This window comes from Corvus cornix, chromosome 5, assembly GCF_000738735.6.
Source record: "Corvus cornix cornix isolate S_Up_H32 chromosome 5, ASM73873v5, whole genome shotgun sequence".
NCBI classification, from domain to species: Eukaryota; Metazoa; Chordata; class Aves; order Passeriformes; family Corvidae; genus Corvus; species Corvus cornix.
The window spans coordinates 2966929-3240245 of record NC_046335.1 but is presented as its reverse complement, the minus strand read 5'-3'; the positions used below and the strand labels follow the sequence as shown (position 1 = coordinate 3240245).

The following is a 273317-nucleotide window of genomic DNA, read 5'->3' as shown; positions in this document are numbered from 1 at the left end:
GTAACAGGGAAAACGCAGCAGCAGGAGCAGGAGCCGGGCGCTGGCAGCCCAGAAACTGCCGGTGTCCTGGGCTGCATTCCCAGGAGTGTGAGCAGCAGTGAGAGGGGGGAAATCTGCCCCTCTGCTCCACTTCCCTGAGACCCTGCTGGAGTGTTGTGTCCAGCTCTGCGGACCCCAAAATCAGAAGGAGGTGGAGCTACTGGAGCAAGTCCAGAGGAAATCATGGAGATGCTCCAAGGGCTGGAGCCAGGCTGGGAGAGCTGGGGGTGTTCGCCTGGAGAAGAAAAGGCTCCAGGGAGAGCTCAGAGCCCCTTCCAGGGCCTAAAGGGGCTCCAGGAGAGCTGGAGAGGGACTGGGGACAGGGGCCTGGAGTGACAGGACAAGGGGGAATGGCTTCCCAGTGCCAGAGGGCAGGGTTAGATGGGATATTGGGAAGAATTTTGAGGGTGGTGATGCCCTAGCACAGGTTTCCCAGAGAAGTGTCTGGGAAGTGTCGAAGGCCAGGTTGGATGGGGCTTGGAGCAACCTGGGCTAGGGGCAGGTGTCCCTGCCCATGGCAGAGGTTTGGAACTGGGTGGTCTTTAAGGTCCCTTCCAACCCAAACCATTCTGGAATTCTATGGTAGCTGTAACAGGCATGAAACTGCAATATTTGTACTGACTGATTTTCATAAATAATTATTACCAAAACTAAATGGGCATTTTCTATAGACCCCACCCTATAAGGACATGACAACCTGCCCTCTGAATTTAAATAAAAGCCATGGAAAATTTAGGCTGACTTCACAGCTCTTTCACAATTGCCTTTCTGAGTCCAGCGATCACTGGGAGTTCCTGTAGGAACAGCCCTTTCGGCGTGCCTCATTGGGAGAAATGAGCAAATAAGAATGAAATCAATTCTCCTCCCAGCTGTGTTCAGGGCACCTTTGCTTTTCCACGCTTGAAAGGGCAGTGTTGTGAGCGGCTGCTGCTGTGTCCTGGGCTGCCAGTGGTGACAGCAGGAGTCCCCAGAGCTTGATGCTTCTTCCTGAACAATCTGGTAGTTAGAAACCTTAATTAATGAGCAAAACATGCAGCCGACAGCAGTGGTGATGTCTCACTCTAAATATCAGACTGGGACTGCAATAGCACCTTTTAATCAATAATCTCACCAGCCAACCTCACCAGGCTTCACGTTAGGATCACACAGTATGTAGAAGCAGAAAAGGAAGATGCATTTTTGATTTTTTTCCCCTCCTTTGGGCAAATGCAGCTCTTCAGCTGTGTATGTGTATATGCTGAAGGCTGCAAAACGAATCTCAGAATGGTTTGGATTGGAAGAGACCTTAAAGACCATCTTGTTCCAACCCCATGCCATGGGCAGGGAGACCTTCCACTAGACGAGGTTGTTCCAAGCCACATCCAACCTGGCCTGGAACACTTCCAGGAATGAGGCAGCCACAGCTACTTTGGGCACCCTGTGCCATCATGGAATTTACATTCAATTGATTCATCTTAGTGCCAGAAATAGGTCTTGGGAGGGGCTACCACCGAGCCCTGGCCCCATCCTATTGGAAGATGTTACTTTGCACACTAAATTATGTAATGAAAGAAACATTGGGATGAAATTGTGAATTTAAATTATTCAGAAGGGCTGTTTGGTGTAATAATGTGAGGGCAGTTCTTTATTACAGGCCTGCATTGCAGAGCCTGTGCTGCTGCCTGTGTGCTACAAGTATTGGCCACTCTGTTTTTAGCTCAGCTTCATGTAAATATTTGGATTGGAAGGAAGCTCTGGTCTAACTTCTGTCTCAAAACAGGGATAGCTGTGAACCTTGTCTGCGTGAGTTCTGAGTGTCTCCAAAGTCGGAGATTGCTCAACCTCTCTGGATGTTCCATCCCTAAATACAGCCCCTGTGAGTGCTGCCATTATTCCCTGCACCCTGTCAGACTTTCCCTTGCTTTACTTGTGGCTTGTCCTCCTGCCACGTACCTCTGCCCACTCAGTACCACCCGCCTGGATGGCTGGAGGCTACTCTGAGGTCCTTCCTACCCTCTCTCCCAGCTCAAAAATACAATTTCCACAGCCTTTCTTCATGCTCTGGCCCCCAGCTGTGCCAGTGGCCCCTGCTGAACTCCCTCCGGTTTCAGCATCTCTCTTGTCTTTCAGTGACAAAATTGGGCATAATTGCCTGCCTCAGCCTTTGTTTTGGGGTAAAAGACCAACAGACAATACTTAAATTGTCCAGTTCAGTACTTTTCAGGGACAATAACACATCTCGAGTTGTGACAGGCATCAGAGGCAGGGAACTTTATCACACCCGGAGGGCTGTTCATGCTGTGAACAGTAAATTCAAAGGAACAATAACAATATCTTTGTTGTACCTCCCTTTTACATCAGCCAGTCAGGAGGAACAACACACAGTGGAGGCATCACTTTGCTATCCAACCCGAAAATAAAAGGTTTTTTTTAACAAGTTTAAAATTCTGGACTGTAACGTCAGCTTTCATTAAGGAAATGCCAGTCTCTTGCTGATGGGCTGGAACAGTGAGATATAAGATATTAATCTTCAGTTCCCGTGCTGATTCTTACAGGGCGATGTCACTCGCTTTTCTATTCATGCCTCAGTGTGCTCTGTGAACATCAAGTGCTCTGAAGAATTAGCTGAGCCACCCTGAAGCTAGATTTTAAAGGATACCAGATGGTATGTTCAGTGCATGTGGTAAGCTTTTATATGCTTTTCCCCTATGGCCAATCACTGACTGATCATTTATTTCAAAACTCTCATAAAATAAATCACTTTGAAAATGACGCTGTCTCTAGTTAATAAGTGCTCTTCCTCAAAGCAGAGGCTTGTTGCCATGAAGATAAAATCATAAAACTGGTTCAAAGTGCATCGGGATGGCAAATTCACCCTATTGAGGAAAGGAGATATAAACTGGATTGAACTGGAAAGGAAGCATAGCTGTCTGTTTGTTGTGAAATTATGAGCAGGTGAACTGTCACTAAAGACACTTCGACAGTCACTTTGGTACTAACACATGAGCTTTCTGTGACAAGGAGTGAATTTTTTTGGGTACATTTTCTTCCCACAGTGGTGGATATGTAAAGCCTTGATCATGTGTCAAGTTACTGTGTGAGTTTGTTTTCAGGTTTTGGAGTTAGTGATTATGTCTGGCAGCAGAAAACAGAGCTCTCTTCACTTTTTTTTTCTTCTTTTGTGAATAAGAAGTAGGAAATTCCTCTGTGGGTGACAGCAATGGAATCCACTTCATCATCTGTCCTCTCAGAGAGGTGCTCACCTTCTCCTCACCCCCAAATTGAGAACCACAGTTTCCTGGAGCCATCCAAACCTTTGTCACTACTCTCTGTCACGGAATCACAAAATCATTTAAGTTGGAAAAGACCTCCAGGATCATTGAACCTGTGACTGTCACCACCTTGTCAACCAGACCAGAGCACTGAGTGCCACATCCAGTCATTCTCTGAACATGTCGAGGGACGATGACTCCACCACTTCCCTGGACAGCCCTTTCCAGTGTTTAACCACCCTTTCTATGAAGAAATTCCTTCTGATGTCCAAAATTCCTTCTTATTCCTCCTTCTGATCCCCTCCTGCCCTTCCCCTTTGCTCCACATGCCCAATCCCAGAGCGTGGCTCCCAGCATGGTGTTGCAATCCTCAGAGCCTCTCAATGAGTTGTGTGACATTTGCTGTCTGGCTGACAGCCATGGCTCCAGCCGGCAGATGATAATATAGAATTATGGCCCTTCGTTCTCTGAAGGATCATGTTTTCAAGTGCTCAGTGCTGTGGAGAAAAAGCTGGAAAAATTCTTCATCCAAAAGCTTGAAAAGCAGATAAAAGGATCCCTTATTTTATATCACTCTGATGTTGCAATTGTAAACGAAGCTCTTTTTTTTTTGGAGAGGGAGGAGCAGGAGGTGAGGAGTAGCTGGCTGTGGAGGCTTTGCCCTGGCAGTGAGGGCAGGGTTGATTTTCCTCGTGGCCCAGATGCTCTGACAGATATAAACACACAGGCACATTCACACATCCCTGGGGAAGTGATTTTAGAATAGTCACAGTGGGACAGCCCAAAGGTCCAGCTGGCATCATGACTGTGGGCAGCACCAGGTCCTCAGGAAAAGGAGAAAGACAAGGAATGTGGAATGATCCTCCCCTTGCCAAGCCTCCAGGCCCCTGGCAGTTGGCACTCTGGGGTTACATCTGCAGCAGCAGCCGTGGGAGACCCACCCAAGGCAAGGCTGTGTGACAGTGCCATTTGTACCATGGGATGCCTGCTGGTGATCTCTGCTATCCTGGGAGCAGCTCCCAGCAGGAAGGATGTGCCTGGATTGCTAAAATCTCAATCACTCCATTTTTCATCACTTCCCCGTGACACCATTTGTGGCTGTATCTTCGTGCCTCATTTTTATCTTTCTGTGTTGGGATCCATTTGCTCACTGGGAGACACTTCCGTGCTCGGGCACTTTTCTCTCCAAACCTCTGAGGGCCTTTGAGGTCTGGTTTTGCCCAGCCACTGACATGAGCCTTGGGGACACGGGTTAGTGGTGAATATGGCAGTGCTGGGATAACAGTTGGACTCAGTGATCTTAGAGCTTTTTTCCAACCTAAATGATTCTAGGATTTTATACATGAAATTAAATGCTCGGTACTGAGTTGGTCGTGTCTCTAGTTCAGATGTGTATTGATGGTGTGGCCATACTGGCAAGGTCGATGTTCCACTGATGGGTGCCAAAGAACACATTTACAGGCAAATGGCTTGTAGTAATGCAGGGAATGAGGCACGGAAGGATCGGAAGGATCGTTTGAGCTCGTGAAAGATCTCTAAGTCATTGATGTGACAAAGGTGCTACTGAAGGGCATGTGATGAATTATCGACAAGAGTATCGAGTGAAAAACACTGTGCAAAGTGCTACATCCAGAGCTGATCCAGGGGGGTGTGGCAGCATGGGCTGAGCTGCATTCTCTGCTTTCCTGATGTTCCTCTGTTAATTTCAGTTGTTTTCGGAATCTCTCGGGGTGGGAGAATTTTCCCACAACACTTCTTCACTGAACTGGGGTGGGCATTTACCAAGTGCCTGATGCAGCTAAGGGAGTTTATTCTATTCCAGGGCTGAGTTTTGTATCTTACCTCTACCCTCCCTGCGCCGGGCCAGGATTTGATGGCTGCAATTCCCTTGTCAGTTTTCGGCTACCCCATCAAAAAACCCCGAATTTCACCCACTGCAACTTCAAACAGTTAAACCTTGTCCCATCAGCTAATAGCCATTTAATGCTCCAAGAAATTCTGTGGGAATAACACCCATGCTATTCCTCCTCCTTCTCCTCAGCTTTCAGGCCCTGATTAAGCAAATAGCTTAAGTGCCGGGCTGAAGTGATGCCTTTTAGTTGCTAATGCCATGCAAAAATGCCCTGAGAATAAAGCAGTTTTCATGATCACTGTTAAGAATCCGCTTCCTTCTTTGGGTCTTATTTTTCCATCAGCCTGCTGGAAGAGTACAGCCAGAAAACAGATTAGCCCGGGAAGGACTTCTCAACTAATAAACAAACCGCAAATACACTTCTTAGTCATATTTTAGGTCAAATGGATTTGTCAAGTAAATAGTCACCCAACTATGAAGGAGTCCTATAAATAAATGAGACTTACATATTTTTAATATCTGCCTGACAGAGATCCTTTAAAGTGCAAATAGAGCTGGAATTAACTGAAGTCAAGATCGTTTCCAGAGTCATTAAAAAAAAAAAAAAAAGAAAGAAAAGAAAACAATAATTTGAACTTTTTAACCTTGGGGTTGTTTCCAGCCACATCTCTCACGATGATAATAAATTCAGAAAATTCCATGAAAATCTCTATTCTTTGGATTCTTGAGGCATTTAGCATAATGTTCTCAGTTCCTCTTTCTCATATGAAAACAGGAAGAAATTATGCAGGATAGTAGCTGTTTAAATACTAGAAATTCCCCCTGGGGAGAATTACAGCCATTTCAGTGATAAATTGCAAGTGAGATAACGGAAGGTTTGGAATGAGCCTGATCCAAACTTCATTTCCAAGCCTCCTCGCTGATTTCAGGGCTTTTTGGATGAGGTTTGAGATGAGAAAGTCTCAACCCTGCTGAGTTTGAGTGGCAGGTTTGTCTTTGTGCTGGTTTACCCTGGGGAGTTCTTGTTGAAGCAGAGCAAAATAATGTCAACCCAGCACTGGATTTTTTTGCATGGAAATCCTACATCTAGAATTCATCCCGAGTCCTCCCAGCAGCCAGGCTGCTCTTCCCCCACCTGAGCAGAGCCTTACAGCTCCAGGCTGTGAGTGAGCATCATTCCTTACCTCAGCTCTCCCTGCCTGGGGGCCAGCACTCCTCGGGTGAATGTTTGCAATATTGTCTGAAGAAAGAGATTCCAAATCCCCACCGTAAGATCTTTGCCCACCCTCAGGGGCGAAGGCATCCTAATTAATTAGCAGGAATACTCCTCTCTCAGCCGTTTAGAAAGCAAAGGGGCTGACTGTTGTGATAAAGTGCACGGCAAAACATCCCGGGCTCAGCTCTAACAGCATCGCAGGGATCTCAGGACATAATTGCCTTGTTATTTTCGTGCTCCCCAGGGCTCTGCTGGAGGCAGTTTAGCAGAACGGGCACTTAAAAAGTGCCTCCAGCAAACTCCGCTCCCCGCTGCCTGCTTTCCCAGATCCCTCGTTGCCTTTGCTCCGCTTGGCAGAAGCTCGTTTTCCTCCTCCTCCTCCTCCTCTGGGAAATTCCCGTCCTTTGATTCCCCATCCCATGACTGCAGCCCCGGCCTTGGTTACTGCGCTGCTGCAGAGCCCGCCCGCTTCCACCACCGCTCCTGGAGCCATCTATTGTTTCCCAGTCTGAATTTCTTCGGGACGTGGAGCATCTCCTTGGTTTGGTTTCAGGGTTGGCAGCACCGAACGCCTATTGCAACACAAATAACATGAATAACACCTCTCGGTGATATTCCAGCCCGGTGTCACAGCGCCCAGGCCGGCTGGTGACCTGAGAAAACCAGTCTTGTTTGGGACCGTGTCACACTCCTTCCCTCGGCGCTACTTTAGCTAAACACATTCTGGGAAAACCACAAGTTATGCTGCCAAAATAGCAGAGAGGACCAACTCCCCAAACAGGAGGCCTTCTCCAGCTTGAACTGCGGGTTTAATGGAGTAACAGGAGGTAAAAACAACCAGTGCAGTGCTCTTTAAACTTCTGAATATCACCTAATCACACACATTGGTTCTGAGGAACACATAGGTAGGAGCAAGGATTGAAGGATCAGACTCCAGCAAAACCATTAGGCTGAAGTGCAGTAAAAAATGAGAGGACTCTTTCCCTCAGCAAAGAATTCACTGAGGCTAGGTCTGCTAGTGCTAGAAATTACTTTTCTTTTATGCAATGTATGTATTACATGCATGCTGAAAAGTATTTTCATAATTGAAAACGAGTTGTAATTAGCAAATGAATTAAGTGCACTTTTGTGGAGATCCACTCTCATTCAATCACTGATTTGCAGTCAGTTGTTTGCAATGACTCTCCCTACTGACAGAAATTCAGACACATTATAACATTTAGCCCATAAATCCAGAATCACAGAATCACAGAATATCCTGAGCTGGAAGGGACACACAAGGATCATCGAGTCCATCTCCTGGCCCTGCACAGGATAGCCCCAAGAATCCCACCACGTGCCTGAGAGTGCTGTCCAGTGCAAGAATTCAGTGTTTCATTCAAAAAAACTTCAAACAATAATGCTTATTTTTATTTTGAGATGAGTAAAGCAAGCATCGATAAATTGGGCTGGCCACTGCCTGAGCTCCTCTTCCTTGAGCCTTCATTTGTGGCCACTGTGGGATACAGAGGACTCGTCCATATGGAATTTTGGCCCAGCCTGGCGTGGCCATGCACGTGTTCTGCTTTTAGAGAAAACCAAGTAAGTTTTGTATTAGAGTACAAGAAGGAATTTTGGATGCTCGTGACAGTGCTCCGGCCGGTGGGGGATGGAGGGAAGTGTACCTAGGTTTTTTTGCTTTACTCCCTCCCACTGAGCATTTCAGGTTAAGGTGGATGAGCCCCACTTGTGATTTCAGCTGTTACAGTATTAAATTTCATTTGCTAATGCCATATGTTATTTCTGTGCTAACAAATGTGCCATTTTTAGCTCATAAAGTGCTGAATGAATTTATCTGGAATAATTTCCACCCTAACATGGCCAAACATTTGGCAAACAAAGTTCCAAAGTGTGCTTTTGGGAGTTGTATTTGATGACAGTGCGTGGGTATCAAAATAATTAGGACTACAGGCCAGGGGAAGGAAGACAGAAGATTACAGAGCAGGGACACAACTCATAGCTTGGGAAGCCCTTGGAAAGAGGTGACTCCAGTTCCTCAATTTCCCTGCCTCCTCCTTCCATCTTCTCCTTCCTCCCCTTCCTTTCCCCCTCAATAACCCTGCCGGTCTGGAACCAATAAAAGGAGCACATCAGATAAGGCAAGGGATTATTTCCTTATGCCTGTGCTATTGTACGAAGCACAATATCAAGGTATTCCATGCATCCTCCCAGCTCCTTGTGAAAGAAAGGATCCTTTTATTCCTTGGCTGGCCTTTTGTGTAGCCAAGAATCTGCCGCCCACTCAGGTAATTTGTACCAACAGATCATACCTGTGGTAGCAGAAGATCCTGTCAGGAGGGAATATCCAGCAGAAACCAGGCATTGCTCATGTGTGAGGAAGGCTGGCTGGGAAGGGGAGGAGAGCTGAATTTTTTTTTAACTCCTTTGGAGGGGGGGAAAACTTGGGAAGAGGGTTTTGCTCAAACAGGGAACTTTTATAAATCTTACCTTAATAAATGTGTGTATTCTTATTGAGACAACAAAGTGCCTCATCTGGCTGAGTGCTCCAGCTCACACCCACCCACTCAGTGTCCACCTCAGCTATATCTTCCCCAATAAAATATTCTCCTATTTCCCCTTTACGTGTGCCCTCTCCTTGGGCACAGGACCAAGATTCCTGGTCTACAAGGATACCAGAGCCAGCAGCATCACACTGGGATATAATTTGTCTCGGAGAGTATAAAAATGACAGGAGTGTAAAAATGACAGGATGTCCCCGTGGCCAACCCTGTGGTACCTTGGCGGCGGCGACATCTCAGGCAGCTCCCAGTCTGATGTCAGAGGTTCTGCTGTAAAGAGAGGGACAAGAACAGCCTTCAGCTTGCCCTCAGCTTCCAGCTTGCCAGGTCAAAGATGTCCTGAGGAATGAGGAATTTCGGGGGAGGTTGAAGACCACACAGAGACATGCCTTGCCAAAAGCACCAGGGTGGAGATTCCCTTTCCCACTGCTGCAAGGTCATAGCCAGCCCCACAGAGAACAGGCTCTCTTGCACCCCAGCACTTTTTTCCTTGCTTCAGCTGTTACCCCAGTTCCCCTCTCTTGCTCCTCTTTGTCCCAGTCTGGTTATCCTTCCTGCTCCTGCAGACACCCTTCCCTCAGGCTGACAGCACCCTTTGTATGTTTGTTGCATGAGAAGCTTCTGGAATAATACTACAATGCTGATAAAGAAATTAAGTTTGGGGGTGTGGGGGTGTTAATTTCTAATATGCTAAAACCATCCAAAAAATATCCACAAACTAGAAATTACCTAATTTTGCAGCTATGCAAATGTCGTATTTGATAGAGCTATTCCATTTTCACTGTCCCGGTGTTCCTCCTTCCCATGAGTCAGAGGATGAGAAGTTTTGGATGGTTCCAAACAACACAGCCAGTGCTCAGATTGATTATTCTTGACTAAATTTGCTTAATTTTTTTTCTTTTCCAGGCTTTGAATATCAATTAAAAGAACACAACTCTTTTGTCTTGTGTGTTGCTCCCCTCAAAATAATGAACTGTTTAATACACCAGAGGCAATTTCAAATTATCTAGTTTAATGAGGAAGGTTGTGACAGAAGATTTATTACCCTTTCTGATCTGCTAATGTATTTTCTCAACCATCCCAGCAGAACCAATCACCATATTTTCATTATACCCTCTATTTTCAGGGGTTCATTAGTTGTAGACTAAAAATAACAGCGAAGGTCTCAGTCTGAAAGCTAATCCAATTTTTTTTTAATTGGAAACAAAATTTGATCAGACAACTTTCTAATCATAACAGCATCAAGCATCAAGACCCTTACTAGGTGTTTTGTCCAATTTGAAACTTCATTTGGCTACGCATAAAGACCTGACCTAGAAATACAATCATGTAACTGCTAGGAAGGACAAACCCAGCCTTTTCCTGAACAAAAAAATCCCATGTTAGCACAAACCATGGACTGTGGTCTAGTCCAATTGACACACATTAAAAATAAAAGGTCTGGCAATGAACCTGTTCAGCTGAGACGAACTCTAGAGATGCTCTGAGCTAGTGGCTCAACATCAGACTTAAGAGATAACTAAGACTTTTTTCCCCCAAAGAATTAAAAATAAAAATAAGGAAAATAAGATGGAAGAGCTCCTAGATAGCCAAAGGGTCTCCTACCTTGAATCTGGATTCAGTTCTTTAAGTTGGCACTTCCCAGCAATGTTGGATTATAGGACATTACATGGGCCCAGTGTTTTTTCTGCTGCATCATTTTGATATGCAAAATCACAGGAATAACAAGAGGACAGGGAAGAGGGATCCGTATTCCCAAGGCCCAGCTTTAGCAGAGGGACTCTGGCTTTGGCCTTCTACACAGGCCAGACATCCTTCCTGGGAAATGATAGTAATTATGTTGTGGGAATGTTCCTCACAGAATCATGGAATGGTTGAGGCTGGAAGGGACCTTAAAGACCATAACATTCCACCCCCTGCCATGGGCAGGGACACCTTCCACTATCCCAGGTTGCTCCAAGCCCCATCCAACGCGGCCTGGAACTCTTCCAGGGATGGGGCAGCCACAGCTTCTCTGGGCAACTTGTGCCAGGGCCTCCCCACCCTCACAGGGAAGAGTTTTATTCTAATACCTCATCTAAACCTACTCTCTGTCAGTTTGAATCCACTCCCCCTTGTCCTGTCAGTGCATGCTCCTGTAAAAAGGCCCTCTCCATGTTTCTCGTAGGCTCCCTCCAGGTACTGGAAGGCCACAATTAGGTCACCCTGAAGCCTTCTCTTTTCCAAGCTGAACAATTCAATTTCTCTCAGCCTTTCCTCATAGGAGAGCTGCTCCAGCCCTCTGATCTTGTTGTGGCAACCACAGGAGCTGTGCTTGATGCAGGCATCCCTCAGACTGGTCCCAAACCCACACTGTTCAAGGGATTCTCCCCAGCAATAAAATATCTGGAATACCCACACAAGTCCATCCATGGGGCACTTGACAGTCATTCCTACAGGATTCCCACAGGAAGATGTTTGCAATGACCTGCCTGTGGGGAGGCTGGGCTGGGCATATGTTTTGTCCAGATAACGCATCACCCAGACACCCAGGGGATTTTTAAAAGGGATATAGGGAAGTTATTGCACCTCCCGTCAGCCCCACGCTATAGATTTTACATGCATCAATTATATATTTACGTTCAAAACTCTATTATTCATAGAGTTGAGTAAACAAGTATTGATTTTTACATTGTAGCATGGATGAGTATTTCTAGTGATGCAGAGGCTCCTCTTCCACCCTCGGTACCTCTGACCTCATCGGTGCTTCCTGAGCAAGGAATATCCTTTAACAAGGAGGATCAAGTTTAAAACCAGCTGGCTGCCGCTGTTGGGGATGGAAATCAATGTGCATTTCCTTCTGAATGGACACTTCTCTGCCCACACCGCGTCATGTGCGGCTCGCGGAGATGCCGGGCCAGACAGACGCAGGCGGAAGGCGAGCGAAGAGAGGATGTGTGAAACCATCTCAGCTCACACACACAGCAGCCTCAGCTCTCCCACCTCATGGGCAGAGGCGAAGACGTGCTGCCTGTATGAATAGAGCAGAAAAAAGCAGCTTAGATGCCTTTTAAAAGTGATACTACTGCAGAGATCACATTAAACCCCTTGTGAAGGGTCTGACTCTCAGTAGGTGAGCTTGTGTCAAGATTTCTCTCTATTAAATGTTTCTCTCTATTAAATATATGATGCCACCGTGCACATTTAAGGGTGGCAGAAAAAAGTCCTCTTAACTGCATTTTCCAGTGCTCTGTTGTTTCAGAGGTTAACCAAAATCACTTACTTCATAGCTAACTTTGCTATATTGAATCAATGAACAAGTTTCTTATTGGATTTTTATTGCAGATAAAATTGACAGGGAAAATCACTAGGATATACTTAAAAATGGGAAGGAAATGTACGTTTACAATAAAAAGGTCTCTGAAGGTCTCTTGTTTCATAGGAAGGAAGCTGTCTTTATACTGCATGAACTATAAAAAATGATTAAAACTGAAGAGAGACAGGAAGCTGATAATTTGATTTATCATCTTAATGGCTATGATTCATGAATAAATAATATAATGGTTTATGTCTCTCTTGTAAAAGAAGTAGAGAAGAGCAATTTGTCTAATAAATGACTTCAAAAATTACAGCTGAGTCTTGTTTGCCACATTTGTTCTATTTAAAAAGAATGAGTGTGTATCTTATTTCTTATTACTTACTAGGACATTTGTTGTATTATTTATAAGAGTCAAAAACCTTAACTAAAAGCCACTCATCTCTGACCACAGTCTCCCATTAGCTTTAAATTCAGGAAAGAGAAAGGGATTGATCACTAGATCAATAAATCTAACCTTGGATCTGACTAAAAGCTTCCTTTAACCTCCTTCCTCCAGCATCCTTTTTCAAAATTAAAGTATCCCCGTTTTTAATTATTTAAGAGCACGTCTATTTTATAGTAAGGCCCTGTATGACTGCATCATACAAGGATTTCTTCTTTATATTGGAAGCCCACCAGCATCTTTAAAAGGAAAGCATTTAAATCATGATAATTTGTTGGTTTGTTGGGTTTTTTTTTTAAGTTGGATGTGCTGCTATAGATACACATATCCAATACACCCTGGATTTCATTGAGACAAATGCTGAGAACAGGAAAATCGAGAAGAAATGTGTATTCCCAATTATCAGACACACAAACTACCCCAAGCCCATCAATGATTCTGCTGGAGCTGAAGTCGCTCCGTATCGACGGCCCCGGGCCAATGAGTGACATTGTTATAGAGCTGCAAAAAGTCATTCCAGGCAAAAGCAAACAGCAGAGGACACAATTAATGGAAAGAGTGTTTAATTTTTTTCTAAACCATCCTGTAAAAATAACATGTATATGTAGTTTGCCCAGTGTGCATCAAGAGCCTGACCATTTTTTCCGCCCTTATATCAAAATAATTTATGAAAATCAGATCTTTTTTGTACCAGAAGCTGTTCACACCAATTCAATACACTCTGTTTCCACTGTCCTGCTATGGGACAACCTTCAAAACAATTCAAAGCACATCTTGCAGACACAACTCCTGATGCAAAGCTGGTTGGGTGCCCCAAAACAGGGGAGCTGTGGCCAGGGTCATCTCTGGGTTATGACCTTGCTCAACCACTGGCCTGCTGCATAGTCTTGAACACATGGGTTTTGGCACATCTCTGCACCTTTCCTTGTTCCACTTTAAAGCTTCATCCTGAAGAATGTGGGATTTCTGTCTTGGCAGAATTTGGGCTGAGAAGAGAGGCGTGGACTCCCCATCCTGGGAAGCGTTCAAGGCCAGGTTGGATGGGACTTGGAGCAACCTGGTCTAGTGGAAGGTGTCCCTGTCCATGGCAGGGGGTGGAACTGGATCAGCTTTAAGGTCTCTTCCAATCCAAACCATTCTGGGATTCTAGAAAATAGAAGCTCTTACCCTGTTTTTGAGGCTAATTTTTAAGAGGGTTTCAAAACTGAATTCAAGGCTAAGTTACGCTCGGGTCAAGGTGTTCTAAAGTGGTGTTGGAATGAGCAGCACTGGTAGGACTGCTAATGACAGCAGTGAGAGGAAAACTTTAGGATGACAGTTCTTGGCATATCGTAAAACCAGTTCCACCAGTTTTATTTAAAATAGAGAGGGAAAGAAGAGAAAAAAAAAAGGTAAATGGATTTAAACAAAATAGACCTTCTGAGTTCTTCCGTTTCATAAAACATGTACAGCTCATGCCATGGATCTTCCACAGACTGCACGTATAACACAACTCAGTGTAGTTAGGGACAAATGTCACACAGGCGGACAAACAAATCAGGAAAAAATAGCAGGAACTCTCACAAATCCCATTTATCAATACTTTCCACATATGATTTCTCTAAACTAATGCAATTAACTGCCCCACAGTCCAAAGGCACTATTTTTACGTGCCACACCTTCTTCCCCCAGCTGCCCTATTATATAGGTCTCCTAAATTTGGAGTGCTCAAGATGTTTTTGGGGTAAGTGATGCATCAGCTCATGTCAAAACAATGTAGGCTGCATCCAGAATGACACTGAAACCCAGTGTTTTGGGGAATGACACCCCAAAAAATGTTCTCTCCTGGCCTTTCATTTTGAAGGGACAAAATCTTTGCTGGTTTTGAAAATTACAGTGGCCTTCACTAACTTCTGAAGTACAACCTTTGGTCAAACTCTAATTTTTATGGTCCTGCCATAAAAATAATGCTAATCCCTATCTAAAATGATGAGCTTTTTGCCCTAATTAGGAGTTTCTGAAAGAGAATTTTAATCAAGCAGATTGCAAGTATCTCTGACGTCACTCCAGATCTTGAAGCAGATGCTATTCCTTCATACTGCAGCCACTCAAATCCCACCATCCCACCGTGATGGGCACAGTGGACAAGAGCAGAGAAATGATGATCCCTGTTGCATCTGGAAAATGGCAGTGATGGGGTGAAAAATAGACTTAGCAATACAAAGCTGTCCTTGATAAAATACAGTTTATGCAAAAGGCAATGAATGGAAGCAGCACAAGATAAAAATTACAGAAAAAACCAGGGTCACTTTTCTGACATCAGTCCCACAATTCCATTTGGATATGGAGGAGGGAGGATCTCAGCTGGGATAAGCCACTCTAAGTGTATCAATAAAGCCACGCTGATTTATAGCAGCTGAGAATTCGTCCCGGAGCGCATTCATCCATGTGCGATGCCATGGATTGATGTGTTAGCATTTTCTCCCTGGAGACTTTGGTTCCAAACCTATTTAAAACCCAGTGAAAACAAATGGGCTGGTCTCTAGGCAGATGTCCCTGGAAATCTGTTTACATCATCACAGTGGCAGGAGCTCAGTGGAAAGGGTTTTATCTGCTCAGGTTGGGGGTAAGGGCAGGGTGGCAGGTCCTTGGTGGAGCTGCATGGCAAAACTTCCTTGGTAACTCCTGAGCAGCCACCTTGCAGGATGGATTTGATGTCCACAAATCCATAGGATTGTGTACGAGGTAAAATTAAAAGATTCAAACAGGAGTATTGCTTAGTCTTAGTCTACAATCCTGGAGCAAGACTCCACAGCACTGTGCTCTACTACCCCTTGCCTGCACACAGATTCCCAAGGGATCAGTGATGGGTCCAGTCTTGTTCAGCTTATCCACCACGCTGGATGAAGGGACAGAGTGTACCCTCAGCAGGTTTGCTGGTGATACAAAACTGGGAGGAGTGGCTGACACACCAACAGGCTGTGCTGACACTCAGCCAGGCCCAGACAGGCTGGAGAGATGGGCAGGGAGGAACCTAAGGAAGTTCAAGCAGGGCCCCCCTATCCTGGAGAATAACCCCATGCAGCAGTCCAGGCTGGGACTGACCTACTGGAAAGCAGCGCTGCTGAGAAGGAGCTGGGGTGAGCCAGCACTGTGTCCTTGAGGCCAAGAAGGCCGATGGTTTCCTTGGCTGCATGAGGGAAAGTGTGGCCAGCAGGTCGAGGGAGGTGATCCTGCTCCTCTCCTCAGCCTTGCTGAGGGCTCAGTTGGGACTGCTGTGTCCAGTTCTGGGCTGCTTAGTACGAGAAATACAAGGAATTATTGGAGTGGATGCAGTGGAGAGGCTGCAAAGGTGGTGAGGGGACTGAAGCATCTCTCCTATGAGGAAAGGCTGAGAGAGCTGGGCCTCAGCTCTGGAGAAAAGACAGCTGAGAGGGGAACCAATCAATCCATATAAATACCTTAAGGGCAGGTGTCAGGGGATGGGAACAGACTCTTTCTAGCGGTGCCCTGAGACAGGACAAGGAGCAACAGGCACAAACTGAAACACGGGAAGTTCCACCTGAACATGAGGAAAAACCTCTTTACTGTGTGGGCGATGGAGGCCTAGAACAGACTGCCCAGACAGGTTGTGGAATAATCTCCTTCTCTGGAGATGTTCAAAACCCACCTGGATGTGATCCTATGCTTGAGCAGGGGAGTTGGACTAGATTATCTCCAGAGCTCCCTTCCAACCCCAACCATGCTGTGATAACCTCACCCACAGGTCATTGCTGATTTTTTGATAGGATCCTTCACATGCATGAAATTAAACACATTTGTAATTCGGCGGGCTTGGGGCTCAGTTTCAAAAGCATTTTGAGAAGACACAAAGGCTCCCTGTGATCAAAGGAGAGGAAACAATGTGGTTGTTGGAGTTACAATTACACCATCTCACATTCTTTTGGCAGAGGAGTTCCTGGCCCAGTTTGGGAGAGGAGATAAAGCACACACAGGGAACTGAACTGCAGGTCACTGCTGCACCTCCCGGATCTGCACCCCAAGGCCAGCCTGGAGTTTCCTGCCTGAACCCACATCCACTGAGTCTCAGTGGGATTCCACCAACAACTCAGCAGCAGATCTGCCTGTCCATGTAATGTAAGTAATGCTTTTAGGAGCATTATCCATGCATGGTTTTCCCGTACATGGAATTTGGCAGGAAGCCATTCGAGCGAATGCTTCACATTGCAAGAAAAATCAGCAGACTTTTTTTCTTCTTTAACTATACTTATTAAAAAAAACAACCCCCCTACTAACAAAGTAGGAAAGTTATCCACCATCACCTCAGGCTCAACCATGCAGAATCAGATAGTTAAATACACAGATTTTTAAGGAAATATCTTCCTTCCCACCCTCCCACCCTGTGCTTTATCATTTAAGCAGTGGCAGCTCCTGCAGTCCAAAACTGGGTATTTCATATAACGCAACAGTAACACAGAAACAGAGTTCCCAAGTCCAAGCCCCATCTATCATAAGTAACTACATGATTATCTCTTCCAGAGACTGATCAAATCCCAGTTTATGAGCAGTTTGCTTTTTACTGCTGTTATACAAAATGAAAAGCTCTTCCAGAGCCCCGCTGCTCTGACGACAACGAAGTCTTCTTCCTCTCCAACCAAAATCTTTTCAGGACCAGTTTATACATGTTTGTTCCTGCACTGAGTGTTGTCCTTAACTTGAATTGTTTTTCCTCTCCCTGGTATTTAGTCCCCTGATGTATTTATAGAAAGATCATATCCTCTTTCAAACTTCATTTTGCTTGGAATAGTAATGTTAGAAATAGACTGACAAATTTACTGCAGTGGATGGGGACGGACAGACACACACACACAGAGGCTAGAGCACTCATTTTTAAAGAAATGCAGAAAATACAGATGAGTTAATCTTTAGTTAACAGTGCATTATTTCAATCATATCAGCAACACGTCAACTACAGTAGAAAAGACAGATCAAGTTCAAAACTGATTTTCAGGGGGTTTTAGATCTAATGACTATCCATCTATTGAAATACCAGAAAGCCTACCTGGAATTCCATAAAACTCTAGCCTGAGGACAGTACCAAAAGCCCACAATGAATATCATCTCTAAAAAAGAGAGCTGTGAAGACTCAAAAGTACATTTAAACAGAGACTAGTTTGGGTGGTAAATAATATGCAGAAAAAGAAAAAAGAATCAAGTCGCTATTAAAAAAAAAAAACCTAGAAGGAAAAGAGATTGAACATACTATTGTCTGTTTGGAGACAATTCCTTTCACAAAAATATTTTCTAGTTTTGCTGCTCTGGTACATCAATCCTGAGCACTCTAACTTTTGACTTATAATGATATTCCTTCAGATACAGCTTCACCGAGGGAGGAATGGGAAGTGCATCGATACCATCGTAAGTTGTACAGTTGCAAATAACCGTTCTACATATATGCTGGAGAGAGAAGGGAAAGGTCCTGTTCAGGGGAGTGGATAAAAGTGGTTCAAAGAACATACAGGAACTTGGATCTTTGTAGTGTTCTAGGAGTCCCGTGATGTCAGGAGAATGGAAGACACAGGGATCATGGGCATCAAAGCTGAAGTTGTGATTCCACTGCTCTATCCGGGCGTGGAGGGAGCGACTGTAGCGCCTGAAGCTCACGGAAAACAAATAGTCTTCCTGGGCAGAGTCTCTCAACAGAAACGTTCCCTCTGGCTTTCCTTCCAGCAGCGCCTCAGCTGCGTATTTATCCATGACGCCCCAGTAGCAGGGATTGTTATTGATCTGGAGGAGGTCTGGCACTAGGCAGTGGACATAATCAATCTGGGTATGGTATTTCGGAGGCGTTTCCATCCGTAGCAGCTCGTCGTCCGTTTCCCACTTGGGCTTGTTTCGTTTTCGAGAACTTGTGCACAGAGTTATGACTTCATCATCGGAGTCCATGTCGCTCTCATCTCTACTGCTCCTCGCCACCTTACCTGTCACCAGCTCAGGCCTCGGGTCACCCCGAGAGGAACTGCTGTCAGTGAAGTCACAGGACTGGGAGGAAGAGTCCGTTGCCCCACTGGCAATCTCCTCGTCTCGCAGCTGATCCTCCCTTTCCTCGTGCTGGGATAAATCAGCAATTATCCATTCTTCTGCCTTTGGACTTATAGGGGCCGTGTGCCTTTTGATCAAGTGCCACCGAAAAGCCAGCTCTGAGCGCGGAGGGAAAGGACACTTATCCAGCATCAGCTCACTGATATGGATTTTCCTTTTGGATGGAAGTCCTGAGGCATGCCGGCTGCTGCAGTTCTTAATGGGAAAGCACTGACCCACAGCATCCTGCAGCTTCTGTTTGAGAGACCGGCCTAAAAACCTGTGGCCACAGGACCGGTCTAGATCCAGCTCGATGGACGAGCAGCTGTATTTCCTCTCTTGGCTCCTTAAATTAGTCGCCGACCTCCCTGCAGCACTTGCTGTTTCGGCATCAGGACAATGCTCACTTTTCTTGGACCAGGAGAGCTTCTTTCCACTCCAGACATACCCATCCTTTCTGTCTGCGCTTCTGCTCCGGCTGCTTTTGGGCCTCACATCTGCGTTTTTCGCGCTGCTGTCCTTGTTTTCTGCCATTGTGACAGCTTTGCTTCACAAGTTGCCAGGAAGCGCACACTGTGTTTCTTGTGGGGTTTTTCTACATAAGGAAGCTTCCTCGAGGCACTTTCTGGAAATATCTAAGGAAAAAGAGAACACAGCTCAGTTAACGACTATGCACACGCACAATGCAACATCAGTGCTGGTGGATACAGGACAACAGTGACAATTAATTGCTGACCATGTAAAAATCACATGATTGAGGTGAATTCAGTAGCACACCCCACAAATACCAGCTTGATCCCAGACAAAGCCCACTTAACCCTTCCTTGGGAAAAGCATCCTGCAAAAAAAACTATCTTAATGTATTTGTTGAGTTTCCATTCTGACTACGCAGCAGAGCAGAATGTTCTAGGTGTTGGCAACCCCATTGTGCCAGGGCCCATTTCAAAAGGAAACCCTTCCTGGGGCAGGTGATACTGCTTTAGCTGTTTATGGAGCAAATTCTGCATCTCTTCCAAATAACCTTTCAAGAAGGAACAAACCAGAACAGAAACAAGTAGGTCAGAGTACAAAGAGCTACTGTACCTAGATGATATGCCTGTTTGCTACTAATCCACAGGGTGGGATGCCAGAGATCTTTTTCTTAACTGACACTTTTGGGTCACTTTCGGGATAAAAAAAAAAAACCAAACCTAAATTTTATCAGTCACAGATTCCGTCAGTTTCTGAAAGCTGTTTTCCTCTGCCTTTTCAAAGGAAGGGAGCTAGGAAATACTGAAGCCCTAAGGGATTGAAATATCTGGGGCTTTACATACTGAAAAGGATTAAAACAATCCAGTCCCTTACTAAAAGCAATTTTAAAAGGCCATGAAAGATGAAACTGCTTATTGCTCATTAGAGAAGGAAGTTTACATTATTAAAATCAGTGTTGCTTTGAGACCTACAGTTGCTGATTTCATTTTCTTTTGTTTCCAAAGGTATATTGAATTCTCAAATAGATAAGAGGTTTCCTTTTGACTGCTGCACTTTGAAAAAAAGATGAAAAAAATCTTCTTTTGATTACTCATTTGAAAGTGGAGCAAGATTTTTTCAAGATACATAGATGGCAGTATGGTATGGATGCTATACCCCCCCCCGAGGCATGGCAGGATGTAGAAATATTTCCCATCACTTATCATGATCAGGATATTCTATGGTTCTGTGATGCTTCTGCTCCAAAACCGTGCACAGCTTCTCTGTTGCACTGGGGTTTTTTTGGCTGTGGGTTTTTCTGTTGTGTTGTTTTGGGGGTTTGGATTTTTTTTACAACTAATTGACATGGCAAATACTAAGCAGGAAAAGAAAAGGGCATCCACTTCCTCTCTCCATTCAATCCATTCTCATCATCAGGATTAGCCAGCATGACACAACCTCTCTGCAGTCCCCCGGGGCTGCGCAGGCTGAGTTCAAGCCTCTGCTTTCAGTAAAAGAACAAGACAGCCTTGCCAAAAGGCTCACATGCAATCTGTGGGCCAAATGCATCCCAGATGGAACTTTCACCCAGGAATTTTTCACATTGCATTCCTTATTTAAAACCCACAGACCTGAGAGCTGTGGGGGAAAGGAAAAGGCAGGGGAAGGGAGGAGATGCAGAAATGCAGAATGAAGGTAAGATTGGTTCAATATTGGAAATATGTTGGGAAAAAAAATGGCATTAGAGCAATGGAGACGAATATCACCTCACTGATACCGAGAGGAATCACAGGAAGGGTTCATATTCCAGCAGTTACAAATCAAAGATTAAACTAAAGTTTTATTTTTCTTCTCTCAGGGTTTTGCAAATTGCTTTTCAGTGAAAGCATGGCAAGACACAATGAAGACAGGAAAAAGGCAACATTTGTATATGAGACTCAAAATATCTTTATTTAGACCAGGATTCATTGATTGTTTTTGGAACGTTGGTATTTTTCATCCAGAAATACCTACAGTGGAGCACTGAATTTTCTCCACAATTAAAAAAAAAAGAGGGAAAAAAGCAATCTCATTTACTCTAGTGATAATCTGAAGTTACTGAAGACAAAAAGTTTTTAGATGCATCCTATAGTAAAAGACATTAACTGTCTATATATGGGATTTTTAATTGGACAGAGAGATATCACTGAGGTTGCAAAGTCAAGTACTTAAAAATTAGGATACGACAGTTTGTAATTGCTTTTGAAACCTTCAATTATCTCATTCTGCTCATCCAGCCCATATAAGGAATAAGAACATGCAGAATATGGGCTTTTAATTAAAAACTGCAAAACATACAAAACCCAGAAGTGCCTGTTATCTCCTAACTTCAGCCTTGCAACTGAAAGAAGCTTGGGGTTTTATGGAATTTCTGGGTTGCTGTTGTATTGAACTGTAAAGCCACCTTCTCCTTTGTACCTTTCTCCTGTTGTGAATCATTAGCGGTACCTGAACCCTGAAACAGAAGCTGGGGAAGCAGCACGTGATGCTGCAAAGCCACGCACCATTAGCCAGAGCTGCTTCCCTGGGGTTTGAAGGGCTGCTGGAACCCAGGCGCCAGTTCTGCCACATCAGAGCAGGAATTGCTAATCAGACAGAACAGTAGAGCTGTGAAAAGAGCAGGGAATAAATGAAGAAAAAAAGGGATGTCATCCTACTAAAGCCAGGTTTGAACTTGACCGTGTGTTACAAATGTGTGCTGCGGGAGAGCTGCCTCCCGAATCCCACTGCTCGGCATTACAGCAAGGGATCACACTTTCATTCCCTTCTGGATCAGTGATTCACAGCCCCACCAATAAAATGGGGACCAAAAATAATTAGAGTGTCAGAAAGAAAAAGGCATAAAGGGCAGGGGAGGCATTCAGTGCTCTATTACCACTTCAGGCCATCCATCTAAACCAGCTCTTCCTTTCACTCCAGCGTCCAAGGGAAATGCCACGTACATCCATTAACGGCTGGAGCGCTGCTGGAAGAGCAGGACAGGAGGGCAAGGATAAAAGAGAGGGAACACAGAGTGTACTTTTCCCTAGAGGGGAAGGTTAAATGGAGGAGTCCAGCGCTTTGCAGCTCACACACATCAGTTCTGAGCTCCTTTTGGGAGAAATAACGAGTGTCCTGCCTGCAAAAGCCTTGTCCTGCATGGGGACACCCCAGGCATCTCCGATGATGGCAGGTTTGACAAAACCCTTATGCTGGAAACCCTTTCCCCATAGGAAACAGCAAAGATAAAGACACATGCGGGGATGAGCAGAGTTCACTTCGGGCCACGGGACCCAGCTGGTAGTCCAAGGTTACCCAACACTGTCACAGCTACAGTCCCTGAGGACAGGCAGGGAGCTGGGTGGCTTTTGCTGTCGGTTTCGTGCTGTGCCCAGCTCCCTCCTTCAGAGGTTCCTCTCTCTTGTCTGCAGACAAGGTGCTTTTTCTTTCACGAGCTGATGCCCCAATCCTGAGACTTCAAGCCCAGCCTAAAAGCAATATCCAGTCACTGTTTGGAGGGATAACAATATTCCCTCCTAGCCAGGGGTAGGCTGCAACCCACAGCTGTGATAAGACAGTGACAGCCTCACCATATGTCTAATCAGTAACACCAACAGGAGAATCAAAACCATAAACGTAGATAGCCCTTTTTTTAAAATTTATTCAATAAATACTTGATTACTGAACTGCTTTAACCAGATACTTATGTCCTGAGCTGCTGGATTCTTGCCTCTAGCCCAACAGTCCTCTTCATCAAGCTGCTTCCCTTTCTGTATAAAGAAGGAGCAGATGGTGGGGGGTCTCCAGCCCAACCTCCCACTTGGAGTGGGATTGCTGCCAGCGTGGGCTCAGGGGAGCCATGGCACGGCCTGGCCATGTCCTGAAAACCTCCCAGGATGAAGGTCCCACCACCTCTCTGGTGCTCCCACGCTGCACAACCCTTCTAGGGCAGGAAGTACTTGGAAAGTTTTCTGTCCAACCACACAAAGCATTGCTGTATTGTGTCTCTAATTAAACAACAAAAGAAGGCTCACAAAGAACAATGAATGAATCAATTTTGGAATTGTTATGGAAGTTGATTTTGTAGAGCTGATAAAATCCTGAGAGAGAAGAGCAAGCTGCAATAAACTGGAGTACTTTTGCTTTCATAACTTACATAAAAGTTATTTTAAAACAAAATCTCACTGGTCACAAGCTGCTGTCATTAATTTCACCCGATGAGATTTTGGCCACAAGACCACATTTTAAAACCTGACCTTCCCAACCTATTAAGGGTAACAATAAATCTCAGTTCCTCTGTCTTAAATTATTTTTCTTCAGTTTTGGCTTTACTCTGATTTATGATACCATCCAAAAATACCTAAGCTTGACTCCAGAGGCCTTTCCAACAAATGAAAGCAATTATCACACATACGCACAAAACAAAAAGACTTTCTAAAGGTACCACTGGCAACCTAAATATTTCTTCCTTGGAAATACCCTTGATTTATCCCCAGAACTGTAGGAGGAGGGGGGCCATGCCCAGCTAACCCCAACACGGGGGATATTTTATTCACTCCCAGGAGGTGGAACTGAGCAGGCAGCAGGTGCCAAAGGTGAGGGCTGCTCGTATCTCCTGCCTTAATGAAGCTCTGCTCGTGTGTGGAAGGAAAGATGCAGGCAGCGCTCGGCAAACCGCAGCAGCCTCTCCAGCACTAAATCAGTGAAAGCTTTATGGTCCATGACCAACACTCCGTGCTCCACCCAGAAACCGAGCAGGAGAACAGCGATTCCCAGCTCCCGCCCTGCTCGCAGCCACTCACACCTATTAATCAGGCCAGCAGCAGGCTGAGTTCCCAACCGGATTTAAAGTATAACTTTGCATTTGGTGCCGTGTCACTTTGGACGTGACAAAGCCACAGGGCCTGCAGTCCCTTGGACAAGTGACCACGGGATCCTGACACCCCCCTGGAAACCCTCCCCCCAGTTTTCCTATGCTGTTCAAAGAGTTATCCCAGCACGCAGCACCTCCAGACAAGGAAATTAGTTGTTAACATGGAAACGAATGTAAAATGGCTTTTATACTGCAAAATACTTTAGGTGCAGTTTGTATCAGAGCCTCCGAAAATTAAAGTGATTAAGAAAAATAAACACATTTGACAAGCATTTGTCTCCATCCCAGGCAGCGGCTTGCAGCAGGAATAGCTTGGTCTTCCCACTCATCTGATAAGCAGTCCAGCTCCAAATCATTTCTCTAGAACACATTATCCTTGCCAGAAATCATGATTTACTGAAATATGTAGGATACACCCATGGAAAACATGTCTCTACACAGCTTCCACGAGGTTTAATAACGAAATCTGGCCATATTTCTATTTTTTTTTTAAAGAAGTGTGCCTGCTTTGTAATTCTGTCACTTATTCATTCATGAAACTACCAGCAATGTGAGTGTTAGAGAGAACCACATTTCCAATATAAATAAATCACTCTGCTCACCCCAACCACCAATAACCCCACTGCAGAGCAAAACTGAAGATAAAAGGGTTTTGCCTGGAAGCAATTTTTTCTTAGAAGCAGGAATAAACTGGGCCAGATCATTAAGGCGACATAAAGGGAAAACAGATAATTCTGGTTTTTAACTCCTTATTTCAGATATGTTCAATTCCAGGATTTTTTTAAATCCTTCAAGAAATCGGCCACAATGCTTTCTTCCTATTATTCAGCCAAAAAAAAAAAAAAAAGCTTAGTGATTTTTGCAGTGCAATCGCTACCTGCCTGACTACAACTGCTGTCAACTCCACCTCGCACACGCATCAGGACGGCTGGAATTCCAGAGTAATTCCATAATGACCATAACGATCTCCAAAGGGGTTTGATCCTGCGGCTGGGTGAGCGCAGCCCCGCGCTGTTACAGGGGTGCTGCCCAAGGGGGGTGAAGGACACAGCCCCTCATTTAGGCTTTCCCTGCCGTCCCTGTGCCTCCTGAGGAGCTGCCATTAAATCCATATACAGAAGGATAAACAGGGAATATATGTGCCCTATATGTGTTAGGGTAGATGCATCGGGCACGGGGTTTTTCAGAGGAGAAGCAAACGGAGCGAACCCCCCGGTGACACAGCAAAGACCCTGGACCGAAGTGACAGGAGAGCACGGACTGAAAGCCCTCATTGACCAGGGACCCTGAGACCCCCGGTCACCGACAGCGGCTCAGACCGCGGGCCGAGCCCCCCCGTGACAGCAGACCCTGGACCGAGTCTCCCCCGGTGACAAGGCTCAGAGCCCGGGTCGAGTTCCCCCAGTGACAGGAGATCCTGGACCGAGTCCCCGCGGAGGACAGAGCGCTGACCCCGGTCGGAGCACCGCGGTGACAGAGGGCTGACCCCAGGCCAACCCCCCCGGTGACAGGAGAGCCCGGCCCGAGCCCCCCGGTGACTGACAGAGGCGCAGACCCCGAGCCCCCCCGGTGACAGAAGACCCCGATTTCCCCGGTACCGGTGCTCACCCCCGCCTGCCGCCCCTCAGCCCTTCGTCCCCCGACCCAAACTCACGATGGTGCGGCGGGCGCTGCCGCCGGCGCTGCCCGCGGGACCGGCGCTCTCCGCCGGCTCTGTCCGCAGCCGGGTGCCGGCGGTGCCGGCGGCTCAGCGGGCTCGGCGCTGGCAGCCGCGGCCCCTCACCCGGCCGCCGCCGCCGCCATCCCCGCTGCCGGGGCCGCCCCTCGCCCGCCCCGGCCCCGCCCCGGCGCTGACGGCTCGGGCCCGGCCCCGCCGAGGGCGGAGCGGCGGCGGCGGGCGCGGGAAGGCTCGAACGGGTGGCGGGGCCGGCGGTGAGCGGCGGGAGGCAGGGAGAGGGAGGGACGGTGGCTACGGCCCCAGCGAGACCCCGCGGGCGGTGCGGGACCTTCCCGGAGCGGGGGCAGCCGGGGGGAATGGGGGTCCCTGCCGGGGTGCGGCGGGCGGCTCGTGTGGCCTGCCCTGGGATGGCCGAGGGACAGGCCCTGGCACGCCAGGCCCCTCCGGGCCTCGGTAACCCGGGCCCTCATCCCTGCGGTGTTCCCATCCCTATGCCCCCTATCCCCGTGTCCCCATCGCCACGGTGTCCCCATCTCCCATCCCCACGATATCCCCATCCGGAAATGTCACCATCCCTACAATGTCCCCATCTCCTATCCCCGTGACCTCATCACTGTGTCCCCATCTCCTGTCCCCGTGCCCCCATCCCCGCGATATCCCCGTCCCGCAACATCACCGTCCCTACAATGTTCCCGTTTCCTTTCCCCGTGACTTCATCGCCATGTCCCTCATCCCTACCATATCCAGTGTCCCCGACCCCGTGATTTCCCCATCTTCTATCCCCGTGTCTTTTTCCCGGTGTCCCCATCCCCGTGTCCCCCCCAGTCCCCATGTCCCCATCCCCGCAATGTCACCATCCCTACAGTGTCCCCATCTCCTGTCCCCGTGACCTCATCACTGTGTCCCCATCCCCACAGTGTCCCCCTCTCCCATCTCCGTGCTCCCCTCCCAGCAATGTCCCCGTTCCCATGTCCTCATCCCCACAGTGTCCCTATCTCCCATCCCATGTCCCCATGCCCACGGTGTCCCCATCCCCGTGCTCCCATCCCCATGTCCCCATCCCTGCAGGTGGTTGAACAGGTGAATGTCCCAGCAGCTCTCAACTTATACCCCCATCTGATGTTCTTCCTGAAGTGTTTCCTTTTAATCAATGTTATTTCTCCTCTTTTTCCCCTCCATAAACAGACAGGTGGGAGTGAAGATGCCATCAACGCAGAAGCCAATGCGGTATGGCCACACCGAGGGACACACCGATGTCTGCTTTGATGACACCGGCAGGTAACAGCCCCATTCCTAGAGACCGAGAGAGGGATGGGCTTGTTCCTGTCTGATGCCCTCCCAGGAGTTTGGTATTAGGAAAAATTTCGTCACTGAAAGAGTGGTCAGTCACTGGCACAGGCTACCCAGGGCAGTGGTGGAGTCCCCATCCCTGGAGGGATTTCAAAGCTGTGTGGATGTGGCACTTGGGGACATGGGTCGGTGGTGATCTTGGCGGTGCTGGGGGAATGGGTGGACTCGATGATCTTAGAGGGCTTTTCCAATCTTAATGATTCTCTAAGTTTCTATATCAGCCATTGCTATGTGGGATACTGGGATGGATTTATGGCCTGGCATGGCCCAATAAATCCTTTGGGTTTTGCTTGTGCTGAGAACTGGCTGTGTGACATATTTAGGTGCTCTGCATTTAGAAGTGATTGATTTATAACTTAAATGTAAGCATATATATATCCCCATGTATATATATAGTAAGTTTTATATATATAAAAACTCTATATGCACATTTTATGAGAGTGACTTCATAGATTTTAGCAGAAATCAGTGTAGTGTGGGAGTAAATATGTTTATGTATGCACTAAGAAATTAAAAATATAGTTAAAGGAATGCAGTATTGGGCTTGCTATCTTTTCATCTTTTCCTTGTGCTAGTTCTTGAATGTTGAAATATAAATGATATATTTAGTATTACCTTTTTATAGATTAAAAGGTAAACAAAAAAAACCCCAAGCCCTTTCAAAATAAACTCAAAGGATACACCTTATATACTGGGTATGGTTAAAGTCCGTATTATTTTATTCCTTTCTTTAGTTCATTATCATTGCAAAGACTGTTCATAAGAGATGGTCTGGTAACAATCCCTTGAAAGCACAAAAAGCCTTGTTTGGCATTACAACCAAATGTTTAAAAAAGGATGCAGATTCCTGGATGTTAAGAAATCCTGTGTCTTTCCACAGCTGCATTGTAACTTGTGGCAGTGATGGCGATGTTAGGATTTGGGAAAACTTGGATGACGATGATCCAAAATCCATTAATGTGGGAGAAAAGGCCTACTCGTGTGCTCTGAAGGTATGGTTGTTAACACAGCTCCTCTCAGCTGTGGATTTTCCTACAGATTGTGGATTTGCCAGCTCAGGGATGCTGGTTCTGTGGGTAACATTAAACAAGAATTACCTCTGACAATTCATTGTACCCCATACACAATTGTAGAGGAATTACTCTGTATACTAAACTTTTGTAATGTTTTTTTCCCTCCTCCTCCTTCACGTTCAGTTGTATTAATTTCTGACTTTGATCTCCTTTCTGAGAAACAAACCCAGCAGATTAAGCTAATTATGCAGTGAACTTTTTTGGTTGTTCCAGTGTTTTCTCACCATGTGAGTTGCAAGAAGTTTCCCAGTATAGGATGTGATCATCAAGTATTAGGAAGAAAGCCAGGAGGTTCTTTTATGTGGGCCTGTGTTAAGGTCCAAGGAATTATAATCTGTATTAATCAAAACTTGTTTTCACAAAGTGAGTAATAGATTGGTAACACTTTTTTTTTTTAACTGGTTGATGTTTCACTCTCAGAATCGTTACTTGGCCTAAAAGATGCCTCTGACCCAGTGTCCCCAAAGTGAGAAGAGGATTTATGTAATAGAAAATAATTATTTTTACTATGCATGTTCATGTATTTAGCTTGAGAATTGTCACATTATTTCCTTCATGTCCAGTTTTTGTTATATTGCATTAATAATAGTGGGCCTAAAATATTGTCTTTGTGGCATTTTTAGAAGAGAAGACTTCCAGAAGCCTACATCCATTCTACAAATGTTGTGTATTTAACCTGGCAGTGATAAAGGGAGATTTTTAAGTTGTTTTTCAACTACTTGTGGTTTTGGAGAGGAGTCTGAAGGAGGAAATTAATGAGTATTAACATATTTGTATTGCATTATAAGAATTATCATTTGAAATCCTATTCAGAGCTACTGCCTTAAGTGAATCCTCTTTCTTATGTCCCTTTTAACATACCTCATGTATCTATTCCTCAATACCTGTATAATCTATTTTCATCATTGATTTTTAGAGTATTTTGCTGTTGATTTTCATCACATTACTTATCCTTTTGCAAACTGAGTGAGGTGACTTGAATGGGTTCTCTTAGCAAATCCGTGGCAGAGGCAGAAATTGCGAAAACTATTAAAGAATAGATGAGGAAAAATCCTGGGAAAAGTTGAAAAAGGTGCTTCTAGTTTTGAGGGATTTTTTAAATTTTTAAACAGTGGGAGACTTAAATGTCAGGAAATCATTTTTCAAAAATTACTCTTCATTAATGAAATGTCATGAGGGACTGTTCTGAGATGTTGATGTAATCTGAGTAATAAATCTGATCTTTTTTTTTTTTTTTTATGTTGTTCACTACTGACTGCTGCTTTCTTTACCTTCAGGATTTTTACTATAATTTTAGACACCTTAACAAAAAACCCCAGCCACAATACTACCTTCCCCCCCCAAAATACACACAATAAAAACCAAAATAAGGCATTTCTTTATATTTATTTTAAAGTTTTACTGCTGTGTACAACTGAGAAGTACCATAGTCACTCCAAGAGGTATTATTTTCCAAGCATGTGATAATTATTTCTTTTGTTTTGCACTTTTAAAAATCTGGATTAATTTTTAGTAAACTTCTGCTTTCTGTTTTCTGCAAAGAACTGAGCTATAGCTCATGAACTTCTCATCTTTCCCTGGTGGCATTTAACTGAGAATTCCAGTCCAAGGGTGCCCTCTCCTGATGCTGCAGCAGACGAATCTAAATAGCATGCAAGTTAGTTTGGTTAAAGTGATAGATTATAAAAGTTACTATTCTTGTCTGTATTTTTTGTGGGAAAAATATAAGTGAAAGAGTATTTCCCTTACTACTCTTATTGTCAGACCTTTATGGAATGAATAAAGTTGATCTGCCCAAATATTTGGGACATCAGAGCAGTATTTTTGTCCCTATGGCATAAATGGGTTTTAACTAACAGATTTTATGACTGATTTTGTTGTCAGAATGGAAGACTGATCACAGCAGTCTCCAACAACACTGTCCAGATCCACACATTTCCTGAGGGAGCTCCAGATGGGATCCTCACTCGTTTCACCATGCACGCGAACCACGTCACCTTTAGTCGTGATGGCACCAAAGTTGCTGCTGGATCCAGGTAATGTGGGCACCACGAGGAAAGGCACTGCTGCCCTTCAGAATCTGGAAACTTCCTCACAGGCTGGTTGTTACCAATGAGATCATGAGCCCACAAACCTCTGAGGGCTTTTTAAAGGATTGGAAAATGCCTTCGAGGGGGTGGAGGGGAAGAAAGGAATGAAAAGGAGTTTGGGAAACAATGCTCTGGGAGATACTTGATCCACCAAGTAGTTTTATATAGAAGTCTGGTGTTGCGAAATAATTTCTTTTCTTTGGGAGACTTGAGTGTTTTCAGCTCTCAGTCTGATGCACAAGTGTTCACCCTTCTGGATGTCTCCTCTCATTGAGGGTTTTGTCACTGGGAGCTGGGGATGATGTCCTGACTGCTCAGGATCATGGAGCTGCAGATGAATGTGCACATCTAAAAGTTAGATTGGTTCTGATTTGTGTGAGAGCTTTGAGTCATTCTCTGGCATGAGCATCACCGATCTGCCAAACGATGACAGATGACACTTTCAAGACTTGCCTGAGGGGAATTTAATACGTAGTTTAGTTCTTTTCTTAGGGCAGCACGTGTGCTTTTACAGAATATACTCTAGTCCTTTAACAGAGAAGGTAAAAGAGCCAGCAGGCAATGGGTTTTTTGTGGGTTTTTTTCATGTATTTAAGGCTCAGGTGATTCTTAATTGGATCTGGTGAACTCTTTGGACAGCCATAGCTAATTCACGCTGTCTGCTTGCCTCTCTTCTGGAATTTTGCTCCACAGGGGAGATGGCAGAGATCTGCTTCCTGACTCCTCTCAGTGTGAATTGAACCAGAAAAGCATTTTGGATGAACATGCTGGACTGTGAACTCTGGCAGCAGCTCCACCAAAACTGGGAGGCTGGGCAGTAACCACTGTAATCACCAAATCTGACAGGGATCATGGCTTTGGGCCCTCTGCCAGTGCTTGTTTCTGAGGGAACAGCTCTGCCCCAGGATCTGACTTTGATTAGAGAGATTAGGCAGACAACAAACTCTTTGCTGTTTCTAAAACTTTTATAACCCCCCAGTACTCCTGCAGCCTGGCTGGGGCTCCCACGTTTTTAGGAAAAAGAGCTCACAAGACTGTCAAGCCACCCCTCAGTGAGGTCTTGTGTGTCATACTGAAGGAGAATGGTGAAAGCCATGAAGTGAAGGAGTGCACCTGAGAAAAACTGCTTTTACTTGTCCCAGATTTCTCTGTTTTTACATGGAGTCTGCAAACTTCAGTTGTATATAAATTTAACATCCAACTGGCTGCCAAATTTCACATGAACTATATGAAAAGAATTAAAAATAATGGTTAACTCTATAGAATTAGATCATAAAATGAAATTTCTCTCTGGGGGTGTTGCATTGAGGTTTGAGAGGGAGTGGTACTGGAAGTTTGTCACAGGAGTTCTGTGTCTTAGGAATTACGATTGATATTTTGAGTTAAACTGCAGCGATGGCTGCAATTTTGGAAGGAGGAATAAAGTTGCAAAAATTCTCTTGTTGTATCTGATACACTAAATGGTCTTCAAAATCCAGTTAAAAAGTCACAAAATAAACTACTTGCACCATCTTTTTTTTAAAAGCCACATGACCAAATAATTATAGTAATGAATATTGGTCCCACTCAGCAGATAGTTCCTGTTAAGTCATCAGCTCTCTGGTATCTGAGCAGAGATTTTTATTAGATCATGTAGAATATTGTGTTAAATGGGTATGTGGTCTGTGTGTGCATAGTATCTTCTTCAAAAAACAACCATATTTTATTAATTTTGACATGAACAAAAGTAATTTTCTGATAAAAATAGTCTGGCCTTACTTCTATTGTAACAAGCCTCAAGATTCTCATCTTTCATTACATCATATAGTGTTGAGAGCTGTAACTTTCCCAAAAGATATTTAATGCCCAATTCTTATTGCCATAAAAACACAGTTTGTCATTGTTACTAGCAATGTCAATAATTTTATGCCATTGTGATCTGCAGTGACTTTATGATCAAAGTTGTGGAGGTGACTGATAGCAGCAAGCAGAAAACATTCCGAGGACACGATGCTCCTGTTTTAAGCCTGTCTTTTGACCCCAAGGATGTTTACCTGGTAAAAAAACCCCTTTCTTGTTTACTTTCTGCTTTGAATCTCATTTTCCCTGGGGGAAAAAAATTAAAAATGTAGTTTTTTACCAAAAAAACCAACCAGTGACTGGGCAGATGAGAAGACTTCATTTCAGCTGACCTTGCTGATGATGGAGTGTGTCACAAGTTGTTTCCTCCCAGGAGGATTCAGTCTTTGCTTTACTACTCAGTTACTGTCTGTGTTCTTCTGGAATGTAATTTAGAGGAGAAAAGGTGCCTCACTAAAGAAATTTAATATTAATTTTGAGCCTCTTTGGCAAATAAATAGCTCACTTGAAGTATGAGTGTTTGTAATTACAGCAGCTGGAGCTGAGGACCATTATCAAGATGACAGTATTGGAGAGTTTTAAGTCTTAAAGTGATTTAAACAGGGAGGCTTTCCTTTTAAAGCTGCCTATGTATCACATGTCTGTAGCATTGGTTATAGGGATTTTTTCCATTTTGTGGCATTAATTTCTCTATGTCTTTAATTATTAATTTGTTTACTCCATTCTCTTACCGAGGCCTCAGCAAGCTGTGACGGTTCCGTCAGAGTCTGGAACATTGCAGATCAGGTAAAGGCTGCCCTTTCCATGTGAAATCTTTCCTGAGAAATCCAGGATTTCACAGAGAAGGCTGGACTGAAATAACCCTCCTGGAGAAGGATTTTCCTTTTGGGAATGAAATCTAGCTACACTTCACAGAATACTTCTATCTGCTTCTGGGAGAAATTCCAAAACCTTATTATGAAATGTTGCCTGGGTAGCTGTGTTTTGTTCTTCCTGTCTGTGAAATCCCTGATTCCTTCCGTTCATCTTTCCTAATTGGCCAACACTGTAAGTGCCAAGGACAAAATAAGGATAGCAACTGACATCAGATTCCTCATTTCAGAATTTCAGCTCATTGCTTTCAGGACTGAGGAATTTTGATTATAAGAAACAATTTATTAACGGTAGTAAACACATTTAGCTTCTGCTCTTAGAACTGTAAAGAACTTGAGATTTTCAGGTGAAGGCTTTAATAAGGCAGTTCTGCATATGGATATGGCATTAGTTTTGCTAAATGCCATTGACTGAAATAAGAATCCCTGTGGAATTATTCCTGTAAGTACAGTTGAAAATACACCCTCCACACTTGTGGATTGCTACTTTTTCAAGACACAAGCCTAGTTGTGTGAAATCTCATGTTCCAGACTGACGGTGGGTGCCTTCTGGGGAAATTATACTGAGAATGTTCCAGGACTGGGGCAGTTTGATGCATGAATCTGTGCTGTGGTTTGAGATTACAGCCATTCATTCTTTATACTGCTGGGACCATATTCAGGCTTCTGTGTGTCACCTTGGTGCAGTTGATCTGGGTTTGACAAATGCTTTTTGGCCGCATTTCTCTATAACCTAAAAATAGATGAGCTCATTTGTTCTGTACTTGATTAAAAATACATGTTCTGTGATCTTATTTCTGTTACAAGTACTTTTATTGTCATTAAAATAGTTTCAGGGCTACATTGACAAAGTATTTTTAAGGCAGTATGTACTACTGTATTTTGATGAAAGAGATTATTTCAGTTCAGATATATTTCTTCCTTTTGGTTTTTTTTTCCCCACCCTTTTCCTGTAAGAATTTGTACTAAACAGCAGATTTTTGCTGAGCTAGAAAGCTTATTTTTTAAAATTTGTTTTCAGACATGCACGACAAGCTGGCTACTGCTGCAGAAATGTAATGATGTGATAAATGCTAAATCAATCTGCAGGCTTGCCTGGCAACCTGGCACTGGGAAGGTAAATGACTGTGTTTTATCACATCTTAATCCTTTTGCCTCTGAGTCCAACAGTAGAATTCAATCTGGGCAAGCCCAAATTGCACCTCCTAGGAGTAAGGAAAATATTTGGGGTGAAGTTCCCTTTTAGGAAACATAAAAAGCTGGAAATGGTTCCTTGTTTAAACTCCAGACTGTGTTTGGCAGGAGTCCAGCTGTCAGCCCAAACCAGCATTAAACAGTCTTGGTGTGCTGAATAGGAAGGAACATTGTACACGAGGGAAGTAATCAAATTGCTCACAACAGAGCATCAAAGGAGTCCTGTCCTTCTCTGCTTTAAGTAAATATTGCCCTACTTGGTAAATATTTCCTCAGTAAGTTGCTGCCTTTCTTTTCACCTGAAGATCAAAGTTGCAGGAGGGTGTAGCCAGGTGGGGGTCGGTGTCTTCTCCCAGGTCACAAACGTCAGGACAAGAGGAAATGGCCTCAAGTTGCATCAGAGGAGGTTTAGATTGGATATTAGGAAAAATTTCTTCAGCAAAAGGGTTGTCAGACCTGGCACAGCTGCCCAGGGCAGTGGAGGAGTCCCCATCCCTGGAGGGATTTAAAAGCCGTGTGGATGTGGCACTTGGGGACATGGGGCAGTGGTGAAGATGACACTGTCAGGTTAATGGTTGGTCTTGATGCCCTTAGAGGTCTTTTCCAACCTAAGTGGTTCCATGATTCTCCAAAATCCCTGGCTGCTATGACAGTGTTATGTATCAATTTTCCATGGAACAGTGAATGTCACCCTCAGTACAAATTGTTTCAATATCCATATTGCATAAAAACAAATACTTCCCATTTTTAGGCTAATTCTTCACACACACATGCATTTGAAGTGTGAGCAGTTGTCTTGCTTCTCTTACAAAGCAAATTGTTAGACTCCTAAAAAAAAAAAATCCTAAAGAAATAAACAGCCAGTAACATTTCTGTAGTTTTATGAAGATAAAATGAGCTGGTTTAGGAATCAGTTTTTCAAATCAGATTTATTGAGAAATTGTAGCCTGATCAAAAGGAGTTTGGGGAGGGAGGGTAAAGAATCACCTAAGCCTTGTGCTCAGAGCATTGAAAACTATATGTGTGTGTGTGTGTCAGATGTTTGATAACTAAGAACTTCTAACCTTAGGGTGCAGTTTTCTGCCAGAAGGAAATGAAGATTACAGTAAAAACAGGCATGTTTTGCTCTGTTGCATGTGGGAAGCATTAAAGAACCTTGTAATTTAAATTACTTCAGCTTCCTCTCTCAGTTGGCATGGCTGGGATGTTAGAGAGCTGTTAAGTACTGAGGCAGTAACATCTGTGAGGCTTCTGAATGAAGGAGCTGTGCTGTTTGAATGTTGTTTGACAGGTAACTTGCTCTAAATTGTGTAATATTTTTCCTTTGAGCAGCTGCTGGCAGTTCCTGTAGATAAAGTTGTAGAACTGTTCAGAAGAGAAACCTGGGATAGTCAATTCGATCTGTCTGATGCCTCCATCACACAGGTAGGGGCAGGAGCGAGTGGCTTGTTAAATACTCTGTAATTTAAATGTTATTCTGCTAGAAATTGTCTTCTGCACAGTACCTCTCCCTTCCCTGACCCTCTTCTCTTGGTAATGATTGTTCACATTTTCTGTTTAATTTCTGATCCTGTTACTTTCTGTTGGAAAACAGGGCAGAGATGCTGAGTGATGTCAAACACCTTCATGTGGCTCTGATTCCCCTCTTTAATTTATAGTAACCCACCAGGTCTCTAAAGTCTCCTGGTGACTCACCCACTGCAGCTGAAGAACATCTGTTTTCACAAATTGCTCTAAATACAGAGCTTTTTAGAGAAAATGTCAGGAGTATTATTTCTGTACGGAGCAGAGATGTCAGTTGTTCACTTTATATTTTATTGAGCTGAAATTTAGTAGACATGACTGTGCCACCTTCTTTCTTTTGGCCTCACTATGTGCTTGCAAATCTTTGGGTTGAAGAGAACCACCTTCTAGTGTTATTAAGATGCAGAACACACAGCCTTGGATTTTAATTTATGGGACTGTATTAAGTTCAAAATAAATAAATCTACGTTTAGTGCTGAGTTTGCAAAATACACTCTGCTTCTTTTTGCATCTCTAGAATTGGGTTTTGTTTGGCCTCATGGCAGTGTTTAATGACAGAAGATGGATATTCTGAAACAAAAATAGGCGTGCTATCTTTAAAGAGTGTTTTTTTAAAGCAACCATTTTTGTAATAGTTTTTAAAGAAAAGGAGCTACCTATCCCCAGCCCATATACAGGAAGCTGGATATGGTTTGTTAAAGATGATGATTATTAATTTTTTTATTCCAGAATATCAGTCTGTTTTAAAATCCAGAACAGGAGTGCTGTGCATGCATTGGTCACTTTTTATTATTATTTGTTTTATTTTTTTTCCTAAGCCCTTGAATGTTGTGGTCTGGTCTCCTTGTGGGCAGTTCCTGGCAGCTGGAAGTGTGGATGGGAATATAGTGGTGTGGAATGTGGAAACCCAGCAGTGCATAGAGAGGTATTCAGTGTTGTTCCATAAATCCCCAAGTTCATCTCTTTTACTTGAAATAGAATTTGATGTTCTTTCCTGTAAAACTTTTTTGTGCAAATGTAGAACTCTGCCTCCTGAAAAACCCTAATAAGATTTACAGGGTTTTGTGGTTTAACCTGTCAGGTAGCTTAGGGAAGGGACTTGAATGTGGATTTTGTTCAAATCCCAGAATCTGTCTTTCTGTGTATATCTGTTATTACTTTTGAATCTGATCATTGATTAAAGGATAGCTTTGATGGCAACAAATTTTCCTCACATCCCAGACCCCAAGATCATTGGCAGTAACATGTTTTCTAGAGGGAGAAGAAATACAGGTCAGTCAGTCAGCCATCCATCCTCAGCTGTAAGCCAAAAAGGACAGACTGGCAAATTGCACTTTGGTTAATTAAAGCTCTTAAAAGACCCTAAATATCCCCCCAGTTAAAATCAAAGATGTTATTAAGTGAGGTAGAGAAGAAGAGAATTATCTAAATATTTTGGGTAAGAAACTTGATTGTAACTGTACTGTCTATGTTAAGAATTATGGACAGATTATGTAAATAATTAATGGGATGATTTTTTTGTGAGGATAAAGGGTGGAAAAGATAGAGGATTAATTTATCAGTTTAGTACAAGAGAAACAAATAACTTTCTTTCTGTAACTGGATGGTTCTGGAATAAATGAGCGCTGAAGAATTCCTGTCTTTTCTACGTGTATCAGGATGCTGTTTTAAGAATATGATTCTGATTGATTTTTAAACCTTAAATGGTTTTCTTCATAGAAAAGGAAGACTTGCTCTATTTTTTGTAGCACTGTTTACTCTGAAGGTGACCTATTAATTGTCTTATTATGTGTAATTTCACTTTCTTACACTAGTGGATATGCCCACTTTTTGCAATAACTCTGGAGGGGAGGGTTCTGACTGGCTTACTAAAAATCCATTATTTTCATATTCATTTTAGGATGAAGCATGAGAAAAAATACTCAATTTGTGGACTGGCATGGCACCCTAAATATAAGCAAATTGCTTACACAGACACTGAAGGAAACCTGGGGCTGTTGGAAAATATCGGTGATGTAGAGAAGCCAAATGACAAGGTGCTCAGTACCAGTGATTTCCTGAATTAATAACATTCTTTAGGTTATAAGTTATATGGAACATTCTGTTTCGTGCTTTGCAGGTTCCCTCTTGTGTGTTAATTTATTTCTTGAATTCCATGTCCAAAAGAAGTTTTGTGCTGATGGCTAATCTGTTTTTAGGCTGCCAGTGCAGAGGCCAAAGACTACAACGATCTGTTTGATGGAGATGATGATGATTTAAATGGGGATATGATTGAACCACCTTCTTCCCCAAAAACTGGAGATAATGAGGATGATGCTGATGACCTTATGCAACCCCCAGGCCATATAAGGCGGGCACTAATTGATGATGATGATGATAACTCACTAGGTACACTATGAACTTATTTTCCAGAGCTCTTTTACTGGGATGATCTTTTAGCGCCCTCTACTCAGATATATTTTGCTTTGTTTTTCCAGAGAAATCTTGACTGTTTTAAATGTTTTTTAACCTATATTCTGTCATAATACTGCGTGTAAGATGTAAATTTTTTTTTCACTTCTAGATATTGGGTTGATAAAAGCTAGTTCTGGTCTTCTTGAAAAGGAGGATGATGGTGATGATCAGACTGGGGGCTTTTCAGCTTTGCCACCGTCATCTACACAACAGCCTTTCTATGATGGGCCAATGCCAACCCCCAGGCAAAAGCCCTTCCAGTCTGGCTCCACTCCTGTGCATCTCATGCATCGATTCATGGTAAATCTGTGTGGTTATTTAGATTTAGATGCTTCTTTTATATTTAGTATTGTCCAGTTTGTGTTATGTTTTAATCTCATCCAATACTTTTTTTTTTTTAGTATGTTACAGCTAAATAATGGAAAGTAGCTTTGTTTTCATGCAAGGATTCCATAATGTTTTGGTTTACATTTCAGTTGCTGTAGAAATAAATACTTGCCTTTAAGACAAAATCAAGCTATGCAGTTTGTACCTGTGCTACTGAATTCTTGCAAATTCATTTAAAAATTCTTTTTTAGTCAGAACTGTGGGTATTTTTGTGCTGTTAAGGCTTATATGTTAATAATTCACTATTTCTTTCTGTCTGCAAGTTCTCACATTTGATTTGGTAAGGAGAAAGATGGGTGAGCAATGAGGGTGAAACTTTCTGTTTTAGGAAATCACTGTTTTAGGAATCACGAGTCCTGATTACACAGGTCTTCAGTCTTCCTGCAGCCTCCCACCCAGTCTTGTTTCAGATAAAATAATTACAGCAGGCTGCTTTAGGGCAGTATATCTGATGAATTTAGGGCATTTGATTTGATGGTTTTTTTGGGTGTGTGTGGTTCCTTTTGCCAGGTGTGGAATTCAGTTGGAATCATTCGCTGCTACAACGATGAGCAGGACAATGCCATAGACATTGAATTCCATGACACCTCTGTGCATCACGCCACACACCTCCCCAACTCCCTGGGCCACACCATGGCTGACCTCTCCACTGAAGCCATTTTGCTGGCCTGTGAGAGTACAGAGGAACTTGCAAGGTAAGTCATGGCCTTGCTCTGCAAAACCCATAATAGGGAGCTGCTTTTAACTTGTTTCAAATATTTCGACTTTTATTTTCAGCTTCTATCAATTTTGAGCTTTGTGGGTTTTGATCATGCTTTTTATTTATGGGACCACTTTCGAGGAGGATTTTAGCTTCCACCTACTTGAAGACTTCAGGAGTATTAAAAAAATGTAATTTGTTTCCTGAGAATTTCTTTTAAATTCCTTTTTCAAATGTATATATAATGGAAACTTCACACATTGCAGGCTCAAAGGGAATTGTAAACATGAAAAATAGTTTTTCAGTCTGCTCAGATCAAAGATCAATCATAAGGGGTCAGCTATTTCTTTTCACACTGTTGCTAAGGAGACATTTGGAGATACCCATAAGAATTTCAAGTGTGAAGAACACAAGTTTATGAAAACCACAGAAAGATTTAAGCAGCTGGGCCAGCTAAACTCTGTTCTTGCATTTAAGAACAATTTCAACAATATTTTATTGTTGGTTTCTGTGGAAATATCTTGAAGAAAGCTTTCTTCTTATTTTCACACATACAGCCTTGTGGTAAGTTGAAAAGCACCCTTTAAAAGTATTATTTGTTATATATTGGTTGTCTGACTTTGGAAGTGTCAATGTTTTTCTCAATGGAAATTGATAATCTGTCAAAAGGCATGATGTCTGTGGACTGGTTATAGGCGGTTTTCAATTATTAAGAACTGAAGCTTTTAATATTTTTTCCCTTTGAAAGATAGCATAATATGGCAGACTTCTAATGAGGACTGATATTCAGGGTGCCAAGAAGGACATTTACCTGCTTCCATCTAAAAAATCAGACCTACAGTTGTGTCTGCTTCAGGCTTTAGTCTTTAAATATGCAGTGCTGGAGGTCAAGCTGGCTCTTCAGTTCCTGAGTAATAAGAGCAACACCTTTGCAAATGACTGCTTGAAATTTGTAGTCCCATCTGTAGTTCCGTCAGAGATGTCTGATAAAAATGTAATATACCAGTGTATTTTCAGGTATTGTATTTACTTCATGTTGAGACGTCTGATGGCTCTTTGTCTCTGCCTTAGCAAGCTCCACTGCATCCATTTTGGCTCCTGGGATGCCAACAAGGAGTGGACTGTGGATATGCCAAAGGATGAAGAGATTGAAGCCATCTGTCTAGGTCAGGGCTGGGCTGCCTGTGCTACCACTGCCCTGCTGGTCCGTGTGTTCACAGTTGGAGGAGTTCAGAAAGAGATCTTCAGTCTCCCAGGCCCAGTGGTGTCCATGGCAGGACACGGAGAGCAGCTGATGATTGTTTATCACAGAGGTAGTTTTCTCCCTTTTGTCTTTTTGTGAACTGAGGTTGTTTTCAATCCTCATCTCTCACTGGCTTTGCACACTGGTTAATTTGTTTGTAATCACCAGAGTGTGTTTTCTTCTTCTTTTCTTCGTGGTGTTTTTCTCCTTTTTCTTTTCTGGGTGATGCCTTTACAAGCACATCCATCATGATCCACGGACCTGTGACTTCTGACAGCAGAGCCTATGTTTGATATTGGGATGCTGAGATTAAACTGTGGGGAAGGGAAGGATTTTGCAACAGTGAAATTAATAGATTAAACTTGTGTTTCACATGGGCCAGAAGGAATTACTACAGAAAATTAAGGAAGCTCTCATTATGCATACCTTGTGTGTCCAAAATATCAAATAGTTGTGTGTCTGACAGTGGTATCCATGGATAATGCTGCATTAGAATTAATTTTTGATTCAAAACTAATTTAGCCAAGAGCCAAGGCAATTCTGTTTTCTAATGAAGTCATTGAACAACTTTTTTCTAGGTACTGGGTTTGATGGGGACCAGTGCCTCGGGGTCCAGCTGATGGAACTAGGAACGAAGAAAAAACAAATTTTGCATGGAGACCCTCTTTCTCTTACAAGGAAATCCTATTTGGTGTGGGTTGGATTCTCTGCAGAAGGTATGAAATACCTGCATGAGAGGTTGAGAAGTACTGACACTGTTGGGAGGATTACAGGAAAGCTGGAGAGGGACTTTGGACAAGGCAAGGGGGAATGGCTTCACACTGCCAGAAGTCAGGGTTAGATGGGATGTTGGGAAGAAATTCTTGCCTGTGAGGGTGGGGAGGCCCTGGCACAGGGTGCCCAGAGAAGCTGGGGCTGCCCCTGGATCCCTGGAAGGTTGGATGGGGCTTGGAGCAGCCTGGGATAGTGGAAGGTGTCCCTGCCCATGGCAGGGGTTGGAATGAGATGATCTTTAAGGTCCTTCCAACCCAAACCATCCTGTTATTCTGTGGAGGAGTTTGGGTAATTTAATGCCCTTTGAATAATGTTGATCTTGGGACTTTCACTTTTTCTTCCAATCTCCTCTACATTAAAAAAAATTCTATTTTTCTATTCTTTCAATGTATTTGTCAGAAATCTTTAATATTTTCTCACTCAAATGTTATCAGAACTTGTTCTCCTGATTGGTTTTCCTGCTCAGCCAAAAAAAATAAACTGTTAGTACACCATAAGAGCTCCCTGACCCCCAGAGTTGGTACCTTGGGAGGACCTTTTATCATAAACATAAAAAGTAATTGTATAATAGCTGATTTCCTTTGGGAATCTGCCCAAGCAGTATAAATTCGATTTCTCCATAAAACGCTTTAACTTTGAACTTGTCAGTTAACCACCAGTGGTGTTGGCTGACAGAAGGTGGCGCATCTTTCCAAGGAAACTGCCTTTTCCCACCTAATTTGTGCAGTGTTTGGGAGAGAGGATGTTGTATCTGAAATATGTAAACCATCGTTTCCCAGCTGTATCCAGTACTTCCATCTTGCTGGGTTGTAATTTGCTGCCTGTCAGAGGAAATGTTCTCATTTATAACAAACAGGTACCCCTTGTTACGTGGATTCCGAGGGAATCGTGCGAATGCTGAACCGAGGACTTGGGAACACTTGGATCCCGGTGTGCAACACCAGAGAGCATTGCAAAGGGAAATATGACCATTATTGGGTCGTTGGCATCCATGAAAACCCCCAGCAGCTCAGGTCAGATAATTCTCAAGGAAATGCTTTGTTTGTCTTCGTTTCCAATCCCAGAAAATCCCTTTCCAATCCATTTTTTACAGTGAGAAACTGAAAACTTCAGTTTGTGCTGAAACAGGTGGCTGGTAAATATGCACAGCAAATGGTAACTCCCCAAATATAATTCTGCATGGAGGATTCATTACTGAACTGGTTTTGAGTGACTCATTAGAGTTTTATAATTTGTAGCTGATTAATTGTGGCTCTTTGCCTTGTCTCGGGGGTGTGTGCTCTTTATTGACACATTCATAAAACTGTATTTTACTAGAGAAACTTCCTAAAGTTATGGTGGCTGTTAGAAATCTGCTTCTGCTTTTGATGATTTGGGGTTCTTTTCATTTTTTTTTTTTTCCAAGTTTTTGCAGTTCTTGGTAGATTCTTCCCCCACTCTGTTTTCCCCTTTTGTGTCTCTGAAAAGAATCAAATCCTATAACTAATCTGCATCATTAGATAAATCAGAGCTGTCTGTTATTATATTAATATTTAAACTGTGGTCTTGAAGAACCATTTTGGATGTAAAATTGCTCAAATATGTAGCTGAAAGTTAACAATTTCTTTATAAAAAGTGGTATTAGTGTGTCTAAATAACTGTTTCTCTTTAGTGTGACATGCATGCTGGACATTTTGTTGCTAAGCTTTATTTGTAGCCCTTTTTGTTCAGTGGTCATTTTCCTACCAGGGCAGAATTCATCAGCTCACATATTTTACTGAAATTTAGACTCTCTTACTTTACTAATCATGGACAATTGTAGAGTTTGGTGGGAGACTGCATTTTATTTAAACTTATGTGACATTCTTCATAATTCTCTGCTTGTTTGGAATAAGGGAAATAATTCGATGTCTCTCTTAAATGTCGCTTCCCTGCCTTGTTTCTTCCTCCAAATCATTATGTTGGCCTCCAGAAAATTCACCAAAAATGTGCAGGACACATCACATTGATAAGCTGGTCAACTGTGGGTCTCTCATCCTGAGTTTTTCTTCTACTTTGAGAAAGACAGTGCTGCTCTCTGAATTGCAAAGAACATTTTCCTCAAACCAGCAGTAGAATGAAGATAAGGAGGGGGGAGGGTTGTTGTAGAAACACCACATGCCTTAATTAAGAGATAGCCAGAACACTAATGCTTCCTGTTCTTTTTTTCCCAAGTCTCTGAAACAGCAGCTTAGAAACCCAGATGTTTTTGTCAGTGCTGCATTGGTGCTGCAGGAAATACAGCTCTTCCCCAGTCAATGGTTTGCTTAAGTGATTGTTACCAGAAACTACTCCTTTAAATATAATGAAACAATAAGTGTGCTCCTTCTGTTGCTCAGTGGTTTCTGATTTTAACATACTGCATTTACATTTTGTAACAGCTCTTAAATCAAACATTATGTGAGATCGAGATCAGAGTGTGTTACGTGCTGCATTTGGAGTTTAAAGTGTGAACAAGAGCAGCGTGTGCCTTGCTGGTTTTGAAATCTTTTCTTGCTTGCCATGTACAGATAACCCTTTGTCATGCAATCTTACACATTGCTGTATTTAAGCCAGTCATTTAATTACTGCTTTCCAAAGGACAAATCCTCTTAAAGTATCTTGCTGCTTAGGACACGTGGTTTAGATGGGGAACATCTGGTGACTGGAGGTGTGTTTTGTTTCCTGTGCACAGGTGTATTCCTTGTAAAGGAGCCCGGTTCCCTCCCACCCTGCCACGACCTGCTGTAGCCATTCTGTCTTTTAAACTTCCTTATTGTCAAGTTGCAACAGAGAAGGGACAGATGGAGGTATGGAATGGTGTGGAGTCCACAGCTGAGAGTCTTAGGTGTCCCTGTAGTGGGGATTATACAAGACTCCTATTAATCACCTCTGCTGTGAAAGAGGATAGTGCAAACCCTGAGTAAAACAGGTGGCCAAGGGGGTTGTTCGGGTTCAGTGTTTTGTGTAGCTTTTCTGGTTTGGTTCACAACTGTTTCTAGAAGAACACAAAATAAAACTGGCAGAGCTGAGGCAAAGTTGTATTTACACATGATCCGTTTCTGACCAGTGAAGTCTTTCTCACTCTCATTTTTTTAGTGGGTTGTGATACCAGATTTTGGGATCCCAGTCAAGCCGCCCTTGAAAATGTCTGGTTTTTACTATTTTAGGCATAACAAAATTTTTGGAAGATATACTAAGTATTCAAATTCATAATCACTGAAAACACAGGTCTTCTGGCTTGGCTTATTTAGAGGCTGGTTGAAGCAAGATGTGCCTGTGGAAAACTTCTAGAAAAATAACTGTATTTATTCTTCAGTTTTTATTGGTTTAAGTATTTCAAACTTGTGCTCCTCAGCTGTAATACACAAAAGAGAAATGAACATAAAATTCTAACCTCAGCCTTTGAACAGTTTAGTGCTATTTGAAATTTATTCTCTTTGATAGAAGTATAGATTAAAATTTTCAATAGTAAACACACTGTCGTTTTTAATGAATTCTCCTTCATTTGTTGAAGTCTTTTGTTCTTTATCTGATAGAGTATGTTTTCCATTCCTCCCTCCACCCAAAATAATGGGATGAGAATGCCAGGAACTGTTAATTTGCCTTGAGGGAATATGTGTAGGTAAAGAAAAGTTATTCTAATGCATCTGATGAAAACATACTGGCTCTAAATAAGTTTATAATTATTTTGAACAAGGCTAGCCTGGTCTAATAGCCATACTTGCATTATATTTTCTGTTTATGTGTCTCACAGGTAAACTCCTAAGTTTACTGAATTATTCTGGAATACCTCCAGTTTGCTGTGGGACAGCAGATAAAATAATCAACTTGTTCTACAATTCTCTGTCCTGATAGTATAATGGTGAACATGTAGGTCTCATCCTGCTGCAAGCCTGTAATATAAATGGAATTCAACATTTGTGGCAGCTGTTTGGATCAGTTTGTATAAGTGTGGTTGTTATCCATCTTTCCCTTGGTAGGCATTGACTTTAGGAAGAATTGTCTACCCCTCACCCTCTTTATCAGAGGAAAGGAACATTTAAGAATAAGTTGATAAAATACACTGTAAATTGTTAGGCATTGTGTTATGCACTGGTTTTTCCCCTCTGAATTCCTGCATGCATCCTTCTCCCTTTTTTTCAGGAACAGTACTGGCGTTCTGTTGTATTTCACAACCACATGGATTACTTGTCAAAAAATGGCTATGAATTTGATGAAAATGCTAAAAATCAGGCAGTAAAAGAACAGCAGGAACTTCTAATGAAGCTGTTTGCTGTAAGTACAAACACATAATAGAAAGAATCCCTGAGACTTTATCCCTGAGACTGGAGTTGCTAAAGGCTGGATTGGACGGGGCTTGGAGCAACCTGGGATAGTGGAAGGTGTCCCTGCCCATGGCAGGGGGCTGGAATGAGGTGAACTTTAAGGTCCCTTTCTACCCAAACCATCCTGTGATTCTCTAATTTATTTGTAGATGTCATCTGATGTAAATGCTGATGTGATTCCTCTTATTAGGAGTCTGGCTAGTGATTGGCAACCCAGCCAGTTCAGACTCTGATAAAAAGTGGGCTGCAGTTAATCTTGTTTATCAGTGTGAAGGGTGGGGGGAAGAAGGAAACAAAAAAGCTTTTCCTTTGCTCTGTAGCTCATGACTTTTGGTGGCTTGTCTTTATTCATTCACTCCACCAAGACCTTGATATTCTACTCCTGGAGTCTTGAGGGAGCTGTGGAATTGAGGTGTGTGACTCCCCAGGCTTCTTCTCTTGCAGCTTTCCTGTAAGCTGGAGCGTGAGTTCCGCTGTGTGGAGCTGGCTGACCTCATGACCCACAACGTGGTGAATTTGGCCATCAAATACGCCTCCCGCTCCCGCAGGCTGAACTTAGCCCAGCGCCTCAGCGAGATGGCTGTGGAAAAAGCCTCTGAGCTGGCAGCAGCACAGGAAGATGAGGAGGAGGAGGAGGAGGAAGAAGAGGATTTCCGAAAACACTCGAACGCTGGGTAACGCAAATTTCTGTGGCTAAAAAACTGGGATGGTTTTTACTGCTCTGTTAACGTTTGATGCACTTCTCTGGCCCACAGTTTGCAGGGTATTTGTGGTGAAGTGATGGTTTGTGCTGCTCTGCTTGTAAATGGTACTTGTAAAATGGTACATCCTTGTTGGTGTTTTGTGAGGACTCATTAGTCCCAGAATACCAACACAGAGGGAAATATCTCCGCTTTCTGTGTGCCTGTGTCCAACAGCCTCAGAGCCAAAGCAGGCTCAATACCAAGTTGCTGTGACTGGAATTTTTTCTTCCCACCTTTCCCTGCCTTTGGTTCCTTCCCACCTGTTTTTTTTTTCCCTCTTTGTCTCAGTCTCTCAATCTTGATTCATTCCACCTGTCTTAAAATTCTATTTTTCTTCACCCATCCCTTTTCTTCAATATCCCATCTCAGTCTATTTTACTTAGTCTTATTCCTTCCTCACTAATCCCAGCTCTTCAAAGCTATGGAACATTCTACAGGCTGGCTCTGCATTCTTTTTCTCTCTGTATCTGTGCTATCAACCTTTCCTCTCCTACCTGCATCTGGTTTGTAGAACATGATGAGGCAAAAGGTGTGTGTGTGTGTTTTGGTGATTTTTTTTAAAATTGTCATGGGGTTCTTAACATATTTAAATTTATAATAATAATATATATTTATATTCATTTATGTCATATTGTTGGAAGCAATGTCTTCCTATAGAAATTTCATGTATGAAGTTTGGGACTTATTTAAGCAAGAGGAAGTGATAAGTCCCTGAACTTTTCTGTAGTCTTTTCCCTTGTTCTTCTGTGTGAAATTGCGCAGTCAAAACTCATTTCTAAATGCTCTGGCTTGTTCTTCTGGCTCGGGTGTGGAAGCTGTAATCCCATGCCTGCAACTTCAACCACTCTGGGGGTTAAAATCCATCACAAACACTATGTTGTTCTTAGTGCCAGAGTAATCTAATACTGACTGTTTTGCTTGAAAGAAATGAGCCTTTTGTTTATGTATATTATACAGATTTTGGTAACTGATAAATTTTAGGAGAAAAGTGCAAGAATTGTACATCCTACTATACTGGGAATTTAGAGAATAATCAGATTAAATGTTAAAACTTGATACCTTCAGTATGAAATTATATATCCGTGTTACCACCTGTGTGTATATTCATGGATGCAGAAAATTAATCTGATGATACTGGAGGTATATGTGTTTACATGGAGATTACAGAAGATCTTTAATATTTGCATTTGTATTTGTTGCAAAGTGTTCTGGTAATAAAGTTACGGAGTGGTTAATGAATCTTTAATCATCACAGTTTAATCAACGTATAATGCACATAAATGCCAGTGTTACTGCTCTTATTGCCTAAATTAGGTAAGTAAGCTTGCTCTCTGTTGTTTCAGTTTTCTTTCTGAACTTGGTGACCACTTCCTTTCTGCTGAATTCCTTCCTTTTAGCTACAGCAGCTCTGCCATGGAGCGGAGTCGGCTGCCAGGCAGGAATGTTCAGCAGGACCAAGACGTGGAAGATGCTGAAGAAACTGATGCCTATGAGGAAGCAGAAGAAACCCCAGAAGTGCATCAAGAGAGTAAGAAAAATATATTCTGTGAATAGACTGGAAGTTATCCAGATAACTTTTGCAGACTTAATAAGGAATTAAGTGGCTCCATATTCCAGCCTGTGCCTGCAGTTGCTGCAGAGAAACAAGTTTGCTGTGTGTCATCTGCTGTGTCTCAGCTGTGTGTGCATTGTACTCAGTAGCCATTAGAGGGGCCCTGGGGGACTTTTTCCTGTTGCCTGATTATATTCTTAAAGGACTGGCTCACCTTCTAATCAGTTACTTTGGTTTCAGCTCCAGTCTTGCAGGAGTTGGATTGACAGATGTGTAGTTTGCTGGGCACACTTTAAGAAATAAACTTAAGGTTTAAGGAATAAATTTGCAACTCTAAATCTAGGTAGAGGTGACAGTTTTGGAGAAGTGTTTGTACTGTCTGAAAATGAAAAGTCATGCTTTAAAATAGAGATAATTTTACTGTAATTGTGGAATCACAGAATGATTTGGGTTGGAAGGGACCTTAAAGATCATCCAGTTGCAGCCCTGCTGCCAAGGGCACAGACACCTTCTACTAGACCAGGTTGCTCCAAGCCCCATCCTTCCTTACTCCTCTGTTTGGTTTGTGTTTTTTTAAAAGAAATTATGCTTCAATATTTTATTGCACTTAAATATGTACTCCTTTTTTCAGAAGAGCCAAATCCTTCCTCCAAAGGTGTCATTTCACCAGAGGTGACTGCTCCAAAGTCTGGTGAGTAAATTGTTTATTCCAGGATAAAAGGATGACACCTTTGTCATTCTTCACAATATCTGCTCCTGGTTTTTATCCTCTGTCCTCCCATTACTTCTTAAATTTAGTGCATAACAGTGTTGTCAAATGGTAAATTCACAGATTCATGGGATGGCTTGGATTGGAAGAGACCTTAAAGCTCATCTCATTCCAACCCCCTGCCATGGGCAGGGACACCTTCCACTAGCCCAGGTTGCTCCAAGCCCTGTCCAGCCTGGCCTGGTCACACTGATTGTTGTTCTCACATTTTCAAGAGGTTCCCTATTCCTGTCTTCATTACCCAATGATATTCCATAACACTGCTCTGATTGCCTTAGCTGTGCCAAATGCTGAATCAGTGCCTGCCTGGCTATGCCATGAAGACATTCTTTGGGACAAGGGAAAAATGAGAACAGTGATCAGTGGATTTTGTTTCACTAATCACAGGCACGTTTATTACTTGCATGGCAGAGTGAGTAATCCTGATGTAGAACTGTGAGTGTGGACAGGCAGGGGCAGAATGTGACCTCCAGCAACCTGGCAACCCTTGAGCAAGAATAATAGGAGTGGAAACGGATTTGGGAGTGGAGGAAGTACTGGGTCTTCCTCTGGATTTGTATTTTAAACTGTTGGTCCTGTGTGGCATTTCTGATAACTAAGAATAGCTGAGCACATACAACATAACCTTCATGGGGTTATTAAAGTGTCTTTCTACTCATCTAAAATGTGCACATTGCTTCAAAGATTTAAATATATGTGAGAGCACACATTTTTACCTTCTTTTTTCTCTCCTCTGAAATAGCTCTGGTTGCATCCAGCAGCCGAGGACGAGTGAATCCATTTAAGGTAAGAATTTTGCAGCTGGGTCGATTGTGATGCTCTGAAAATCACAACAGATTCTGTCTGAAGTTTCCAATATAACAGCTACCTTGGAGGAGAACATGACAGAAAATAAATAAAACACCTATTTATTTGTTTTGCTAGGTGACATCAAGCAAAAAGGACCCAGTGGTCCCCTCAGGAAATGTTTTAGACAATATGACCAAATACTCAAAGAAAACATCTTTGTCTGGCAGCAGAGCTGGAAACAAGCAGAACCCTCCAGTTATAAAGCCTCTGACACCCAAACCCAAGACCAAGCAGGTAATGTTTGTAGTCTTTCTTGCATCATTTCAGTGAGGAAAGAACAAAAAACTGAATTTTACCAGATTTTATCAAGTATGAGTAAAGCAGCTTAGACGGCAGAATTCATTTAAGCACAGTGCAAAACCTATGAGAGCACATGAAACAGCAGAAAAAAAAATCAATTGTAGAAATTACTTTCTGTACTGAGCCTTGTGCTTTTATTTTAAATAGTGTAAACACTGCTGTGCTGAAATTGGCTGGATTAGATGCTCTATTAATGCAAGTGATTATTATGTCTTTAGGAAAGGCTTGGGGTTTGTTAGTCTACGTGGTACATATTGTCTGAGAGTGAGGTGTTTCTACCTTTTTCTTTCTTCTTCTCCATTTCTGTAGGCTTTAGCAGCCTCCTTCTTCCAGCCTCGCACACCTATAACTAATCCTGCTGAAAAAACAGTGGAAGAAAGAGAAGAAAAAGCAGAAAACGAGTCCCAAGAAGCCAAAGTCACTGCACAGGAAAACACTGAAAACAGAAGGTGAGAGACACTTGCATCTCAATGCCATATTCCAATTTTGATAGACATGCAAGTCCAGAACTTATTTTATTTCTGAAGATGTTGGACTGGCCAAAGAAATACAACATGAAGATTGAGGTTTAGCTCACAAGTTGTCATATTTGTGAACCCACTTCAGAAATGTGGGAGTGAGTACTAAATGAGCAATTCAAAATATAATTTTGGGGCTCTAAGCAATGGTTTTTGCCTTGATACTACTTGTAATGACCTTTGATAAATGAAACCGTGCTGCTGTGTCAGTTCCAAGTACAGGAAATACTGAAAGTTTAAACATCTCTAGAAAATCTCAGAGTCTCAAAACTAAGGGTCTTATGTGAAAGAGTAAAAGCTTTATTTTGGTGGGCTTTTTAAAAGAGAAGGTCAACAAAAACTTGAATCACCTGAGGAGCTCATCTCTTCCTAGCTAAGGGTCTAATCTGTCTTGTTCCTGGGAAGCAGATGTATTTCCCAACAATCCCAATCCTCATGAAACCTGCATTATTACAATCATGTTTCATTTAGGCTTCATTTACCCTGAGGAAGATGAAGGTAATTATTGCTCATTTGGACTGGCATTCTTTTCATTAACCTTTACAGATAATATTCTACAACAAGTGGCAAAGAGAGCTGTGAGAAGAATGAGCTGAGATGTGCTAATGAATGTGCTCTATTTTTAGGTTGAAGGGACCCTGTCAGAAAGGAAGAGAACCATTATGCTTTGTCATTCTAAAACTGGAATGTTCATCTCCATATATGTATCTCACAGTTTTAATAAAAATGCTTGACTTAGCCTGGCCTTGTCAGCATGTTCCCTGAGCATCCTGCAGTGGGAGAGAGGAGGCTGCTGACTTGAGAGGTCTTGTCTTCTGAGAACAAAAAAGCCCAGTTAGGTGCTGTTCAGAAATGTTGCTTTGGGAGGATATGGTTTTCCTATAATCTTCTTAACCAGACAATTTTTGTGTGTTTGCTTTAGACCAAAGACAGGTTTCCAGATGTGGCTAGAAGAGAACAGAGCAAACATTTTGACAGATAATCCTGATCTGAACGAAGCAGAAGTAATAAAAGAAGGCATGAGTCGATTTAGAATGCTGACATCAGAGGAAAGGATGGTAAAAAAAGATTCTCTAATTGTGGGGGTTTGATAATTCTTTCCCTCCAGTGAATCCCTGGGTTATTTTCAGTTAGGAATTTTTTCTTTAAATTCCACTCTTGTCCATCTTCATGGATTTCAGTTTAGAATTGTGCTTTGATCTATGACATATAATTTATTAAAATATAAACTGAATTATAAGCAATATCAGAAAGCAGCTTTTCCGAAGTGAGGCTTTTGAGAGGAATCAATGAACAAATAACAAAAGAGAAAGGAACGAGTTTAAGGTCACATAGCCAGGCTTAATTCACTGGGGCTTAAATTTGTTCTAATTTAACTTGTTGGGCCTTTTGGGGTTTCTCTTTTCTCCAGAAAGACAATTAAGATCTTCAATTTCATATACAGTTTCAAAAGAAGGACAATGTTGTTAGAAGACAAGAAAGTGAGGAAATAGTTCCTTACTTAATCCTTATTAGTTCTTCACAGGAATTATTTCAGTACCTTAAAATCAGAGTAATAGGGTGTATAAAACAAAGTGGTGAGTTTTGTGGCCTAATTTGTAGTTTTCTGTTCTCCTTCAAAGGTGTGGACTGAGAAAGCAAGAGGAGGAAGAGTCAATGACTCAACAGAAGACAAAAAGCGAAAGCGTCCTGCAGCTGAGGAAGATGAAGTGAAAAAGAGCCAGGAGCAGAAATCCGAGGACACAAACGTATCCAAAAAATCCAAGCCTTTAGATCAATCCACAAACAACAGATTGTCAGCTTTTGCCTTCAAGCAGAGCTGAATGAAGTGGTGCCTTCTCAGTGTCTGTGTTCTGAGAGCATTCATGGAAGGAATTCCTCTGTGTTGAGGAATTGGCTGCCATGCTCGAAGAGCACTGGCAAAAAGAGTGCCTGGCTCCAAACAGTCTGTTAGAAAGTGTTTTCTTAGCAAGTTTTGAGAGAAATGTTGAATCCCCTCTCACAGTCTTTTACAAGTTACTGCTCATGGGCCTGTTCCCTGGCAGCACAGTCCTGAGCAGTGCTGTGTAGCTGTGGTACACGCTGTGTGCCTTGGTACTGGTGATACTGAGTGCTAAATGCACATTAATCCTTCTGGGGAGGGTGAACTACGTTCAAAATCTGCCCTGTGATTTGAGAGAGGCAAAATAATGGCTTCACTACCATTCCTACTGCCTGTGAGAGTAGGACACTCAAGGAAATGGGTGAGAGGGGGAGAAAGGTGAACACCAGCAACATGTGAAGCTGCATTTTCAACATCTGTGGCAGTGATGTGGGCAGGGATAGAAAACCAGAGCAGAGGCTGAGTTAGGAAGGTCAGGTGTGCAAAGCCAAGCCACTCCAGACTGTGCAAAGGTGCTTTCCCAATCCGTGTCTCAGCAGGGTCCAGAAAGTGCTCAGAACTTGTAACGTTTCTAATGTTTGTTTCTGTAATGTTTGTTTCTTTAAATAAAATGTGGCTGTTTCTTTGTTTAAGGTGCTGGAGTCCCCTTTGCAGTTGTAATTAAGGGAAACAGATTTCTACCTACCAGCCCTAAGGCAGTCAGTTGTTTTTACCCTGCTCTGGAGACAGGGCATCATGTCTAATAAATGTATTTGAAGCAAACTCAAATTTTGAAAGGTTTTCTAAGATCAGTTAAAATAATGTAACATTTTAGCATGACAGCTGAGACTGAAGAGTTCTCAAATTATTTTTTTTCCTGTGTTTGCACATCCTTTCATTGCTTTCTTTTTTCATTCCTCTTCATACTGGCACAGAGAAGCTGTGGCTGTCCCAGCCCTGAAAGGCCAGGTTGGACAGGGCTTGGAGCAACCTGGGCTAGTGGAAGGTGTCCCTGCCCGTGGCAACTGGATGGGCTTTAAGGTCCCTTCCCACCCAAACCACTGTGATTATTACTGAAAATACATCATTGGACTCGATGATCTTAAAGATCTTTTACGACTTCAACAATTCTTTGGTTCTATAAAAGGCAAATGACTTTCCATTAAAAATACACTTTAAACATTGAAATCTGTAGACTGAAGATTGAGTGAGATTTCAGTAAAAGCCATTACATTTTAGCATAAGAATAGTTTTATTAGACTATTTTAGCAATGGCTGTAGGTCATTTTGGAGGAAACAAAGAGGGTCGTGATGTCAACCAGGGATGGGAAATACAAACAGAGAAAGTCCTGAAGGCCTGACAATTTCAATACTTCTGTCATCCACAGTTCTTATCTGTTACTTTCATTTGTTTGAGCTGATGGTGGACAACAAGTAATATTTAACATAAATGATTTTTTGCACTGACATAATGCAGGAAGCTCAGGAGAGAAGCAGCACATTATAGTGATTTTTCTGCATTCTTTGGGAAGAAATTATTGTATCAGAGACTGGGATTTATTTTTAGGCAGTAAAGCCTATTTGGCTTTTCCCTATTTGGGAAAAATGGGATTGCAGTGATAGGGAAAACATCCTGGTGAAAAATTACTGGGCTTGGTGAATGGAAATGTTTTCTTTCTCCCAGACTAGGTTGTTCTGAGGGTGACTTGAGCATCTCACGTGTGGTGCTGGGAGATGTTCCAGGTAATTCTTGTAATCCACATCCAAAATCCATGTTGGAGCTGCCTGTCCAGAGCCCTTTCTACAGGCCTGATGTTGGAAGTGGGAAGGGAAACCTTCCACTGGAGCTGGGGAGGCATCCACTGCTGCAAGCAACTGGTCCTACAGAGCATCCAAAGTCCCTTTGGCTCCCAGTGGAGGGAGGAAACAGCCAAAGTAAATTTCCAGGGGAGTTTTCTGCGAGCTGGATGTTTGCAATCGTGTAGCTCTTGTGAACAAACACGCCAAAGGTTGGTTTAAAAGGAGGCTCCTGGAATGAGGGGGTGGTTTCATGGATATCACTGCGGATATTGGGCACCATCCTGCAAGTCCCTGATTTCCATCTGGTTTTTCTGCCATCATAGCAGTTTTTGCAGTGTAACATTTGTGGGTTTCATCAGACCTGATGTCCACAGCCTTGGGCTCACAGTCTGGATCTCACAGCAGGTTAGAGCTGGCAAAGCTCTCTCCAACACCAGATTTGAAAATTTGCATCAGAACTGCGTGACTGTGGGTAGAATCATGGAGTTTTTAAGGTTGGAAAAGACCTCCAAGGCCATGGAGTCCAACCATTCCCCAGCACTGCCAAGGCCACCACTGACCTGTGTCCCCAGGGTCCCCAAGTCCACACGGTTTTAAAATCCCTCCAGGGATGGGAACTCTACCACTGCCCTAGGCAGCTGTTCCAGTGCCTGAAAACCCTTCCCATGAATAATTTTTTCCTAATATCCAATCTAAACCTCCCATGGTACAACTTAAGGCTGTTCCTCTCATCCTGTCCCTTGTCCCCTGGGAGCAGAGCCAGACATGCCCCCCTCCCCCCTGGCTGCCCCCTCCTGTCAGGGACTTGTGCAGAGCCACAAGGTTCCCCCTGAGCCTCCTTTTCTCCAGGATGAGCCCCCTCAGCTCCCTCAGCCATTCCTCCCAGGACTTGTTCCCTGGTGATTGCTGTCCACGGCCATAAAATAAACAGCAAATGGGCTCTTGAGACCACGGCAGTGAATATTCCAGCTGCTTTAGTGCTGGGAGGATCATCTCCCACGAGGCTGCTGTTACATTTCTATCATCAAAGATGGGTTTTGCTCTATTACACAGCTCCAGGCAGAGCTACAAATACATCCTCCATCACCTGGAGCCTTCCAGGGAGCTGTGCTGAGACAGTCAGGAACGGGCGCACTCATCCAGCAACAGCACTGGCAGGACAGGGGTAAGTATAAATCCTAATTCAAGTGGAAATGAAATGCCAGACCAAGAAACAGAAAATGTGAAATGGATCTTCAAGTGAAAACAGTTAAATCTCTACTATCTGGTTTTGATTTTCTTTTGTTTGTTTGTTTTCAGTCTCTTTTTTTAAAAGAATGTTGCTGAATAACTCAATAGAATTTCACTGAAGTCTTCAGAAACGCTTGTTTGTCCTGAATTTGCCACCTTTCTGCTGGAAAACCAGGAACTTGGAAACTGTGCCAAGGAACCTGCGTGATTTTTTTTTCTTTGGCTGTGCTACAAATCCCAGCGGTTTGGTTTGATGTTTGGACTTGGTGATCTTGGAGGTCTTTTCCAGGCCAAATGATTCTGTGGAATGGGAGAGTCAGGATGGATCCATCACTCTTGGATTCTCAGGGCAAGGGAGAACCTGTATTTGGACAAGATTTCCCCTCTTAAAGGTCTTCTGGCTGGGAGATGCACCTCAGCTTCCTTCCAGAGAACATAACTCTGGTGGTCCTGGCTGGATAATCCAGGGAGAAGATGAGTTGTGAGAGCTGCCTGTGAGGCAGCCAGGTGTCTCATGGAGTTCTTTAACAGAGAACAGCAGATCTGGCTTCTCCCTCTGCCTGGCTGATGCACTGAACGTGCTCAGCTGAATGCTGCTGAACAAATTTGATAGTAAATAATTTACTTAAAGGCAGGCAAAACACAAATACCGATCCAGGCTGTGAAAAGAGCCACTTGATCCTGACACAATTGGACACGAATGGCAGGGAAAATTTGCAGGAATAGTTTCAAGCCATGTGTTGCCAGGGAACAGTCTGGTCTCCAAATCACATTATCGATATCCGGGGTAATAACAGTGAGGAGCAATTGAGGGCAGCGATGCAGGGACACGGCTGCTGTTCCCATCTACCTGGGGTGTGAGTCCAAGGCCACCCTTGGTTATGGAATGGGATGGAATGGAATGGAATGGAATGGAATGGCATGGCATGGCATGGCATGGCATGGCATGGCATGGAGGGACCTAAAGATCGTCCTGGCTGAAGTCAGGTAGCTTCTGTTGGGAACAGGTCCATGTGAGCCTGGAGACTTGTGTTATATGTCTGGTTTCACATTCATAAATATGAATTCACCTGCTACTGCCTACCTGGGCTAGTCCCTCTGAAGTTTTCCAAATTTTCGGGGGGAAAGGCCCATTGGCATGAGATCCTGTGTACTTGCTCTGCAAAGGCAGGAAAGGAAAGCTGGGGCAGGGCAAAACTGCTGCCCCCACCTCCAGTCTCATCCCTAAAATGTGAGACCCCACCGAGGAAGTTAAAGTGCAGATCCCATCTTCAGAAAACCCCTCAGACCCTGGGGATCCTCTGTCCTCACGGAGCAACAAATCCTCCTGTAAGAGATTAGTATTTTAGGAGCCTGTAATCAATTTTGCTCGTTAGTCTGGGTAATAGAATTAAACTGCTCGTGATTCACTCTTTCAACTGACACACTGTGATTCCAGGGGCTGATAAATCTCAGGCTGTGTTTCCAGAGCATAGGAAGGATGTCTGTAGGCTGGGATGTTGCCATCCATTGCCTCTGTGGGCTCAGCTATTACTCCAGGAGCACGTTGGGTCCACGTCCTGGCTTGCTGTGAACAGCAGGATTGATCTGCTTTGCTCTTTTGCTGCTTGAGCTGTTAATGATGCGCTGGGTCGGCGCAGCTGGTTTGAGAACGTGGAATTCATCATGACTTAACTTTAAGCTCTGAGCCCAGCCCTAAATGATCCCATTTTGTAGCCAATAGAGGAAAAACAGGTGTCTCCTGTGCATGGTTTTGATTTATGTTGACAGCTTTTCAGCAGCTGTTGGTGCAGAAATTCCCTCTGAAACACCTTTTAAATGGCTTCATCTGCCCCAGTAAAGACTGCCCAGGGTATTTCACCCTTAGCTTTGGCATGGAGAAGTTTCTTCCAACCCTGAGAAGCACCTTTGGCACACAGGGAGTGATGCTCCAGCCCTTCCCAGCTGGGTCCCACTCGATGCCACCCAAGCCATGAGGAAGCTCAACAGACTGAAGCAGGTCAGGGAGCTGGAGCCTGAACACAGACCTGCTCCATCCTGTCCCTGTTTGATATTTTCCCCACTTTCAAAGTCAAGAGAGGCCTATGAAGGGCTTTCCCATGGACATTGGCCCTCAGCAGCCACCCAGGCTCTCTCAGGGGCTCCCAGTACCCTTCAGTGGGTGCACAGGGCTTTCATTCCTCTAGACCTTATTCTACATTTCAAAGTAATTCAAGTTACAGTCTCAGGACTTTTTGCACTCCCTGTTTTGTTGCTCTTCAAGAACTTCTTCTCTTTAAACAGTGAAAATAACCTCGAAGCTCTGAGCAAGCTGAGAGGAGAAAGACAGGGCACATTACGTCCAGGGAAGGGTCTGGAGGACAAGTCTGATGAGGAGCAGCTGAGGGAGCTGGGAAAGGGGCTCAGCCTGGAGCAAAGGAGGCTCAGGGGGGACCTTGTGGCTCTGCACAACTCCCTGACAGGAGGCGGCAGCCAGGTGGGGGTTTGGGCTCTGCTCCCAGGGAACAGGGACAGGACAAGGGGAAATGGCCTCAAGTTGCACCATGGAAGGTTTAAATCAGGTATTAGGGAAAATTTCTTCACTGAAAGGGTGGTCAGGCGTTGGAACAGGCTGCCCATGGAAGTGGTGGGATCACCACTCTTGGAAGTGTTAAAAAGTCCTGTGGATGTGGCATCTGAGTTAGTGGTGGCCTTGCCAGTGCTGAGTTAATGGCTGGACTTGGTGGTCTTAGAGGTAATTTCCAACCCTAAATATTCATTAATTCTTCTGGTTTATAGCTGCATTTCACTCTTTTTTTGGTATATATTCAGAAATAGCAAAGAAAAATTTATTTGAGAAGGCTTAATGAGAACATGAGGCGTAAATAACAGGGAACTATCAATAAAATCTCATCGTAAGATACTCCAAAAACCCAAAAGGCCAAGTCTTAGTGCTTCTTCTTAGCCAGCTTATGTAGGGTTGTGTTTCAGAGGGAGAGGACACCACTGTGGCTGGAAATTGGACTGTGTCCTTCTAGATCCTGGCACAAATCCCAGTTACCTGAACCTACTAATTCCATGTTGGCAACAGAACTGTTGGCATCAGCTCCTGTGTGTGCAATCTCTGCTCAAACATCCCCGGAAAAAGTGGTTTTCTGCACAGCCAGGCAGTGATCACACTGGCAAATAAGCTGGAAACTGCCCTTCTCACCCCATAAATAGGAGAAAAACTACAACCAGCTCCCACAGCAGCTGAGCTCAGGCTGTTACAAAGCCGGGGTTGACTCCGAAGGGAGCTTATCTTCTTTTCCAAGAAAACAAAGAAAGCAAAGACTTGGGAGTGCCAAGATGCTTAGATGCCCTTTGCTAACCCCTCTTCTGTATGGATGATTAGGTCTCAGTGGTTTGAAGCTCCTCAGGAACGTTTCCCAGCCCTCTGAACCATGTCTGCTCTGCCGGGATCCAAAGGGAAGCGCAATCCTTCTGCCGAGGCCCACGGATGTTTTTAGTGAGGGAACTTGTCTGGTTCAAACAGAGGATTTGGACATCCTCAGAGGATTGGGAAATGAGCTGGGTGTCTGGGGAGCAGCAGGGATGCAGTTCAGAGCTCCAAATCCTCTGGTACAGCAGTTCCTGTTTCCAATTGGAGCCCGGGGCAATGAGACGGAGTAAAGCCTGGCCGGCTGCTGGATTTCACCTGAGTCATCCTGACTCTTCTGGTAAAACCTGTGATCAGAAACCAAATTATAAATGTGGAAATGTGGAGTGTGTTACAGCTGCTGGGGTATTTTTTTCTTTTCTTTTTTTCCCCCTCCTGCTTGTCTTAGCTCAATGCAGCTCTTGTGTCAGGAGGAGATGGAGGAAAGCCAGTGAATCACACTCCACACCCCACCCTCTGACAGGTCCTTCCCCTCCTTATCTCTCCAGCAATTTACCATTTCCTAGGCACAAGAGGGGAACAATTTGTCCCTGCTGCCTTAAGGGCCGATGGTGTGAAAAGAAGGGTTTGTGGCTCCTTTAGATTTTGGCCATTTATTTGATGGCAATCCAGAAAATATGAGTCCCCCTGCTCGTGCTTGGGTGATGGAGCATTCACCCTATGCTCAGCTGAGCCTTTAGACTCAGTTTCCAGCTCATAAAATCCCAGAATAACTCCAGCTGGAGGGGACCTGTGTTCCAAAATCTGCCCCAGCATTTATTTGTTCCCCAACACTTGAGCCCACACTGTGCTCTGTCTGCTGCGTTTGCCACTTTTTGGGGTGGCATGTCAACAAGATCCCCACAGATTCCCAAAATATTTGTCTTGGTCATCAGAGTTAGCACATTTCCAGAATCATGGGTGGGAATATGAAAGCATTGGGACACATCAGCCCTGCAGCAGGAAGGTGTCTGCAGAGACCAGGGGTCTGAGGGAATAGAAGCCCAGCTGGGATGAGGTGGTGGGAATGGTCACCAAGGACGGTCAGTCCACTGCTGGGATCATTCTGGTGACTGCATCCCAAGCCCAGTGGCCTACAGCACCTCAGAATGGTGATGGTGGCATTCCAGCAGTGCCAGGGAGCAACAGGGTGGGGGTGTGCCAACATCACCCTGGTGGGAAAGGGACCAGCTCTAGGAGTTTGAGGGGATGGGGAGAAAATGGAGAATGATGCTGGGAGCTGCTGTGCAGGGCATGAACCTGCATCCCAGCAGGACCTGGCCCATCCATCCCCATCCCCCTGCCGCTCACTCTGGGCTCCCCACAGCCCTCCCCCACTCTGGGGTGATGGAAGGGGGCACCCTACAGCAGCGTGGGGCTGAATCCCCAGCTGGTGCCTCAGCCCAGGGAATCCCCTCCCATAACCCCAGCCCACACCTCAGCCCAGAGAACCCCAATAACCCCAGCTGGAGGGACCTCCCTGTACCCTCCTCCCATGCCTCAGCCCAGGGATTCCCACTGCACCCCCAGCCTGGGGGGTCCCCCCGTACCTCCTTCACACATCTCAGCCCAGGGATCCCCCCCACACTCTCAGCCCAGGGGGTGCCCCATGTCCTCAGCCCCAGTGATCCCTCCATACCCCCAGCACCCCTCAGTCTGTGGGATTTCCTCCTGGACCCTCCAGACCCCCAGTCCGGGTCTCAGCCAGGGGATCACTCTGGATCCTCCCATAGCCCCAGCCTGGGGCATCCCCCCAGGCTCGCACACCTCATCCTAGAGGATCCCGTATCCTCAGAGTTGGAGATCTCTTGGGATACTCCCATAAACCCTGCCCATGCCTCAGCCCAGAGATCCCTCTGGACCCGGGGACCCGAGCATCCCCCCGTCTGAGTCTCAGCCGAGGGACCCCCCTGCACCTCCAGCCCCGATCTCAGCTCGGGGGATCCCCTCTGATCCTCCCGTACCCCCATGATGGTAGGATGGCCCTACCTCCAGCACGCACCTCAGCCCAGGGATCCGCCCCGTACCCTCAATCCAGGGACCCCCTCGGATCCCCCTGTACCCCCAGCCCTGATCTCAGCCCGGGGGATCCCTTCGGATCCCTCAGTACCCCGAGCATCCCCCTGTATTCCCAGACCGGGAATACCCTGTATCCTCAGCCCCGGGGATCCCCTCGGGTACCCCGTACCTCTGGCCCACGCCTCAGCCCAGGGACCCCCCCTGTACCCCCAGCCAGGGTCTCAACCCGGGGGATCTCAACCCTTGCATCCCCCCGTGCCCCGAGCCCGGGGTACCCCCTCTACCCCCTCAGCCCCTCGGATCACCCGCTATCCCCATCCCGGGTGTCAGCCCGAGGGATCCCCCCGCACCCCCATCCCGGGCTGCCCCGGTCCCCCTCCCGCTGAGCGGCTCAGGCAGCGGCGGTGACACCGCGGCCGCGGCCAATGGGGCGGCGCGGGCGGGATAAAAGCGGCGGCGGCGGCGGCGGCGGCCGGGAGCGCTCGGGCCGGGCGGGGACGGCCCGGGGGCTGCGGCGGCTCGGGCACAGCGCTGCCCATGGAGGCGGCGCGGGGCTGGAACGGGTACGCCAGGCAGGAGCGGCCGCCGCCCTCCCCGGCCGCGGAGAAGCCGCGCGTTCCCCCGGGCACCGGCGGGGACGGGTGGCGGGGAGAGCGGCCCCGCAGCGAGGAGGACAACGATCTGAACCTGCCCAGCCTGGCCGCCGCCTACACCTCCATCCTGCGGCGCTGGGCGAGGACCCGCAGCGGCAGGGGCTGCTCAAGACGCCCTGGAGGGCGGCCACTGCCATGCAGTTCTTCACCAAGGGCTACCAGGAGACCATCGCGGGTAGGGAGCGCTCCCGGGGCGGCGCGGCGGGAGGGCTGCGGGGATGGAGCGTCCTGCTCGGGTACCAGCGGAGGGTTGCTTTATTCCTTAAATGAATCTCTTAAAACATCGTTGCCCTGTCACCGCGTCACCCATCTGGTGCTCCCTTGTCATCACTTGTGCGTCTCGCTGCCCCCTTCCCTCCCCAAATATCTCGGGGGTTTTTATTAAGCTCTGTGCAGGTAAAGTTTTCATTCCATCGTAAACCTCTCGTTTGGGTGAGCAGAGCAAGTGCTTTTGCTTTCTCTCTTCTGATGGAAACTTTCCAAGCCCTGGCATAGGAACTTGTGGGTTCCCTCCTTCCTTCCTCCCTCCCCGGCCGAGCGAGGCTGTGTTCAGACAGGGCGGGAATATTTGTTTCGATTAGCAGACAGAAGGGGTTTGAATTTTCTCAGGAAAACTCCTGTTCTGCTGCTGCTTTAATCAAGTGAGGTTTTTCAAAGGTGGGAAGGAAACTTAAGGAAAAGAGGTAAGGAGGAAGGAGAGGACAGGGAGATCCCTTCCCCACCTCAGGGTCCCAGCAGCAAATGCAGGTGTGGAGAGGAACCCCAGGTTCACATCCCTGCCCCAGCTGAGTGTCTCTGCTTGCTGGATGAGGGTGTGAGGAGAGGAATGGGGTGGGATATGTTCTCACCAGCAACTCGTGGCTCCAATGCAGGGTAAATACTGCTTGAAAATTTATTTTTTACGTCACTTTTCCTCTTCTCAGCTTCTTGACTAAGGACTGTACCCAGAACAAACAGTAAAAAAAGAACCTGGAGAGCTTGGGATTTCCCCTTTCTACGCCTTCTTACAGTAAACGGCAAGTTCCTGTTAGTAAGGGATGCAAATAGTGTCAGCAAGGATCTCTGAATGTGGCTGAGGAAGGAGCTGCTCCTGCTCTGCTCTCTGGAACACAGCACTGGTGTGTTGAGCCTGCCCCAGAGCTGCATCAGGGTGTTGCAGATGAATGCAAAGGCTGAACTGTGCTGATTGATGGCATCAGGGAGCTCCTGCTGGCACATCAGAGTCCTTTTCTAAGTGCACTGTGCTTCAGCTTGAAGGCTGGCTTTTGTGTATAGTTTCTTTTTTATTTCTTGACTGTTGGCTCTTTTGAAATCAGATTACTACAACTTCCAGCATCAACTTACTCATGGCCAGCTCTAACTCTTGTGCCAATATTGTGTCCCATCTTCCCCCAGGAACAGTATTTCTGCCTTGGAAGTTGTTTTGCCTCTCAGATCAACCCAGGTTTTCGGGTTCACATCTGGAGACAGGCTCTGGGCTGCAGTGGCCATCCTTGTTCCTCTCTTAGTCCTGCTGCACGGTGTGTTTGAGGTGAGGTTTCATCAGGGTTTCACAGTATCGTCCTTTGTTTACTGGGATTAACTTTCCTCATTTTACTGCTGTGAAACACAGGAGGTCTCTCAGTCATCTTGTCAGGCTGTAGTAGAAGGAATTTTTTTAGTGATAGCTTGAGCATGAATTTCTGTGCTGAACCTGGATAAAATTACTGCCCTTCTGTGCCTCTCTTATCTTGCTGCCAGTTTTGTGTGCACGTTACCTGAAGTAATTTTAAAAACTTTTTTCTGCTCCAAGGTGTGTTCTCTGAGATCTCGATGGTCTTCTAATCCCTCACATTCATTTAATTAAGCAGAGTAGTTCTGGATACTCCCCTTCTCTGATTATCCATACCTGGGAGAGAGCTGTATTATGTCCAAGGGTAGAAAATCTCACTGCTGGGTGCTCTACTCCTGGACTGCTTTTTTCTTTTTAGGAAGTCATGTGAAGCTGTGATATTAACATTCCTTCCTGTGTCAGGTGGGGAATCCTTTTACTATCCAGCTACTCACCTCTTCTTGCAGGATGCTCAGCTTCCACTTTTCTTATTCTTCCCAGCCAAACAGAAGGAAGAGCTGTAGCCAAAGGACAAGCCCAGAGCAGACAGCAGAATGAGTAGGGGATGAGGAGTTTGTTCGGAGAGTCAATATGAATAAATTCTTCTTGGAGAGTTTTAAATACCTCATGAACCCAAGAGCCAACAACTACAGGATATTTGGGCGCAAGAGTAGCTTTGGGACTGCTGCTGTCTCTGCTGTGGCATCCTGGTGTGCTGTTCCCTTGGTTATACTAATCCAGCTCTCTGCCTGGCCAGGCTGTGAACTGGACCAGCAGATGGCTTGTGAAAGAGAAAACGAACCAAAACAACCCCAAACCCTCCCCAAAAAGCCAACAGAAAACAGCCCTGACCTCTTGTTTTCTAAGGCTTTTTTTTTTTTTTTTGCAGCTTATTCAGCTCCTCATGTGGAGCTGCCTGGGTAGGCAGAGGTTAAAGCAGTGATTTGCAGGGTGTGTTTTGAGGAGTGTTTCCATTTTATCTCTGCATCAGGCAGAAGATAAGATGCTGTTACAGTAGCTGCAAGTTCCATCTTTCCAGGAGAGGTTTCTCAGGTGAAAGCTCGGTGGTGGGCATGGTGTACAACCACATGGCCAGAGGCAAAGTGTGTTGCAACGGGTCCCTGCTGAGCTCACAGACCCTGCCAGGGTGTGGAGCTGCTGCCAGAGGGTACAGCCAGGAAGGAGTGACACAAGTGAACCGGGGTAGTGAATGTCAGAACAGGGGCAGCCTTTAAAATCAGCCCTGTGACCTTGTTTGCTGCAGGTCTGCCCTGGGGAGGCAGGAAAAAATTAATTTCTGATAGAGATTTCATTTTCCATAAAAGAACACAAAGAAAGATGTGATAGATATACAGCCAAATTATTGAATCTTTTAGGTTGGAGAAGGCCTCTAAGATCGAGTCCACCCGTTCCCTCAGCACTGCCAAAGTCACCACTGACCCATGTCCCCAAGTGTCACACCCACATGGCTTTGAAATCCCTCCAGGGATGGGGACTCCACCACTGCCCTGGGCAGCCTGTGCCAGTGACTGACCACCCTTTCAGAGAAGAAACTTTCCCTGATATCCAAACTAAACCTCCCATGGCACAACTTGAGGCCATTTCCTCTTGTCCTGTCCCTTGTTCCCTGGGAGCAGAGCCTGACCCCCCTCTCCCCCCCCAGCTGCCCCCTCCTGTCAGGGACTTGTGGAGAGCCAGAAGGTTCCCCCTGAGCCTCCTTTTCTCCAGGCTGAGCCCCTCGAACTCCCTCAGTTTCTCCCGGGGCTCCAGACCCTTCCCCAGCTCTGTTCTCTTCTGGAGAGTGTAAAGCTGCCAGTGCACTGCCAGAGGTCTGTGTTTGGTGTGCTTGACTTAAGCCTGCCTTGCTGTGTTATTGCAAGGGATTGGACTACATGGCCTTTAAGGATCCCTTCCAGCCCAAACCATTCCATGATCTTGTGTCAGAGAACAGAATACACCTGGAGCATGGTTGAATGTGCTGGTCATTTGATCTCCTGTCCTGGGTGTTGTCACTTTGCTGCCATGACACCTGATTGTATGTTTATACTTCCCATAGCAAAACTTTGTAGTATTGTAGGGAAGATAACACCTAAATTCTTTGTCTCCATTCAGATTTGTGAGTAGCAGAGAAGCTGATTCTGCTTTCCAGCTTCCCCTGTGTGTGTATTTCCTCGCTTGCTCTCAGCAGTGCAGAGTGACAGTGTTCCTGCCTTACCCCCTATTCATCTCTGCTATCTCTGTTCTGCAGCTGCTCAGTGTTGTGTGTCAGAGCCATTAGTAGAGTTTACTGGTTAAATATCTGTATCTGGCTCTTTCTGTTAATTCCAGATTGTAATTTATTAATCCTGGCTTTACTAAAGGCCTCAACCTCTTTCATTGACAGGGTGTATTCAAACTGCTGTTCTCACTTCTGTAGTACCAGTCATCACACTTGGATTGGAGTAGCAAGAATGCCTCTAGTGATTTCAAATAAAATCCACCTGGGGACCACATTAAAAATCCTGACAGCTCAATGCAGACACTTGAGCACTGGTGTAGACTCACAGCTGTTGCAACAGAAACCTCTCAATATGTTGGTGAGGATGGCAGAGCAGAAAAAGTCACCAAAAACCAACTTCCAATTTTGTGCAGTGCTTCTGTGCCAGCATCCAAGAACACATTCTCTTTCCCAGGGTCAGACCTATCAGCTTCTTACTTCTGGGTGTAAATTATATTTCGGAATAGCCCCCTTGCTGGTGAGGGTTAACAGCAGGGCTGTGAGAGACAGGTGGCTTTAGCTTCTTGATAGCTGGTTCAGGCAACTACCTGCCACACCAAGGTTAAACCTTGTCCCTCCTTCTACTAAAAGCTTCTTGTCATGCTCAGAGGTGCTGTCTGAGGATCTAATAATAAATATCATAAAGCACAAGTGGGTGCAAAGGCAGTAAATGAGTGAATAAATGGAAGTACAAGGTGCAGACAGCACTAACTTGTAACTGAAGCTGAAGGTATCAGACCCAAGCAACTGGTAAATTACAGAAACGATGTCAATGATTCTGCCTTCGAAAGGTGAATCATAAATGAGTCAGTTTGGGTTGTGTAATCCTGCAGGAAACATTAGGCACAGGGTTGGACGAGCTTCTGCAGGGGGAAGTGAAGTTGTTCTCGTCAGCCACGAATGCTCGAAGCAAAACCACAGGTTCACCAAACTGGCCTTACTGGTGGTGGTGGGAGCTGCTACCAGGGAAGTCTCCCAACCTTTATTCACATAAGCATGGCAGCTCTCAGGCATGTTGGCAGCTTCAGCTGTCCTTTCAGCGTGTTTAACAGGGAAATGAAAATCAGAAGTACAGGGAGGGATAACTTTGCTTCCCAAACCTCTGTGGTTTGAAAGGCTGCATGTTATTTGCCTGGAAGCCAAGCGACTCTGCTGGGCAGCTTTTATTTCAAAGCAAGTAACTACTTAGGTCACTTCCTCACTCATTAGTTCATATGCTTTTCCTACACTGAAGGGTAAAAAAAAAATAAACTTTAATATTCTTTTCTTCTAGTCCATGTGGATTTGGTATTTTTATAGAGGACAACAATGGTGTAAGCTCATACATTTTTCCAGCCTGCTCAGTTTGCTGTGCTGAGGTGCTAAGCATTGCTGTGTCAAAGCACACAGTGCCTTAAGCAAACAAGGCTGTTTGATCAGCAGCACTGCCCTTTGCTAGGAGCTGGGGAGGTGCTGTACTTTCTTGGAATCGAGGTACTGCTGGCTCATCCGTGAGGACATGGATGCAGGACCGTAATCTATTAACAGCTGAAACCTATTTCTAGCTGAAACCTCAGCATTGTTGTGCTCCAGCCATGGCTTGTTTCTTGTAAACCAGAGGGTGGGAGATACAGACTTGTTCAGAGTGAGGGTTTTTGGGGTTTCTTCAACCTCTGCCCCCATGTAAGGGAAACCTACCATGCTGGAACACACCCTAAATGCAGTGAAACTTCTGGGAACTGGGGCTTTCCTGGATCATCTCTCCTGCCTGTTAATGCTCAAGGAACACTAAGCTTGGCTGGGGTTTTGTCAGGAATTTGTTAAATGTTGTAACCTCTCAGATCTGAACTGTTCTGATCCTTCATGTTGCTCTTCCAAAGTGTTTTGTCTTTGATTTTTCCTTTGTTTCAGTTTCAGAAAGAAGGTGGATGAGCACCTTCTGTGACATGGGACATTGAAATGTTTATTGAAATCCTGATACATTTTAATGAGCATCTCCATAATGCTGCTTTCCCTCATATTAATAAACCTCCTGGCAGAGGACAACTTCTAGAACCTAATCTTGGCTTCATCTGTCTGCAGTAGCTGATCTGTTATGAACAGATTCCAGTCTCACTGCAACATGGAGGGTGTCTTACAGGGAAATAAACAAACCTGTGCAAATCACGGCCAGAATTAGTTGAACAGTAATAATGCTTTTCCTTTATCTTTGCTTCTATGAAATGCCCCTTAAATCAAATCACATGTCTGGTTCACCTCCCTTCTGGTAACTGAGGGATTAAACTTTGCTTCTGAAGCAAATGTCCCTGTGTGAAGCTGAGTGTCTGTTTCTAGTCTTTTGGTGATGAAATCTGAAATAATAACCAGAAACTTGTAAATTATTTTGTGTCTAAGGTTTCTCCTGGTTCCTGCTAGGAAGGTGTGTTATGAGAAGTGCTCATTTATTGGCAACATTTGAACTCTCTTGCCTATTTAAATAGTCATGTGGCATCTCAGGCTGTGCCTCTTTCTAGTGCTCTTCAAGACTTCTTGAAGCAAATGACATACCCAGAGCCTTCCCTTTCTTAGCAACCTGAAGTCATTAATTTTCTGCAGCAGTACAAGCCCTTCACATTAATGTTTTTATAGCCTGGTTCTCTGTATGTGTAATCAATTCCTGGTGCCTTTTTAATACTCAAAGGCTGCAGTCATTTTCTTGTTGCTTGTCTGGAATATTTTTCCTAACCTGTAGTGTCATCACATGAATAAATAAAAAACAAAGTCAGGTTTGACTCTATGTTTTGCTGCTTACCTAGCAGCAGCTGAGAGGTTTTTACAGCACTTTCCTTCCGGATTCCATCCTGACCCTGCAGTCTGCTGCTTTCCTTGTCACACATTCAGCTGTTAACTCGTGTCTCCTGCTCCCAGTTACATCTGTCCTCAGCAGGGGAGGACACCTTGAGAAAGGTGGTCAGAAGTATCTGCCAGCATTCCCCAGGTGGTTTTGCCTTAAAGACCAGTCAGCCTTTGGTCCCTGGGTCATGGCCCTGCTCTTCTGGAGCATCCTCCAAACCATGACCTGGTTTATGTGAGGTCCCTGCCATTGCTTTGGGTGTAACTCTGTGTTCCTGGAGGTACCTGAGCTCAGCCAGTGCTCAACCAGCTGGTGGCTGTTGGTGTGGTGGGACTCGTCCCACAGGATGTCATCCTGCCTTGGCCTGAGCCCATTCCTGCCTGTGGCAACTTGTGGCACGTGAGGGTCACTGTGGAGAGCAGAGGACAGTGGGGACAGCCCGGACCTGTGAAATGGGTGTCCAGCAGAACCTTGTGCCTTTTGTCTCTGCCAGGATGGATGAGCTCAAGCAGCAGTGTCAGAGAGTTCCTGAAGCTGCCTTGATCCTGCTGGCACTGAGCAACCTGCACTTAAACTGCAGCTGTGAGGCAACTTAATACCACAGGGAAGTGCTTTAACTCCTGGTGAGAACAACCTGCATCGCTTCACTCCCAGGCAGAGTAAAAAGGGCCACTCTGAAGTGCTGTGAAGCTGCTGCAGTGCTGCCATCCTCTATCCCCTTCACCTCCTGAGCCCATTCTGGGTGGGCTCTGCCTTCTCTGGTTGCCAGAGGTGCTTTTGCTTTCCTGTGTCACATTAAAGCCATGCAAATAGTTTCTATAGCAACAGGTATCTTTGCTTAGCTCTGACGCAAAATCCTGAAAGGTCTTTCTCATTCTGTCTTCATCCAGTTCTGATTTTTCATTTTATCAACTCTTTTTGAAGATAAAGGGCAAATTAATTCTGCTCTGTTTCAGGAGTTAACTTGCAGCACAGGTGACTGTTCAGTTTCAAGAGCCCACTGAAGTTTTTACACCAGGAACTGAACTTTGAGCTGAAGGAGAAATCAGCTGCAATAATCTAGAGAGCACCCTGACTGTACAAAACATGAAATCAAACTGGTGAAGAAGGCAGTGTGGCCTAGTAGGAAGAGTGAAAGAATGGGAAAAGGGGCAAAAATTTGTCCCCAGCTTTGCTTCTGGCCTGGTTAGTCTGAGGCTGTTTCCCCTTCTATCCTTTCAGCTCTGTTAAATTCTCCATAACACATGCTGCAGGATACAGGGTGAGCTTGTCAGCTGTTGCTGCTATTGCAAGTGGAAAAACTGGGGAAAAAAATGTCAAAAACCCACCCCTGACAAGTTTAGATAAAATGGTGTTGCCCCCCTGCACAAGGTGTTTGAGCCTCTGCCAGAGAAGAGTCTCCTGTGTAATTACTGCAAACAACTGCTGCAGTGGGACACAGGCAGGAGCAGCTGTGCAAAGATGCTCTGCTCACTCTGCTTTTGTCAGCACGGGGCTGGGGTTCCAAAGGGGGAGGAATAGGGATGGGCAGGCTTCAAGCTATGCTGATTCTAAGGGAGAGAGGCTTGTGAAGTGTGAGCAGGAGGGACTGGAGCAGAGTAGGAGTGAATGGCCACTCAGCTCCATGGCCATTTACTGAGGTGGTGGCCTCCAGCCTCACACTTTTTCCCTGTGTGTCCTTGCATGACCTGGCACTTCTGGGGGAATTTTTGGAGGGGCCTAACACTGAGCTGGTTTCTTCCTTTGTGGACCTTTCTTCTCAAGGAGTGACTGGTGCTGACAAAACCAGCACATCTTGCTGCAGGCACAACTGCAGGTGTTGTCTGTGACCCAGCTGCAACTTGCTGCTAATATTAAATAAATGCAAGGTGCGAAAATGGCAAGACCACTATAAATAAGAAGTGTGAAGCACCCCACAGCTCTGTGGCTGCATTCTTTATGTGCAGATCTGTTTTCTTCCCTCTAAAACTCCTTTGGCCGTGAGGTGGCATTGCCCACACTGCTGAGACTGGGCTGTGGCGTAAGAGGGGATGTGCAAGAAGGGTGGGTGACCTTTGTGTTCCTGTTTGACTGCTTTGGCCAAGAGAAGGATGCAGGATGCCTTTTGCTCCTGGAGTTGCCTGTGTGGTACTGCTGAGGTCACTTAAACTTCTCTTTGGCTGAGCTGTCTCCATGATACAACAGAGCTGCGAGAGAAAGTTTGTAAGGATCTACTAATATATATTTTATAGGTTAATTAGTGTGTGTATGCATCTATATGCACATGGATATGAGGCTTCATGAGTGAAGTACCTTCTGCTGTAGCTCTGGCCCTGCTCTGTGTCACACATTGCCACAACTCTTAATGAGAATTTGGCCATTTCTGGCTGTTCTGAACAATCTGCTTTACAAGTGCACTGACGTAAATCCATATCTGACATCGGGCTCTGATATGCTCCTGGCAAGGCTGGTGTGAGCTGAGCTGGGGGTCTAATAGCAGCAGCAGTCATTCTGGAGATGCTTTGTGGATCTGTTTGGCTTTTGTTTTAATAACTCTGGCCACAGCAGCAGGTTTTGTGCAACCACCATTTGCCTTTCTGCTGTGGACATGGCCCGGCTGCAGAGTGCTGCAGGAGGGAGCTCAGAACCCAGACAGCTGCTCTGCCTCCCCTTCCCTCTCCTGTGATCCTGGTCAGATCCTCTGTTTCGGATTCTCCCTTTTCCTGGCTGAATTCATAATTACACAACTGCATGATGCTGCCCATGTAACCAAAACCCTCTCCAGCAGTGCTTGGTGTAAACCAGACCCTGAAATTTGAAGAACACAATCTTGTGCCTTTACAGAGTTGTTCCCTGGCCTTTTTCATGCCCCCTACTCCTGCTCTCTGACCCAATCCAAAGCCTTCTGGGATTCATCCTGGCTGCCTTGCAGGTTGCCAGCCCTTCTCAGGAGAGAACGCACGTCGCAGGCAGAACGTCTTGTGCACAGTTTCCAGGGTTACCTGTGTAGTGCTGATAGCAAGCAGGAAATTAAAATGCTCTGTGATGATGATCCCTTATCGACAGCAGATGGTGGCCATTAGCTGGACGTACGTGTCAGGGGAAGGCACCAAGGCAAGCAGAGCAGACACAGCTGTTGGACTTGTGTCACCACCCCTGCAGGTGCCCCGTGGCGCATGGAGGGCAGTTCCTGAGTGCCCTGGTCTGGCTGTGGTGTGTGGGGCTCTGCTTTCCTGGAAGTTACTCCAAGGAGTCAGCGTGGCTTCCAGCAGAACTTGTTTGCAGAGCTCCTTGTCCTCGTTATCAGCCCATCTGTACAGCTGGTTCTCTCCTGCAAGTTTCTCCCTCATATACAACTTTCTCTCTTGTTCTGTAAAAGACCTGGTTTCTCAGCTTGGGACCATTCTACTTTTAAGCTCTTTCAGCATGGTCCTGGTGCCTGCAACCTTTGTGGAGACTGATGGGCTGTAACCTGTGCCAGGATTGTCTGGGAACTTGTCAAGGGACTGCTAAAAGTGGAAAATCAACTGAGGATCCGTTCTGCTGAGCTCTGAGATTACCCAAGTGTCATATTGTATGTTCCTTTTCTTACTGAGCTGCTTCTTCTCTGTTCTGTCTCTGTGGGGTTTCTCTACCTCAATTTTCTGCTAACTCTGAGGTGCAGAATTAGGCTGGAGTGTGGATATGCCTGCCTGTTTCAGATCAGGACAGCAAATCTCTCCCCAGATGTGTCTCTGACTTCTGTGTGTACCTGAACAGCTGCTGCCTGGCATGCTACAGGGTGAAATAAGAATATTTTATTTGCATGCAAAGCCTTCTTGGAGATAGTGATGCTGGTGTTGAAGTTTTGGAGGACCCACTGTGATGGCTTAGCTTTGCTCTGACCTTGGGCTCGGCTTTGCTTGTGGAAGCACCAGTGGAAGCCCACTTTTGAGACGTGCTCTCTCTGTCAGCTGTAGGCTTAATTGCTCTTAAGATGTCAGTAATTCTGCAAAGACCAGACCTGTTCTAACCTGTGCTCAAGCTATTAATTAAATAAAACACTCCAGGCTGACTTCTGGCGCAGCACGTAGGGAGTCTGACACTGTGGCAAATCGTATGCAAACCAAAACGTGCTTGTGATGTTACTCCTTACTTCCCTCCCAGACCTTAACCCTAAAATCCGTAGCCCTGAGAGAGATGTGCCCTTGCTACAAGCTTTCTCAGGCTGTGAGAGCCTGCCGTGCTTTTTGTGTTCATTTTCACTGCAATTGTTTAATTTCAGATGTCCTGAACGACGCCATCTTTGATGAAGACCATGATGAGATGGTAATTGTGAAGGACATAGACATGTTCTCATTGTGTGAGCATCACCTCGTTCCATTTGTTGGAAAGGTAACTCTCCCTCACAGAACAAATGCGGGAATGCACAATAAAAGACCTTAAGTACATGTAGAAGACTTTGTAGCTGTAGCTATAAAGCTTTTAAGGCTGTAAGTACTTGCTGCTTACAGCTATGGTTCTCGAAGTTTAATCTTCAGAGTACAAATAAGGAAGGCCTCCTTAATGTGAGGTTTTATTTGAATTTGAGCTCCTGAAATATAATGCTCAACCTTTCCTAGTCTAAGCAATCTAATGGTTTCTGACATTTCATATCAAAGCTCTTCTTCACGAAGCAGCAGTGAGCCTTGAGGGCAGACATCTCGATATTAAACCAGCTCACTTTGCACACTGGCTCTGTCATGGATTTAACTCCTGGCTCAGAGCTATCCAGTGCACGTTCATCTCTGAAACCCCCTGTGAGTGGAACAAACTCATTAGCAGCCCTGCCTTAATTATCCCTGCCGAGTCGAGGAGAGAGTGGCCAAAACTGGCTATGCTTAATAGGGGAGTCCTGTGAAAAGGGCTGGTGTTCCAGAGAGTGTTGGAATTGTAATGCCAACAACTTTAAGAAAATAAAATTCTCCAGTTAACCACTGTAGAGGTGATGAAGAGTTCTGGGTGGGAGCTGCACGTTTCAGCCTCTTCACTCCCTTATCAGCACAGAAGGATGGAGCTTAGCCTGATCCATCTGTTACCACAGAGTGTTCACAGGTCCAAGAGCAGCACGTGTTTCTGTTGTCTACAAAATCCAGTCAGTGCCACATATGTTCCAAGCAAATTGTCTCCCAAAAATAAAACACACGAACAGAAACCAGCTGTTTATTTAGTTGAATCAGTTCAGTTTTGTCAGTTTTCTTTTCTTGCTGTTAGTGTTTTATACTGGAAAACAGGATAACCTCGTTTTCTGTGCAAACTTTCTGTTGTGCCTGTTATTCTTGGTTGTGTGCACTGTGTTTATTCTCCCCGTTACTCCTGTGGCAATGCGTGCATTTTTTTCTACATCCAGCTCTTTTTGTGTGGTATGGAGAAATCTCCTCACAAACACTGACTCAGTCCTGCTAAATGAGTTGGTATGTCTCTAAATATTCAGAGTAACCATTGCCCTGCTGGGTGCACCAAACAGGCTGTAAACACTGACCTGTAGGTCTTGCATTTACAGTTCTATCTTAAAGGAAATCAAGAAATCTGAAAAAAAATATGGGGAACAGGATTCAAAGCTTATTTCTAAGTCGTGTCTCTCCCTTTGTCTGAAATGTTTCATGTCTTTTCAGGTGTCAGTGGGTTGATTACCCGACAGAAGGGGTAGGAATGAGCAAGTTAGCCAGGTAATCAGGTGCACTGCGGTACCTCTACTGCAGGTAGAGCAGCACAGGATTCTGAGATGGGGCCTCCAGGCAAAGCCAGAATCCCCCACTGACACTCCCCTGCTGTATCTTGGCTAATTTTTCAAGTCTCTGGTACAGTGGCACAAGTACTGGTTTATAATCTGTTATAAATGTAAACCCACTGGAATTCAGTAGCCTGCATGGCTTTCTAAAAACAAGGAGCTAAATGTCCTTCCCTTCATATCTGAGCACTTCTCTGCTAAACTTCTTCCAATTTAGTTCAAGTACATGTTCAGCAAGTCCATATTTGAGCAGGATGGAAGCTGAGTTAATCATCAGTGATCTATGGTACTAGAACAAGAAAAAAAATCAAATCAGGAAGTGCAGCCTGATTTTTGGTGGCAAAGTACTTCCTGCCATCAGAACTTTCACTAGAAGTAAAGCACAGTCCCTTTTCCTTCTGCTCCCTAAATCCATTTGAGGTCTTGAGAGAAAAGCATGTTTATTTAGACAAATAGTGCTGTGCTGAGTAATAGACTGCCTTTGTACCCAAATGCAGCAGTGTTCTGTAGCATTCCTGAGACTTGGAACATAAGCCTTGACTCCTGAAGAGCTGTGACTTTTCTCCCCCTCAGAAATACTCACCTACTCTTCACCAGGACCTCATGAGGCATTCACAGTCTCAGCTCCACAATTCCCCAGGCTTGCATGGTGCCATGTTCCTCCCATGTGCTGAGACTTCTGGGCTGTCCCAGAGTCGGTTCTGGGGCAAATGTACATCTCATTGTTGGTGCATGAGTTTCATACACCCTTGGAAATGTGGTTTTGCTGCTGCTAATGGTTGTTTTCCCCTGTCTAGGTACACATTGGTTATCTCCCCAACAAACAAGTGCTTGGCCTCAGCAAGCTTGCTAGGTAAGTGTTCTAATGAAAGTGATGCTAATTTGTAGAAAGGATTCCAGGCTGTGCTAACTGTGCTAATCTTTTTAAGCTCCTCTCCCTCTAAAGCTCAGCCCACTTTGTGTCCTGGATTTGGATTTAGACCAAACCTCAGCATTGGTTTTTTTTGTGGAGAGGACAGATAAGTCTTGGAGCTATTTATTAATTCACACCAGTGGCTGCAGTAGAGCCCTAAGGGTTTTGTAGGTTCATGTTCTAAGGCAGGCCACAGAAACCAGTGAGAATTTCCAGCTGTTTACTACTTGGGTCTAGACTGACTCATAAGAACAAAAATCTGAAACTTCCAAACAGTAAATGAACACAATTTATGGATATAAATTGAATCTAAAGCTTTCATATCTTAGCTGACTCTTCAGATAAATTTGGCATTTCTTTCTTTCACTGAAGACATGCTGAGAATGCTGTAGGGTAGATTTTATAGATAAAGTTCAGCCTAAGAAATAAAGTAATTGTGAAACACTTGAGAAATCCATTTGTTATGTAAAATAGCTTTTTTCCTCAGCAAGTGCCCTTGGGTCAGTTGCTGCACTGACTCCTTAGTAAGTGACACTTTCTAGTGCTGGTGAGGAAGAGGATGGTAGATCCCGTCAATAAGCAGATTATTTGGGATCAGAGTGGAAGGGTTCCTTTTTGAGAAACAAATCTAAAGATTTGGCTGCAGTTTAGAAAGACCCACATAGGTTTTGCTTATGCTTTCCCTGAAAGGTCTGTTAATCCTGCTGCAGTTCCACTAACACTAAAGAGAATTAGCCCTGCAAATCTGCCTGCCTGCTGGGTTTCCTTAGCAGGTAAGAAACGTGTAGGATATGACAGCAAAATGTTCCAAAGGGAGCCAGATCTGTTCTGTGCTCTGCTTGCACAACAGGGAGTTGGGTTTGGAAGTGGAAGGATACTTGGAGGTTGGATCTTTGCTGTGTGACCTCGTACTGCAGGGAGGCATCTCCCTGTCCCCAGCAGGGCTCATAGGAGTGGACTTTGCTCTGATTAAAAGGCTGAAAGAGGCTGTTCAACGTGTAAAATTTTTTCTGCGTGTTTTTTTGCGGCTGTACAGAGCTGCTGGAATTGTAGGCTGGGGTTCTGAGCTGTCAGAACTGCAGTTACTGAGCAAGAGGCTTCGCCTTCGGTAGTTGCTCATGCTTGGGGATGTGTGTTGGCATCCCATGGCTTGTGTTGAGTGTTGGGTGGGTCTTTAAGTGGTGCAGGGCTGGGGGTGTTGTTTTGTTGTTGTTTGTTGGAGTTGTGAAGAGGATCCATCCTTCCTGAAGAGACTGTCCTTAGCAGCACGTGGTTTCATTTCTGCAGGGCTCCCATGCAGGACTAAGGATCCCATCTGAAATATGCGTCCACTGGCTTGTGCTTGCTCTGGTCTCTATTTATCTCTTGACTGCAGTTGTAAAAAGGAGCTCAAAATGGTTTTCAGTGATATATGTTTTTTTTTTTTATGCAAGTAGCAACGTGGTGCCGGAAATGTACAATTTTCCTGCTATTTATCCTCAGTATGGAAACCTGCATCAGTATGTGCAAGGCTTCCTGCACTGTGCTCAAAGGTTAAATCTTGCCTCTCTTTAAAGTGAGGCTAAAACTCCCGTATACTGCAATAATGAAAAGATTAGATTCTTGTATAACAAAATGTTCTCACTTTTGAGTGCTTGCCATGAAGAGGCTGGTGCAGCCAGTGTTCCAGCAAAGGTTTGTGAGGCTGTTGGTGCTCTAGGCCTAATCCTTCATAATAGGATTAGTCCAATGTGGTGAGTTTCTGTAGTTGTGGATGACCTGCATTCAGTAAACAAACATCTTTCTCTGGATTTTAAGCTCAGGCTTGAAAATGCTCTTTCAAATAACTGTTTTTACATAAACACCTTGTTAGGACTTCTTCTATGCAGTATCTGAGCATCAGCATGTTTCCTATCCATACAGTTAATCTAAATATTGGGCTGCTTTGTTTTATGCTATAACACAACCATTTCATTGCTGGAGGGGAGTTTGTGCATTTAATTCTCTCTCCAAAACAGCAGGAGAGTCTCATTGTCAGGGATGATTCTTGTAAGTGATGCCTCAGGCTGCCAGCCAGTGTCTGGCTTTTGTCTGATGTCACCAGACAGGTATCAAAGCTTGCAATAGCAGCTCCTTTTTGTGGCCACTTGAAGTGTAATTAAGCATTTGAGGTCAGCATGAACAACCCCTGGAGTTACAGAGCAGTTATATGGATTTTCTTAAATGTGTGGATTCTAGAACTGTCAGTAAGTGTCACTTGCACTGCCCACCAATGGCTTAAATTTGAAGTCGTGTTGGAGGGGACCATTAAGGTGATCCCTGCACTGAAGTGTGAAGGATGGGGTGAGATATTGTGCCAGTTTGGCCAAATTCAGAAATACATCCTCTGAGAGAAGGCAGGTTACAAACCACTGTTCCCCCACCAGCCTCAGGAAAAATTAAATTTTCCTTGAAGGAAAGTGAAAGAGATAAAAACTATTTATCTAACAAGCACATGGGAAAAGGACAATAATGCTAAATAATAAAATCTCTCACTGTGGAGGAAAAACCTGGGAAAGTGTCAGAGTCCTCCCTTTGGTCTCCTCAGAGCTGGGGCTTGGGCCAGGGCCAGGCCCTCTGTGCCTGGTGCAAAGTCCTCCCAATGTGCTCTGATATTGAAGCAGTCCAGTAGAAAAGGGAGAAAATCCGAAATTCCAGGGAAGGAAAAAAGTTCGACTCTCAGTCTCTGGAGAAGAAGAAGCTGAACAACTGGCCAAAAGCTGACTGGAAAGCAGCAAGCCGGGTGCCTCCTCCCTCCCCTGCTGCAGCTGGAAAAAAGTCTCTATCTCTGTGTGACCTTGAACAAGCTGCAAACTGCTTTGAAAAAGTTTTGCTCAGTTCTTCCTTCCCCCTCTCAGGCTCAGTTTAAAGGCATAAAAAGGCACAAAAAAAAATTTCTGGGCATAGGGCAGTGATATGGGATACACATCATAAAGCAACCCCAAGACAGATATGGGTGGAGAGATTCTGTTTTAAATAAAACCAATCCTGTCTCATTGTTCTTAGCTAAATTTGTGGCTAAATGCAAGAATCCAAAACATTTCTTGCTCAATTTCAGCAGCCTCCTGGGAATCCATTATCTGAATTGTCATTAAGGCAACATTTGGTCTAGTCTGAAGCACAGGGAGATGTTCAGGAATTAGGGTTCAGGGACGTGAATTCTCCCAAAACTGTGTGATGCAGGTGGGTGGGCACACAAGGAATTCCAAACCCCAGAGGAGAAGTGATTGGTTTGCCCTAAAATAGTCCTTGGGGCTACAGGTGGGGGGAACCTGTCACTCAACACAGTGATGTTCCGAGGGAGGAATGCCAGCCTGGGGCGTGGCCATGGATTTCCAGGAAGGACATGGGGCAAAACAGTGGGTTCTTCTGGTAGCATCAAATTAATTGTGAAGATCAGTCAGTGGCCAGCTGGAAATAACTCTAATATTGTCTTTTTCCTTTCTCCTTTAGGATTGTGGAAATATACAGTAGAAGATTACAAGGTAAACATGAAATTTTGGGGTTTGTTTTGTGCACTCCTCTCCTGGTCAGTGCAGGGGGCTGGAAATTGGGGGTGGACTAGAGATGTGGAGTTTGAGTTGAGAAAAACAGGTGAGAAAAACACTTTTTGAAGAGGTCTATTTCACTTGGCCCTTGCATTCCCAGTGAAGGGTGACATCTACCTAGGAATGTAGATGGAGGCTGGAACTGATTCTGAGGATAAATGTGCTACCAGGTAGAGCTGCCAGGAATAACTAAACTAATTGGATGCTGCTGGGGATGAACTCTCCTACAGAGATTCAGAGAGATGCCTTCAGGAATTCTTGTCTGAGGCAATGAAGCAACAGCTGCCTCCTTTCCCTGAGAAGGGGAGGAAGCTGCAGGGTCCAAAGCCTTGGGTTGGGCTGAGCCTGCTGCCTTTGTCCTGTGGTTAAATTTGGCCTGTTCTTGGCAAGAGAAGTCTCAGTGACCACCAGGCTGGTGAATAGAGGGTGCTAGAGCAGGAAGTAAAGCTTTGCAGGACAAAGCTCACTTTTTATCTCTATTTCCTTTCCTTAAGAAGAGAAATTGGGCGTGTGGAATAAATGGTGCAGCAGTAATGCTGGGAACAAACACATTAAAAACTGAAACAGGACAGAGAGGCAAGAAAATCTAACTGCAAAATAGGAAATGGAGGAGCTGCTAGAACAAACTGTGTTTGGAGAGATGGAATGCAAAATGGCTGCAAATATAAACAGGAAAGTAAAAGGTCTGTTCCGGGATACAAATGGAAGATAGGATGGAGGGGGCTGGGCACAACCTGGTCTAGTGGAAGGTGTCCCTGCCCACGGTGGGGGGGTCGGAACAAGATGAGCTTTAATGTCCCTTCCAACTCAAATCATTCTGGGATTCTGGGAGTCTGAATTCCCTGTTGTTCCCTCAGTCCAGGAACGCCTTACCAAACAAATTGCAGTCGCCATCACAGAAGCCTTACAGCCCGCCGGGGTTGGCGTCGTCGTGGAAGCGACGTAAGTGATCCCAGGTGTTCCATGGGTGGGATCCCAACTCTGTGTGATCCCAGGTGTTCCATGGGTGGGATCCCAACTCTGTGTGATCCCAGGTGTTCCATGAGTGGGATCCCGGCTCTGTGTGATCCCAGGTGTTCCATGGGTGGGATCCTGGCTCTGTGTGATCCCAGGTGTTCCATGAGTGGGAGCCCAACTCTGTGTGATCCCAGGTGTTCCATGAGTGGGATCCCAGGTGTTCCATGGGTGGGATCCCGGCTCTGTGTGATCCCAGGTGTTCCATGGGTGGGATCCTGGCTCTGTGTGATCCCAGGTGTTCCATGAGTGGGATCCTGGCTCTGTGTGATCCCAGGTGTTCCATGAGTGGGAACCCAACTCTGTGTGATCCCAGGTGTTCCATGAGTGGGATCCCGGCTCTGTGTGATCCCAGGTGTTCCATGAGTGGGAGCCCAACTCTGTGTGATCCCAGGTGTTCCATGAGTGGGATCCCAACTCTGTGTGATCCCAGGTGTTCCATGGGTGGGATCCCGGCTCTGTGTGATCCCAGGTGTTCCATGAGTGGGAGCCCAGCTCTGTGTGATCCCAGGTGTTCCATGAGTGGGATCCCGGCTCTGTGTGATCCCAGGTGTTCCATGAGTGGGATCCCAACTCTGTGTGATCCCAGGTGTTCCATGGGTGGGATCCCGGCTCTGTGTGATCCCAGGTGTTCCATGAGTGGGAGCCCAACTCTGTGTGATCCCAGGTGTTCCATGGGTGGGATCCTGGCTCTGTGTGATCCCAGGTGTTCCATGAGTGGGATCCCAGCTCTGTGTGATCCCAGGTGTTCCATGAGTGGGATCCTGGCTCCGTGGGATCCCAGGTGTTCCATGAGTGGGATCCTGGCTCCGTGGGATCCCGGCTCTGTGCTGCAGAGCTGGTGCATGTTGCCCCTTTGGCTGTGGTAGCTGTGTGCTGTGCTTGGTTATCAGGCAGAGAGAGTAGTAATAGCAACAATAATAATAATAACAACAACAAACCTATTAATAAAAATATTTCTAGTAGTAATAAAAAATTAATAATCCTGATGTGCTGAAGAGATTTAAAATGGTGCTGCCTGATCCTCTGTGGAGAAGTGGCAGTGAGGAGCTGTCCCAGCTGCACTGGATCCATGCCCTCCCCCTGTGCTCCTTCTGCCTCCTTGAGAAGTGCAGAGCTTGGGACTAGCAACAGGCATGTCTCTGTGATCAGGATGCACCTTGGGAAGGTGGGATTTTCCTGGGATCAGAGCAGAGAAGGCAGCACTCAATGGCTGAGAATGTGACTCTCTTCCACAGCTGAGGTGCTGCAGATGCCCTTTCTGGATGTGGAGGTTTTGTTACCCTCCCAGAATTGAATGTGACCGTGCGAGAAACATCTCTCCCCAAGGGATTGCTCCTTTCTCAGGAGTGTTCCTGATGCACTGACTCCCCTCTCGTTTCTCCTAGGCATATGTGTATGGTAATGCGTGGGGTACAGAAAATGAACAGTAAAACAGTAACCAGCACAATGTTGGGGGTATTCCGGGAAGATCCAAAGACCCGTGAAGAATTCCTGACGCTCATCAGGAGCTGAAAGTGTGTTACCCTCTGGATGCACTCTGGATTGTTCTGTCCCGTGTCACTGTCTGTCCTTGTTCCCACATCCCAATTCTGAACTAAATCGTTGTGAAGTGTTGTCATAGTCTGTGTGCAGTGAAAGGCTTCTGGTGGCAAATGGAAAAGGTAGGGATGAGGGAGGCTCCTCCTGGATTTCCACTGATGCTGATGTCATGGAGTTCCAAGCTAAAAATAGGGGTTTGGAAATGCTTTTCCATCCATAGTGCAGAATATCCAATTGTCAGGAGAGAAGAGGGGCTTGGGAGCGAAATGGATATTTATGAAATAGTTGTGTTTATTAGAATAAATGTGGAGCAGCACAGGAAACACCTGAAAGGATGTGGATCTTTGTAGGACTGGGATTGTCCCGAATTATTTGACTATGTTTTATTGCAAGTCCTGCAGTGGCTATTTCAGTACCTGGATATGTGTGTTATACCTCTGAGTTGTTACCTCTGGTGTGTTTCATATTCTTGCTAGCATTAACTTCCTTTTTTGTGTATTTTTTTGTTTGAGAAATGTGTAAACTCCATTTTTCCTATCCTCTTAACAGGCAGGGAATTAACTTCTGAATTATTTGGGGCACAGCCCTGTCTCAGTACAAAGGGGTTTATGCCCCTTTTTCTCTGTGCCTCAGAATGTCTGACCACTTGAACTATCAGTTTCTTACTGTTTTTAAGGAAACTTTAACAGAGGAGAGGAAAAAACCCTGCAGAGTCTGCAGAGTACTGAGGTATCCAAAGAGGTTTTGAATGATACTTATATCTTGAGCTTTCCTTCTTGGATTTCCGTGGGTTAGACTGAAAAGCTGAAATTAGTCTGATAATGTGAAAGTGAAGCCTTCCAAGCATTCTAAGGTTTCCATTTCCAATGTTGGACCAAAGGTGAGCATGAAATGCTGAGCACAGCACATGGTACCTCCCCTCCCTGCTGACAGGTTGGGTCATTTCAGGGCAGAGTAACCTGGAATGACAACAGCTCGTTTCGTAAGAGCAGCTGACAAAAGCATTTCCAGGGCCACCAGAATGAATCAAACCACATTTTTCTCTGCGTATGTGGCAACCTCTGTAAGTGGCAGAATTGGTACAAGAAGTTTCAGTCCAGCTGGACTTGGCTGAACTTCTGCTTTGTTACCATTTTAATGGGTGTTTTGTAACTCTTAATTGGGAAAAGATGAGGCACAAATGAAAACCACCCTCCTCACACCGAGCTTGCAAAACAAATGTCAACCAGGGGGTTGGATGCCCACAGGTTCCCAGGGCTCTCTCTGCTTTGCTGGATATCAATCCAAGATGTCCTGTACACGAATCTCAAGGGCAGTTCCTGGTCTGGCCAGCTCCATCTCACCAACATTCCTCCCTCTTGCTCCAGCCCATGTTGGAAACAAAATGAAAATCATGTCTGTTCAGATTGGGCCTAAGGAACTTTTTCAAGGAGAACAAGCTCATGGGTTTAATTACACTAATTTTACTTTGATGACCTTCACAGCATTATTGGAAAAATCTTTTATACCATCCTCTGTCCTGGATTCTGTAGGGTTAGGTGCTGTAACAGTGCTTGTCACTGGTGTAAACAAGCTGTGCTGCACATTGCTAAACCAGACCTACTCCATGGCATTTGTTTTCCTGAAATCGCCACTTTTCACTTCAGTGTGTTACAAATGCCCAGCTGAAAAGCCTTAAACCTTTCTTGCCTGAAATTGGCAGTAAACCTCTCTTTTTAGCTCAACTGGAAGGAGATTTTGAGGACCAAAGGGGCTCATGCCAGTACACTTATTTCTCTTTCCTTGCTTTAGTTTGGAAATTAAGTCTCTGTAAAATGCTCTCTTGCTCCTGAGGTACCAAAAAAGTTGTGTTTTAACCACTTATCTATTCAGGATAAAGTTCACCTTGCATCACCACTGTTTTTTATTTCCCTGTGACCTGTAGTCCTTAAAACATACCTCTCTCTACTTGTGGCCTTGGATTTTGTTCCCATTTTTGTTGTTGTAAGTCTCGGCGTGTTTTTTGGAACGTCAGTCTTGTTCAAATACACGAGCTTTAACTACACCCCGTGTGTAAATATGTATAGGATGTACAGCCCCTGTTGTATTGCACACCAGTCCATTGTCTCTGAAACATTAAAGCACAGTGTTATCCTTGGGAGTGGGAGCATCCTTGGGGCACTCCCAGGTGATGGCACTGCACAAGGAGAGGGCACGAGCTCCCTCTCCTCAGGTGGAGATGGTTTCTGTCCTTGTGGATGAGGGGTTGGGTTGCTCCTCTGGGCTGGGTGTTGCTGTTATCCACGGGGGAGTCCCCAGATGGTGACTGGGAAGGAAAAAACCTCCAGGATTTCGTGTCACCTTCTTCTTGCTGCTCCTTGGAGCCAGAGGCATTAAGAGCAAACACATTGGAGCCGGTATGGTGGGTGGCAGTGGCTTCTCCTGGCATTGAGCTTGGAGGGTTCCACAGTCCTCTTGTGCCCTTCTTGAGCTGTCCTGGAGACCTTGAATTGGCCTGAGGGGACACCTGGTTCCTGGCCAGATGCTCCAATTAACTTGAACAAATAAATCCCAGGAGCAGCTGTGACAAGAGACTTCGAAGGTGAAGAAGTCAGGGTTGGGTCACCCCTTTGGGTGCAGGGTGGGCAGGCTGGCTTAAAGACATTCCTGCTGTCCTCCAGCCTCTCAGGAAGCAGATATTGCTGAGATTCAGGGGGGAAAAAATATAAAATGCATGGATCTCAGTCTCCTGAGGAGCAGCACAGCCCAAGTCAGAGGGCAGGGGGACTGCAGGGGCTGCCTGTGGCTGTGTCAGGAAGGGAGAAGGGATGATGAATGAAGGCCCCTCCAGCCCTTGGTGTCTTTTTTATCCAAATGGTCCAAACTATTTGGAAATAACCCTCCTGGGAAGCCCCAGGAGCATTGGCAAGACCTGTCCTTGTGCTGAGGCTGAGTTCTGTCTTTCTCACAGCTGTGTATTCAAGCTGGTGCTTGTGGTGGGAAATGGTCTGTTTGGGAAAACAGGCACTTCTGCAAGAAATTATCTATTCCCTGCCTTTTTTTTTTTAGGTGTGGGATTTGGAAGGAGCCTCACTGGTTTTGTGATCATGGGAAAATCTGTTTTCATTGGGGTGAAAAAATATTCCGCTTCAAAGTGTTTATAGCTTAAAAAAAAACCCCAAAAACCTGAAACAAAAAACTAAAACAGAAGGACCAATCCCTGTTCAGTAAGGGGACATCCTCCCACCCCTGACCTGCCCCATTTCCCAGGATTCCACCTGATTTATCATGTGCTCCATTCCTTTCCTGGTGCTCTCCAGTGGTATGTGTTGCTTATCAATTTTATTTTCTCAAGGGTCCCCCATATGAGCAGCTTCTTTGAGGCTTTTTCTATCCCTGTGGTTACTTTGGGTGTCTCCCATCACCTCCTGCCCCTTTGCTGTGGAGTGACCAGTCCATAAACCCCTGTGCCATATCCAGCCGGGTCCTGGGCTCTTTGGTCCTCCCTCCCTGTGTTCAGGTTTATCATGGAATCATTAAGGTTGGAAAAGCCCTCCCTGACCACTGAGTCCAACAGTTATCCCAGCACTGCCAAGCCCACCAGGATGCTTTGGTTCAGGCAACTTCCTCTAGCTGTGGACCCCAAATTAGGCTCTTTCTAGACAATAATCTGCCTTCTGACTGAGTGGCTGCGTGCAAGGGCTGGGATCATCTCAGAGGTTTCCTGCAGCCTTCACAACCTTTCACACCTTGGAGAGTTGCTTAATGAGCTCTAACAGCTCCTCACCTGCCCCTGGTTCCTGCACTGTTGGAGTTGGGAAAGAGCCTTAATCAGCTGTGCTCTTTGAGCCTTGGCCAAGCCCTTATGTGCAGCTCCTGGAAACAACTTCTAGGAAAAGCTTTGCCTTCCAGTTGTTTTTAAAGTTACACTCATGATTTAGGAGTTGAGGGGACATAAAACATTAAAGCTGTTGTTAGTAAGTCTTGGCCTGGGAGGGACAGAAAATAAATCACAGAAGAAAAGAAATTTTGCTAAAATACACAAATAATAGAATCACAAGGAATTTATTTGTAGTTTTTAACAACTTTATGTTGTGTTTTTGGTGTCGGGGCACTGCAGGGCTGGTTTTGGCAGGTGAACTGTACCATGTTCCCTCTGTTTGCTCTGCTTCTCCACACCAGGATTGCAACAGCGAAGCAAAGGTGACAAACCTGCTGTAAGAGGGATCAACCCCACTGCACAGGCCTGAAAATGATTTTAAAAGTGCCAAGGCAAAACACAGTGGTGCTGCTTTGGCCTGGCGTGTGTGGATGCCACGGAGGGAGTCATTCCTGGACCCCCTGACCAGGGGCTGTGGGAAGGTGTCCGTGCTTCTGCTCCCTCCTGCCCCAGCTGTGGCTGCCTTCCACCAGGGAAGCCATAGCTCATCCTGCAGCTGGCATTTCTTTCTCTCCCTTGTCCTGGAACAAGGCATGGACCTGCTGGAGAGCTGCGGGAATGTCTGGAGAAGGTGACAGTCACTGCTCCAGCCAGGACATGCTGCAGTGCTTCAGTGTGCAGGAAAAAGGCAAAATTTCAGGATGCAGTCACTGGAACAGGCTCCCCAAGGAAGTGGTCACAGCACCAGTCCTGCCAGGGCTGAAGAAGCATTTGGACAAGGCTCTCAGGGACGCACAGGGTGGGGTTGTTGGGGTGTCTGTGCAGGGCCAGGAGTGGGACTCAGTGATCCTTGTGGGTCCCTTGCAGCTCAGGACATTCTGTGATCTGTGTAGGGTGCCAGCCCTTGGCTATGGGGAGCCGAACTGGCACAGCCCCGGGTGCCAGCCCTGGGCTCCAGGGGGCTGCACCCCAGGTTTGTGCTCACCTTCTCCAGCCTCTTTTCCATTGCTCTTCACCGGGGGAGAGCAACTGGGAGGGAAATGGGTCTTGGTGCTGGAGGAGAGAAAGAGAGGGACGGAAAAGGTTTTGTAGGGAAGCAGCAGTGGGAGGGAGGGAGGGAGGGAGGGAGGGAGGAAGAGCTGGCAGGAGGTTTGCAAAGGCTCTGCTCCAGCTGGGGATGCCCAGAGGGGCCGGAGGCTCGGCTGGTCCCGGCTCCGCAGCGCCGGCCCGGGGACGCGCAGTCTGTGGCTCCCTCTGCTGAGCCCGGCCCCGAGCTCTGCTCGCCGCAGGAGGAGCGGGGGCTGGAAAATGCTTTCTCGGGAGGCCCAGGGATCACCCCGATGCCAGGCGGGGGGCGTGGGGGTGGGAGAGGGGCACCCAGACCTTCCACTGCATCCCACTGCCGGGTGATGCTGCAAGCACCCACCTGTACTGCTTCTTCACAGGGATGGGGATGGAGCTGGTTTGTCCAAAAGCAGAGACTACCTGCCAGGATGAGGTATTTAAAAATTATTATTTTTTAAATTTGCTACTTTTCTTTAGGAAAGTGGGGATTTTAGCTGAGCTGGACCACATCTCCTCTGACCAGGTTGTTAGGGGGGTATTTTCATAGAGAAAAGAGGGAAAATCATAGAAACACAGAATGGTTTTGGTTGCAAGGGACCTTAAAGATCTTGTTCCAACCCCCTCCACTAGACCAGGTTGCCCCAAGCCCCATCCAACCTGGCCTTGGACACTTCCAGAGATGGGGCAGCCACAGCTTCTCTGGGCAACCTGTGCCAGGGCCTCACCACCTTCTGAGTAAAGAATTTCTTCCTTCCACTTAAATCTCTCCTCTTTCAGTTTGAAACGGTTCCCTTGCTGTTCTGCTCCTGCAGGCACCAGCTCTGCCTGTGCTGGGCTTTGGATGAAGCCATGGGGAGCTCCAGGGATGTCAGGTACACAGGCTGATCCCATGCCAGAACCCTTTGTCCAGAAGGACCACCCAGCCCTGCCACTTCCAGCGCCCCACACAAGCGATGCTGCGGCCCCAAGGTGCCCATTCCAGGTGCACATTCCCGAGCCCTTTGCTGATCCCAGCTAAAAGCAGCTCCCTGGTGGTGACAGTGGCCACGCTGAGTGAAGTGGTCACGCTGCTGGCCTGGGCTGCCAGTGCAGGGCTGCCAGGAGCAGCTGGTTGGTTGTACATCCTGGGAGCGTGTTCCTGGCTGGCAGCCAGGCCAGCGGCATCACCCGGCCTCTCCCGCGCAGCCGCAGCCAGCAGACGTGGGGAATTAATTATTCCTTGATCCCGAGGAGCTCTGCTGGAAAATCCCTCTCCATCTTGCATAAAGACTTCCCCGCAGTGGGAAATCCCTGCCTGCTGCTGCTGATAGGTTTTTCCCTGGGACATTCCCCTCGCTGTTAAATACGAGGAATTTGTACCCACACCGGGAGCCAGGGTCAGGTAGAAGGGACTGGATCATCCCCTTGGAGGGGGCACTTGCCTGGCTCCAGGGCTGGGGCTGCTTTTCCATCACCTTTTGGAATAGGTAGACAAGGAAAAGATCATGTTAACAAATCTAGGGTTATCCAGCTCCTGCTGGGATCACGACAGCCCAGCAGCTGCTGAAACAGTGGCCACCAGCTCCTGGCTTTGCTCCTGGCTGGACATGGGCTGCAGCCTCTGCTGGGCAGGAGAAGGGGACCTGATTTCCCTGGGCTGGACAGGGCTCAGGCGTGGTGTAACCCGGGTGCACTGCTTGGTAAAGCCTTTAGTGTCCGGAATGGATTCATCCAATGGCTCCCAGCAGCATGGAAATTATTTCTTTTCCTCCTGCTTTTCCTTTTTAAAGCCTCTTTCCTTTTGCCAGCCAGTAGGACCCACAGACTCTCCCTAACACGTGGCTGCCACGGACTTTCCTTGGAGCCTTTTCAGCCCCTCCTCCAGTTTTCCATCCCAGTTTTTTTTGCCTTTTTCTTTCCACTCTCTGTTAGTGCAACAACCCCGCGCTGTGAGACCCAGACAGCAGCACAGGGACCTGGAAAGGCAAACTGTTTATGGAAGGAAATGGGTTTTTTTGGGATTCAGGTTTGTCTGAGCTGTGCCAGGAGGCCAACTCCTGATGAGTGCAGGGAGCCGTGGCCAGTGAGCCATGGATGTGGACGCTCTCATGGACAGGGAAATTCAGGTGGGACTGAACATCATGGCAAGTATTTCCCTCCTGAGGTAGCCCTGCCCGGGATACTCAGGAGCATCCTAAATAGAGCTTGAGGACACTATTTTGGGGTCTTGGCCCTATGGGCATTTGGGGAGCTCACCAGGAACCTCATCCCAGGAGAAGCAGTAGATGGTGTTCAAACAACCTGAAGAACCCCGTGTTTGCAAGTTCTGCTCCTCATGGGGGACCTGAGCCACCCCAATGCCTGTGGAGGGACAGAGAGCAGGGTCCAGGACACGCAGGTCTCTGGAGAGCATCCCTGGACCTGAATGCAGGATGAGGCAGAGCTTGGACTGGCTGAGAAGAGCCTGCAGAGCTGGGCTTGATCAGCCTGGAGATGTGGAGGCTCAGTCTGAGAAAATATGGAAAAACCAGGGGCAGAAGGTGCTGCCCTTGGCACTTCCTGCAGCAGAGTATCCACGGGAAGTGGCAATGCCAACTCTTGAGTATCCTTCCCTGCTTCCTCCAACCCGAGGAGGGTCTCAAATGTGCAGGTTTTAAGCCCAGAAAGAACCCAACCTTAAAATTCCACCCCAAAAGTCTCCACACACACGCTGAGGCTCTGTGCCAAGCCAGCTCCTCCGTTTGCCTCCGCAGCCTCCGAGCTGCTCCAGCCACAATTCCTGCCGATTTCCAAGGAATATCCTGTATCTAAACAGCTCCTGGGGCGTGGGCATCCCAAAGGGACAGTGAAGCAGCTGTGTGGGGAATGCCAGGGATTTTGGAAGCTCTGCCACGGTCTTTAAATAAAGATCCCCAACCCCCTGTGGAACTGTGCTGCTCCTCCCCTCTCACCCACGGGATGAACATCTATTGAATTCCAATTTTTTTTTTGCGTTAAGGAGTCCGAAGCCGCCTGCCAAAAAGGGGATAAATAAGGAGGCGCCACACCCCAGTGTTACAAAACCTTGTATTAATCATCTCCCTTCACTTTCAATATAGCGCGGATATGAAATATAGCCATGGTTCCTAGTTACACGGGAGGAAATGAGTAATAAATACATCGGAGCAAGTGGAAATCACGAGGGTGTTTCACTGGGAACAACATTGGAAAACTGTACACTTGCAAAGACCGGCATCTCCAAACATTAGTATTTCTTTATATCGGGAAGCTTTTACATGTAACAAACATGCTATTGCCATATATGACCAAAAAAAGAAATTAAAATTTAAAAAATAGGCATTGCTCGGCAACATTAACTAGGCAAAAATAGTTCTTTTGTGCACTAACTTTGTACAGAAAAAACCAGGACAAAAGGCATGCATGGACAAGGAGAGGCTGCCCGGGAACGGCATGCAACAGAAGAGAGGTCAAAGCTCTTTAAAGTCAGCTTACAATAGGCATAAATACATCAGGGTTATATATATTAATAAGGGAGGAAGTATTCTGTTTAACATTATTAACATTCCTGTTTTTTTATGTATCTTTTTTTTTTTCTTCCTATTCCTCCCAGAGGAATACACATTCACCTTTAAGTAAAGATAAAGGAATACAAAAAATAAAACTCACTTTGCAAACTCTGATGACTCGTATAAAATCAACTTTAGTGTTATCGTCGCTGTGTGCAAATTATAGACGTCTGCGGGACCCACTTTCCATCAGGCACATTCCGAAAGCCAAACCTGGGGCACGGCCGCGCCCCCGACATGGAGAAAGGTGACAACAGAAATCGCTTCCCTAAGTGCTGACCCAACTCGGCACCGCTCGATCACAGTTTGGGATTCTCCTGCTGGACGCTGCCCGGGCTCGACCCCCCGAACCCCTCCGAGGGTTTTGCGGAGCTGAGCAGAGGCAGAGCCCAGCTCCAGCCCAGCCGAGCTCGGGGCTCGTCCCTGGGGATGGGGACCACACTGAAGGGACAGGGGCTGTGTCCCCGAGGGTGTCGCGGCCGCGGGAGCATCCGCCGGGCCCAAGGCCACTTGGGTGCTGGGCTGGCCGGGCTCCCGGCGGCCGGGGACGGCTCAGGGGAACAGCACCAGGAAAAGGTCCCCGGCGGCGCTGGGGGGGCCCGGGGCTGGAGCTGGGCGAGCAGCGGGAGGGGGGGACTTGCCCGCCCCACGCCCAGGACCCCGCGGCGGCGACATCTCCGAGAGGACAGGGAGGGGACAGTTGCAGTGGGGCGAGCGGGGATACAAAAAGAAAGGCACTGCCGCTTTATTACTGAATATTTGACTTCACAGCCTCACTCATGCAACTGTTGGGTTTGGTTTTTTTGTTGTTGGTTTTTTTTTTTTCTTTCTATAAATAACTTTTATTTCTTTTAGGATTCAAGCTTTGTTTTTTGTTTTTTTGTTTTTTTTCCCTTTTAAGCTTCTTTCCCTGGAGCTCTGCTGCCCGCACTCAGCACCGGCAGCCAGAGCCAGGCAGCACTTCCCGAACGCAACTGAAGCCACTTTTTTGTTGTTTTTACTCAAGAAACAAAACAAGAAACAGCAAACACAACTAAGTCGTTATTAACCTCTACACTGTCAATGGAAAATAAGCTTTTTTTTTTTTTTAAACAACAAAAGGAAAAAACAATTGAATTATTTGGTGGTTGTTAATAACAGACATTATCATGGTTCCCAGCCATAGCAAGTTAATAGGTAAAATATCCAAAATAATCTCTCTGAACAATCAGAAAACCTCTGTGTCCATAGTCAGCAAAGGAATAAATAGAATTTCAGCTCTGTAAATACACTGGAGTCTCCCTGAGGGAGGCTCCTGCTACGGCGGTTCCGCTCACACCTCACAAGCTGGGGGTGCTCGGGCCTGACCCAGGTCCCCAGAGTCAACCCCGCTTCGCCTTCACCTCCTCACACCTCTTCCCAACCTCCCTGGCCTTCAGGTTTTCCCTTCTCCACCCTCCCCATCACCCCCCCCAACCTCCTGTCTGCCGGGAAGCAGGACACCAAGGAACAGCAAACATTGAACGTTGCATTTGGCACTTGGGTTTTTGTATATATATATGTATTTTTTTTTTTTTTTAAAAAAACAACTTAAAAACGCTGCATGACAAAAGGATTCACACATCTCCCAGCCCTGCCCATGATCCAGCTCCCCCTCAGCCCCCAGCCCTGCTCCCTCCAACCCTGGCAGACATTGCTGCCCATGTCCTCACAGCCCATTTTGGGAATACTGCTGCAACCCATCACCTCAATTAATTGATCTTACATTTGTTATTATTCCATCAGAGGACTTGGAGCAGCACTCGGGGACCGGTGGGAGCATCGCTGCAGCTCTGAGCACTGCCAGGTCAGAGTCACCAATTTAACACCAAATTCAGCTCTCGTTATAAAAAGCAGCAGTGGGTGAGGGGCAGCCCAGCCACTGCCATCCCCATCTCCTGCCTGGCACACGGTTAATCAAAGAAAACAGGGCTGTGCAGCTGCATTTTGGTGCCCTATGTTGCTTGGGGTTTTTTTGGGGGCTCCTTCATCCCTCGTTGGCCACGCTGGAAAAGCCCCTTATGGGTGGATTTGGGCAGGCTGGGCCAGATGTGTGGAGCCAGGATGCAGCAGCTTCCCGGTACCTGCACAGGCAAGGCAAGAGACACGGAACCTCTCCCAGCGTCCCCCAATTCCCAGACTCCCCCCAGGACCCTCCTCTGGGCGAGATGCCCCCAACTCCATCCCACAGCCCGATCCAACCGGGGCGCAGGAATGGGCACCCGCTGACCCTCCGCTGCCCTGAGCACAACGCTGCCTCCACACTGCGGCTCTCTTGGCTAAACTGAAAGGAAATTTTGGGGTTATTTTATTATTTCTATTTCAATCTGGGCTCGCCGGGTCAGTCCATGCCCAAACGCGGTGAAACTCGAGAGACCCCGAGGCCCCGGGCAGGGCAGGCAAATCCTCCCCAAAGGGTTTTTGGTCACACAGCCCCGTGTGCTGTTCCGTGCTCCTTGGTATCCTCCTCCAGGAACAGGGTTTGCCCACGGTGCTCCAGTGAACCCTCTGTTGTCAGCACTCTCCTCCTCCTCCGCGTCCCCCCCAACCTCCCCATGCTGCTTCATCATCGTCGCTGAGATTTTTTTGCCGTCTTTTTCCCCCCCTAGCATGGATGTAATAAATGACAACACAAATCCAAGTCTAATGGTATGTTCACAAGGACAATCTACACATTCACAAAATTAAAACAGGAGAGAGAGAGAGAGAGAGAGAGAGGAGAGGAGAGAGGAGAAAGGATGCAAGCTATCGCTGAGGCTCCCTCAAGCCCCGACCTCGCCGCTGGACCCGCAGCAGTTGTTGTCCCGGCCAGCGTCCCCGTGGCGACGCCTTCTAGATCGTGGAGGTTCTGTCGACACCATCTGCAAGCGGGAAGGGAGAATTAGGAGCAGCTGCAGTGAGCACTGGTACCCCCCAAGCTGGGGATTTGGGGGATGGACCCCCCAGAGCACCCCCAACCCACAGCCCCCACGGCGAGGTGGTGTTGGGGCCACCCCCACGGCCTCCCATCTCCCCAAGGGGTGCAGAAGGTTTTGGGGTGTCAGTGCTCTGCTGGTCCCTCTGTGCCCCCGACTGTCCCCACCCCACAGCAGCTCCCGAGTCACTGTCCCAACACCAGTCCAGGCCCTCTGCCACAACCCCACAACTGCTTTTCCAGGAGCAGTGTGGGGTTCTGGGCAGCCTGGACTTGTCACAAGGTAGATGACAATCTGGGACTCCCCTACAGCGGGACAAGTTCACGTACCCCTGACCAGGACTCAGGGGACAGGGACAGAGCTGGTCCCAGGGGCTGCCTTGCCCACAGTTCACCCAGCCCTGCAACACCTGCACCGCAGAGGATGCAAAATTTTCCTCCATCTGAGGATCATGGAAAGAGAAAAAGCCCCAGGAGTCCTTTCTGTCTCCCCAGAGCCCGTTCCCAGCATCCCATGACAGCAGGGATGTATCCAGCCACAGCCCAATCCCAGGAGTGAGGGGTCCATGACTCACCCCAAAACCTCACAACTGACCCTGGTACCAGCAGCCCCCTGTCCCCACCCCCCAGGGGCAGCACTTCCAACCCTCCAGCCCTGATCCCACCCCCCATTCCCCATCCCAAACCCCATCCCCGGGATGGAGAGTGGTGGGAGGCAGCTCCCAGAGTGGCTCTGGAACAGAGAATTCCCTGTTACCACCTGGGGCACCACAGCCACCTCCCTCCTCGACACTAAAAACAAACAGGTTTGTTACGCCTTTTTTTTTTTTTCTCCCCCGAAAGGTTTATTTTTTTAAGAGCTATTTATAGCACGACCGGTTTGGAGAGGCTCGGGGAATGCGACCTGGAAAAAATAACTTGGAGGAACAGTACCCTGCAGAGGAACAAGACAGCTAAGCCTCGGCTGGGCACACGCTGGAGAAACGCTTCGGGTGACAGAAGTGTCCTTGTTTTCCCAGCCAGGGATGCTGCCAGGGCCCTGCTGCTTCCCACAGTCCTTGTTCTTGTGTTCCTCTCCCCGGGAAGGGCTCTTGCATCCGCAGGAAGCCTGGTGGCACTTGTCCTCCCTGAGGGCTCCTGGTGGCACTCGTCCTCTCCGAGGGCTCCTGTCCTCAACCATCCGTCACAGTCCAGGATTTCCGCAGCGAGACCCGAGCTGGTCATTCGGGAATCCGGGCGATGCCGGCGGCCGTGCTCATCCCATTGCTGGGGGTCATCCCTTGTGCTTGGGGGTCCAGTGCGTCGGCAATGGACACCGGGAGCTTCTGGTGCCGGTGCTTTGTGCTGCACCAGGCTCTCCATCGTGCTGCTGCTGCTGCCTTTTCCATCTTCCCCACTTGTTTTTGCCCCGGTTCTCCTCCCTCCCCGTGCCCGTTATCCGCTGGCACCCCCGGCTGTGGGGACTGCCGGCCCCAGGGCACAGCGCCCGGCACAGCCCCTGGCACAGCGTCTGGCAGGGATTTAGCCCCCAGCTGTGGGGCACCCCCGGCCAAACGAGGGATCCGGTGGCGGAAGGGTACAACACTCCAAAGCCTGTGACCCATCCGAGCGTGCCGGCGGCAGGGGCTTTATCAAGAGCTAATGAGAGTAGCGAGCTAACACTAATTATCATTAGCAAGCTGACGAGTGGCTAATTAGCACAGACTCCACTAGTGCTGGCGCGATCCCTGCGTTCGGCTTTACCCCCTGCCCCGGCCACCTCACCGAGAGAAGCCAATATTCCCATCCGAACACTCCCGGGAGCAGCCCTGGGAGCATCCCTGCATCCAGCCCCGCCGCCGTCCCGCTCTCACAGCCACAGCCTGTCCCAGCTTTTGGGGGGCGCAGGGCAGGGGCAGGTGCTGGGGGGCTCAGCAGAGGCGGTGTGGACGTGCTGGAAGAGCCCCAGGAGGAGGGAATGCTCACCGCTGAGTGCGTGCTCCGTCATGCTCAGGCACAGGGACTCCAGCCTGTTGTTGATGTCAGGTTCAGTCACCGGCACCTGGAACTCTGCAGGGAGAAAGGGAATAGGAGACCCCGGTCAGGGACCTGGCAGAGACCCTGCCTCTCTGGTCTGTGTGGGGAAAACATCTGAAAAATGCCCCAGGAGGGTCAGACAGGACTCCAAGTAAAATCAGCTTCACTCACAAAAGCAGCCATCACCCCCCTGTTATCCATAAGGGATGAATCTGAGGGGGTTCAGGTGCTGGTAAGAGATGTGAGGGGCAGCTGGAGTGAGAGTAGAAACCCCACCCAGGGAGAGGGCAGCCCTGGTCATCTCCTGGGGATGGGTGCTGTCCGTGCAGGCAGGGTTAATGCTCAGACATGGGATGGCAGCACAGACTAGCAGAGACACTGTCTGGCTTCTCTGGCACCAGCTTGGCTCCCACTCAGTCATCCACGTCATGGCTGCCACATCCCTGGGGGTTGAGCACAAAAAAGGGGACACACACATGAATTTTATGGGGTTCCAACACCCCTGTCCTAATCTAAACAGCAGGAAACTTTCCCCAGCCCGCAGCAAAACCTGCAAATACAGCTTGTGCTACTGTGCTGGACGGCATCTCCTGCTTTCCAGTGGCTCACAGGAACATGGGATGAGATCCAGGCGGGTTGAGGTCCCCCCACAGCCTGGCAAACAGTGGTTTGTGAGCCCAACATCACATTATTGCTTATTTTCCTTGCGACTTAATCCCCGTCTTTGGCTCCCCAATCCTCCTACGTCCTCATCCACCGCAGGCTGACGTGCGAAGAGAAACTCATTTATTCTCCTCCAACGCCTGAGAAATGTGCCCTTGTCCCGGTGTTTAATCAATACCCAGGAACAGCTGCTGCTCCTGCTGTACGGAACATTTGCTGCCCAAACGCTGCAGTTAAACACCGCCGGCGTGTAAGGCCAGGGAGCTGCCAGCCCAAACCAGCAGGAGTGCAGGGATGAGGCTGAGTTTACTGGGGGATGGATTCCCTGTCCCGAGGTGTAAATTGTTACGTGTGCTGGTAGGAAAAGGCACGCTCAAAGGCTAAGGAAGGGATACACAAACAGGCTTCCTCAGGGCCAGGATGCTCCAGGTCCAGGGTCCAAGGTCAGCGGGATCCTCCCTGAATCAGAGGATGCTCCTATATACAGGAGCACTTTGGCAGTGTTTGGGAAGGAAGCACTGACACAGCACCATTTCCCTTCACACGCACTGTGGAAAGAATTTCCCTTGAGTGCATGAAGGCAGTCCTTCCGCACCAGGGCTCCGTGTCCATCCATGAGGAAAAAGTGATGGATGAGCTAGCACCTTCCTGCCTGACATGAGCCCCTCAGAAGCAAGCTAGGTAAGGCACTGGCACCGTGATACATAGGGTCAAGATGGCATATATAGGGTCAGAAATCCCTCCAGCCATGTCTCTGGTTAACCCAGGAATGCAGAGATACCCTGGTGGCAGCACACTGTGCCAGCATGGGCCGTGTGCCCGTGGGGAGGCTCACCAGCACAGCTCTTCTCACCTCCCCTTGTCTCACCGAGCTGTAAGGTCAGTGGAAAAGCACCTCTGCTGCTTACCTGGCTGCTGGAACATCAGCATGGTCTGCGGGGACGTGTGGACCGGCAGCGAGCGTGTCCTCTGCACCGAGCTGTGGCTCCGGCTGGGCATGCTGTTACTGCCCCCGGGGTTGGCAAACCACAGGTTCTGTGGGGAACAAACACAAAAGTGTGGGATACAGAGCAAAGCCCTCTGTGCCATGGGTTTACAACCACTTTGGGCTTGTAGAATCACAGGACGGTTTGGGTTGGAAGGGACCTTACAGATTATCTAGTTACAACTCTCTGCCATGGGCAGGGACACCTTTCACTGGACCAAGTTGCTCCAAGCCCCATCCAGCCTGGCCTTGGACACTTCCAGGGATCCAGGGGGAACCACAGCTTCTCTGGGCAACCTGTGCCAGGGCCTTGGCCCCCTTGCAGAGTCTTCCCAGTATCTCATCTAAATCTCCCCTCTGTCAATTTAAAACCCTTCTGCCCTCTCCGACCACTATCTGCTCTTGTCAAAATCCCCTCTCCCTATTTTATAAGCCACTTTAAGGACTCAGCTTTTCCCCCTCTGCCGCTTGGTTTGTCCCCCTCCCACTGGTCCCACTTCCACTATCCTACTGCACAGAGGGGAGTATAACCCAAAGCCTGCAAACTGCTTGAAGAGTGGGGAAAAAAGTGGGGATCTGGACAAGGTAGAGAAAGAAAAGCAAAGGAAGTGTGTGGGAAAGGAATGGAAGAGCTGGAGAATGCCACGAACGCCAACCAACCTGTCTGCCTTGCTTGAGGATGGCAGGGCTGGCAGCAGGGCTGCGCTGGGGGGTGCCCAGCAGCCCAGTGGGGCCCAGCAGCCCCAGCCGGGCCGTGGGGAGGTTGCGGGAGGGGATCTGGAACTGGCGGGGGTTCCTCCGGCCCAGTCCTGCCCCTGCAGATCCGGCTGTCGGGAGGGAGTTCGACTGGCCAAAGCCTCGGCTGCGGAGAGAGCGAGCGCCCAGGGTGAGACACTGACCCCTGCGAGGGGGTCCTGACCCTCCCATCCCACCGAGGGTGCTCCCTCCATCCTGCACAGACAGCAGGAAGGAGGTCGTCTGGATGTGCAGCATCCTGTCTTCCTCCCATCTGCCAGTCACCCTCCCGCACTTCTGCAGTTCTCAGATCCACATTTGTTTTCTTTAAAGTTTATCTTACTCCTGCAAAATGGGCTTGTTGTTAAATACAATTTAAAGCAACTCAGGTAATGCCCTGGGAACCTGACTTCTTTGAGATCTCTCATGAGTGGGGTTCTCCAGTGTCTCATTAAAGTTCAGCTTATGCTGTTGGGTTTTCTTTCTCCCCTTCCAGGAGGTTCATTTTCACAAATATAGTCCCCCCCCCTGCTCTGAGACTTCTCAAGTTCTGTAAAATTTGGTTAGAACGACCTAATGAATCCAAGTTTTATTAGGGAGGGCTGAGCTAAAGCTGCTTTCCTGAAATCTCATCCTGGAAGTTCCTATATGCCCAGTTATCTCCAAAACACTTTCTTTTCGGGGAATAAAGAACTTGAAACAAACCAGGCTTTGCAGAGTGAAACAAAGGGCTGATGTTGTTGTTAAAAGTGATTTAAAAATATCTCTTCTTGGCACAACCTCTATTCTTTCTAGGATCACCCAAAATCCAGCATCACCTTGGAAGTGAGCAAACACAGTGTTCCCAACACAGCCCTGCCTGGCTCTCTACCGCACCTCCGGCTCTGCACCCTCTGAAAGCTTCCAGCCTTTTTTTCTGCCACTTGACAGCTTTCTGAGGAAACTCCAGTGCTGATGCCATCATCAAAGGGGAGCAGGGAAAGAGCCCAGTGCTGGGGACACGCTGCACAGCTGGGAAGTGCTGGGTTTGGAGCCACAGAGACAGGGTGGGATTGGAAGGGAAGGCAGTGACCACATGCACAAGGACACTGACTGCTGTGTTCCCTTCCCAGCCAGCACCTGGGATTTCACTGCTGAAGCTTTTCCAACCCTCCTCCCTCCCTAAACTTGGCTCTGAACTCAGCAGAACCCACCCCTCCCTCTGGGAGACATTGCTCCCACTTGGGAGTGCTCTTGCTCTGGCCACTGCATCCATCCCTCCCCTCCCAAAATCTCGCCTACCTCCTCTGCTGCCGATAGCCTGACAGCTCCAGGAGGGATTTCCGAGGGAAAGACCGAAAGAGTTTCTGCACCTGCTGTTTCCATGACAGCAGCCGCTTCTTCTGGATCTCTGTAAACGCCTGTTCAAAAAAAAAACAGAGAGGGAAATAGGAAATGTGTGAATATTCTTATGGACAAAGTCAGCAGGGATGTGCATGTGGGTGTGCAGGTAAAGAAAAGCAGCTGGAGCAGGTGATGGGGTGAGTTGAGCCCCATCAGCATGTCCAGGGGGAAACACTGGTCTTTCTTCAGGATTTACTCATGTCAGGTGGAGAAAATGCTCCGGCAGCATTCCCTGTGTCCCAGCCTGACAGCCCAGCTCTGCCTCAAGGCTGCCAACTCCTTTTGGCAGAGCAGGGGTTTGACGGTGGGTCCCGACGGGTGGTGACACTTGTCACCTGCATGTAGCTCCAGAAATGCTGCCAGGGCGGACAAAGCTGGGATTTGGAAAGCTGAGCTGCCCCGTGGCATCCTGCATCCTATCCTCCTTTTCGGGTCTGGGCAGAGCTTGGCAGTGATCCTGGCACTGACTGGCTCTGAGGGAGGTCACCCAGGGTGAGCCTGTCACCCACCCAGGCTCCCTGCAAAGGTCACCCTGGCAGAGACAAACCTGCTCCCAGAGCTCCAGCCAGGAGGTGTGGGTGACAGGGACACCCACGTGCCACCACTGCTAACTTTAGACTCCCAAGGTCTCTGTTGGAGAGGAGCACAAGTCTCCAGAGGACAATCTGGAGGCTAATTAGTGCCTGACTTGATTGCTCCGAACCACTCTGGAGGAGATGCTCTCTCCTGACGCTGATTATGCCGGAGCCAACGCAGAGGGTGGTCCTGGGACATGGGCTGGCTCTGGTGGGAAAAGTGCAGGCACTTTGGGAAAAGTTCCATGTCCTCCTGGCTTTGCCCTCTGGCCCCAGGCCTCAGCTTCCACCGCTTCTGCTCCCTGCTCCCTGCTGTATGGACAAGTGATGGAAGCAGCTTGTTCTTCCAGGTACAGCCAGCGTGGGTAGGAGACACTGCAGGACACCAGGGACACTGGCCATCCCTCCCTGCCACTAGGCAGGAGCGTGCCAGAGCCCTGTGGCACAGTCTGGGCCATCCCAAGCCATCACCCAGCCAAGGCAGATCCGCTGGGAGCAGAAACAGATGTAAAATCCCTGTTGCAAAATCCCAAGACCACGTGCTGCGAAACGGGAGGAGGCAACGCCAAGGGATCGCCGGCTCTGTCTGATGGAAACCGCCTGCACGTTCATCCTGAGATTCTTCCTTTCATCCAGCTGCTGAAGGGACTGTCACGAGCCAGATGAATTTCCCAGCTCCAGGCCTTGGCAATTAAACCAGCATGGGGGAAGCAACATTTCCGTGCACCACGTTGGAGCTACCGCCCGCTCCAAGCCTGCTCTGTCAGAATTACTATTAATACCCCCCCAAAATATTTGTGTTAGAAACCGAAAGGTTTACATAAACAGACACTTTGGAAACAGTTTCCAAGTGATGGGAACAACAGTTTTAGATGATCCAACACGACTCACCTCGTGGATTAGACATTTGTCTATGAGCTGTAAATAGGAACTTATATTCTCTTCATCGGGTCGGGAAACTAAAAGCTGTGTGCAGACTGGAAAAAAAAAAAAAGAAGAGAAGGGAAATGGGGATGGGGACACCAAGATGGGGCCCAGGAGGGGTCCCACAAACACCTTGGACATCCTGTTTCCCTTGTAACCATGAGCAGTTTTTCATCAGTGAGAAAAAATGCCCTTCCCTGATTCCTGCCGTACCTTCCTATATTTAGGGCCAGATTTTGTTCCCTGTTATGATGGTGTAAATCCAGACTAACACCGCTGGAGTCCCCAAAATTAGACCTAAGCAACTCAGGGGCACAGGATTAATCCCTATTCATAGGCAAGAGAACTCCTGCTCCCGTGGCCAAAATCTGCCACCACTGCAGAGTGGTAGATTCCCACCTTTCCTGATGAATTTTAACCTCTTTTGGAATGAATGTCATTGAAGGAAGTGGGAATGAGCTCACAGAGGAGTGAGTTTCTCCTGTTGTAAACCCCCGGGTAGGGATGCCTTGAGGTCCAGGAGGACACCACATGTTGGCAGGGCTTTGGCTATGCTTTGGCACTTGTCACAGGAATAAAATGGGGCCAGAGGCCCACATGTGGCTGTTTTTGCAGGCAACCAGCTGGGGACAAACTCTGCACCAGGTTTCTGTATAGAAAACATCTCAGCTTCTTTTTTTGCAAAAAAGGCTGGAAATGAGGACAAGGCTGATATTTTTTTGTAGCATCCCAGTGAGGCTCTTTCTGTTCCCAGTCTCCTGTGGATAAGACTCCCCTTCCTCTTCCCCAGGGAGATCTCCCTCCACACAGCCAGCACTGACACCTCAGGTGACACCAGCAAGGGTCAGGGCACATCCAAGCTCACACAGATTTGCTCCAAGAGCCCTGAATATGGCACAGGAGGTCGATCCCCACCTCAGATTGCTCCTGTCACCTCCCAGTGTGTCATCCCTGACGCAAAGCCGTGCACCCTGCACACTAGACGTGGAATGGCACGGGAATATTCTAGATGTCCTGCATCCAAACTGGGCCATAAAAAGGGGTTGGACCCACTGATTTGCAGTCAAGATGGCTCAAGTCCAGCCCATGCACCACTGCTGCCCTGCTCCAAGCAGAGTAAGTCCAAGAGATGCTGCTGAAAACTCTTCTGGATCAGTGGGATGACCCCACGGCTCTGGATGGGAAGAGAGAAGATGCCCACCACTCCTGACCTCAGGAAAAGTTGCTATTTCTGCCTCTGACCTGGGGCAGGGAGAGAACGCTATCCACCTTGGACCTGGGGCTCAGAATGCATGCTACCCACCTTGGACCTCGGGCAGGCAGCTTGGGCCACTGCTGCCCCTCCCCAAAAGCACAACCCACCTGCCCTCCCTTCTTACCTCTAACCCCAGCATGACAGGACCTCAAAAAACCATCACCCCTCAGACTGGGACCCGCAGGAGCTCGAGGAAAAGCAGCTGCCAGTGCTGCCACCGCACACCCCCTGCCCCAAAGCAGCCCTCCCTAGTGACAAGTCCCAATGTCCCCGAGGACAAGTGACAGCCGCTCACCTTTCCCCATCACTCGGGTGAACTGGCCGGGCAGGTCACCCTCGGGCAGAGGGGCCCCCCCGACTCGCCCTCGCATCCCGGCAGATGGTGCTGCTGCATCCCGGCCGCCGCGGAGTCCTTGCAGTCGGAGCCTTGGCTGTCCGAGCCCATCAGGGAGGAGGGGTGGTGTGAGTCCACGTCCCGGCTGTGGTCCTCCGTGCTTGAGTTTTGGGAAGAGTAGGCTTTGATGGGGGTGAGGATCATTTGGTGTAGTTCCTGCAGCGGCACACGCAAGTTGCCACCTTCCAGGATGTCCTGCGGATTGGAGAGAAGAGGGTTTGTCTTTGCAGGGACAATGGGACATCAGCTGTAAACCAGACCCCTCCTGTGACCCCCTGAGAATTCCCAGCAAAGCCAATGGCTTTGCTCCTGCTTCAGGATCCTGCTGCATTCCACAGTCAACAGGAACGTTTCATTCACCAAGTGTTTTCCTTGTATCAGGGGAGTGCTGCAGAGACTGTGGCTGATTATCCATGGATGTGTTCAGACCTGAGTCCCCAGAGATAAATGTGCCCCGTCAACCACTGGGACCCAAGCCCAACAACAATCCAGCTTCAGTGTTTCCAGATTTCCTCCAGGAAGATGGCAACTCCATGAGAGGGACTGAGCCTGAGAGATTTCAATGCCCAGAGCAGCGAATATCTTGTTCATTCCCCACCAATCCTACAATCACAACATTTCAGCTGTGTTTCATTGGAATTACACTAATGTGGGCTTGTTTCCCATTTCCAGCACCACCTTCAAGCCTGGCTCCCCATTAACTGCTCTGCCCCAAAACTGCTTGCCATGGCATCCTCATGCTCTGAGATCACCTCAGAGCCCAGGACCATGCTGGGATGCAGAAGCCTGTACTGTGGCAGCAGCCCATCCCTGTCCACTCTGGGATGGGCTGGGGGAGTGGATGCAGAGGGGACTGGGAGGGTTTCAAGGGGAGCAGGTGGTTTTTGGTCAGACACAGAAGGGGACACTACGAGGTGAACTGATACTCCCACAGCAAAACCATTCAGCTTGGAGATCCTGGGACAGATCCACCCAGGAGGGAGAGAATTTAGGTGCACTCCAGCCTTGCTCCTGGTGTGGATCAAGAACTCCATTTCTATAGTCAGTTCCTTGTCCCACTGATGGGAAATAACTGCATTTTATTTTTAATGTAGCCTGGACCAGAACAGCTCACTGCAGGCTCCTGCACGGTCTGGCTCACGGGTCACTGCTTGGAAAGAGGCAGCTTTTGGAGCGAATCCTGATGCACTGAAGGAAGGGACACTACGTGGGCACATGGGATGTGTGCAAGTCCTGAAACGGTTGTTGATTCTAATTCCTGCTGCACTCCCTGCTCACTCTTGGACGTCTCAACTCCACTTATCTCAAAGATCTGGTGTCAGTCTGCTGGGCACTATGTTTCTGGGAAAAAATCCTGCCCTGCTAACTAACAGAGAGGGATGGAACAGCTCTTTCCAAGAAAGCAGCAATCTTTAGCAGTGAGACACTGCCCAAAAACATCAAGTCCCACACATGCTCTTGTTTAGCAAAAATTGGATGGGAAGCCTGGAAAACCAGAGACATCTCCTCCCAGGGCAAGCAGCTCACAGGCAGCTCTGAGCCCCAGCAAGGCAGGACAGGGTCACAGTGCCACAGCCCAAACCCAACCCGGGAGGGCTCCAAACCAGTCCCTGCCACTTTTCTCCTGTATTTTACAGTGTGCGTGGCTGGCTGTGCCAGCTGAGCTGGGCTCCAGCTCCCGCACAGCGCCACTCAATCAATACCAGATTTCCAAATCTTGGCGCAGAAGCGGGGGAAGAGGCTGTGCAATCGCCTGGAAAACACAGAGCTGCAGCCAGCTCCATCCAGCTCTTGGATTTAATAGTTATTATTAATAACAGAGGTAAATATGGCTTTAGTAGCTCCTGCCATACTCTGAGCACAAGCCTGTATTATAAATAAATAGTGAAGCAGTGAGTTAAGGAAAACACCAATAAATAGCAACACACCACAGAAGTATTTAAAAGCCCCTAGTGGGAGGCTCTGCAAGTTGCTGTCTGAAGATGGTGCAATTAAATATAATATAATACAGTGATAATAAATAGGGAGAGGTTGGGTGAGCTGCTCCCAGCAAGGCTGTGGTGCTGCTGCTTCCCCAACAGCCCTTTCTGCAGGATCTAAGCTTTTGTTGAAGTGATAAAGAAGCTTTTATTTATTCTCCTTGGAAATTCAAGATGTTATTCAGGCACTGATGCGGGTGTGTGGTGTTTTATCAGGGGACAGGGTGCCCATATGTTGTTCCAGGAAAGCTCAAGTCTTTCTGAGCACCCTGGAGCTGGCCAGGGCTACAGGGTACATCCATCCCTGCTGTGTGAAGTGTGGGAGATGCATTAGGACCCGCTCTGCAAAACACAGCTTTGAGCAATCTGGTCTAGTGGAAGGTGTCCCCTGCCATGGCAGAGGGTTGGAACTGGATGGTCTTTAAGGTCCCTGCCAGCCCAAACCATTTTGGAATTCTGTGAAATAAAACCAGCATCTGGTAAAGGGCATCGTTCACATGCAGCTAAGCCAGTAACAGCTTTCCCTGCAGAAGATCCCCACAACATGTGTAAGCGAAGAGTGCTTCACCCCAGAATTAACTCCTGGCTTCTAAAAAACACAAGAAATACAAAAATGGCTGTGATTACTTACCCCTTCTAGAGATTTGAGCAGGTTTTGTCTTTCTTTTAGCTTTTGGATACTGATGACTATTTTGTGTCTTGCGCCTTTGGTAACGTTCTGCAAAAACAGCACAAAACTTGGCATTAACACTTCCACGGGGCAGCTGGGTCAACCCAAACCCTTCCCCTCCTAAACAAAAAAGGGCTGCTAGAAATTAATGAAATTTCTGAGTGCAGGGATTCCTGGGGGACATAGAAAATCACTCAGAGACTTGCTGAAGACAGAGATTTCCAGCTAGTCTGTCCCTCCCTGTTGCACCTCACACGGAAAGCAAAGGTGTTGCCCATTCCTCTTCATCCCAAGGATAATCCAGAAGTGAACCTGAAAGCAGCGGGGGTTGGAACCTTAAAGATTAAAGATAATCTGTAAGGTCACTTCCAACCCAAACCAACAATATTCTATGATTCTACAACATTTTCAAAGGCAATCAGCCATCAAAAGCCCCACTGACTTTAAAGGAATTGGCTACTGCAGGTTGTACCCCTGAAACTCCTGAACTTAATCCCAACTGGAAAAAAAACCCCAAGTGCAGCTCCCAGTGATGGGACTTCCATGCTGGGACTCCAACAAGAACATGGGGACAAGGCTTTTTTCGGGTACAGTGTGGGATTTTTTCGCTCCCCAAGACCCAGTTTCCCTTTCTCTGCTTCCCAACCACGGCAAGACACACAAAGGGGCGTTGGAGGTGTGTCACCCCCCAGGTGACATGGGCCATACTTGTGCCTCGAGCTGGCATTCGGTGAGGGCCATCATCTCCTCGTACGTCATCTGGGAGAAGAGGGCGGCATACTTGTGCAGCCGGAGGCTCTTCAGCCAGGCTGGGACATCTGGAACACAAAGGAAGGAGAGGAGAGCTCTGTTGAATTCATGGAACAGCACAACCATGAGCAACAGCATCAACACCAACACGAGGGGCATCCCACCGGACACCTCACTGAACTTCACAGACCTTTGGGAGGACACAGTGCTGTGGATGTGGATGGGACAAGGAACCAGCCCCTGGATGAGGACACAGTGCTGTGCATGTGGATGGGACAAGGAACCAGCCCCTGGATGAGGACACAGTGCTGTGCATGTGGATGGGACAAGGAACCAGCCCCTGGATGAGAACACAGTGCTGTGGATGTGGATGGGACAAGGAACCAGCCCCTGGATGAGGACACAGTGCTGTGGATGTGGATGGGACAAGGAACCAGCCCCTGGATGAGGACACAGTGCTGTGCATGTGGATGGGACAAGGAACCAGCCCCTGGATGAGGACACATCCTCAGAAGTTGGGTTTCTCTGGAAAAGCCACTGGGCATTAACCCACAGGGAGCTGGAATTTTGCCACTGCACACCAAGCTCCTCACTGCTGTTTTCCCAGGAACATGGGAACTGCTGAAGCTCATGCAGTGGTTGAGCTTGGGATGAGCAAGGGCTGTTTTGTAGATGGCAGACACTGATTTATGGTATGAGGGATGGTGGCATGTGCTGAAAATGGAACTGGCTGCTTAAACAGAAATAAAGATATGGGTTTGGGATGGAAAAATGGTGTGCCATCAAAGATGGCCACACAACCTGCTTGGGACCTAAAAATGCACCGACTGAAATGACTTCTTCCTTCCCAGTCATTACCTGTAGTGTAGCACCTCTGTGTCTGGCTGGATGGATACCCCAAAATAAATTTATCCTCCTAACATCAAGGTGGTTTCACAGTAAGGAACCTGGGAGGGGAATCCTTCCTCTGTGACATTCAAAACCCCACCAGGCTCCATGATGGCGTGCCCTCCACAGAGAAGGCAATGCGACATCAAGCAGCTACTCAGGGTTTTGCAGGTTTGGGGTCTGTGGTGATACCCCACAAGGGAGGGGGGCCCTGCAGGTGTCTGTGCTGCAGCACAGCACTGGGCCTGTGGCGATGCTTTTCCTTTGTAAAGGCTTCAAATGCTTTGCCAAATCGAGACCTGCTTTATTTAGCACCTACAACCTGACAGCAGCTCTGCCACAGCGTACCCAGCTGACGTGCTCCCCTCCCAGCAACACCTTGTTCATAATCCTTGTCCCCTTCCCCACCAGTGAGACACCCAGGAGCTCACTCCCACTGCTGGGACATCCATCCCATGGTGTGAGTCCAGAAAGTCCCACACTGTTGAGTACCAGATGCAAGTCAAGGACTGGCCATGACCTCTTCCTGAACCAAGGCCTCGTCACTGGAAGGGACAGGGCAGGAGGGACCATTGGTTTGGTTCCCTAAGGCAATCCACACATCTGCCAGAAGTCTCCTGCTGGCTGATCCCAAACCCACCTTGCATCCAAGCAGAGGATGCAAACAATCCCAACATGCTGTGTTTTGCTCACACTCTCCAAAACCCCAGACACACATTGGGATTCACGTGTCAATGAAATTCCTCAAGTGCTGCACAGGAGATAACCCCACACCAAGCACAGGGAAAAGCAATTAGTGAGCACAAATGGGCTGAAATTCATCGTTTTCCAAAAGTTCCAACATGCAACAGCCCCAAAGTCTGCTACCAGCACCCTCATAAACTATTTCTGTTTAAAATAAATAAAAACCACTTAGCAAAAAGCCCCATTTCCAGCACAGGCTCCAATCTCAACATCATTTTAACACAAAACCACACCAATTCTAGTGACAGCACCATTCTAGTGACAGTCCCCTGGGGACACCTGCCTTTGGCATATGTCCCTGCCGATGGCAAAGCCCACAGGGATACTTCCAGAAGAGAGATGCAACTTCATGTAGACATTGAACCCTGCAGGAAACCCGTCTCCAACCTCTGCAGGGGTTTGGGGCGCAGCAGCTCTTCACCTTTGCATCAGCCTGTCTGGATCATGCCCTAATTTGGGCTGAGTGATGGTCCCAGAGCCCCCTGCCAGCAGACATGGCAATCCTGGAAGCAGGCTGGGGAGAAGGAGCCACCCTGGCATACAGAGGGTGTGTTGTGTGTGGTGGGGCCTTCCCACAAGGAAGAGGCAACCAGGAGGTGCAAGGACATCCAAGGTGATTTCATGGTCCTTGGAAAGTCAAACTTCCCAATGCTCTCCATGGATGGGTGAACCACCTGCCTGCAGAGCTACTCTTTAATCAGCAATTACCAGGAGCTAATTGCAAAGTCATGGCACTGCTGTCAGGAAATTTAGAAGGAAAACAGCTCACCCTGCAATATTTACACACAGGACACCTTGGATATACTCCCAGCAGAACCCCCCGGCTCTATCCAGACCCTCCCCCCGGTGCTCCCCAAGCTGTGCCCCAGGAATCACAGAATCCTGAAATCATTTGGGTTGGAAGGGACCTTAAAGATCACCTAATTCCAACCCCCTGCCATGGCAGGAACACGGGAAGGGACAGACAGACACACAGATGGGCTCCACGGGGAACCAAGTGTCCATATCTTCCCCTGGAGAAACCAGGAGCTAGGAAAAAGCCAAAGGGGATTTTCCCTTCAGCATGAAGATAGATGGAAAAAAAAGAAATGGGTGACAGGAAAGCATAAAGATAAACAGAAAGGAAAGAAATAGCTGACACTGGGGGGGGATCAACTGCTAAACCAGATGGGGATCTGTCCTGGGCTCAGCACATTCCAGATCCCGTGGGTCTGGATCCTCCCGGATGCCCCGGAGGGTGTTAAAGAAGGAACCAGCTGACCAGAAGCAGGGGTGACTCCCAGCCACAGGAGCCTGCAGGCGCTCGGGGGAGACGTGGCTGCAATTCAGAGAAGGGACTTGGCAGCTGGAGCAGCCGGTCTGGATGGAATACGAGGCAACCCAGTAAAAATGCACCGAGCTGTGCGCTTCTGTAGGAACAAGAAACGGCACGATCCGAGGGCAGGGAACGGGCAGTCCTTTTTTTTCCTCAGGAAAGCTGTGGGGATACAATGGGTCATATGCAGCCCACGGTGCTTTGTTATTTGAGGACGATGAGCTACACAGCCACAGGAATGCTGTCTGGAGGCAAGCAAGCCTCTGCTCTGCTTCCAAGTCCAGTTTTGGGCAACGCACCTTCAATAAAACGCGGACTTTTTGGAAAAAAACCTGGCGGAGAGAAGCAGGAACAACCCCAAGTTTAGAAAACATCATCTGGGAAGGCACTGGAATGGTTCAGCCTGAAGAAAACCCAGCAGAGGGGGTAGGACATGGCAGGCATAGACACCAGAGGTTGCGAACATCAGTTCTGCACGTCCCTGGACAGGGGGACAAAAGCCATTTGGCTGAGTCAGCAATGAGGGAATCATGTTTGGAAGTCTGGGAAGGGATGGCCCGAGGAAGGGTGCCCATATCCCAGCTGCACACAGCAGCAAGGGGATGTGTTAATATGTGGGGGTTATTTAATGGATTATTGCTTGTGGACAGCCTCTGGGTTTTGTGGATTTGGCCACACAGGTTGATTGCACAGCACTGGGAAGTGTCTATCCACGCAGATCTCGGAGCTGCAGCTGTGGATCACAGGGAGCCAAGCTCCCCATGGTCTTCCTCCCCAGGTCCTTCTGCAGAAACCTGGAGAAATGTAGTGTTAAACAGCCCCCCCGAAACACTTGCTCCCAAAAAGTTCTCCCTGGCCAGACAGACTGCAGGACCCGACCTGCCTCTGGTTACATTCCTTGGAACCACGAGGGGTTTTTCATGCATTTATTTCATGCACATCAAAGCCATCTAGAGCCAAGCCAAATGCAGTCCCACATCACATAGATTTATCCATATCTCAATTTGTCTGTAATTAGACTAAAATCAGACCTTGTGACTGTTAAAAAATACAATTATTTCCCTATTCTGATACACCACTGGTCTGTACACAATCAAGCAGCTTTGCATTAATGCAAATTGGAGTTGTTTAAATCAGTCTGAGAGCTGCAGGGTCATTTTCAGTCGGTTCCAGGAACACACAGTCAGTGTTTGCCCAGTTTTTATCTATTTATTCCTCCTCAGCCTGAATTTTGCTCTCCATCTTTGACTGCAGCAAGTGGGATTCATTTCTGCCTTGTTTACCACCAGAACCACATATATTTATTGCCAAAATCTCTGTGAAATGCAGGTATAACAGGAAAACCAACCAAAACACACAGGTTAAATTCACTGCAAACAAGTATTCCAAGCCAAAGCTTCCCCAAATACTTGGTGGGTACCAAACACTGCAATGGTAAATCACACATGGCTTGCTAAGCTTGCTCTAAGCTATTTTTCACCGTCATAAAAAAAGAAAGAGAAAAAAGAGCACCACTCGCAGCCAAAAGCCACAGGCTATGGAAAATATCCAGCTTTTTGGAAAGCTGGCAGCTCACAGGATTTTGGGGCAAAACCAGCCCACTGGCACCCAAGCGTAAGACGTCAGATCAGGACCAGCTGCTACTTAAAAGAAAACCCAACGCATTCCCCTAAACCTAAATTCCTAAGCCGGGAAGAAACGCTGGGAGGCCCCGTTTGCTTACGAGGATCCTCGCCCAAAACCGCCAACCGAGAGCCCCGCGCTGCCGGGAAAACGGCTCTGCCCCTCCTGCCTCTGGGTGCTGGGGGGTCGGGGTCTGGTTTGTCACTCACCTTTCATCCCACTCCCTTCCTCCTGGAATGTGTTACGAGCGGAAGGCTGATCTTCTAAATGTTCACTCCCACCACTTCCCGAAGAGGCTACACTGCTTTGTGGAGACAGGGGGGCATGATCGGAAGGGATGCACTGGGGTCCTCTAGCTCGTAAGTCCTCATGAGACATCCATCCATGTCCTAGAGGTTGGTTTGGCACATTCATGGGTGGGGTAAGGGACACAGAGCGTTTCAAAGGGCTGTGGTGTGTCTGGCCTGAGAGAACTGAAAAAAAAATAAAATCAAAGAGGTTATTCCCCCCTCGCGGCCCGGGATGCAGCAGAGTCCCCCGAAAAAAAAAAATCAAATGAAATTACAAAATGTGTGGTGGTGGTTGGCCATGGTGCCTCGCTGATGGCTTTGCAGGGCCCCTGAGCCCTACCCTGAGCTCTCTGCTTTGCCTCCTGTGAAGCAAAAAGGACGGGAGTACCTGCAAGGAGATGGGGTCACATGAGCTGTGCTGGGCTGCTCAAGGGAAGGCGTTGCATGGATTCCATCTCTAGGGAAAAAACATCAATCGAGCAGTTCCAGAGCGTAAAAATCCCCAGGATGGGGATGTCCTCACAGAGATCCAAGGGAAGCATCTCTGTCTCTCCCTTTGGGGTAGGACCTGGCTTGTGCCCCGAAGCAGGAGCACTTACACATCTGCCAAAGCCATTGCAAGGGTACTTCTCATCCATAGGAACGTCTCAGCCTTGCTGAGTCCTACTAAAATCACAGGATCATGGGATAGTTTGTGTTGGAAGGGACCTTACAGATCTCATTCCAATCCCCTGCCATGGGCAGGGATACCTTCCACTAGACCAGGTTGCTCCAAGCCCTGTCCAACCTGGCCTTAAACACTTCCAAGGACTCTCTCTGTGTCAAGTACTGAAAAAAATATTTAAAGATTCTTCTGTTTGCTTAACAAAATTCAAATTCCATCAATCACAGTCACTAAACTACTGGTTTAACCATAAACACAGTGTATGTCATTTAGTGTACAGATTTAGGATACAAACCAGGGAAAATTTCCCTATTGCAGGAAAATCTGAGGGCAGAGGGGTTAGAATGACCTTTCAGCCTATAAGAAACAGAAGCAGAAACTTTTCAATTTTTCTTTCCAAAACCAATTTTTAAACTGTACAAAACCTGGGGGAAATTCATTGTTCTCATGGCTTTTCCACCTAAAGCACCAAAGCCCTAAAGCTCCTTAATCCCCTTTTTTGCATTTACAGCAGTTCACCAAAACCACTCAGACTCCTCTACGTGTTATTATTTAATATAAAATGAGTCTTGGTGGAAAACCCCCAGCCAGGTGCACTGTGCTGCAAAAGTCACACCAGGCTTAACTCCCGGCTCAAGCCTGGGGGAAAACCCACCATCAAAGCCATCTCTGCTGACCAGGAGCGGGATGAAAATGAGGTAATAGCAGGGTTGTAAAAGGAGGGGAGAGAGAAACACCAGAGCACATTTGCATTTATTAACCACCTGCAAAAAGCAGCTGGTACCACAGGCAGCTGATGGATGAAGCCAAAAACCTGTGGATTTCTGTAATGCTTAAATAATTCCTATTTCTGAAAGGGTTTTCTTGTGCCAACATGTAACACTGACACCACGCTCTTCAGGGAAGCACCGGGGTTGGCTTATGGGGAAGAAACTGTTCCCTTCCCATTTAAAAACTATACAAACATCTTCCAGAAGTCTCTTGGCAGAAAAGGATGTCAATGAGATCCTGAGATTGCTTCCAGAGCAGTGTTATGCCTCCTAAAGTTGCGATATGATGCATCCGGATGGGGAAATAGATGGATTTCAGAAGGTCTTGGCCAAGATTTTCAGCTCTTGGCTTTACAATTGTACCCCAAAACCAGCACTGTAACAGGGCTCTGTAGATGCCACATTACCCTCCCAGGAGAAAAATATATTTAGGATTTAAAACCCCCAAAATATAGGGGGAATTATAGCGAAAAAAAATGGATAAATTGGTTTAAATGCATCATCAGAGCTGGGCACCACCCAGAGCCCTTCTGCAGCTGCTGCCTCCAGCCACAGTCACACCACCACAGGGAGAGAATCCACCCGGAATTTGTTGTAGGAAAAACTCTGGTTTAGGAAATATTTGTCTCCCTTAGATGAAGGAGAGATGCAGGAGAAGGGGCAAGGAGGACTGGAGCTAATTGTCCCCTTTCAGGAGGCGAAGAGCTGCTCTGCTAATCCAGCTCTTACAGGGTGTGTGCAGACACTGGTACCCAGCAGCGCTTACACCACCCTCTCCCCACCAAAATCCTGCACACAAGAGGGTATTTTTGGCATAAATCCAGCCCAGATTCCTTCACGAGCAGCAATACCCTTGCAAACTGCTGCTCTTCCATCTTAATTTTATGTCCCCTAATTAGAAGCCGGTGTCGGCTGAAGGAGAAATAATGAACTCCAAAGGATGGCCAGGGACAATTAGAAACCATCCAGTGCAACAGATAAAAATCAGTTCCACTTCTTTCCCCGAGATAACGCAACGCTGGATCCAAGAGAACATGTTTTACTAAGCCAAATTTTTACTGAACTGTGACTCAGTTCACACAACCCCCCAAGATGCAGCAGGGACAATCCCTCTGCAAAGGGTGCTGCAAGTCACCAGCTCTTTGAAACCACCCCAGCTACTCTGGGGATCAGACTGAGATGATTTAAGGGCTCTCAGCACTGGCCTAACTTTAGGGTCTGCTTTCTGGCTGTAACAGACACTGATGATAATGTGGTTTCTTGCAAGCCCTTTTACCTGTTTCCATCAGCCCTAAAACCAGTGTGAGTCCTGGGATGGCACCTGACAGGTGTGCACACCCCTCTCCCTCTTTCACTCTGTAATCCCCCAGGGGATTAATAAATGTCCATATTTATTATATGTATTAATAATATTTATTAATGCTGCTGCTTGTGATCACACCCTCAGTTTCTTGAAATAAGAGGATGTAGCTAATTATTTCCAAAGCATCAGTTTATTGTAGGTCCTGACCTGAATTTGACCATCCTGTGTGCTTTTTGGATGGTCCAAAGTGAACCCAGGGCCGCTCCTGCTAAAAGAAATGGTCCACGTGGGCTTTAACTTCAGCAGAAGAAAACCAAGTGTGAGCTTATCACCTTACACTCAAGCCTCCTTTTCTTTTACTACAAAAATATTAAGCTTTAATTTAAAAAGGAAATCTAAAATGTTATTCTGGGGCAAGATAAGCTCCCAGGAGGTGGGTGGGCACGGCTGCCTTTCTGAGCGCTGCGAGCTGGGCAAACAAAGAGGGGAAACCACCACTCCAAAAGGCATCCCACGCTGGCACACGGATTCCCTATGGCTTGTAAGCGTGCCCCACTTCTGCTTTAGAAGTGTTTTCCTGCCCTTTAGGCACTGCAAGACTCTACACAGGCACTGCCTGGTCCAGCTCCTTCCAAACATGTGTCAGGCAGGACAGGGGTTGGAGCAGATCACGGTTGTCCCCGGGATAAGCAGGTTGGTGTTGCCTCTTTGCTCGGCCACCACGGCTCTGCGCAGCCAGGGTTGTGCTCAACCCACACCAGGTTTCCTTGTAAGAAACCTCTCCATGACCTCCAGACTGGGACCAAGCTCAGGATAATATTCCCAGGTAAAAAAAATGTAGAGGATGGAGAAAGAGTGATGGCAACAATGCAGCACAAAGTTCCCCATCACAGGAGGCGGCTGTTGACCACGCTAGGAGCATCCCTGTGGGACCACCCCCTCCCCAGGCAAATCCAGCTTCATCCCAGACCAAACCCTGGCTGGGCTGGCAGGCACGACAACACACTTATAGAAACTCTGAGGCTGCAAGTGCTCTCACCCCGTGAAGCCTTGGGTTTGGGATTTTTTTTCCCCCCTCCTCTTCCCTTTTGAAGTGGTGCTGCCTATTTTGGGAGGCAAGGGCTGATTTCAAGAGGGTTTTTGTTCGCTGAGGACCATGTGGAACAGCGTCAGACATTTGTGTTGTGGTTTCTCAGGGTTTTGGGCCAATTTTTTTCAGCCTGAGAAGGGAAAAGCCACCCATTCCTGTAATTAGAGCTGAGGAATTGGGCTTTGCAGGCAGACTTTCCTCCACACAGCGTGGGACAGCTGTCGAGGCGCTCGTTCTCCCTCTGCCCTTCATGAAATCTGGCCTAAAGTGTTGCAATAGTCCATGACAGGACATAAATGTGACAGCTTCCAGCAAGAGTCACACCCACCACCGAGAGTGTTCAGAATGTCTCCAGTCCCCACCAGGTCCCTGACACCCAAAGGACCAGCACAGGGTCCATACATCAGGTGACAGTTCCAAATAACATCTTCCCCATGCCTGGAGAAAGGAAAAAGCACTGCAAGGTGCCTACTGAACTCTTTTTTTTTGTTGTTTTAGTCCAAAAATGGCACTTCTTGGCTGCAAAGCTGTTTATGGTGTATCCTCAGGCAGCATCTGATCACATACAGCTCCTTTCCTGGTCTTTTGGTACCAGGAACAGCAGCCTGACCCCAAAATGCAGGGATGTTTTGAATCCACACAATGTTTTGTGCAGCCTGGAAGCTCCCCCACGGAGAGGGAACACTGAGCAATCCCCTCACAAAGCAAACCCCAAGTTCAACTCAGTCCTCCCCTCTGCCTCCTCCTTGCTATCCCAGTCACGACACATCCTCTCCTCCAGGAAGGCTTCCCCATGCTGGCAGACCAATGCCCAGGGCTTTTCCAGCGCTTCTTTGCCGAGAACCCTTGGAAAGAGCTGCCAGTGGGTCACACTGCCCAGCTGGCACCCAGCCTCCTTCCTGGGCACCTCATTCACCCGCTCCCCACGTGCCCCAGGCAGCTCCAGCATGGCCAGAGCAGAACCTGATGGAACATTTTTCAGCTCAACATCCCCTAACCCTTGGAGCCTTTTCTTTGTGCCTTTTTTTCTTTAATCTCCCTGTGTTCTGTGGCTGTGACTTTAACTGCGTTTGCAGGAGCTGGATAATCCATGTCCTGGCCTCTGAACCACGGGCTGATATAACCCAAGAAGGGGTGAAAATGAGGGTCCTAAATGCAAGAAGCCACTGGGTTTTATGGAAAATAGTGGTATTAGGAAATTAGTGGTATTAACTCCTGCATTAGAGAAAAAACCCCCTACAAGCAGAGAGCTGCCCTGAGCAGAGAAATAGGAAGAAGCACAGACTGCCAAAAAGACTGTCAAGCAAACTTTTTTAAAGAAATGACGTTTCTAAACACAGTTTCCTGCTCAAGAAACTGGACAGAGAAACAATAACCTGTTTGTTGCTGCTCTCTCTGAGCAGCTCATGCGAGACCCCATCCAGGCTCAGCGGGGAAGGAACCCTCGCAGGGGGTTTTGAAATTCCCTGCATGGCACAAACACACGTGGACCCACTGTGTGGCTCCAGCAGGAATTGCTGTGACTGTTATTTACTCATTTGTGTGGCAGCAGGAGTGGGGCTGCATCTAAAGATGTGTAAATTCAGACCTTGGTGGTTCCAGCAATCCGACGGGATGCGTTTCTGGAAGGAAGCCCAGCTTGTCTCACCAAGCAGTAGGAGCTCAGGAGCTGCTTTCAAGCTCCTTCATAGAATCCTGGGATGGTTTGGGTTGGGAGGGACCTTAAAGAACATCCAGTTCCAGCCCCTGCCGTGGGCAGGGACACCTTCTACTAGCCCAGGTTGCTCCAAGCCCTGTCCAGCCTGGCCTTGGACACTGCCAGGGATGGGGCAGCCACAGCTTCTCTGGGCAACCTGTGCCAGGGTCTCACCACCCTCACAGGCAAGAATCTGTTGTTAAAATTAATCTGAATCTCCCCTCTTTTAATTTAAAACCTTTCCCTCAGCCCATGTAAAAAGTCCCTTTCCCTCTTCTTTATGAGCCCCTTCTAAGTACTGAAATGTCCTTGCTTCCCACTAGAGCATCCAGCAAGCTGGGAGCAAGACAGATGTGAATCCAACCAGGATTTAACTCACAGACAAAAGGATGCATGGAATGATGGCTCAGGGAGGTGGGAATGGGTGGGGATGGAGGATTAGGGGTATGTTGCAAGGAAGTGCTGCCCTAAACCACGAGTCTCTTGGGGTAAACACAATGCCCCAATGTCCAGGCCAATAAATGCATTTTTTCTCCTAAATCTATACACAAAGCACAGAAAATCAGTGTTTGTCCCTGGGGAATCCCGGTCCATTAATATCAAATGCTGCTGTGCTGAACCGAGCCTCCCTAATTATCCCAGAAAATAGCTTTTGCTATGGGCTCCTGGGAGAAATTCCTCCCCTGCTCACGAATGAAGCCAGATAAACAGCATTGGGATGCAGAAACTCTCCTTCCCAAAGTCCTTTTCCACCCAAAAGGGATGTCCCAGAACATTTTCCTTGCTCCAGCAGCAGCCAGGGCTCCTCACTGCCTCAATCCCTGGTCTGAGGAGCATCTCCCTGCTGAGACTTCCAACAGCATCAGCTTCCACCACACGTTACACTCCAGATGGAGAAACCCCTCCACCACTTGCAACCATTTCAGGAGGCCAACCTGGAAGATGCGCATCCTTTATACAGCAATATGCAACCTGTGGGAAACTGGGAGTGAGAAACAAAGGGCCTTAAACCAGTCAAGTGGAAGAGGTGAATGTGAAACCTCTGGAATTGACACAATATACTGGGATCCAATAATCCCTAGAGTCATTAACAACCTGTGGAGTGAGAGCAGGGAGGCAGTGTGTCTTTAGCAGTGACAAAACACCTGAGGACAACGAGTGTCTTACGTGATGTACGTCCCAAAGTCATCACCCAGACTGAAACAGCCTGTAGCCTTTTCCATCCTGGCTGACTTAGTTTGGATTTTCTCCTCCCTTGTCTCTTTTTAGCCACTTTCACTCATTCGAAAAAGCCACCATGGCACAGATCTTGCAAGACAAATTCCTCAGTGTTTCAGCCTTCCTCTGGCCTCCGCCTCTTGGGAACTCACACACCCCCATCCTGAGCAGCTTCCCTTTCCATCTGGGCTGGCCATGTCTTATTCCTTCTCCTCCTTATCTTTCAAAAGCATAAAATTTTACCAGCTCCAGGAGAAAAGAGAAGCCTGCTGGGTCCCCAAGGCCATCAAGGGGCAAATGCAGTATCCAGTTTCCCACACGGGAAGATGCAAAAGATGGTGCCCATCAGGGACACCCTATGGGACACCCCAGGACAAGAGGGAATGGCTTCTCACTGACAGAGGGCAGGGTCAAATTGGATATTGGGAAGAAATTCTTCCCTGTGAGGGTGGAGGGGCCCTGGCACAGGGTGCCCAGAGAAGCTGTGGCTGCCCCATCCCTAGAAGTGTTCCAGGCCAGGGTGGAGAGGGCATGGAGCAACCTGGGATAGTGGAAGGTGGCCCTGCCCATGGCAGGGGGTGGAACTGGATGTTCTTTAAGGCCCCTTCCAACACAAATCAGTCTGGAATTCTAAAATTCTATGACTCCCAAACCCTGAGCCCTGAAATGCTCCCCAACAATCCCCAGCAGCAACAGGACAGCCACGGCTGCTATCATAAACCAAGTATTAATTCTTTCCCATTACTGCTCCAAATTAACTCAGCTCAGCTTTCCACCTCCTCTACATACCGACAGCAGATGCATCCTAAAAATCTGCCTTCATCATCCTCCAAAACATTCCTGATTGCTCAGATATTGCCTCGCATTCAAGTTATGACACAGATCCCTGCGCCAGCTAACACGAGACCGCATTGCTCAGCAAACAGGGGGACTATGGTTACAAGAAAACATCAAATGCAGAACAACCAGCCTCAAATAAAATTGCATAACGGATGGGAATAGCAAAACTTGAGGGGAAAATAAAACAAAATTAAAAAAAAACAGCTTCAAGGCTGCCAAAACGGAGCCATTGATTACAGCACATTTGATCCATTTGCATGCAGAGAGCTTTGCTTTGGAGCCGAGATGGAAACAGTCTTAATATAGCTGGAGAGAAAATATCCTCCTTGCACTCTCCTAACTGCACTTTGATAGGAAGCAGCCACAGAGCAGATGGTGCCTATATATAATCACCAGACCTATTATCCCAGCCTCTTTTAGTAATTTGAAGGATGTGATAACCACAAGGAGAGCAGCAAATATTCCCCCTCCCTCCCTCCCTTCCCTTGCTAATTAAAATATAAAAAAAAAAAAGAGTAAAAAAAAAAAAGAAAAAAAAGGGGGAGGAAGCTATAATTATGGTAACGAATAAAAGAATTTCCAAATGAAGTAAATAACTATTTTGTGCACTGCTCCTTTAAACCAGAAGTCAAAAGTTAATTAAATAGCAGTGTGTTACTGAGTCAGGAGAACACAGCAAGTCCCAGTGCAGTGGGGAAAGAGACTGGAATCACTCCGGATGAATCCAAACCACAGCATTCCCACCCCTCCTCTGTGCCCTCCTGCCATTTCACTGCAGATGCTGTGTGACGGTGGGGGGAAGGAGAGCTCATCTCTTTCCATTCCTTTACTTGCCAAAGGCCAGAGTTGCATGGATTCTAAGGATGAGCAACAGGAAGGGGATTCTCTCCAAGCGTTTCTTGCCCCATGAAGATGCTCAGGAAAACATCACAAATGTGATTCTAGCGATGCTTTGAGGGAAGGCTGTGGAATGGTGGTGTTGGGACGAGGTCATGGAGAAACAAGAAAGGTTCAAGGAGGGAATTACTCATAAGGCCCTTAACAGACGTAAGTTAATAGTGGAGGTGCTGAGGAACAGCCCTGGCTCCCAGACGGAGCCCTTGGTCCCCTGCTGATGGCTCCAAGGGTGATGCAAAGTGCAGACAGGAACCCACAGGTGCTCATGGGGTGATGGGAAAAGCAAAGCTTCCTTTGGGAGAGCACCAAGCTCCCATGCACTGAGTAACCACGGCTTGCTGTGGTCTGTGCCTGTGTCCGACAGCTGGAAAAATACACCTGGGTCTAGGAGGGTACATCCATCAACAAAACCTCCCAGAGAGAGGAGACTTCTCAGGGGTCTGAGAGAATTACTGGGGCTGCCTGACTTTGCTCCACAACCCGGAGAGCATCAGTCAGCTGCCCTGGCAGCTTCTGCGCCGCTTCTGGGCACACATTCATTGGCGACAGGAATCCCAAAGACTAAAGCATTGCTGCTGCTTCCTGACATCCACCCCTGAGACACCCAGACTGCTCTAAGGGAAGTGGAGGTGGCATCAGAGCCACAAGCTTCAATCTCCCTCCATTCCAACCTGCACATCAAGGATAGTGTCCTATCCTCCCATCAAGGGACAAGCAACCCATCAACAGCAAAACCAGGGCAGGCATTCCCTGCCCTGAGCACCTACAGTCGGTGACTGCACTGGGATTTCACAAGCTGAGAGGGTGGGAACATTCCCAGGTGCTGCTGGAATAGAGATTCCCACATTAGGTGGCCTCATTCCAGCCAGGAAGCTGCAGAGCCATCGCTTTGTGAGTAGGGTATGTAAGCTTGGGAGCAGTGCTCCATAAGAGTACAGATTCACAGAAGATGCAGAGTTGGAAGGCATCCATCAGGTTCATCAAGTCCAACTCCTGGCCCTGCACAGGACACTCCAAGAATCCCATCCTGTGCCTGAGACTGTTGTTCAAACACTCCTTGACCTCTGTCAGGCTTGGGGCCGTGACCATTCCCTGGGAAGCCTGCTCACCAGCCACCCTCTGGGGGAACAACCTGATATCCAACCTAAACCTTCCCTGACTCAGCTTCATGCTGTTTCCACGTGTGGGTACAGACCAAACCTTGCATAAAGAAGGTCTGGAAGAAGGAACGGTGTGATCCCAGAGGACACATGTGTGACATGCCCACTTTGGGGACAGCCACATGTCTCTGGCTGGCACCCAGTGCTCCCTCTCCTCCTCCCCATCCATGCAGACCAACCACCACCTGCTCCATGGCTTACCCAACACAGGGCTGTTTGCAAGGCTAAGGCAGCCCAGAGCACAGGGAATATTTAAGTGCCTGGAGCCATCATTTGGTGTCACGAGGGCTGGATTAGGAGCACTCACATGCATCTGTACTGACCAGTGCCATCCATCCATGGTTATGAGCCACCCATGGTATCACCTGGTGCAAGTCACTGCTGAGCCCAGCCTCGAGGTCTGCTCTCCTCTTTCCTTTTGGAGACTCTTCTGCCCTTTGGTGACATCTCTGCCTCCAAGCATCATGGCTGATGAGGGGTCAAGCAGAGGTACAACCACAAGATCCATGCCACTGCTGGGAAAATCCACTTGCCAGAGCACACCCATGGCAAACACATTCCCTTTGCTGCCTACTCACTCTGCTTGGCAAGCAGGGATCCCTCACTCACTCCACACCCTGCTAGAGCAGGATCAGCACATCCCAAAAGCTGTAGGCTGCACATATGCCCCGTGTTGTCACTCATTCCCACGTGAGAGCAGAGCAGGCATGGCAGGGAGGACCCTGCTCTGTCTCTATGCTGTCTGATGCCTCAGGTAACATCTGCTCTGCCTTGCTAACCTCCTCCCCACAGAGCTATCCACATCCCCCTAGAGCTATCCACATGCTCCCCGAGCCACCCTTATCCTCCCAGAACCATCCACAACCTGCCAGAGGCATTGGAATCCCCCCTGAGCCATCCATATCTCCCAGAGCCATCTGCATGCCCAGAGAGCCAACAGCTGCTGGTAAGAAACTTCTGCCCCATGGCTGCACTGATGGGCATCCCTACGAGCAAAGCTACCTGTGGTCTGCAAGTCTTGAACGAACAAAACAGGAGAGTGACCCTCCCACATGTCCTGAGCTGAGTGTTCTTCAATGGTTGATGGGTTACTCTAAGTCACCCTGTGAATCTGTCTTTTCTTCCCTTCCAGTGCAGGTTATGATGTTTGGAAGATGAAAGGTAGGCTGAAGAGCTTGGGTGTCAGTCTAGAAAGCCTGTGGAGATGACTGAAGGTGGGACCTCAGCATCACGTTGACCTTTGTCAGTCAACCAAAGACAGAGAGTAGAGACCCTTTAGGAGCAAAGAAGCGAAGGGAATGTGCCAGAACAGGCTCAAAGGAGGATCCAAACGGGCTGGGGCAGCTAAACTGAAGTTGCAGGGTTAGAAAAGGAAGGGATGCTGGCTATAAAACACACTCAAGCAGCAGCAGATCTTCCCCAGCATTGCTGACACCCCAAAAGGACATCACTCTTGTTCTCCACCACCTCTTCCATCTCCAATGCTTGATGGCCTCCAGGCTGAGGGTGGGTGACCATTCATCTCACTGGCTGAGCAATGGTCCCCAGGCCCTGGACTGTGTCTCCCAAGAGCAAAGTGCTTTGAATTTACAGAGGGGACAGAAAATCTGTATCTGCTGTTCAGTGCTGCAGTAGAAGATTACAGATGGACTTGATGATTTTAAAAGTCTTTCCCAGCCTAAGTGATCCCATGATTCTGTGTTGTTCTCACTCACAGTCCTGTTTGCTGCTGTATTTATGTACATGGATTTCAGAAAATAACTCTGCTCACCCCTGATTTTCTTGTACAACAATTCTGATTTCAAGCTACAGGATTAGCAAGATTTTGTAGCACTGGGAACCCGACAAAGCGGGAGACTTCTGAAAGTCTTCTCTGCCCATTGTGTGTGACACTAGAGGGCATGAGCAAGACAACAAATGCCCTTGTCTGCCACCACTGAGAAGCTCAAATGTAATAAAGGTCAACGAGCTTTTCTCAGTCTATCAGTAAAAGAGAAGAAAAGCAGACGTGAGAGGTGTCCCCGGCTGGCAGGACGAGTGCCAGAGTGCCAAGTCTCAGCAAGGCCAACTGAGAAACAATTTTCTGAAGGCAATTCCCGAAGCTAATCCCCCTGCAGCAAGAACAGGACATTTGTTTGCTTCACTGCTGTAACCTCATTAAGACTTTTTCATTTTCTCATGGCATGTTTTGCTAAGTTTGCATGGGAGGAAATGTGTCGCCTTGTGTAAGGCAAACAGAGGCTGAGGACACACAGTGTGCTCCCTTCAGGTGTTGTTGAAATCTACACAGAGGACAACAACTTGCAAGCTGCCCATCAACCCAACACAGAACAGGGTGGTCCTGTGGGCTGCCCATCAACCCAACACAGAACAGGGTGGTCCTGTGAGTTAAAACATGCAGTTCTCCCATCACCCAGCTCAGTCTGGCTACCAGGTATGGTGACAGGGTTGTCTCCAGTGCTAAGCTGTGAGCTGTTGCACAGCAGTGTAAGGGAGGAAGAGTCAGGAAACCCACACTCCGTTCATGGCAAGTGTTGTTTGTTCCACCTCAATTCCCTGATGACTCGGGGAGAGCTCCAGCATGTTCATCTGCCCTCTCACTGGGGATTCCATCAATAGAGCAAATGCTGGCAAAATCCTGCAAGCCATGTCACACACACACGTTCTGACACACAGTCCAGCAGCTGCAGATCTGCCTGTAGGGCAGGATCACAGAAACACAGAATTGTTTGGGTTGGAAGAGACCTTAGAGATCATCTAGTCCAACCCCCTGCCACGGGCAGGGACACCCTCCACTATCCCAGGTTGCTCCAAGCCCCATCCAACTTGGTGTTGGACACTTCCAGGGATGGAGCAGTCACAGGTTCTCTGGGCAATCTCTGCCTCACCACCCTCACAGGGAAGAATTTCTTCCCAATATCCAATTCAACCCTGCCTTCTGTCAGTTTGAACCTGGGCTGGGGTGCATGGAAGGAAGAACCTTGATTTACTTCAGCTCTAGGACAACCTGGAGATTTTTCTTTTTCAGGACAAAAAGTTTGTACAGGTGAGTATTTCTTCTCCCTTGCTCTGCTTGCTCTCCTTCTCCTTGCAGACAAACACCACCAGTTTTCTGGCAGAGATTCCCATGGGAAGGGTGTAGCAGGCCTGAGCACCTGGCATCTTTCCCATTTGTGCAGGAGCACAAGGGTGGCTCCAGAATGGCAAAAGCTTTGCTGGTCCAAGGACCTCTGTTCCCTCACAGAGGGAACCCAGGCAGTGCAGTGACACTGAAACACCAGAGTGCAACATCCCCCCAGTATGAACACAGTGCCAGATTCCTGCTCTGCAGGATATTCCCTAGCAAGGTCTCTGTATCTATCCATCACTGACCTGTGACTCTATGGTCCAAATGAGACCAATGTACCTGCATTCCTCCTCCTCCTCAGCACATCTTACAGGAGACCCTCCTTTGCCTCCACACAGATTCCCTTCCAAGAGGGTGGCAAACACAGGGCTAAGCTGTGCTTCTTCCATTTGACAACAAATCCTGTCATGCCATCAGACTGTACTCAGGTGGAGCTGGTTACAGGGGTAGGGAAGGAGCTGGAGCCCCCATGCAAGAAGCTGTGGGCAGCTTTGAAAACAAGCTGCTTTCCTCTGTCCTTTCACAGTTCCCAGGCCGTGTCTCTGTCACAAAGGCATTGTGTAACCCCAACATTTTGCAACTGCTGCCTGACCCAGCCACAGAGCCAGGACTCCGGGCTTCACCCCGTCCCCCACGCCGGAGCAGCTCCAGCCTACTCCCTGCCTGTGCTCCTCAGCCCATGCCAAGGCTGCCTGTACCCCCAGCACACTAAAGCTTGGTTTAAAGTTGCATCTCAAGCTTTGCAGGAATGGCTGAGAAAGCAGTGATGCAGTGGATGGGAAGAAGCACATGAACGCCACAGAATCCCAGAATGGTTTGGGTTGGAAGGGACCTTCAAGACCATCTGGTTCCACTCCCCTGCCATGGGCAGGGACACCTTCCATTAGACCAGGCTGAAGACCCATCCAGCCTGGCCTTGAACACTTGCAAGGATGAGACAGCCACAGCTTCTCTGGGCAGACTTCCATTGTTTGGGGTGAGTCCATATCCTCTGATCACTCCAGATCCAAATTCATCACTTAGGACACTGGTCCCACTCCTGGAGTACCATTACTGTGGTAAATCAGAGTGATTCTCCTTCAGAGCACCCCAGACTTGCTTCCCACAACATCTCCTCAAGTCTTGGCTAACCTTGGCTAACCCCTATCAGTGCTGTTATGGGAGAGCTGGAGATGAACCAATCCTGAACCAAATCTCAGAGCCGAGGTCTAGGTTGAGTCAAAGTCAAGGACAGCGCAAAGCAAAACATCACATGAGCTTCAGCCACCCATATTTAAGCCCTGTGCCATGATGGCATTAAACCTAATTGTGCCACAGCACCAGAAGAACGTAGCTCAGGCAAGATCACCACATCACTGCTCTGGGAAAGACTCTGCCCCATTCCAGTGTCAGCAACAGGCAGTGCCTTTGCAGGGATGGGTCAGGGAAGGCTGTGCCCTGCAGGGTGTTGCTGGATTAAAGCCTCTGCACAGACAAACACTTCTGAGTAAGAGGGATAACTTAAAACTAATAACAACACTAAAACCTAAACAAACACTACGGGGTTGAAGGCTTTGCTTTGGAATAAAAGATTAATAAATGTATCGATTGAGTCAAGGGGCTGGGACAAAGGCTGACAGCCGTGTTTATTTTTTAGCATCTATCTGTGGACTTACCAGGCTTGTGCCCAAGCCAAATATTGTGTTAAGGAAGTTTATGGACTAACACATGAAGTGTGCTTGGGTCACCTCCAGCTCAGCTCACGGTTGTCTGAGCATGGTGCCACCAAAATATGTCTGCAGGAGTTACAACAGCTTAACATGTGGGACTAAACTATCACTAGCAGGGCATGATGCAGCCAAGCAAGTGGCAGAGACCGAGGAGGGATTCAAGCAAAAGACTGGGTAAAGAGTAGGGCTGTTGGCAGAGCCACAGGTGTTCCTGTCCCAGTGCTGCTGCACACACCTAATTCTGGGAGAATTTAGGAAAAACCACAGCAGTGCAGCAGCTCAGGCACTGCTGAATAGTTTGGCTGTTTGCTCAGTTTTGGGATCTTGTGCCAATACTTGGGGACCATGATGGGCAAGGGGTGGGTCAAAGCTTCTTCTGAGAGCTAAGTCTGAGCACAGAAAGGCTCAAAGAAACACTGTGGGGTTTGTGGAAAGAGTCCTTCAAGACCTAACACATCTTGCAGAGCTTCAGCCACCGTCAGTGATTAAACCTGCTGCACCCACCACACCTCCCTGCTTCCAGATCCTGACATGAGGCACCAGACCCCTTCTGAAGCCTCTCTTCCCACTGCCTCCCTGATGTGCAAAGCCTCTGAACCACCAGGCCTGCAAAAACCACATGGAAAATCCCCCCCAAATAATCCTTGAAGAGGTTTAACAGACCGACTGCAAGTAAATTCACGGGGTTTTTCTCACCCTGCCTCCTTGTTAAACCTTTCCCATGTAGCTTGGTCACCCAGGAACAGCTCCACAGGACAGGGACTGGCTCTCAGAGAAGCTGAACATCACACAATCCCACAGCAACATGAGCTGGGGGCTTCACAGGCAGGGGATGGGATGGGCACAATGGTTGAGAGTGGAGAAGCTGAGACCCTTCTGCTAAATCCCCACGTGCCTGCAAGGATGAACATGGGAGAGGCAGGGACCAGGGTGCTACAGCAATAAACCCAGAGCTGTGTTTTGTATTGCTGCTGATTTGAAACACCACTTTAAAAAAATGCAATTCTTACAGGAGAGGGAAAAGCCCAGAAGCCTTAAGTGACCATTTTAAAGCTCTTAGCTATTTAATTGTGGCTTTCCACACACTGATAGAGAAACCAGGGCTGCTACCACAAGAAGCCTCTCCTCCCCAAAGTGCTCTCTGCATCCCTGGTTTCTAGAAGATGCTGAAAAAGCACCTTGGAGAGAGCCTTTCTGAATATCCCAAAGTGAAGGAGGACGTGCAGCCCCGCAGGTGACATGGTGGCAGTCACCCAAAGGCGTGACAGCCCTCCACAGAGCAAGAGGGTGGGCAGGGGAGCTTCTGAATCCTACTGAGAAGATGCCTTGTTCCTGCTCTCCCAAGGAAGGCTCACAGGCATCAATGGCTGCTTTAAACACCAGTTATAGCTGCACTACAGCGTCACACAAAACCCGTGATAAAGCTCCAGTCACAGTGCTCTGCAGCATCTCTGCGTGTCCAAGCCTTGGGCTGGGCTCTGCACCATCCATCAAAGCCTGGCAATGTCTCCATGGGGAAAGAACCACCCAACTCTCCTGGGAAACACTGAGGACTGTCCATCTAAACTTGTCAATCACCGCCAGCTTCACACCTCTGCACTGCAAATACAAGGGGATGTTTTCAGATACCCTGAAGCTGGTGGATTCCAGTCCTGCTTCCAAAACTTATGCCTGCACTTGGGGTCCCAATCCCATTTCCTCCCAGTAAGTCCTCAGCACACTTTTGGACTTGACTCAAGTCCTCCAGCTCACTTTTGGGCATGAATCATCAGCTTTCCACTTGCTTTAGGCATTCTTGAAACATGCTGTAAATCTACACAGAGCTACATGAAATACAAGGGGTTCCTTTTGATAACGCGTATTTTTTGCTCTACCTTTTTCTTATGCTTTGCTGGTTTTCCCTCCTCCTCTCCAAGTCCCAGGTCTTTAAAACCCCACAGGACTAGAGGAAAAAAAACCCAACAAGGCAAGCAGGAAATAAAAAAAGCAGGTGAGGAAAGGAAGAAGGAAAAAAAAAAAAAGGAGTTTTCTATGGCCCAGATGAATTTAGCCCCTCTGCTAACCACGGCAAAGCAGTAATTCCTAGTGGGATGAGGGGCCTGTCCCCAGAGCCTCCCGTGGGTACTTACTGGTGCTTGTGCTAGTGCCGATGGTGTTGATGGTGGTGGGGACGGAGGAGGAGGAGTAGAGGGGCAGGTGGCCGTTCTCGCAGGCCAGGTTTTTGTCCTGCCAGCTGGAGGCGCTGACGCTGATGCCGGAGTCCCGAGAGTTCTGCCACCCGTTGAGTTTGTCGTCGGAGTTCTGTCTTTGGTGATAGTAGTGCGCCTGCCCGTAGTCCACCGAGTCCGAGCGGCCCCGGCCCTGCCCGCCGAAGCCCCCCGACGTGCGGTCCTCCAGGTGGTTGAGCCACATGGCCAGGGCGCTCCGGTCCTCCAGGGAGGTGGCAGGGTGTATCAAGGCGTAGGACAGCAGCTGCCTGCTCTCCTCGATGTGCTGGTTGTGCTCGATCGAGTGCGCCAGGATTTTGGGCAAGAGTTTCATGTACTCGACTTTCGCCTCGATGTTGCCGGGCTTCAGTAAAGGCAGGTGGGTTAACAAGAGGGAGATCACTTTATCCTTGGATTCCTGTTGCCACTGGTTAATGATTCCTGTTGAAGGAATATGGGGGGGGGGGGGGAAAGAAGATAATTGAGAAATTGAAAAACAGAGTTAATAAAGAAATAACCAGCCCCTGGCAGGGTAAATACAACACGCCAAAAAGATTTCCACATGCGTGCTGCCACAGCGTGAGCACCTCCCTGGCAAGGGGGTCAACACCCTCCAAAAACCATGGTCACGGCAAACTGGATGCCAGAAATTACCAGATGCTCCTGAAAATCACCGAAAAAGCCAAACTACACCCAAATGTACCCCACTGCTGTTGTTCCTAACCCTAACCTGAAGCCTACCCTAACCCCTAACCCGAACCCTAACCCCAACCCCCATTAACCCAGCCTAACCCTAACCCCTAACCCTAACCCCAACCCCCACTAACCCCCACTAACCCTAACCCTCGACACATAGTGCAAACTGGATAACAGGAATGGTAGTCTTAATCACAGGACCCATGTTCAGGTAAGTAGCTACAACAGGGAAGAATATAGCCATGACCACCTGCCACCCAAATCAGGGGAAACTAGACCACATCGTGCTGCCTAACAAACTTCCTATATCCAGCACACAAAATTAAGTTACCCAGGAACTGTTATTCCTTTTTCACTCCTTTCTCTTGATGCCCTCAGGCCCCACATTGGGTGCCAAGATCTGTCTTGGTTTGATCACGATTTGGCCCAAATTTTCCATATTGTTGCAGATTACAGAAAACACTACACAAAAGCACTCAGTGGATAAAGCTAACCTTTCAAGAGAACTTGGTTGGAAAATCGAAAAGGTCAAGATTCAAAGGAGGTAACACAGGTGAGAGCCACAGAGGGAAGAAGCTTTCCAGCAGGAACACAATCATCCAACCAGAGTGTTGGTGCATCCACCAGCCCCAAAGATAAGGAGGGAAGGGCTCAGCTGAAGCAGCCCCAGAGCTCCTATTCCTCTGTCAGATCACAGCAAATAGGAGAGTTTTTAGAAGACATGGGGGAAAAAAAGCAAACCTAGGGGTTAGATTTAAATATGCAGAAGGAAAAGTCAGGGAATTACGAACTGGTCACTTAACTCGAACTCCTGGAAAACTGATGGAACAAATAATGAAACAACCTATTTGTAAGCACTTAGAAGATAACAAGATGATAAGTGACTGCCGACACCCATTTGTCAAGAGCAATTTAATTTCCTTCTGTGACAGAGCAACTGGCCTCTGAATAGCTGGAAGAACAGGCAGTGCTGTATATCTTGATACTCATTAGGTGCTGCTGCACATGGCTCCCTCAGCAGCACAGCAGAGAGAAACTGCTCTAATGTGGGCACACAACTCATCCGAAAACCATATGGAGGCAGCTGGTGGTGCTGATTCACCGTCAGACTGGGAGGATGTACTGGGCAAGGAGACCTGTCCTGGCCCTGACACCACCCAGCACGTCACTGGTGATAAGGGTGATGTGATCAATGTGATCAGTGTGCAGGTATCACGCTAAGAGAAAGGAAAACACTCCAGGAAACTGGATTAGAAGTCAATGTTGAGGACTTGAAAGGATGGCATGAAGCTGTGTCAGAGAGTTAACTCCAGGGAGTTAGGCTGGAGATCAGGAAAAGGTTCTTCCCCCAGAGGGTGCTGGGCACTGAACAGGCTCCCAGGGAATGGTCACAGCACCAGCTTGCCAGAGCTCCAGGAGCGTTTGGGCGATGCTCTCAGGCACACGGTGGGATTGTTGGGATGTCTTGTGCAAGGCCAGGAGTTGGACTCAATGATCCCGATGGATCCTTCCCAAATCAGGATATTCTATGCTTCTATGAGATGTGGAGAGAAGATATGAAAGAACATCTGCATGAATAGGAGCAAACATTAAATAGGTGCATGCAGGTGAGAACAAACGGCTGTGCAGCACGAGGCGGGCAAGAGCCTGGCTTGGGAAGCACCACATCAGTCAGATACCATGCTGCACACAAAAGCTGCACCAGCCAGCCTCACACCCTGCTGAGAGGTGAACACTGGCATGGACAAGCTCCTCTCCACATCTGCTGGTGCCCAGGGAAATGGTGGAGTCACCATCCCTGGAGGGATTTAAAAGCTGTGTGGATGTGGCACTTGGGGACATGGGTCAGTGGTGGCCTTGGCAGTGGTGGGGGAATGGTTGAACTCGATCTTGGAGGGCTTTTCCAACCTAAACAATTCTATGATTCTGTGGCTGGAACTGCAGCAAAGATGAACGAAGCTGGACATGACGAAACTGTCCCAGGATGGCCTAGGACATGGTGAGATCTCCACCACCAGATGTTTTTCTGAAGAGCTTATACAAACTCCAAACAAGGACAGCTCAGGATCTACCCTGACCAGCCAACTGACACTTCCCAGCTCCACGGCAATCTCTCCTCCAGGGCTGACCAAACCCCTCTGTAAAGCCTTCAACCTTTCAGCCCCTGTCTTAGGCTGTGCTACAGGAGCCACGACTGAGCCACGTGGTGGAGAAGCACTTCCTCCTGCCTGCTTTAAACACACTCCCCAAAACTTCATCAATTAAAATGCTGAAAAAAAAACCCCAAAGCTTCAGGTTCTTCCTCCCTATCTGTGGTCTCCAATCTGTTCTGTACAGGGAGCTCCTCTAAATCATTGATTATCCCTCTATCCTCCACGTGTTTTTGAGCTAGGGTAGCTGAACCCACATCACTGAAATGCAGATCCAGATCTCCATCTGCAGGATCATTCATCAGGTTTGCTCTTGGGAAGGCGTAAGAACAAATCAATATCCAACTAAGGATATTCTGTAACCCAGGAACTGGACTCTACGATCCTTGAGGGTCCCCTCAACCTCAGGATATTCCATGATTCCATGATTCTCTAAGACCCATACTGCCAGCCAGCAGCTAACCCAACCCTCCCACCACCCCTGACCCAGAAGAGGGCTGTTAAAGCAGCACCTTTACCCAATTAAGACCAAACCCTGGACATCAGTTTCCCGACACAACTGCAGTGGTGAGCAGCACTCACCCCTCCCGCTTCACCTTCCCAGTTCCAAGGCATGCAACTGTTTTAATAGGAAGCCGCTAGATGGCTTGCTGGAAATGCTGGCAACTCTCCCTGGAACTTTCTGCACTGGTATTTACTTCTCCACAGACCTCCCCCTCCTCCAGAGACACTTCCTGAGCCAGCCGACGGCGTGCCCGAGCCATCCTGTGCCGACAGGAGCAAGGGACACGACGTGGCACAGCTTTGGTGGAGAAGGAGCTGCTGTACTGCAGCAGAGGTGACTTTTGGTACTCTGGGTGTACTCCCGTGCCCAGGGGAATGCTGAGGGGTTGTTTTGGTGCTAAAAAATGGGATTTGGGAAAGCAACACTCAGCCTAAGTGATGTTGTAAAGGACACATGAGTGTAGCAGGACTCAAGGCCCACCAGAGCATATCCATATTTTCCATATGCAGATGTCCCTGCTCCAGGCAAGGCTTCCTGTTGGGATGAATCTGATTTATCTGTCCCCTCTCTCTCTTAGTCAGCTGCCTGGTGAGTGGAAAACACGTCTTATTTTCTCCCATCCTCCTGCAGAGAGGGATATCACACCCCGATATCTCGTCATCGCTCTCGTGGTGGTTCAGCAGCACTTTCAGGCTGGCACAGCCAAACCCCAGCCTGGCACCAGCTGGGATTCTGTAGCAGCTCAGATAAACTGAGAAATCAAAGATCATTAAAAAAAGGCCTGCAATGCACTGCTCAAAGAAGTTGGTGCCACTTAAACATAGGAGCAAAATACACACAGAGAAAGCAGAGCCTGGTGTAAACTGGGTGCAGGAGAGGATAATGATGAGGGAGGCAGTGGCCGGGGCTGGACTCTTCCTCCTCACATGGGGGAGAACTGAGCATGAAGGACCCCACTGGAGAAACACAGGATGGTGCCAGAGCTGCTTCTTGGGAACTTTGCCTTGGACCTCCAAAAGATTTGGGGGTTTAAACCACAACCCTGAAAGATGGAGCACTGCCCCAAAAGCCTGTGGCTGATGAAGGGCTGGGTGCCCTTCCCTGCCCCAGTCTAGGCAGGAGCTGCTCTCCTTCTCAGCCAGCAGCAGGATGTGCACAATTAAACAAAAATGGAAAATAATTAGATCCGAAAGAGGTTTGGCTCTCTCTGAGATGGGGCAGAAGGTCAGGCTTAATCCTATCTGCCAGAAAATAGAAGGATCTGGAGAGGGCAGCGCAGGAGAGGGAAAGCTGGAGCTGCCTGTGGGCAGGGGAGAGGGGCTGGCAACACCCCAAAGCCCCTCTCCACCCTCTCCCTGAACGCAGGAGCCCCCACTTCAGCCCCCCACCTGCTTCCACGTGCTCCTGGACGTCTGGGATATCTCATCCTTGATTGCCAGAAAAAGCACTCCGGGTCAGCTGAGATGAGGATGTGTTTTGGGATACCACATCCCAGGGTCCTGACACAATACCTGGGGTGGGCTGCAGGCACTAATCACATGACCCCCTCATTAGTTCCCCTGGATGCTGCTTCAGGGATGCTTGGTGCTTCCCATTCACTGCTTTGTGGAATGTCACAAATATCAGCAAATCTGAGCATAGAAAGAGCCCCAAAGTTAAATCCCACCCCCCTTGCTGCCTTGAAACTCCCCAAAAATCCCTTTTCTGCCCTCTGCTGCCATTGCACTGCTATCTCCTTTTGGAGATGAGCTAAGAAAACAACTGACCAGCCCTGTACTGGGAAGGGATGGGAGCTGCTGGTACCCCCAAAGCAGAAAATCCCAATTTTTGTTATGGGCCATTTTCTTGGATGAGAAGCTGAATGAAGGTGGGATGTGAAACTACCTTCTACTGTAGGATTACTTAACTGACAGGATTTTGCTGCTAGACAGCCCAGCTGATGCATGTGCAGCATGCCTGTGGATAAATCCAGCTCCAAATATAGCTGGATCCTGCTTCCAAGGCTGAAACCTGTGCTTGTGCTATGAATAGGACCAACACCATCCCCAAAACCAGGGCTTTCTGGCTGGAAAAAGAGGTGAAGTTTGTCAATTATATTAAGCTGTTAAGGGATTTCTCTGTCACAAATCTGCTTAATCACTGCTGGATCCCTGCAAACTGTTAATTGCCTCCATGTCCAGTGGTGGTGGATCCACCTCTAACGCTGCACTGCACGAGGGACCTTGCTGCCTTTTCTCTGAACCTGCCTCCTTGAGTGATGATGGGGTTATTTCAGCCACCAGCGAGGCACATAGTTATGATGTCCTGCAAACAGTCACAGTTTTTCAAACACAGAGCCAGGCCAGATGGACAAAGGCAGGGATAGACAAAGTCCCTGCAAAAAACAACATGAGTAGCACACTGGTGCCTGCATTCACAAACCCTGAAGGACCAAACTGCAGGGGTTTTAATTCTAGTTTTGATTTCTGCAAACAGACTTCTGGACCAGAGAATTCCAGTTTAGAAGCACCACCCCTGCTGAGAGGGATGGCCAAGAACAGCTGTCAGCACAGGAAAAGAACGTGTGGGCTCACCAGGTGACACGTCTTCAAGGAACACCGGTAACACCAAGTACTCTCAAGCCCTTGAAAGAACCCAAAAAACAACCAACACCCAAGGTAAAGCATTTCATTTTGAAAGCAGAAACTGGGTTCTCCTCATCTCTCTCTCCTGTTGTCATATATACAACTTAACACATTTCACAGTGAAGCAGAACACAAGTGAAGTGTTCTGCAGGCCAAAGAGATGCTCCGAGGGCTGGAGCCCTTCTGCTCTGGAGCCAGGCTGGGAGAGCTGGGGGTGCTCATCTGGAGAGGAGAAGGCTCCAGGGAGATTTCAGAGCCCCTTGCAGGGCCTAAAGGGGCTCCAGGAGAGCTGGAGAGGGACTGGGGACAAGGGATGGAGGGACAGGACACAGGGAATGGCTTCCCACTGCCAGAGGGCAGGGATGGATGGGATATTGGGAAGGAAGTCTTCCCTTTGAGGATGGTGAGGCCCTGGCACAGGTTTTCCCAGAGCAGCTGTAGCTGCCCCTGGATCCCTGGAAGTGTCCAAGGCCAGGTTGGAGGGACTTGGAACAATGTGGGATAGTGGAAGGTGTCCCTGCCTGAGGCAGGGGGTTGGAACAAGGTGGTCTTCAAGGTCCCTTCCAATCCAAACTATTCCAGGATTCCATGTATTTGCTGATTGTGATTTTGATGAAGCGAGTGAGTTGAGTGACGTGTAACTTATGAAATAGACAACAGCTTATCCTGAGCAACAAGGACAACAATTTAAAGACTAGAAGTGTTTGTAAAACTGCACACTGACAAAGAGGACATTCACACAGGAGGCTTGGTATCATTGCCCCTCAATGCCAAGTCAGTGCACTTAAGGGCTCCAGTTGTCAGCAAATTGCTCTTAAATTACAGTTTTATTGTGCCCTGTTTTCTGTTTTCCATAAAAAGTTCTCAAAAGCCCATTCAGATAAGTTGCCCAAGCAAGAAATGACTAAGAGAGGGAATCATCGGATCATTAAGGTTGGAAAAGACCTCTAAGATCATTGAATCCAACCATCAACCAGATGCTCAAATCTTAAGGGCACCCTCTAAGCACCTTCCCAGCAGGGCTGAAATGAACTGCACTCTCAGATGTATTTGGGGAGAAAAAACAGGAATTTGTACTAAAAGTTTAGGCTGGGATCCTTGATCTTGTAAAGTGACATACTGCAGCATTAGGGATTGGAAGGAGGAACTGGGTGCCCCTGGATGGCAATCAAGCGTTTCTAGGGATGGACAACACTGAGGTTTTCATGTCTTGGATGGCCAACAGCAAAAGAGAAATCCAATCCATGCTTAGGCAGCTGGCAACTGCTTCCAGTGAGCCTGGAATCAGTGGCCACAGAGCAAGAGATGGCTATTTCTGGGTTTGCAGGAAGGTTTTTCAAGAGGCTTCCTCAGCAGCTCCCAGAAGAGGTTCCCATTGTTTGCCGTTTCCTGGATTATGAATGCAACACTGAATCTGGGTGATGGGCAGAGCTATGTGGAGGGCACCCACTTTTTTTTTGCCAAAGGCAGAAAAATCAGCACCTGGACTCCTCCTGCTGTGCAAAGACCCAGCAGCACATCACTACCCACCAGCTTCTCCACACATCCACAGGAGGTGCTGCACTTCCATCTAAATCCCCCAAACCTGCGGTAACCACGGTCATCTCCAGTCAGCCCCGGGATCTCAGACCTATTCCAGATGCCTGGATGCCTTCACCAGGGCAAAAGGGGTCAAGAACCCTGACCCTGCACATGAACACAGCCCAACAACCTCTGCATGGCCACAGCATCATCTCCCAGTGAGTGACCATCATCAGACAAACCTGAATTCTACATCTACTTGTTCCAGTTTCTCCCGAGCACTTCAGTTTGCCTTCAATTCCAGTTGAATTTATCTGGTTTTATGCTTGAATTCATCTGACTGCAGATTCCGAACTAGATGACCTTTAAGGTTCCTCCCAACCCAAATCATTCAGTGATTCTATGAGCAGGGTGGAGAAACCACACCCCACCTCACACAGGACAGTGCTGCAAAGATACGACAGAAGAGCAAAAAAATCAAGAGATTTCACCCACGAGTCTGAATTTGTACCGAGTGTATCGACCAAGGGCAGGTTGCTGCCAGCCCCAGCCTTCCCACAACTGCATTTACTGGTCTGCGAGATGGGCCAGCTCCCCACCACCTATCACAAAAATCCACTCTCCAACAGTACTGCAGATACAAACCTCTGCCCTGGCTCCTGCTGCAGCAGCTTGATTGAGGGTGAAGCACAAAGTGTTTCCAGCTGAAGGGATTTAAATTATTACTTGCAGTAATTAGCACCTGCAGGTCGGCCCAGTCACAATACGTTGTTTGGGCGAATTGACATCATTCCCTTCGTAAATCAGCCTCATTCAAAAGCCCAACATTAAGGAAAACAAAGTGAGAACCCCGTTGGAAGCACTCTGTACCCCATCCAGAGCACACCAATACCCTTGCTGTTAAACCTGGCAGCCTTCTCCCTCCACCAGAGGCCAAATAATCAGAATTTCAGCATGTGCCTCCTCGTTATTGCAACCAACTCTAATTAAAAGGAAAAACATCTCGACGATAAAGGTTCTTGCAGACCTGCCAGCTGCACCAGGCAGAGAGGCAGGCTGACATTGAAACGCCGCTGAACCTGAATCCTGCTCCCAGACCGATGCAAAATCACAGCCAACACAGGGGAGAAGACACCGGTGGTGTTTCCAAGCACCTCCACGCCTGTGAGGCTGTGGCGTGGAGTATCAATCCCACCAACCTCCCCCTGCTACAGGCCCGAATTTGTGCCTGCGCTGGCGCTGACCTCAGCGGGGTGAGAGGCCCTAATCCCACACGTCTGAAGGCAGCGGGAGCCGTGCCAGGCAGCACCGTGCCGGCTGGATCCACGGCTGGCTGGCACCTCCTGTGGCTCTCGGCGCTGCAGCGGCTGGGGGAGGCCACTCTGCATCCTGGGAACAGCTTCCTCACAGGTCACCAAAACCGCTCACCCCAGCGGATAATGCGGGATTTGACAGAGGAAAAGCCAATAAACCCTCGTGGCTGGCTTTTTGCTGTCACTCCCTCCCATTCAGGTCTAACAGGCCAACTTGGGGAGGAATTGGGAAGCAGTGGTGAAGCTCTTGCCCTGGAACAAGCCTCTGCTAGGAGCTGGGAACAGCCAGCAAACAACTGGGCACCAGGAGGGCTTGGGGACTGCTTTGTGTGGCATTAAGAGCTCTGCACTTCCCCTCCTGGAGCACCCAACCCCACAGCTTTGAACCTCCAGGTCCAACACGCTCAGCAGTGCTACCCCAGCATCTTTGGTGTATAACGAGATATAAAAAGGCAACCACAGAATTCCCCTTTCCCTGACTGGTCACTTTCATGCACAGATTCAAGGGTGGACAACCTCTCTGAAGCACAGATGGACCTTTTGTCCACCAGCACCCACGAGGAGAGGACAGACAGACATCACACCAGGCACATGCACCATCTCCCTTCTCCAGCACCCACATCCCACCTCACGCCTTGGCTCCCTCACGGTGCCAGGGAGCACCGTGCTCGATGGAAAATCTGCCAGTGATGCGCAGCAGCCTCTGGTTCACGTGGTGCTGGCTCCCCTCCGTGTTTCCAGCAGCTACGTCACACTCTAAGAGGCTAAAAATACATTAGGAAAGTACTTAGTGTTTCTTTTCCACCGGAGTGGCTGCTGCAGAGAAGCTCCAAGTGGGAGGGGAGGTGAACAGACCAGAGTGGATGCAGGGAAGAGAGGCAAAAAAAAAGGAGCAATAAGCACAGCACGTCCCACAAAAGGTGGTGGCTGGGGAAATCCCCCCTGCAGGAAACACTGGATCCTTGGAGAAACAAAGGCAAGAGCCATGTAATGATGAAAAGCAAAGCGTTTCTGACTACACAGCAGGATTTAAGGCCAGGCTGGATAGGACTTGGAGCAACCTGGTCTAGTGGAAGGTGTTCCTGTCCACACCAAGGGGTTAGAATGTGCTGATCATTAAGGTGCCCTCCAACCCAAACCAATCTGTGATTCTGTGGTTCAGCACTGACAAGAGCACAGAAGAATTCAGGAAGGAGCATCTCCTCCATTCCTAATTACCGAGATTAAGAAGCTCCATGTAAATTAACGGCACAATATTCCTTGTTAAATGCAGCAGTGAATATTTAACCACCAAAACCAATTCTGTCCCAAAGATACAACCTTCCTGCAACAGCTCCCAGCATTCCCCTGTGTGCAACAGGAGAGTCCTTCACCACCCAGGGCTGAGGCAGGAGGGATGGGTTTGTCAGCACCTCTGGGTGGCAAGAGGCTGCTGCACTTCACTTTGGAAGAACAGCCAGTTTCATAGAATTTTGGAATGGTTTGGGTTGGAAGGGACCTTCAAGACCAGCCAGTTCCAACCCCCCTGCCATAGGCAGGGACACCTTCCATGAGACCAGATTGCTCCAAGACTCATCCAACCTGGCCTTGGACACTTCAGGGATGAGGCAGCCACAGCTTCTCTGGGCGACTCTTTCAACAATTTATTGCTATTCTTCTTGGGATGCCAGGCAAGGAGCAGGTGACTGTATGACATGTAAGTTCTGGGGAAATAAAAAGCAAACGATCCCCTGCTCCCCTCTCCAAAACCCCAGTGTGAGATAAGACACGAGCCCTACTCGACCTGTTGCCCTTTTAAAGGCAGCTCTCCTTGGGCAGCGAGTTCAGCTGTTTATCACTGGCAGCTCCCCTCTCCATTACGCTCTCCAAAGCAGCAGCAGCCTCATCAAGCGTTAGCAGGAGGTGGGAATTTCGGCACTGAAGCTAGGCTCAAGGACAACCCTTGATCAGATCTTCCCATCCTGTCACCCCAAACAGGCTGATGAAACCCCACCAGCAGACAGAGCAGCAGGGCAGGGAGCTCAGCACCCTCCACCTAACTTGTAAACTCAAACTGGGAGCAGAATGCCCATTATTTGGGTCAGATGCAGAACAAACTGGAATCTCTCTCACCAAAACATCCCTTAACTCCCACTGAGATCCACAAGGACAGAAGAGCCCAGCTCCACTGTGAGTAGAAATGAGTAAGATTTTCATATTTTTGCCACTATTTTCCCCCTCTACCTCCTGAGCTTGCCAGAGCTCCAGTCATTAGGAGGCTGTTTGTACAAACCCAGAAGTGATGTATTTTTAGCACTGGAGAATTGCATGGCATGATCATTAAGGAGCTTCTGCAGACAGCAACAAGAGCAGGGATTTTTCCTTCTCTAAATTGGCTCCAGCCACTACAGTTTTCAGCCCAAAGCAGACTTTCAGGAAATTCAGGAGGAGCAGGAGCCTTTTTCCATGACATATTTAATGCTGAGCTGAAGTACACTAGATTTTCACACTGTGCATCCGACAGGAGGTTTTATGGATTTGTTTTCTAGGCTGCACCGTTGCACACTTTTGCTATGGAGCATAATACCCTGTATTATCACAACACTCCCTAGCAACAGGACTTTAATTTAGTGCAGAGATTTCCAATGCTGAGAGCATTTCACTGACTCAGAGCAAAGATGACACGCTGGGAAGCCTTATCAAAAGCCCCACGGGTGCCAAGGGAATCTACACCACATGAATGATGGTATCCAAGCTTCTCAACGCAACGTGGCCAGCACTGGCACAGAGAACACCTTGGGAAAGAGGAGTTGGCTTCACTGATTTCACAAGCCACAGTCCAGCCAGCATGGAGTGATGTCTACATTGATGATAGCAGTCCCAACGGGTGGGAAACAAGAGTGAAAATTCAACAAGTGCCCAGCGCTTGGACAGAGGAATGTGGGAAATGGTTCAGTGTCAGAAATGAGAGCTCAGAGCCGGCAGGACATCAACAAGGATGAGGTGCCACCTCCTGCTTCTCACCCCAAGGTCAGGATGAAGACAGATGCTTGGCAGACAAAACAACCAACCTCCTGTGAGAGTTGTCCTGAAGAGTGAAGCCAACCTGACACTGGACAAGGACGCTCAGTGCCAGTTTCCCTTTACTCACTGGAGCACCCAAGCTCCTGGGCATCACGGGCATCCTGCTCCCAAACCTCAGATGGGGAGGATGGACTTTGGGAAGTGCAGGGAAATAGTGCCAGGGTCCCTCCCACCTGAGCACAGAGAGCGTGCAAAGGTGCAAAAGCCCCATCAACGCTGTGGACACTGTCAAGTGGGGTGTTGCTCCACCTCCGCCCACCGGGGCAGGACAGCAGGAGAAAGCAGGAGCACTATCCACAGGTGGGTGGAGAAGGCTCTCATGGCAGAAATGACACCAAAATGACATCCCTCGTGGACAGCAGAGGGGAATCCATCAGCCCTTGTGCATGCAACGAGGAGACAGGAATATGAGAGCAGCTGTGCCAGGTCTGCTGGACAAGAGACATCCTGATGAGATCCTGGGTCAAGTGGCTTTTGTTGGTTGCTGTGCAAAGCCAGCTGAGCTCAGCCCGCAGAGCCTGGCCCACGGCAACAGGATGGGTCAGCAAGGATTAAAAGCATAATTAAACAGGGGCTGCAGATTGCTTCCAGAAGTCCCATCACCCCCTGGAGCCCATGAGCTCAGCTGCTGGGAAAACGCTGCTGGTTTTGCTGCTTCTGGGACCTGGGGTACAGGTGGGAAATGAGTTCACTGCCTGCTTTCACTTACACCAGGGTTATATTGCTCACATGCCTCAACACGCCCTCAAATCCAGATTTTCAGTGGAATTTCCTAGGATGTAGGAAGCCAAAGAAATAAAACATGCAATTTTTTGTATCTCTTTGAGCCTAATCCATAAAAATGCCCGAATCTTCCTGACTTTCAGTGAGGAGACTACAGGCACAACCACAGGCACGGAGGAAATACTCCTCTGACTTCTTAATTTCAATTGCAAAAAGCCTTTTACCAAAAGCTTAATTGAAATGCAGATAAGTTCCTTCAAAGGCTAAAATAAATACATAAAAAATTATCTGAATGTCATAATGGTGCTGCCTAAAATGGATAAAGGATGAGAAGGGGGAAAAATAATACTAAAAATAAGTTATGAAGGGTATGCAAGGTATTGATATACAGCACATGGTTTAAACTGTTAATCATTGAACAGATTCCAGTATAAAAATAAAGAGACTGAAGCTGCACATAATGGAGGAGTTGCTCTATTTATAAACTTCTCTGTGCAAAGGGCAGCAAGGGCCGGGATGAGGCGGCAGTGGAGGCAGAGGGACGCTGCTACAGAGCCTATATTTGAGGGAAAATAAACAAGTTTTTCTTTTTATTTTTTTAAAGCGCTGTCAACAAAATCAAACCGAGTTGCCCAGGAGCCTGTGTGCCCCAGCCATGTGAGCAGCATTTCCAGCCCGGGCATGTGACAGCCCTCCCAATTTAGCCAGTAACTGACTCCCTCTGACCTGTAATAACACCGCTCCCAAATTAGAGCCCTCAATTTGACTTGGCTCTGCTCCTTCCCTCCCAGTGACATAAAGCATCCTTTTTCCCCCCCTCTCCCCTGAACATTCCTAATCCCGTCCTTTCCCACTGCCAACTCAAACTCCCATTTAGTCTTTTCCTATTTTTTCGGGGGGGAGGTTGTGGAGGGACGAGGGGGCGCAGGCAGCAAAGGGCAGGGAAAAAAGACCGGTGGAAAAACACCAAGAGACAAAAACAACAACAAAATCAGACAAAAATTCCAAGTTGGTGACATTCAGCTGGAAAAGCTCAGTGACTCACATGCAAATAAAATCTGCCTAAATTCACTGCTGCATGATGCAGGCCACTGGCTTCAGCATAAAAAAGGCCGGGATGAAATCATCCACAATTAAATGGGAGCTTGGAAGGCTGCAAAAGCAGCCGCATCAGCGCGGCTCCCTCGGCTTAATAGGAAACACAAAGGAAGGAAGTTCAGCGGAGTGAGAACATCCCCCTTTTCCCCTCCTTTCCACCGACACCTCACACCATCAGTCATCCCCAACCCTCGGCGTGGCTCCTCCGGCATCACACGTCGGCGCTCGGCTCCGGCAAGCTGCTCCTCAGCAGCCGGCTGCCAGCTTTTAATGGGCTTTCCTGGAATACCAGCTCAAAAGTAAAATAAAAATAAATGTGGCTACGTAGCAAGGCAAACCCCCCACCAGCCAGCGGCTTCTTCCAGAGATTTCTGTCCTGGTCTTTGCAGAATGGTCGGAGATACTGGAGAATTAACACTGAGAAACCCTGGATCAAATCCAGTCCCTCTCCAAATCCCCTGTATACGCGGGGAGGGATTTAAGTCTCAGTTCTCAGATTTGCTCTTGCATTGCAACAGTGCTTTAAACCTTATGAGTTTTCAAATACTGTCTGAAGTCATGCTACAGGAATGCACTTGGAGCGACCCCCAGGGAATGGGGTACCAGGGGCGCCCCTTATGCCAGCATGAGCACCAGGCTCTGCATCCTACCCCTTCAACACAACCCTTTTGTGGGGCTGTGCCATGAACCAGGTCACTGCCCTCCTTCAAGCCAAAAATAACAATGTGAGGGGGAAGAATAAACTAAAAAAGGTCATTTTAACCTGGATTGGGAGTCACAGCACGGTTCTCAAAAGGCTTTTAGTGCTCCACCTAAGAAGGGAAAACAAACCTGAAAAAAAGAGTTGGTACCTCTGCACCCTCCAAAGTGCTGCTCTGGGAATCACCAGGTGAGCATCATCCCTCTGATCTGCTCTGGTGAGATCCCACGTGGAGTCTGGCATCCAGCTCTGAGACCCCCAACATAGAAAGGACATGAAGCTGCTGAAATGAGTCCAGAGGAGGCCAAAGAGATGCTCTGAGGGCTGGAGCCCTTCTGCTCTGGAGCCAGGCTGGGAGAGCTGGGGGTGTTCACCTGGAGAAGGCTCCAGGGAGAGCTCAGAGCCCCTTCCAGTGCCTAAAGGGGCTCCAGGAGAGCTGGAGAGGGACTGGGGACAAGGGATGGAGGGACAGGACAAGGAACAATGGCTTCTCAGTGCCAGAGGGCAGGGATAGATGGGATATTGGGAAGGAATTGTTCCCTGGGAGGGTGGGCAGGCCCTGGCACAGGGTGCCCAGAGAAGCTGTGGCTGCCTCATCTCTGGAAGTGTCCAAGGCCACGTCGGATGGGGCTTGGAGCAGCCTGGGATAGTGGAAGGTGTCCCTGCCATGGCAGGGCTGGAACTGGGTGCTCTTCCCACCCAAACCATTCCATGATTCTATGATCCGCCCAGGATGCAGGACAATACCCCAAGCATCTGGAGTGGCCACAACCAGTGGCTCATTGCAGCTCACTTCAGCTAGGAACCGAATCCTATCTCACAAGGAGAAATTAGGTGACCAGCTTCACTTTTATTAGGAAATTGGGTGCTTGAACCTTACTGGACTTCCTCCCCTTTGGGGTGGATGGGCCTGTCCCAGGGATTATCCCCAGTGCTGTGCTTTTGGAAGATTCCAGCCTGAGCTGAAGGCTTCTCAGCACTTGCAGTGGCTGCAGGAGCAGGGTGTGAACAGGTCCATAAAAGGGAACTGGGAGACTTGAGCCTCCTGCCAGTGAGCCTACATTTGCTCCAGAGGAATCTGCACCTCTCTGGGGAAAAAAAAAAAAAAACCTATAAAAATAATATATTGAGGTCTACAAGTGGGGAAAGGCTGCAACTGCCTGCAGGAGGACATCCGACTGCACCCAGGCCATCTGGTCACCCACCCTCAGTGACACTGCCCTCCCTTCGCCACCAGATGCTAATTCCTTTCATCCTGCCTGGCCCTCGGCTGGTGTAATTTTAGGTCTGTGAATAGGACCATCTGCCTTTGGGATGCTAGTTTATTTTTGGCTGAGCCCTCCCTTTCACCACTCCCTCCTTAAAGGAAGTCCAAACCAGGCACTGTTGGGAACAGTGTTCCTTGTCTGGTCCTCTAATCACCGCGCATTAATGAGCTATCTAGAGGACGTTCTACGCCGCTGTCACTCGTCAAATTGGGGGTGTCATTATCTTCAAAGCACTTTGCAAACACTTTTTTCCTTCCTGCCCGTGTTGCCACCACAAAGTAGTAATTATTCACTTCTCTCTCAATATGGTGGGCTTGGTCCAACGTCCTGGAGCTCGGCCAAGACGTGCTCAGCAAAATCCAGCGTGGCCCAAGTAAAGCTGAAACAAAGTGGTTCCTATCTTTGGATGCTGAGGACTGCTACCGTTGCTTCCTTTCCCACAGAAGACATGGAAATGGTAAAAATAAAACTAAATGCTGGAACCACATCGGCCAATAGTGTAATTTCCACATATTAAGTGATGCCTGGAGAAAAAGGCAGTTCTGAGGAAAGTTTTGCTTTTATATACATCTAAGTGCTATGAATGAAAGTCACTGTCACAATTATGCAAAACAGTAATTAGCAAAATACTGCATAAAAATGCTGCAAAAAATGCTCCTGGCTGGAGTGACCATATGGGTGCTCCCAGCCAAAGCTGCACATGGGTAAGCCCTGAGATCACAGCAAGTCCATGGGCAACCCTACCATGCCAGGGGCTCAGCCCACCTTTTGGGATGGATGTTGGAGCCATCTCTTGGGATAAATGAATGTCCTCCTCCATGTCCCAGCCAAAGGCATCCCAGACTGCTTGGGAGGACACAGGCAGGGTGAGCTAACAGGCTGAATCTGTGCATCTACCAGCCACAAAATCACTGATTTTCTTTCCTTTCAAGATTTTCACAAGCATCTGAGACAGGTGGGAACAATGGTTCCAGGTAACCCCTTCCAGGACCAATTGGCTTCTTTGTACAAATCCAGGTTGTGCAAAGCTTGTGCAACTTTACCAAAATTGGTTGGTTTTTTTTTTAAAGATGAGGAAGGTTCAGTCTGAAGTGTCAGCCAGTTCTCAGCTCTGTTATGGACCTCCAGGAGCTACAGGACATGGAGCCCATTGCTGGAAATCAGACACCAGAGAACATCCGTACAGGGGAGCCTCCCTTGCTGCATGCACCTCACAGGCTGAAGAGCACGAGCCTGTTATGCTGCCAAGCCCCTCACAGGGAAAACATACCCAGGACTTCAAAGGAGAAAATTTCTGTGCAATGCTCGAGGTGTTAAAAGCAAGCCCTGGCTTTGGCTGGCCACAGCTCCCTGCCCTGCGGGAGCCCGGGGAAACACCTGGTTGCTCATTGCTTCAAATTCTCTGCAGTAAATGAAAGAAAAAGTAACTTAATGGATCTGATCAGATCTCAGATTTGACAAGATTTCCTGCCTGGGTAAAAACTGACCCATTTTGCTTTGGCTTTAAGGTAGGATGAACAGAAAACTACACTAGCTAGGCTGTGAAGTGAGGACAAGCAGCTTCACCCCCATGCTGGGGTGAATTCCTAGGAGGAATTAGGGGATGCAGACATCCCTCCCCTCCCCTTTCTGCTGCTCACATCATCCAGAGCAAAGCACTTGACCAAAGCCAGTGATGAGTCACTGCGAGGAGGAGACCTTCTAATTTCACCCGCTTTGATCCTGCCCTGAAGTGCCAACGTCAAAGAGAAGGGAGGGGAGAGCTGGGGCTGAGTCAGGGAGGACGGGAAATCTGTGCATCTACAACAGAGACATTCAAAGCAAAGTGAAACTCCTCTTTTTTAGGAAACCCCCACAAAAAAGTGACACAAAGAACTGACTCTCCCCAGGTTGTACCAGAGCAGCAACACTCAGCTGACTCCCTGTGTCTTTCCCAGCTGTACAAGCACTTGTAAGGCAGAAACACCGGGTTAAAAACACACCCTTCCCTGGGTAATTCACCTTTCCCTGTGGAATTCACTGTGTTGCAGTGCTGCCTGCAGCAGTTGGCTTGTCGTTCCTTTGTAGCCAGACTCACATTTTGTTTCTCATATACCCACGAAGCACTGCAGGACCTCAAAACAAAGAGCGACGTTGTTCCTTCAGAAGAAAACTGCTGTTCACCCAGTTTTTACTGATATTTCACAAAAACATCCCAGGAGCTGCAAGGATTCGTTTGGGGGGGAGGCTAAAACGATGTGTCCCAGTCACAGCTTTTTCACTGGGAACGTTTCCATGATCCTTTTCCACCGAGAGCACATGACATGGGTCAACGTGGACACAAAGGACAAAGAACACCGGTCCTGGAAATTCCATGTACCCACTGCCTGGCTGGGTGGTTTGGCCATGCCTGGTTCCTCTCCCGTAATTGCTGATGCCCATCAAAGGCACCAAAATTACATTGAGGAGCCTAACTCCTGTCCCAGCTCTGAGCAATGATGAGTTTGACACTTTTTAGTGCTTTCCCCACCAATTCAAGTTTTCACTCAAACCACAATCCTCCTCTTGTCTGGCTAAAATGTCCATTCTCAGCTATCAAAAAAAGCCACAAGGAGAATTTGAGATTTCATTCTCTTGACCAAGTCCCATAATATTTGGGAAGAAACTACCAACAAAATGAAAACCTTGTATTTTTGTGGGGGGAGCAGGAGGAACAGACCTCCCTGCAGAAGAAAATTCCCTCCTCTGCATCTTGTTTTCCTCTGAAGAGCAGGAACACATTGCAGTTACTCACACGGAAGGATTCAACCTCCACCACTTAAAAGAGATGAACAGGAGGAGTGACATGATTTCTGGCAGCTGACGACCCCTCTCCTACCCTCTAGGCTACTGATTCCAGCTAATTGGAGTCTCAAGTGGCTGCAAGCCAGTCAACAGCAACACAGCAATAAATGTGCAGAAATCCAGTAAATTCAGAGAGATACACAACACTGGTTGTGGTCCAACAGCCTGATCCATTCAGGCATGACCAAAATTTAAAGAATATTGTTAAAGGTCCAAATGCCTTTTCAACACTGACAGGTTTGGGGCATCAGTCACCTCCCTGGGAAGCCTGTCCCAGATTTGGACCACCAACTTGGTAAAGAAATCACAGATTCACAGACTGGTTTGGGTTGGAAGGGACATTAAAGTCCATCTAGTTCCAAGCCCCTGCCTTGGACAGGGACACCTTCCACTAGCCCAGGTTGTTCCAAGCCCTGTCCAACCTGGCCTTGGACACTTCCAGGGATCCAGGGGCAGCCACAGCTTCTCTGGGCACCCTGTGCCAGGGCCTCCCCACCCTCATTATGAAGAAATTATTCCTAATATCTAATCCAAACCCCTTTTACTTTAAAGCCATTACTCCTTGTCCTTCTAACTGAAATAAGCTGTCCTGTTCTACTCTATTTCATTCCATTCCATCCTCCTGCAATTCCATGCAGCTGGGCTCTGCTGTAGGCAAACCCTGCAGAAAGGCCTGACTGCTGAATACCTGCAGCAATTCAGACCCTGTCTGGAGAGGTGCAAACTGCACCCACCCAGCATAGAAGGGCCTGGGAAAGGCTTTACTATGTCATGATACAGCAACAGCATCATCCCACTCAGCAGTACATCTGCAACCTCCATGGCAGAGGGAGGTTTACATCCCAGCTCCCCACAGGAAAAGTGAAGCTCGCAGCTCAAAAGGATTCCAGTAACTGCTCAGGCATTCCAGGTTTCCAACTCTCTTTGTGTGGTGCGAAGGGAAATTCAGGATTTTTGGTTTTACACAACTCTGAGTTATCCTCTGCCTTCTCCACCTTCCCACTGTGTCTCCACCTGGTATTAGGAAGGGAAATGTCTTAAGCAGAGGGGAATCAGAGGCTGCAGCTCTCTGGCAATCCGTTAAAGACAGGCACTCACACAGGTAATGCCTGCAAAGCCTCTGCTCCTCCTCTGGGCCACTTTACAAGCAGCAACACAGCAAGGGACTTGTTAAAGGCAGAAAATTGGGCACCAGGAACAAATTCCCTGCCCTGCCACTTTCCACAGCCCCTTTGCTGCTGTGGAATATGCACATACGGACACCGGACAACAAACTGCAACTCTCAGTGTGAAGCAGTGTGACAAGGAGAGCTGCAAAGCAAACACTGAGGGTTTTATATGGAAACGCAGCAGGAGGGAGTGTTATTCGCAGAGATGCTTCTCCATCAGATGCTGACAATTGGTTCAGACCACAAAAGCGCCCCAGCTTCAGCAGGACCAGCTCACAGCAGCACAGGGAGGAGCTGGGGAAGGTGGTGAGAAGCCCTGGCTTCCCACTCATACCCCATACCCCTGGGAAAAACTGGAAAACAGTTTTTGGGGAGAGATCAGAGATGCAGTAAATTCCTGGCTTGATAAAGCAACCAATGTGAGGCCGTGCTCAGCTTTCAGACCTTATAACGGCCACCACTGTTTGCAGAAGGAAGTTATTTCGGGGTGAAACCTGATCAGCTCCCGGGGCAGCGGCACAAAGGCCGGGAGAAGCGTCTCGCTGCTCTCCCTGGGATGCAGCTGCCAGGGAGCTGCCTGAACCACAGTGCTGGCACTACCTGCTGTCCCTCTCCTGCACCTCCGTGTCACACGGTGCCTGCCTGTGTCGCTGACACCAACCTGGATGGGATCAGCATGCTGAACGCAAGATGGAGTGGAGTAGAATAGAATAGAATAGAACAGAACAGAATTTATTTTCTCCCATGATCCCAGACTCCCTGCATGACTTCCAAGTGTCTTTCCTCCTCCACAATAAGAAGAATTCACAGCACAAGCAGGGAGGATTCCTCCTTGCAGGGCTGACAGGGATGGACAGATCCTGCTACAAAAGCCTTGGAGCTGCAAGGCTGGAGATTGCCAGCATTCCCTTTATCCTCTCTTTCGAGTAATTTTGACAGGAGTTTAAAGCTTCCTGCACCTTTAGGGGGTGTGGCAGGACACTCTGTCAGTGGAAGATGTGTGGCAAAGTCAGAGCTTTTCCAGCCCTGCTGTCCTCCTCGACACCAAGGTTAGCATCTCCCATTGCTCCCTATCCCAATGATTTTCTACTACACCAAACAAATCAGAATTGGGTTTAAAAAACCATCCCCCCATCCCCAACCAAGCCAACTATCACTAGTGCAAGGAACGAGGCAGTGCAGAATCATCTCCCTGTGACTTGGATCTGCCTCCAGGTGACATCCAGGAGGTCCCATGGATTGCTGGCCATGATATCACCCACCTCTGGTGCTTCACTGCTGATGGGATTGGGAAGCAGCCTCCCTGCCCTGGTTAACATGGGTGCTCATCAGCCCCATGCAGCAACTCATCCCTTCCAGCCATGGACCAAAAACCACCTACCCAAAGAGAGGAACGCAAAAGTAGCAAAGGGACTTGGGTGGTTTGGGATTTGAGAGAGGAAAACAACATTCAAATGTTGGATGAAAACAAAACAACCTCTGAAAACACTTCTACTTTTATTTTGTTCGAGGAACTTTCTGGGTAAATCCATTGAATCAGAAGTACCCAAAGCCCCAGCAGCTGCTTTGCTCTTGTGCAAAGTTTGCATTCAAGGAGGTTTTTCTTCCCCCCAGCTCTTAAAATAAAAAGTCGGTTTCCCCAGGCTGGCCAAACAACCTCACCACACTGCAGTGCAAACCCACTCCCAGCTCTCCCAGTGCTGGGGATTACTGGGTTACAGATCTGTGGCCTTACCATACAAACCCAGTTTCCTGGATACTTGCACCACAGCCTCTAAATTCTGTTGTGGTCTGGACTTCACGGGCTGCTGGTTTTAATATTTTCGGATGCTGGAAGCAAGGCAAGTTCCCTGAAAGTCCCAGCCATTTTCTTAACCTTTTTTTTTGTTTGATTTTCATTTTCCATGATGCTGTGGAAGAGACACAAGCCATGATGTGACAGGACACAAAGGTGGCTCTGGACACAGCTGGGACCTTCCATCCCTGACTCTCAGCACACAATTTCTAACATGATGGGACTGCCTGAAACCACAGCTGCTTCCAACCTCTTTTCATGTGAAGACCAAGTGAAGCTACTTTTCATTACGTAGATACGTCTATTAGCAATACAATTTATGGCTTGGCATTATTCAGGGAAATTAATGAAGCGTTCTTGCTTCTAAAGATAAAACATCTTTCCAAATCCTTCCCATACATGTACTGCTTGCTCAGCATTCCTGCATTATTCATTGGTAACGACAGAGCACTTTTGCAGTGCCTTCCCCATAGCAGCATCCTCCAAAGTGGGCTGCTCCAGGTGGGATGAGGAGACCCAGACCCACCTCCTTCTCCTGAACAGGGCAGTTTAACTCCTCTGGGATTATCCAGGTGAATGGGGCTGTGACTTCTCTACGCGTTTCTCCCCAGAAGTCTCCCAGCCCTTCACACTGGGGTTTATCTTCCAGCCCCCTCCTAAAGGATCATTTAGGTCTGAAAAGATCCTTTAAGATTCAGTCCAGCCATTAACCCAGCACTGACAAGGCCACCATTAAACTCTGTCCTCAAGTGCCACATCCACACATCTTTTAAATCCCTCCAGGGATGGGGACTCCACCACTGCCCTCGGCAGCCTAATCCAGTGTCTGACCTTTGCTACAGTCTGATGCTGGGGACTCTCTGGGTATCTTGCCAGGCAAATTTTCCCAAAGTTCTGTGAGAAGCTGAGGCTGCTGACACGAGCAGTCGCATTTGATCAGCCAACGTGTGATGCTGAGTAAGGACGTGTTTGTCATTTCTTATTGGCCTGTTTCACAAGCTTTGTGGCTACTGTCCTGCCCTGGGCACCTTCATGGGGTGAGGCCTTAAAGGGAAAGCAAAAATCCCAAGCTCTGGGGAGATGACTACAGCTGGCTACAGGGAGTCAAAGCTGTGGGCAACAAATCCCATAAAACTTTAACACCGACAGGCACCAAGACCTCACCCAAGAGCCATCAACAGGAAAGTCAACCTTGCTGCACGTTTGAATCAGAGCCTCAATTCTGTACACCCTAAAAATCATTATTTTATTATGGTGCTGTGCCCTTTGAACTGATGTGGGGAGATAGGACCCATCTGACTGATCACTTTTTTAGGAATGTCCAAAGCAAGCCCACCAGGTCAGTGTTCCCCTCTCAGTGCAGAACACACAGACCCCACCCTGATCAGAGAGCTCTGGAGATCTGGAGCTGGGCAACGCTGCCTTGCATTGCCCAAAACCAGACTCTGGTGCAACACTGGCCACACACATCACACCGAGAGAAACCCACCACCAACCCCACTCCATCTCAGAGAATCACATCACCTGCACATTCAGAGCTCAAGAAAACCCTCAGTGCTGGCAGAGGACAGGCCGGGAAGAAGGCAGCAAATACCTCTGTCACTGTATGAAAACACAGATCCTCAGCAATCAGCATTCAGGAACTTGCTTTTGATCTCAGGTTTTGCCTGTAGCATCTCCTTGATGAAACCTGTATTCCATCAACAAATCCTAGCCTGGGGGATAAACTGGATAATCAAACATCTCTGTTTGTTGTTGAATTTCCCCAAATAAACAGCATGTTCACAGTATCAACCCAAACTTTGTTAATCCTCCCCAGCTATCACCAAGTCAGCCATCTGAACACTGGTGACCTCCAGCAAAGCGTGTGTCACAGATCTTCATCATCCTCACTGCAAAACTGCAGCAAAACAAAACCTTTGCTTTGGCCCAGAACTCCCTGTTGCCAAGTGTGTTGTCACACACACTTGGACAGAAAGGCAATTATTTCACTATGGGAGTAAAATTCAGAGCTTCCACAGAATTATTTCCAGTTCAGGCAGAGAAGTGCAGCCCCCGCACTCTCCCACCCACAGCCCCAGGTGTCCTGCAGAAACCACGGCTCCCAGGGACTTTCCCTTCTCTTGCAATGGCAGGCTGCCTTCCAGAAAATAAGGAGGGCTCAGGGCAAAGTGGTGGAAGGAGCACAAGGTTTATACATCAGGGAAAATTTGTTTGCAATAAGGGCACTAAAGATGGGGCCAAGGAGACAGGACAATATTTTTCACAGGAAGAGTTTAAGAGCAGACAAATGTGTCCAAACAGGCCCAACACCACCAGTGGAGAAAGACAGAGAAGTCACCTCGATGTTCTTTCCAGGGATCTGTACAGGAAATATTTTCAGTAATTCTATAAACAACATAAAGACAAAAACACTCCTTCAGAAAATCCAGAGTTAACCAGTTCAAGTGACCTGCATCGCTTGTTCTTCTTGAGGGTCCTGCACACATCAACTGATGCTGTCCCTACAAAACAAGGGAGGGCTGTATCACAGAATCACAGAAGGATTTGGATTGAAGGGACCTTAAAGCTCATCCCATTCCACCCCCTGCCATGGGCAGGGACACCTTCCACTAGCCCAGGTTGCTCCAAGCCCCGTCCAACCTGGCCTTGAACACTTCCAGGGATCCAGGGGCAGCCACAGCTTCTCTGGGCACCCTGTGCCAGGGCCTCACCACCTTCACAGCCAGGAATTCCTTCCCAATATCCCATCTAACCCCGTCCTCTGGCAGTGGGAAGCCATTCCCCCTTGTCCTGTCATCCCAGGCCTTTATTCAAAGTCCCTCTCCAGCTTTCTTGGAGCCTCTTTAGGCACTGGAAGGGGCTCCAAGGTTTCCCTGGAACCTTCTCTTCTTCAAGCTAAACAATCCCTATACATCTTCCCACAGATCTTCTGCAAAGGTGAAGTCAAGCTCCACTCCACAGAGAGGTGCAGAGAACCTCCTCAGCTGAGCTGGACTGTGGCTCCAGCTTCAGCTCCAGCTCCCTATTGTTCAACAAAAACAGGATAATTCACACCTGCTGGGACACTTTCTCACCTCTGGCAGCTGAAACCAGTTGGAAGTTTACAGTCAACAAGTTTCTCCCCCTCCTTTGCAGTTCAGCGAAATTGTTTTAAAGATCCTTTGTCTAGAACAACACAGACAACAGTGTTTACTTAAAAACAAAGAAGCAGGACAAAAAGTGCTTTTCCTGAGCTTCCCAAGGCACAAGGGTTTGACTGGAAGGTGCAAGGCTGGTGGGGAGGGGAGTCTTGCTCAACAGTACAGTAGGTGATAGGACCGAGCATCTGAAAGACTGGAAAAATAGCTTTAGAAAGCATTAGCTCCCACACTTTCATGTAATCAGATACAATGCTAGCCAACAAAATCCTGCGTTTAATAGCCAATCCAAGTTTTCCTTGGCTGGCAGACAAAATTTGCTTTCTGTTTTTTAACTCCAGCCTCAGTCACTCTTGAGAAACAGATTTTGCCTGCGTCGTATTTTAAACAAGTCAATATGAATGTGATTTAGAGGAGTTAGAACTCAAAGGTTGGGGTGCTGTCTTTCCTTTTCTTATTCCTGAGCAAATGTCCTACTCCTGTCTATCTGTCTGGCATGTGGGAAGCCTGTCTAGGGCAGCAGTGCGTGACCAGTGATTTGTGAATGATTTTCCATCACTCTGAGCAGACTTATTCTGGTTTATAGCCACTGTATTGACATGCTCATTGTTATCCCACTGCCCTGGCCCTGAAGACCTCCATGTGTGCACAGGTAAGAGAGCAGCTGCAGGTAAGACTCCACATGGAGAAAACAGGGTGTCCATCCCAGTGACTTGATGTATTCAACAGGAGAGGAATCAGGGTGTATATATATATATATATATATATATATATATGTACACACATATAGTATTTTAGAATGTTACCCATTTTGATAATTGGCCTATTCAAATTTGGGTCCCGAGAATCTTTCTGAACTGGGAAAGTTGCACAGTTTACATTCCTCTCAATAGCTGAAGGACCTGTTTTCCAGTTTTCTAAATCCACATATGCACAGGAAATAGTTGACAACTTGTGACCTAAAGGTGAGTATTTTACAGTGTGTTGGTTGCCTAAGGCAGCAGTTGGACTTGATGATCTTAAAAGGTCTTTTCCAAGCTAAGCTCTGATTCTGTAGGTATGTATTTGGATAGACACATGGGTTTAGCAAGAAAAGATTGTTCTGAAAATCTAGAAGACAGAGCATATGTATTGCTCTGTATGCTTACACTACATTACTGCAGGATGCATTATTACAAATGGGATTTTTCTGTCTTCACAGGCCATTTAAAAACCCAACAGGTTGCTAAGAGCCCTTTAAGGTTTTATTTTTTCACTTTTTTTAAACCAGCCATCCATGACCAGGGACAGGAACCTGTTGCTGAAGCCCACACCCCTGTGACCAGGTGGGCAGGAGGCACAGCAGCACATCAGATACAGCAAACACATGACCACAGCTCTAAAAATACACTCTGGTATCACGGCAGGCCAGGAATAGCCCAGGAAGGGGGGATGGATGGAGCCGTTCTGACAGGATTTTCATTGTTTTATCTTTTCACACCTCCCAAAGGCTGCAGCTGCGAAAGATTAACCCTGTGAGATGAGTCTACATGCTTGGCTCCAACCATCATCCACACGGGGCAATCCCTAGGGAATGGCAATCCCAGGTGAGCCTGCTGCTTCCAGGACCAGCACTGGGACAGGCTCCTTGGACATCGCTGCCATGTGGATGTGGCACTTGGGGACAAGGTTTAGTGGTGGCCTTGGCAGTGCTGAGGGAACAGTTGGACTCAATGATCTTGGAGGGTTTTTCCAACCTAAACAATTCTGTGATTTGATGATTCCTGTGACACCTTTTACTCTGAGTGTCTTCCCTGGCTGAAGGGATCAAAGCCCCTGCTGAAAGCCCAGTTATTGATCTACTTGTTGCAGCACAGGGAGGGAAAAGAGTATGACCTGTCTGGAACACGCACAGCTGAGTTCAGAGCGCCAGGAAAGGTCCCTCCAGGAGCTGCATAAAGGGAACTTCATAGGGAAGAAGTAAAGAGAGATCACAGCCACTGCCAGGTAACCTAAGGGCCTGCCACAAGGTTGGAACATCCCGTCTTCTCCCTGAAAAGTGATCGGTATTTTCAGAATGTGCATTCTGAGACAAGGCTGGAGCACAGGGAAGAAACACGGCAGGTCTGGGGAGAGACAGAGATACAAAAAATAAACCCACCAAAAACCCCCACTATGAGACTATTCAGAGATCCATCACTGCAAGGGTCAGGAAGGGCTGGACTGTGGTCATTTACTCTGACTGACTGAATTAGGAGAGGAAAGAGAATTTTACATTTGGGGAGCCTTGCACCCTGGCCTGCAGCATCTCCACCAGGGACCCTGCGGGAAGCTGACATTCCCAAATTGAACCCCACGCAGAGTCCACCTGAGTCCCTCACAGGCTGCTGCAAAGGTTAATCACACCACAAGCTAAAAACCCAAACCCCATCTCCAGCCTGAATGTCTCCAGCATCCATTTCCAGCCCTTTGAGTTTCTAAAACTGGCTACCGCCCTCCGCTGAGAGCGCCCACGTCGGTATTTATATATGGATGGATCAATTCCTTGTGTCCTCCTGGATAAACTAAATCCCTGAGTTTCCTTAATCATTCCCCCAAACACAGGCTGCCACAAGTACTTCTCCCAGAGCACTACCTGCTGACAGGGACTAACACAGATTTATCCCCCAGGCAGCACATCTTTTATTTACTGTTTTATCCCCGTCTGAAGAGACCCAGACTTCCCATATCTTTGGTAAGAGTCACATCTGACATCTTCCTCCAAGGAACTGCTGGCTAATGTGCAAACCAGACCAATCAACTTTCCATTCAAGTTCATCAGCATTTAAATGAGGGTGAGTCACTGCTGTGCACAGCAGGGCCCGGACTCACAGGTCTAAAGATAAGGGGAGGAATTCCGATAAACACCACCTATCGTATTGATCACAAACCCAGCAGGTCTGTCACTCAACAGATTAGTGTCTCCAGCAGCTGGTCCCCTCCTAACCTCCAGCCACATCTTTCCTAAGCCTGGGTTTGCTGCAAAGGAATTTATTAAAAGATGTGGAGGGAAGAGCACTCCCATTCTTCCCTGGTGGGGGCATGATGATTAACAGAATCATTTAGGTTGGAAAAGCCCTGTAAGATTGAGTGAAACCATTCCCCCAGCATTGCCAAGTCCACCACTAACCCATGTCCCCAAGGGCCACATCCACATGGCTTTTAAGTCCCTCCAGGGATGGGGACTCCACCACTGCCCTGGGCTGTCCATTCAAATCCTTGCCAAAAAAAGATGCTTGCAGAGAAATTCACGAAGAGAGGTGAAAACCTCACTCCCACCTCCACCCCCACGTGGAAAATTCAATTTACCTCTTCTCATTTGATGGAGTGTTTTGCATAGCCCCTCATGGCCTCCATGAGCACCCCCACGTCTCCTCCCCATCCCAGGCTCCCTGTTTTTTCCTGCACAGTGGGTGAGGGAGCTGCACCCTTCTGCTCCTGGCTCCTAGTGAGCCAAGGGCACAGTTCTGATCCTGGGAGCCAGCGAGGGATGGATGCAGGACAGCAACAGAACGGTTCAGGGCACATCCTGCCGGCACGGGAAATCAGGGAATTAGGGAGAACTCCAAAGCAGCTACAACCAGGCTGTGCAGGGACTTGCTTCGTATCTGCGCTTCAGGTGAAGAACTGAACGCCGCCATCCACAGGCGAGCGAGGAGACGGGGATGAAACAGGGCTGGGCTCCTTACCCCCCCTCCTTCTTCAAGGGCTGTGAAGTGCCTGAAAATAGAACATTTTGTAATGGCAAAAAAAGTAAAAGAAGCAGAACTGGGTCAATCAGCAAATGGGCTGATTTAAGAGAGAAATCGCAGTGTTCGTAATGGGCTAAAAACAGCGCTGATGCGTTGCCGAGAAAGAATATAATTAAGAGGCTTTTTAAAGCGGCGCTTCCCCACCCCAGCCGCAGAAATCACAGCTCACACTACCAGTATTGCTTCCACCTCATGGAGCAGGAATGCGCTGGCGTGCCGCAAGCTGGCCCAAGAATGCGGAGTTTCCGTGGGCCGGGAGAAGATCCCGAATGGCAGCGGTTCCCGGCATTCCTTCGTGGGTACATCACTGCTATCCAGTCATAAAGCACTGCAACGGAAATCGGGCTGGGGGCGGCGGGGATAGCTGACGTTTTAATTCTTTTGGTATTTAAGGAGGGGGGCTGGGAGAGCTGGGGTAGCCCAGTGGGTAAGTGGATGAAATAAAGATTAAATAACTGGATGGGTGATGGGGTATTTCTCATTGGAGGCTCTTCCTGGGGATGGCCCAGGAGGACCTACAAGGAGTACTTCTATAAGGAACACATCTTTCAACAGCATTCATTCAAGAACGAGCTTCTTGGAAGAAAACCCTGCCATAATTAGGTGTAGATGGCCCAATCAGAACGGGCAGCAGGCATGGAACTGCCAAGGGGAGATCTGCAGCCCTGAACTACCCAGAGGGTCATGCCAGCAAACTCTGCTTCCCTTTGGACACCAAACCCAAACCGATGCCTCAAAGCAGAACGGGACTTTCCTGGATTCTCCCAGGGCTGTATAATAGTCATAGAATTATTCAGATTGGAAAAGACGGTTAAGCTCATCGATTCCAACCACAAACATGGCCCAGCTTAGGTGCTGTACCCCTCAAAGTTTGCTGGAGCCAAAGGGCCATGAGCTTGACTTCAGATCCCGTAGCTCTGGAAACCGGGCAAACAGCTGGGGTGAAGCCACTGCTCCATGTCCAAGGACGCCATCACACTTTGGGAGCATCTCTGGGGACATCCCCACCCACTCTGCCCTGCCAGAGAGGAGCAAAGTGGATGAGTCAGTCCTAGAAAGTTCATTCCTTTGACTTCTGCTCCTTGCTCTAATTAATCTTTGGGGTAATGAGATAAGCAGCCCTTCCTTTATTCTTGCCCAAGCTAAATTGCATGTGGTACCATCCACCTTGGGGTGGTCACCCAGAACTGGTGCCCTCCTTCCCCATCCCACAGTGGCAACCTTTTCCTCTTCATTTGTCCCGAACACAAAACCACTCGGGATCAAGGAAAGCTCCACAAGGGCTGGAGGTGATGGGGGGGAGAGAGAGGGTCAGCGGAAAAGACACAAAAAGAGAGGCAGAGAGAGCTGCTCCTGTTGAGAAACCCCAATTACCCCAGATTGAGCTATTCCACCTCCTTCTAAATATCCCAGCAAGGAGCCGGCGCATCGGGCGTGCCAAGCCTCAGCAGCTCCCCGCTGGAAAATTTTGGCTGGTGCCTCCCCCTCCCTCCACACAAACCCTCGCTCTCCCTCTCTCGCAGGCACGCACAGGGAAAGGGAGGGAGAGCAGAGCAAAAACCACAAGCAAATGTTCTGGTGCAGTATTTCCCCTCGTCAGACCGTCGCACTCGAGATTCAAATCGTGTTTAAGGAATTTCAAAAAAAAAAAAAAAAAAGCCCTTCCCCAGTGCTGGAGGCAGCTCCAGTGGGACACACTGCTCTGGCTCACCAGTGCAAACATAGAGCTCTCCACAAGAGCTTAAACAAACTGGAAAATAATTAAACATTACTGAGAAATTTAGGGTTTTTTTTTTTTTAATACGGAAAAAATAATCGCAGTAGACGATATACACTGGGAAACCTCCAAGAGTCTGACCTTTAACTGAGCAGCTAGGACAGTTAGACAAGCATGCCTGAGGATTGCATATACATGCAAAGGAGCACCAGAGGGTTTTCCAAACCCTCCACAAACAAACCACACATCTCTTCAAGAAAAAAAAAGACAAAAAAGAAATGTTTTGTTCTCGATTTGCCTGTTAGGCGATGCTTAAATCAGTGTTACACATGACATTACCCAACCCTACCACTACACTCTGGGAGATTTTATTTCACGTGGACTCTCAGCTGAATAGGAGGAATGAGCCCTCTCTCCTGATTTTAAAAGGAAAAAAAGGAAAATGAAGGTTACTCCAAGGAGCCTTTACATTGCTCTGACAATGAAAAAGTGTGGGCGAGTGTGCAGGAGAAACCCATTCATCTTCTGAGGGTCCTTCACTCAGCCAAAATAAGATGTTTCAGTTTAAACACAAAAATCCTTATAGCAAAGACACAACCAAGCCTGTTTTGTTGCAGAATGATGCAGGGGACTCAAACCTTATCTCTGGAAAACTGGGATCAGAGGTAACCAACCTGAGGTGACTGTTTCCATCCTGCCTCCCCTGTGGTTGCTGGAGCTGCACAACGTTTCCAGCGCTTTGGAAAAATAGTTTCAGGTTCTGCTGCCTCTATCTTGGCACCAAAACCAAATTTCCATTAGTGAAAGGCTGAGGGATGATTTCACTTCAGAGCTGAAATGGGGAAACCAGCAAAATGAGTAAGATGCAGCTGAACATACACCGGGGTCTGTGTCATAAGCCTGTGCTGAAAAATGGGGGTTTATCCACTTTTTGGGGGGACAAAATACTCAAAACACAAGCGAGAGATGCTTTTAAAGAGGATTTCTCAGCTGTGTGCCAACTAATGCACCACCCCCAGGGATCACCAGGGATGGTGTGGGACAGCCAGCGCGGAGCAGACACCCCAGGAGGGTGCAGTGGTGCCCCAGGATGGGCAGAGGTATGGGGACCAAGGGATCCAGCCCAGGAAAACACCCTGGGCTCCAAGAGGGTCTCCCCAGGCAGCAAAGGTGCAGGAATGCAGCAGACAGGGAAGCTGACCTCCAACTCGCTGCCAACGAACGCCGAGGTTATTCACGTCCAAACAAATAATTCTTCTATAAATAACGCGGCCGCTCTGACTTCCTGAGCGAAACCCTTCTCCTCTGGAGCTCCCGGAGGTGGAAGGAAATGGCGTCGGCTTGGGAGCTCACGGCAGGAGGCGGAACTCCACCAAAACTCGTGTGAGGGGAGCACGGAGCGGCTCCTCCATACGCTGTTCCCGTGTCCCCGGCGCACATGTGCCGGCTCAGGCACGTGTGACACACACCAGCTGCCACGCAGAGCACCACACAGACAAAAAAACTTGGGTTTCCTTCTTTCCTGAGCCTTTTTTTCTTTTTATGCCACAACAACGAGGTTTGCAGTTCAAGCCATGAAGTGACAGTTCCTCACATACATTAACGATGCATCTTTCAGGCACCACTTCTCTGGCCAAGCACGGCAAAGGCACCTTGGAGTCAAAAAGCATCACGACACATCCTCGGCGAGCAGCCAGAACATGTTGCCAGCATTCCCAAGCAGGAAGGATGCAACAGGGGCTCAGGCCAGGCATGCAACAGAGATGGGAAAGGTGCAGGTCCTTTCCCTGGGTCCTCTTGTCTTTGGAGCATCTCGGTCCATCTTGCTGCTGGGCTGCCTGAAGGAGCCACGAGCCTCCCACTGCTGTGAGTATGAAAACAGCAGTGGCTGGGTACACCTGAGCCCTGCCCCAAGGGAGCTGGTGAGGCTGTTCCAAAAAACCTCCTGCTTCCTGAGCCAGAGCCATCTGTCTAGATGGAGGACATTCCTCACTCCTCCACCTGCCCAGTGCCTGGTATGAGCTGTGTCCTCACTTGACAAGGGCAGGAATCACGGTGAAATTCCCCAGGGCAGAATCCTAATCCTCCCAGGAAAGTCAACAATGCCTCAAGAGGTGTTTTGGCACCTGAATTCCCTGGACCAAGAAGGATTCAGTAGAATGCTCAGGCATCTCCTCCAGCCTCAGGAGCTCTTCACGGAGAAGCAGCATCCGGCAAGACATCTTGGACACCTGGGAGAGCCAAAGCCTGTCTAGATGGCCAAATGGACCTAGGGTGGAAACACCCCCGAAGTGCTCAAGGCTAGGCTGGATGGGGATTTGAGTGACCTGTCGAGTGGAAGGTGTCCCTGCCCATGGCAGGGGGTGGAAGGAGATGGTCTTTAAGGCCCCTTCCAACCCAAACCAGTCTGTGATTCCATGAAACCAAGCCCCCAAGCAAAGGATGGATCCTGTGCCACTGCCCAGCCTTAAGGTGCTATGGCAGCTGGAGATGTCAGGAAAAGTGAGTGAGACATGGCATCTCCAGACATCCAGAGCTTCAGAGCAAAACACACAAGATTTTCTCGAAGAGGTCTGACCCGTACCCTCTTCTCTGCAGCCAGGAGAAAACCAGTCCAGGTGATATTTCAGAGCAGAACGGCAAAATTGGGTTCTTTTTCCTTCTGCTTTTAAGGAAAACCAGGCATCTCAGACACACAAAGGCCTGAGTGCTTCTTCCCCTGTGCAGCTGTAACTACAACTGCCCGCTGGTTCCCAAACCTTTCAACACTTGAGTCCCACTGACTTGCAGTAAGTTGCAGATATGAAGTTATTTAAAGCACTTTTAAAATATTAATTGACATTTACCTTACAGAGGGGAAAAAAAAGGGAAGAGACAGAGATAGGAACCCCAGGGATCCAGACGATCCAATTTCAGGCACCTAATTAAAATTAAATTTCAACTAATTTCCAATTACTTTAGTTTAAACTTGTTTTGTATTTATACTTTTTTTTTTTTTTTTTGCTAGTTGCCTAAAAATGAATCTGTCCCTTTGGTTGCTTTCCAATTAAATATCATCTTGACACTCAAATTAATGCTTTTATTTGGTAACTCTGAGGTTATTCAAAAATCCCTACCCATTTGATTCAAGGACTTCGGGAGAACTTGACAGACATTCCCCACTTCCCTTTTTCACTACGGTAGGAATGATGATTCATTTTATTTACTACAGGCTCATTCTCTGCAGCAACGTGTTAAACTTTGCTCAAGTGGAAACCGAAGAGCGGAATGACAAGGTGGCTTCAGCACTGCAGAATATTTATGGAGAAAACAATGGGATCAAAACTTATTTTGCTTGTATTGTGCTTTTAAATTTTTAAATTATTTATTATTATTATTTTCTGGTTTTTTTCCTGGTCAGTCTCAAGAGCTCAGAAACAACAGATCTTTCCTCAGCGTCAGGGTCCCCGTCCGTGGCTCAGCTCTGATGACTTTCTCTACTTTTAAGGGACCAGCCATGGAACAGGACTGGTCAATTCAACCCAAAAGGAGGAAAATCCAGCATTTCAATAACCTCTTTACAGATACTTTGCTATAAACTTCCCAGCCCCAAGAGCGTGACTTGCACACTCTGGCAGCAAACAAGCAGCACTTGAATATTTAATATGAAGCACAGCAACTCATCGTGGTATGTTTTTATACTAACACAGGTTGTCATCATGTGAAGTCTCATTTTCATTCTTTTCTTACAAAACAATAAAAAGCTTTAAGCAATAACCATTCCTTAATTTTTATTTATTTCATCTGCCCTGTTCTGTATTTACATCCTACACTTCGCCTGAGTTTCCCAGCATTATTCAAAGGCTGGGAGCTGCTGCACAGAAACCGGATGGCTGACGCTCTGATAAATACCTGTAGGCTCTCTGCCACCACTAATGAGAGAAAATATGTACAGAAGTAGGAAAAAAAAGCTCTCCAAAAGTTGGAGTTACAGTGCTCATCTCTGGAAGGATTCCCACTCATTTTTGGAAGCATGCATGCCGGGGGGGAAAAAAAAGAATCCAACAAAACCTGTGGGCGTCTGAAGCCACCTCAGCTTTGAGAGACTGAAGGATCTGGTATAAAATTGGCAAAAACATCCTTCTGCAGAGAGACAAATTGCAGACAGGCACGATTCAGTGCTGCCTGGGAGAAAACCTGGACCGGGGATATTTGCAGGGAAACTAAAACAGAGAGCAGAGAGGGGGCAAGAAGTGCCCCAGAACACTCTGCAGAGTCCTTCCACTTTGCAATTGGAAATAATTTTTTTTCCCAGTAAAACATCACTGACACATCACGTATGTCTTCTTTGCCTCTGTTTTTCCCCCAAAAACCCCAACAGAGGGTTTACATCAGAGCTGCTTCCGTTGAGAGCAGGGAGTTCCTGGTCACTTCGAGATCTGGCGCTCATCCCTGCACTCGCTGCTTGAGTGGAGCCACTCCGGGGTCACGGTGACAGGTGCAGTTGTAGAAAAAACACCAGAACATCCGATAAACAAGGCAGCAAAGCGACTCCTTCGTGCGAGCCCGTTCCACATTCCCCCCGGGCTAAGCTCCGTGCTGCTGCAGCGGGCTGGAGCCCCGGGCGGTGGGATCTGCTCCCCACGGAGCTGAGCCAGGCTCGCAGGGAGCAGCAGGAGCCCTGGCACATCATCAGTGACTTACCCAGGAGCACGCAGGGGGACTGGTGGCTGCTGACAGCCAATAAAACACCCACGCTGAGCCCAAAAGAGGCACACCAGGAGCCCAGACCTCAGGGAATGGTGTCTCCACACCCTCTGAGTGACACTATCAGCTCTAAAATCACTTACGCATAGTTTAGAATTGCTTGTACCTTCGGTGCAAGAAGATGAAAGGTTCCTGGCATCAGCACGTGCCACAAAGGACTGAAATCCTGCATTTCTTGCTCCCAAGGACTTTTCAATCCCTAGGACACCTTGACAGCCTTGTGGCAGCCAAAACCAAGCTCCTGGTCCCCCTCCCTTAGGGCACGGCCAGTTCCCCCCACCAGCACAGCAACCACTCTGCTGTACATGGCCACAAAAGAGAAGAAAAAACAACCACCCCATACAGCAAAAACGGGTCTAAAAACCAATGGAATAGTCAAGAAGTTACCACTCCTTTCAAATCATTAATGCGCAGCCTGAGAAATAATGTCAGCAAAACTGCAAAGCAAATGCAGGTTTTTGTTTTTAAGCTGTGCAAGCAGAAGTTCTAAAAAAACTCAGCTTTTCTCCAGTTGTGTTTTCCTTTTGAAATCTGTCAGTTTGAATCATTTCTCCAGATCAGGAAAGTGCTTTATGATCCTCCATCCCCAAACCCAACAGCTTTGCTCGTAACGCCTTTAGAAAGGAAGAGAAAAAAAAAAAATCTTTCTGTTCTCTTACTCCATCCTCAAAGAGGCTGGTTGGATTCCTGATGCTCCAGCATATTTCTGTCTTTTACCACACTTCAAGGCTATTTTTTCCCTGCCAAAATATGCAAGGAAAAGCAACACAAGCCCTGCAGCTTTGGGGGAAGGGCCAGCCCTGCAGCTCTTATTATCTTTGGATGGGAAAAGGGAGACAGTGTTGATACCTTGGATATTTCTAGATCCTACCACCGTCCTACCAAGGAAGTCTGAAACATAAAATGCCATTGGAAACATCCCATGGGGCATTAAAAAAAAAAAAAACACTCTAAGAGTTTAATTTGCTTAATTATCAGCATCTGAATTCTCTTGGATGTAACCAGCTTGAAGATTGTGCTGGTTACACAGCTCATGTGCTGCTCTACACAATTTAAACCAGCACCAAACCTTCACCTGGGGGTTCACATCTTCCTAAACACATCTCTGGTGTCAAACATTTTATGAACTTGAACATTTCCTTGCACTTGGGATGTGACCTGACATCCAGCTACGCATCCAGCCAGGGTAAGAGCAAGCCAGGGCAAGACTTGAGGTCTGGGTTGCTCCCTCACGGTTCACAATTTGGCCCACAATTTTGTGACTGAGCAGATAAAAGCTTGGCCTTGACCAGTTCACAGCTGTGTGATGGTTTGACAATACAAAGCTCAGAACTCGTTATTTTGTGAGCTCAGTCCCAGCCACACCCTGCCTCAGCCCTGACCAGCAAAGGCAGAATTGCCAAGTGCATCAACCCAAACCACCATGGCTGTGATCATCCATCATTCCTAAATCCACGGCTCAGCACTGTGGATGCTCTTCTCCAAGGATATATTTAAAATGGGGGATGATATTAATTGCTCTGCTGAAAAGTCAGACAGAGAGCAAGCACAGCTTCAAAGATTCATTAAATTCCCCCAGAACAAGACACAAAGTCCTTAAGTCTGTTTTCCATTAGAAAAGAAGTAGCCCAAAGAGATTCCCATTGTTCTCCTGCTTCTGGGGTCGGTTTCCCAAACTTACATCTCAGCACACTGGGTCTGGATGGAACCCAAGGAAGTCCCCAAAAATGCTGGGCTTTTGGAAAATGAGAGTTTATACTTGGAAAGCATCACTTTACAGGCCTTGCAAGTGAGAGGATTTCCCACACGCCCCCTTGCAATGACCCCAGCACAAATTCCCTATCAGGCTGAGGATGCAGCATTCTGTAGGTCATAGGTTAATGGATACAGCAACCACATGGGAATGGCAGGAGTCTGACAAGGCACATACAGACGAACTTTAGCTCCCCAATTTCAGCACCCAGTGTCCCAGAGACTCAGAAGACAGAGCAGGTAAACAAAATCAGAGAATCCCAGAATGGCTTGGGTTGGAAGGGACCTGATGCTTTCTCATTCCACCCCTTGCCACGGGCAGGGACACCTCCCACTAGCCCAGGCTGCTCCAAGCCCTGTCCAGCCTGGCCTTGGACACTTCCAGGGATCATGGGGCAGCCACAGCTTCTCTGGGCACCCTGTGCCAGCGCCTGCCCACCCTCATTATGAAGAATTTCTTCCCAATATCCCATCCATCCCTGCCCTCTGGCAATGGGAAGCCATTCTCTCTTGTCCAGTCACTCCAGGCCCTTGTCCCCAGTCCCTCTCCAGCTCTCCTGGGGCCCCTTTAGGCACTGGAATGGACTCTAAGGTCTCCCTAGAGTCTTCTCCAGGCTTTACAGTCCTAATTGTCTGTCTTTCCTAATAGGAGATGTGCTCCAGACCTTTTATCATCTTGGTGGCCCTAAAATAACGCCGGCTCCGTGCTGCTCACATCCCTGGGGCATGCCCAGCCATCAGCCCCGTCCATTCCAACCAAAGGAAAGCTGCTGGGTTTTCATCCACAGCTCCATAAAACAACGGGCATCTGTTCACCGAGTCCAACACGACACAAACCCAGACTTTACAGAGTTTATCCAAAGCAATTCTTTCCAGCTTAGGAAAACCAAGGCTCCCTGGCTGAGGGACAGGCCCTGCTGTTCCTGTGCATGTTGGCTGTCCTGCAGACTGCCCTGAGCAGCTGTGCAGATGGCAAAAATGCTCTTTTTTTTTAATCCTTTTGAGCAGCATCTCACTGAGATGGTCCCACGGGAGGAGTCTGGATCAGCTCTGGAGACCACGCACGGGTCTGACAGGAACAGAACTTGCTGTGCTGATGGGCTGGGAAATCCCTCCCACCCCTTCACAGATGTTCCTCCAAACACTTCTGCTGATTGAAACGACACCTCCGTCATCAGATGAACATATGGCTGCGTTTGCACCAGCACTGCTTTAATTGTTCCTGCAAGGCGCTTTAAGGACAGGCTGGACCACAAAAGCATCATTACAGACCTTTCTACGAAAAAATTGGCTCTAGGGTTTATTTTTCCCCCCTGCAGAGCCTGACCATCCCTGCAGTGTCTGGGTATGAGCCTTGGAGCTGTGGTGCAGGTGCCTGGCTTGAGGACACAAGCTGTCCCCCGCTTCCCTGGGTATCCAGCTGGAAAAGGTCCAGAGAGCTCTAATTAACCAAACTGCTCGTTTACCTTTACAGAGCTGCTTTTCCCAAGGGCTGCACTGGAGATGAGGGAGAGATGCTGTGCCCTGTGAGGACAGATGGATGCAGAGCTGTCAGCTCACACAGGTGCCAGCGTAAACCAGCTTCTCCAGTGGTTTTATGGCCAGGAGGACAAAAAGGAGATTTGGGAATGCAAAAGTTCACTGAGACAAGAGCAGTTTTACCAATCCCCACAACCACACCAGGAAAAGAGTTTGCCAAGGGATGCTACTGCATCCCGGGCTCACCACGATCACTTCTTCTTTCCTCAAGGGCGTCCAGGTCTCATTATACACAATCCCAGCTCTTTTCAAAACAAGGTTTTACCATATGAAAGAAAAAAACAACCACTGGAAAAAGGACCCTCCAGGTGAAAGGGGAGCAGGGAGCCCAGGTAAGACTCTCCTCCAGAGGGAAACAATCCAGCTACAGAGCCACAAAATTTAAGGGAACAGGAGAGAATATGGACAACAGGGAACATGAAGGCCAGAAAAAAAGGGGTCTATGGTTAAAAAGAAATTAAATAAAGGAAAAGGCAGGAGAGTGGGACTGAAAAAGAAACCCCACCAGGAGTGATGCAGAGCTGCCTTTCAGTGCTCCAGCCCTTGTGTTTTCTGGCCTTATTTGTGAAACACAAATAATCCAGCCTTCTCCATAAGCAGCCAGATCTGGTGGAATTACATGTCTGAACACTCTCGGTACACAGACAGAAAGCTGTGGAAACACAGCTTAAGGCAATGTGCATTAACAAGGGGGCCTTTATCACTCAACCTGGCACAGGGAAGCCCGCTGGCCCCGGATGGAGTCCATGCAATTGGTGTGTTCCACGGGCTCTGACTGGGGATATCCCCGGCTGCATCCATCGATTTTTCCTCCTCATGATGTAGATGGGACCCACTGGACATGGGCAAGGAGAAGGGATGCTGCTACCCATCACTGTCCCTTCACGGGGCAGGAGGAGGGATGGTGAGAACAAAACATGTAGGTAACACCTTCCCCCTCAGCGCTGAGCATCTGCCCTCACCTCTGGATAAAATCCCTGCATGCTGCTCCCATGTACCAGGTTAGGCATGGGAGAGAGGATTTCCAGCCACAGGAGCACATCACCTACTGGGAAGAACAGCAGGCAAGAGCTGACCCCATTTCAGGGAGTTGATGGAAAATGCCGAAATCAAATCCAGCTCACCCAGAAAGCAGGAGCTCAGCTACGGGAACGAGGGAGTGCAATTGTCTGGCCAGACCAGAGGATCAGCATGCTCCCTTCTGGCTGGAGGATCTAAGGATACCAAAGTATTTTCCAGACCAAAAACATACGCATTTATTTTCAAAGACCTCCTGTTAGGGAGAGCCCTGTTCCTACAGGGACAAATTCCCACCTCTGCCGAAAAGCTGTTCCAAGCCTTCTGCAAGGAAGCCTCAGGGCAGAGGGGTTGCAGAGCATTTCCCCCTTTACCCACATCTGCATGGGTGAGGCAAATGTTCCTTGCATGCAGGATGAACGGGGGACTCAGATGTTTTGGCCAAGATGGCCACGTCCAGGCCCCCCCCACAAAGCAGAAACCTCCACTCTCATCTCTCCCTCCTTTACCCACATGAAGGTGGCAAAGCCACTGCAGCCTTCTGCTTCCACAGCCAGCTCAAAATAAATTATTATACTCAGTCCAAATAAATTACTGTACTCAGCTCAGACACCTCAGCTCTTGTTTCCAGGCTGTTCTCAACCAAAAAGAAAATAATTCAGAAAATTCAGGTGGAGCTTTATTTATTTTTTCCTACCCAAAGAAATTTTTCTTCTATTTAAACCTGCCTGATGACTGGAGGGGAGTCAGGGCTCCTGATGAAGAGCTGCAATCCTCTGTGACTGTGAGACAGGGAAAAATAAAGAGTCTTCCCAATACCTGAGCTGGGACCTGTAATGCATGACTACAGAATCCCAGACTGGTTTGGGTAGGAAGGGACATCAAAGAACATCCAGTTCCACACCCTGCCGTGGGCAGGGACACCTCCCACTATCCCGGGTTGCTCCAAGCCCCATCCAACCTGGCCTTGGACACTTCCAGGGATCCAGGGGCAGCCACAGCTTCTCTGGGCACCCTGTGCCAGAGTCTCACCACCCTACGAGCAAATTTCTTCTTAACATCTAATCTAAACCTGCCCTGTCAGTTTAAAACAACTGGATGGTTTAGTCCATGATGAGGACTCTGATACAGAAGGATGGGAAAGACAAGGCTTTGCTTTGAAAGCTGGGACTGAATATTCTTCCTACATTTACATTTCCAGCTGTACAGGTGCCTTTTAAAGCCACACTGAAAGACATCAGCACACTTCTACGTGCAGGTTAACAGGCACCATCCGAGTGCTGCACAGCACCGTGCCCACACCACACTTTGTGCTTACTGCAGCATTTTCTGTCAGAAGACCTCAGCGTGAATCCATTCATCTTCCCAGTTCCTCTTACAGAGGGAGGAGAGGACCAAAAAAACAAACCTGGGCTAAAGATGAAACCATCCCACTGGGATTGCCTTCAGCACAGAACCTATGCATTTTTTAATTTCTTTCCCCCGGACCTGCAAAGAAGTGTGCTTGCAATAGGGAGCACACAAAAGGTCAAGTATCAAGCCAGATGCTGATTCTCTGACTTCAACCTGTGCTTGCCCAGGCAGGAGCTGTGTGCTTGTGTGCTCTGCAAGTCCATGCCAATGTGACTTTTTGAGCCCAGAAGAGCAGGTTTTACTACCTGAATGCAAGTACAGGACAAGGTTGGCTATCTGGGATGCAGGGATGTGGGTGACAGATCTTGAGACCCTGCAAGAGCTGCTCTCACTGCTGCTTCTCTTCCCCCAAAACCCTGCAGTTCCTGATGACCTGACTCGGAAGCAGGAGCAGGGCTGCCACAGGTGAGGTGGAAATACACAGGGCAGCAGCTCCAATGGGAGGAGGAGCAAGAGGAGCAGCTCTGGTCACTGCAGATGCCCTATCCCATTCCTGCCCCATGGCACAGCCACTTATCTTGTGCCTGCAGGAGCCAGCTCCTAAATTTAAAACAGCCAGAGAGCAGCTTTGAAACAACAGCCAAGCCTCGGGGATACGTGTGTGCCAGACGAGGAAGGGAAATCATCCCCACGCTTCTCTTGCAGTCTGGGACGTGGGGAGCAGCTCTGGCACCCACCAAACAGTGCCTTCATTCCCATTTGCCTGCCGAAAACAGCATGGCAGCAGCTCTAAGAGGTCTGGATTAGGGGCATCACTTCCCAGTCACGGGATGCGAGGGATCCCACGGCGAGAGAAGGGTCCCCTTGGGGCCATCTCGCAGCCAGCCTGGGTGGGCAGGTACCTTCTCACCCTAACACACCCGGAATTCCCATCCACACTGCTTCCAGACTGGAATTATACAACAGTTTAGGTTGGAAAAGACTTAAGACCTAACACTGGCACAGCCACCACTAAACCATATCCACATCTACACATCTCTAGAATACTTCCAGAGATGGAAGCTGGAATTCAACCATCCCCCCTGGCTGCACAAGCTCTCCCGAGCTGATGCTCTCCTGAAGGGTCTCCCAAAGACTCCAGGGCAGAGCCAGAGGGGACCCCTCTGCTGAGCCAAAGGAGGGAGAAGTGGGGTCCACGTGGGAATCCCTTGACTTAGGCTGATGCATCCTGGTCCTCTCGGGATGTCAATGGGGAACCTTCCACAGGAATCTTGGCTTGCACATGGACCAATGTATGCTAGAAGAAAGAAATAAATAATGCACAGAACAGGGGGTACACTGGAAAAAAGGAAAAATGAACCCAAGAATCCGAGAATGGTTTCAGTTGGAAGGGACCGTAAAGACCACCTAGTTCCAATTTCCCTGCCTTGGGCAGGGACACCTTCCTCCACACGAGGTTGCTCCAAGTCCCAGCTCCAGCTCTTATTTCAGACAGAAAATGCTTCCTCTCTCATGGCAACACAATAAAATGAGATATTTCTGTGGCTTCTACTTTGACAGGAAAATGGCCAGAGCTGAGAAACGTGAGGCCACAATGAATCCCAAGTGAGCCCTTCCCATGCTCCACTGCCTGGCTCTGGCACTAGAGACACAACACTGTCCTTTATCCCTAAGGATGATTTCCCTTCTTTTTTCCTCCTCGTTACCACACATCACCAGCCAAAGGGACATCTGAGAGGAAGGATAAAAAAAGCTGATTTTTCAAAAACAACTGGAATATTGCACAGCCCAATTCACCCTCTCGTTGATAGATAAGGGGAAACCAAAATCGTTTGGACAGAGGGAGGAGAATTGCAGCAGCTCCAGCCCCAGCTGGAGCTCTATCCCACAGTCCTGAAGGTTTTTCCTACAACCACAAACCCTTTTTGCTCAGGAGTGAGGATACACGTCCCATGCCACCAGAGCCCTCATTTCCCTAAACACATCCCAAATGTGATTTAGGGTTTCCACCCTGCCAAAAGCACTTAATGCCTGAAAGAAGAGGGGCTGCAGCATCCCTGCTCCCTTCCTGGCATGCAGGACACAGCAAGCCACTTGCCCTCTAGTCCCTGTGTCAGCTGATAGGGAGGAAAGGAAAATCCATAGTTACAAAATCCTAAACAAGCAGAGAGATGTAGGATGGAAGAAGGAAGCTGTGCCCAGGCTGGGTGCACAAGAACCCCCCAAGATGCCAAGAAGATGATTTGGGACCCACCCACAAGTCAGCCTCAGGAGAACACAACAAGAACCAGCAGGGCTAAGAAAGGAGGGAAAACCACTGCACACATTCCCCAGTTTTACAAGCTTTTTCCAACTGCTAAAATAAAAAAACCCAGAGCAAATTTAGCAAAACATGTCAACAAGTTCTATGTTACAGCCCAGACACACGTGCTCTCCTCAATAAGTCACATTTTTAGAAACCTTCTTTTGCAAAACCTGTTGGTGTTGGTGGGCCTTCTGTTTTCTTTTCTAGCTCCAAGTACTCACAGGCATCCTGGAGACTTAAAAAAACCCCAGACTTTTAGACTTGCATGCACAGAGAGGACTAAGAGAGTGTCACCATGTGTCTGAGATGTTAAATCCTCCAAAACCATATGCTGGTGATTGCTCTAACAAAAGAGACTGCAATGATAAAAGGAAGCCTTATGTTCAAGTACCCGTTAGTTGTGCAAGATTAGAAATTAGCTCACAATCCAATCCTTATAAAAAGGCTTTAAAAGCACAGGATTTCTCCTTAATATGAAAGTAATGAACTGATAGCTATTCATTATTGAATTACTTATTCAGATTTAACAGCAGCACAAGTACAAAGCTTCTCATCTTCTGTGTCCTCCTGACAAACTACAGAAGGAAGGACAAGAGGCAAATATATCCCATGGGTTTCACATGTAAACCCCACCCCCATAATCACAGAATGGTTGGAGAAGACCTCTCAGATCACTGAACCCCACCTTTGACTGTCACCACCTTCTCAACCAGACCAGAGCACTGAGTGCCACAACCAGTCATGATGTGAACACTTGAACACTTCCAAGGTTGGTGAACACCTCCAGGGATGCTGAAAACCTCCAGGGATGGGTTCCACAGGAACCTGGGCTGCCTTGCTGAATCTGAGGTCAAGGATTTACTGGCTGATCAATACAGCTTATCCCCAGGGCATGAGAAGTTTAATTATGGAAAAAATGAGCCACACATTAAACAGCTTGTGCAAAAACTAGTGCTAATCACACACAAAGGAGTGGGTGGACACCTCCATGCCCAAGACCAATGTGGCCAGACAAACCATCCCCTGAAATATCTTCCTTCCCAGCCTCCTCCTCCTCTTCCCAAACCTGGCTTTGGTTTCAGCTCCAGTTGCTCCCTCACAAATTGCTCCTCCTTAAATAGTCTCCCTTCCTCCTTCCTAGGGGAGGATTTGCCCCACAGGATGACAGCAGGCTGCACTATCAGAAGAAAGCTAAAATAGACTTTCACTAAGATTAACATCCCACTAGCAGCTGTATTACAGTGAAATGCAACCACCCAGAGGGTTAATAAATATATGGATGGATTAATACAGAGACAGAAACTTATAACTAGACTGAACATTTAATTTCTGCAGTGAATTCCCGAGAAAGGAGGAAGGCGGGAGCACCCATAAAATAAGGAATACACCACCCAGGCAGAACAGCTGTGCACACCATGAAGAATCAGGAAGAAATTGTTCCCTGTGAGGGTGGTGAGGCCCTGGCACAGACTACCCAGAGAAGCTGTGGCTGCCCCATCCCTAGAAGTGTTCCAGTCCAGGCTGGATGGGGCTTGGAGCAACTTGGCCAGCCAAAGGTGTCCCAGCCCATGGCAGGGGGTGGGGATGAGATGGTTTTTCAGGTGCCTTCCAACCCAACCATCCTGTAAGCCTCCATCTGCAGCATCAACGCTGGAGGAGCGTGAGGATGCAGAAAAAGGAAGGAGCTAACAGTATTCCTGTCATTTACCACCCATGCACAAAATTACAGATAGTAAATCAAAGCAAATCTGAGGTGCATTTTTGGGGCAGAAGGGGACCAGAGGGAAGGTGTTTCAATCCCCTAAATGAGTGTCACTGCACATATCCAAAGCCTTTCCAAATGGTTTCTGGAGAGGTGGCTGCTGCAGTCTGGTTGTCTGCAAGCAAGTGATGCAGACCAAGCACTCAGCAACACTGCAAAACCAGCTATAAACACACCTGCCATCTGAACCTGGTAAGTGGGAAAGAAAACTAACCTGGATATTGGAATTACTCTTGAAAGACCAACTGTCCCTTCCCATCCACCAGAAGTAACAGCAAGCAAGGATTTGTATCTAATTAAGATGAGCTACGAGAATCAGTTTGTGCTCAAGTTGTGGTTCACCACCAGAAAGATCCATCAGGAGAAGCAGAGTGCTCAGTGCAGAATCAGACACAGTTATCTCCAGATGCTGCACCACTATCTCGTTGCAACACACAGTTCCTCCATGGGATGTGATAAACAGTAAAGCCATCCTTAGCAATGTGAAGGCATCGCATCTATAGAACACCCACCTCGTGTAACAGAGCAAACACACAGTGGGAAAAGCAGTTGGTGGTATGAAGAAAATAAAGAGGGGAAAAAAGCCCACTTCTCTGACAGGATTTATTTTTAAATGATGGTTGCTCAAGCCTGCTCAGGGATTCGGTACGTCAGCAGCAGCTCCCGTGCACGAGGACAAATGGTGACTCAGCAGGTAAAAGCTGTCAAAAACATGTCCAAAATGGAAATGATAAAAAAAAAAAAAAACCAGGAGGAAAAGCTATAAACACCTCGAGCAGTTTTGCTTTGTGTGCTGGTCGGATGCCTGAGGCTGCAGATGATGCTCTGCAAAGCAAGCAGGGGAACCCCATTCCCATCCCGAGCACTCACAGGTGGTACCCTCCTCTGAAGGCAGGAGCCACCAATGGCAGCTGGATCCCCAACCCCAGGAACCACTTTGGGATCCATGTCTGCCCCAAATACAATGTGCCATGGGATCCCATCACCACTGGACTTCAGATAGGATGCTAAAGACAGCCTTGCACCCCAAGAAGCATCCTGCCCCAGCTTTCATTGCACATTGCTCCGGAAAGGACAGGAGTGAGACTTTTTAATGCACATTCAGACAAAAAATACCCCTTTTTTTGCACTGCCTTTTTTTTTTTTTTTTGATTTTAAATAAAAGTCAAAAAGCCCAGCCAACATGAAAGGCTGGATAAACACTCCTCCTTTCCCCAGCAGAAATTACAAAAATGCCTTTGAATTTGTTTTGGCAAGAAACAATGTTTTTTATGAAAGAGCTTCATTGAAAAGTCACAATTTGGAATGTATTCATCTATTCTACATTTAAAAAAAAGTTTTAATTACCACTTTAGGAGTATTTTGACATAGTTTATGGTTTGTTAGATTGTGCTGTGCGTTACAAATGCCAAACACACCTTTTGGAATTGCCTTATTATTGTATTAATGCAAAATGTGGGGTTTGTGCTGCCGAGACTCGTGTCGGCAAATGAAAAATAATAAATTAATTCCATTTGGAGAAAACGCTGCCATTTATAACCCAGCAATTAAGAACAGATTTAATTTTAGATATTGCTGCATTCTTCAGCTTATCAAGTTATTCAGTACCAACACTGCTACTATCAGTATATGCTCAGTTCTTTAAAAAAGAGACCCAGGCCAATTTCTCACCCCTTAAATTAGCAATGCTAGACACGAAAAGTTTACGCGGCTTTCCTCTCTTCTGAAAGCTGCAACATACGGATTCTGCTGGGAAAAAAAACAAAGTAGCACATGCTGGAGTTTCTACTATAACAGGCCAAATTTTATCAGCCACGGGCATGTAAGGAGTTAACAAAAAACCACAAACCTCAACGGATGGAGGCAGAGGTGAATGTGTTTGCAAACCAGGGGGCGTAGACATTTTGAGGGAGAGGAAAACAGCCCAAATCCTGGCTCTGGAGAGATATCCACAGCCCCATCTCCCTCCCCAGGGCCAGGCAGTCACGCAGCAGATAGGAGATGGAGAGAGTAAAACGCTTTTTATTTGGCTGCAGCTCTGCCAGCGGGAAGGTGATGCCCAGGGAGGGCTGGTGCTTCGGGCAGGGCTCCAGCTGGCACGGAGGGGATGGGAGGCTGCTGGCTGCATCCCACGCAGGGAAGAGTCGGAGCAGTCCAGGGACCAGCACCTGCATCCTGGCAGCCATGGGGCAACCCCGGGGCTCCCTGAGAGCCGAAAGGCTGGCGGGAAATGGGAGCTGTCCTCAGTGTCTCCCCTGGGGCACGCAGCACAAAACACTCGCTGTCACCACCAGCAACCTCGACATCATGAAAACAGTCTCTGTGGCCAAGGAAAGGGAAGGGAAACAGGAGCAAGGACGTGGGAACTCCCCTTCCCCCACGCGTCCTCACAGTGTCACCAGGCTCCGGGCCACCTCCAGCAGCAGGAGAGCACAATGTACGGAAAGAAGAGACACACACGGGTTGTGGCAGCAGTCCAGACTTGGAAAGCAAAGTTAACACATGTGGTGAGGGACAAGCAGGGAAACAGCTCTGTAATGATGGTGGTGGAGGGCCCTGGGCATCCCCTGCAGCACTGAGGTGACACGGTGACACCTCTCTGCTACTGTCACAGCAGCACAGCGGCCAGGACACGCTGTGGGATCCCCAAGGGTGGCCTGACCAAAGCAAGGTGTGTTTTGGTCACACGAATGCTGTGGGCTTGCTGCAGGAAAAGCAGGAAGAGCTTTGGGCTTCTTGTTACGCAGGAGGCCACAACGGGCAGCACAGCCAGAGCTGTGTGAAAACAGCTAAGTTTGTGGGTTTTTGATAAAGATAACACTCACCACTCTAAGCCTTAATAGTGAAACAAAAAGGTTTTGTGAAACAGTAAGGGGATCCCCCTCCCAAAATGCCAGCACCAAACTGGGACAGAGCAGCAGAGCTCACACAGACCAACTCAGATCCTGGGAGAAAAGCTCTCAGCACCCCTGGGACCCTGACATGGGTAAACCCAGATAAGTGAAGTGATAAGGACTCAAAACCCAGCACCCCCAGAGGGGTTTGCCAGCCCCTGAAGGATCCAAGGACACCTTCATCACACCTTGACCTGCCACAAGCCCTCTTGGGGCATGCGGGAAAGCAAGCAGAACTAAATTAAACCTTGGCTTTTATAGGGCTCCCCTTTCTCCTTGGACAAAAAAAGGGAAAAAAAAAATCCCCAAGCACATATTTTTATTTATCAAGATTCCAGCAGGCTCTTTTCCTGCCACATCCCTCTCAAAGGTTGTACTGAGGATTGCACTAATTTTAAGTCTACAGAGAAACAGGCTTTCCTCTGCTTTCACACTGGAATTAGTTACGCTCAGCCCGACCTTGCATTATTTTTAAGCTCTGCAACATTAAAAGAAAATTAGGGAGACTTGTTAAATCCCTTAAAAGGTAAAACAACCCTATTGCTCCAGGTTTACACACACAAAAAACACAAACCCAAACCAAAAACGAGCTCTTAAATCACAACTACTGCTTTAATGTGGTAGGATTTAGTCTTATATTTTAAATTCATTCATTTCTCGTTCACTCAAACAATCACACCAGCTTTAATGAGCTCTCCCTATGAAAACGCCAACTACAAAGGATGACATTTGCTCATGTTCCAGAGCTCCATACACCTCGAAAGGAAATCCTAAAGCATCGTGTGCTTCTTAGCAGCCAGATTACCAGCTTTTAATCCTCTCTGCCAGATGTATTTTTAATCTTTTTGCGTGTAATAAAGCAAATTAGTGTAATTGTATGGGTAAACTGAATCAAAATAGGCACACAAGATTAAAAAAACCCCTGAATTTGGTTATGTTTTGCAGATCTGGCAACTAACAGAGCTGGGGGCTGAATTCAGCTTTGCAGGTACTGGCAGAAGGAGAAGCTGCTGCAGGGTGAGTGAGGAGCTTCATCAGCCCTTGGCCACAAGTCAGGGATTCGTTTCTCCTCTGGGTCCCCTGCAAGGGACCACACCAGCTCTTGGATGAGCAATCACAGCATGGTTTGGGTTGGAAGGGACCTTAAAGACCATCTCATTCCACCCCTGCCATGGGCAAGGGCACCTTCCACTATCCCAGGTTGCTCCAGGCCCCATTGAAGTTGCTCATCCCTCCAAATTTACACCAGTCTGGCTGTCTCAAGCCACTCCCTTAACTCATTGCGTGGGTTCTTTGCTATCAGCAGGTTAGACGGGATACTGGGAATAAATTCTGGGCTGTGAGGGTGGTGAGGCCCTGCCACATGTTGCCCAGAAAAGCTGTGGCTGCCCCATCACGCGTCTTCGCACAGAAGCCACCCTGCTACCAAAACCTTTCCAAGCAAACCCAATACAGCCCAGGAAAAGGGATTGCCCAGCCAGCAAGGATTCTGCAGTAGTTCACTAGGGCTGTGGGCTGGACCCCCAGCCATCACACATTGATTATTGACTGCTCAGGGCAGTGGGAGAAGACACCAACTATTTCCTCCTTAAAAACAGAAACCAACTGAAAATCAGTGCTGACATCCAGTTTGGCTTCAGGAGGGATTTAAAGAACTTGGGCTTCTTCATTCCCTAATCCCACACCATGCTTCCCCACTACCAACCAGGATCGATTTCTAACAATGCAAAAGCATCTGCCCACATTTTTGCAATTTTTTCAGACCCGGCAGAGAGCACCCTCCCCTTTCTGTAGGGTTAATCTAAAGAACAGTTGCCAAAATGCTGAGAACACAGTGGAACAATAGCTCCTCTGATGAAATTCCTCCACTCCATAGAGAAACCAGTATCCTCCAGCTGCTGTGGCTTGTCCAGAGAGATCTCCGAGTGTTTACCCGCTCCCATAAATAAAAGGGGAAAGAAAAAAAAAAAAAAAGATGACAAACTCAAAGATTCGAGTGCAGCTTGCAAAAAATGACTGCAGAGCCCTGCCATCTAACCACAACACGAGTTATATTAATGCAACATTTGCCTTGTGTGAAATACAAACCCACGACATCAGTGGAGGGAGGGCAACACCGGCCACCTGTCCTGGGGATAGGGACTCGCTATGCTTATCAGCACAGAGACCACTTCCAGCAGCTCCTTCCCTTTAAACCCTCATTCTCAGTGGAATCTCTGATCAGTCATTTATAAAAGCCAGGAAGCCAGGCTGGACAGCTGAATTACAGCAGCTATTATCCACGTATGCCTGAATACCAGCAGACACCTTTATTTATAAAGGCTCTCCGGCTGACCGAGATTTGACATCGGCTACAAAAAGCACTCAGCATCCAACTGGCTGCTCCAGAAGAATGTGAGGAGAGGTTGGCGAGCACGGGCTGAGCAGACACCTTTACACAGCTTCCCTGCTGCTGCCATGACTCCTAACCCAGCAGGTTTAAGTAATTGATTTCTTGAGCAGATACACAGAGTTGCACACCTTTGCCTCTTCAGCTATGGATTCAAATGCATTCATCCCTAATTCTGAAATATTCAGAGTATTTTATCAGGCCTATCCTCTCTCTTTTTAGGGTCTCTGCACTTTCCAAGCTGCTGCTTGTTGCTTGTTCACCTTTAGACTCATTCCTACCTGTGAGCTCATTTTCCATGAAAATTGGGAACCCACAGCACACAGGTAATGCAAGTGCAAGGGGATGGGAAGGGAGAAGGTGATTAAAAAAAACCAGTCGCTTGCAGCAGATTTTCTTTAGCTCTGACTGCCTCAGTGACAACCCCTGATAACAGACGGTGACCAAAGTGTGAATTCTGCTTTAAATTGACAGAATTCCCATGAGCAGCACATGCAAGCACAGCCCACAGGGCTCAGCTGGGCCAAGGAAGGCTCTAAGTACTCGTATGTTCCCATCACACTCCTGATCTACTGTAATAACCTGAACCAGGAGCTGGCACCTCTGCCAGGACACAGAGATTGGATCCAGCCCCCCACAGGGCTCCAAGGGCTGTCCTGAGCCTGCCAGCACAGTCACTGTAAGGAAGGGATTTCCTTGCCTCGTTCCTCATTTCTTAAGCAAGGACCACTGAAAGCATCCTCCTTTGACCTCCAAAAGCATCCCTGTTCAGCCTGGAGAAAGGAGGCTCCAGGGAGACGAGACCTTACAGCCCCTTCCAGTGCCTACAGGACTTATGAGAGAGCTGCAGAGGGACTTTGGACAAGGAACGGAGTGACAGGACAAGGGGAATGGCTTCCCACTGCCAGAGGGAAGGGGTAGACAGGATATTGGGAAGAAATTCTTCCCCATGAGAGTGGTGAGGCCCTGGCACAGGGTGCCCAGAGAAATTGTGGCTGCCCCATCCCTGGAAGTGTCCAAGGCCAGGCTGGACAGGGCTTGGAGCAACCTGGGATAGTGGAAGATGTCCCTGCCCACCACAGGGGTTGGAACAAGGTGAGCTTTAAGGTCCCTTCCAGCCCAAATCATTCTGGAAGTCTGTGATTCTTCCTGCTTGCAGCACCATTGCATTCATCCCTCCCTCCCACTGCAGCCAAACCCCCAGCACCAGACTGAGCTTGAGCACAACTCTTCAGCTAAAATTCCCTTCAGGTGATGGAAATTAGAGGGCTGACAGCAGCAGGAGAGCCAAGTGACCTCGGGCATCCTTCACAGCACAACCTGGAACTCTGGGGAAGTTTCCCAGGTCCCCCGAGGGGCTGCTGGATGGGATCCCCACAGTGCCACCCTTGAGCCCCTAGCAGCAGTGTCAGGAGCTGTGTGCTGTCCCTGTGCTGCAGAGTAAGTTGTTATGGTTACTGGAGGGTTTGTTGGGCTTTTTTTCCTCCCCTCTTCTAAAAAGAATTCTTATCAGTTTAACATAATACCACCAGTTAATAACAATTCTTATCGTAGAAGGTCAGTCAGGTAGTTATAACTCAACATTTCATCTATGTTTGCATTATCTGGAGGGAAACAGCCAGGGGACTTTGTTTTTTTTCTTTAATAATCCACTTCTTTGGAACTATAAGATTTAAAAAAAAAAAAAACCTATCCAGAACCAAGCTGACCCCGTGGCAATTTGAGCACACTGGGGAACAGACAGAAAAAAGGAAGAAAAATCACACTGATGTTTGCTGCATGAAAAACGAGGAATATCCCAACAGGAAAACTGAAAAGCAGGAGAATGCATGGACATAGACTGCAGCTGCTGCAGAAACACCATGTTCTACTTGTAAATGTCAGATCAGCCAAGTTTTGCCACAACAAAAGTTGTGGGTTTTTCCCACTGCATTTTTCTCCCCAGTTTCTTCCTTCTTCAATTCCCATTACTGATGGGGGACAGAGAAAAGGGGACAACAAGAAAAAACCCAATGACAAGAAGAACTGATGTGTGATGCTCAGGGTTAAAAACACCAAAAAAAAAAAGAAAAAAAAAATGCAGTGGCAGGGAAAGTAGGTTGTAAGATGCTTCCAGCTAAACCTGGTTAAACCCTGTTTTATCCACCCACTCAATTTCTTCTTATAACAATTAAAACTCCAAACACAACACATGCCCATTCCCCATGAGGCAACAGCATAGCCAAGGAGCAGGAGAACTAACTGGTTAAAAGACAGGCAGGTTTGTGGCTTGTCTGAAACAAGTTTTATCCAAAAAAAAAAAAGCAATCTGGAATTAATTATTTGTGAGGATCAGTAACAGAAGAGAAGCTTTCTGAAGCACCCTGCGCTTCTAAAGCAGGGCAGCCTTGCTTGAGAGCAAAGAGTAAAGCAGAGCTGCTGAATCCTGCAGACAACAGTCACAATATTAACATTATTTTAAGTAAAATAACATCTCCAGGCATGATAGCTCAACAAGCTGGGCCACGTCCAGCTCCTGCAAGTAACAGGGAAGGCTTGCAGGGGTTGTGGCAGGAGCTGGCTCAGCCCTTGGTGCAACAGGGCCGTCTCAGTATCATCCATCCACGTTTTCCATCACAGACAGTCCCTTGTCCACAACACAAAATGACCCTGAGTTTGTGGCAGCCCCTTTCTCTGCCCCATGGATTATTCTGATAGAATACAAGAAAGTTTTTGCACTGCAGCTCAAGCACTGCAAATGCCCTGAGAGTCTGCCAAGGGCAGCAGCCAGGATTAATGGTAGAGAAATACATGGTTTACACCCCGGGTTCAGCACAGAGAGCAGAAATCTACAGGCATCATCAGCAAGCTCCAGACAGGAGTGCTGAGCCCAGGAAGCCTCAGCTGAGGTGCTGCACCATACACCTGCACAGAATCCATCAGAGAAACCAGGCTAAAATTCAGACACCTTTACCAAAACCCTTGATACATCCATGCCATGGAGTCACTGCATATAAATACATCAATAAAACCCCACACTCTGAACAGGGCATATGACAGGTGACCCTGTGCTGGTAAATCCTTCACTTAGAGCTCCTCTTTTTTAGCCAGATGTGTTTGTGTCCTTCACAGAGAGGCGAGGAGAAGCCCATGCACCTGCCTCACACAGCCAACTCCTGCCAGGTACAAAACAAACTGGGTTTCTGCCTCTGGAGCTAGCCCACACCCTGACCAGGCTCATTTTCTGCTCAGTTCCCAGAAGCAGAGCAAACAGAGTTGCAGGGCTGTCACACTGTGGATGAGACCATCCCATGGTCTGCTCCATGAGAGAAAATCCATCTTGCAATCCCCCTCTGTGTCAGAAACACAACTCCCTCTGCCCACAAAACCCCTTCCAAAGAACAGCCAGCAACACCTTCTCCAACAGAGATCCCCAACCCTGTTTTGATGAGATCCTGCCCTTCCACTTAAAGCATCTCCTGCGGAAGAGGAAGTCGGGAACGGATCTGCTCACTCCAACCTCAACTTTATTTGTAATTACTGGGCCAAGATGGAAAGCCACTGGTTTGGCTGTTTGCCATTGTCAAACTTGCACTCAGCAATGACCTCTGCAAATCTCTAGGTCTCTTCTCAGGACCAGAGCACTGCAAAGATAAACACACCATTTTTTTTAAGGGAAAAGGGATGAACATGCAAGCCTGGGGATCCCTTGCATCAGACCTGCAGCCTCTTGTAGATCCCTCAGCAGCTCTTGCGTAACCAAGAGTTAGTAAAATAGTAATGGTCTTGTTTATTCAGTGAAAGTAGAAAATACAAAGGGCACACGCACACCCAGGGGTAGATTTGCACAAACACACAATTCATGTGAGGGCTCATCCCACCACCCTTGGGGCTTTTCTGCAGACAAAAAGGGCTTCAAACACAACAACCTGTGCTTTGTGTGGGCTCCTGCACTTAGCCAGCTCCGTGCAAGAAGTGGGGAGGAGACTGGGGCGATTGGAACCCCAAGACAGGGCACTGCAGTACAGCAGCTTCTTCTCTCTCTGATGAATTCATCCCCAGGGTTGGGGTGCAGAGGCAGTGCAAGGGGTGCCCTTTCTCCCAGCAGTTATCTGTGGTAACATTAAACACGAGCTCGACGCTGGAGTGCTAAAGCACTGACGGATGCATCCTAAAATAAAGCCGGCGTTCACGCTAATTACTATTTCAGTTACGCTGATTGCAAACGTAACTCCAGCTTGGTAAAAAGTGGCTTTCATGGGCTACAAATGAAATAAAGGTGGGGTTTTTTTTGATGGAACATGAGAAGAAGAAAGGGCAAAGCTTGAGAAATTGTAGGGAGATGGGAATTTGCACCGTGATCCACAACCTTCATCAACTGGTTCAGGGAAACTCTGCAGGAAAATTTGGCTGACCAGAACATCAACTACTTTAAAAGCAACTGGTCCAATTGCAAATATAAAATATAAACGGTGAAATGGTCATGCAGCTTTGCTCAGATTTTGAGGTCTAACACACCAAAGGATGCAACTGTGCAGAGGATCATCCACCGGCCACAGCCCAAGCTACGAGCAGAGCGCTTTCCCCACTCATCCATTTAATTTCGTTTGCAGATAAGTGTATTCACAAACCAGATTATTTTAATTGATGGCTCTACAGCTGATTCCTATTCAGCTCTCGATCTAAAGCTGTCCTCAACCTCTCCCATCAATCCATATCTTGACAGTGATGCTCTGTGTGCTTCCTCTCCTTCACCAACATCCTCCCCGCACCCACTCTGGTGGGACAGAACTTCAACTCTGCTGCTTTTCCAAGCACAAATGCGAGATACCTACACAGAAGGAATCAAGGAACAAGCTGGTCCAGGCAGAGAATTCCAGCTCAGGTCTGTGGTGATACATGAAATGGTTCTCTGCATCTTTCACATGCACTTCAACAGTGGGATTTTTCCCAACTGAAGTCAGTGGGGAAATGAACCCTGGCACCAGGCCCCTCACTGAGCCATGAACTACCTGAGAAAATGGTTACAAGGTCACTGTAAAGTATGGAAAGGTCTCTGGGAGAAAGCAGCCCACCCACGGGCAACCCTCTTGCACCACACCATGCTCCAGGCAGCAAACCATGCTCTTACGATTAGTTAACTTTTTCCTCCCCACTTTAGGCATTACTACCTAAAAACTACTACCCTGGCAAGCTCTGCCACCCCCATCCAAATGACCTGGCCCTCATTCATTAGCTCTGCCTATGGAGGACACCTTGCCATTCATGCTGCCAAAATTTTGGGAGCAAGAAAAGGGAGTATCTCCTTACTCCTCTAACTGCAAGGGGCATGTGCCAGGAATGACAAGGGAAGGAATTTTTAAGCAAATAGGAGAAAATACAGAAGAACAAAGTGCAAGCCCAGTAGAGTCTCCCCTAGGTCCCAGCACTGGGCTGAGGGGGCAGCAAAGGGGAGCCTTTGTAATGCCACACCACAGACCTTCCTCCAGCCAGCAGTGCTTCCCACAGCCACTCTGGAAAGCATCCCTAAAAATAAAAATAGCTTTGAATCACAAGAGAACACTGGGTGTGCAGCCGGGCTTAACGCCCCTGGCTAACACCACTCTGTACTTCTGTACCCCTCCCCTCGGTATTTTCCAAAAATCCCAGCACTGATAGCATTTAGCCCTCAAGTTTGCAAACAAAGCCTGGGAAAGATGTGTGGCAGCAGGTCAAGCACCAGCAGGCAGGTTAAAAGCAAGTGTCCAACAGCTCAGGAGATCTGAGGTTTGCCCAGGTCACCCAGAGAAGCTTGGGCTGTCCCATCCCTGGAAGTGTTCAAGGCCAGGTTGGATGGAACTCTGAGCAGCCTGGTCTGGTGGAAGGTGTCCCTGTCTGAGGGGTTTGAACGAGATGATCTTTCAGGTCCCTTCCAACCCTTCTGTGAATCTCTTCTGTGATTCTATGATCTCTCCATTTATGAGTCCCAGCTCCTAATTTTTAATGAGCAGAGCTGGCAGGGCTGCTCACATCACTCTCCAAGCAGAGACGAGTGTGTGGAATGACCACACAACGCCAAAGTCCAGCCCTGCACTTAGAACACCCTATCACTTCCACTAAGCACAGGCTAAGCTCCTTACCCCATCCTCCTCCTGGGATGCCTCCTGGGCTCCTCCAGTCCCACTGTGTGACAGCCCAGCAATGCCCTCACACAGCCCAAGGACATTTAAACTAGAGCTCAGCATTGCAGTGCAACTGTAAGCCAAGAAAAAAAAAAAAAAAAAAGGGAAACACCTTCACACTGGGCACTGGGACGATTTTCCATCGGGGGGGGTCACTGGGGATGAACTACAAAATTTGCACAGTGCAGGGGTAGCAGCTTCCTGATGGGCTGGGAGACTGTCTGTGGCTGGGGTGGCAGCAATAGATGCAGGGCTGGAGCCACAGGGAGCTAAGGACATAAGCAGCAAGGTCTGCAGGAATATGTAATACCTTTTAATAGACCAGCCGGTACAGTCAGGGAAAAAACCCTCACAACCACACAAGCCCTCCTTTGAGCTGGTGGACCTTCGTGCCTGGCCATTTTTTCCAGCTGCATCACTTGGTCTATTAAAAGACATTACAGCTCCCTGCAACCCTTGTCCCTTCCTTTGGCCAGTCCTTCCCAGGATGAGCAATGTAGGTCATCCTGATGCTCCCCTTGTGATACCTGACAGCCTGCTGAAATGAAATAAAGATTTTGGCCCTCACATGTGGAGCGGTTAATGTCCTGTGCACAGGCCAGAGAAAGGCTGTTGTCCTTTAAGGCCAAGAGCTTAAAGCTGTCACTGCTTCCATCAGTGCATGTGGGTGTTTGGACACCGGGAGGACCTACAGGAGTCTTTGGGCAACTCTGTCAACCTTGCAGGAGCGAGGAAGCCACGGCTGGTGGGGTGGGATGTGGGACTAACTGCTTTGGAAAAAAACCCCACAGGGACACTTGAGGAGATGAAAGGAGAAGCACATTCTGCACTCAACGTCCAAAGCCTACGGACCACGTTTCATGGATTCAGCCCGCACACCTCCTTACTGGGTCTGTAGCTCACAGAGCAGCCATTCCCAGCACCCCTGGGTGCCTCAGGAGGAGCACAGGTCCCATTCCCACCATAAGGCACACCCCACTCCTGCCTGACCTTTACTGGTAGCTTAGAGGAGGTCACTGCGTCCTGACGGCTCCGAGCAGCTGGGACTGAAGCTGCCCAGCAAGGCCAGGCTGGAAGGAAGGAAGGAAGTTATAGCAGGCTTTTAAATAGTGCTATGCAATACCTGAAACTTCTATTTCTGTGCACAGATAATATGGTTTCCATATTCTCCTCCTTCTCTGCGGACCAAGCCATTCACGCTCAAATTGAATTAACAACAACCCACACTCTTCACCAGTTTGAACCAGTGAAGCCACTGTGTAGGACAACCCCAAGCTGTACACTTCACCTAATGAAGAACATATAGATGTCCTTCCATGTTTGCTTCCCACTCCTATTTTCCCTTTATAACCAAGTGATGGATTGAGGGCGGTCTCGCAGCCCCCTGAGCAGCCCCCACATCTCCGTGTTCCCCCAGACACCAGAGCAACTTCCTGCAAGACATCCCTGATCTGAGGCTGGCAACAAGGTTTCATCCATCCCTCCAGCCTTAGGCAGGGATCCAGAGAACCATGGAATCAGGAGGCTCCTCAGGGCTTTCTGAGGGTCATACACAGCTGTACACAGCAGAACCACGCTGGGTTTGCAGTACTAATGAGCAGGGCTTGGCTGTCGTTATGAAAATACTCTCACACTTGGGAAAAAAAAAAAAAGATAGAACTCCTTCAAATGAAATAGACTTGTTTCTCTGTGGCAATTAACTAGTTAAAAAGAGTTATTTTTCTTCCTTGAGTTTTCCCACTACATCTGCCATTCATCAGACCTCTCATCTGGAGTCTACCAGGCAAGAAACAACCTGGACACCTTTACTGAAATGGATTTTCCTCTGTGCCTGGTCCACACACCTGAAGGCTCTGAGCCCAGCACCACCAGTCAGAGAGGATCTCAAAGCTCTGATCTCCCTTTGGGATCCCTCCTGATGCCTGTTGTTGGTGATATTTCCAAGGATGGTGCTCATCCACCACGGACCACAGCAAGGCTGCCACCTCCTCCTAAGGACCATCACCTAGGGGTGACATTCCAGTTTTTCCACCTCCCCACAGGGTTGGGACATGCAACAGGTCCTGCACGTCTGAAACAACTCAATTCTCACGAGGACCCAGTGTAATTCCAACACCTGCTCCAGTACGTTAGCCCAGCATGTTACATTCAGCTGGTGACACCCCTTCCCAGACAGTGGATTTCACAGAAAGGGAACATCCCCTGCCTTACAGCCAGCCCCCACCAGGAGTACCAGTGGGGCACCTACAAGCAGGGAGCCAGCATTTCCAAGGCAGCAAACACCTGGAAAATGTACCAGGAGACACCTCAGGCCCCAGCCCAGGAGGGAATCAAGCCCAAATTAGTTATGCAAACGCCAGGATTCAAAAAGTAATGAGTAACACAAGGTTCAATGATGACGCTGCTGTTCAGGACTTGGTGTGATTCCATTGCCAGGCAAGTGACAAGTGCCAGGCTGCCAAACAGGCATGGAACAGGAACGATTTAAGGAATTCAGGTGGTTTTAGGAAGGCAGCACTAACACAGGAGACTAAATGCTATTTCCTAACTGAGCCTGATTACAAATCTCAGCTGACCTTCCCTCCACTGCAACAGGATTGCCTGGAAAAGCGCGTGTCTTGCTCTGCAGCATGCATGGATATGTCCATCCCATGGGAAAGCCATACAGAGGGGAGTTTGGCGAGAAAGAGGAACTCAACGGATCCAGGTTTTGGCATCAGTTACAAATGCCCTGGAGGAAGAGATCATTTTTGGAAGGCAAGCCAGGGAGAGCTCAGGCAGCTCCACCAACGCAGCAAGGGCCAGGCAGGAGGCTGGATACCAATCTCCACATGCAGGAGAAATCCTCACACCCAGCAAGGTCAACAGGATTACAGGGGCAAGCAGGGATTGCTCGCACGAGAGGAGATGGGAAGGGCCCAAGCCCTGGTCTGCACCCTGGCTTACACGGAGCAAACGCCACCACACAGGCGGCCCTACGTGACTCTGTGTCCAGGACCGCTTCAGAGCCCTGTTTTCCTTCACAATTCGCCTTTCCTGATGGCAGGAGACCAATCACCCCCTTCCAATTCCCTGGCCAGCTGAGGGGACATGGCTCCCACCAAGCCCACAGCTGGAATGAAAAGCTGCGATGCCAATAAAAATATAAAATTAAAAATATATTGCTCACACCAACTCGCAGAGGGAATCGCAGCAAATCCCGTGCTGAGGCTGGCACAGGAAGCTGCAGATTTATCCTGGAGCAGCCGAGTTTGGAGAACGTGTTCCCTCCCGGCCCCCCCCCGGGGCCTCCCCACCCAAAGGGATGGATGAGGTTCATCCCTTCAGCTGTTTATAAAAGCAGCAGTATTGCGCCCAGACGCACTCGGCAGCATTCCTCCCTCTCATTCCTGCGAGCTATATAAGGGAACGGCCAATTCCAGCCTCGCTCCCCTGTAGCCAGCCCCGATCCCTTTGCGCCGGAGCAGCTCCAGGCTTGGTTTCCTGCAGAAGGACTTAAATCCGTCCTCAGTGGAACACGGCGCTGCGCTGGACCTTGTCATCAAATGGCAGCGCAGGCAGCTGCCAAATCCTGCCGGCTCGGTGCTCTAATAGGGAACAGCTGGAGAAGGACCCTGCATTCCTCCCGCCCCGTCCACACCGGGGGCTCTGTTCGGGATCCGGCCGCAAGATTTCCACCCATCACGGAACGCAGCCGGCCGCTCCCCGGCACTGCTCTGCCAAGCACAGCCCAAAACCCAAGAGCTTCCAGTCCCCTGGGATTTTAAATCAAAGGGGTGCTTAGGAACGGGAGGGTTGCTTTGCTTTTTATGGGTTGCAGGATTTTTTTTGGGGGGGGCGGATATTTTTTTGGGAGGCGTTGGAGAAACAGAACTACGCAACTAAATGACATTTTGCCTTCCCTACCGACCCTCTGTAGTACAAAAACTCTACTTTGAGCAACTTGCATCCCTGTGTACATCCACACTCAGGAACACACACATCTGTAACACACCCCCCATAAATAAATACGGGAACACACGGTGCAATTCGCACGGCGCTTGTGCCATTCCCATCCTGCTCCAACTCCCGTTTACTTTGGAGGAGTTGAGCAACTTGTAATGGCGAATAAATAAAAGAAAAATACACTTTTGGTAGCCACGCACATTTTCTGTCCTGCACCCTGCACGCTCAGTAACATGAAACAGTCCACTCATATTTTCTTAGAGCTCTGCTGAAACACAAGGGGGTATTCAGAGCCGCAGGAAAAAAATGCGTCCAAACAGGATCTGAATGATGAAATAGGAATTGCCACATTTAACAGAAAAAAAAAAAAAAAAAGGATAACCCAGTTGCCCAGACCTTTATACAATAACAGTTCGTCTGAGGTAGCAATGGGCTCCTTCTGCATGTTGCAGAGAGCAAAGCAAGCCACGTTGCCCAAAAGAAGCCTAGAAAATCCAGACTCTACGTGACCTGACTTACTTATTTCACAGGAAACTGCATGGAAGGAGAAAGGGGGGGCACGGGGGAGAGAGGAAAAAAAAAAGCCACCAATCATTCATGCTACCGTAGTTACACCACGCCATGGAGCGGAGTAGTTTGCTGTGAAAAACCAAACTGAAATAAGCCAAACCCCGTTCGGAAAATAAAACGTGAGCAGAGAAGCCGTTCCCGCAATCGAGCTGGGGGAGCCCCCGGCTCCCAAACCGCACCCGTTTCTTGGGTGTATTTTTGAAAATTTCGACGGCATTAGAGCATCGCCCGAGAAGGCTCGCAGCAAACGCCACCACTCACCGGGGTTGTTGGCCTCCCCTTCGAGGATGTGGAGCTCGGTGCAGTCTGCCAGGGAGTGCTCGAGGCAGAGCTGGAGGAAGCGAGCCTGGGTCCGGCTGACGCGTTTGAGCAGGGAGAGCAGCGCAACAGTCTGCTCGCACTCGTTCCAGCCCTTGAACCACCCGGCCAACACGCCAACCTGGTCTCGGAACATCATGGTGAGCCGGAGGGACAGCTCTGCGGGGAGAGAATAAATAACCGGGACAGCCTCCCTGCCCCGGCGCCGCTGCCGCCACCGTGCTCGGGTCAGGGGTATTAAAAATAAAAATAAAAATAATAATAATAAAAATAATAATGATTTAAAAAAAAAAAATCTCCTTTGCGACGCGAAGGGCGGGTTTGGTTTCTGGACGCAGCTCTCGGCCTGGGCTGGGTTTTTGCTCCCTCTCTTCTGGCTTCGGTGCAGCGCTGGATTCCTGGAGGGAGGGAGCGAGGGAGGGAAGGAGGGAGGTGGTGGGGCCGAAAAAAAAAAAGAAAAAAAAAAAAGCCAAAAAAAGGAAAATCCCAGCGTCAGGGCTGCAGCCAGCGAGGGGAACGACCTCCTCCCGGCGGGGGCTTCACACCTGGAACAGAGAGAGGAGGGGGCGTCAGGGGGGCTGCAGGAGGACGAGGAGGAGGATGGAGAGGAAGGCTCGCACTCAGCCCGCTGCCTTCCTCCCACTCCTCATCCAACGCGCATTCCCACACCGTCACCGCGATCCCCCCACATCCAGCACCGCCATTTGGGGGGGGGGGGAAGCACCCAGCACACCCCCCCCCCCCCCCCGACTGCAGCACAGTTCCCCCCCCCAAAAGTTCTCCCCCGCGCACACACACCGTATAACAACACACTCACCTGACTCATACCGGCCCCGGCGATCGGGGGAGGAGGGGGGCGGCGCGGCGTTTTAAGGTGGCCGTGCCATGTCCATGGGATGAAGGGGGGGGAAACGAGGGAAGGAGGCGGGAAAAGGGAAAAGGGAAAGGGGAGGGGGGGGGGGGGACGCGCGCGCGCTCCGCGGCGCGAGACTGAGCCGGCCGCGCGCCGGGCCCCCGCTCCCCCATGTCGCTCATTTGCATACGAGTGACGTCATCGGAGGGTGGGCGGGGCCGAGCCGCGCAGCCGGAGGGGGGAGCCCCGAGGGGGACGCGCGTCCCCCCTGTGTCCCCTCTGCCCCCCCCGCCCTTCCCGCGGGAATTTTGGGCGCTCCTCCTGCAGCGGCAGCGCTGGAAAACGCGCTCCGGGTCCCCTCCCCGCGCCGCAGCCGCCTGCGGATCTCCCGCTGGAGGAAACCACCCTCTAGTGGGCTGCGGGGTAATGGCAGGGGGCGATGTTTTGGCGGGGGGAAGAAACGCCGCTTTGGGTTCTGGTAAATGGGGCATCGTCCCCAAATGGTGATTTTTAAAACTTTGGTTTTTTTTTTTTTTTTTTGCGGAGTTTTGCGTGTTAGATATACGTGTTAAATATACATGGGTTAACCCTGTCAAGCACCAAGTGTGCAGAGAAGGACAGGATTTGAGTTCGGGGTTATTCATTTCCCCAGAGAGGGGCAGGATTTGTGTTTGGGTTATAATTTCCTGTACAGATTTTATTTTCCTTTATCATTTCTCATTTATTCCCCTTCTTTTTTCCTTTCTTTTATATATTTTTTAAAATTTATTTCTATCCCATTGCAAGGGGTGAGTGATACAGGTATACACAACAAGGGAAATGGGGGAGAAAAAACCCTAAGCACAAGTGTTTGCAAGAAAGTATCAAACACTGAACATAATCAAACATTTTATAAAGTAAAAATAAAGGTGTAAAGTGCTTTTATCTGTGGGCTTTTTATTTGTGGGAATATCTGCCATTTTTAAGCCATTTCCTCGTCTTGTCACTCCAGGTCATTGTCCAAAGTGTCTCTCCAGCTCTCTCAGAGCCCCTTTAGGAATCCCTTCCCCAAAATATCTGATCCATGCTCAGGAACAAGTGACACTGGTACCACTGCTCAGGGCAGTGGTGAAGTCCCTGTTCCTGGAGGGATTTAAAAGCTGTGTGGATGTGGCATTTGGGGACATGGGTTAGTGTTGGGCTTGGTAGTGCTGGGGGAATGGTTGGAATCAATGATCTTAGAGGGCTTTTCCAACCCTAACAATTCTATGATTCCATAATTCCACCATTGCCGCATCTCCCAGTCCTCATTACTTTGAGGACAGGGAAGCTCAGAGTTGGGAGACATGTCCAGGTGTCAGGAGATGGTCTGGGAGGGAGACATGATGGGATCATGGCAAAGGGGGGCTGAACCCCTCCACCACTGAGTCACAGAATCACAGATCTTAAAGCTCATCCCATTCCATCCCCTGCCATGGGCAGGGACAGCTTCCACTGTCCCAGGTTGCTCCAAGTCCCATCCAACCTGGCCTTGGACACTGCCAGGGATCCAGGGGCAGCCACAGCTTCTCTGGGCACCCTGTGCCAGGGCCTCCCCACCCTCACAGCCAGCAATTTCTTCCCAATATCCCATCTAACCCTCTGCAGTGGGAAGCCATTCCCCCTTGTCCTGTCACTCCAGGCCCTTGTCCAAAGTCCCTCTGCAGCTCTCTTGGAGCTGCTTTAGAAAAAGCAAAAAGTGGCTGTGTGCTCTGGTGGGGGCTGGAGAAAGGAAAACTCTGTGTTTGTGCATCCTTTGGTTGCTTTTTGAAGCAACACACGTGTCTGAATCTGCCCCTTTTGGGGGAAAAGTAGTAGGGGGGGAAACAAAGGCCACCTGAAATCACCTGGAACACCTGGTCCTGTGTGCTGGAGCATCAATCCCACAGCAGGATGATGAGATGAGGATCACCAGGTAGACATCAAGGGCAAATGGTCCATCTCACCACACTTGGAGTTTGCCTTTAGCTCTCAGTCTGTCTGGTGACTAATTAAACAAACAGGAGCTCCCTGCCAACAAACCCCGGCCATCTGCCTCGTCCTCCAGCTCCATCCCAATAAATGCTCTACCAAGGAGCCCCATTCCCCTCACCTAAGTGCTGACAGCCCTCCTGCTGCCGGGGTGTGCTTTGGGATGGCCCGTGGAGCCGTGAGGATGCACCATCTGCCGCGCCGGGTGCGCGTCTCGCGCGGGAACGCGGAGCGAGGCTCCGGCAGCACGAGGAGCTCCGGGTGGGAACGCCATGCGCTCACACCCCGCTAATTTAAGGGTTGCCAAGCTGGCTGTGCCAAGAACGCCTCCCAGGTTTTGCATTTTGCATGTCTAAAGTGGGAACGGCAGTGATGGGAAGGATATATATTTAGGGCTGAAGCAGCAAATCCATCCCCCTGTGAGGCTGGGTAGGGCGGTGGGAAATGGTGTCCCCCCACACCAGCAAGTCGTGGATGAAAAGAGTAAAAGGACCAAAGCCACAGTTTCTATCCTGTGCTCCAGAAGACACCAAGACCGTGCTTACTAATCCAAAAATAATCACCTGCCATTTAGGACCCCACAGTTCCTGTTCCCCAGAGTGTCCCAAGGAGGCAGCTGTGGAGGAGTGAGACCCTGACGTAACAGCACACGCCTGATGTTTGGAGGTTTCTATGGTAATTAAAAAATAGATCTGTGACCCGTGGAAGAAATTCCTTGCTGCATTCCGTGCTCTGCAGGGCGGGTGCAGATCATTGTGATGGAAGGATCCTCAAGCCGGCTGGGAGCAAATCTCCTTCCCTGACTGCAGTGGGGGGACTCACTAACACCCCGTGGCCAACTCTCTTCCCTGCCGATGGGGAATCCAAAGTGCAGCCCACGTGTCCTGGGAGCAAAGACACCCCATGCAAAACACAAGGCAGAGTGCGTGGAGAAGCAGGATAATTCTGTTTTATATGGTAATTCCTGTGGGACCTTGGGATCTTTGCAGATCCAGCTGGAGCATTTCTGCAGGGCTGCAAGTCCCTGGGTGGGAAGCAGAGGCTGTTACAGGGGCTGTGCATTGTCTGTGCTGTGGGCTGGGGCAGATCAGGTGTTGGCTTGGGGTGGGTCATAGAAAGGTCCCTTTCTGAGCTGAAAGGAACCCACAGGGATCATCGAGTTCAATTCCTGGCCCTGCACAGACACCCCAACAATCCCACCCTGTGCATCCCTGGGAACGTTGTCCAAATGCTCCTGGAGCTCTGGCAGCCTTGAGGCTGTGGCCATTCCCTGGGGAGCCTGTTCAGTGCCTAGCATCCTGTGGGGGAAGAACCTTTTCCTGATGTCAAACCTAAACCTTCCCTGGCACAGCTCCAGCTGTTCCCTTGGGTGCTGTCACTGAGAGCAGAGATCAGAGCTGCCCCTCCAATGCCCCTCATGAGGAACCTGCACCCTCTGTGCGGTCTCCCCTCAGCGTCCTCTTCTCCAGGGTCAGTACAGCAACATTTAGATTTCTGTTTACCATTTCAGAGGGAAAAAAAGAGGCCAGTGGTAATATTAGCCAAGCAGGTGGTCTAAGCAAATTAGTGAATCCTGAAGATTCCTGAGTTCAAAGGAAGCAGTTGCTCATCTCCGTGGAAGCTATCTGATAACATATTTAGCTGAAGAAAGGATGAGTGTATCCACCAGCACACAATGGCCCAGATTTCCTAGCTCATTAAACCCAAATATTAGTGAAAATACCGTGGTAGGCAGGCTGAGATAATTAAACACAACATCTCTTTCATTTGTTCCTAAACACAGTGTGGGAATTGGCCACTGGGATGGCAGCATTTCCGTTACCTTGGGTTCTGAAGTGGAGCTGTAAAATTCAGACAAAAAAACGCCCTTCCAAAAGCAAATGCACACTAAAAAGAAATATAAGGGGTTTTTTTTCTTAAGTAAACAATAAAACCTATGTGGGTCTGTATTTCCAAACTGGATGAGGTAGACATAAAAAAAAAAATCACAGAATCCTTGAAGGGTTTGGGTTGGAAGGGACCTTAAAGACCATTTTCCAGCCTTAATATGACCCTTTGTATGTATCAGCTCTCAGTGTGGATGTACAACCACTGTTTCTTAAGCCCTGTTAGTAGAAAACTAAGTGTTGCACAGCCCAAATCCTGGTGAAAGCAGCAGGGGCTGACTCCTCTGATGCTGGACTCAGCGATCACTGGGTGATGGGGGATGAGGGCTGGTAGGAAAAGCACATTTAACCCTCTGGCTTGAGCTGCAACCGCAGATCTGAAAGGGAAGGAGAAGAAGTGGCAGCACCTGGGTGCAAACACCTGGGGAAAGGAGCACTGGGAAATACTGGTCAGCATGGAAGGGCTGCTCACATTGTATTAGCCATTATGACAGTTAGCCATTGTCAAGGGGTTGCTGTGAGAAAATCCCATGTCCTCTCTGAAATGCTGGGAGAGCCCAGACATTGCCTCTCCAGCAGTGTCAGCTCTGCCCTGCACGCTTGATGAGTTGGCTCACAGGGACCCCAGGGACACAGAGCCAACAAAATAAATCAGCTTAACTAATGGTCCTCAAAAAACCACCCCTGGCAAATGGATCACAGGCTGCTCTCACGCCTGGAGATGCCAACAGAATCGGTGATGAAGAGGAGCCCAGGAAGAAGGGGATGCAAAAGTGGATGTGAAGGATTTCCAGTGAGTTTCACTGGGCTCTGCCAGTTTCAAACAACCCCTTGAATATAAATATTGCAAAACCTCATCGTCCCATCAACAGCAAGTGAGCATTTGCAGAATGTGCCTTTGCAGGACTGAGATCCTTCTGTGTGTTGGCCTTCAGGGCAGCCTGGTTATTGGTGCTGGATTGTGGGTTACACGAAACACGTCCCATTCCATCCTTTCCAGCCATTGGCATGGGCACAGAGAACAGCTCTACTCACACCTGGCATGGGTCTGCACCCCCGAGTAGCTCTGGGCCCCTCTTCATGCACATCAATACCCCATAAATGCTTGCCAGCCAGACAACTCCCTGCATGGCCGTATTCCATAGCCAGCCTCATGTTTACCTACAACACTCCGATTTTTCCAACCGTTTCCAGCCGGCACTCAGAGCAGCTTGTTGTAGGACTTGGAGCTGACTGAGGCTGTGTTGCAAGCAGATGGCCCTGATGAAACAAGACACTGATCCCCAAGGAGGCACCATGCAACGGAGCTGCTCGACTCCCCGGCTCCAGCAGCTCCAAGGCAGGCTTGGGTATGTGCATTAGCACGAACCATCGAGGAAATTGCTTCCCTAACCACCCCTCTCAAGTGCTTCTGCTTGGAAGCCTGGTTCCAGCTCAAGACGCATGTCAGCTCCACTGACACTGTGGCAGTTTTCCTAGTTAGTTATTAATAATGGAGCAGCTGGCAAAATTAGGGTAATTTAAGAATATCCTTAAAGGAGAGAGGAGGAGTTTCTAGGCTGGGTGAGGGTTTAGATGTAGCCAGGATGCTGGGGTGGAGGAAAACCTCAATGCTCCCACTCGCTGAAATGGAAGGGGATCCAAATGTGGAAGATAAACGTGGAAGAAAACAGCCCTCATTGATCTTCCTGCTCCTGGCTCCAAACAACTTCAGCAAAACCCAGGGAAGGGACATCTAGGGCTGCATGGACTAACAAGCATGTGTGCGCACAGCTGCAATAGATATAAATGGAGATGGTCCACTGAGACCTCCAAGGGCTGTTCTGCATCTTGCCCAAGCCCTCCTAATGACAGAGCATTGAATGCTGTGAAATTTGATGGAGACCTTTTCATTAAGAAGTGAGTGCTGAAAGGGAAAACTGGAGCTGGCACACTCATTCATGCATTTTTGCGTCCCTGGGAAGACACTTAGAGATTGAAAGACTGGGAAAGTTGCATTCTTTAATGGGAATCCACCAGCTCTTTGCAAACACCCTTTTTTTGGTCCTATGGCAAAATATAAAGCTAAGTTCTTGTGTCACTCCAGCTGAACCAGCAGACGATGGTTTGGATGATGTTGCAGCCACTCCAGCCAGGGTTTGGTACTGACCACCTGGGAGGAGACTGGCTTTCAAAGGAAAGGCAGCAGCTGGGTCACCAACCTTGTCTCGTGTATGGCAGCATCTGGTGAATGAAAATCATTGCTTTTCAAGCTGTGCTGTGCCATAAATCGCTGCCCTGGTCTTACTTTAATCAATGGAATGTGCTGCCCCACAGGGGTCTGCTCACCCTGGCAAGCAGAGACAATGCCATGTTTGACTCCCTCGGGGCTCATTGCTTGCTGTGATCATCCTCAACCTTGCTGCCAGCAATATCCCACCCCAGGCTCCCTCCAAGCTGGTGCTTTTTGAGCTTGCAGTTTATGGTCTTTCCCTACAGGGAAAATCCTTGAAACTGAGGACCCTCAGGAACTGGAGTGAAAAACCAAACACAATGTCTGTTCTGCACGTGACCAGGGAAGGCACAACATCTGTATCTCACAGTTCTGCTGGCAGGAGACTGATGCATGATAACCCCTGGTACAGCTCTGTTCTGTCTCCAAACTCAACGGCATCTGCAGAATTACAGGGAAGAAAGAAGAGGATAACTATCAAAATAATTCACAAGTTAGCAATCCTCCCCTCCAGCCTGTTTGTTAAAGTATTGCTCATGAGGAGCTGATAGACACTGGAATAAATAGCACGAGGAGAGAGAGAAGTGATGCATTAGACCTCTCACCAGTCCCCTGACTGCAGCTACTACTGAGAAATCTGCCAGGAAATATTAGATGTGAAGTGGCTATGCAATAGGAGAGGAAAAATTATTAGGAACTGCTAGAACCCGTCAGCTGATGAAGACAAAAAGCTGGAGGAGGCATTTAAAACCTAGAAAAGCTTTTTAAGTGCAAATCTTCTGCTGATAAAAGGTCGCTGCAGACTGAGGATAGAAAACACAGGTAGCAACTAATTGCCCTGATAATTATTGCAGGTCCCACAGAAGCAGTTCTGGGATTCACTCAAATCTCAGGAGGATCCAGGAACTGCACAGGTAGCACAGGTGTTTTCTAAAGAATGGAAATCAGAGAATCCCAGAATGGTTTGGGATGGGAGGGACCTTAAAGATCAACTCACGCTGACCTCCTGTCCTGGGCAGGGACACCTTCCACTAGACCAGGCTGCTCCAAGTTCCATCCAGCCTGGCCTTGAACACCTCCAGAAGTGTGACAGAAATGCAAATCCTCATGTCACAACTGTGACAAACATCCCAGTGTTGTCCTTTCTATGCCTGAGGACTGCATGTGCAGGGAGAAGGAACAAAAGGAGTTTTTTGGGTTTCCCAAGCCTGATGAAGGCTCAGTAACCTCAGCATGAATTTATAATGTCATTGATTTCCAAAATTCTGTGGGAGAAACGCAAAGACCCCTCACTTTGGACATCAGACTCTGCTGACGGATTCATTTAGTCTTAAGACTGTGTCTACATACAGTATTTCTAATTTTTTAAATCATTCCCATTATGAGATGGGGTAATTAAGGCAGGACCTCTTCTAGCTCAGCTGCAGCAGCATCCATACAAAGGTGCTTTTATGGAGGTGTTGCACATTCCTGCAAATTTATGGAAGCCAACCAGTAGCAGTCCCTTTTTACAAGTATATCCACACTGCACTACAAGCTCTTGTCTCTCTACCCATATTGCTCATGGACACGAGGGAGTAAAAGCAAACAATTAGCAAAGCTGCCCAAGTGACTCTGAAGCATTCAGCAGTCACTTTCTGGCCCTCTCTGTGTTTTTGGGGGCTGTTTTGGCAGATCCTGCAAAGCATGGGACTCTCCAGTGCTCATTTGTGGCCTCATAGCTGTGCTCAGGTTTGCACCTGCATCATCATGTACCATCATAAATGGTACTAATACCAAAGTTATCCAGAAATAAACCCCTAATCCTGGTTTTCTCTTTTTTTCCTGCCCAGCATATTCCAGCAAGGCAACACCAAGCTTTTCTAACAGCTCAGTTCAGAGGACTTCTGCTGTTGCAGATGAAATTCAGCTATCCCTGGCATTAATTACATCAGCTACACACACACAGGACACCAGGGACAGCCTTTGCAGGGGCTGCACGTCTGCTGCAGTGACAGAGGCCAGTCCTTGTTTACTCTGGATGCGAGGACAGCTGAGCAAGTGGTGACTGGTGGCCAGCTGCTGCAGAGACTTCCAGTTACAGACGTCAGCCCCACACCTCCCTCACCTGGCAGACGTCACCTGCAGACCTGGCAGAGCTTCCTCAGGGCACGGGGAGCCCCAGCAAACGTGCAAATGAGCAGGAGAAACTCAGCCCCTGATTCCTGTCTGCTTTTACCATACCCAAAGTTTGATGTTAGCATGTAAATGAGGCATTGAAATCAGATTCACACAGAATTTCATCTTAAAGCTGAACAAAACATGTACCTGGGCAGCCTGTGGACAGCCTCACCACACTTTCAGTGAAGAAATTTTCCCTGATGTCCAATTTAAACCTCCCCTGGTGCAACTTGATGCCGCTTCCTCTTGTACTATTCCTTGTTTCTTGGGAGAAGAGACCAACACTCACCTGGCTGCACCCACCTGTCAGGGAGCTGTACAGCAGCCACCTGAGCTGACCTGGATTTTCCCTACAACCATTTTCCCCTCTACTTGGGAGGAAGCAGACAAGGAGGAAGGAAGATCCTAACACAGCAACCTTCCCTACAGAAGGAAGATGTCCGTGTCACTGTCCATCAGCACTTGGAAAGACACCTTGGGATATCCCTAAATAGCACCACTTAGTCTGATCAACCCATTTGGAAGCCTCAGCTCTGATTAGAGTTGATGAATCAAATCAAACCAACCTCTCTCGCAAAAAATATTACAAATCTGAAACACTTCAATGCTGCTTAAAAGAACTAAGTCTTGTTGCCAGAAGTATTCCCATGTTCCTTGATGTCACCAAATCCTAAACATCATCTATAAGGAGCAGAAAAGGAATGTTATATCACCTCTATTACAACAAGGTGACAGCAGAACAGCCTCTGCCAATACACTGCGTTTTTGTGGGTCACAGGAAGGTTTTATCTCTCTCTAAGAGCCTTGAATCCCTGCTTTAAGACAACCATGGGACACACTGAGCAGCTTTAGAGCTGCTCCTTTTCCTTCTCTCCTGATCTGTATTTTGGGATGGCTTCTTAGAAGAAGGGCAAATGTAATGAGCCAGCTACTCTCCATCAGGTCTTTCATTTGGGCCAGCAAGGAAGCTTGTTAAAGCAGAGAAAGCAACTAAGCATCTCTGGAAAATGCTATTAAAAGAACAAGTAACAAATGAAAAGCTGGGACAGACTTAATGGTAAATACATGGCCTGGCAGTTCAGCACAGCTACATCCTGCTTGCCATTATTATTTAATATTGGCATCGATTGAAGGATGAGACAGACCAGGCAACTCTCTGTGGGGTTACTTGAATACCATTTCACTGTGAGATTAAATAAACCCACAGGTTTGGATTACAATATTGGATGGGAGATTTTAATTAATTGATTAAATATCGGTGACTACTGTGGTCAAGTAGTAAACAACACCTCCTTCATCATCTCCGTGGGCAAATAAGTCCCTGCTAATCATCAGTGCCCAGCTCCAGGCTGGAACCAGCACAGCATTAACCTGCTCCTCTGAAATAACAAGCTGCCCAGCCACTGTCCCACATGCTCTGTGAGCTGTTGGTGTGGAAGCAGCTGCTGCCATGGATCAGGCACTGCTCCATCCCCACAGACGCCTCGGGGTGTCATTCCTGGTTGATACACAGTGCAAACAACAGCCTGGTTTGTCCAGCAGTTTATTCCCAAGTTGTCCCTGGCCAGGATGGGCACTTTAGGCAGAGCAGATAAATTATCTTACAACCAGCCTGCTGATCACTGGCTGGAAATCTGTGGCTACAGGCATCAACTCCCCACTTCCACCTGTCCTTACAACTAACCATTACTCTTCCCAACAGTACCACCTAAATATTTTCCTCAGAGGTAACTGCCAGGAGTTTGGAAGCAGGGTCACAGCAAACAATCAAAAAAAGAAGGATGGAAAGGTGAAGATGGAATACCTTTGAACAGGAGAAGCTTCCTTCCCTGGTTTGGAGGTGTGCAGCATCTTGTGTGTACCCTGGAGCTGCAGGAGAGTGGAGCTGAGGATCGTGAAGCACGGCTTTCCCTGCCTGAGCAGCTGTCCTGGAATTGGATGTGAGGAAAAGCTGCAAGGGAACAAGAAGGAGGGCAGAAAGCAGCTACTCCCATTTCTACAGGTTCTAAGGATCACTCTCCCCTATATGAGCAGATGTGAGACTCAGCCCGTTTGTCTTTAGGAGAATTTGTCTCTCTTTAAAGACACGAACCATTTTCTCTTCTCAACAGCCGTTTTTATTGCTTTTGACAACACACCACTGGAGTGAAAGGAAATAATTTCTGCTATTCTTTAGCTTCTTCCTTTGTTAGAGCAAGTACATTTCCTGGGACTATTGATAAAAGTAACTGGTTAACTTGTTACTGGTCATCCAAGTTGACCATGCAAGCGAAAAGAGTTGGAAATCCCTCAAAGCACCACAAAACTGCCACCACTCTGGGGAGTGATTAACCAACATTTGCATGGAGAACAAGTTCTTACAGGCACTGCCAACAAGACTGAAAATCTGTCTCAAGATGTCATTGCAGAAGCTCGGGCTTGAAAGTGTCAGCAACATGTAGTTCAAGAATAATCAACAAAAATCTTTCCAGAGGGCTTTGGCTGAAGTCCCTCAACACACGAATCCTTCAAACCAGCCAGAAACAGTGTCCTGAGCCACACCTTCAACCCCCAGCTCCTGCTGCAGTCCAACCTTCAGCTACAAAATAAACACACAGGGGGTTAACAATGAAGAATATTTACTTTCCTTCATACGGTACATTCTGTAAAGTGCTGAGTTCCTAAATTATACTGAGTTAAAACATATACAGCTCTAGTATTTTAAACACAATAAATATAGAATGAGCCTCGTGCAACTGCACTTGCAAGTTTTATTCTTTTTTTAGTAGACAGCCTAAATTTAGTAGTCAAAATAGCCTCCAATAGTGCTCCAAGAAAAACTAGGAAGGAGTTATAAATAAAATCACATCCTTCAGAGATATCCTACGCACTTCTGTCCACATTGCACGGGGAAGCAGTGCTCCTGCGAGCATATGGAGCGAGGAAAAATAAGGAAGCTGAAAATCACCCAACAATAAAAAGCAAAATCCTACAAGTTAATGCTACATATCCTCCCATAAATAGTCTGGCTTCCACATTTAATCTTAGTGCACACAACCCAGGTCTTTTATTTTTAACTCCTGTTAAAAAACTCTTCCAGGAAGAACATGTTGCAAGACATGGGTCGATTCATCCTCATCTTGCTCCTTTTTGCTGCAAAGTGGAAAAGACTCTTGCACGAACTGCCTGCACATTGGGCACTGCTGGAAATACTTGATGCAGCCATCGCACAGGCACGTGTGTCTGCAGGGCAGGAGGACCCAGTTCACGGGGCCGTTCTGGCAAACAACACAGTCTTTGGTGTTTTCTTCCTGCAATTCCGGTTCATCTCCAGCCAGCCCGGCCTTTTCCAGCAACCCTGTGTCAGTGCTGCTCTCACCAGGGAAGGTATCACTGGAGGAGGGTGCAGGACTATTTGCAGACATGAAGAGTTGCTAAAATACACATAAACACAAATATTTAGAAGTGAACAAACTCCCCCCGATCTCTGCACACACACAAGGGCAATGGAAGTTCCACTGGGTCCATTCACTGGTGTCCACTGGGTCAAACAGTGCCAGACTCTGTGTGGGTCCTGGCAGCTGCCTGGCCTCCAGCTAAAGGCATTTCAGAAACATGAAATTACTTAAAACAGTGGGAAATTATTAAAGATAAGTCATCAGATCTTGGACTGCATCAAATCAACATCATGTATGAACTTTAGAAGTACTCAGGTTTTGAGCAGCTCAGGCTTGTTTCTGGTCCATCAGCCTCTGTGCCTAGAGGGATCTTCTATCCCTTCCTACCAGAATTACATCCATCACTCTGTCAAATCTGCTTTGCTCAACCCATTCTGCTCTTGCTCATATTCCAATCCCCTACTCCTTTTTTTATCTTATTTTACGTGAAGCACAAATTCTTCTGGGCACGATTCCTAACAATAGTGCAGGAAAAAGGAATTTTAAAAATGTAAGTTTCTTCTGAGGCTTTCCTGACTGAAAGGGAATTTTGAAGAAAGAGGTTTGAGTGACTAGAAAGGAAATAAATATTCTGGAAAGAAGAAGCATTCAACAGTCAATTTCTTCCTACTGCTTTACTAAGTGGACACCAGAACTCCTAGACTAGAAGCAAGTAATTTTTCCAGGAAATCTTGAATATTTTCATGGAAAATAGTTTCCTGTGGAACTACTTAACTGATAAAATAATTTTAACTACCATCCAATTCTTTGCATGACAATAGAAGTCTTGTACTAATTTAGGCTCCTGAAAGCCTACACAAGCTAAAGTTAACACTGTCATACACATGAAACCAGACTCCGTGCATGGCTTACCTTCAGATCATGGTATTGACCTTGAGCTAGGAGGAGATACTGATACAATATTCGGCAGGAAAGTCTGTAGCTTTCATCAGGAATGTGAATTACAGCCACCATTGCAATCTGCAAACAGAAAAAATCCTATGTTTAGTAACTTATCACTCAGGCTGAGAGAGCTGGGAATGTTCACCTGGAGAAGAGAAGGCTCCAGGGAGAGCTCAGAGCCCCTTGCAGGGCCTAAAGGGGCTCCAGGAGAGCTGGAGAGGGACTGGGGACAAGGCATGGAGGGACAGGAGCCAGGGAATGGCTTCCCACTGCCAGAGGGCAGGGATGGATGGGAGATTGGGAAGAAATTCCTGGCTATGGGGGTGGGGAGGCCCTGGCACAGGGTGCCCAGAGAAGCTGTGGCTGCCCCTGGATCCCTGGAAGTGTCCAAGGCCAGGCTGGACGGGGCTTGGAGCAACCTGGGCTAGTGGGAGTGTCCCTGCCCATGGCAGGGGTGGAATGAGATGATCATTAAGGTCCCTTCCAACCCAAACTATTCTGTGATTCTCTGATTTGCTTTGGTACAGCTTCTGACCTGCTTAATTCCTTAGACAATCAGGAGTTCAACAATGTTGACTTCAAGTACTGATCAAAAAAAAATACTCTGGACAAGGTATAAACAGGATATGGCACAAAAGAGCACTTGGTGCTCCTTCAGCTTCCCACCCTGCTTCCCATGGAGCCCTTCTGTGGCCAGTTTATAGCAGAGACCTGCTCTGGCAGGTCCCACCTCATGGAAACTGGAAAGACACCTGAGCAGTCTTCTCCACTTTCTCCCCCTTCCCTCACAAACACACAGACTGCAGTTTTTGGACTCCAAAAATCACTAAGAAGTGTCACTGATTGGCTTGTAATCTGAGCAGGCAAAAGACAGATTTCACTGGAAAGGATTCTGAACCCCCACGGGCTGACTTTAGATAATTCCTCTGGAAATACAAGCACTCTAAGCTTGTATGCTGTGCCTAACAAACCCCACCCTGCCCAAATTACGTAATAGCCTCTGAAAAGCTGGGAAAAAAGAAAGTGAAATTCAATATTATTGTAGTTCCCAGAAGCTGTCAAAAGAGAAATGAAATTTAGAAGCTGTTTTGCTTTAAAAAGAAATTTAAAGGCAAATTAGACTTGCACTTCAAAATCCACACATGGCTAATTAAATAGAGTTCAAATGTGTATATACCTACACATATGGATTTATAAGAACTGAATTCACTATTCCTTGGCAAAAGGGTCTTTTTTTTCTAAATCACAGTGCCTGAGAGCTAAGCTTCCACCTTAGCCCTGCCAGTCTTCCAGTAATTTCTGTAACCCTTATATATGGTCATGCTAATTTTCTGGATCTAGAAGAAAATTATGGCACAAAATCAAATAGGGATGATCTTGCCACAAAACCAGTTAGGATGAAAATCAGACCCTGCTCCCAGGAAAGAGGCACTGGCACACCATCCACAGTGATGGACACACACCCACAGAGACCTCTTAAATAATTCAAAATGGTAATATCACACTGGCAAAGATCCATTTCCACACTCCATTTCTATTTTACAGGTTTGTTTCAACAAACCAGATGCAATTCTGACATTTGTCTGGCAATGAATTCAGATGGAGTTACCCCTTGACTGGATTTACAGATTCTAAATGTGCTCCTTTCCTCCAAAACCAGAGGAAAAATACCTCCCCCATTCTCCTTCCATCCCTTTCTTCTATGTTAAGGCTCAAAAGAGAAGTGTTACAAATTCATGCCCATGCTAATGTGACATACATTCAAATATTAAATTTACAGTCTCCTTATGTTAAACTAGTCTGACATCTGAACATATAAAAATGTATTAAAACATTAAAACATCTCAAGTGGGAACAGAAGGGAGGAGGGCAGTCCTACGGTCAGGTGACAAGAAGCCAAGGACAGGCATCACCTGGAAAGGGGACAGATTTCTTAGGTGCTGGTGTGATTACAATTTCCAGATGAATGCATGGAAAAGTGTTCAGTGGATTTAGGCAATTTGCTTCCGAGTTCAGTTGTGCTCCTCTTCAAGGAGTTGGTGCAAGTAGATTATCAATCCAATGAACAGATGGGAGATAAAAGTGTGTCTTAAATCATTCAGAGATCATCAATTTAGAGTCTATAAAGGATATTAAACAGCAATGTGGTGAGGTTGAAGCTGCTTTAACAGTAAGAGATTAGGAGGAGACCTTTTTCGGGGAGCTGAGTATCTCCTATCAGCCTCAAGCCAGACCTTCACTCCTTCCTGTAAGTGCGCTGGAGTTGGCTCCTGTGAGACATAACCATGGCACAGACCTGGGGCAGAAAGGTAATTTCTATGTTTGTAACAGCCAAGTCAGCAATCAGCTCCATATCTGTGCCAGACACTTACAAAAAAACCCTCCTGCCTTGCCAACAGAATCCAAGAGTCCATATCAGCGTGAGAGCTCCACCACAGCGCTGCGTGATCCCAGAAATCAGAATAACAGGTTGCTAAACTGCCCCAACCCTCCTTCCTCTGACCACAGAGACCCTGGAGGCAGGAGCTTTGGGAAAATCACAAGCATCTTTTTAAATGCTTTAGTGAATGAGTAAAGAGTAAGCAATGTTTATCCACTGCCTCTTCAAAGATTGAGGTTTGGAAGTTAAAGCTTTGAACTGCTTTATTTTAGAAAATAAGAAAGTGAAGGACCAAGTTCTAGGGAACAGGGAAGTGAAGCTGCTTTGTTCAAGCCTCTCTCCTGAAACATTCAGACCTTAAACACAGTGACCCTGAAATATACTCTGATATTACTTACAATATCATATATTTCTCTGTCTTCTTCATCTGCTAACGTCAGCAATGCTACCAAGGGATACCGAGCTCTAGGCACAGGGCCAAAATCCACAACTTGAGCATCTTCTGGTAACTGACAATATTTCTCTGCCTTGTCATTTTTTTTAATGCTTTGTCTGTGTGAAGGAAAACAATCAGTGGCTTCAATTGCAGACAAATGTGACGTTTGCATGAAGAATATTTGTCATCGTGTTTGTTCATAAATGAGTTGTGCCAAAACCCGTGGTGTGTTCACCAGCATCAACACTCCCCGTGCCAAAAAAATTAACATATTTTGTCAAAACAGTTCAGAAAAAGGATACAAGTGCTGTTGTTTGTAGAGGTATTCATTGTAGAGAGCATCCTCTAATGCCTGAGGAGTCTTTATTCTGAAGCAGTAGACATGTTTCTGCAGTGCTTCGTGGAGTTTCTGGACATTGCAACCCCAGTAGCAGGTAAGGACACAGTCCTCCAGACAGTCAGGTGTCAGTGTTACACCCCCTTGGAGAAAGAGGAGGAGAATTCCATTAATTTGCTGTGTGCAGGAATCCTGGAATTGCTAAATGTAGCTGCTTAAAGAGCATCAAGCAGAAAACAACTTCAGTGTCACAGATTTTTATCGTAGAACCATGAAATTGTAGAATGGTTTGGGTTGGAAGGGACCTTAGAAATCATCCAGTTCCACCCTCTGCCATGGGCAGGGACACCTTCCACTAGCCCAGGTTGCTCCAAGCCCCGTCCAGCCTGGCCTTGGACACTTCCAGGGATCCAGGGGCAGCCACAGCTTCTCTGGGCACCCTGTGCCAGGGCCTCACCACCCTCACAGCCAGGAATTCCTTCCCAATATCCCATCTAACCCTGCCCTCTGGCAGTGTGAATCCATCACCCCATGTCCTGTCATCCCATCCCTTGTAAAAGTCTCTCTTCATCTTTCTTTTAGGCTTCCTTCAGGTACTGAAAGGCTGCAATAAGGCCACCCCTAAAATGATAAACATTATAAAAGAACAAAAATTATTTATCATTATAAACAAATCTTCTATCAATTTAGATTCAGTTTAGTGTTTATGGAAGTCAGTGGGGTGAGGAAGTGGGTGTGAGGAGATAAAATGGCTGATTAAGCTCACAAAAATACCACGTGCATTTTAAGAAGGGTAAATTTTAACTTCTAGTAACACTTTACACACTCGCTGGCAGATCCAAGAGCACAAACTTTAGCTCAAAGTCCATTCCCTTGTGAGATAATGGTATTAATTGGATCACTCATCTACAAAACTCTCTGTGGTCTCAAAGAATACGGCTCTTGATCATGCAGAGGGAGGAGCAAAATGGGATCTATGCTTTCCATTCTTTTTCCAAAAACCTGTCAACTTCTAAATACTTCCTGCACAAACAGGAGCAGGAGTGCTCAAAGCTCCTGAAAAATCTCAGTTACCTGAAGACTGAATTCTTGGATTTGTTGTGCTGGGGGGGGTTGTGTTGAGGGAGGGGGGAAATCTGCTGCAGCCCTTCCTCATGCATTGGAAAGCCCCACATCTGTGTGGGTGGAAGATGCTCAGTCTTGCTCACTGCTCCCCAGTGATGCAGAAAGCCACGAATTCCACTTCCTGTGTGGGTGATTTCAGGGATGTAAGAGACAGCGTGAACTCTGATCCAAACAGATATTTAAATTCAGTTTCCATTGAAGCACAGATAGAAAAAGAGGGCGATGATTTATTTATCTGTTTATTAAAAATAGTGCATTTCCAAACACTGCTGAAAATCTGGGCTTAGATTTAAGTGGGTGGCACATACTCCATAATGAATTCTGTAAAATTCTACAATTCCATGAAATTTATAGAAACGCCCACAGTGGTTGGTAATTTGCAAATGTTTTAGTTACTTAAAGATCTGTAATAGCAGGAAGTGTTTCATTAATGAGAATTAAACTGTACCTACATATTCAAACATTTCACTTTTAAAAACACCACGTTTATAAACTGTGTAAAAGCTTATTTCTGTTGGAATACAAGTGTATTTCTGAGGAATTATGATAAAGGAAAAGGATGAGAGCAAGAATGATGATCTTTAAGGTCCCCTCCAACCCAAACCATCCTATGATTCTAGGCAGAAAATGGAAAGCACCAAGTTCAGGAACCCAAATTGACAAAAATCACATCAGAAATCCACCGACTTGATACTGAAGCTGCAGCAGGATTAGGGATCTCCAACCCAAAAGGATTCTTCACTTGTCTCATCCGCTTTTTCAATACCCTTGTGCTGGATTCTGCCTCTTCCGAGTTCCTCAGAATAACAGGAACACCCAAACCAAACCTAGGAGACATGAAACAAGAACAAGTGGGTTCAGTGTTAGTGTTGACACATTTGATTTCTTTTGTCAGCTCTAAATAGCAAGCAGCACAACAAACAGAGGTAGCTTGGCTTTCCACAATATCTGCCAGGATGCATGGATAACATAACCTGCCAATCCTACTTCACCTTTTCGTCAGAAGGCAGGAGTCTTCTCAGTGATACAGGGAATCTTTAAAGGAGGTTTCCAGTAAGAGAATAAAATTAACGAGAGCGGTCAGTGCCCTCTAGTGGTGAAGGGTTAGGCCAGAATTTCCTCCCGAGTCCTGCAGAACTGAGTACCATTCCAGCCTCCTCCCGAGAGCAGGGACAGGCTGCTCCAAGCCACATCCAACGTGGCCCGGAACTCTTCGAGGAATGGGGCAGCCACAGCTTCTGTGGGCAATCTGTGCCATGGCCTCAGCTCCGTCACAGCCAAGAATTTCTTCCTAATACCCCACCTCAACCTGCTCTCTGTCTGTTTAAAGCCATTCCTTTCATGGAAACATTTGCTTTTGTTCAGTGGCATCATCAAAGGCTCTTGGCCATCCTTGATTTGTGCATAGAGGGTCAAATCTCTCGGCTACAATTGAAAACATCCACAGTGACTTTCCTGGGTCTGTAGGGGAATATTCCAGTTAAACAACTCACAAAGAAACCAGATGCAGCAGCTGTTTCCCTTCTTCAATATCCAAACCTCAACAGAGCTGATCTCTGCTGCTGTGCATAAAGGTGCCTCCTGTTTTATACCAAATCTGCCTGATTGTGAAGGAAAAACTCTTTCCTTGGAAACTTTCTTTGCTGGTTGAAAGCAACAGGATAATCCTCCTGAAAAGCAGCAAGATAAAAGAGCCTCTGGTACAGTTTTAGCAGCAGCTGAAGGCACAAAGGCCTTTCTGTTCCACAGTAAGGTGTGGTTTTCTGTAAATTTTATGGTAGTATTCAGTGTAGGAAGGATAAATAAAGATACAGTTCTTATTTTGTGATCTAACAGTCCAGATCATTAGCTGGTAGAGGAGAACATTAATTTCTTTATAGCAGTGCTAGCTTAGAAAAGGCAGGAATTTCCAAGGGTTTAGTTAATGAATTAATGTTTCCGCAGAGCCAGACTTCCAACAGGTGCTGAGCCTTCAGCTCTTCCTAGCAGGAGCATTCCCCTCCAGCTAAAAATACAATGCCCAGGTAATCAGGTGATCTAAATTCCACTTCACCCCTGTGCCCAGGGCACCTGTGGGGCTGGCTCTGGAAGCTGCCTGTGCATTAACCTACTTGGACTGTGAGCAGAGCCACAGGTATCCAGGGCTGTGCCTAGGAAGAGACACTCCTCCCCGTAACTGCAAGGCTTGACAAATGAGAATACGAGCATTCCTGAGCAGTTGGTGTTTTCCAAGCTGACTGACACCACCACAAACACATCATTAAACAAATAATGCCGAAAATTATGGGGCAGCCCAAATGCCACTGCAGCAATAGATCAGGTGTTCTGTGCTCCTGTGACACTATTTGCATTTACAATGCTCTGTGTGGCAAATGAAGGATTTGAGTTGTTTTCCTGAGCAAGTTCAGGAGCACTTGAGCTGTAACTGCAGCTGCAGGCACATGGAAATCACTTGGAGGCTCCCGCTCATGACCATGGTACAGGAGAATTCCAAGGGAGCAGCAAATATCTCTGAGCAGCTGCCCACACAATCACCTGCTTCTATGTGCTGAGCTTCTGGCTATGGCTCCTCCTTGATTAACAGGCCCTTAACACTCCAGTTTGGAGAAAAAAAATGCATCTCTTTCCATAAACTGCAATAACACCTAGTGCAGGTGCAACTGGAATCTCTGATCCTGAAAAAGAAATGCCTCTGGACAGTCCTCTGCACACCCTGTACCCAAAAGACACCAGTGGACAGGTGCATACATGTAAGGATCTTGTAGCAGACATCTATTTCAGGCCTTTTTGAGCAGGGGATTGCCAGCATTTATTACAAGTAGATAAATAATGATTAAATTGGCAAAAGGATCGGTGGTTAGGGATAGACATGATGAAGATTTAGCTAAATCATGGCTCGGTATCATCCTTTTTTTAAAAATACCTTTATCACCAGTACCATCGACTTGGAAAGATTTTTTTTTTTAAAGAACTTTTTTTAAAGATGAAGCGCAGAGGTGTGGATAGTAATTTAATACAATCAGTGCAGTGGGACACAGAAACTTATAAAAGGGAATTCAACTGCTTCCAAGTAAATAATGAGGTGGAGCTCCATCCAGACACAAAAAACCCCAGTTGCCTCCACTGACACCCAGCACCAGGGAGTGTCACTGCAAGGGGGTGTCCAGAGGAGGAGCTGCAAGACAAGAACATAAACTCCTCACAAAGCACCTCTGAAAGATCAACAGCAACACAGGAACCGTGTGTGAGCCCGTGGCAGCCAACAAAGCACCAGAAACAAGCAAAAGCCTTTGCATGAAAGGAGAAGCCAAGAAGGGAATTTAGATGCTGCTGAGAAGAAACAGCTACAGCTCAAACACTTGCAATTCACAGGCTGGAAAACACAAAGCACAGCACTTTGCAGATATTAAGGCGAAATCCATGAGAGGAAGTTCAACAAAACTCGAGTTTTATTTCCATCAGAAACCACGAGTCTGGTGTAGCCCCAACTCCTACATGAAAGATTTTGATTGCCAATCAATGCTCTGCACTTGGCAAGCACCAATATTTACACTGACAGACACTCCTGGGACTTATGAACATTCCAGGAGCTGTTTCTGGAAAAGGCAACAGTGGCTATCTTTGCTGCTTCCTCTCAAACACAACCAGAAGCTCTTTCACTCACCACCCCTCGAGACACTTCAGGACACCAGCTCACAGATTCACAGAAACATTTAAGTTGGAAAAGACCGTGGCTGCACCCAGGGAGTTGTGCAGAGCCACAAGGGCCCCCCTGAGCCTCCTCTTCCCGAGGCTGAGCCCCTTTCCCAGATCCCTCAGTCGCTCCTGGTGCTCCAGACCCTTCCCCAGCTCCGTTCCCTTCCATCGACACAAACACATAGCTCAGTACATAAAAACGCATTGTCTGCCAGTATTATGAATGATATTACGAAAAACATAAGAAAACACTTCGGTATTACTAAAAGAGGAACGAGCTTAACAGAAATACATATAATTTCTTTTAAAAATTATTTTTATTGCTCGTTTAGAAGCCGAGGAGGGTTTGGGTTGGAAGGGACCGTTCCAAGCCCCTGCCATGGGCCTGGCCTTGCCCCCCACCCCCAGCACAGCCCAGGCCCCCTCGGCCGAGCCCCACCGGCCCCAGAGCACTGACCAGCCGAGGACGAGCGCGCTGGTGACGAGGAAGCAGACGGACACCAGGGCGATGTAAAACAGCGGCGAATACTCGTACAGCGTAACCAGAAACACGGCTGCCATCAGGCCGACCGCTCCGCCCTCAGCCTGCGACTGAAGCCGCTGCCCTCAGCCTGGCAGGGACGGAGCGGAGCCATGGCGGCACCGACTGAAGCCTCCGCCCTCAGCCTGGCAGGGACGGGGGGGAGCCATGGCGGCACCGACTGAAGCCGCTGCCCTCAGCCTGGCAGGGACGGGGCGGAGCCATGGCGGCACCGACTGAAGCCTCCGCCCTCAGCCTGGCAGGGACGGGGCGGAGCCATGGCGGCACCGACTGAAGCCTCCGCCCTCAGCCTGGCAGGGACGGGGCGGAGCCATGGCGGCACCGACTGAAGCCGCTGCCCTCAGCCTGGCAGGGACGGGGCGGAGCCATGGCGGCACCGACTGAAGCCGCTGCCCTCAGCCTGGCAGGGACGGGGCGGAGCCATGGCGGCACCGACTGAAGCCGCTGCCCTCAGCCGGGCAGGGACGGGGCGGAGCCATGGCGGCCCCCGGGTTCCAGGGTTGGCACAGACACATGACATGTCACAGATGAAATATTATGTAAATGACAACTTTATTGAAATACATGATAAAAAGCAAGGTATCATCATTGGTCTCCATATACTGAAATAATAGCAATAGTTTCTAGCAATTCCTAGATTTATAGGTGTTATATACTCTATGATATCTATTACATGAAATTTGCCATTTACAACTCATAAGATACAGATTAAAATATACTCTCATGTATTATTAGTAATTATACCGCACTATATATCATACATAAAACACATACCATATATTACATACAATACACTGCTACATAATACATCTTTGTAATAGTAATATTAAAAATTCTAAATTCCTTACTAATATTTTTATATTCGCCTCAAGAAAAATTCCAGTATTGCATTTTTCTAGCTTGTACTTATAATAATTAATTATTACTACTAATAATAACAGTTAATATATTGTACAATAGTATTACTCTATAATAAAGTGATTTAAATATAATAATAAATTTAGAATTGTTTCTAAACTTTTCCCCTATTGAAATCCATGCGCATCCATCCGGCCCAATCCTCCATCAAAGGCCTCCATAATCGAGCAGCTCTAAGGCTCCTGCAGGGAAAAGTGCTAACAGATACATTAATATAGATACAATTCAGAGATACAGCGAAGAGCTCTGGCGGGAGCCCTGAGCCTCTGCCACGGCGCAGCTCTGAGCTCGGCAGCAAGGGGAGCTCTGTGCGCTGGCTGCTCACAAAGATGCGCGGCTCGCCTTGGCCAGCCCAAAGAGCATCTCCAGCAGGAAGCTTTTTCTTCCCACAGGCCGCTGTCTGTGCTCCTCTAAAAGCCTGCCGAGCTCACCTTGGACGTCCTGCTCATCTTCTTATTCATTTAAAGAACCTGGTAATTTTCTTCTTCATTACTTTCATGGTCCTCCACATTTCCTTCATGTCCTTGTACCTCCTCTTGAACAGAAGCCTTCTCTGCGCGATTTCCATCCTGACCCTTCTCGCCTCTTCTCGCGCTCTCCTGGCTGCCTCTCTCTGCCTCATAGCTGCTCTTCTGCGCCTGAACCACAGGCCCAAAGGCAGGAGCAGCCCTTCAGCAGCGGCCAAGAAGGGCCAGTGCTGCAAGGCAGCCTCGAGCAGGGCTCCCCAGCCAGGGTCAGGCGGCTGCGGGGTGGCCTGCTCCAGCTCAGCCGCACGGCGCTGCACATCCTCGTCAAAGCCGTTCACCACAGGCTGTGGGAACTGGAAGAGGAGCAGCACCACCAGGGCGAGGACTGATTGGTCCGCCATGGTCTGCAGGGGGAGAGAGACAAGGGCTTCAGTGGGGCTACCGAGGCAGCTTGCGGTGGGTGCAGTGAGGCGCGGAGGCGCAGGGATATGAGGGCAGGAAGCAGAGGGCCCCAGACAGCCGGAGGGCAGCAAGGCCTGTGCCAGTGGCCCAGCAGCAGCCCCGTGCCCTGCCCAAGGCGCTCGCACGAGGGGCCGGCCCTGGCTGCAGGGGGGACAATCCAGCCCCGGGTGCGGCGCTTGTGCCCCGGCCCTGGCCCAGCCCAGCCCCGCCACGTGCGCCCTCACCGCTTGCCGAGGCTGTGCTGGGGCAGCGTTACCTGCGCGGCCTTTTACAGCTGCCCCATTGTGACACGTTCCCCGATGTCACACGGGCCAGAGGCATCACAGCCGGGCCAGCCGCGCCCTTCGTCCCCAGCCCAGCTCAGCGACTGCGAGTGGGCCCAGCAATGGAAGCCCCGGCACGCAGCAAGTGCAGCCCCTCCGGGAGGGAATGGGCCCCCAGGGGCTCCCTTCACAAAGCAGGCAGAAGCCCCCGACCTCTTGTCAAAGAGAAACAAACATCATCAATACTGTTTAATAGACTCAATAATATCAACTAGGAAAGCACCAGAGGTGCTTTTGTGATTCTACTGGTTCTTCTACGCGTGGGCTGGGTGAGGCTGGCTCAGTTCTTGCTGCTTGACTATTCCCGCATTCAGCCCCTCTGAGACCTCTGTGAAACTCCCCAATTATCAGACATCCTAGATAAGGGACTGTAGCCAGACCAGCTCCAGGCTCCTCAAGCTCAAGAAGCAGCAGAGGCGGGTGGTTCCGGCAGGGAACTTGAGCTGCTTTGCACAAGAGTAGCACCCGTGTGTGAGCAGGGATTGGCCTCTCGTGTTGTACTGGAACGCTGGAGCAAAGGGTGAGAAGCCGGTGTCAAAGTGCATTGAGGGGCTCCATGTGGCATGGGATACCCGTGTGCAGGAATAAAGAACACCTTTCCTTCAGAAGGGATCTGCTGTGGCAAGGACACCTGTGGTTTTCTCCTCCATGGAGCAGTTTGGATGCAGAGTTGGACCTGACATAATCACAGTGACACCTCCGGGCGGGGTGCAGCACCATTCCCCTCCTCATCCTTGGGTTCCCCGTGCAGAGTCTCAGCCCCAGCGTTCTGTCAGGGCCCTGGGGAGGTGGGATATTCCCTGAGGGGATTTCCCTTCTGTGTCCCCATTCCCCCTGTCCCTTAAGTCCCCGCGTTGAGGTGGGCACAGAGGGGATGGGGACTCCTGCCTGCCCCGTGTCCTGTCAGCCTGTCGGGCCTGTCCCAGGGCAGCCGGGCTGTGGTTCCAGTCCCGTGTCCCGCTGTCCCTGCTGTCTGTGCTGCCCTGCTCTCAGAGCCCTGTCCCTGGGCAGAGCCGTTCCCTCCCCGGGCACAGCCCCATGGGGGCTCCCTGCTGCGGCCTGGCCTGGCCCCAGAGCAGGGTCCCCCTTTGGGTGGCCCCGGGGTGGCCGCGTGTCCCCAGCCGGCTGTGCCTGGGCAGCGGCCTCAGCCGAGCGGGATGCAGAGCTGCGGGAGCCCACGGCTCTGTGCCGGCCGCACACCGGAGCTCCCTGCTCCAGCTGGCAGGGCCTCAGAGCCCGCCCTGTGCCCTCCCACACAGGCAGCTGCTCCAGGCCCTTGTCAGACACTGAAGTATTATAGTTAATGACTGAAACATTTTTATGAAGGACTTTTGTCTACTGGCACTGCGTAGCAAAGTTGCAACAAAGCTGCACCGGACGCCACTGCACCCTTGATGGGTGCCCAGAGAAGCTGTGGCTGCCCCATCTCCTGCAAGTGTTGGAGGCCAGGTTGGTTGGGATTTGGAGCATCCTGGTCTAGTGGAATGTGTTCCAGCCCATGGTAGGAACTTGGGGTAAGAACTGGATGATCTTTGGGGTGCATTCCAACCCAAACCAGACTGTGATTCTGTTATTAGGTGGGATATCAGGAGGAGGTTCTTGCCCCAGAGAATGGTCAGGCACTGAACAGGCCCCTGAGGGAATAGTCACAGCCCCAAGGCTGACAGATCTCAATGAGCGTTTGGTTAATGCTCTCAGGCACAGTGTGGGATTTTTTGGGTTTTCCTGTGCAGGGCCAAGAGTTAGGCTTGATGATCCCCATGGGTCCCTTCCACCTCAGGATAGTCTGTGATTTTGTGTGAGGCTTCAGTAGCTGCTCAGCAATCTCGCATTTCTGTGGTGTTTGCTGAAGCCCTTGGTGAAAATCTGCAGTTTTATCTTACGAGTTTGGTGTTCAAATCATTAGTATAATTCACTAGAAGTTGTGTCTGAGATGTGAAGGCTGCATCTGTACTTTCATTCTGAGTGAGGAAAGCAATTATATTCTTAAATCCTTTACGGAATGACTGAAAGTGCATTTTTCTCTGCTCTAACAGCACCTAAAATTGTGAATGGCATGGAAAAGACCAGATATTCACTCCAGCATTAGGACAGCCTCACACCAAGGCCCCATTAAAGAAAAGCAGTGTGTGCCCATCTCTGGCTGGTCCAATTTGACTTGTGAGCTCCAGGCCCTGCCTGACTTCCAGAATTACACTCCACTTACACGCAAAAAGCACCGCGAGCAGCACAGCTTCTGCTTCGCCTCATGTTCCAATTTCAGCGTTTAAACCTTCCGTCCTTGACCTTTTTAATGGATATTAAGGGCTGTGAAGCTGAACCCGCCCTATCCCTCCCCCGTTCCCTTAGATCCCCTCAGAGCGAAATGGCGCCTGGGGCTGAGCCCGCGAGTTGCCGCGGCAACGGGGAGGGGGCGGGGCGGGGCCGGCACGGCAAGGGGAGGGGCGTGGTGCCGCGCGGTCACGTGATCCTGCGTTTTCCCGCCCACGGCGGCCTTGGACCTCCCCGCTGCCCGTAGGCGCGTGATGGCGCCCCGCCCACGCCGCGGGAGCGGTATTGATTGGTCGGGGGGCGAAGGAGGGGGCGGGGCTTGCGCCGCGCAGCCGCGGTGAGGGAGGGCGCAGCCCAGTGAGGAGGAGGCGGCGGCGGCGGCGCGCGAGCGGCGGCGGCGGTTGGTGCGCGCGCCAAGATGGTGAGGGGGGAGCGCGCGCCGCTCCCTCAGGGGGGATCCGGCGGGATGGGGGGGATCCGGCCGGGAGGGGGCTCATCCCGCTGAGATAATGCATAGTTAACTGATTCAGAAAGATTCGGTAGGGAAATGATAGAATAATCAACAGAAAAACGCGTGATCTGACCTCTGAGGAACTGATTATGTGTCTGTGAAACGATTGATGGCTTGATCGTACGTGGTTGCTGCTTGTCTTGTAATGTTTCGAGCTAATTCAGTGAAGAATGTTATAAATAAGAACGTCTGATTGTTGCTTATTGAGCTAATTCACCCGAGTGGTGAATTTGGACTTGAGCTGTGATTGCTGGTTGGAACAGACCAAGAGAAACATGGACTGGTGGATGAATGCTGTGGGGTACTTTGCATTAGTATTGGCTAATGGGTAAAGAAATGGTTGTGGAAAAGGAAGAGTCATGCATGCTGCTTTTAGTAAAGGTTTGGGGAGGTGAACCCTCCTGTTGACGGAGCAGTTGCAAAGCAAATTTGATCAAATCTTAGGCTGTTTTGCTGTGTGCCTGTCTAGTGAAAGGAGAGTCGTGCTTTGAGGCGCATTTGGGAAATTGGTGTTTACTTGTCAGCCTGATGGTGAGGGGAGCGGCTGTCCCGAGGCGTATCTGAACAGGACGGTCCAGGGAGCAGCAGCGTCCAAGGGGTGGTGGTGGCCGGTGTGTCCGTGTCTGTGCAGCAATCCTGCCTCGGCTTTCTTGAGTTTTTGTTAAGCCAAGCGTTGGTGAGCTGGCTTAGCTCCGATAAACAGTCTGAATCTGATGTTACCAAGTGTTTTCCTTCAGATTCCCTCAGGGATTTGTGTTTGTGTAGCTGCACAGGTGTGAGCAAGAGCATGGCTTGTCTGCAGGGAGAAGCTGGCGAGCCCAGAGGATTGGGAGAAAAGCTTCCTTCACAGAAGAGGATTTCATATAAAATATAATCTCAGCTTTGAAATGCAGCCATGAATCCTGTTGGGTTTTTTAATTGAGACCTCCTCCTGGGCTAGTGAGAGTGTGTATTAGTGACATTTTATATGAAATACAACTTCAACTGTGAAATGCAGCCCTGAATTCTGTTTAGTTTTTTAAATATTTTTTAGGTTTTTTTTCTTGAATGAGTGAGACTGGGTATTAGGGATATTTCACAGAATCAGTTAGGTTGCAAAAGCCCTCTGAGATCATCGCATTCAACCTGTTTGGGTCAGAGGGGTCTACTTGTTGATCAGAGGGAGCCAAGAACAGTCTTTGACGTTTAGGGTAAACAAGCAAAATCAGGGAGGCTGCACAGGCAGTACCTGAGCTGTGCTGTCACAGCAGAGCCTGATTTCCTCTCCAGCTGTCCAGAGGAAGCAGAGTGATGAGACTGTGTGCCAGAATTTGGCCAAGGTGGAAATCTTTTCAGGAGCAACAACAAACGCGGGGTATTGGAAGTGGGGAAGCAGAGCCACCCGTCTGCTTTTTGAGGGAAATCTCACAATGTTGAACACGAGGAGACAGAACTGAGAGCTTAAATAGTAACATTCTTCTAATTAAAAAGCAGTGATTTGTCTCAATGCAAGAGCTCTTTATTAGAGCTTTTGATAGGTAATCTTGCACATTTTTTTTATCTGAGGAATTTTTTTTTAGGAAACCTTGAAATACAGTTAACTTCGGTACAAAGGTCTCGATGCCATGGGAGTTTACAAAGACAGTATAAACTGCAGATTTTTAGTAACTTCTTTATCAAGCTGGCATGAACCCCTTGGTTGTATGTATAAAATGTTGCTCAGGAAATGGCAGTGCTTGGCTTGGTGCAGTTCAGAAATTGCATGTGTAAGGGAAGATAACCTGCATGGTTGCTTGTGAAACAGTAACTTCCTTCCTCATCTTCATTGTGATGACTAATATGGTATCTGAGCATCTCTGCTGAGAGCTTGGTGTGCACAGGGGGAAAATGCTGCATGTTTTTTGGTTAAAATGTCTGAAACCCTTGCTGTGTGTGTAAATCTCAGAAGTTCAATTAATATTTTTGTGGGTAAAAATAAACAAGGACGATGTTCTTAAATATTAATAGTAGCTCCTATTATGTTAAATGCTTAAATTACTTTATCCCATTTGCTGCCACTCTAAGGGACTCCCTTATTTCAAGGCCTGGAAAATGAAGTGTAAAATTTACTTTTAAGTGTAGAAGTGTAAAATCTACTTCTGAAGTGTAAAGTTTGCTTCTAAGAGCTCTGAGAATGATCCCACTTCAGGAGTAGTTAATGAAATACTCCTAGTTAACTGTGTGGCTTTGAAGAGGGAAATTAAAACAGATAAAGGTTCTGTTAATCTGTTTTGCTATTTTTTTTAAATCTTGCTTTCACCCATGTTTTTCCTGGCTTATGTGACAAGCTGCATGCAGGCCAATGTCAGTAGGCTTTATGCACAGATGTGTGTGACACAGGGATTTTTTTGTCTGTTTCACTTTCTAGAAGGATTTATCTCTCCCTTCCCTCTGCCATTTCCTCTTTGCAGAGCGAATCTCTGGTGGTTTGTGATGTTGCTGAAGACCTGGTGGAGAAACTGAGAAAATTCCGGTTTCGCAAAGAGACCAACAATGCTGCCATTATAAGTAAGTTCCAAACATGCCTGACAGAAATTGTCAGAAAATCCTCTCTCTCACCTCTTTTCTTCCCTGTGTAACGTTGCTGCTGTAACAGGTAAACATGAGTCAGGAGGGTGTTTGTTCTGTGAGCTGCAGCACTTCCAATTTTGTCTGTAATCTTAACAATCTTAAAACAATGCTGTTCTTAGGATACAAGTCTCCATCTGCTCTTACCAGAGTATTTATATTTAATTATGGCTCAGAGTCTACCACTGTTTGTAAAATGATTTTGGGAAGTCATGGGATACACTGAAGAAGCAAAACAGAATCACAAGGACTGTAATTGTTGAGTGCTAAAAAGCTTCATGCATCCGTTGTATAAATCAATTGAAAAAAACATTGATCTGTGTTTTATTTTGATTTATAGTGAAAATCGACAAGGATAAGCAGTTGGTGGTGCTGGATGAGGAGCATGAGGTTTGTTAAATGAATTGTAAATAAGAGTATCTTCAGCCTGCAATGTATTGTTGTCTCTAAGGTACTGCCTTAGTTTCAAATTGTTATCAAACTCTTAATCTAATTTGGGTCATGAGCTTATTTAAATGCATGGTCACTCTGCATGTAAAGCACAGCACCATTAATAGTGAAACTATGCAGAAGCAATTGAGTTGACTAATTATTTGCACCAAAAAAAAAGGTTATTTTAAAGCTGTTTTAACGATGTAAAAAGCATCTTTGGCACCTGCTGGCTTTTTGAAGAGATTTCTGCTGTGTTTCCACGTAGATCTGCACATTTGCCTCTGAGCTGGTCTGCCATCAATTAGAAGCAGGATTGCTAATCCCCTGCAGACTCTAAATTTGATGGGTGGCAAAATAAGGTCAGCCCAGTGTGTGGTGTTTCTTAATGGTCCATAGGGCAAAATTAAATCTTTCCCAGGGATTTGAGCATTAACCATAGCTCTTGTTCCCTAGAATGTAGATGTTAATGTTACACTCAGATGTAATGGGGACTCTTTTTTGTTTGCTGAAAGAGGAAGGAGTGAATTTTTCAAACTTTTGATCTATGTAGCTGATTTTAACTGACTTTATGATGTGTGCTTGCTTATTTCTGTTTAGCACTAGGGTTGGCAAAGCATGGTAGCTGCCAGCATAGCCAACTAGAGCCAAAAATGTTTGCTAAACTCATTATGCCTAAAATAGGGATGATTATTCATGTTAACATTAATTCTGTGTTTAGTCATAGGAGTCTGTTGGCACACAAGTCTTCCTAAACTGCTCTAGTAATTTGGGAGGTCCTTATCAGTTGACCTGTAGATGAACATCTGCCTTACAGGTGTTTCACTGCCCATTATTCTGCTTTAACCTTCCAGTGCAAGATACTTGCTCAAATATTGCTTGTGTTTAATGTCACCAGGGTATTTCTCCCGATGAGCTAAAGGATGAGCTGCCCGAGAGACAACCTCGATATCCTTCTTATGCTGCTGCCATTTGGACTTACTCACTCCTGGAAGCTGTTCAAAATGTTGGACTTCACCTTTTTAGGCCAATAATTGCTGTAGTGTGATCTTGCTGATCCTTTATTTGTGAAATAACCCAAGGATCAGTTCTCAGGCTGCACTGAACTGTTGTACCACTTGTTGAAACAATGACTCATTTAAGCCTTTCCTGACATTTTATTTCATTTTAGACTGTATAATGTTTGGGGAAGTAAAGCAAAGCCACGCTGCTGTTAATGTAAAGAAGTGAGTAAAACGTACCAGTTGGTGGCTACTTCTAAATATAGGAATCTGCCTGTGTAACTCTGGATCTGTTTTGGTACTTTCTCAGGATGTGGCTGTTGTTGTTTTGCTGCAGTTATTGATTCTGGGATATGATCCAGGGAGGAATCCCTGTTTTGAAAAAAAAAAAAGGAACAAAAGAGGGTCAAGTAAATTACTCTTTAACTATTGAAATAAAAGGGGTACTTAAGTTATACGTGAAGAAAATACCTGTCCTATTAGCTTCAAAAGCCGGCTGGCACCATTCCCTGTGCCGTTCTGAATCTTTTCTTTCATGCCCACAGTGCAGTGGGAGGCTGTAGAACAGAAGTCGTGGCTAAAACTGTGGTTCAAATTCAGCAAAACACCTGAAACAATGAAGTTCTTGGTCAGCAAAGAAAGAATTGGACTTTCATTAAGCCAAAACCACACTGGTGGATGTGGAAGTATTTTTACCAAGCTGGGAGAGGAATATTTGTGATGAGAGGGTGATTTTAGCTCTGATGTGAAACATTACTACAGAGACAGCCCTTACACAGAGGTGGGGCCAGTTCTGAAAGTCAGATGTGGAAGTGAAAACAGAACAATGAGTTTATTATTACTGAATTAATACATCATCTAAAATGCAACACTTATTTGTGCCTGCATCAGGCTCTGATAACTGAGGATTATATCCTACTAAAATAATTGATTTCTTAGTTTCTTTAACCTCAGAAAAAACATTTATTGTGTATAGTTACAAGTACCAGCATGAAGATGGAAGAGTTTCCTATCCATTGTGCTTTATCTTCTCCAGTCCAGTTGGTGAGTGAACATTGTGATTGGTAGCTACTGAGTGTTGTAAATTTGGAAATACTGTTTTCTAGGGAAGATAAAACTGAGTGCTTAGTGCTCTCAAGGAGGTTTTCCTGCCTTTGAGGTTCACATTTAGGACACTTAAGATGTATGATAGAAGAGATTCTCTCTTTTCCACTTCTGAAGGCTGAACTGGAGTGTTGGTTTCCTGCTTAGCTGGCCAAAAGGTGTCTGCCTAAATATGACTGTTCTCAGTGTGCTCACCCTCCTCTGAAGGACAGGCCCTGGAGCACTCTGCATCTACTCATGGAGGCTTAACCTAATTTAACCTGTTTACTGCTCAAATCTTGGGGAATCCTCAAAACATGACCCTGTAAGGCTCAGGAAATGAGTGGAGAGAGACACCACCTCTGTTCCTGAGGGATTCTGTTCACCTGACTCTTGCTATTCAGATATTAGTGATTGGGAGGGGAGAAATTCCTCTCATCTCAGAAGAACATGGGAACCCATTTCTTTGTGAGGGTCTTAGAATGCTATTCCTTTCATTCTACCCAAGAAAGGAACAGGACTCTGTAAGAGGGTTAGGATGAGATATGAGAGTTTTCAGGGGGCCTGGATGTAGTGGGCAGCAGTAGAGGATGCTCTACTCAACTGCCCCTCAAACAGTGCTGTGAGGGGACAGTCTAAAGGACTATCAGAGCTGTGGGTGAAAAGGAGGAAAAGAGGGCTTCCTAACCCAGATCTGAGCATGTGAAAGTGCTGGGGGAACAGACTGTTCCAGGAGAAACAGACTCTCATCCTGGATCATCCCAAGTTTGCCGAGAGCAGTATAGAGCATGCTCTGCTTGTGTCACAGCAACCCTCAACATCAACTCACCTGCACAGGGCACGGTGTAATTTTAATAGAAGCCAAATAACCTGGGTCTTGGTTTGGGCTTACAGAGCTGAATTGCTCCTGGGCTTCCATCTGTGTTCTGTATTAGTGTAGCTTGCTGGTATTACTGGATTATCCTTGTTATCTCCTGGAAGAAGATTGTGCTGTTTTACCCTTCATTTTTCAGAGCTAGAGTAACTAGGTATATAAAAGAGTTTAGCAACTACTGAGCATATTCTTCTGTAGTTACCTGAGAATCTGTCTGTGAATGTCTTTAGCTTTCAGTTTGGATTTTTAAAAAAAACCTTAGTTTTGAAGTGTTGTAGTCAAAATAATGAAACAAACCCTCTTTTTTCCCCCCTCTCCCCCCCATAACTACAGGATGTAAGCCTGAGCAGCAGATGATGTATGCTGGAAGCAAGAATAAGCTTGTACAGACAGCTGAACTCACTAAGGTATAACTGGCTTTTGAAATAACTCTCTCCCCCTTCACTGCAGGTTGTTGTGTTGTGTCTTGCTTGAACTGATGGCAAGAAGGGTTTTGTGAGACTTTGTGATTACAGGGAACAGAGCCTGGTTTAGGAACACTAAACGAGGAGTATGTGTGGAGATTTCTATACCCTAAAACACCAGGAGGAACAGTGTTCTCTAAAACAAAAATATCCCTCAGTAGGATGGACATCTTTGTTGTGGGGGAGGAATTTACTGATGGGAAGAATAGACTGAAGCCTTAGTGTGGTGTGGAACAGATCAGTGTAGCTGGTTCCTGGGGCTGGATGCTTGCAGAACAGCCTGCAGAACAAGTGACATGTGCCAAGTGATGAACAATTTCTTCCTCTGTTGGGTTCTTCCAGTACTGGCACCAGAAGAAATCACTGCATTCACCAGGCCTAGCTGCATGTATATTTTAGAAAAGAAATGTCACCTGTTTTTCATTTTGGAGATCTTGGAAATCTTTGCTTAATTGGCACCTAGACTCCTTTTAGCCTCAAGCAGTAAAGCTTAATAGAGTCAGTAGCTGCTTCAGGTTTTTCATACCTTGTGAAATGACTTCAGCACTTCTAACAGCACTGTTCCCTTTAGGTCTTCCCTATCCTGCTGAGTCCTTTAACATCCCAGTAAAAATGTCTGTTGGACCAGTAAGAGAACTATGAATCATAGAATGGCTTGGGTTGGAAAGGACCTTAATGTTCATTCGTTCAAACCCCCTGCCAAGGGCAGAGACACCTTCCACCAGACCAGGTTGCTCCAAGCCCTGTCCAACTTCTGCTTCTTCCAGCTGTACCTTTTAAGAAAAGACACCTCTGTTTTAAATTAGACCTCAAGTTCACAGGAGTCAATAGGAAGGAAGCAGAAGATGGTAAAAACAATCAGCACAGCCCCAAGAAATCTTTTTTTAGATCTGTTGAAACTGCGTCTTGGAGGCTTGAGAACTGTAAGCAAGCTTACTGGAAAACAGTAAGCAAGAAGAAAGGAGGGTGAGAAGAAGGTGAAAGCCTGGGAAGTAGTTCAGTTGGAGTTCCTGACACCTCTGAAATGGAGAAATTCAGCCTGAATGGCTTTTGAATGCAAGTCCATGACTGGGTATAAAGGTTCCTGATCATTCATCCTCCTCCTGAAGCAGGAGAACACAGGCTGTCTCCAGTTGGGGTTGCCTGCTTGCTCTTCAAATATGCTTTATTCTTGCCACTCGCTGAGCTGTGTTTCATTTTAACTCATGCTGTGACTTCCTCCGTGTGATTTTTGCACATGACTCAGCTGAGTTCTCTAATCAGTCTCCAGTGACTCGCATATTAGCTTGGCTTCTGTTAAGCTGTTCTGTTCTTGTAACACTGAATTTTGGGGTTTCTCCATTTTGAAGGCCTGTGAATTTGTAAAACTACCTGACTTCTGTCTGTGGGCATCTCATGGACTCCTGTGGGCAATGCAGAATTAACATTGTTTCTCTTCAGGCTACTTAAAAAAACCCCAAACCCCAGCCAGTTACTTGCCCAGGTGGAATGTAAGAAGTATATTGGTATTTTGGACCTTGTTTTCTGCTTCAGAACTGCATTACAGGTTCATTTAAGATTTCTCAAAGCTTTGGGTTGTTTTCAGGTTGTTTTGGGGGTTTTGCCCAGAGATGTTGTGGCTGCCCCATCCCTGGAAATGTTCATGGCCAGGTTGGATGGTGCTTGGAGCAGCCTGAGAAAGTGGAAGGTGTCCCTGCCCATGGCAGGGGAATTGGAATGAGATGAGCTTTAAGGTCCCTTCTAACCCACCCATTCTATGCTTTCAGGATTTTGTTGGGGTATTTTTCCCAAGTTTCCTATTTTGAGATATTTTACAGGTAAAACAGTATGCTACTGGATATTACGAATTTATTTCAGTTCAAAGAAAAAATAATTGTGTGTTGGACTGAGCAAAATTGCTGAACTTTGGGCTTAAATCAACCTAGACATTAAATTAATTTGTGTTCTTCAAAATACCATCTTGCTGACATAATGCATGTGAGATGGGGCCACTTCAGGGTTATTTTAAAATGTAGTACATGTGCTTTTCTCATATTCTTAAGGGACAAGAGTAAAGCCTAGAAATAGAAATTATGAGATTCTTATTTAAGTTAGTGATGTTCTTTGCCACTTAGTCTTGTGTATTTTCCACTGATCTGGTGCTTTCAAGAAAGCACCTAAAAATTGTAGGTTGGTTTATCGTAGCTCAGACAACGTGTGTGGAAAGGTGCTGCTTGCATTGTGTGCTTATCCCTTTCCAGTCCCATACCCCAGGAACTGATGCAATGCCATTTTGTTTAGGTATTCGAAATCAGGAATACAGAAGACCTAACTGAAGAATGGCTGCGTGAGAAACTGGGCTTCTTCCACTAAGGAAAACCTCTGTTCTAAGTATTTATGTACCATCCTTGTGATACTGGAACCAGACATGAATACTTACACCCAAGCAATGCACTGTATTCACAGCTGTCTCCTGCAGTATCTCTCTTGTGCAGAGTTTGTGCAAAGAATAGCAGGTCTGTCTCCTTGAAGTAACAAATCTTTGCAGGTGTTTCCTTATTTGTACCTGCTAAAAGGGAATACTCCTCTGCAGGGACTCCTTTTGCACTCCTGTGACTAATATTTCTGTAACTAAAATAGTTCAGTTCTGGATTTATAACCGTGTACAAACATCATTTGGAAGCTGACGCTAACTTTTTCTGAGCTACAAACACATCCTTATGACACACATTAGCCGTTTTTATGCAGAATTTGTGTACTGTCACTTACTTACCCGATTTTTTGACTTAATGTCTTCTCAATTTTGAAAACTACTCCCTGGAAGCATTCGTTTAGTATTAAAAATCAAAATCCTTGTACAGCAAATCCATCCATTTATCTTTCCATCAAGTCCATGTGAACTGTCTCAAATTCTTGGAACTAATTTTTGTCATTCCAGTAATTCCTCAGTTGCCTGAGTCAATCTTTCTAAATTTCAGGGCAAAGCTTTGACTGTCCAGTTCTCATGCTAATACAGTTTCACAGGAACTATCTGATAACTAAGGGCTGAACTACAACTCTGGTTCCTCTTGTACCAGATTTCTTCTTGCATCTCTATTCTGACACTGTTGAGAAGTTTACCTCTGCTCATTTCCTGTTATCTAAACACCTGGTGATACTGTGTGCCTTTCATTTGTTAGCTTTAAAAGGACTTGAGAATTTTACACTGCCACTTCTTACAAATTTGGTAAAAACTTTGTTAAAGAATCCAAGTAATATTTGTTCCTAGTGCCTCGTGCTGCAGTTGACATCTGTTAAAACAAAAAGCCAACCTCATTTTCTTTGAAATTCCAATCATCTGCTCCATTTGTAGGAGTCAGGAGGTTAAAGCTTTTCATGATAATGAACAATTTATAAAAGCTTTTTGTTACAAGAGTTGGCCACACATAGCTTTTGAGTACTTTAATTACAATCTCTAACTTTCTTAACGGCTTTTTGGTCAAAATTACATTCCAGATGAAGCTTTTGCATAAGTGATCATTTGATTTTCATCTACTTAACGGTTCATCTCTTCGAAACAGCAAATCTAATGTGAAAATAGTATTTAACTTTTATAAATGACCAGTCTTTTTACAGGTCTGTTTTATATTGAATAGAGTAGCTGTCTGATGTGGGACACGTTCAGCCCGTGCCGTGGCAGGAGGAGCACTCATGGGACAGTCTCTCCCTATCTTGCTCGTGAGTGTTTGTTGTGCTACTGAACAAGTATCTGCGTAAGAGCAGCTTCCTGTTGATAACATACCTTAAAATACGGCTGCCCCAACCAATCTGCTCGCTGGGAAGGAATGCAGTGTTAAATTTGGAGGCCAGTATTTCATGCTGTGAAACCTTTGCTGAAAGTGGGGTTATTTTTCATTTGTCAATGTAGGCTGTGTTAGTGTTAAAACACTAATTCCTGCAAGATCACAAGGAATTTATTTGCAAAGGTCCTCAGTGTAGGCAAATCTCTTCTTAGTTTGATGTTATTGCTCATTTATTTGTATATAAATCTGACTTGAGAGGAGCTTTTCCAAATACATGTTGGAATGGTCCAATTAAATCGATCTTTTGGTGTGGGAAAGAAGTGCTTGTAATTAAATTTCTGTGTTAACATACTGAACTGGAAAAACAATTTCATTTCCCTGGATGAAAAAATGTTGATTATGAAACTGTTGCTTGATCATTCTGTACTGCAGATCAATAAAAACAATGTCTTTTGTGACACACATTGTATAAATAAGACTTTGGCTTAAAGGATAGTGTCATTCCAAGCATCAGTCTAGAAACAGCTAGAATCTCTTTTGAGGTTTTTTTGGGATTGTACTAAAGGTGAGGCATGTCAAAGTACAGTGTGGGCAAGAGGGAGGCTGCTGCTTGGAATGTTCAGCTTGATTTGCAGTGGGGAAAAACTGGATTAATCGTGTCTGTTGTACTTTGTACACTGGTGGGCTGCCAGCAGCCAACTGCTGCCTGCACAGGTCTGCACAAAAATAACTGTACAAGAGGCCTGTGTCAGGAGGGAAAGGAGGAGCTGCTGCATGAAATGATTGAATTTGACCTTTCATCTCTGGATTGCTCCACCTTCTGCCAAGGAAACATTGCTCCTTACAGCTGAATCTTCAGCTGAGTTCTTCCACTTCACATGCTCTCGTGCCTCACTTAAGCACTTTCTGCCTTGGGTGCTGCCCCTCCAGCCTTGCAGGAAGCAAACAGATCCTCATGAGAGTGTTAAAGCCCAGTTTCTCCTGAAAGGTGCTGTTGATGCTGCTCAGCCCACCAGTATGACTCTTCAGCCAGCCCTGCCTGGCAGCTGTTCCTCCCTCCCCTGGCTGAGCTGTGGAAGCAGCTGCAGGTACTGGGAGGACGTGTGTGCAGAGGGTGTTTGCTGTTCCAGCCTTGTTTGTGTTCTCCTTGGTCTTAATGCAGTGTTTTGACACAGCTGGCTGCTGCTAATTGTCCTGGGCTCTTGAGATGCAGGTAGTGCTAACACTTGATTAAACAAAGACATCATTATGTCCAGGTCTTTCCTGCACAAATAATCCTTGTTTTCATAACATCCTTTCCCCACCTTATCTGTAGAACTGTGTGTTCTGTGCTGCTGCCCCCTTAGGCTCAGTGGGAGGCAGATGAGTCCACATTCAGGCCAGTATGTTCCAGTTGGGCTTTGCTGGTGAGTTGCCCATCTGTAATCACACATTTCTCTTGAATTTTCAGACCTCTAAAGAGAGAATCTAAAGGACAACATAAATTAACCTAGGGGAGCCTTTGTAGCTAATGGTCTGAGAGTCAGCATTTTCCATTGGGAGCTCCTATTTTTCAGGAGTTAGTAAGTTGGCCATAAAATCCCTGGTCTGGAGTTAGAGGTCTCTCCAAGGGAGACTTCTGCCACAATTAATCAGGTTTGCTTTAAATATTGACTAGATGGCTGGGATACAGCTCTTGTAATCCTATTCATTGATGGTAAGCTGAATTAAAGCATGAGTTTGCATGTCAGCCCATGAAATAGACTTGTAGTGTTTTGAATATTTTTAACAAAAAATGTAAATGCTGGTATTTGATGGTTTAAGTGTATTTCTAGTATCATGAATACTGTTCTGATCTATTAAAGGAGGCAATAATGCAGGTGTTGACACCTTTTTCACTTCTCCAAAGGAGCATCTTTTGCATTTGTACCAGGATTCCATTTTTGTATCTTTAACTGTAAAATAGCTGGTCCAGAAACTATGTTAAACTGATGACAGAGGTCTGACTCAAACAGGCAGAAGGAAGAGAATTCAATTCCTTACTTCAGTGCATTCCAAAAATAAATATCATGCAACTTCTTTTTTATACATACATGTAGTGACTGTGAAATGGAGCCGTGGTGGGACATGAGAAGGGGCTCGGTGAAACTCTTGTGTTTGTTCTGTGGTTCAGACTCATCTTAAAAGGTTTGAGAGGTTCACGGCCAGATTTGAGAATTTGGCAGTTCCATGAAAATACCAGTAACCAGTACAATTTCCATACGCTGTTAAGTCTCTGCTACTTCACATTGCATGTTTACTTTAAACCAAATCTTTTTTTGCTAAGCATGGTGCTTGTATTGGTTTAAATAAAATGTTTCATTAAGAGGTGGTGTTGCCCTGTTTTAATTGCAAAGTGGTTCCTGTCTGATAGGGGAAATCTGGTACTGCTTGGTATCACCTTCCTCCTCTTTCTCAGCTTCCTGGAGTTTGCTTTGGACTTGTACCCTATCATCAGTCTTGAGTGCTCCCTCATTTGCTGTTCTACCTAAAATAATTCCTGTTTCCATCTGTATGATGGGGAGGAGAGGAGCTGCTGGAACACTGCAGGGAGCTCCTGTGCTCTGCTGCTTTGCACCTTTGTGTCACAGACCTCCCACTGCCTCCAGGTGAGGTGCAAGGCAGTGTGGGGCTCAGTGTCAGTCTGGAGTGTCGCATAAAATTCCCTATTCCACCTCTTCCATGAGGCCAAGGCTCCTGGCAGAACCTGGAGCTGTGGAATACAATACAGAGAGCAGGTGCCCCCTGAACAGTGTCAGAGTAGCTGTCAAGGAGACAGAAGAACTTAGTACTTTTACCTTCCCACAGTTGTTGGCTCATCTCCTGCCCAAGAGACCACTGCATTAATTTGATCTAAGCACTCCTTTTCTGCCTTCTTGCTGTTTCATGCTGTCATGATCTTCGGAGATTTTGATTCTTCTATTGTTGAAAAAACTGCCAACTATAATGCAAGGAATTCAGCTTCAGCACCTGACATAGATTGTTTCTGCCAACACTGAAGAACAGCATTAATAGGCCACAGATTAGACATGATAGAAATAAACCCCTTTGCTCCCAGGTGAGAGAACTCTGTGAAGGAGAAAAGGCACAGCTGCTTCAGCACATCTGGCTCCTCAATGGCATCTCTGTCACTGAGATGGCAAAATCTGTTGCCAAAAGCTCGGGGAAGTAAAAGCTGCTGTGGGAGAAGAATGGTTCTCCAGAAAAGGAGATTTAAAAAAAGGAATAAATATCTCTCCCATGGGAGAGGGTCACCTGTGGGGTCTTTGGCATTCTCTGCTGGTCACTGAGTGTGCTTCACTAGGAAATGGGCAATATTTTATTGGTACTGCCCCATCACAGGCGGTAAAAACAACAGCAGAATAAAGGAAATTGCCAGGACATCCAGGGATATGAAGTGAAGGGCAGCTGCTTCCATTCAGGAAAGGTCATTGGCTTCTAATAGTTATGATGGAAAGGTCAGTTGAGTGGTAATTAAAATCAAAGCAAGAGAGGGAGTAGGAATCAAAATGGGAAACCTCTGCACAGCAGGACAAGCCTGCAGTGTACCTGCAGCCTGAGTATCTCGCAGCTGGTGCTTTCCCTTCCAAGGTGTGTGAAGAGATGGCTTGCACAGGGCTGGGAGTTTGCTAAGGAGATCCCATGGCTTGGCAGGGTGTCTGGGAGTAATACGGAGGAGAGCTGTAGTTTGTTCTGGAGGAGCTGGAAGGGGAATCATAGGGTGGTTTGGGTTGGAAGGGACCTTAAATACTATCCAGTTCCACCCCTGCCATGGGCAGGGACACCTTCCACTATCCCAGGTTTCTCCAAGCCCTGTCCAGCCTGGCTTGGAACACTTCTGGGGATGGAAGCTGGGGCAATCGCTGTCTGTGTGTGACAGTGTGTGAGTATGCCTGTGCCTACTGTTCCATGGCTTACGGGATTGATTGGAATACAAGCTGGCTCCCCCAAGCTCCTCACAGGTGAAGTTCCTGCAACTTCCTTTTGGTGCAGCTTGTTTAGGTGCAGGTGAGGGGGGGAAGCCAAGCACAGGCAGGTGAGATTCTGATATGGTGCCACTGAGAGACAGAATGGATATTAAACAGCCTTGAGAGGGAGGGCTGGTGGGGCTATGGGAAGGACATGAGGTGCTCCTTGGGTGTAAGAGTGGTTGGAATCTGTTCAGCTGCGCTCCTGTATGGCAGGGGTGAGGATTTAAGATGGTCCTCACCCCTTGGAACAAAACTGAAGATGTGGCAGGTGGGTCATCCCCTGCACTTGTTAGTTGGCACAGTTGTGTTGATGCCTTTTCCTGGTCTTAAAATCAAGAGTCAAACACGGATAGAAGGGAAAAAGGGATTTTACCTTGGTATTTATTTTAAGGATCCTTAGGTGCACACATCCAGGTCGAATGCACCTCAGTGCCCACTGCAATGCCCACTCCCAAAAGATCTGGTATAACATTATAGGACTTACTAATTATCACATCTATCAAAAATTCCCCAATGAGAGGCTCGAATGATCCCCCCCTCCCCAAGGAGCCTCCCCCTGGATGGTTCTATCTTAGTTTACAAAATGTGTTCTGGAGAGGACCTTGGGGTCTGGGGCACACTGATCCCTAGCTACGAAGCTTCTAAAATGTTTAGTCTCCTAGCTGAACAAACAAGTCCAAGAATGTAGGCAAAAAGCACTAGGAATACAGAAGTTGTAAAAAGGTATAACAGGGGTTTAAAAGAAAAGGCAAAAATCATCATGGCATCAGTGTCAGCTGCAGTTTTGGTGATGTACTACAAGGTCTAAAAAAATTAAGCTCAGCTTCCTGTGGGAAAGCCTGCACAGAGGGGCTTATAAATGCTGGAGAGCTTGGATTTGGCTTCTACACATGTAACTCCAGTTTGGTTACATTCTCTGCAGGGGCTTCCCTTAGGGCAGGTAACTGCTTCTCTCTGGCAGCAAAGGAAGAGCTGTGGAGATGATGTCATTTGTTTCCACCTCCTCCAGAAGGGAACTGAGCCCAGGGAATTGGTCGTGGGTGCTGAGCTGGCCTTCAGGCTGATCTGAGCACACAGTCTAAATGATAACTACTGGGGAAGAGAGAATTTTTCTGGGATCTGAGAGGCAGCTCTGGTGTTCTTGAAGAGCAGCCTTGAACTGCCAGACATGCAGGTGTATAGGTTCCTACAGCATAGCAGGGAAAAGGAGTTGTAGTTCTAAAAATACATATCTGGGATCAACATCTTGGGGAATTGGCATCCTCTCTCGAGCTGCAGAGTAAGGGAGTGGACTGGCTTGCTTTGTGCTGTGTCCAAGGCATTGGAAATGTCAATTCTAGAATTTTTTAAATAAATGCAGTTCTAAATACAGTTCCTGGCTTTAGCTTTTAGTTTTTCCAATTAATACACATTTGCATCTGGCAGGTTTGGATATTGAAAGGTTGAGCATAAGGCTGAGCAGTTGCATACTTGAAGTTTTTTATTAACACCAAATTTTCATTTTGTGGGAAGCAGCAAAGGGTGAAATACTAAACAGTGAATATTCTCTAGTGGTGGTTTGGACACTGCTGGCATGTCATCAACCTGTAGAAGTGAGTCCACAGGAGGCCACCAAGTTGATCAGAGAGATAGAGCACCTCTGCTCTGACAAAAGACTGACAGAACTGGGATTGTTCAGCCTGGAGAAGAGAAGGCTTCCAGCACCTGAAAGGAGACTACAAGAAAGATGGAGAGAGAATGTCTACAGGGGCCTGGAGTACCAGGACAAGGGGGAATGGCTTCAAACTGAAAGAGTAGGTTTAGATTGAATACCTGAAAGAAATTTTTGACTCTGAGGGTGGTGAGGCCCTGGCACAGATTATCCAGAGAAGCTGTGGCTGCCCCATCCCTGGAAGTGTTTAAGGCCAGCTTAGACAGGGCTTGGAGCAACCTGGGATAGTGGAAGGTGTCTCTGCCTAGGGCAGGGGGATTGGAACCAGATGATATTTAAGGTCCCTTTAAACCCAAACCATTCTGGGATTCCATGATTCCAAGTTCACATCATTGTAAACTTGGGCACTGTTCCCCTCCCAGGTCTTGTAGGCTTTTTTCCGTATCTGCTGTTCCTTTGGGTGCTGTTAAGATGCTGTGATCCTGCATGGATAATGGACTGTCTGATGCTGTGTGTATGGGCAGCATCCTGGGCAGCCTCGCTGTGATCTGTCTACCCTCCCTGTCTTTTCTCTAGCCATGAAGTGAAGGGGATGACTTCAATGCATTTGCACAGATGTGGTTAATCAGAGTGGCCCATTGTGTCCCACCGCAGGGGGATCGTCTCCTCTGGACTGTGCTGTCATGTTTCATTCTTTCAAGGACTGCAGACACACTCTGGGTTAGCCCTGTTCACCTCTGGAGCAGTGTGAGGTGTCTCCTACAGAACGTGATGGAGCTCGGCTGAAACTCCCCTGACAGCTCTCACAGCTCCTCAGCAGGGGACAGAGGGGAGACAGGAGCAATTATCATCCAGAGGGACTCTGAATGCAGAACAGATGTAAACACTGGGAAAACAGCACGTCTGTCTTTCACGGCAAATTTACTCCTGGGACGGGAAGTCCCATACAGGCTGTTTGAAAGGCACACACTGTTACCCCGTTCCTGCTGTTCTGTGCCATGAGCCCCATGAATGGAGCTTCTCTTCCCTTTCCTGCAGCCCTCAGCTCAGCAATTAATATAATGCACCCTTGAAATCCTTGTGCCAAACAGCAGCTGGTGTTGTCACCTCGTTTCTGGGGAAAACTGGAAGACAGCAGAAGAAAATGGGGCAGAAAACATTCAGTTGAAAGGGGCACCAGCCATCTTGTACTTTCAGTGAGCCTTAGAGGATGGAACTGGAGCAAAAATCAGGGGTCATTGTCCCCATGGAGCTGAAGAAGGAACAGGCGGGATCTAGCGTTTCTTCAAAATAATGTCTAATTTTAAATATATACTGTTGGAAAATGCTGCTTGATAATTGGAAGGAGAACGTGCCCGCCTTGCTCACAACTGCAGTCTGCCTGGCCATCTGCTCTGCCAGCAACAAATCCTGGATTGATCTGTGAGTGTGATTAATTCAGCAAGGACGGCGGGATCAAGGGATCAGCCAGAGACAATATTTATACCCTACCTCCAACTGTGAATGTGCAATTGTTTGGTTCAGGAGTACAAAACAAATTGTATAGCTGTATTACTGAGAGAATAGAAAAACAGAAGCGTCCACTCAACAGCCCTTCTTTCCTTGGATGGCCCCATTCCAGGGTCTGTAAGTACAGTTTAATATAAGCCCCCCTTCCCTGTCTGGGAGGTGAACAAAGCCGTTCTCATCTACAGAAAACTTCTGCATCTTTAGTGCTGCTGCCTCATTCCTGTGGTTTAGTCCTAAAATCTTGGAGGTACTGGCTCTGTGCCCTCATCCACATGGCCTGTGGATGTGGAGTGTGAGGCAGCCACTCCACCCAGCTCCCCGTGCCTGAGGTTACTGGTGGGAGAACTGGTGCGGACACAGGGACCGAGCAGAGCTGGGCTTTAAATATCAAGAACAACCAGTGGGGTGGATTTCTAGCACTGGTACAGCTTTGAGCTGATTTGATAATACAGATGTAGCTGGAGAGATCAAAAGCAAAATTTGTGAAGGAATTTAGATGTGGATGGAGGCTTTTGAAATCCAATTTAGTGTGATTCAAGTGTGTAAATACACATTGGGCCTGAAGGTGCCCTACTCAGGGCCACAAGGAATGTCTGTGGGAGAACAGGAAGACCAAGGTCAGAGCCCTCCACAGCTTATTTTTTCTGATACAAAGCTGAAGTTGTGTGTATCTTGCCTCCTTTTGGGCAGAAACAATAAGGATGTTAATCCCTGGAAGTGTTCCAGGCCAGGCTGGACAGAGCAACCTGGTCTAGTGGAAGGTGTCCCTGCCCATGGCAGGGGGTAGAACTGGAGGATTTCAAGGTTCCTTCCAACCCATGCCATTCTGGGATTCTGGGATTCTAAGAGCTAAGGACTAAGGGTGACATTTTTGGAGTCACCAGTACTACAGCTAGGCTAATGCAGAACGTTTTGGAAAATACCCCTCTTTGTTATGAGCAGCCAAATCCTGAAATGAATTATAATTTTTTTTTTTAAAAATACAACCCTTTTTCTGTCCACACACTGTTATCATACTCAGAATTGTGCGGACAGCCATTAACTGGAGCGCTACCCAGCATGAGAAAAACAAACCCTGTTATTATGAGGACAGGGTGAGTATTCAGTATTTAGCCTATTAAATGAAAACTGTTGCCATCTGACCGTGAATGTTGGAGGGATTGAGGCCATGGGGGGATTCTGTAACGAGTCGTGGTGAGATGCCTGGCAGAGACTGTGTTTTGAAATTGGATTTTAAATGTGATTGTTTCTCTTGAGACTGGCTTTCATGTGCAATGGAATTTATAATGTTAATTTGTTTATGTGATCACTACTAAATGGGAGAGCCTAAGCAAGGATTCTGGAGGTGAGTTAATTAGTGCAACAGGAAAGGGTATTTGCTGGTGTGGAAGGGAAGTTGGGGCACTTACAAGTGCAGGGATCTGTTCATGCTGCTGATCAAAGACTGAACCAATGTCTGTTAGTGGATGAAGGAGGTAAGTGGGTGAGTTCTGTGCTCTTGCTGCTCCTGATGTGTATTTACAGGTGTGCAGGAATGTGACCTTGGCTGGACTCTGTTACAGATACTCAGAGAGTCTCTGCTAAATTCACAGAATCACAGGATGGTTTGGTTTGGAAGGGTCCTTAAAGATCATCTCATTCCACCCCTTGCCATGGCAGGGACACCTCCCACTATCCCAGGTTGCTCCAAGCCCCATCCAGCCTGGCCTTGGACACTTCCAGGGATCCAGGAGCAGCCACAGCTTCTCTGTGCCAGGGCTTCACCACCCTCACAGGAAGGATTTCTTCCCAATATCCCATCTAACCCTGCCCTCTATCAATTTGAAGCCATTCCTCCTTGTCCTGTCCCTGCCTGTCTAAAAAGTGCCTCCCCCTCCTTTTTATGAGCCCCTTAAACTGTAGATAAATATTCCGTTTTTCCTTTCCTGAAAACCCAGTAAGCCAAGTCTATTAAAGTCAGCGGGATTTTTATTGCCAAGTTCAACTGTATTAGATTTCTCCTTGATATCTATAACTGAAATGACAGTTTTTAATGTCGAAGGATGTGGTTAACCTGTGCATTTCTACCGTGATAATTCAAAGAAATTGCTCCATAATCTTTCCTCACAGCTCTCTGCCAAAATCTTCCTCATGAACAGCCTGTAACACACTGAATTATGACTGATTATATGGCTGTTTTCCAATAAGGACAAGTACTTGAGAGGGATTTAAGATGAAGTGAACAGACACTGACATTTTCCCTGGGGATTCCAATCAGGATTAAACTCAGTGTGTCCAGACGAAGGGGAAAGTGCATTAAGAGCTCCTCTGTGCCTTCCTGACATTGTTTACAAAGTTTAATCAGAGAAAATACCCAGTCATTGTTTGATTTGAGATCCCAAATGAATGTGAAATAAGAATTAATTAGACCCTTTTCTACAGCATTTGCTTTTCACTTCCTTTTGTGTTATCTTACAAAAACCAATCTATGATACAAGAAATCCTTCAGTGCACAAATCTTTGTTGTGCAAGATTACAGCTGCTTCCGCATTTCCTGACAGGGTAATTGCAGTTGAATGGTATGCCAGCACCCGAGGGAATAAAATGCTGCATTCCTTGAGGCAGAACCAGGATTAATTGCAAATGCAAGTATGTGGCTGACACACCTTTTACTTCTGATACTGCACATCCCTGTTGCACAACATTTTGATGTACAAGAAATCATCAAGTACAGAAGTATCTACCTTGAATGGATCAAACTGCAGTGGAAAACCAGCATTCCCCAGCCCCAAGGTATAAGAGGATCTCTGCACCCATCCTCTGTTTCTCTACCTCCCGCAGCTCTTCTAATGCAAACTGGCCTCCTGGATGGCTTTGGAAAAGCCTGAACCAGAGAGTTTGAATGCTGGATGTCAGGTTTTCTAGCACAGTCAGTCCAATGGCTGTGGGAGTAAGTGTGCCTGTGCAGCTCAAGGGTACTCCAAGTAAGAAATAAACAATTTGCTAACAAATAAGGCTAAAGAAGCACCAAGTTATATGAAGAAAGCTAAGTTATTGCAGAGGAATTGCAGAAATTGTTGTTTCTGGCTCCTCAGGAGCGAGGGATAAGGAGTGGTTGGGAGGTGGCTGTGATGCACTGCCAGGGCCTCTCTTCCTAACCACATCCTGTCAGCCTGAGCTGGAAGGAAACCACAACAGGCTCAGCCTTTACTGATGTTCTCACTGCCCAGTGGTCATCTTGTCTATCCCTCTTGCAAAGCGATGGGAAGGCTCCTGGGACAGAGTTGGGAATGGCTCAGAGCAGCTGCCTGGGCTGCAGTACCCACCCCACACTCTCCTGGCCTTGTGTTGTCTTACCTTCTAATTAATCTCAGAATCAGACACTGGTTTGGGTTGGAAGAGTCTTCAAACCCCATCTTGTTCCAACACCCTGCCATGGGCAGGGACAGCCTCCACTAGAACAGGTTGTGCAGGGGTCATCTTCACTAAAATTTATTTTAAAATCTGTTTTCTGGGTTTCACATCAAAGTTTCATGGGGTATAATGACACCACTGTGGTTTTATTGAGAGTAGTTTGTGGACGAGATGAGTGATTTTACACCGAAACATCAACTTTATCTTTGCAACAGCTGATTTCCTAAAGACTGCTCATTTGCTACAGTTTTTCCTGTATTTTGGTGAAGGAAATAAAGTTTCTGCTCATCTCTCATTGTGACACTCCATTAATTGTGTATAAAGCTTTCCAGCAGATAACACAGGAAAATATTATTTCATTTGGCAGCTGTTGGTTTTATGGAAATCATCCCTCACTCTGCTCCAGAGGAAATGATTGCAGCAATGTCACCCTGGCTTGCCTTTACTGCATGGTGTCACTGCTTAAACTGAAACAACTTTTATGTGACCCTTTGGAAGGAGAGTGGGGTGATCTTCTCCTCAAACTGTTTTCTCATCTTGCTGTTTCCTTTGGGCAGGCTCCAAGTTGTATCGATTTGGGATTGTATGACCAGCCCTCCCTTCCCCCGGGCACACACAGCACAGCCCTCTCCAGCCATTTCTTCCTAAATTTGCTATTTCCCTTTTCTACAGATGTAGCTTGCGCTGACCAGGGAATCTCACATGGTCAGGTAGGGATAGGACATGGGGGAATGGATGTAAACTAAAAGAGGGAAGACTTAGATGAGGTATTAAGAAGAAATTCTTCCTGTTGAGGGTGGTGAGGCCCTGGCATGAGTTGCAGAGAAAAGCTGTGGCTGCCCCATCCCTGGAAGTATTCAAGGCCAGGTTGGACAGGTCTAGTGGAAGGTGTACCTGCCCATGGCACTGGGTTGAAAATTGATAGTTTTTAAGTTCCTTTTCAACACAAACTCCTGGAAAAGCTGGCAGTCCATGACTTGGACAGGTTCACTCTAGGTTGGGTTAAGAACTGGCTGCATGGCTGGGCCCAAACAGTGGCGGGGAATGGTGCTGCACACTGGTGGTGTCCCCCAGGGATCAGTGCTGGGCCCAGTCGTGTTTAATGTCTTTATTGATGATCTGGATGAGGGGATTGAGTCTGCCATTAGCAAATGCGTGGACAACGCCACATTGTGTGGGAGTATGGATCTGCTACAGGGCATGAAGGCCATGTAGAAGGACCTGGACAGGATGGGCTTAGACCAACAGTCTTATTCAAAGTTGAGTAAGAACAAGTGTCAGGTCCTGCACTTGGGTCTCAACAGCCCCATGGGGCACTCCAGGCTGGGGCAGAGGGTCTGGAAAGTGGGAAAGGACCAGGGGGTGCTGGTTGACAGCAGCTGAACATGAGCTGGGGTGTGCCCAGGTGGGCAAGAGGCCACTGGCACTTGGCCTGTGTCAGCAATAGTGTGGCAGCAGGATCAGGGTAGTGCTTGTTCCCCCGAGCTGGGCACTGGTGAGGCCACCAAGTGCTGTGTGCAGTTCTGGGCTCCTCAGTTCAGGAAGGACATTGAGAGGCTGGAGCGTGTCCAGGGAAGGGAATGGAGCTGGGAAGGCTCTGGAGCACCAGGAGCGGCTGAGGGAGCTGTGGGGGGGGGGCTCAGCCTGGAGAAAAGGAGGCTCGGGGGAACCTTCTGGCTCTGCACAACTCCCTGGGGTCAGCCAGGGGGCTCGGGCTCTGCTCCCAGGGAACAAGGGACAGGACAAGGGGAAATGGCCTCAGATTGCATCAGGGGAGGTTTGGATTGGTGTTATGGAAATTTTGTCCATGGAAATGGTGATCAGTCATTGGGAAAAGGTTGCCCAGGGAGGTGGTGGAGTCCCCATCCCCGAGGTGTTCAAGGAACGCCTGGACGTGACACTCAGTGCTCTGGTCTATTGACAGCGTGGTGACAGACCCAGGTTGGAGTCGACGATCTTGGAGGTCTTCTCCAAACTGAATGATCCTGTGATTCTGTGCTTCCACGATTCTATGCCAACCCCTCTCACACCGCGCTCGCATTAGCGCGATCGCGCTTCCTCCTCCCACCCTTCAACGTGAAAAACCCGGGTTTTTGTCCCATCCCCTCACACCCCCGTCAGGAAATGGCGGCGGCGGGCGGGGCCGGCAGGGGGCGCTGCGGGCGCGGCCATGGCGGCTGCGCGGCGGCTGCTGAGGCGTCCGGCAGCCCCCGCGCGGCCCCGCCGCCATGGCCTTCACGTTCGCCGCCTTCTGCTACATGTTGGCGCTGCTGCTCACGGCCGCCCTCATCTTCTTCGCCATCTGGCATGTGAGTACGGGCACCGCGGAGCAGAGGACCGCCCGGGGAAGGGCCCCGGAGAGCCGCCAGGGCGTCCCCGGACAGCCGCCGAGGGAGCGGGGGAACCGCATCCGGAACCGCCCTCGGAGCGGGGATCGGCCTCTCTGCGGATAAAATGGGTTTTTATATACGGGCATGGAGTGGTAGGACAAAGGGCAGTGGCTTCCCGCTGACAGAAGACAGGGTTAGATGGGATATTGGGAAGGAATTCTTCCTTGTGAGGGTGGTGAACCCTGGCACAGATTGCCCAGAGAATCTGTGGCTGCCCCATCCCTGGAAGTGTTCCAGGTCAGATTGGATGGGGCTTGGAGCAACCTGGTCGAGTGGAAGGGATCCCTGCCCGTGGCAGGGAGTTGGAATTGGATGGTCTTTAAGGTCCCTTCCAGCCGAAGCCATTCCATGATTCTGTGATTTGCTCCTCGAGCCTGGCACAGGGAGAGCAGCCAACAGGACCCTGCCTGAGACGAGGTGCTCTTGAGGGAGGATGTGATGCTTGGCAGGACATTTGTTGTGTACAAGTGCCTTTTGTACTTCATGCTGCATCTTTGTCTTTATGTCAAGATAAAGACCGGTGTACATATTTCGGGTTTTTTTAATGGATCTTTTGGAGATATACCCTGCTCTAGGTGATCCTGCTTTGGCAGGGAGGTTGGACTGGAGGGTCTCCAGAGGTCCCTTCCAGTCCTAACAGTTCTGTGGGCTCAGCATTTACTTTGACAATGAGGAAAAGTATCTGTCGGCTTTCAAGCTTGCTATTGCTTTTTCTGGATTAAGGAACCCCATGCCGGGTTCCTGCTGGTCACCAAGAGAGTCCTGAGTGAGGTTTGGGGTCTGCACAGCGAGGGAGGTTGAAAACTGATGAAGGGATGTAGGAAATTCATTGTGGGTGGGGAGATAAAAAATTGGAGAGTAGTCAGAGGTTTTTGAATATCTGAAGAATCTTCTGTTTTGTATATGTAAAACCTGTTTCACATCTGTCTTACCTGTGAGTTTACGAAGGCAGAAGTTAGCTGAAATGTTACTGAGAACAAAGGTAGCAGTTCTGTGCCAAAATGCTACTTTTCATGAATAAAATACACAATTGCTCCTGGGGAATCAAAACTTTCATTTTTTTTCCTCTAGATTATAGCATTTGATGAACTGAAGACTGATTACAAGAACCCCATAGACCAATGTAATACACTCAATCCTGTAAGTAGCACACTGAACATTTTGTTTTGCTAAATAAATATGTGTAAAGTGCTTATTTTTGGTGGTATCTTGATGCAATCAGCCTGGGCAATAGAATTGCATCTGGGTTGAGAAGCCCTTGCTGTTGGTAGAGGTTCTAGGGAAATTCTTTGTCTGATTCTTTACTTTCAAGTTGAATATTCTGACTGTTATTAATCTGATGGTGATCTTGTCAGCTGTCATACTAACATTCTTTCAATCTGCTTTCCACATTTTCGGCACAAAGACAGTTGAAAAGGTCAAAAAGATTAAAAGAGTCAAAATTGCATTAAAGGTGTGTACTGCTTTTCAGTTTCATGTTTTTGAACTTCCCTTTCATTTTGTTAGGAACATTTGTAATACTATTTAGCTGTTTTGTTTAGTCTGCCTGTTCATCTGCTCGTTATTTGTTCGTTGGGGTTTACAACAACCTCATGGATTTCCATATTTTGTGCCAAACCAATTCTGCTTGCTTACCCAGCAACATGGGGAAAACTGTTACATGCCTGTTAGGTGTCAAAAAATAACTTCAGGCAGAAATAAATTGTGTTTTTCAGGACAGATTTACTGAATTCAAATTAGAGGAGAATACCTGTGTTTTTTTAAGCATTGACCAAGTCAATTCTGATTCTTTTTTGAGGATTTAGGTGAGTGGAAGGTGATAGCTGATATCCTCACTTCTCTGTTCTGTGTTCCAGGATCAGGGGTGTGTCCCAGTGTCCTCTCTCAGATGCAACTCGGACACTCCTTGGCTTAGGAAATGAATTTGAGGCAAACTATTTGCCTGCATCTCTTTCAGGCCAGCAGCATCAGGGAGGCTTGTTAAAGAGCACAGAGGTTGATCCTGCAGCATTTTGTGCATTTCTTATGGCTTTTCCTTTGTGTGTGCCCAGGCTGAGGGAGGATGCAGGGGCAGCACAGTGGCGTGGCCTGAACTGTAGCTTTAGCGTGTTTTAAGTAAAATATGTAACAAAAAAAGAATTTACTGTAATTGGCAAGGGGGTGGGGGGGAAGGAGTGTGTAGATATACAGCACACAAATGAAAGTGAGTATTTCAGTGTGAGGAGGGTGGGGAGGAGGAGAGGAGGTTTGCTGCTAGGAGAGCTGTGCATCTAACAGTTTCCCTTGCTTGGTCTGTTCCAGTCATCTCTGCTGCAGTGTGGGAGAGGCCAACTCTCATTACATCGATGCATTATGACCTTACTGCAACCTTTGTAGTGTAAAAATGTGCATGTTTAACCAAACATTAACCTGCTGCCCACGTGCATGGAGTGTCCTTTACATGGCAGCTTTGTGATCTGAAAGTCTGAAATAACTTCATATTTGCTGTTCCTGTGGAAGCAGATTAGTCCCCACAAGTGAAGTTCAGGCTCTTGAGGGGATCTGGTACATGATGCTGGACAAACAGGCAGGTGTGCTGTTTTCCTGTACAAAGAACCAAAGATCCTGGTAGGAATTGAGGCACCTTAGTGGAAAGATTAGCCTAAAATAGTAACTCCTTAGTACACTGCTGATTCCTTCTCTTCTCTGCTCCTGTTATAGTCGTGTCTTTTCTCAGCAACCAGATCCATCCTCCCTCACTTCTGTGATAAATATGGTAGGGTCTGATGTAATTCATTTTTCTTTAGGACAGGCAGGGAGGATCAAGTGGGAGAGATTGGAAAGAGGCAGGTATTCTGGTGTGGGAGTAGGGTATAATAAACAAGAGAAAAGAAAAATGTATTTTGAGATGTGTAGGTAAATAAATACAGATTTTTCAGGCCTGGTGAAACTGTCTGAGCAGGCTGCCAAATGCACTGTATGGTGGACAGGGTGGTTGTTGTTCTGCTATAAATGATTGCCATGTGTAAATGGTAAGTATGCAAAGAAGGATCTGGATGAAAATATTTACTTGAAACATTTTCTGTATAACAGCTGAATTTTGGTGGTGTTGGTGCAAGTTTGCTTTGTTTGATATTCTTCATTTAGAGAATTAGAATATTGTAGCAAAGTAGGTGGTGTGTTTGTTGGTAGCCTTTAGATTTCTAGAAAGATATTTTGGGGTTTTAAGAAGAAAAAAATTAGAAACCACTGAAACTTTGATGTAATGATCCAATGCAATGTTAATCATATTGCACAAAAAAAGAGGGCAGAGTATGTTGTGTGTGTACATGTGCACACACATAGACAATTTAAACCTCTGGGTAAAAATGGGGTGTTTTCCACGAGAAGTTTTACTGGGCCTGAGTTTAGAAGGCAGAACCTTTACAGATCTGCTGCTTCTGCTCTGGAGCCAGGCTGGGAGAGCTGGGCGTGTTCAGCCTGGAGAGGAGAAGGCTCCAGGGAGAGCTCAGAGCCCCTTGCAGGGCCTGAAGGGGCTCCAGGAGAGCTGGAGAGGGACTGGGGACAAGGGATGGAGGGACAGGACACAGGGAATGGCTTCCCACTGCCAGAGGGCAGGGATGGATGGGAGATTGGGAAGGAATTCTTCATAATGAGGGTGGTGAGGCCCTGGCCCAGGGTGCCCAGAGAAGCTGTGGCTGCCCCATCCCTGGAAGTGTTCAGGCCAGGTTGGAGGAGGCTTGGAGCAACCTGGGCTAGTGGAAGGTGTGGAACTGGATGGGCTTTAAGGTCCCTCCCAACTCAAACCAGTCTGATTTGTTTGATGCTTTCTGAACCTGGTGATAAAACAGCAAATAGCAATGCTTTGGGGTGACTTGTAGAAACTGAACTCCTGTGTTGGGTGTGAGATTTTGCAGCTCTTTGCATGTGTTTACTCTCTGTACCTCTCCATGTTGTTCCTATTAACAACACTAATACACGCAGCATTCCATGCTTCCTGTGATCCATAGTACCTTGATACTGAGCTCTGTGGGCTTCTGCTGGAAGCATGATGCTGTAAAGCATGCACAGTGGGAACCTGTGAGGGAAAACTGCCCGATTCCCCCCAAACTGTCCGTGCGGAGCAGCTCCTCTGTGCAGACCTGTGTGTGTGACCACGTCACCGTTGGTTTGGTTGGGTAAAGCTCTGCCTGGGGTGTTACATTTTGGGAATAATTCGACTTTGAAAAGTTCTGGATCTGTGAAGACCAAAACAAAGCTGTAAAACAGGAAAACACAAACATCTTTTTGCCTATAAACTGTTCTGCAGAGCATGTTTTCTACTGATATTTCTCTGTTGCATGAGCAGAAATATCTCAGTGATCTCTTCTGAGTGTCACGCATAAAGCGTGGAATCTGTTAATTTAATAGAAGCAATAAAAAAATACTGATCTGAGCAGTTAATCTTTTAAGTTTTTCTCCTTGGTTCATGAATATCATGTGAAAACAGCAAGGCACATAGTGCTGGCTGCTGCTTTCACATTCCACAGTCTTGTTCTTGTTAGTGTTGGTTTTAAATAATATTTTTAAGCAATCGCTCACCTCCAAAGTAGCTGAAATGCCACGTTTTGCTCTGTGTAATCGAAACTTCTAACTCATCTTTTTCTTTTCCAGCTTGTACTTCCAGAGTACCTCATCCATGCATTCTTCTGTGTCATGTTTCTCTGTGCAGCTGAGTGGCTCACACTGGGTCTCAATATGCCCTTGTTGGCTTATCATATTTGGAGGTAATTTTGGCAAGTCTGTTATGCTCAGTGAATTGTTACTCATTCTCTGTTGCTGTGTTCTATCCAGTGTTCTGTGTCTTGGGAAAACACAGATGCTTTCTGGGAAAGTTTAGGTCATGGCTGTACAATAAGAACCATCACCTGGCTTTCTCGGGTGTTTCTATTTTTTATTCCCTTGTGCTGTGCAAGAATTGAGTTGTGTTGTGTGCGTTAAAGTCGCTGACGTGTCAGAGGTGCACTGAGACAATTCCCAGTGTGGAATGCCAGTGGAAGTGGCGATTCCATTCTCCTGTATAAGACATTACATTTCTCTGTAAAGGGTGTTACTCCTTGTCTCAGTTCTGGTATTCCGTGGTGGGTGGCGGGCAGGACCCACGTTTCCCATGGCTATCACCTCACACCTGCCTGTGCCTTGTTCCAGGTACATGAGCAGACCTGTGATGAGTGGCCCAGGGCTCTACGATCCTACGACCATCATGAATGCAGATATTTTAGCCTATTGCCAGAAAGAAGGATGGTGCAAATTAGCATTCTACCTTCTATCTTTTTTTTACTACTTATATGGGTAAGTTTTCCTCTTCAGTCTGAACTTTTGGCTCAGTGCAGCAGAGAAATACTGTCCGTAGGAATATGTTCCTTCCAGTGCTGGAAGGGAGCCTAGGAGAGCTGGAGAGGGACTTTGGACAAGAATGTATAGTGATAGGACACGTGGGAATGGCTTCCTACTGCCAGAGGGCAGGGTCAGATGGGATATTGGGAAGGAATTCTTCCCTGTGAGAGGGGTAAGGCCCTGGCACAGGAAGCCCAGAGAAGCTGTGGCTGCCCCTGGAAGTGTTCCAGGCTGGGTTGGAGGGGGCTTGGAGCAACCTGGCCTAGGCAAAGGTCTCCCCGCCCACTGCAGGGGTTGGAACGAGATGATCTACAAGGTCCTTCCAACCCAAAACGTGCTGGGAGTCTGTATGATCATCTGCAGTGCCAACTTTCCTGAAAAAGAATCCACATTCGCCACTGATTCTGCTTTAAAACACAAATCCTAATTTGGTCAGAATTACTATTTCGAATCTTTGTTCCATGACTGTAGACAGAAAAACTCCAAGCTTTTCTTCTGTTAAGCATAATAAAATAAAATAAAATAAATTCTTGTTTTTATTAAGAAGCTGAAACATTGTTTTCAGAGAAAAGTATTTGATGTAAATGTGATTTTGTTGAAGTCAAAAGTAGAAGTCATTGTGTCACATCTTCAGTCACAATCCACATATCTCAAATGGACTTGTTCCTTCTAACATACACTGTTAAATATGTAACGCTAATCAAAATGATGCATCTTAATATTTTTATTTTCTTTTGCAGCATGATTTATGTTCTGGTGAGCTCTTAAGAAGACATTCAGCAAGCTTTGTTCCAGTTAAGTGCATGCAAAAGCCACAAAAAACACAGATTCTTTACAGCAAGAACCTCTGACCAAGATTAAATCCGGAACCTGATGTTTGCAATTGAGTTAGAAAACAATGACTCCCCTATTTTTAAAATATTTCCACATTTTATACTTGTGGAAAGACTGTTTTCTTATATTTTACTGGGACGCTGAAATTAATGAATTATGTGTAAATTAATATAAAGATGACTGGGGTTTGAAAAGTTTTGACTTTGCACTCCTTAAGGAACAGCCATAACCTTCGAGTAGGTGTTGGTTACTACTAGCCTTAGTACTCTAGGGATTTGCTGTAGGATGGGCTTTGTAGTGGCTCACTTGGACTTGTGTATCCCACTCTTTACATCAGCCCTAGCTCCAAGAGCTTGGGAAGGACTGGAATGCTCTGTGTTTTGCCCGTAGGTGATGTTGGTCTTAGGACATTAATTCATGGAAACAAATGCAAAAATAGTTCTATTTTGGTTTATTTTTTTTTTTTCTATCTGGTTAATCTTTCCCTGTATGTGCATGGTCCAGAGCCTTCTGTATCTTCTCCAGACATTACCCCTGCTTTAATCTCGAGCCTGTGTCATTGTGGTAGGAGAAGCTGAATTGTCCATGAAGGAATGAATTTAAATGATTTTTTTAAATGTCTGTGCTGTCTGATTAACAAATGCACAAACCTCCAACGTTTATCGAGTCCAATGATGAAAACATTCTTGGGTTTAAGAATAGTAAATACTACAGATTTTTCAAAGCAGAAAGTGAGATTGTGAAACTGCCCCGCTGTTCCTTAGTGCAATAAATGATAATAAAAAACAAATCTCAAATTCAGCAACACTTCTTTTTATCTGGTGCCTTTTGTTTTTTTAAATTCAGTAGATCCTTGCTGTGTTCATCAGTCGTTTTACAGTGGATAATTGCATTCCCTTTAAAAATAGAACATGGAATTGAGTTACCTCTAGAAAAGGGAAGCTCTGATTTCCTGCTTTTTTTCATGAAGTTAAATAGCAGACGGGGCAGGGGAAGGTGTTTCAGATAAATATTGCATTGTAAATTGTGACTGTGAACAGCTGCTTAATTTACGAGTAATAATTAGGAATCTTTTTTATTTACCTGTGCTGGAGAACAATGCAGAGTTTCCCTGTTCTAGTAAAACTTTTTTTTTGCATAAACTGTGTATTTGTTCACTTTGGGTCTCTTGGGTGCTAGAAGCAATAAAAGTTGTGTGAATGGCTGCACTGGGTTCCACCAGAAATTCAGATATTCCAACACTGGCGTGTTGGGAAGTGGCAGTGGCTGAGGAAAGGAATATGAAGCAGGGCAGGTGTTGAGTATCTGCCTGAAGAGTGAGAAATTTGGAAATTCGTGTGTTACAGATGTCCTGAGTGGGCTTTGGCATTTTAAAAAGCTCTGAATGGCTTTTCTGTCATCAATTCAGTTCCTTTTTGAGCACTTTTATAGCCTGGTCGGAAAGATCACAGAATCCCAGAACGGTTTGGGTTGGAAGGGACATTAAAGCCCATCTCTTTCGAACCCCCTGCCATGGCAGGGACACCTTCCACTGTCCCAGGCTGCTCCAAGCCCTGTCCAACCTGGCTTCGGGCACTGCCAGGAATGGGGCAGCCACAGCTGCTCTGGGCAATCCTGAGACAATGAGTTCTGCAATGGAATTGCTGTGTGTAAAAAATAGTTATTTTAACAGTTCTGCCAGACTTCACTTAGTGACCCTCGACTCTTATTTTTTAGGACGTGGTGAAAATGTCCCCCTTTCCACCTTACTTGTGCTGGGTATGAATGAAGAGACTTTACTCATGGCATCTGTCAAAGTGGATGTCTGTTTGATCTGTGGGTGGAAATCCTTCCCTAGCTTTGGGACTGTCCTTTCTCCTCCACAACTTTTCCCTTTTCTAGGCTATTACGACACAAAGTTTGGGTTCCCAGGGGATGTAGAGTGGCAGTTCCTAGTTTTTTTAAATATACTGGGGGTAAGAGAATTCAGACTGTGATAACTTCAAATTCTCTTTCCTAAGTAATAATAGTTCTGACAGCTTATTCTTTTGTACATAAATTTTTTTTCTCATGTTTCCTTGCATTTATTGAGCATTTCCCATGCCCTTACTGCTCAAGCCTTCAGCATTCCATGATGATTTTTTTCCTCATGCAATCATAATTTTTAGCTTTTCACAGAAGAATTTTGAAAAGCTTTTTTGGAAACTCACAAATATTGTTCCTGCTGGATCATTTTTATTTTTCTGCTGCTTGGCTCCTCCAGAGATACAAGAGATGACTTCAGCCTGTGGAAGTAAAACTCATTAAACCTTTCTTATGTTTGTACATTTATTAATCTATTATGGAAACGAGACTGGCTGCTTGTAGCCCTGGCTCTCCTGACTTCTAAAGAAATCTCTCATTCCCTTGGCATTTGGGCTGGTTTGAGCCAAATTTCACACTGGAATAAACAACGCAGGCCTGGCAGCCCAACTGACAGCTGCTCCTGCAGCCCCTCCAGCTTTGCCCAGGAAGATTTACCAAAGTGTTTGCACTGTCCTGCTGATGAGCTTTAGCTGAACGTGGGGTGCAGATGAGTATTCCCAGCTGCCCAGTGGTGTGGATAACACCATCCATGTCCAGCAGAGTCAGCCTCATGGCCCACTGATGTTGGAGTAACCCTTGTGTGATGCCTTGCTGGAGTACCAGGCCTTTGGAATTCAAAGTGTGGAGCATTGTTTTTGGAGTTTCAGGAGGCAAAAAGTTATGGAGAAAATAAAGAACATTTCTCTTGCCCTCAGCAAGCTTCCTGCTGAGTCATGTGATAAATATTTAATATCTGAAAACCATTAGTTGCAAGGATTAAGTACTGAGGCACATTTGAAGCAGGGTAGTTGCTGTAAATGATTCTGTGCTGTGGAAACTGGAAAAGTCCCTGTTGTCTGCCAAAGGGCAGGGAAGGGAACGGCAGTAAGCACTAATTAATCTGCAGAAATCACCTTGTGCTCAAGTGTCTGGGTTCAAGCACGTTAAAAGATAAATTCTGAAGTTCACAAAGCAGGGACTTATTCAACTCCACCCCCCTGGTGCTGTGTGGAGTCTCATGTCCCAGCTTTTGACTTGAGAAGGTCCCAAAATTTATCAAAATCCTGAACTTTATCAAAAAACCAGGAGCTGTTTCATCGTCCTTTTGTGAATGGATACAGTGAAACAGGAGGGCTGGGGACTGTTAGAGGACTGTTCCTGTGAGATCCTCCCAGTGCACAGCTCATTGATTGTTTACTCTCAGTGGTGGCAGCAGGCAGAAGGGCTGTGCCAGCTCACCCACGCAGCTGCAGCAGTGTCTTCCTGCCACAGTCACCTACAACCCCCCTCCTGGCTTTGTCACAGAGTCTTGGTACAACACCTCCTGCTTTTGGAATGAGGAGACTCCTTCCTAAAGATCCCTCAACACATTGAGCAGAACGGTGACATTTTAGAATGAGTTGTTATGAGCTCGTCAGGGGTGAGAGCTCCAGCTCGACTTGACTTTCTGAGGGTGTGAGGGTGTTTTTAAACAGCTCCAGAGATACAAGTTTTATCCAGCTCCGTTATCCCAGCAGGACTCTTCTATGTTATTACACGGAAAACCAGCCCATCAGGTGTGCAGGGCACCAGCAGAACAGCAATGGACACAAACACACTTGTACACATATTTTTCAGGCAGTGATTATTAAAGTCACCAAAGAAGAAGATGCCGCATATCTTCTAGGATTTCCTTCCCCATCCCAATACTTTACACATGGATTTGGAAGGGAGCAGCTGTGTCACGCAGGCAGTAGCACTGAGGAAAGGTTAGGAGAGAGGTGTCTTGTCCAGTTTTCCACAGAGACACAAAGATGCCCGTGGCAGGATCAGCTACCGCGATGCTGATCTCAGCACCGGGTCCTTTGTTGCCAGGTGTGCAGCCAGGTTCTCCCGGAAGTCATGGAGGAAATTGTACTGCTGGAAAAGCACAACCAGGTCTGCAGTGAGTGCTCTGTACTCGCAGAAGAGGCACCACCTGTCTTAAAAAGTCGTTTGACACCCCAGGATGTAAACTGCACCCTCTGGTCCATTTGTTCTTTGTGTGCTAACTGTACATCCTTTGGGATTTTTCACTGTCAGACACAGATTCCATGGATTTTGACTTGGATCCTGTGGTTCCCTGTAACGGCCATGGGTGATGTATTTCCCCAAGGCAATGCAAAACATGGTCCTTAGAGGTGGGAGTTGTCAGAATTCAAAGCTGCTTTATTTTGAATAATGGAATCATTTAGGTTGGAAAATCCTTTTAAGATCTTTGAGTCCAACCATTCCCCCAGCACTCCAAGGCCACCATTACCCCATGTCCCCAAGTGCATCCGTATGGTTTTTAAATCCCTCCAGGGATGGGGACTCCACCACTGCCCTGGACAGCTGTGCCAGGGCTGGACAACACTTTCATTAAAAAAACTTTCCCTATTATCCAACTTAAACCTTTTCTGGTGCAACTTGAGGCCTTTTCCCCTCATTCTGTCACTAGTTCCCTGGGAGGAGTTGTTCCTGAAAGCAGGAAACAGCTCAAACCCGAGAGAGCAGCTGTTGGAAAGACAGAGGGATCTCTCTGGGAAGTGAAGGAGGGGATTGGCCAAGCTCTCGCTGGTGTTTGGACCTGTGTATCACCTGCTGCAGCCCCATTACCTTGATGGTCTGTATGGCCCCTGATCCTCTCAGGTTCCTGAGGCTCTCTATCACCTGCTGAGGTGCCAGGGTGTCCGAAAGCTGGAGCAGGAGACAGGCAGCCACTGTAAGGGAAAGTATTTACACCTGGATGCTGCTGAGCACCTCTGACTGTGCACAGCCCCAGGTTTGTCCCATGAAAACCACCCTGGCAAAACTATCCGGGTCCCAGATCTATTGGATCTCTTGCAGAATCCTATTTCTGGGCACTGGCCCATCTGCCTGCTGCTCCTGCTTAAGCCTATGGGCTTTGGAAATAGGTGAAAACCCTCCCACTGTTTTCCCCCTGCGTTCCCAGCAGCATCTGGGATGCAATTCCTAGGCTTTTCAGGAATGAGTGCCAGTACACCCAGTTAATTCCCCTTTGTGTCTTCTGGCAATATCACCACCCCTTCCTTCTGGGCACACACAGTAACTAATGCTCCTGAAAGCTTTAAGGGGGAACACTGAGATGAAGAGAGATACAGAGGAACTGGTTCATCTCCTTTCTATTAACCAGGCTGCTCTTGGTAGTGGCAGCTTGCATTGCATCCACAGTGAACCTTCCAGCAGAATGTGGCTCCATGGGTTTGTGGGATGGGTTAGTCAGGCAGGGAGACAAGTGCTTACCGACACATGAGCGTCCGAGGCCACCATAACAGCTGGGAGAGAAGAAAACATCTGGTTGTAATGAGCTGTAGCAAACTGCAGCACCCAGGGACTCCCCAGCACATAAATTTATGGACACAGTTCTTGCCTTAATATAATCAAGAGGAGCAGTGGTACAAGAAACTCAGAACAAGAATTTCTCCATATTTTCTATATTCTATTTCGATACCTACAGGCATATCTCCTATTTATTCTTTGGACCTTCTATGTATTTCCACGAAAACTTCAATTTGAAAGTTCCCCTTCATTCCTGGTAATAGTCCCAAAGGCACAGGAGGACAGGAAAGAGCACGAGGATGGACTATCTCAAATTTCTTTACATCCTACTCCAGATTAAGGGTTTGAGGATAGTTGTGAGGAGAGCAGCAGGGTTCTGTGTCAGCAGGAAGACCAAGGACTCAGTAGATGTCTGTATAGGAAGCTGTCAGTGGCATCATTCAGGGAACGTGGAATTTGGAAAGCTCTTCCCCTTTATTCTGAGCTCAGCTAAATAAATTCCTTTAAACCCGTTAATGGAATTTAGGAGAGAATTTTGCACTGCTGGAACCCACTGAGTCCCTGATAAATAGTCCAGGGGCATATTACAGAATCATAGAGTAGTTTGGGTTGGAAGGGACCTTAGAGTCACTTCACTCTGCCCCCTGCCATGGGCAGGGACACCTTCCACTGGATCAGGTTGTTCCAAGCCCCATCCAGCCTGGCCTGGAACACTTCCAGGGATGGGGCAGCCACAGCTTCTGACAACAGGCTCCCAACTCATTCTGTACACCTGATACCCAGGTAGGCTGGGGGCAAGGAGCCCTGTGGTGCCACTCAAAACACACTTTAAAACTCTTGCTGGACAGAGCAAGGGGAAATGGGACATTCTAATCTTGAAACAGGACATTCTGGTATTTCAAAGGAAGAATTCTCTCCAAACAGGTGCAGGAAGAAGAACAAGCAGACTTCACAGCATGAACTAACCCTAAAGAATGCAACTGCCATTTCACACTGTCCTGTTTCCCCTGCTCATAGATCTGGAGAGAAGCTGGCATCCTTTACAGGAATGTGGGGTGATGATGGGGAAGCAGCCAGAACCTACTGTATCATTGTTTTCTGCTTATTTTCCAGGCAGCTTCTGAGCTCTTCCAGGATCTTGCAGCAGGTGGCAATGTCAGGAGCATTCCCATCAGGAATGGGATAGTGGTGCACGCAGATGCCGTGCTGTTGGTAGGTGTCGATCAGGTTTGGTACTCGGTATTTTGAGAGTTCTCCTCTGGTACAAAGCACAAAGATATCCTGGATCCCACAGTTCTTTAGTTCTCCTGCCAATAGATTAAGACACTTGCAAATAAACAAAAGCCTATCAAGCTTAAGGATAAACAGATAAGCACCTTGGTACTGAGTCTCTTGTTTAATCTTTGGGGCTAAGACAACAGGAGTGAGCAATTTTCGTTTGAGCGTCATTTCCTTCCCCTGAGTCTCTCCCACATTTCCATTCAGGTAATCCAGGAGAGGAATTTTCTCAGTCCAGAGAGAATCCTGAGAGAAGTCTCACTGGAGAACATACCAGCAGCCAAGACAGCCTGCTAAGTATGTTTCTGTCTCATCGCCAGTTAAAATCACAGAATCCCAGGATGGTTTGGGTTGGAAGGGTCCTTAAAGGCCATCTTGTTCCACCCCCTGCCATGGGCAGGGACACCTTCCACTAGCCCAGGTTGCTCCAAGCCCCGTCCAGCCTGGCCTTGGACACTTCCAGGGATGGGGCAGCCACAGCTTCTCTGTGCCAGGGACTCCCCACCCTCACAGCCAGGAATTTCTTCCTAAGCTTGACTTATCCAAACACTGTGGGTATTTGCTATTAGTCTCTGCTCTTTAGTGCTTACAGCTGAATACTCAGCACAAATCTTTACGTAATTCCATCTTTTCTATCCCAATTTCACTTTTCTCTGGGAAGAAGGAAGACTATGAGTTTGTAATTCATCTTGATCCCAGCTGCTCTGAAGATGCCTCATGAGTACTGTACAGCTCCAGCCTGGAAGCATCCTGACTATTTATTCCATATTCAGAGAGAAGCTGCAGAGGAAGTGGCACTGCACATTTAAAAGGGATCTCCAGTCATGATGATGACTCTGACAGGATATTTCCTGCAGCTGCATGTTGTTCTTGCCCTTGACACAAAGAAGACTCACCTATATCTTTCTGAAGATTTCTTCTAACATCCTTAAACCTGCAACCTGAAACAAGTTATGAACAACAATTACCACTCCAGGTAAGTGACAATTATGGGATGGCTGCTGCAGCTGAAGAACAGAGTACAGGCAGCCTCCCCCCAAAACCAAAGCAAGCAACAAAGCCACACCCTGAATAAAAGACAGTTCTTGTTTTTTCAAGTAGATCCCTGGTGCAGAAGACAGTTTAGACACCATTATCTGCTTAATACTGTAACGTAATAGGATTAAAGAAAGAAATCTGCCCAAGGTTTTAAGATGCGTTGTGTTTTCCAGATGAAAAGTTTTGGATATTTTAAATCAGGATACAGCATAAACCATCGTCCCACAAAACACAAAAATCATCCTACAAATAAAAGGGTTGGATAAAGATCGTTTAAGAGTTGAGTGGAGAATCTCCATGGCTGCAGTTTTGGTAGTTAAAAATGCAGTCAAAGCTGATATGTTTACTTTTATAACATTAAAAAATGTGATCTTGCATTAAGATATTCTCTAGATTAGCTTTGGTGTTTCCAAAACACATATTTCAGTGGTAGATTACAAAAGAAGTCACCCACAACACAGAATTTTGGGGTACAAGGTATTCCTCCTCTTCAGCTTTCAAATATGCCTGCAAATTTCAGTGAATGCTTCTTACCTGGAAGGGAACATAATCCCAGGAACTCTGAAGAGTAGAAAGGAGACAAAGACAACCTATCAGAAAATAAAAAGTAAAATAAATAAAAATCAGAAGGGAAGATTTTGATTATTTAAATATATAAGTATCTTCAGAGGAGGTGTCAAAAGGATGGGGCCAGACCCTTTCACAAGTGTCTGGTGGGAGGATGAGGAGCAACAAGCACAAACTGAAATATGGGAAGTGAAGATGAGGAAAAATGTTACTTTGAGGGTGACAAAATCACAGAATGGTTTGGGTTGGAGGGGACCTCAAAGATCATCTCATTCCAGTCCCCTACCATGGGCAGGGACACCTTCCACTAGCCCAGGCTGCTCGGAGGCCCATCCAACCTGGCCCTGGACACTTCCAGGGATCCAGGGGCAGCCACAGCTTCTCTGGGCACCCTGTGCCAGGGCCTCCCCACCCTATGAGTACAGAGCCGAGGCCTGGAACCGGCTGCCCAGCGAGCTCGTGGAGTTTCTTTCCCCGGAAACATTCAAAACCCACCTGGATGTGATCCTCGGCATTCTGCTGTGGGTGAGCCTGCTGAGGCAGGGGCGTGGGACCAGCAGGTCTCCAGAGGCCCCTTCCACCCCCAGCCACATCCACTGACGATTCCCCAGCACAACTTTAATCCCTTTTCATGGGCACCACCGGGCCACCCCCACTCTGGAAGGCCACCAGAGCCCGTCTCGGGTTTCTTTCGCGAAGAGAAAACCCTCTTGTTGCTCAGGAGGGAAATTTAATAGTTTCCTGAGGGAAAGGTCCCCGCGAGTGTCGCCTCACCAGGAAATGTGGAGCGGACTCGGTTCCTCCTCGGCGGCCTCATCATCTGAGGAGGCGAAGCCGTCGTCTGGCGCCGCGGCGGGCTGCGGGGAGAGCAGGGGGCTCACCGTGGGGCCGGGAGCCTCGGCAGGACCAGGACCCGGATCCCGACCCCTCAGCGGTTTCACCATGGCGCCGCTCTCCGCCGCCGACCGTTCGAACTAGCCCCGCCCCTCTGCCCGGTGCCCAATGGGAAGCCGCGACTCAGAGGGTGCGCGGAAAGCCAAGCAGGCCTTCCCCACGGCTTCATGAGAGAAGCGCTCTGATTGGTGAACAACGAGGGGGCGGGATTTAAAACGCAAACCGACGCGGCGGCTGCGGCGATCTCTGCGCTGATTGGCTGAGGCGGGGAGGCGGGAGGGGGGGGGGGTCTCGAGCGCCGGGGGCGGGGCTCCGTGAGGGCTCCGGGGAGGGGCGCGGGCGGATCCCCCGCCCCTAATTCCCTTTTAAATCCCTTTGGGGGTGTGTTCATAACTATCCCGTGCCTGATAGTCCCGCTGCGTCTTAAAAGTGACAGGGCAAGGGGGAATGAATTCGCAAAGATAGAAGGCAGGGTTAAATGGGATACTGGCAAGCAAACTCTTCCTTGTGAGGGTGCTGAGGCCCTGGCACAGGTTGCCCAGAGAAGCTGTGGCTGCCCCATCCCTGGCAATGCTCCAAGATCAGCTTGGATGGGGCTTGGAGCAACCTGGTTTAGTGGAAGGTGCCTGCTGATGGCATAGGGTGGAACTAGATGGGCTTTAAATTCCCTTTCAACCCAAACCATTCTGCAATTCCATGATAAAACATGGGAGATGGATGTGAGCCTTCACTCACAGCGCACGCAAGAGCAGGGATGATCTTGAGCGGGTGCCTTGTGGAGGTTTTGGGTGGTCAGTTCTATGTGCAGAGAACATAGGATTTTCTAACAGTAGAAAATGAGCTGTTTCTGCTCTTTTAAACCATGAACTTAATGTCAAATATTCTTGTCATGGTACTGCTTTTAATTGTACTGTAAAAATAGATTTTTAAGGCTCTTGCATGGAGTTTTTATCTGAAGTTAGCTAGCATGAAGGATGGCTCCAGGGAGGAAAAAATATTTTTGGCTCCCTCTTTTTAAGAGCTGAGCTGTTGTCTATGCTTAGGGCATTCCAATAAATCTCTTTTTGCAGAATTTCTGGTCTATTCTGTGAGTAACTCTGGCCGTTAATTAAGAGGAAGAAATAAGTAAATTAACAGTGTGGGATTTTGTTTTCTTAAAGTTATATTAAGGCATTTCTACAGCCCGTGTTTAGACATAGAGCTGTGTTGTGAAGGAGCCAGACACAAACAGTGAGTTTTGGCATCAATCTAGAGGATAATGCCATGGAGACTTCCAAAGATGTTCCAAGTCAAAGGAATGGCTGGGCACGAGTGGTTTGAGTTTGGTGGGAGTCCCAGTAGGACCAGTGCAAGATCTCCAGGTGTGGAGATTTTAAATTTTAGTCCTACATTAGTAACTTTAGTTTTACAGCTGGAAGTTTTATTGAAACCTGCCTGAGAAGGATTGTAGGAGCAAATTGCTTGGAATAGCAGGATTTAGGATGGGTTCAGGGAATGAAGAAACAGATGATGAGAGGATCAAGGAGAAGACGAGTTTATTAAAATGCACAGTATGATAGCGGAGGTACAAAAATTACATTACTGAGCATAATGGGGAATTAAAACAATCCAGATGTTGCAGACTGTGATGAACTATGGGAAGAAATGCATCCAAAGCATTGAGGCAACATGAGGACAGCCAGTCACTGTAGCTGCAAACATGATTTTAATACCTCAGGAAAGGCACGAAGGAGCAGGTATGTTGTTTTTCCTTTTGTTTTTAGCTGTGCTCCCATTAGATATTATGTGCAACACTTGTACTCTGATAAAAATGTGAAATTCGCTGTATTTTTTCCCCCCGTGATTGATTTTTGCCTACTCAAGAGAAAGTTATTGCAGACTTGAACTCTGGGGATTGCACCTTTATGGAAGCAGCATCATGAGGCTGATAAATAAATATAGAAAGAGCAACAATGGTAATGCTCCTGATTGTTCTTTGAAAAGATCAAAGGAATTCTCAGGAATTTGGGTGCCTTCATGTAGTGGAAATCATAATGTTCTTGCACGGAATCTAAAATGATGATAACGGCTGTGGCAGAAATAAATAGGGATAATAAGTGTGAAATTTGAACGAGATATAGGAAAAAGATTGGGAAAAAGCACCCCAAATCTGAGCTTGAGGAAGTCCTGTGAGTTTCCTTATTATTATCCTTGGCATTTTCCAGAATTAAATGACAAATGTTATGTTTATTGGCTGGTTACCTATCAGGGTGTTCTGTTTATTTCCTAAATTGAGCTGTTGCCCAGCACATCAAATTGGGATGTGCTAAAGCTTGTCTGTGGTGCATTTTGTAGGAAAGACTAACAACAGTTAGTTTTCTGCCAAAAAGTCTCCTTTTGACAAATAAAAAGGAGAGCATCAACATCAAGGCTTTACATTCTGGAAGTCTTTGTCAGTTTATGAACTGGGGGCCTGTGTGAAGTGAATAAAAATAGTCACAGGCATAGGGTGAAATATGTAATCTGGAAGATTTAATTGGTGAAAGACATGATTTAATCAGAATTTTAATTGGGCTTTTAGATCATTGGCTGGGCCAGGACCTGCTGTCAGATGTTCCTCTGGCTACACCTGGCTCTTGTGTCTGCCTGCACCAACCAAAGATGAAAGTGAAGAGCTTTATATTCCAAGTTCATAACTTTTCATACCAGTAAAGTATTAAAATTCCAATTGCCAGACAAGTACAGCTAAGCCTAACCTGGTTTTGCTGTCCCTGGGTCATGGGAAGAGCCCTCATCCCTGGGGACAGTGGAGTGCTGCAGAGATGAAGCATCTTCTATCTGCCATTCTGCACTCAGGTTGCATGGAGTAAATAAATAATTGATTTATGTCAGGTAAAAGCTCGGCATAAACGTGAATGTGTGTGGCAGAGACAGCCAGGGAGTGGTGTGAAACAAGGGGTAGAGGAGCTTGATGGTGCATCCTCTTAGGTGAAGATAAACCTTGAACAAACAAGCTCGATAGATATGTTCTTTCCCTGCAAGGAGATCAAATCAGATCTGAAACGTCCAAATCATCAAAATAATTTGAAGAATATTGGTAACTGATAACTCCAGACAATCATCTGTGATGCCAAAGACTTGTCACTTCTCATTTCATATCTCAGTTTCTGGAACGTTTAGTAAGACTAATTAATTCATGTGGTGTCCCAGGTCTCTTTGGGAGCACTCCATCACTCTTATCACCAGAACATCCCACAAGGAATCATTTTACTTTTCCAGGTTGTTGTTTATGGAGGGAAAACAGTAACAGGTGGAACAGAGTTTCAAGATTTTCAAGCATCTTCTCTTTTTTTCCTCTCCTTCCCTTTCACTTGTATCTTTGTAGAAAATGGAATCCCTACATTGTCACTACCTGACAATGAAGATATGAATGGAAAGTTCTTGTTATGCGAGATAAAATTGTGTAATGTTTTGAGAAACAGTTGTAACTTGAGACAGAAAAGAAACTTCTAGAATGCCAAGCATGCTTTTAGGAGTTTCTATAGATTTTCCTCATTGTTGGTTCTTCACCCACACTTGAAGTTTGTTGGGGGTTCTTAAAACTGTGCCAAAAAAACACTGATAGAAAATATTGTGAATAGTGATTGCTCTGAGCCAAAATATTTGCTGAAGGCAGGTTCTTTGCAAGGTTTGTTATTGCAGAATAACAAGCAATTGCCCGCCCGCTCCGAATTGTTTGCGGAAACTTTTTATTCTTCATGCGCATGTGGGTTTCTCTTGCTTTCCATCACTACCCAAATACCTTGGTGGCAGTTACAGGCACTGGATTTATGGATTGTTTTGCCAGGAGAGCACCATGCAGTTGGAGTTGCAAGACAGAGAGAGGGATGGAAGCTCTGTCCAGCCCTATAAATCCTCCTTATCTCTTGAATTAAAACCAGAGCTGAGTTTTGGCCCTAAAGATGGTGTTAAAAAACAGTGTTGTAGGTAAATGAAGTATTTTTAATTGACCAGTTTATAATGGTCACAGGCAATTTTTAGTGGAGATGCACTTCTACATTTCTAGGCAGGGTGCAGCACTGCTGGCATTGAGACTGATGATGTATCAGGATATTTTGACTTGTAGCGTTCAATAAATCCCTGTTTATTTTGAATCAAAATGAAGCTTTTTATAGCTACAAAAGAAGCTCTTGTGCTTTCTGGAGTCAAGAATTGTACCATCCTCTGCAGCTGATATGAGATGGTTGTTTCTTGTCTGCTCATTTTTTATCACAATTTTCCTCTTTATATATACATATATATATATTTAAATTTTTTTTCCCCGTCTGTGTTAAATACAAAAAACCAAGTGTTTAAGAAAGTCTCTGTAATGGTACTTTTTGTTCTGTTTCCATGACTTGTTCCTTCTACTGTGGTCTGTATGTGACCTTGAAGAATCTGTTTTAATAAAATGATTCTTTAAAAACAAGATTTTCTCTATGCTATGATTCCTTTTGTATTTCAGGCTGAAATTGTCTGTCAGAAAAAAAAAAGTCCGGAAAATATTTGTACCTTAGTTTTTAGTACAGTTTGGTTTGATTATAACTTGCCTATGTGAGCCCTACCAGAATACAAGTAATAATCAGTAATTCCAGTACCTGAAGAGAACCTGTAGGAAATATGAAGATGGGCTTTTCACAAAAGCCTGGAGTGACAGGGCAAAGGGCAAGGGCTTCCCACTGCCAGAGGGCAGGGATGGATGGGATATTGGGAAGGAATTCTCAGCTGTGAGGGTGGGCAGGCCCTGGCACAGGGTGCCCAGAGAAGCTGTGGCTGCCCCTGGATCCCTGGCAGTGTCCCAGGCCAGGTTGGACATTGGGGCTTGGAACAGAATGGGACAGTGGAAGGTGTCCCTGCCCATGGCAGGGGGTTCAAAAGAGATGGGCTTTGATGTCCCTTCCAACCCACGCCAGTCTCTGCGATCCTCACTAGTTTTCCTCTCTCCTAAACAGTAGAGGGCGATCTTGTATTAAAAATTTAGGCTTTACCCCCATCGAAGCCTTTCCCTTACGAATTGTTGTCAAAAGAATGAAGGTTTTTATCTCTAGAGACATATAGGATCAGATGTCCGTATTATTCTGTGTAAATGTTATCTTTGTTAGAGATACTCGCGGTAACGATCAGGTTTTACACCACACAGCAACGTTGCTCTGCAGTAAGTGAGAATTACTGAAGTAAAACCAATACGATACTTAATGAAGCAAATAATAGAACTCACTGCGCAAGAACACTGTAAAAGTCTGCTTTGTTTGAGTAATATTCAAGAAGACTTTAGAAATTAATTTTTTTTACTTAGGAAAAAAGTTATTATTTGGTTTAGTATCTTACATGAAGATTGAAGAAACAGCTTTCTAAATGTATTTTGTGTTTATTTCAGTATGGGAAGTGTCTGCCCTTCATCTGTGTACACGGAGATGCCTGACTGCAAATTGAGGTGCTGCACCAGTCTCCAGTGCTCAGGTGGGGAGCCCTATTTACACAGACTGTGCTTATGCCTGAGCAAAAGCTCAAATATTATTGCTTCAGTTACTCAGACACAAAAGATATGAAGCACATGACTAGGTAGAGAGTTAATATTATATTATTTGGTGGTAGAATTTTTAAGCTGTTTTTTTAACACTGTTATTTTGTATAACAGTTTGTCTCCCTGACATGTCACCTGGAGTGCTAAAGCATTTGGTCCTTGTGAAGGAGAATGACTGAACTATTGCAGATGGCCTGGCTTGATAAACTTCTTTGTCAATTAATCTGTTGCAAATGCCCTCAGTCTTCTGAATGGGTTTTCCTCTCGCAGCCCTGTGATAGTTCCCCATGGCTCCAGGATGGAACAATCCTGGGCAGTAAAGAGATTGAGATAATGACAATCCATGGTGACAGCAGGGCTGGCAGAGCCAGCCTGGGGGAAGAAAGACACGTACTTGCCAATAGAAATACCTCCATCCTTTGGGAATTGTAGCTTGGGAATCAAAGCTGACCTCATAGACAAGAATGATGGAGAACAAGCTTTTGATTTATGACTGGATGAAGCTCAAAGTCTGCCCTTCTGATCCTTCTTTACAACACACCTTTTGTATTTTATATGAGCTCTTTCACTTTATTCTCAGAATGTTATCTCCTGGGGTATCGTTTTTAAGTCTTTCAGTGTTGTAATAGTTCACTCATCTCCTTCATAGTAGTTGGTTTTTGTTTTTTAATGAAGCTAAAATCCCCTTTTAGTATCACAAGTAAACTGTCATTTATATTTAACTTCACTGATCAGCTGCTTTGCTTTTTCTAATTCTTTTTTTGTTGTTGTTTTCTGAGTTTCATGAAAGCTAAACCCTTATTTACCTTCTAGATTGCAGCTAGGGAATCCTATTTGCATTCGCTGGTGCCTTGGTTGCCTCAAGTACTTACTTGCACTTGAATATGAAAAAAAATTGCATTTTTGGTACTGGACTTTATGGGTCAGATCCTTAGTAAATGTTGAGCTCTGCTGAGTTTGATGAAGCTGTGCTGCTTTTCACCACCAATCTCTAATTAAGGCGTCCACTATAATGATTGTAACACTACGTTGCTCTCCTGGGAATTCTGCTCTCTGCTACCTGCTCACTTTGCCTTAGAGGCTTTAAGCAAAACTGTGAATTCTCTGAAAGTTTTAAAAATATGAATCTGGGTCTAAATCTTCTGAGCTTGTTCTCGTGCAAGTCATCCATTGTCCATATTTTCCAAATCTTTGCTGTGCCCTCTGTGCCAAGCCATAGAAAGGGCATAAAAAGCATTTCTGTGCCAGTTATAGATGGGAAGGATTGTGACAGCACAGGATCAAGTGCAGCTCTCTGCAAAGGAACGTTCCGTGCATCAGCTCTGTGGTATCTGCATTTGGGGTGTTTGTATTTCCATATATCTGTCAGTCTGTCTGTCATCTGCCTCCCTGTCCCCCTGACTTATGTGGCTGTTGATAAATACCCTCCGTTGGTGATTAAAAGGAAGTGACCTCATCAGTTTGTCTTTTCAACCACAAAGGTTTGGTTGTAACGTGGCATTCCATCCTATTACTCTGGTTTACACCAAATTCAACAGCTTGTGGCCTGCAGATACTCAGGATAAAGAGCAGAAAGAGACTGACCTTGACAACCTCATTTCTCATTCCTTTCTTGTTATAGGTAATATAGCTGAAAATGTGGTTTTAATTATAGTACTAATGAAAACTGAAAATCCAGACAGACACTTGACAAACTCTGGTACGCTTTATATTACATTTGTGCTAACTACAAAGTATCCAGCTGGGTGTAACATTATATCTCTTTTCCTTGAGCATCCGCCTGACTTAAGCTGTATAATTAATGTGTACTTTGGCTGCAGGTCAGCTTACAGTTGGCTTTTTAGAATTTTTACATTTTTTAAGATGTTGTAATGAAACGAATATGTTTATTACCTCTGTGCCTGCATTCCCCAGAGGGGTTTAATACCTGTGGAGGAGCACCGGCTGGGAGAACTTGAATAAAATACCTCTGCCAGCTGAGCCTGATGCATCAGAAGCCTGTTTTCAAAAGTGGGTGTAAGAAACAGAATCAAAGAATGTCATGTCCACAGATGTGTTTAACTTTGATTCACCTCCTTTGTATGGTTTGTTGATTTTAAGTTATGACACCAATACACAATTGCCCAGAGTAGAATTTGTGAAGGGATTTATTTCTTTTCTTTTTTCCTTGGAAAGAATTTTGTTTTCAGAACTCACCAATGAGAAACTGATGTTCTCAGCTAGAGCCAAAAACACTAAAAGCAGGTTCCCTGCCAAGCTCCACCAGTGCACCTTCATCCTGACCTGTCTTAACTCTGCTATTCCAGTCAGGCATCTGACTGCACCAGCATGTGCATGTAATCGTGTTAAATAAAATCCCAGTTTTCATGATATGGACAAATGCTCTCTTGGGACAGGACTGAAATTAGCTTTGAAGGAATTTTATTCTGATGTAAGGCAAAGCTGAAGTTGGGTTACAAATGATAAAAATCGGAATACTTGCATTACACTGCTGTTCTCAAAGACCTGCTGCGGAACCTGAAATTTTTCTTAACAAAAGTATTAGTGTGTTTCTCATGCAAAGCTTCCAAAAAACATTTCTGACAAAAAAGGAAATAGCTGCAGCACCACACTCACAGCGGGAACCACAAGGTGTTACTCACAGAAATGAATACATAATGATTTTCAAATGAACTTTTCTGGCATGTTCCTGTGGCCAGTAATGTGTTTTGGTGTTTGTGTGAGTGCACAAAGCTCATATCTCCATAACCTATCTGCAGCTGTGCTCTAAACTTGTTTGGGGATACAGATCATCTGAGGCAAGTTTGATTTTTCTCTAACAGCCTCAGATTGTTTCTGCTTTCTGCCAAACATGGATTTGAAAAAAAAAAGCTTCTTATGAAAAATTATTCATGAGCAGCTTTGCTAATGTTTAACTGAGTTTTGAAAGACAAACTGAGTCCAACTGGTCAAAGGTCTCCCCAAAAGACTCTAGCAACAGGTGATTGTTTTTAAAAACTGCCTTTCTAAAAAGGATTGCTGGGTAGAGTTCCTTAAAGGCTGTAACTTGTTCTGGAAGAAATTTTGGAAGACATAATGCTAAAGAGGTACATTTCCTTTGTTCAAAGGAGGGTAGTGGTTTTGGAATTAGCCGTCTTCTACATTTCTGTTTCAAAAACACTGCGAAGCCTTGCACGAACTCAAGCTCTGTCAAACTAAGAGCACAGTCAGACACAGCTTCTGTTCCAAGGGCCTGTGCTCTGCAGAGGCACCATGGGCAAATCCCAGCCCAGCTTCTCTCACAACCCCTTGACTGGTTTTCAGTATCTGCCGAGTGCCCATTTGGCATGAGGGTGATACACTGGCATCAATTAAAGGCATTTCCCATCTCAAAGAGGAAATAACACCTGGTCTCCAGTTAGTGAACAGCTAAAAAATGAATTAAGCCAGATGTTGCTGAGCCCTTAGTATTGACACACATGGCAGTGTAGCCTTTAAAGTGTCCCTCCTGTGGCCTCTAGTTATACTGAGTTTTTATTTCCCTCCTATAAACATCATGGAGAATGATTAAGCAACAGTACCCCATTTGTATCCCATGTTATGCCAAGAATAGTTCATGGCTGCATTGTTTGTCGAGTGACAGTGTAATGGGTGGGTAATGTTATAACACTTATTTGTTATTCCATTAACTGTGCTAAACAGACTTATAGGACAGAAGTACCTGCAACAGTTTTGTGTTTAATATTGGGCATTATTGTTCTTTGGCTTATTTTTTCCCTGTGTTAATTTGGAGTCTATTTCTCCCTCACCTTAACCATTCTACTGATTAGTCCCATTAACCTCAGTGGAATTACTACCATGAGTAATGCTCTGTTAGGTAACACTGGCTAAGGATGGAGGTACTGCTTTCTTAGCCTTTTGCCCAAGAAGTCAGTACCTGTAAGTGATAAATCCTCATCAGTTAGCATGTTAAGTGGTTCTGGTGTGGAAAAAAGCAGGAGCTGAATTTCCTGGAGATGGAAATATTGTCCATTGCTGCAATGAAGTCTTCAGTCATAAGTGTTCTGCATTTGTATATTAACATCCTGGGATAAAGCTGTTCTGGAAACACATGAAAAAGTGTTAAATTTTCTGATTTGCTCACTCATACATAACCATATTGTGGTATTATGCTCGTCACATGCTATGTGTGGTTTGGATTAATCGTGTTTTTTTGAAAGCAGCAAATAGAAGAAGGAGGGTCAGCATGACAGTACCTTTCAGTTTCAATGTTGGTTTGTTGACACTGATGAGGTGTTTGTGCATGGAATTTACTGGGGTAGATTTCTCAGATGGAGCAATGTTTATTATTTAACGTTTCTGAGGAAGGGCTGGAAGGAAGTTGAGAGAGTTTTCTTTGATGGGAACAATACTGGAAAACAGTTAGATCTGTCTGGAGTAAAACCAAAAATCTACATAGTTGTCTAGGAAATGAGATGTACCTATGCCTGTTCCTGGGTGTTTTGTATTTAGATCTTGGACTTACCTGAGCTTGCAGATCTGTGGAAGTAGATTTTTAAAGTGCTGTTTGTTATTTGATGGGTTTCCTGTCCATATGGGGCACTGTATATGTGAATGTACTGACGTACCTGTCTACATGTGTGTGTGCTCAGCTGAAGTGGGGATGGTGGGGCTGCTGACTGGCAGATGCACTCAGTTGCTCCATCCTCTGGCAGCAGTTTCACTCTCAAATAACACCCTGCAAAGCTTTATCTGCAGATATCATCAGCTACTCACAAATGGACTCACAGAGTGGAGGCAGGATGCAGTTCCAGTTAAATTGGAAAGCACAGTTTGGGCAGCCGGACAGCTTCCTTTTGACCACACAACTGAAGGAGATTAAAAATTGGAATTACCCCAAAGTTCCCAGCACTGGCTGCATGCTCCATGGTACAGAGAGAAAAACATCAGAGGGAACATTCCTGAGGAGTTTACAGGCTAGATTGCTAAGTGTAGTATTTTATAGCAAATGCCATATTAGCTTGAGCCTAGAATTTTCTCTTGATCCAATTTGTGCAGATTGTTCTCTCCTAATTTACATTAATTAATAATCATACAGTACTTGAGAAAGAGTCATGTGAAAAACGGCACCAAGCACCTTCAGTTCTAGAGCTGTAACTTTGGGGGACAGAAACATAATGTTCCTTAAATAAAACCGTGGTCAGGAAAACATATATTGACATCCATTATATATGTGTGTACATATACCTGCACACACACCCCCCCATATCTATATCTATATATCTATATCTATACACTTTCTTTCCTGAACTGGCCCTTTTATGTTTTGGAGCTGGAAGATAACAAGGTTCTCAAAACATTAATCCTGGAAGTATAGTCATTAATAATGGATCTAAGGATAGGATTTGGCACTAAACACTAACCTTGGTTCTAGTGAGGGTTTATAGAAAGCTATAGAACCGATTTGACCTTTTTAAAATTAGGGAAAAGAGGTACTTTAAAGTAATAATCTTCTGTCTGCAAGACCTAGATCACATAAATTGTGAGAGCTATTTTTCCAGCTGTGAAGTGCAGTGTACATCCAGCATGGCAGCAATATATTTCTGATATATTTCTGATACTTGGAATTATGCTACACGTGGTGGCCCTGAGCTGTGTGTGGAATAGTTGTGGTGCAGCCCGTGGGCTGGTTTGTACCTTGGATGCAGAGATTTTATGATGGCCAATACTCTGAAACTCGTTCAGGCAATAAATTTACTTGCCTTTGAGTTTACAAGGCAATAAACAGTTGAGGCCTTTGACCTCAACATTTACCAAATACATTTGCAGCAGTTGTGTTTATTGACAACTATTTATAGGGAAGTATTTTATATGGAATTTCACATGTGAAAGAGAACAGCTTAATTTTGCAGCTTTTATTCTTTCTGATTTCCATCTTCACTTCCTGTCTCCTTGACTTACTTTAATAGCTGAAGTTGCAGGTTAATGCTGCAAAATACTCAGCTATTGACAAAACAGTTAATTTAAAGCTTTGTGACAGATTTTTAGATTTTCCTCTATTTGTATTTTGGATGACTGAGATGAAGGTATACGTATGCTACATTTTGCAAGGCATTATATGAGTTTATTTTAAATTCTGTCGATTATCTTAATAGCTGTTTACTAACTTGAAAACATTTACCATGTTTAAATGGGAGACGGTCAGACCTGAAATAATTGGAAAGCAGAAAGGTAACAGCAACTTTCATCCCTCCCTGATACTGTTAGCTGAGCTCAGACCAGGTACACCTGAGTAACTGTTCCCAAAACAATCCTTTTTTTTTTGGAGTTGGCACTTCTAAAATTTTGTTGGCGCTGGCCCAGCCAAATCCTTGAGTTAATGTTTAATTTCAGGCCCGAAGCATGGGACTTCAGTGTGACTGCTTGTAAGCTTAAAGGTGAGGACATGCTCAAGTTCCTTGCTGGAAAGCAGCCAGCGTACTTTTTATCTCACAGCATCATGCCTGTAAGATACTCATTTCAATCTGGTGAACTCTGATTGCCTGAGTTCTTCTAGAAAAAGAATTTCAGATCCTGCGGAATTACAGCCATTCATGTCTAACTAGCTCACCAGATTCCTGCCCCATGTAAGTTGTTTCATGCCAATTTGCAGCAGTTGAGGATTTGCTGCAGAGTTTTGATCAGGAATTCTTTATGCCTTTGTGTAATTGGACTTTTTTCCTTACTGCTGAGGTTTTAACATTAGTATCTACAGGCCAAGTGCAGCAACATTTTGAAATCTGTTAGAAAAATCCTATTTAACCAGATGGTCAAACTCTCAGGTGGGTTACACAAAATGTTTAGAAAGTAGTGTCTTAAGCTTCAGTAAATCACCATAAATGGGTCCACTGTAGATTGTCATCCAATGTTGATTTTCATTCATGTGACATGAAAAAAATGGGCTGATTCTCTGGAGTGGGTCTGTCCACACAGGAAAAGGTTCATAAACAAGATGTTTTATGTATTTGGTGTGTTGAGTGTTTAAAGGGGTAAGAAATACAATTTATCAGTGCAGCCTCAGCTTGCTTTGTGAATTATGCTTACAGCCTATATCCCAGATTCACACCCAGGAGATCTGTGGAAATAATAGGAAATGTCACTGGCTCTCACTGAGGTGGTGACAAGTTGGAGTTCTGTTGGGGGACACCACTTTCTTGGCCCCTCTGTGTCTGCTTGATGAGGTGGCAGTGACATTGGGCTGGAGTTGAAGTCCTCTGGTAGGACGGTGTGGGGGGAAACCATTGCTCTGTTGGGTTGGGTTTTGGACGAGCACCAGAACCCTCTCAAGGAAATCCCATATGGGAATGCCTGGGAAGCTGCCTCAGCGTGGATGTTTGGCTGAGCTTGCTGTGAAGCGTAGAGAGGGAATAGGGGCCCTCAGTCTATAGGGATGGATGTGTGGAGCTTTGTTAGCACTAAATATGAGTCAAAGAAGTAAAATGACGTGGAGAGGACAAGGGGGGAGGGACATGGCACGAGCAGCCTGACTGTGACAGTGTGAAGGGCAGCTCCAGACCTGTCAGCACAACTGAGTGTGGAGCAAGCCAAGAGCCTGGATGCTGTTCCTGCTGCTCAAAGACTCTTTTGCACAGATCACTGCTGAGGCCTTTGTAAATCCTGCCCCACATGTGGCCAGGAATGACCTGAGGAATCTTATGCTTACTTGAGCCACCTTATAAATTAAAACGAAATTAATTTGATTTAATTTTAGTCCATTTAAAAGTGGGAAGGCACTTTGTATAACTTAGTGGTTTACATGTTTAGGTAGCAGCATCTGCCTTCACTGTCAGGGTGTGTCTCAGCCATTGTCCTCTGCAGAAATGCTCATTTCTAAAAAGCACATTCCTATTTTATTTAGAATAAATATATTAATTTTAAAATGAATTGTACACTTCTCATTAGCTTAAAATCACTTCTTTATCTGCTTTGTCTTCCTTTGCGTTTGAAACAGATTTCCTATTTTCCTTTGCATACATCTGTCCTAAAGTATTAGGCTTTCACATCCTGGGTGGAGGAGTTATGCTCAAGAAGAGCCTTTGGAGGCCAGTGGAAAGAAATCCCCACAAATAAAGCCACAGACCCTGAAGGAATTACAACATCATTCCTAGATCCCACTGGCTGCCCTCTGGGATCGCTCCGTGTTTCTGTGAAAGAAATCACAAAAATGCTGTTCTTTGTGGCCCACGAGGATTTACTCAGAAAAACAACAAAAAGGAAACTTAAAATGTATCAAAGAGTATTCGTGATCATAATTTGCTGTTGACTCTTTTCTGATAAAACATGTACATTTTTGGGGTTTATGTTGAAAATATCTACTTTCTTGGAAATTTTTGGCTAAATCCCGAAAGACATTTTATGCTGAATTTTTTTTTTTTTTTAATATTCTTAGGATTTTATTGATTGAAATTCATTATTTTCTAATGGAAGTTTGTCAGAAATGTCTACCTTTCCTTGATATTTTCAGCAAGGGGAAAAGCACCATTTTGTCATCCTTAATAACCTTCTAATATTTTCCTGCTATTCAGTACTTTTTGGCTTTTATATTTTCATTGCGACCCAAAATTTGGGGGATGAGGGAAGAACTAGATACTCAAATAGCTGGAAGAGAACAATAAAAGATGCATTATTGAGATTTCCTTTGGGAAGCTTCCCTTGCTGACTGGAGCTGAATCCCAGCTGCCGGGAAGTGGTTTGTGGATGTCATTGGTGCTCCAGAGGAACTGCAGCCCTGGAAGGTGCCCAGAGGGAAGAACATTTATGGGCAGTGCCTGCAGCTCACAGGTTCCTGCCAGCCTGTGAACAGCACCCTTGTGTTATGGACTTTACACTGATACTCCCTTTCTTTTCCGGGACAACTGGCCACCAGGAGTCACTGCAAGGTCTAACAAACCTTTGCCTCCTAATCCATATTACTTTTCCTTGAAATCAAGGAACCTTATTCCTAAATTTTTATTTTAAATCTCAGTTGGCATCCTCAGAAGAACCCAGATGCTTTAACTGCGTGTTGCACTGATCTCTGTTACAACTTTTTAACTGTTTTTGATTAGCAACACTCCTCTCACTCTACTAGAAATGCTTTAATAAAGGAGACACTGTGTAAATCAAACAAACAAATAACCCACAAGCAAACCAAAGGTTTGTCCATTCTCATTGTGAGCCCAAGCAGGCTTTGGTCAAACACCTGAAATCTGATGTGGAAGTTGTTCTGATATCAAATTGAGATCTTTTGGCATCCCTATAAAATTTTTCCCAAATCTGGCCAAGCTGTATGGTTCTCAAAAGATTTTAGTTCACAGATGTTTAGTAGAGGCTTGTTAGGGTTTGGCAGCCTAATTCTCTGTAGTTTTCATCTCATAATTCTTTTTCTTTGCTTTTAGTGCTGTCTCTGAAATACATGGTCAGGATAAATAATAGGAAGAAGCACTCGATGGGAATTCCAATGGACAAAATGGGAGGGAAGTAGGAAGTAGAGGTATCAGGAAATAGCAAATTATCTGAGTGGAAGCTATTAATTCTGTTCTCACATATCTGTGTGAAGACAAACTTTTTACCCCATGTGACATACTTGGATGCTATGCCCATAGGAATGCCTGTGAGGAAATGGATAATTCCTTATTAAATGTGGCGTTTAAGGTCATGTACAGGATAAAGCCTGGGGCTGCATGTAGAATGGAAGAATAGAAAGAAGTTGAATAACTGCTTGGTTTTGAAATCAGTGAGCATCTCTACAGAGAGCACTCTCCTGGACAACCCTAATTCTCTCCTCACAATGAATGAGGTGGTGGGTTGGTGGAAAAGAATTGTGCATGATCACATAATGGACGCCTGACTCAAAAAAGGGCTGAATGAAGTTTGTGGGATTTCCTAACTTTTGAATTCTTGGCATAGCATTGTCAATGTTATTTTTATTTTAAGGCAGTGTTTGGATGTCGCAAATAAAAGCAATGCCTTCAAAGCCTGTATTCTGTCCTTAGTTCCAGAGAAGCATTCCTAATCTTTGTCTGAATTAGCCTAGAGGGGCTTGTTTGTCGGACTTTCAGTCAGTGACAAATTGTTCACAGCAGCATTTTAGAAAACAAACCTCATGCCAAGTTTACAAACGATCCTCCAAGAGCTTGGGACAGTCACTTCCACACTCAGAAGGCATTTCCATGCAGAACTCAGGACGTGAGATGTACAGTAACGTTGCTGGGATGTCCGTGTGGATTTGAGTGGCTTTCTTCTGGAAGCTGCATTTGTATTTAATGCTTGAAATATTATGAAAAACCACATCCCATTTCCCTGGTAGTAAAAGGGCCCAGTCCTTTGTCAGTGTAACGGGAGCTCTAATGAGGGTCCTGGCTCAGGGCTGCCATCTGTAAAAGAGTTAAGCATATTCTGATCGTTGTTATATCATTAAGGGTGTACTTAACCCCACCGACTTAATGAGGAACATACAGCCTTAAAGGTAATCACATACATAAGTGCTCTGCTGAAAAGGGATTGATTTAAACCTGATACAACTCTAACTCATCCTGTTCACCGAGTACCCATTCCTTGCTTATCTACAGGGCAGGTGTACACCTTGTGGACATGGCTTTGAGCAGTAGAAGCGTGGAGCTGAGCTGCTTCTCCCAGAGCTGTAGTAGCAAAATATGGCTGAAAAACACCTGTAGAGGTTCTTGAGGGTACTCAGCTGTGATCCACAAGTGCTCACCTAGAGGATTAAACCAGTTTGCAACCTGCTCCTTCTTTTCAGGTAGCAGCTCAGGAGCACAGAAAGCATGCAGTGTTGGCTTCCGGAGTTGTTTGGATAGCGGAAACCAAAAATCGTGACTCCTGTTTTCCTTGTGGGGTTGCCGGACTTGCGTTCCATGAGGTGCAAGCTGCCAGATGTGAGCTCCTGGGAAGAATATCAGCAAGGTGTAGGGTGCCACCTCTGGAGAAGTTCCTGTGGCTTGCACTCTGCATCTTCCCAGCTCTCCCTCTAGAAAGAAGGCAACAACTGGGAACAGCCTCATCAAACAGATCCAGCACACATTTGTGACTTTGTTTTTTTCAAGGGTATGCTGGGATTCTTAGAGGCTTTTCTGCATGTGTGGAAAATTGAGAGACTCCAGGAAGTGCCATTCCTGCTATTTGTGCACCCCGAATCTTGTAGGGGAAGGTCAGAGAAAATGATCCATCCAGCCTGAATGTCTGAATACTACTCACCTAGTTTGCTTCCTTGCCAAGATGGGACTGGCTATACCTACATTTTTCCTGACAGTTTTGTGTTTATGTAAGTTTTTTCTATCATTTAAAAATAATGATTGCCCTTTTTTTAATAGTGTCTCAGAACAAAGGTATGAAATTTTTATCCTGTCTGTTGATTCAAGGGTAGCAAGCATTGTGTTACTGTATGTTGGTTGTATCACGAGGCAGAGACACATTTGGCCAGCAGACTGTGAATCCTCACAGGAAGTGGCGCAAGGGTTTTCCAAACCTCAGAATTTTATGTTGAAAATAATTGTCTGGAAGGTAATAGTCCCCTAGAATGGACTAATAGCCTGTCAGGTTTCATGTTTCCTTGAGTCACTTTCGAATTCATAAAATGGTCTGAAATACTCTGATCCAAATTTGGTGCTCAAAAATGTCAGCTTCATGTGGGGTGAAGCTTTTCACTCCAAGGTTTTATTGGAGGAGGATTCCTGTTTACCTTTCTCCTTTGGATTGCTGGAGAGAACCAGGTGAATCAGTTTGTGTTTACTGTCAGTAGAAACTTGGTGAAAATCCTAATGAGGTTGGTGGTGCTGTTAGTGTCCAGCTGCTAAAATAGAGATGTTGTCCAACTAAACTGGATTGATCCAGATCCAGAATGGTATTTCCCTGGCAAGGTTTAGCATTCTTAATGCAAAATGAACCCTCATAGCAGGGCCTCTTATACTGTAGGGTTTGTATTTTAATGAGGTAGATATTTAATCAATTTTAGGGTATACTGGTATCTGCCTTTTGCACATGTTTCAAATAACAATGAAATTTATCCGCAGATGAAGTAATTGAGGCATAGCCCGATTTCAGAAGGGTGCACAGCCCTTACTGCAGTGTAATTTGAAGAGATTGGGGATCAATCAAAATGTTTTAAAATTAAGAGTTTTCTGCAGCTGGGACACTCCCAAGTTGAGCTACTTTGGTTTCAGTTTATAGCTCAACTTTTTTTCCCCTAAGTCAAATGGTTTATTGTACCCAGGATTTTTTAACTGTCACATCTGAAAATGAAAAGTGTCTTTAAAAACCCTGATATCCTGTAGAGATCTAAACCCATATTGAGCTGTGTGACCCAAACATACCCTGGACTTTAATGGCAAGAAGTTTAAAATTGAAATCCAGGTCCACATTTCACATGAGTTCCTATCCTTGTATGTCAGAATTTGAACACATATTCAGCTAAAATACATTGGAATTTGCCTTTGCTTAACTGCTCTCACATGAGTTACAGCTCTGGCAATTTTTTTATTGCCTCTAAGCGTGATTTTGGTGATTGTTTAGACCATAACCCTTATCCTTGTGGTGGCTCATACCACACCATTTGGTTTATATCTTATCTGTAAACTTTGGAGTATTTGAAATCCAGATATGGATTGTTGGGCCAGAACCATGGCCAGATTTTCACAGTGTTGCTTTATGAATCCTCTTACTTTTGTAGTGAGTTTTCAAACTTTCTCTATAGGAGGGTATTGCTAAGTTTTCCTCTGAGGTCTGGATTCTGATATATTTTCTTGCAGTAACACCACATTTTTGGACTGGGAACTGTTCATTCTGGGTATAAAAGAGGACAGCTTTGGCCATCAAGGTCTCATTCAAGACCCATGGAGTACAATGGAGGTATCTCATTGCTTAGCAGGGCTTTGTATGTGGGTGAAGAACAGAATGATCAAGTCATAAAGAGTAAAAACTAAGACAAATTGCATTTAACTGTAGTTAAGCCATTTGTTTAACTGTGCCTCACAATGATGTAGGTTGTTTCTGTGCTGAATTCTGAACTTTATAGTTGTCAATTAACTTGGAATCTTTCTGCTAACAAAGAATCTAATCTGGCTAAATGTCAACTCTTAAATGCATTGCTCAAATATTCCTAGGTGAGTTTCATGAGAAAATTCCATGGGGGTCATTACAGGATTGGGTCCTGCATTGTGGATCCTGTAACACACATACAAATGAAACTATATTGAATGAATTACATTGAATAGGAAAGCATAGTTTAGTTTTAATGATATTTTCAATGATTTGGAACAAAACACTTAAAATGTTTCAGTGGGGTTTTTTTGCAAGTTTTTACATGGTTTTCTATTAAAATTTTCTTTCCCATTTGAAAGAAGTTGCTTGGCGTCCTTCCTATTAATTCAAACTGCTGGGAAACAGTGTTTCAGTAGGAAAATCTTAAATCAGCAGTGCGCCATATTTTTCAGAATTCCATCTCTTTCAGAGTGCACTGCTGAGTGAAGTTTTGTTAGATATAGAATGCACATTTTCAACATTCCTTCAAAAAGTGTTTGTTTGAGGATGATGTGTACAATTCAGGGATAAATTATAAATTACATCTTTAGATCTTGATTAGCAGTAAGCATAAATATCAGGTTCTGTAATGGGACATAGCAGCTGGCAGCTAGTGTGACACTCAGTGCTTATCACTATTTCTTTCTCTCCCTTGAGTTATTATTTATTTAGTTTTGCTCCCTCACCTGCCTCTTACTCAGCCCACAATGTTCCACACAGGTTACACCACGGAGCAGGTGGGAGCCAGGCTGGCTTGGGGGCTCAGATTCCCTCCCTCTCCCAGTGGTGGTCCTGCTCCTCTCCTGCCTGCTCAGAACAGGGTTATCTTTTTGAGCCCTTCTGTGCTGCTGAGATAGGATAAGAGATGAAATTTGGGGTCACTCCTCTCTGGATACATTCACTAAACCTTACAGTTCCCGATGTGCTGGTGGCTGTAGTTTAGAAGGACTTGCTGTGAGCAAAATTCTCTTTCACAGTATTATTTGCAGGGTAAATTACAGTGTAGTTAAGTGGGGAAAAACTCCAAGCAAACCACAACAAATTATTTAGCAAAATAAGTATTTGGAAAAGCGTTCTAAATTGTCCCCTTTTGTGCAGCATTAATGGAGTTACTTGGGGAAGGTGAAAACACATTGTCAAGTCCCTTCAACTTTAAAAAGGAAAAGAGGAGACGTTTTCCTCATGTGAAATATCTGACAGCAGCTACTGATCCCATACATGGGGAACACAAGCGTTGGAGACGCAGTGTATTAGAACAGAAGATTCTCTGTGTTTTGTCTTTTCTATCAATAAATGAAAATAGAAGTTTGTGGTTAGAGTATGGCTTTAAGTGCATAGATAAGAGCCCAAGTAAATACCAGCACTCCTCCATTCCTGAGGGAAGTTGGTGGCCTGCCCATATAATTTGCTGATAAAGTCCCATCTGTTAAAACAAAGTCCTGCAGCACAAGTAATAAATTTCAGGCAAAGACCATGAGAGGTTGTATCTGCATGACAGTCTTTGCTGAGCTTTATTGTAAACCAGAAAAAGCATGTGAAACTGAAATAAAGATTATAATATTGGCTTTAAGTTAGCTTTACACTTTCGGAGGGCAAATGAGAAATCCTGCTCCACTTTATTTCCCTGGTAAATAGTGTGGCATGATAAACTGTGAGGAGAATAAAGTCATAAGGAAAACTCTGCTTCACAAATGACATACGTAGAAAAACAGCAGATGTCTGATGAAGTAAAGATCCAACTTATTGCCAAGTCTTTGGAAAACAAAATTAATTTCCTTTCGTCTTTGATAATGATGATGTAATGTAGTTAATAGGAAGAGCCTGCCATGCTCATGGAGTTATTAAAGAAGAAATGTTAGACATGCAGCAGGTCAAAAATATGGGTTTACTTACTAGGGCCTTTTCCATGAGAGCATTTATAGATGTGGAGGAAAAAGAAAGATGATAGTGATGTAGAATGTTGCTTTTTGTCTTATGTGAAGCATAAGATACATGTAATGAAACAAAACTTGTGGATGTCCTCTTAAGAAGTTCAGAATTCTAGTGGTCAGTTCAAAGAAGAAAATTATTTTTGTTAGGCAGCTTTTCCTTTTGAGGTATTACTGCAAGAAAATCAAATATTTTTCTAGAGTGAAATTTAAATATAAAATATTTACACTCTGATTTTCCCTGATAAGGGTTAAACCAAGTAAAGACGGTGGGTAGGTGGACATGGTATTGGCTAATTTAATGGGTAGAAAATATCTCATTAGCCACAGCATATATTTCTACTAAAAGTTAAAAATCTATATTTCTATTTCACTTTGGTGTGACTTCATGTATCTCAGCTTATCCAAAGGTTTTAATTCAACCCCTGTGCTTTGGCTTCCCTCTGGGCCTGGGTCCAGAGGAGCTTTCACTTCAACACGCAGCAACAAAATAGGTTTGATTCTAACAAAACAGTGTAGGAAATAGTTGTGATTGTTTATTTGCAATACCCTTTTTTAGTCGCTAGATGTCCCTGCCTGCTGGGAGGTACCAGGGGTGAGGTACCTGGGAAGCCAACAGGTGAAGCTCAAACCAAGGCTGGGCAGAGTCCTTGCGGGCATGCAATCATGGATCATTTAGCCTGGAAAAGCCCTCTAAAATCATCGAGTCCAGCTATTAACCCAGCACGTCCAAGGTCACC

General features: G+C 46.9%; 8 protein-coding genes across 11 annotated transcripts; 4 read left to right on the top strand and 4 right to left on the bottom strand.

The window, feature by feature from the left end:
- Positions 1-17509: 17509 nt before the first annotated feature.
- Positions 17510-25804, bottom strand: SOCS4 (suppressor of cytokine signaling 4). Of its 2 annotated transcripts, none has more exons than XM_039552826.1 (2): positions 25712-25804; positions 17510-19351 (listed from the first exon to the last, which is right to left on the bottom strand). In XM_039552826.1, the coding sequence occupies exon 2, from the start codon at positions 19248-19250 to the stop codon at positions 17940-17942; it is 1311 nt and encodes a 436-aa protein (XP_039408760.1). In that variant the 5' UTR covers positions 19251-19351; positions 25712-25804; the 3' UTR covers positions 17510-17939. The 2 variants fall into 2 exon arrangements, with proteins under 2 accessions (XP_039408760.1, XP_010395121.1); XM_010396819.4 differs by lacking the exon at positions 25712-25804 and adding an exon at positions 21710-21809.
- Positions 25805-25951: 147 nt separating this feature from the next.
- On the top strand, positions 25952-52809 carry WDHD1 (WD repeat and HMG-box DNA binding protein 1). The gene is made up of 26 exons (XM_039553230.1): positions 25952-25989; positions 26921-27013; positions 27966-28077; positions 30043-30194; positions 32173-32284; positions 32823-32873; positions 33981-34076; positions 35486-35578; positions 36496-36602; positions 37578-37713; positions 37876-38065; positions 38241-38431; positions 39029-39213; positions 40290-40531; positions 41040-41177; positions 42092-42248; positions 43928-44042; positions 45379-45510; positions 46005-46234; positions 47701-47831; positions 48487-48546; positions 49367-49410; positions 49549-49707; positions 50083-50222; positions 51214-51349; positions 51914-52809. The coding sequence occupies exons 2-26, from the start codon at positions 26937-26939 to the stop codon at positions 52112-52114; spliced, it is 3387 nt and encodes a 1128-aa protein (XP_039409164.1). The 5' UTR covers positions 25952-25989; positions 26921-26936; the 3' UTR covers positions 52115-52809.
- Positions 52810-61078: 8269 nt separating this feature from the next.
- GCH1 (GTP cyclohydrolase 1) lies at positions 61079-82718 on the top strand. Its single transcript, XM_010398867.3, is given in 7 exon segments — positions 61079-61322; positions 61325-61426; positions 72155-72264; positions 74437-74492; positions 78024-78055; positions 78976-79060; positions 80521-82718. Coding segments are annotated over 7 exon segments (699 nt in total). The 5' UTR covers positions 61079-61135; the 3' UTR covers positions 80648-82718.
- Positions 82719-88629: 5911 nt separating this feature from the next.
- On the bottom strand, positions 88630-187706 carry SAMD4A (sterile alpha motif domain containing 4A). Its single transcript, XM_039552111.1, is given in 14 exon segments — positions 88630-92022; positions 94041-94124; positions 95663-95789; positions 96400-96601; positions 97756-97874; positions 99324-99409; positions 100907-100960; positions 100963-101200; positions 103616-103702; positions 104363-104472; positions 109184-109447; positions 125868-126386; positions 186694-187295; positions 187568-187706. Coding segments are annotated over 13 exon segments (2115 nt in total). The 5' UTR covers positions 186890-187295; positions 187568-187706; the 3' UTR covers positions 88630-91993.
- A 10238-nt stretch (positions 187707-197944) lies between these two features.
- CGRRF1 (cell growth regulator with ring finger domain 1) lies at positions 197945-208820 on the bottom strand. Its single transcript, XM_039553170.1, has 6 exons — positions 208601-208820; positions 205135-205274; positions 203288-203465; positions 202948-203095; positions 200140-200247; positions 197945-199263 (listed from the first exon to the last, which is right to left on the bottom strand). The coding sequence occupies exons 1-6, from the start codon at positions 208702-208704 to the stop codon at positions 198913-198915; spliced, it is 1029 nt and encodes a 342-aa protein (XP_039409104.1). The 5' UTR covers positions 208705-208820; the 3' UTR covers positions 197945-198912.
- A 4642-nt stretch (positions 208821-213462) lies between these two features.
- Positions 213463-226180, top strand: GMFB (glia maturation factor beta). The gene is made up of 7 exons (XM_039552617.1): positions 213463-213546; positions 216066-216162; positions 216563-216612; positions 217550-217599; positions 218614-218696; positions 219943-220016; positions 222354-226180. The coding sequence occupies exons 1-7, from the start codon at positions 213544-213546 to the stop codon at positions 222423-222425; spliced, it is 429 nt and encodes a 142-aa protein (XP_039408551.1). The 5' UTR covers positions 213463-213543; the 3' UTR covers positions 222426-226180.
- Positions 226181-236537: 10357 nt separating this feature from the next.
- CNIH1 (cornichon family AMPA receptor auxiliary protein 1) lies at positions 236538-244097 on the top strand. Of its 2 annotated transcripts, XM_039553005.1 has the most exons (6): positions 236557-236685; positions 237838-237906; positions 238172-238219; positions 241399-241511; positions 241933-242076; positions 242862-244097. In XM_039553005.1, exons 1-6 carry the CDS (start codon positions 236605-236607, stop codon positions 242887-242889), a joined length of 483 nt encoding a protein of 160 aa, XP_039408939.1. In that variant the 5' UTR covers positions 236557-236604; the 3' UTR covers positions 242890-244097. The 2 variants fall into 2 exon arrangements, with proteins under 2 accessions (XP_039408940.1, XP_039408939.1); XM_039553006.1 differs by lacking the exon at positions 238172-238219 and having other exon boundaries at positions 236538-236685.
- Positions 244098-246599: 2502 nt separating this feature from the next.
- Positions 246600-252181, bottom strand: CDKN3 (cyclin dependent kinase inhibitor 3). Of its 2 annotated transcripts, none has more exons than XM_039553003.1 (7): positions 251956-252181; positions 251149-251204; positions 250473-250517; positions 249383-249605; positions 248263-248294; positions 247615-247718; positions 246600-246894 (listed from the first exon to the last, which is right to left on the bottom strand). In XM_039553003.1, exons 1-7 carry the CDS (start codon positions 252123-252125, stop codon positions 246811-246813), a joined length of 714 nt encoding a protein of 237 aa, XP_039408937.1. In that variant the 5' UTR covers positions 252126-252181; the 3' UTR covers positions 246600-246810. The 2 variants fall into 2 exon arrangements, with proteins under 2 accessions (XP_039408937.1, XP_039408936.1); XM_039553002.1 differs by having other exon boundaries at positions 246600-246897; positions 251956-252178.
- Positions 252182-273317: the final 21136 nt, after the last annotated feature.

Excerpts from the sequence above, each read along its gene's own strand:
- GMFB (XM_039552617.1), top strand. Across the intron at positions 217,600-218,613 it reads CTGCCCGAGAGACAACCTCG|ATTTATTGTGTATAGTTACA; the intron begins ATATCCTTCTTA and ends CTCAGAAAAAAC. Across the intron at positions 220,017-222,353 it reads AGACAGCTGAACTCACTAAG|GTATTCGAAATCAGGAATAC; the intron begins GTATAACTGGCT and ends CATTTTGTTTAG.
- WDHD1 (XM_039553230.1), top strand. The coding sequence starts at position 26,937 with ATGCCATCAACGCAGAAGCCAATGCGGTATGGCCACACCGAGGGACAC. Across the intron at positions 32,285-32,822 it reads ACCCCAAGGATGTTTACCTG|GCCTCAGCAAGCTGTGACGG; the intron begins GTAAAAAAACCC and ends TCTCTTACCGAG. Across the intron at positions 49,411-49,548 it reads GACGAGTGAATCCATTTAAG|GTGACATCAAGCAAAAAGGA; the intron begins GTAAGAATTTTG and ends TTGTTTTGCTAG.
- CDKN3 (XM_039553002.1), bottom strand. The coding sequence starts at position 252,125 with ATGGTGAAACCGCTGAGGGGTCGGGATCCGGGTCCTGGTCCTGCCGAG. Across the intron at positions 250,518-251,148 it reads GGGATTATGTTCCCTTCCAG|GTTGCAGGTTTAAGGATGTT; the intron begins GTAAGAAGCATT and ends AACTTGTTTCAG. Across the intron at positions 249,606-250,472 it reads AAATCTTCAGAAAGATATAG|GAGAACTAAAGAACTGTGGG; the intron begins GTGAGTCTTCTT and ends ATCTATTGGCAG.
- CGRRF1 (XM_039553170.1), bottom strand. The coding sequence starts at position 208,704 with ATGGCAGCCGTGTTTCTGGTTACGCTGTACGAGTATTCGCCGCTGTTT. Across the intron at positions 205,275-208,600 it reads AGCGCGCTCGTCCTCGGCTG|GTTTGGTTTGGGTGTTCCTG; the intron begins GTCAGTGCTCTG and ends CATGTCTCCTAG. Across the intron at positions 203,096-203,287 it reads CTCTACAAACAACAGCACTT|CATTAAAAAAAATGACAAGG; the intron begins GTATCCTTTTTC and ends ACACAGACAAAG.
- CNIH1 (XM_039553005.1), top strand. The coding sequence starts at position 236,605 with ATGGCCTTCACGTTCGCCGCCTTCTGCTACATGTTGGCGCTGCTGCTC. Across the intron at positions 236,686-237,837 it reads TCTTCTTCGCCATCTGGCAT|ATTATAGCATTTGATGAACT; the intron begins GTGAGTACGGGC and ends TTTTTCCTCTAG. Across the intron at positions 238,220-241,398 it reads GAGTCAAAATTGCATTAAAG|CTTGTACTTCCAGAGTACCT; the intron begins GTGTGTACTGCT and ends TTTCTTTTCCAG.
- SOCS4 (XM_039552826.1), bottom strand. The coding sequence starts at position 19,250 with ATGGCAGAAAACAAGGACAGCAGCGCGAAAAACGCAGATGTGAGGCCC.